We start from the raw sequence: 288,358 nt of genomic DNA, 5'->3' as shown, positions 1-288,358 counted from the left end.
GAACGAAATTAGGTGAGCCAAGTGGGATTGGGGTACTGATCATTACCTGAAAATGTCATCAAGATTGGGTGAAAAAATGTGTGCTGAGATTTCAGGAAACTCGTAGTTTTTTGGAAGCTTGGCAATCCCTTTCCATGAAAGTGATTTGCGCCAGTCTCTGCTTAGGGCTACATTAATAGGAAACAAACCATAGAGATAGAACTTGGAACTACTTTATTGTGTCAAGTTTCAAAGAGCTAGCACAAACCGTGTTTGATTTAGAGTCCCAACTACATGTATCCATACAGGAGAAAACAGAGTGAAGCCTAAAAATTAAAACTGTTACTGCCAATGAACGGTTTAACCTAGAAGAACGAAATTAGGTGAGCCAAGTGGGATTGGGGTACTAATCATTACCTGAAAATGTCATCAAGATTGGGTGAAAAAATGTGTGCTGAGATTTCAGGAATCTCGTAGTTTTTTGGAAGCTTGGCAACCCCTTTCCATGAAAGTGATTTGTGCCAGTCTCTGCTTAAGGCTACATCAATAGGAAACAAAACATAGAGATAGAACTTGGAACTACTTTATTGTGTCAAGTTTCAAAGAGTTATCACAAACCGTGTTTGATTTAGAGTTCCAAATACATGTATCCATGTAGGAGAGAACAGAGTGAAACCTAAAAATTAAAACTGTTACTGCCAACGAACGGTTTAACCTAGAAGAACGAAATTAGGTGAGCCAAGTGGGATTGGGGTACTGATCATTACCTGAAAATGTCATCAAGATTGGGTGAAAAAATGTGTGCTGAGATTTCAGGAAACTCGTAGTTTTTTGGAAGCTTGGCAATCCCTTTCCATGAAAGTGATTTGCGCCAGTCTCTGCTTAGGGCTACATCAATAGGAAACAAACCATAGAGATAGAACTTGGAACTACTTTATTGTGTCAAGTTTCAAAGAGCTAGCACAAACCGTATTTGATTTAGAGTTTCAACTACATGTATCCATATAGGAGAAAACAGAGTGAAACCTAAAAATTAAAACCGTTACCGCCAATGAACAGTATAACCTAGAAGAACGAAATTTGGTGAGCCAAGTGGGATTGGGGTACTGATCATTACCTGAAAGTGTCATCAAGATAGGGTGAAAAAATGTGTGCTGAGATTTCAGGAAACTCGAAGTTTTTTGGAAGTTTGGCAACCCCTTTCCATGAAAGTGATTTGCGCCAGTCTTTGCTTAGGGCTACATCCATCGGAAACAAAGCATAGAGATAGAACTTGGAACTACTTTATTGTGTCAAGTTTCAAAGAGCTAGCACAAACCGTGTTTGATTTAGAGTTCCAACTACATGTATCAATATAGGAGAAAACAGAGTGAAACCTAAAAATTAAAACTGTTACTGCCAATGAACGGTTTAACCTAGAAGAATGAAATTTGGTGAGCCACGTGGCATTGGGGTACTGATCATTACCTGAAAGTGTCATCAAGATTGGGTGAAAAAATGTGTGCTGAGATTTCAGGAAACTCGTACCTTTTGGAAGCTTGGCAATACATTTCCATGAAAGTGATTTACGCGGGTCTGTGCTTAGGGCTACATTAATAGGAAACAAACAATAGAGATAGAACTTGGAACTACTTTATTGTGTCAAGTTTCATGAGCTAGCACAAACCGTGTTTGATTTAGAGTTCCAACTACATGTATCCATATAGGAGAAAACAGTGTGAAACCTAAAAATTAAAACTGTTACTGCCAACGAACGGTTTAAACTTGAAGAACGAAATTTGGTGAGCCAAGTGGGATTGGGGTACTGATCATTACCTGAAAGTGTCATCAAGATTGGGTGAAAAAATGTGTGCTGAGATTTCAGGAAACTCGTAGTTTTTGGAAGCTTGGCAACCCCTTTTCATGAAAGTGATTTGCGCCAGTCTCTGCTTAGGGCTACATCAAGAGGAAATAAACCATAGAGATAGAACTTGGAACTACTTTATTGTGTCAAGTTTCAAAGAGCTAGCACAAACCGTGTCTGATTTAGAGTTCCAACTACATGTATCCATATAGGAGAAAACAGAGTGAAACCTAAAAATTTAAACTGTTACTGCCAACGAACGGTTTAACCTAGAAGAACGAAATTTGGTGAGCCAGGTGGGATTGGGGTAGTAATCATTACCTGAAAGTGTCATCAATATTGGGTGAAAAAATGTGTGCTGTGATTTCCGGAAACTCGTAGTCTTTTTTAAGCTTGGCATCCCATTTCAATTAAGGTGATTTGCGCCAGTCTCTGCTTAGGGCTACATCAATAGGAAACAAACCATAGAGATAGAACTTGGAACTACTTTATTGTGTCAAGTTTCAAAGAGCTAGCAAAAACCGTGTTTGATTTAGAGTTCCAACTACATATATCCATATAGGAGAAAACAGTTAAACCTAAAAATTAAAACGATTACTGCCAACGAACGGGTTAAACTAGAAGAAGGAAATTTGGTGAGCCAAGTGGGATTGGGGTACTGATCATTACCTGAAACTGTCATCAAGATTGTGTGAAAAAAATGTGTGCTGAGATTTCAGGAAACTCGTAGTTTTTTGGAAGCTTGGCAACCCCTTTCCATGAAAGTGATTTGTGCCGGTCTCTGCTTAGGGCTACGTCAATAGAAAACAAACCATAGAGATAGAACTTGGAAATACTTTATTGAGTCAAGTTTCAAAGAGCTAGCACAAACCGTGTTTGATTTAGAGTTCCAACTACATGTATCCATATAGGAGAAAACAGAGTGAAACCTAAAAATTAAAACTGTTACTGCCAACAAATGGTTTAACCTAGAAGAACGAAATTTGGTGAGCCAAGTGGGATTGGCGTCCTGATCATTACCTGAAAGTGTCATCAAGATTCTGGGAAAAAATGTGTGCTGAGATTTCAGGAAACTCGTAGTTTTTTGGAAGCTTGGCGACCCCTTTCCATGAAAGTGATTTGCGCCAGTCTCTGCTTAGGTCTATATCAATAGGAAACAAACCATAGTGATAGAACTTGGAAGTATTTTATTGTGTCAAGTTTCAAAGAGCTAGCACAAACCGTGTTTGATTTAGAGTTCCAACTACATGTATCCATATAGGAGAAAACAGAGTGAAGCCTAAAAATTAAAACTGTTACTGCCAACGAACGGTTTAACCTAGAAGAACGAAATATGATGAGCCAAGTGGGAATGGGGTACTGATCATTACCTGAAAGTGTCATCAAGATTGGGTGAAAAAATATGTCCTGAGATTTCAGGTAAATCATAGTTTTTTGGAAGCTTGGCAACCCCTTTCCATGAAAGTGATTTGGGCTGTTATCTGCTTAGGGCTACATCAATAAGAAAAAAACCATAGAGATAGAACTTGGAACTACTTTTTTGTGTCAAGTTTCAAAGAGCTAGCGCGAACCGTGTTTGATTTAGAGTTCCAAATACATGTATCCATATAGGAGAAAACAGAGTGAAACCTAAAAATTAAAACTGTTACTGCCAACGAACGGTTTAATCTAGAAGAACGAAATTTGGTGAGCCAAGTGGGAGTGGGTACTGATCATTACCTGAAAGTGTCATCAAGATTGGGTGAAAAAATGTGTGCTGAGATTTCAGGAAACTCGTAGTTTTTTGGAAGCTTGGCAACCCCTTTCCATGAAAGTGATTTGCGCCAGTCTCTGCTTAGGGCTACATCAATAGGAAACAAACCATACAGATAGAACTTGGAACTACTTTTTTGTGTAAAGTTTCAAAGAGCTAGCAAAAACCGTGTTTGTTTTAGAGTTCCAAAAACATGTATCCATATAGGAGAAAACAGAGTGAAACCTAAAAATTAAAACTGTTACTGCCAACGAACGGTTTAACATAGAAGAACGAAATTTGGTGAGCCAAGTTGGATTGGGGTACTGATCATTACCTGAAAGTGTCATCAAGATTGGGTGAAAAAATTTCTGCTGCGACTTCAGGACTCGTTGTTTTTTGGAAGCTTGTAAACCCCTTTCCATGTAAGTGATTTGCGCCGGTCCCTGCTCAGGGCTACATCAATATGAAACAAACCATAGAGATAGAACTTGTAACTACATTATTGTGTCAAGTTTCAAAGACCTAGTACAAACCGTGTTTGATTTAGAGTTCCAACTACATTTATCCACATAGGAGAAAACAGAGTGAAACCTAACAATTAAAATGGTTACTGCCAACGAACGGTTTAACCTAGAAGAACGAAATTTGGTGAGCCAAGTGGCATTGCGGTACTCATCATTACCTGTAAGTGCCATCAAGATTGGGTGAAAAAATGTATGCTAAGATTTCAGGAAACTCGTAATTTTTTGGAAGCTTGGCAACCCCTTTCCATGAAAGAGATTTGTGCAAGTCTCTGCTTAGGGCTACATCAATAGGAAACAAACCATAGAGAGAGAACTTGGAACTACATTATTGTGTCAAGTTTCAAAGAGCTAGCACAAACCATGTTTGATTTAGAGTTCCAACTACATGTATACATATAGGAGAAAACAGAGTGAAACCTAACAATTAAAACTGTTACTGCCAACGAACGGTTTAACCTCGAAGAACGAAATTTGGTGAGCCAAGTGGGATTGGCGTACTGATCATTACCTGTAAGTGTTATCAAGTTTGGGAGAAAAAATGTGTGCTGAGATTTCAGGAAACTCGTAGTTTTTTGGAAGCTTCGCAACCCATTTCCATGAAAGTGATTTGTGCCGGTCTCTGCTTAGGGCTACATCAATAGGAAACAAACCATAGAGATATAAGTTGGAACTACTTTATTCTGTCAAGTTTCAAAGAGCTAGTACAAACCGTGTTTGATTTAGAGTTCCAACAACATGTATCCACATAGGAGAAAACAGAGTGAAACCTAAAAATTTAAACTGTTATTGCCAACGAACTGTTTAATCTAGAAAAACGAAATTTGGTGAGCCAAGTGGCATTGAGGTACTGATCATTACCTGTAAGTGCCATCAAGATTGGGTAAAAAAATGTGTGTTAAGATTTCAGGAAACTCGTAGTTTTTTGGAAGCTTCTCAACCCATTTCCATGAAAGTGATTTGCGCCGGTCTCTGCTTAGGGCTACATCAATAGGAAACAAACCATAGAGATAGAACTTGGAACTACTTTATTGTGTCAAGTTTCAAAGAGCTAGTAGAAACCGTGTTTGATTTAGAGTACCAACTACATGTATCCATATATGAGAAAACAGAGTGAAACCTAAAAATTAAAACTGTTACTGACAACGAACGGTGTAACCTAGAAGAACGAAATTTGGTGAGCCAAGTGATATTGGTGTACTGATCATGACATGTAAGTGTCATCAATATTGGGTGAAAAAATGTGTGCTGAGATTTCAGGAAACTCGTAGTGTTTTGGAAGCTTGTCCAACCCTTTCCATGAAAGTGATTTGCGCCAGTCTCTGCTTAGGACTACATCAATAGGAAACAAACCATAGAGATAGAACTTGGAACTACTTTATTGTGTCATGTTTCAAAGAGCTAGCACAAACCGTGTTTGATTTACAGTTCCAAATACATATATCCATATAGGAGAAAACAGAGTGAAACCTAAAAATTAAAACTGTTACTGCCAACGAACGGTTTAACCTAGAAGAAAGAAATTTGGTGAGATAAGTGTGATTGGGGTACGGATCATTACCTGAAAGTGTCATCAAGATTGATTGAAAAAATGTGTGCTGAGATTTCAGGAAACTCTTAGTTTTTTGGAAGCTTTGCAACCCTTTTCCATGAAAGTGATTTGCGCCGGTCTCTGCTTAGGGCTACATCAATAGGAAACAAACCATAGAGATAGAACTCGGAACTACTTTATTGTGTCAAGTATAAAAGAGCTAGTACAAACCGTGTTTGTTTTAGAGTTCCAACTACATGTATCCACATAGGAGAAAGCAGAGTGAAACCTAAAAATTTAAACTGTTAGTGCCAACGAACTGTTTAACCTAGAAGAACAAAATTTGGTGAACCACGTGGCATTGCGGTACTGATCATTACCTGTAAGTGCCATCAAGATTGGGTGAAAAAATGTGTGTTAAGATTTCAGGAAACTCATAGTTTTTTGGAAGCTTCGCAACCCATTTCCATGAAAGTGATTTGCGCCGGTGTCTGCTTAGGGCTACATCAATAGGAAAAAAACCATAGAGATAGAACTTGGAACTACTTTATTGTGTCAAGTTTCAAAGAGCTAGTACAAACCGTGTTTAATTTAGAGTTCCAACTACATGTATCCACATAGGAGAAAACAGAGTGAAACCTAAAAATTAAAACTGTTACTGACAACGAACGGTTTAACCTAGAAGAACGGAATTTGGTGAGCCAAGTGACATTGGTGTACTGATCATGACATGTAAGTGTCATCAAGATTGGGTGAAAAAATGTGTGCTGAGATTTCAGGAAACTCGTAGTTTTTTGGTAGCTTGGCCAACTCTTTCCATGAAAGTGATTTGCGCCAGTCTCTGCTTAGGGCTATATCAATAGGAAACAAACCATATAGATAGAACTTGGAACTACTTTATTGTGTCAAGTTTCAAAGAGCTTGCACAAACCTTGTTTGATTTAGAGTTCCAACTACATGTATCCATATAGGAGAAAACAGAGTGAAACCTAAAAATTTAAACTGTTACTGAATACGAACGGTTTAAACTAGAAGAAGGAAATTTGGTGAGCCAAGTAGGATTGGGTACTGATCATTACCTGAAAGTGTCATCAAGATTGGGTGAAAAAATGTGTGCTGAGATTTCAGGAAACTCGTAGTTTTTTGGAAGCTTGGCAACCCCTTTCCATGAAAGTGATTTGTGCCGGTCTCTGCTTAGGGCTACATCAATAGCAAACAACCCATAGAGATATAACTTGGAAGTACTTTATTGTGTCAAGTTTCAAAGAGCTAGCACAAACCGTGTTTGATTTAGAGTTCCAACTACATGTATCCATATAGGAGAAAACAGAGTGAAACCTAAAAATTAAAACTGTTACTGCCAACGAACGGTTTAACCTAGAAGAACGAAATTTGTTGAGACAAGTGGGATTGGGGTACTGATCATTACCTGAAAGTGTCATCAAGATTGGGTGAAAAAATATGTGCTGCGACTTCAGGAAACTCGTAGTTTTTTGGAAGCTTGGCAACTCCTTTCCATGAAAGTGATTTGCGCCGGTCTCTGCATAGGGCTACATCAATAGAAAACAAACCATAAAGATAGAACTTGTAACTACTTTATTGTGTCAAGTTTCAAAGAGCTAGTACAAACCGTGTTTGATTTAGAGTTCCAACTACATGTATGCACATAGGATAAAACAGAGTGAAACCTAAAAATTATAATGGTTACTGCCAACGAACGGTTTAACCTAGAAGAACGAAATTTGGTAAGCCAAGTGGCATTGCGGTACTGATCATTACCTGTAAGTGCCATCAAGATTGGGTGAAATATGTGTGCTGAGATTTCAGGAAACTCGTAGTTTTTTGGAAGCTTGGCAAACCCTTTCCATGAAAGTGATTTGCTCCGGTCTCTGCTTAGGGCTACATCAAGAGGAAACAATCCATAGAGATAGAAATTGGAACTACTTTATTGTGTCAAGTTTCAAAGAGCTAGTACAAACCGTGTTTGATTTAGAGTTCCAACTACATGTATCCACATAGGAGAAAACAGAGTGATACCTAAAACTTAAAACTGTTACTGCCAACGAACGGTTTAACCTTGAAGAACGAAATTTGGTGAGCCAAGTGGCATTGGGGTACTGATCGTTACCTAAAGTGTAAACAAGATTGGGTGAAAAAATGTGTGCTGAGATTTCAGGAAACTCGTAGTTTTTTGGAAGCTTGGCAACACCTTTCCATGAAAGTGATTTGCGCCAGTCTCTGCTTAGGGCTACATCAATAGGAGACAAACCATAGAGATAGAACTTGGAACTACTTTATTGTGTCAAGTTTCAAAGAGCTAGCACAAACAGTTTTGATTTAGAGTTCCAACTACATGTATCCATATAGGAGAAAACAGAGTGAAACCTAAAAATTAAAACACTTACTACCAACGAACGGTTTAAACTTGAAGAACGAAATTTGGTGAGCCAAGTGGGATTGGGGTACTGATCATTACCTGAAAGTGTCATCAAGATTGGGTGAAAAAATTTGTGCTGACATTTCAGGAAACTCGTAGTTTTTGGAAGCTTGGAAACCCCTTTCAATGAAAGTGATTTGCGCCAGTCTCTGCTTAGGGCTTCATCAATAGGAAACAAACCATAGAGATAGAACTTGGAACTACTTTATTGTGTCAAGTTTCAAAGAGCTAGCACAAACCGTGTTTGATTTACAGTCCCAACTACATGTATCCATATAGGAGAAAACAGAGTGAAACCTAAAAACTAAAAGCGTTACTGCCAACGAACGGTTTAACCTAGAAGAACGAAATTCGGCGAGCCAAGTGGGATTGGGGTTCTGATCATTACATGAAAGTGTCATCAAGATTGGGTGAAAAAATCTGTGCTGTGATTTCAGGAAACTTGTAGTTTTTTGGAAGCTTGGCAACACCTTTCCATGAAAGTGATTTGCGCCAGTCTCTGCTTAAAGCAACATCAATAGGAAACAAACCATAGAGATAGAACTTGGAACTACTTTATTGTGTCAAATTTCAAAGAGCTAGCACAAACCGTGTTTGATTTAGAGTTCCAACTACATGTAACCATATAGGAGAAAACAGAGTGAAACCTAAAAATTAAAACTGATACTGCCAACGAACGGTTAAACCTAGAAGAACGAAATTTGGTGAGCCAAGTGGGATTGGGGTACTGATCATTACCTGAAAGTGTCATCAAAATTGGGTGAAAAAATATGTGCTGAGATTTCAGGAAACTCGTAGTTTTTTGGAAGCTTGGCAACCCCTTTCCATGAAAGTGATTTGTGCCGGTCTCTGCTTAGGGCTACATCAATAGGAAACAAGCCATAGAGATACAACTTGGAAATACTTTATTGTGTCAAGTTTTAAAGAGCTAGCACAAACCTTGTTTGATTTACAGTTCCAACTACATGTATCCATATAGTAGAAAACAGAGTGAAATCAAAAAATTTAAAGTGTTACTGCCAACGAACGGTTTAACCTAGAAGAACGAAATTCGGGGAACCAAGTGGGATTCGGGTACTGATCATTACCTGAAATTGTCATCAAGATTGGGTGAAAACATGTGTGTTGAGATTTCAGGAAACTCGTAGTTTTTTGGAAGCTTGGCAACCCCTTCCAAGAAAGTTATTTGTGCCAGTCTCTGCTTAGGGCTACATCAATAGGAAACAAACCATAGAGATAGGACTTCGAACTACTTTATTGTGTCAAGTTCAAAGAGCTAGCACAAACCGTGTTTGATTTAGAGTTCCAACTACATGTATCCATATAGGAGAAAACAGAGTGAAACCTAAAAATTAAAACTGTTACTGCCAACGAACGGTTTAACCTAGAAGAACGAAATTTGTTGAGCCAAGTGGGATTGGGGTACTGATCATTACCTGAAAGTGTCATCAAGATTGGGTGAAAAAATATGTGCTGCGACTTCAGGAAACTCGTAGTTTTTTGGAAGCTTGGCAACCCCTTTCCATGAAAGTGATTTGCGCTGGTCTCTGCTTAGGGCTACATCAATAGAAAACAAACCATAAAGATAGAACTTGTAACTACTTTATTGTGTCAAGTTTCAAAGAGCTAGCACAAACCGTGTTTCATTTAGAGTTCCAACTACATGTATCCACATAGGAGAAAACAGAGTGAAACCTAAAAATTAAAACGGTTACTGCCAACGAACGGTTTAACCTAGAAGAACGAAATTTGGTGAGCCAAGTGGCATTGCGGTACTGATCATTACCTGTAAGTGCCATCAAGATTGGGTGAAAAAATGTGTGCTGAGATTTCAGGAAACTCGTATTTTTTGGAAGCTTGGCAACCCCTTTCCATGAAAGTGATTTGCGCCAGTCTCTGCTTAGGGCTACATCAATAGGAAACAAACCATAGAGACAGAACTTGGAACTACTTTATTGTGTCAAGTTTCAAAGAGCTAGTACAAACCGTGTCTGATTTTGAGTTCCAACTACATGTATCCATATAGGAGAAAACAGAGTGAAACCTAAAAATTAAAACAGTTACTGCCAACGAACGGTTTAACCTATAAGAACGAAATTTGGTGAGCCAAGTGGGATTCGGGTACTGATCTTTTCCTGAAAGTGTCATCAAGATTGGGTGAAAAAATGTGTGCTGAGATTTCAGGAGACTCGTAGTTTTTTGGAAGCTTGGCCCACCCATTCCATGAAAGTGATTCGCGCCAGTCTCTGCTTAGGGCTACATCAATAGGAAACAAAGCATAGACATAGAACTTGGAACTACTTTATTGTGTCAAGTTTCAAAGAGCTAGCACAAACCGTGTTTGATTTAGAGTTCCAACTACATGTATCCATATAGGAGAAAACAGAGTGAAACCTAAAAATTAAAACTGTTACTGCCAACGAACGGTTTAAACTAGAAGAACGAAATTTGGTGAGCCAAGTAGGATTGGGTACTGATCATTACCTGAAAGTGTCATCAAGATTGGGTGAAAAATGTGTGCTGAGATTTCAGGAAACTCGTAGTTTTTTGGAAGCTTGGCAACCCCTTTCCATGAAAGTGATTTGCGCCGGTCTCTGCTTAGGGCTACATCAATAGGAAACAATCCATAGAGATAGAAATTGGAACTACTTTATTGTGTCAAGTTTCAAAGAGCTAGTACAAACCGTGTTTGATTTAGAGTTCCAACTACATGTATCCACATAGGAGAAAACAGAGTGATACCTAAAACTTAAAACTGTTACTGCCAACAAACGGTTTAACCTAGAAGAACGAAATTTGGTGAGCCAAGTGGGATTGGGGTACTGATCATTACCTGAAAGTGTCATCAAGATTGGGTGAAAAAATTTGTGCTGAGATTTCAGGAAACTCGTAGTTTTTTGGAAGCTTGGAAACCCCTTTCCATGAAAGTGATTTGCGCGAGTCTCTGCTTAGGGCTGTATCAATAGGAAACAAACCATAGAGATAGAACTTGGAACTATTTTATTGTGTCAAGTTTCCAAGAGCTAGCACAAACCGTGTTTGATTTAGAGTTCCAACTACATGTATCCACATAGGAGTAAACAGAGTGAAACCTAAAAATTAAAACTGTTACTGCCAACGAACGGTTTAACCTAGAAGAACGAAACTTGGTGAGCCAAGTGGCACTGGGGTACTGATAATTACCTGTAAGTGTCATCAAGATTGGGTGAAAAAATGTGTGCTGAGATTTCAGAAAACTCATAGATTTTTGGAAGGTTGGCAACCCCTTTCCATGAAAGTGATTTGTGCCGGTCTCTGCTTAGGGCTACAAAAATAGGAAAGCAAGCATAGAGATAGAACTTGGAACTACTTTATTGTGTCAAGTTTCAAAGAGCTAGCACAAACCCTGTTTTATTTAGAATTCCAAGAACATGTATCCATATAGGAGAAAACAAAGTGAAACCTAAAAATTAAAAGTGTTACTGCCAACGAAAAGTTTAACCTAGAAGAACGAAATTCGGGGAGCCAAGTGGGATTGGGGTACTGATCATTTCCTGAAAGTGTCATCAAGATTGGGTGAAATAATGTGTGCAGAGTTTTCAGGAAACTCGTAGGTTTTTGGAAGCTTGGCAACCCCTTTCCATGAAAGTGATTTGCGCCAGTCTCTGCTTAGGGCTACATCAATAGGAGACAAACCATAGAGATAGGATTGGAACTACTTTATTGTGTCAAGTTTCAAAGAGCTAGCACAAACCGTCTTTGATTTACAGTCCCAACTATATGTATCCATATAGGAGAAAACAGAGTGAAACCTAAAAATTAAAAGCGTTACTGCCAACGAACGGTTTAACCTAGAAGAACGAAATTCGGGGAGCCAAGTGGGATTGGGGTTCTGATCATTACATGAAAGTGTCATCAAGATTGGGTGAATAAATGTGTTCTGAGATGCCAGGAAACTTGTAGTTTTTTGAAAGCTTGGCAACCCCTTTTAATGAAAGTGATTTGCGCCGCTCTCTGCTTAGGGCTACATCAATAGGAAAGAAGCCATAGAGATACAACTTGGAACTACTTTAGTGTGTCAAGTTTCAAAGTGCTAGCACAAACCGTGTTTGATTTAGCGTTCCAACTACATGTATCCATATAGGAGAAAACAGAGTGAAACCTAACAATTTAAACTGTTACTGCCAACGAACGGTTTAACCTAGAAGAACAAAATTTGGGGAGCCAAGTGGGATTGGGGTACTGATCAACACCTGAAAGTGTGATCAATATTGGGTCAAAAAATGTGTGCTGAGATTTCAGGAAACACGTCGTTTTTTGGAATCTTGGCAACCCCTTTCCATGAAAGTGATTTGCGCCAGTCTTTGCTTAGGGCTACATCAATAGGAAACAAACCATAGAGATAGAACTTGGAACTACTTTATGGTGTCAAGTTTCAAAGAGCTAGCACAAACCGTGTTTGATTTACACTTCCAACCACATGTACCCATATAGGAGAAAACAGAGTGAAACTTTAAAATTAAAACTATTACTGCCAACGAACGGTTTAACCTAGAAGAACGAAATTTGGGGAGCCAATTGGGATTGGGATCCTGATCAACACCTGAAAGTGTCATCAATATTAGGTCAAAAAATGTGTGCTGAGATTTAAGGAAACTCATAATTTTTTGGAAGCTTGGCAACCCCTTTCCCTGAAAGTGATTTGCGCCAGTCTCTGCTTAGGGCTACATCAATATTAAACAAACCATAGAGATAGAACTTGGAACTACTTTATGGTGTCAAATTTCAAAGAGCTAGCACAAACCGTGTTTGATTTAGAGTTCCAAATACATGTATCCATATAGGAGAAAAGAGAGTGAAACCTAAAAATTAAAACTGTTACTGCCAACAAACAGTTTAACATAGAAGAACGAAATTTGGTGAGCCAAGTGAGATTGGGATACTGATCATTACCTGAAAGTGTCATCAAGATTGGGTGAATAAATGTGTGCAGAGATTTCAGGAAACTCGTAGTTTTTTGGAAGCTTGGCAACCCCTTTCCATGAAAGTGATTTGCGCCAGTCTCTGCTTAGGGCTACATCAATAGGAAACAAACCATAGAGATAGAACTTGGTACTACTTTATTGTGTCAAGTTTCAAAGAGCTAGCACAAACCGTGTTTGATTTAGAGTTCCAACTACATGTATCCATATAGGAGAAAACAGAGTGAAAACTAAAAATTAAAACTGTTACTGCCAGTGAATGGTTTAACCTAGAAAAACGAAATTTGGGGCGCCAAGTGGGATTGGTGTACTGATCATTACCTGAAAGTGACATCAATTTGGGTGAAAAAATGTGTGCTGAGATTTCAGGAAACTCGTAGATTTTGGAAGCTTGGCAACCCCTTTCAATGAAAGTGATTTCCGCCAGTGTCTGCTTAGGGCTACATCAATAAGAATCAAGCCATAGAGATACAACTTGGAACTACTTTATTTTTTCAAGTTTCAAAAAGCTAGCACAAACCGTGTTTGATTTAGAGTTCCAACTACATGTATCCATATCGGAGAAAACAGAGTGAAACCTAAAAATTAAAACTGTTAGTGCCAACGAATGATTTAACCTTAGAAGAACCAAATTTGGTTAGCTAAGTGGGATTGGGGTACTGATCATTACCTGAAAGTGACATCAAGATTGGTTGAAAAAACGTGTGCTGAGATTTCAGGAAACTCGTAGTTTTTTGGAAGCTTGGCAACCCCTTTCCTTGAAAGTGATTTGCACCAGTCTCTGCTTAGGGCTACATCAATAGGAAACAAACCACAGTGATAGAACTTGAAACTACTTTATTGCATCAAGTTTCAAAGAGCTAGCACAAACCGTGTTTGATTTAGAGTTCCAACTACGTGTATCCATATAGGAGAAAACAGAGTGAAACGTAAAAATTAAAACTGTTACTGCGAACGAACGGTTTAACTTAGAAGAACGAAATTTGGTGAGCCAAGTGAGATTGGGGTAGTGATCATTACCTGAATGTGTCACCAAGATTGGGTGAAAAAATGTGTGCTGAGATTTCAGGAAACTCGTAGTTTTTTGGAAGCTTGGCAACCCCTTTCCTTGAAAGTGATTTGCACCAGTCTCTGCTTAGGGCTACATCAATAGGAAACAAACCACAGTGATAGAACTTGAAACTACTTTATTGCATCAAGTTTCAAAGAGCTAGCACAAACCGTGTTTGATTTAGAGTTCCAACTACGTGTATCCATATAGGAGAAAACAGAGTGAAACGTAAAAATTAAAACTGTTACTGCGAACGAACGGTTTATCCTAGAAGAACGAAATATGGGGAGCCAAGTGGGATTGGGGTTCTGATCATTACCTGAAAGTGTCATCAAGATTTGGTGAAAAAATGTGTGCTGAGATTTCAGGAAACTTGTAGTTTTTTGGAAGCTTGGCAATACCTTTCAATGAAAGTGATTTGCGCCAGTCTCTGCTTAGGGCTTCCTCAATAGAAAACAAACCATAGAGATAGAACTTGGAACTACTTTATTGTGTCAAGTTTCAAAAAGATAGCACAAACCATGTTTGATTTAGAGTTCCAACTATATGTATCCATATAGCAGAAAACAGAGTGAAACCTAAAAATTAAAACTGTTACTGCCAACGAACGGTTTAACCTAGGAGAACGAAATTTGGGGAGCCAATTGGGATTAGGGTTCTGATCATTAACTGAAAGTGTCATCAAGATTGGGTGAAAAAATGTGTGCTGAGATTTCAGGAAACTCGTAGTTTTTTGGAAGCTTGGCAAACCTTTTCCATGAAAGTGATTTGCGCTGGTCTCTGCTTAGGGCTACATCAATAGGAAACAAGCCATAGAGATACAACTTGGAACTACTTTATTGTGTCAAGTTTCAAAGAGCTAGCACAAACCGTGTTTGATTTAGAGTTCCAATTACATGTATCCATATAGGAGAAAACAGTGAAACGTAAAAATTAAAACCGTTACTGTAAACGAACGGTTTAAACTAGAAGAAGGAAATTTCTGAGAAAAGTGGGATTTGGGTACTGATCATTACCTGAAAATGTCATCAAGATTGGGTGAAAAAATGTGTGCTGAGATTTCAGGAAACTCGTAGTTTTTTGGAAGATTGGCAACCCTTTTCCATGAAAGTGATTTGCTCCAGTCTATGCTTAGGGATACATCAATAGGAAACAAACCATAGAGATAGAACTTGGAAGTACTTTATTGTGTCAAGTTTCAAAGAGCTAGCACAAACCGTGTTTGATTTACAGTTCCAAATACATGTATCCATATAGGAGAAAAAGAGTGAAACCTAAAAATTAAAACTGTTACTGCCAATGAACGGTTTAACCTAGAAGAACAAAATTTGGAGAGCCAAGTGGGATTGGGGTACTTATCTTTACCTGAAAGTGTCTTCAAGTTTTGGTGAAAAAATGTGTGCTGATATTTCAGGAAACACATAGTTTTTTGGAAGCTTGGCAAACCCTTTCCATGAAAGTGATTTGCGCCGGTCTCTGCTTAGGGCTACATCAATAGGAAACAAACCATAGAGATAGAACTTGGAACTAGTTTATTGTGTCAAGTTTCAAAGAGCTAGCACAAACCGTGTTTGATTTAGAGTTCCAACTACATGTATCCATATAGGAGAAAACAGAGTGAAACCTAATAATTAAAAAGGTTAGTGCCAACGAACGGTTTAACCTAGAAGATCGAAATTTGGTGAGCCAAGTGAGATTGGGGTACTGATCATTACCTGAAAGTGTCATCAAGATTGGGTGAAAATATGTGTGCTGAGATTTCAGGAAACTCGTAGTTTTTTGGAAGCTTAGCAACCCCTTTCCATGAAAGTGATTTGCGCCAGTCTCTGCTTAGGGCTACATGAATAGGAAACAAACCATAGAGATAGAACTTGGAACTACTTTATTGTTTCAAGTTTCAAAGAGCTAGCACAAACCGTGTTTGACTTAGTGTTCCACCTACATGTATCCATATAGGAGAAAAGAGTGAAACCTAAAAATTAAAACTGTTCCTGCCAACGAACGGTTTAACCTAGAAGAATGAAATTTGGGGAGCCAAGTTGGATTGGGTTTCTGATCATTACCTGAGAGTGTCATCAAGATTGGGTGAAAAAATGTGTGCTGAGATTTCAGGAAACTCGTAGTATTTTGGAAGGTTGGCAACCACTTTCCATGAAAGTGATTAGCGCCAGTCTCTGCTTAGGGATACATCAATAGGAGACAACGCATAGAGATAGGACTCGGAACTACTTTATTGTGTCAAGTTTCAAAGAGCTAGCACAAACCGTGTTTGATTTAGAGTTCCAACTACATGTATCTATATAGGAGAAAACAGTGAAACCTAAAAATTTAAACCATTACTGTAAACGAACGGTTTAACCTAGAAGAAGGAAATTTGGTGAGAAAAGTGGGATTTGGGTACTGATCACTACCTGAAAGAGTCATCAAGATTGGGTGAAAAAATGTGTGCTGAGATTTCAGGAAACTCGTAGTTTTTTGGAAGCTTGGCAACCCCTTTCCATGAAAGTGATTTGCGCCAGTCTCTGCTTAGGGCTACATCAATAGGAAACAATCCATAGAGATAGAATTTGGAACTAATTTATTGTGTCAAGTTGCACAGAGCTAGCACAAACCGTCTTTGATTTAGAGTTCCAACTACATGTATCCATAGAGGAGAAAACAGAGTGAAACCTAAAAATTAAAAGTGTTACTGCCAACGAATGGTTTAACCTAGAAGAACGAAATTTGGTGAGCCAAGTGGGATTGGGGTACTGATCATTACCTGAAAGTGTCATCAAGATTGGGTGAAAAAATCTGTGCTGAGATTTCAGGAAACTCGTAGTTTTTTGGAAGATTGGCAACCCCTTTCCAAGAAAGTGATTTGCTCCAGTCTCTGCTTAGGGCTACATCAATAGGAAACAAAAAATAGAAATACAACTTGGAACTACTTTATTGTGTCAAGTTTCAAAGAGCAATCACAAACCGTGTTTGATTTAGAGTTCCAAATACATGTATCCATATAGGAGAAAAAAGAGTGAAACCTAAAAATTAAAACTGTTACTGCCAACGAACGGTTTAACCTTGAAGAACGAAATTTGGTGAGCCAAGTAAGATTGGGTTACTGATCATTACCTGAAAGTGTCATCAAGATTGGGTGAAAAAATGTGTGTTGAGATTTCAGAAAACTCGTAGTTATTTGGAAGCTTGGAAACCCCTTTCCATGAAAGTGATTTGTGCCAGTCTCTGCATAAGGCTACATCAATAGGAAACAAACAATAGAGATAGAACTTGGGACTACTTTATTGTGTCAAGTTTCAAAGAGCTAGCACAAACCGTGTTTGATTTAGAGTTCCAACCAAATGTATCCATATATGTGAAAACAGAGTGAAACCTAAAAATTAAAACTGTTACTGCCAACGAACGGTTTAACCTAGAAAATGAAACTTGGGGAGCCAAGTTGGACTGGGCTTCTGATCATTACCTGAATGTGTCATCAAGATTGGGTGAAAAAATGTGTGCTGAGATTTCAGGAAACTCGTAGTTTTTTGGAAGCTTGCCAAGCCCTTTCCAGGAAAGTGGTTTGCGCCAGTCGCTGCTTAGGGCTACATCAATAGGAAACAAACCATAGAGATAGAACTTGGAACTACTTTATTGTGTCAAGTTTCAAAGAGCTAGCACAAACCGTGTTTGACTTAGTGTTCCACCTACATGTATCCATATAGGAGAAAACAGTGAAACCTAAAAATTAAAACTGTTCCTGCCAACGAACGGTTTAACCTAGAAGAACGAAATTTGGTGAGCCAAGTTGGATTGGGTTTCTGATCATTACCTGAGAGTGTCATCAAGATTGGGTGAAAAAATGTGTGCTGAGATTTCAGGAAACTCGTAGTTTTTTGGAAGCTTGGCAACCCCTTTCCTTGAAAGTGATTTGCACCAGTCTCTGCTTAGGGCTACATCAATAGGAAACAAACCACAGTGATAGAACTTGAAACTACTTTATTGCATCAAGTTTCAAAGAGCTAGCACAAACCGTGTTTGATTTAGAGTTCCAACTACGTGTATCCATATAGGAGAAAACAGAGTGAAACGTAAAAATTAAAACTGTTACTGCGAACGAACGGTTTAACTTAGAAGAACGAAATTTGGTGAGCCAAGTGAGATTGGGGTAGTGATCATTACCTGAATGTGTCACCAACATTGGGTGAAAAAATGTGTGCTGAGATTTCAGGAAACTCGTAGTTTTTTGGAAGCTTGGCAACCCCTTTCCTTGAAAGTGATTTGCACCAGTCTCTGCTTAGGGCTACATCAATAGGAAACAAGCCACAGTGATAGAACTTGAAACTACTTTATTGCATCAAGTTTCAAAGAGCTAGCACAAACCGTGTTTGATTTAGAGTTCCAACTACGTGTATCCATATAGGAGAAAACAGAGTGAAACGTAAAAATTAAAACTGTTACTGCGAACGAACGGTTTATCCTAGAAGAACGAAATATGGGGAGCCAAGTGGGATTGGGGTTCTGATCATTACCTGAAAGTGTCATCAAGATTTGGTGAAAAAATGTGTGCTGAGATTTCAGGAAACTTGTAGTTTTTTGGAAGCTTGGCAATACCTTTCAATGAAAGTGATTTGCGCCAGTCTCTGCTTAGGGCTTCCTCAATAGAAAACAAACCATAGAGATAGAACTTGGAACTACTTTATTGTGTCAAGTTTCAAAAAGATAGCACAAACCATGTTTGATTTAGAGTTCCAACTATATGTATCCATATAGCAGAAAACAGAGTGAAACCTAAAAATTAAAACTGTTACTGCCAACGAACGGTTTAACCTAGGAGAACGAAATTTGGGGAGCCAATTGGGATTAGGGTTCTGATCATTAACTGAAAGTGTCATCAAGATTGGGTGAAAAAATGTGTGCTGAGATTTCAGGAAACTCGTAGTTTTTTGGAAGCTTGGCAAACCTTTTCCATGAAAGTGATTTGCGCTGGTCTCTGCTTAGGGCTACATCAATAGGAAACAAGCCATAGAGATACAACTTGGAACTACTTTATTGTGTCAAGTTTCAAAGAGCTAGCACAAACCGTGTTTGATTTAGAGTTCCAATTACATGTATCCATATAGGAGAAAACAGTGAAACGTAAAAATTAAAACCGTTACTGTAAACGAACGGTTTAAACTAGAAGAAGGAAATTTCTGAGAAAAGTGGGATTTGGGTACTGATCATTACCTGAAAATGTCATCAAGATTGGGTGAAAAAATGTGTGCTGAGATTTCAGGAAACTCGTAGTTTTTTGGAAGATTGGCAACCCTTTTCCATGAAAGTGATTTGCTCCAGTCTATGCTTAGGGATACATCAATAGGAAACAAACCATAGAGATAGAACTTGGAAGTACTTTATTGTGTCAAGTTTCAAAAAGCTAGCACAAACCGTGTTTGATTTAGAGTTCCAAATACATGTATCCATATAGGAGAAAAAGAGTGAAACCTAAAAATTAAAACTGTTACTGCCAATGAACTGTTTAACCTAGAAGAACAAAATTTGGAGAGCCAAGTGGGATTGGGGTACTTATCTTTACCTGAAAGTGTCTTCAAGTTTTGGTGAAAAAATGTGTGCTGATATTTCAGGAAACACATAGTTTTTTGGAAGCTTGGCAAACCCTTTCCATGAAAGTGATTTGCGCCGGTCTCTGCTTAGGGCTACATCAATAGGAAACAAACCATAGAGATAGAACTTGGAACTAGTTTATTGTGTCAAGTTTCAAAGAGCTAGCACAAACCGTGTTTGATTTAGAGTTCCAACTACATGTATCCATATAGGAGAAAACAGAGTGAAACCTAATAATTAAAAAGGTTAGTGCCAACGAACGGTTTAACCTAGAAGATCGAAATTTGGTGAGCCAAGTGAGATTGGGGTACTGATCATTACCTGAAAGTGTCATCAAGATTGGGTGAAAAAATGTGTGCTGAGATTTCAGGAAACTCGTAGTTTTTTGGAAGCTTAGCAACCCCTTTCCATGAAAGTGATTTGTGCCAGTCTCTGCTTAGGGCTACATGAATAGGAAACAAACCATAGAGATAGAACTTGGAACTACTTTATTGTTTCAAGTTTCAAAGAGCTAGCACAAACCGTGTTTGACTTAGTGTTCCACCTACATGTATCCATATAGGAGAAAAGAGTGAAACCTAAAAATTAAAACTGTTCCTGCCAACGAACGGTTTAACCTAGAAGAATGAAATTTGGGGAGCCAAGTTGGATTGGGTTTCTGATCATTACCTGAGAGTGTCATCAAGATTGGGTGAAAAAATGTGTGCTGAGATTTCAGGAAACTCGTAGTATTTTGGAAGGTTGGCAACCACTTTCCATGAAAGTGATTAGCGCCAGTCTCTGCTTAGAGATACATCAATAGGAGACAACGCATAGAGATAGGACTCGGAACTACTTTATTGTGTCAAGTTTCAAAGAGCTAGCACAAACCGTGTTTGATTTAGAGTTCCAACTACATGTATCTATATAGGAGAAAACAGTGAAACCTAAAAATTTAAACCATTACTGTAAACGAACGGTTTAACCTAGAAGAAGGAAATTTGGTGAGAAAAGTGGGATTTGGGTACTGATCACTACCTGAAAGAGTCATCAAGATTGGGTGAAAAAATGTGTGCTGAGATTTCAGGAAACTCGTAGTTTTTTGGAAGCTTGGCAACCCCTTTCCATGAAAGTGATTTGCGCCAGTCTCTGCTTAGGGCTACATCAATAGGAAACAAACCATAGAGATAGAATTTGGAACTAATTTATTGTGTCAAGTTGCACAGAGCTAGCACAAACCGTCTTTGATTTAGAGTTCCAACTACATGTATCCATAGAGGAGAAAACAGAGTGAAACCTAAAAATTAAAACTGTTACTGCCAACGAATGGTTTAACCTAGAAGAACGAAATTTGGTGAGCCAAGTGGGATTGGGGTACTGATCATTACCTGAAAGTGTCATCAAGATTGGGTGAAAAAATCTGTGCTGAGATTTCAGGAAACTCGTAGTTTTTTGGAAGATTGGCAACCCCTTTCCAAGAAAGTGATTTGCTCCAGTCTCTGCTTAGGGCTACATCAATAGGAAACAAACCATAGAAATACAACTTGGAACTACTTTATTGTGTCAAGTTTCAAAGAGCAATCACAAACCGTGTTTGATTTAGAGTTCCAAATACATGTATCCATATAGGAGAAAAAAGAGTGAAACCTAAAAATTAAAACTGTTACTGCCAACGAACGGTTTAACCTTGAAGAACGAAATTTGGTGAGCCAAGTAAGATTGGGTTACTGATCATTACCTGAAAGTGTCATCAAGATTGGGTGAAAAAATGTGTGTTGAGATTTCAGAAAACTCGTAGTTATTTGGAAGCTTGGAAACCCCTTTCCATGAAAGTGATTTGTGCCAGTCTCTGCATAAGGCTACATCAATAGGAAACAAACAATAGAGATAGAACTTGGAACTACTTTATTGTGTCAAGTTTCAAAGAGCTAGCACAAACCGTGTTTGATTTAGAGTTCCAACCAAATGTATCCATATATGTGAAAACAGAGTGAAACCTAAAAATTAAAACTGTTACTGCCAACGAACGGTTTAACCTAGAAAATGAAACTTGGGGAGCCAAGTTGGACTGGGCTTCTGATCATTACCTGAATGTGTCATCAAGATTGGGTGAAAAAATGTGTGCTGAGATTTCAGGAAACTCGTAGTTTTTTGGAAGCTTGCCAAGCCCTTTCCAGGAAAGTGGTTTGCGCCAGTCGCTGCTTAGGGCTACATCAATAGGAAACAAACCATAGAGATAGAACTTGGAACTACTTTATTGTGTCAAGTTTCAAAGAGCTAGCACAAACCGTGTTTGACTTAGTGTTCCACCTACATGTATCCATATAGGAGAAAACAGTGAAACCTAAAAATTAAAACTGTTCCTGCCAACGAACGGTTTAACCTAGAAGAACGAAATTTGGTGAGCCAAGTTGGATTGGGTTTCTGATCATTACCTGAGAGTGTCATCAAGATTGGGTGAAAAAATGTGTGCTGAGATTTCAGGAAACTCGTAGTTTTTTGGAAGCTTGGCAACCCCTTTCCTTGAAAGTGATTTGCACCAGTCTCTGCTTAGGGCTACATCAATAGGAAACAAACCACAGTGATAGAACTTGAAACTACTTTATTGCATCAAGTTTCAAAGAGCTAGCACAAACCGTGTTTGATTTAGAGTTCCAACTACGTGTATCCATATAGGAGAAAACAGAGTGAAACGTAAAAATTAAAACTGTTACTGCGAACGAACGGTTTAACTTAGAAGAACGAAATTTGGTGAGCCAAGTGAGATTGGGGTAGTGATCATTACCTGAATGTGTCACCAACATTGGGTGAAAAAATGTGTGCTGAGATTTCAGGAAACTCGTAGTTTTTTGGAAGCTTGGCAACCCCTTTCCTTGAAAGTGATTTGCACCAGTCTCTGCTTAGGGCTACATCAATAGGAAACAAGCCACAGTGATAGAACTTGAAACTACTTTATTGCATCAAGTTTCAAAGAGCTAGCACAAACCGTGTTTGATTTAGAGTTCCAACTACGTGTATCCATATAGGAGAAAACAGAGTGAAACGTAAAAATTAAAACTGTTACTGCGAACGAACGGTTTATCCTAGAAGAACGAAATATGGGGAGCCAAGTGGGATTGGGGTTCTGATCATTACCTGAAAGTGTCATCAAGATTTGGTGAAAAAATGTGTGCTGAGATTTCAGGAAACTTGTAGTTTTTTGGAAGCTTGGCAATACCTTTCAATGAAAGTGATTTGCGCCAGTCTCTGCTTAGGGCTTCCTCAATAGAAAACAAACCATAGAGATAGAACTTGGAACTACTTTATTGTGTCAAGTTTCAAAAAGATAGCACAAACCATGTTTGATTTAGAGTTCCAACTATATGTATCCATATAGCAGAAAACAGAGTGAAACCTAAAAATTAAAACTGTTACTGCCAACGAACGGTTTAACCTAGGAGAACGAAATTTGGGGAGCCAATTGGGATTAGGGTTCTGATCATTAACTGAAAGTGTCATCAAGATTGGGTGAAAAAATGTGTGCTGAGATTTCAGGAAACTCGTAGTTTTTTGGAAGATTGGCAACCCTTTTCCATGAAAGTGATTTGCTCCAGTCTATGCTTAGGGATACATCAATAGGAAACAAACCATAGAGATAGAACTTGGAAGTACTTTATTGTGTCAAGTTTCAAAGAGCTAGCACAAACCGTGTTTGATTTAGAGTTCCAAATACATGTATCCATATAGGAGAAAAAGAGTGAAACCTAAAAATTAAAACTGTTACTGCCAATGAACGGTTTAACCTAGAAGAACAAAATTTGGAGAGCCAAGTGGGATTGGGGTACTTATCTTTACCTGAAAGTGTCTTCAAGTTTTGGTGAAAAAATGTGTGCTGATATTTCAGGAAACACATAGTTTTTTGGAAGCTTGGCAAACCCTTTCCATGAAAGTGATTTGCGCCGGTCTCTGCATAGGGCTACATCAATAGGAAACAAACCATAGAGATAGAACTTGGAACTAGTTTATTGTGTCAAGTTTCAAAGAGCTAGCACAAACCGTGATTGATTTAGAGTTCCAACTACATGTATCCATATAGGAGAAAACAGAGGGAAACCTAAAAATTAAAGCTCTTACTGCCAACGAACGGTTTAACCTAGAAGAACGAAATTTGGGGTCCAAGTGGGATTGGGGTCCGGATCATTACCTGAAAGTGTCATCAAGACTGGGTGAAAAAATGTGTGCTGAGATTTCAGGAAACTCATAGTTTTTGGAAGCTTGGCAACCCCTTTCCATGAAAGTGATTTGCGCCAGTCTCTGCTTAGGGCTACATCGATAGGAAACAAACCATAGAGATACAACTTGGAACTACTTTATTGTGTCAAGTTTGAAAGAACTAGCACAAACCGTCTTTGATTTAGAGTTCCAACTACGTGTATCCATATAGTAGAAAACAGAGTGAAACCTAAAAATTAAAACTGTTACTGCCAACGAACGGTTTAACCTAGAAGAACGAAAATGACGGAGCCAAGTGGGATTGGGGTACTGATCATTACCTGAAAGTGTCATCAAGATTGTGTGAAAAAATCTGTGCTGAGATTTCAGGAAAGTTGTCGTTTTTTGTAAGATTGGCAACCCCTTTCCATGAAAGTGATTTGCGCCAGTCTCTGCTTAGGGCTACATCCATAGGAAACAAACCACAGGAATAGAACTTGGAAATACTTTATGGTCTCAAGTTTCAAAGAGCTAGCACAAACCGTGTTTGATTTAGAGTTCCAACTACATGTATCCATATAGGAGAAAACAGAGTGAAACCTAAAAATTAAAACTGTTACTGCCAATGAATGGTTTAACCTAGAAGAATGAAACTTTTGGTCCAAGTGGGATTGTAGTCCGGATCATTACCTGAAAGTGTCATCAAGATTGGTTGAAAAAATGTGTGCTGAGATTTCAGGAAATTAGTAGTTTTTGGAAGGTTGGCAACCCTTTTAAATGAAAGTGATTTGCGCCAGTCTCTGCTTAGGGCTACATCAATAGGAAACAAACCATAGAGATAGAACTTCGAACTACTTTATTGTGTCAAGTTTCAAAGAGCTAGCACAAACCGTGTTTGATTTAGAGTTCCAACTACATGTATCCAGATAGGAGAAAACAGAGTGAAACCTAAAAATTAAAACTGTTACTGCCAACGAACGGTTTAACGTAGAAGAATGAAATTTGGTGAGCCAAGTGGGATAGGGGTACTGATCAATACCTGAAAGTGTCATCAAGATTGGGTGAAAAATGTGTGCTGAGATTTCAGGAAACTCGTAGTTTTTGGGAATCTTGGCAACCCCTTTCCGTGAAAGTGATTTGCGCCAGTCTCTGCTTAGGGCTACATCAATAGGAAACAAACTATAGAGATAGAACTTGGAACTACTTTATGGTGTCAAGTTTCAAAGAGCTGGCACAAACCGTGTTTGATTTAGAGTTCCAACTGCATGTATCCATATAGGAGAAAACAGTGAAACCTAAAAATTAAAACTGTTACTGCCAACGAACGGTTTAACCTAGAAGAACGAAAATGACGGAGCCAAGTGGGATTGGGGTACTGATCATTACCTGAAAGTGTCATCAAGATTGGGTGAAAAAATGTGTGCTGAGATTTCAGGAAACTCGTCGTTTTTTGGAAGATTGGCAACCCCTTTCCGTGAAAGTGATTTGCGCCAGTCTCTGCTTAGGGCTACATCAATAGGAAACAAACCATAGAGATAGAACTTGGAACTACTTTATTGTGTCAAGTTTTAAAGAGCTAGCACAAACCCTGTTTGATTTAGAGTTCCAACTACATGTATCCATATAGGAGAAAACAGAGTGAAACCTAAAAATTAAAACTGCTACTGCCAACGTACGGTTTAACCTAGAACAACGAAATTTGGGGAGCAAAGTGGGATTGGATCCTGATCAACACCTGAAAGTGTCATCAATATTGGGTCAAAAAATGTGTGCTGAGTTTTCGGGAAAATCATAGTTTTTTGGAAGCTTGGCAACCCCTTTCTCTGAAAGTGATTTGTGCCACTCTCTGCTTAGGGCTACATCAATATTAAACAAACCATAGAGATAGAACTGGGAACTACTTTATGGTGTCAAATTTCAAACAGCTAGAACAAACTGTGTTTGATTTAGAGTTCCAAATATATGTATCCATATAGGAGAAAATAGAGTGAAACCTAAAAATTAAAACTGTTACTGCCAACGAACGGTTTAAGCTAGAAGACCGAAATTTGGTGAGCCAAGTGGGATTGGGGTACTGATTATTACCTGAAAGTGTCATCAAGATTGGGTGAATAAATGTGTGCTGAGATTTCAGGAAACTCGTCGTTTTTTGGAAACTTGGCAACCCCTTTCCATGAAAGTGATTTCCGCCAGTCTCTGCTTAGGGCTACATCTATAGGAAACAAACCATAGAGATAGAACTTGGAACTACTTTATTGTGTCAAGTTTCAAAGAGCTAGCACAAACCCTGTTTGATTTAGAGTTCCAAATACTTGTATCCATATAGGAGAAAACATAGTGAAACCTAAAAATTAAAACTGTTACTGCCAACGAACGGTTTAACCTAGAAGAACGAAATTGGGGGAGACAAGTGGAATTGGGGTACTGATCATTACCTGAAAGTGTCATCAAGATTGGGTGAAAAAACGTGTGCTGAGATTTCAGGAAACTCGTCGTTTTTTGGAAGCTTGGCAACCCCTTTCAATGAAAGTGATTTGCGCCAGTCTCAGCTTAGTGCTACATCAATAGGAAACAAACCATAGAGATAGAACTTGGAACTCTTTATTGTGTCAAGTTTCAAAGAGCTAGCACAAACCGTGTTTGATTTAGAGTTCCAACTACATGAATCCATATAGGAGAAAACAAAGTGAAACCTAAAAATTAAAACTGTTACTGAGAACGAATGGTTTAACCTAGAAGAACGAAACTTGGGGAGCCAATTGGGATTGGGGTACTGATCATTACCTGTGTCATCAAGATTGGGTGAAAAAATGTGTGCTGAGATTTCAGGAATCTCGTAGTATTTTGGAAGGTTGGCAACCACTTTCAATGAAAGTGATTAGCGCCGCTCTCTGCTTAGGGCTACATCAATAGGAAACAAGCCATAGAGGTACAACTTGGAACTAATTTATGGTGTCAATTTTCAAAAAGCTAGCACAAACCATCTTTAATTTAGAGTTCCAACTACATGTATCCATATAGGAGAAAACAGAGTGAAACCTAAAAATGAAAACTGTTACTGCCAATGAACGGTTTAACCTAGAAGAACGAAATTTGGAGAGCCTAGTGGGATTGGGGTAGTGATCATTACCTGAATGTGTCATCAAGATTGGGTTAAAAATGTGTGCTGATATTTCAGGAAACTCGTAGTTTTTTGGAAGCTTGGCAACCCCTTTCCATGAAAGTGATTTGCGCTGGTCTCTGCTTAGGGCTACATCAATAGGAAACAAGCCATAGAGATACAACTTGGAACTACTTTATTGTGTCAAGTTTCAAAGAGCTAGCACAAACCCATTTGATTTAGAGTTCCAACTACAAGTATCCATATAGGAGAAAACAGAGTGAACCCTAAAAATTAAAACTGTTACTGCCAATGAATGGTTTAACCTAGAAGAAGATAATTCGGTGAGCCTAGTGGGATTGGGGTACTGATCATTACCTGAAAGTGTCATCAAGATTGGGTGAAAAATGTGCGCTGAGATTTCAGGAAACTCGTAGTTATTTGGAAGCTTGGCAACCCCTTTCCATGAAACTGATTTGCGCCAGTCTCTGCTTAGGGCTACATCAATAGGAAACAAACCATAGAGATAGAACTTGGAACTACTTTATTGTGTCAAGTGTCAAAGAGGTAGCACAAACCGTGTTTGATTTAGAGTTCCAAATACATGTATCCATATAGGAGAAAACAGAGAGAAACCTAAAAATTAAAACTGTTACTGCCAACGAACGGCTTAACCTAGAAGAACGAAAATGACGGAGCCAAGTGGGATTGGGGTTCTGATCATTACCTGAAAGTGTCATCAAGATTGGGTGAAAAAATGTGTGCTGAGATTTCAGGAAACTCGTCGTTTTTTCGAAGCTTGGAAACCCCTTTCAATGAAAGTGATTTGCGCTGGTCTCTGCTTAGGGCTACATCAATAGGAAACAAGCCATCGAGATACAACTTGGAGCTACTTTATTGTGTCAAGTTTCAAAGAGCTAGCACAAACCGTGTTTGATTTAGAGTTCCAACTACATGTATCCGTATAGGAGAAAACAGAGTGAAACCTAAAAATTTAAACTGTTACTGCCAATGAACGGTTTAACCTAGAAGAACGAAATTTTGTGAGCCAGGTGGGATTGGGGTAGTGATCATTACCTGAAAGTGTCATCAAGATTGGGTGAAAAAATGTGTGCTGAGATTTCAGGAAACTTGTAGTTTTTTTGGAAGCTTGGCAACCCCTTTCCATGAAAGTGATTTGTGCCGGTCTCTGCTTAGGGCTATATCAATAGGAAACAAACCATAGAGATAGAACTTGGAACTACTTTATTGTGTCAAGTTTCAAAGAGCTAGCACAAACCGTGTTTGATTTAGAGTTCCAACTACATGTATCCATATAGGAGAAAACAGAGTGAAACCTAAAAATTAAAACTGTTACTGCCAATGAACGGTTTAAAGTAGAAGAACGAAATTTGGTGAGCCAAGTGGGATTGGGGTACTGATCATTACCTGAAAGTGTCATCAAGATAGGGTGAAAAAATGTGTGCTCAGATTTCAGGAAACTCGAAGTTTTTTGGAAGTTTGGCAACCCCTTTCCATGAAAGTGATTTGTGCCAGTCTTTGCTTAGGGTTACATCAATAGGAAACAAACCATAGAGATAGAACTTGGAACTACTTTATTGTGTCAAGTTTCAAAGAGCTAGCACAAACCGTGTTTGATTTAGAGTTCCAACTACATGTATCCATATAGGAGAAAAGAGAGTGAAACCTAAAAATTAAAAATGTTACTGCCAACGAACGGTTTAACCTAGAAGAACGAAATTTGGTGAGCCAAGTGGCATTGGGGTACTGATCATTACCTGTAAGTGCCATCAAGATTGGGTGAAAAAATGTGTGCTGAGATTTCAGGAAACTCGTAGTTTTTTGGAAGCCTGGCAACCCCTTTCCATGAAAGTGATATGTGCCAGTCTCTTCTTAGGGCTACATGAATAGGAAACAAACCATAGAGATAGAACATGGAACTACTTTATTGTGTCAAGTTTCAAAGAGCTAGAACAAACCGTCTTTGATTTAGAGTTCCAACTACATGTATCCATATAGGAGAAAACAGAGGGAAACCTAAAAATTCAAACTGTTACTGCCAATGAACGGTTTAACCTAGAAGAACGAAATTTGGTGGGCCAAGTGGGATTGGGGAACTGATCATTACCTGAAAGTGTCATCAAGATTGGGTGAAAAAATGTGTGCTGAGATTTCAGGAAACTCGTAGTTTTTTGGAAGCTTGGCAACCCCTTTCCATGAAAGTGATTTGCGCCGGTCTCTGCTTAGGGCTACATCAATAGGAAACAAACCATAGAGATAGATCTTGGAACTACTTTATTGTGTCAAGTTTTAAAGAGCTAGCACAAACTGTGTTTGATTTAGAGTTCCAACTACATGTATCCATATAAGAGAAAACAGAGTGAAACCTAAAAATTAAAACTGTTACTGCCAACGAACGGTTTAACCTAGAAGAACGAAATTTGGTGAGCCAAGTGGCATTGCGGTACTGATCATTACCTGAAGGTGTCATCAAGATTAGGGGAAAAAATGTGTGCTGAGATTTCAGGAAACTCGTAGTTTTTTGGAAGCTTGGCAACCCCTTTCCATGAAAGTCAATTGCGCCAGTCTCTCCTTAGGGCTACATCAATAGGAAACAAACCATAGAGATAGAACGTGGAACTACTTTATTGTGACAAGTTTCAAAGAGCTAGCACAAACCGAGTTTGATTTAGAGTTCCAACTACATGTATCCATATAGGTGAAAACAGAGTGAAACCTAAAAATTAAAACTGTTACTGCCAACAAACGGTTGAACCTAGAAGAACGAAATCCTGTGAGCCAAGTGGGATATGGTACTGATCATTACCTGAAAGTGTCATCAAGATTGGGTGAAAAAATGTGTGCTGAGATTTCAGGAAACACGTAGTTTTTTGGAACCTTGGCAACCCCTTTCCATGAAAGTGATTTGCGCCGTTCTCTGCTTATGGCTACATCAATAAGAAACAAACCATAGAGATAAAACTTGGAACTACTTTTTTGTGTCAAATTTTAAAGAGCTAGCGCAAACCGTGTTTGATTTAGAGTTCCAACTACATGTATCCATATAGGTGAAAACAGAGTGAAACGTAAAAATTAAAACTGTTACTGCCAACGAATGGTTTAACCTAGAGGAATGAAATTTGGTGAGCCAAGTGGCATTGGGGTACTGATCATTACCTGAAAGTGTCATCAAGTTTGGGTGAAAAAAATGTGTGCTGAGATTAGAGGAAACTCGTAGTTTTTTGGATCTTGGCAACCCCTTTCCATGAAAGTGATTTGTGCCGTTCTCTCCTTATGGCTACATCAATAAGAAACAAACCATAGAGACAGAACTTGGAACTACTTTTTTGTGTCAAATTTCAAAGAGCTAGTGCAAACCGTGTTTGATTTAGAGTTCCAACTACATGTATCCATATAGGAGAAAACAGAGTGAAACCTAAAAATTAAAACTGTTACTGCCAACGAACGGTTTAACCTAGAAGAACAAAATTTGGTGAGCCAAGTGGCATTGGGGTTCTGATCATTACCTGTAAGTGTCATCAAGATTGGGAGAAAAATGTGTGCTGAGATTTCAGGAATCTCATAGATATTTGGAAGCTTCACAACCCATTTCCATGAAAGTGATTACCGCCGGTCTCTGCTTAGGGCTACATCAATTGGAAACAAACCATAGAGATAGAACTTGGCACTACTTTATTGTGTCAAGATTCAAAGAGCTAGCACAAACCGTGTTTGATTTAGAGTTCCAACTACATGTATCCATATTGGAGAAAACAGAGTGAAACCTAAAAATTAAAACTGTTACTGTCAACGAACGGTTTAACCTAGAACAAAATTTGGTGAGCCAAGTGACATTGGTGTACTGATCATGACATGTATGTGTCATCAAGATTGGGTGAAAAAATGTGTGCTGAGATTTCAGGAAACTCGTAGTTTTTTGCAAGCTTGGCAACCCCTTTCCATGAAAGTGATTTGCGCCAGTCTCTGCTTAGGACTACATCAATAGGAAACAAACCATAGAGATAGAACGTGGGAGTACTTTATTGTGTCAAGTTTCAAAGAGCTAGCACAAACCGTGTTTGATTTAGAGTTCCAACTACATGTATCAATATAGGAGAAAACAGAGTGAAAGCTAAAAATTAAAACTGTTACTGCCAACGAACAGTATAACCTAGAAGAACGAAATTTGGGGAGCCACTTGGGATTGGGGTACTGATCATTACCTGAAAGTGTCATCAAGATTGGGTCAAAAAATGTGTGCTGAGATTTCAGGAAACTCGTAGTTTTTTGCAAGCTTGGCAACCCCTTTCCATGAAAGTGATTTGCGCTGGTCTCTGCTTAGGGCTACATCAATAGGAATCAAACCATAGAGACAGAACTTGGAACTATTTATTGTGGCAAGTTTCAAAGAGCTAGCACAAACCGTGTTTGATTTAGAGTTCCAACTACATGTATCCATATAGGAGAAAACAGAGTGAAACCTAAAAATTAAAACTGTTACTGCCAACGAACGGGTTAACCTAGAAGAACGAAATCTGGTGAGCCAAGTGGGATTGGGTACTGATCATTACCTGAAAGTGTCATCAAGATTGGGTGAAAAAATATGTGCTGAGATTTCAGGAAACTCGTAGTTTTTTGGAAGCTTGGCCACCCCTTTCCATGAAAGTGATTTTCGCCGTTCTCTGCTTAGGGCTACATCAATAGAAAACAAACCATACAGATAGAACTTGGAACTACTTTATTGTGTCAAGTTTCAAAGAGCTAGCACAAACCGTGTTTGATTTAGAGTTCCAAATACAAGTATCCATATAGGAGAAAAGAGAGTGAAACCTAAAAATTAAAACTGTTACTGACAATGAACGGTTTAACCTAGAAGAACGAAATTTGGTGAGCCAAGTGGGATTGGGGTACTGATCATTACCTGAAAGTGTCATCAAGATTGGGTGAAAAAATGTGAGCTGCGACTTCAGGAAACTAGTAGTTTTTTGGAAGTTTGGTAACCACTTTCCATGAAAGTGATTTGCGCCGGTCTCTGCTTAGGGCTACATCAATAGGAAACAAACCATAGAGATAGAACTTGAAACGACTTTATTGTGTCAAGTTTCAAAGAGCTAGTACAAACCGTGTTTGATTTAGAGTTCCAACTACATGTATCCACACAGGAGAATACAGAGTGAAACCTAAAAATTAAAACTGTTACTGCCAACAAACGGTTTCAACTAGAAGAACGAAATTTGGTGAGCCAAGTGGGATTGGGTACTGATCATTACCTGAAAGTGTCATCAAGATTGGGTGAAAAAATGTGTGCTGAGATTTCAGGAAACTCGTAGTTTTTTGGAAGCTTGGCAAACCCTTTCCATGAAAGTGATTTGCGCCGTTTTCTGCTTAGGGCTACATCAATAGAAATCAAACCATAGGGATAGAACTTGGAACTACTTTATTGTGTCAAGTTTCAAAGAGCTAGCACAAACCGTGTTTGATTTAGAGTTCCAACTACATGTATCCATATAGGAGAAAACAGAGTGGAACCTAAAAATTAAAACTGTTACTGCCAACGAACGGTTTAACCTAGAAGAACGAAATTTGGTGAGCCAAGTGGCATTGGGGTACTGATCATTACCTGTAAGTGTCATCAATATTGGGAGAAAAATGTGTGCTGAGATTTCAGAAAACTCGTAGATTTTTGGAAGCTTCGCAACCCCTTTCCATGAAAGTGATTAGCGCCGGTCTCTGCTTAGGGCTACATCAATAGGAAACAAACCATAGAGATAGAACTTGTAACTACTTTATTGTGTCAAGTATCAAAGAGCTAGCACAAACCGTGTTTGATTTAGAGTTCCAACTACGTGTATCCATATAGGAGAAAACAGAGTGAAACCTAAAAATTAAAACTGTTACTCCAACGAACGGTTTAACCTAGAAGAACGAAATTTGGTGAGCCAAGTGTGATTGGGGTACTGATCATTACCTGAAAGTGTAATCAAGATTGGTTGAAAAAATGTGTGCTGAGATTTCAGGAAAATCTTAGTTTTTTGGAAGCTTGGCAACCCTTTTCCATGTAAGTGATTTGTGCCGGTCTCTGCTTAGGGCTACATCAATAGGAAACAAACCGTAGAGATAGAACTTGGAACTACTTTATTGTGTCAAATTTCAAAGAGCTAGTACAAACCGTGTTTGATTTAGAGTTCCAACTACATGTATCCACATAGGAGAAAACAGAGTGAAACCTAAAAATTAAAACTGTTACTGCCAACGAACGGTTTAACCTAGAAGAACGAAATTTGGTGAGCCAAGTGACATTGGTGTACTGATCATGACATGTAAGTCTCATCAAGATTGGGTGAAAAAATGTGTGCTGAAATTTCAGGAAACTCGTAGTTGTTTGGAAGCTTGGCCAACCCTTTCCATGTAAGTGATTTGCGCCAGTCTCTGCTTAGGGCTACATCAATAGGAAACAATCCATAGAGATACAACTTGGAACTACTTTATTGTGTCAAGTTTCAAAGAGCTAGCACAAACCGTGTTTGATTTAGAGTTCCAACTACATGTATCCATATAGGAGAAAACAGAGTGAAACCTAAAAATTAAAACTGTTACTGCCAACGAACGGGTTAACCTAGAAGAATGAAATCTGGTGAGCCAAGTGGGTTTGGGTACTGATCATTACCTGAAAGTGTCAGCAAGATTGGGTGAAAAAATGTGTGCTGAGATTTAAGGAAACTCATAGTTTTTTGGAAGCTTGGCAACCCCTTTTTATGAAAGGGATTTGCGCCGTTCTCTGCTTAGGGCTACATCAATAAGAAAAAAACCATAGAGATAGAACTTGGAGCTACTTTATTGTGTCAAGTTTCAAAGAGCTAGCATCAACCGTGTTTGATTTAGTGTTCCAACTACATGTATCCATACTGGAGAAAACAGAGTGAAACCTAAAAATTAAAACTGTTACTGCCAACGAACCGTTTAACATAGAGTAACAAAATTTGGTGAGCCAAGTGACATTGGTGTACTGATCATGACATGTATGTGTCATCAAGATTGGGTGAAAAAATGTGTGCTGAGATTTCAGGAAACTCGTAGTTTTTTGGAAGCTTGGAAACCCCTTTCCATGAAAGTGATTTGCGCCATTCTCTGCTTAGGACTACATCAATAGGAAGCAAACCATAGAGATAGAACTTGGAAGTACTTTATTGTGTCAAGTGTCAAAGACCTAGCACAAACCGTCTTTGATTTAGAGTTCCAACTACATGTATCCATACTGGAGAAAACAGAGTGAAACCTAAAAATTAAAACTGTTACTGCCAACGAACCGTTTAACATAGAGTAACAAAATTTGGTGAGCCAAGTGACATTGGTGTACTGATCATGACATGTATGTGTCATCAAGATTGGGTGAAAAAATGTGTGCTGAGATTTCAGGAAACTCGTCGTTTTTTGGAAGCTTGGCAACCCCTTTCAATGAAAGTGATTTGTGCCGGTCTCTGCTTAGGGCTACATCAATAGGAAACAAACCATAGAGATAGAACTTGGAACTATTTTATTGTGTCAAGTTTCAAAGAGCTAGCACAAACCGTGATTGACTTAGAGTTCCAACTACATGTATCCATATTGGAGAAAACAGAGTGAAGCCTAAAAATTAAAACTGTTACTGGCAATGAACGGTTTAAACTAGAAGAACAAAATTGGGGGAGCCAAGTGGGATTGGGGTACTGATCATTACCTGTAAGTGTCATCAAGATTGGGTGAAAAAGTGTGTGCTTAATTTTCAAGAAACTCGTAGTTTTTTTGAAGCTTGGCAACCCCATTCAATAAAAGTGATTTGCGCCGCTCTCTGCTTAGGGCTACATCAATGGGAAACAAACCATAGAGATAGAACTTGGAACTATTTTATTGTGTCAAGTTTCAAAGAGCTAGCACAAACCGTGTTTGATTTAGAGTTCCAACTACATGTATCCATATAGGAGAAAATAGAGTAAAAGCTAAAAATTAAAACTGTTACTGCCAACAAACGGTTTAACCTAGAAGAACGAAATTTGGTGAGCCAAGTGGCACTGGGGTACTGATAATTACCTGTAAGTGTCATCAAGATTGGGTGAAAAAATGTGTGCTGAGATTTCAGAAAACTCGTAGATTTTTGGAAGGTTGGCAACCTCTTTCCATAAAAGTGATTTGTGCCGGTCTCTGCTTAGGGCTACATCAATAGGAAACAAAGAATAGAGATAGAACTTGGAACTACTTTATTGTGTCAAGTTTCAAAGAGCTAGCACAAACCCTGTTTTATTTAGAATTCCAAAAACATGTATCCATATAGGAGAAAACAGAGTGAAACCTAAAAATTAAAACTGTTACTACCAACGAACAGTTTAACCTTGAAGAACTAAATTTGGTGAGCCAAGTGGGATTGGGGTACTCATCATTACCTGAAAGTGTCATCAATATAGGGTGAAAAAATGTGTGCTGATATTTCAGGAAACTCGTAGTTTTTGGAAGCTTGGAATCCCCTTTCCATGAAAGTGATTTGCGCCAGTCTCTGCTTAGGGCTACATCAATAGGAAATAAACCATAGAGATATAACTTGGAACTACTTTATTGTGTCAAATTTCAAAGAGCTAGCACAAACCGTTTTTGATTTAGAGTTCCAACTACATGTATCCATATAGGAGAAAACAGAGTGTAACCTAAAAATTAAAACACTTACTACCAACGAACGGTTTAAAATTGAAGAACAAAATTTGGTGATCCAAGTGGGATTGGGGTACTGATCATTACCTGAAGGTGTCATCAAGATTGGGTGAAAAAATGTGTGCTCACATTTTAGGAAACTCGTAGTTTTTTGGAAGCTTGGAAACCCCTTTCCATGAAAGTGATTTGTGCCAGTCTCTGCTTAGGGCTACATCAATAGGAAACAAACCATAGAGATAGAACTTGGAACTACTTTATTGTGTCAAATTTCAAAGAGCTAGCACAAACCGTGTTTGATTTAGAGTTCCAACTACATGTATCTATATAGGAGTAAACAGAATGAAACCTAAAAATTAAAACTGTTACTGCCAACGAACGGTTTAACCTAGAAGAACAAAATTTGGGGAGCCAAGTGGGATTGGGGTTCTGATCATTACATGAAAGTGTCATCAAGATAGGGTGAAAAAATGTGTGCTGATATTTCAGGAAACTCGCAGTTTTTTGGAAGATTGGCAACCCCCTTCCATGAAAGTGATTTGCGCTGGTCTCTGTTTAGGTCTACAACAATAGGAAACAAGCCGTAGAGATACAACTTGGAACTAGTTTATTGTGTCAATTTTCAAAGAGCTAGCACAAACCGTGTTTGATTTAGAGTTCCAACTACATGTATTTATATAGGAGAAAACACAGTGAAACCTAAAAATTAAAACTGTTACTGCCAACGAACGGTTTAACCTAGAAGAACGAAATTTGGTGAGCCAAGTGGGAATGGGGTTCTGATCATTACCTGAAAGTGTCATCAACATTGGGTGAAAAAATGTGTGCTGTGATTTCAGGAAATTCGGAGTTTTTTGGAAGGTTGGCAACCCCTTTCCATGAAAGTGATTTGCGCCAGTCTCTGCATATGGCTACATCAATAGGAAACAAGCCATAGTGATACAACTTGGAACTACTATATTGTGTCAAGTTTCAAAGAGCTAGCACAAACTGTGTTTGATTTAGAGTTCCAACTACGTGTATCCATATAGGAGAAAACAGAGTAAAACCTAAAAATTAAAAGTGTTACTGCCAATGAAGGGTTTAACCTAGAAGAACAAAATTCGGGGAGCCAAGTGGGATTGGGGTACTGATCATTACCTGAAAGTGTCATCAAGATTGTGTGAAAAAATGTGTGCTGAGATTTCAGGAAACTCGTAGTTTTTGGAAGCTTGGCAACCCCTTTCTATAAAAGTGATTTGCGCCATTCTCTGCTTAGGGCTGCATCAATAGGAGACAAACCATAGAGATAGGACTCGGAACTACTTTATTGTGTCAAGTTTCCAAGAGCTAGCACAAACCGTGTTTGATTTAGAGTTCCAACTACATGTATCCATATAGGAGAAAACAGAGTGAAACCTAAAAATTAAAACTGTTACTGCCAACGAACGGTTTAACCTAGAAGAACGAAATTTGGTGAGCCAAGTGGGATTGGGGTACTGATCATTACCTGAAAGTGTCATCAAGATTGGGTGAAAAAATGTGTGTTGAGATTTCAGGAAACTCGTAGTTTTGTGAAAGCTTAGCAACCCCTTTCCTTGAAAGTGATTTGCGCCGGTCTCTGCTTAGGGCTACATAAATAGGTAACAAGCCATAGAGATACAACATGGAACTACTTTATTGTGTCAAGTTTCAAAGAGCTAGCACAAACCGTGTTTGATTTACAGTCTCAACTACATGTATCCATATAGGAGAAAACAGAGTGAAACCTAAAAATTAAAAGCGTTACTGCCAACGAACGGTTTAACCTAGAAGAACGAAATTCGGGGAGCCAAGTGGGATTGGGGTTCTGATCATTACATGAAAGTGTCATCAAGATTGGGTGAAAAAATGTGTGCTGTGATTTCAGGAAACTTGTAGTTTTTTGGAAGCTTGGCAACCACATTCCATAAAAGTGATTTGCGCCAGTCTCTGCTTAGCGCTACATCAATAGGAAACAAACCATAGAGATAGAACTTGGAAATAATTTATTGTGTCAAATTTCAAAGAGCTAGCACAAACCGTGTTTGATTTAGAGTTCCAACTACATGTAACCATATAGGAGAAAACAGAGTGAAACCTAAAAATTTAAACTGATACTGCCAACGAACGGTTAAATCTAGAAGAACGAAATTTGGTGATCCAAGTGGGATTGGGGTACTGATCATTACCTGAAAGTGTCATCAAAATTGGGTGAAAAAATATGTGCTGAGATTTCAGGAAACTCGTAGTTTTTTGGAAGCTTGGCAACCCCTTTCCATGAAAGTGATTTGCGCCGGTCTCTGCTTAGGGCTACATCAATAGGAAACAAGCCATAGAGATACAACTTGGAACTATTTTATTGTGTCAAGTTTCAAAGAGCTAGCACAAACCTTGTTTGATTTACAGTTCCAAATACATGTATCCATATAGTAGAAAACAGAGTGAAACCTAAGTATTAAAAGTGTTACTGCCAACGAACGGTTTAACCTAGAAGAACAAAATTTGGGGAACCAAGTGGGATTCGGGTAATGATCATTACCTGAAAGTGTCATCAAGATTGGGTGAAAAAATGTGTGTTGAGATTTCAGGAAACTCGTAGTTTTTTGGAAGCTTGGCAACCCCTTCCATGAAAGTGATTTGCGCCAGTCTCTGCTTAGGGCTACATCAATAGGAAACAAACCATAGAGATAGGACTTGGAACTACTTTATTGTGTCAAGTTTCAAAGAGCTAGCACAAACCGTGTTTGATTTAGAGTTCCAACTACATGTATCCATATAGTAGAAAACAGAGTGAAACCTAAAAATTAAAAGTGTTACTGCCAACGAACGGTTTAACCTAGAAGAACGAAATTCGGGGAACCAAGTGGGATTCGGGTACTGATCATTACCTGAAAGTGTCATCAAGATTGGGTGAAAAAATGTGTGTTGAGATTTCAGGAAACTCGTAGTTTTTTGGAAGCTTGGCAAACCCTTTCCATGAAAGTGATTTGCGCCATTTTCTGCTTAGGGCTACATCAATAGAAAACAAACAATACAGATAGAACTTGGAATACTTTATTGTGTCAAGTTTCAAAGAGCTAGCGCAAACCGTGTTTGATTTAGAGTTCCAACTACATGTATCTATATAGGAGAAAACAGAGTGAAACCTAAAAATTAAAAATGTTACTGCCAACGAACGGTTTCACCTAGAAGAACGAAATTTGGGGAGCCAAGTGGCATTGGTGTACTGATCATTACCTGAAAGTGTCATCAAGATTGGGTGAAAAAATGTGTGCTGTGACTTCAGGAAACTCGTAGTTTTTTGGATGATTGGCAACCCCTTTCCATGAAAGTGATTTGCGCGGGTCTCTTCTTAGGGCTACATCAATAAGAAACAAACCATAGAGATAGAACTTGGAACTACTGTTTTGTGTCAAATTTCCAAGAGCTAGCGCAAACCGTGTTTGATTTAGAGTTCCAACTACATGTATCCACATAGGAAAAAACAGAGTGAAACCTAAAAATTAAAACTGTTACTGCCAACGAACGGTTTAACCAAGAAGAACGAAATTTGGTGAGCCAAGTGGCATTGCAGTACTGATCATTACATGTAAGTGCCATCAAGATTGGGTGAAAAATTGTGTTCTAAGATTTCAGGAAACTCGTAGTTTTTTGGAAGCTTGGCAACCCCTTTCCATGAAAGTGATTTGTGCCAGTCTCTGCTTAGGGCTACATCAATAAGAAACAAACCATAGGGATAGAACTTGGAACTACTTTATTGTGTCAAGTTTCAAAGAGCTAGCACAAACCGTGTTTGATTTAGAGTTCCAACTACATGTATCCATATAGGAGAAAACAGAGTGGAACCTAAAAATTAAAACTGTTACTGCCAACGAACGGTTTAACCTAGAAGAACGAAATTTGGTGAGCCAAGTGACATTGGTGTACTGATCATGACATGTAAGTCTCATCAAGATTGGGTGAAAAAATGTGTGCTGAAATTTCAGGAAACTCGTAGTTTTTTGGAAGCTTGGCCAACCCTTTCCATGTAAGTGATTTGCGCCAGTCTCTGCTTAGGGCTACATCAATAGGAAACAATCCATAGAGATACAACTTGGAACTACTTTATTGTGTCAAGTTTCAAAGAGCTAGCACAAACCGTGTTTGATTTAGAGTTCCAACTACATGTATCCATATAGGAGAAAACAGAGTGAAACCTAAAAATTAAAACTGTTACTGCCAACGAACGAGTTAACCTAGAAGAACGAAATCTGGTGAGCCAAGTGGGTTTGGGTACTGATCATTACCTGAAAGTGTCAGCAAGATTGGGTGAAAAAATGTGTGCTGAGATTTAAGGAAACTCATAGTTTTTTGGAAGCTTGGCAACCCCTTTTTATGAAAGTGATTTGCGCCGTTCTCTGCTTAGGGCTACATCAATAAGAAAAAAACCATAGAGATAGAACTTGGAGCTACTTTATTGTGTCAAGTTTCAAAGAGCTAGCATCAACCGTGTTTGATTTAGTGTTCCAACTACATGTATCCATACTGGAGAAAACAGAGTGAAACCTAAAAATTAAAACTGTTACTGCCAACGAACCGTTTAACCTAGAGTAACAAAATTTGGTGAGCCAAGTGACATTGGTGTACTGATCATGACATGTATGTGTCATCAAGATTGGGTGAAAAAATGTGTGCTGAGATTTCAGGAAACTCGTAGTTTTTTGGAAGCTTGGCAACCCCTTTCCATGAAAGTGATTTGCGCCTGTCTCTGCTTAGTACTACATCAATAGGAAGCAAACCATAGAGATAGAACTTGGAAGTACTTTATTGTGTCAAGTGTCAAAGACCTAGCACAAACCGTCTTTGATTTAGAGTTCCAACTACATGTATCCATATAGGAGAAAACAGAGTGAAACCTAAATATTAAAACTGTTACTGCCAAAGAACGGTATAACCTAGAAGAAAGAAATTTGGGGAGCCACTTGGGATTCGGGTACTGATCATTACCTAAAAGTGTCATCAAGATTGGGTTAAAAAATGTGTGCTGAGATTTCAGGAAACTCGTAGTTTTTTGGAAGCTTGGCAACCACTTTCCATGAAAGTGATTTGTGCAAGTCTCTGCTTAGGGCAACATCAATAGGAAACAAACCATAGAGATAGAACTTGGAAGTACTTTATTGTGTCAAGTTTCATAGAGCTAGCACAAACCGTGTTTGATTTAGAGTTCCACCTACATGTATCCATATAGGAGAAAACAGAGTGAAACCTAAAAATTAAAACTGTTACTGCTAACAAGCGGTTGAACCTAGAAGAACGAAATCTGGTGAGCCAAGTGGGATTGGTTACTGATCATTACCTGAAAGTGTCATCAAGATTGGGTGAAAAAATATGTGCTGAGATTTCAGGAAACTCGTAGTTTTTTAGAAGCTTGGCCAACCCTTTCCATGTAAGTGATTTGCGCCAGTTTCTGCTTAGGGCTACATCAATAGGAAACAAACCATAGAGATACAACTTGGAACTACTTTATTGTGTCAAGTTTCAAAGAGCTAGCACAAACCGTGTTTGATTTAGAGTTCCAACTACATGTATCCATATAGGAGAAAACAGAGTGAAACCTAAAAATTAAAAATGTTACTGCCAACGAACGGTTTCAACTAGAAGAATGAAATTTGGTGAGCCAAGTGGGATTGGGTACTGATCATTACCTGAAAGTGTCATCAAGATACGGTGAAAAAATGTGTGCTGAGATTTCAGGAAACTCGTAGTTTTTTGGAAGCTTGCCCTACCCTTTCCATGTAAGTGATTTGCGCCAGTCTCTGCTTAGGGCTACATCAATAGGAAACAAACCATAGAGATAGAACTTGAAAATACTTTATTGTGTCAAGTTTCAAAGAGCTAGCACAAACCGTGTTTGATTTAGAGTTCCAACTACATGTTTCCACATAGGAGAAAACAGAGTGAAACCTAAAAATTAAAACTGTACTGCCAACAAACGGTTAAACCTAGAAGAACAAAATTTGGTGAGCCAAGTGGGATTGGGGTACTAATCATTACATGAAAGTGTCATAAAGATTGGGTGAAAAAATATGTGCTGGGATTTCAGGAAACTCGTAGTTTTTTGGAAGCTTGGCAACCCCTTTCCATGAAAGTGATTTGTGCCGGTCTCTGCTTAGGGCTACATCAATAGGAAAGAAACCACAGTGATAGAACTTGAAACGACTTTATTGTGTCAAGTTTCAAAGAGCTAGCACAAACCGTGTCTTATTTTGAGTTCCAACTACATGTATCCATATAGGAGAAAACAGAGTGAAAACTAAAATTTAAAACTGTTAGTGCCAATAAACTGTTTAACCTAGAAGAACGAAATTTGGTGAGCCAAGTGGGATTGGGGTACTGATCATTACCTGAAAGTGTCATCAAGATTTGGTGAAAAAATGTGTGCTGACATTTCAGGAAACTCGTAGTTTTTTGGAAGCTTGGCAACCCTTTCCATGAAAGTGATTTGTGCCGGTCTCTGCTTAGGGCTACATCAATAGGAAACAAGCCATAGAGATACAAATTGCAACTACTTTATTGTGTCACGTTTCAAAGAGCTAGCACAAACCGTGTTTGATTTAGAATTCCAACTACATGTATCCATATAGAAGAAAACAGAGTGAAACCTAAAAATTAAAACTGTTACTGCCAACGAACGGTTTAACCTAGAAGAACGAAATTTGGTGAGCCAAGTGGGATTGGGGTACTGACCATTACCTGTAAGTGTCATCAAGATTCGGTGAAAAAGTGTGTGCTTAGATTTCAGGAAACTCGTAGTTTTTTGGAAGCTTGGCAACCCCTTTCCATGAAAGTGATTTGCGCCTGTCTCTGCTTAGTACTACATCAATAGGAAGCAAACCATAGAGATAGAACTTGGAAGTACTTTATTGTGTCAAGTGTCAAAGACCTAGCACAAACCGTCTTTGATTTAGAGTTCCAACTACATGTATCCATATAGGAGAAAACAGAGTGAAACCTAAATATTAAAACTGTTACTGCCAAAGAACGGTATAACCTAGAAGAAAGAAATTTGGGGAGCCACTTGGGATTCGGGTACTGATCATTACCTAAAAGTGTCATCAAGATTGGGTTAAAAAATGTGTGCTGAGATTTCAGGAAACTCGTAGTTTTTTGGAAGCTTGGCAACCACTTTCCATGAAAGTGATTTGTGCAAGTCTCTGCTTAGGGCAACATCAATAGGAAAAAAACCATAGAGATAGAACTTGGAAGTACTTTATTGTGTCAAGTTTCATAGAGCTAGCACAAACCGTGTTTGATTTAGAGTTCCACCTACATGTATCCATATAGGAGAAAACAGAGTGAAACCTAAAAATTAAAACTGTTACTGCTAACAAGCGGTTGAACCTAGAAGAACGAAATCTGGTGAGCCAAGTGGGATTGGTTACTGATCATTACCTGAAAGTGTCATCAAGATTGGGTGAAAAAATATGTGCTGAGATTTCAGGAAACTCGTAGTTTTTTAGAAGCTTGGCCAACCCTTTCCATGTAAGTGATTTGCGCCAGTTTCTGCTTAGGGCTACATCAATAGGAAACAAACCATAGAGATACAACTTGGAACTACTTTATTGTGTCAAGTTTCAAAGAGCTAGCACAAACCGTGTTTGATTTAGAGTTCCAACTACATGTATCCATATAGGAGAAAACAGAGTGAAACCTAAAAATTAAAAATGTTACTGCCAACGAACGGTTTCAACTAGAAGAATGAAATTTGGTGAGCCAAGTGGGATTGGGTACTGATCATTACCTGAAAGTGTCATCAAGATACGGTGAAAAAATGTGTGCTGAGATTTCAGGAAACTCGTAGTTTTTTGGAAGCTTGCCCTACCCTTTCCATGTAAGTGATTTGCGCCAGTCTCTGCTTAGGGCTACATCAATAGGAAACAAACCATAGAGATAGAACTTGAAAATACTTTATTGTGTCAAGTTTCAAAGAGCTAGCACAAACCGTGTTTGATTTAGAGTTCCAACTACATGTTTCCACATAGGAGAAAACAGAGTGAAACCTAAAAATTAAAACTGTACTGCCAACAAACGGTTAAACCTAGAAGAACAAAATTTGGTGAGCCAAGTGGGATTGGGGTACTAATCATTACATGAAAGTGTCATAAAGATTGGGTGAAAAAATATGTGCTGGGATTTCAGGAAACTCGTAGTTTTTTGGAAGCTTGGCAACCCCTTTCCATGAAAGTGATTTGTGCCGGTCTCTGCTTAGGGCTACATCAATAGGAAAGAAACCACAGTGATAGAACTTGAAACGACTTTATTGTGTCAAGTTTCAAAGAGCTAGCACAAACCGTGTCTTATTTTGAGTTCCAACTACATGTATCCATATAGGAGAAAACAGAGTGAAAACTAAAATTTAAAACTGTTAGTGCCAATAAACTGTTTAACCTAGAAGAACGAAATTTGGTGAGCCAAGTGGGATTGGGGTACTGATCATTACCTGAAAGTGTCATCAAGATTTGGTGAAAAAATGTGTGCTGACATTTCAGGAAACTCGTAGTTTTTTGGAAGCTTGGCAACCCTTTCCATGAAAGTGATTTGTGCCGGTCTCTGCTTAGGGCTACATCAATAGGAAACAAGCCATAGAGATACAAATTGCAACTACTTTATTGTGTCACGTTTCAAAGAGCTAGCACAAACCGTGTTTGATTTAGAATTCCAACTACATGTATCCATATAGAAGAAAACAGAGTGAAACCTAAAAATTAAAACTGTTACTGCCAACGAACGGTTTAACCTAGAAGAACGAAATTTGGTGAGCCAAGTGGGATTGGGGTACTGACCATTACCTGTAAGTGTCATCAAGATTCGGTGAAAAAGTGTGTGCTTAGATTTCAGGAAACTCGTAGTTTTTTGGAAGCTTGGCAACCCCTTTCAATGAAAGTGATTTGTGCCGGTCTCTGCTTAGGGCTACATCAATAGGAAAAAAACCATAGAGATAGAACTTGGAACTATTTTATTGTGTCAAGTTTCAAAGAGCTAGCACAACCCGTGATTGACTTAGAGTTCCAACTACATGTATCCATATTGGAGAAAACAGAGTGAAGCCTAAAAATTAAAACTGTTACTGGCAATGAACGGTTTAAACTAGAAGAACAAAATTGGGGGAGCCAAGTGGGATTGGGGTACTGATCATTACCTGTAAGTGTCATCAAGATTGGGTGAAAAAGTGTGTGCTTAATTTTCAAGAAACTCGTAGTTTTTTTGAAGCTTGGCAACCCCATTCAATGAAAGTGATTTGTGCCGCTCTCTGCTTAGGGCTACATCAATGGGAAACAAACCATAGAGATAGAACTTGGAACTATTTTATTGTGTCAAGTTTCAAAGAGCTAGCACAAACCGTGTTTGATTTAGAGTTCCAACTACATGTATCCATATAGGAGAAAATAGAGTAAAAGCTAAAAATTAAAACTGTTACTGCCAACGAACGGTTTAACCTAGAAGAACGAAATTTGGTGAGCCAAGTGGCACTGGGGTACTGATAATTACCTGTAAGTGTCATCAAGATTGGGTGAAAAAAATGTGTGCTGAGATTTCAGAAAACTCGTAGATTTTTGGAAGGTTGGCAACCCCTTTCCATAAAAGTGATTTGTGCCGGTCTCTGCTTAGGGCTACATCAATAGGAAACAAAGAATAGAGATAGAACTTGGAACTACTTTATTGTGTCCAGTTTCAAAGAGCTAGCACAAACCCTGTTTTATTTAGAATTCCAAAAACATGTATCCATATAGGAGAAAACAGAGTGAAACCTAAAAATTAAAACTGTTACTACCAACGAACAGTTTAACCTTGAAGAACTAAATTTGGTGAGCCAAGTGGGATTGGGGTACTCATCATTACCTGAAAGTGTCATCAAGATAGGGTGAAAAAATGTGTGCTAATATTTCAGGAAACTCGTAGTTTTTTGGAAGCTTGGAATCCCCTTTCCATGAAAGTGATTTGCGCCAGTCTCTGCTTAGGGCTACATCAATAGGAAACAAACCATAGAGATAGAACTTGGAACTACTTTATTGTGTCAAGTTTCAAAGAGCTAGCAGAAACCGTGTTTGATTTACAGTTCCAACTACATGTATCCATATAGGAGAAAACAGAGTGTGACCTAAAAATTAAAACTGTTACTACTAACGAACGGTTTAAACTTGAAGAACGAAATTTGGTGAGCCAAGTAAGATTGGCTTACTGATCATTACCTGAAAGTGTCATCAAGATTGGGTGAAAAAATGTGTGCTGAGATTTCAGGAAACTCGTAGTTTTTTGGAAGCTTGGCAACCCCTTTCCATGATAGTGATTTGAGCCAGTCTCTGCTTTGGGCTACATCAATAGGAAACAAACCATAGAGATAGGAATTGGAACTACTTTATTGTGTCAAATTTCAAAGAGCTAGCACAAACCGTGTTTGATTTAGAGTTCCAACTACATGTATCCATATAGGAGTAACAGAGTGAAACCTAAAAATTAAAACTGTTACTGCCAACGAACGGTTTAACCTAGAAGAACAAAATTTGGGGAGCCAAGTGGGATTGGGGTTCTGATCATTACATGAAATTGTCATCAAGATAGGGTGAAAAAATGTGTGCTGATATTTCAGGAAACTCGCAGTTTTTTGGAAGATTGGCAACCCCCTTCCATGAAAGTGATTTGCGCCGGTCTCTGTTTAGGTCTACAACAATAGGAAACAAGCCATAGAGATACAACTTGGAACTAGTTTATTGTGTCAAGTTTCAAAGAGCTAGCACAAACCGTGTTTGATTTAGAGTTCCAACTACATGTATCCATATAGGAGAAAACAGAGTGAAACCTAAAAATTAAAACTGTTACTGCCAACGAACGGTTTAACCTAGAAGAACGAAATTTGGTGAGCCAAGTGGGAATGGGGTTCTGATCATTACCTGAAAGTGTCATCAAGATTCGGTGAAAAAATGTGTGCTGAGATTTCAGAAAACTCATAGATTTTTGGAAGGTTGGCAACCCCTTTCCATGAAAGTGATTTGTGCCGGTCTCTGCTTAGGGCTACATCAATAGGAAAGAAAGCATAGAGATAGAACTTGGAACTACTTTATTGTGTCAAGTTTCAAAGAGCTAGCACAAACCTTGTTTTATTTAGAATTCCAAGAACATGTATCCATATAGGAGAAAACAAAGTGAAACCTAAAAATTAAAAGTGTTACTGCCAACGAATGGTTTAACGTAGAAGAACGAAATTCGGGGAGCCAAGTTGGAATGGGGTTCTGATCATTACCTGAAAGTGTCATCAGGATTGGGTGAAAAAATGTGTGCTGTGATTTCAGGAAACTCGGAGTTTTTTGGAAGGTTGGCAACCCCTTTCCATGAAAGTGATTTGCGCCAGTCTCTGCTTAGGGCTACATCAATAGGAAACAAGCCATAGAGATACAACTTGGAACTACTATATTTTGTCAAGTTTCAAAGAGCTAGCACAAACTGTGTTTTATTTAGAGTTCCAACTACATGTATCCATATAGGAGAAAACAGAGTGAACCCTAAAAATTAAAAGTGTTACTGTTAACGAAAAGTTTAACCTAGAAGAACGAAATTCGGGGAGCCAAGTGGGATTGGGGTACTGATCATTACCTGAAAGTGTCATCAAGATTGGGTGAAAAAATGTGTGCAGTGATTTCAGGAAACTCGTAGGTTTTTGGAAGCTTGGCAACCCCGTTCCATGAAAGTGATTTGCGCCAGTCTCTGCTTAGGGCTACATCAATAGGAGACAACCCATAGAGATAGGATTGGAACTACTTTATTGTGTCAAGTTTCAAAGAGCTAGCACAAACCGTCTTTGATTTAGAGTTCCAACTACATGTATCCCTATATGAGAAAACAGAGTGAAACCTAAAAATTAAAACTGTTACTGCCAACGAACGGTTTAACCTAGAAGAACGAAATTTGGTGAGCCAAGTGGGATTGGGCTACTGATCATTACCTGAAAGTGTCATCAAGATTGGGTGAAAAAATGTGTGCTGAGATTTCAGGAAACTCATAGTTTTTTGGAAGCTTGGCAACCCTTTTCCATGAAAGTGATTTGCGCCGGACTCTGCTTAGGGCTACATCAATAGGAGACAAGCCATAGAGATACAACTTGGAACTACTTTATTGTGTCAAGTTTCAAAGAGCTAGCACAAACCATGTTTCATTTACAGTTCCAACTACATGTATCCATATAGGAGAAAACAGAGTGAAACCTAAAAATTAAAAGTGTTACTGCCAACGAACGGTTTAACCTAGAAGAACAAAATTCGGGGAGCCAAGTGGGATTGGGTTACGTATCATTACCTGAAAGTGTCATCAAGATTGGCTGAAAAAATGTGTGCTGAGATTTCAGGAAACTCGTATTTTTTGGAAGCTTGGCAACCCCATTCCATGAAAGTGATTTGCGCCAGTCTCTGCTTAGGGATACATCAATAGGAAACAAACCATAGAGATAGGAATTGGAACTACTTTATTGTGTCAAGTTTCAAAGAGCTAGCACAAACCATGTTTGATTTAGAGTTCCAACTACATGTATCCATATAGGAGAAAACAGAGTGAAACCTAAAAATTAAAAGTGTTACTGCCAACGAACGGTTTACCTAGAAGAACGAAATTTGGTGAGCCAAGTAGCACTGGGGTACTGATCATTACCTGTAAGTGTCATCAAGATTGGGTGAAAAAACGTGTGCTGAGATTTCAGGAAACTCGTAGTTTTTTGGAAGGTTGGCAACCCCTTTCCATGAAAGTGATTTTTGCCGGTCTCTGCTTAGGGCTACATCAATAGGAAACAAACCATAGAGATAGAACTTGGAACTACTTTATTGTGTCAAGTTTCAAAGAGCTAGCACAAACCGTGTTTGATTTAGAGTACCAACTACATGTATCCATATAGGAGAAAACAGAGTGTAACTTAAAAATTAAAACTGTTACTACCAACGAACGGTTTAACCTTGAAGAACGAAATTTCGTGAGCCAAGTGGGATTGGGGTACTGATCATTACCTGAAAGTGTCATCAAGATTGGGTTAAAAAATGTGTGCTGACATTTCAGGAAACTCGTAGTTTTTTGGAAGCTTGGAAACCCCTTTCCATGAAAGTGATTTGCGCCAGTCTCTGCTTAGGGCTACATCAATAGGAAACAAACCATAGAGACGGAACTTGGAACTACTTTATTGTGTCAAGTTTCAAAGAGCTAGCACAAACCGTGTTTGATTTAGAGTTCCAACTACATGTAACCATATAGGAGAAAACAGAGTGAAACCTAAAAATTAAAACTGTACTGCCAACAAACGGTTAAACCTAGAAGAACGAAATTTGGTGAGCCAAGTGGGATTGGGGTACTGATCATTACATGAAAGTGTCATAAATATTGAGTGAAAAAATATGTGCTGAGATTTCAGGAAACTCGTAGTTTTTTGGAAGCTTGGCAACCCCTTTCCATGAAAGTGATTTGCGCCAGTCTCTGCTTAGGGCTACATCAATAGGAAACAATCCATAGAGATACAACTTGGAACTACTTTATTGTGTCAAGTTTCAAAGAGCTAGCAGAAACCGTGTTTGATTTACAGTTCCAACTACATGTATCCATATAGGAGAAAACCTAAAAATTAAAACCTAAAAATTAAAAGTGTTAATGCCAACGTACGGTTTAACCTAGAGGAATGAAATTCGGGGAGCCAAGTGGGATTGGGGTACTGATCATTACCTGAAAGTGTCATCAAGATTGTGTGAAAAAATGTGTGCTGAGATTTCAGGAAACTCGTAGTTTTTTGGAAGGTTGGCAACCCCTTTCCATGGAAGTGATTTTTGCTGGTCTCTGCTTAGGGCTACATCAATAGGAAACAAACCATAGAGAGAGAACTTGGAACTACTTTATTGTGTCAAGTTTCAAAGAGCTAGCAAAAACCGTGTTTGATTTAGAGTTCCAACTACATGTAACCATATAGGAGAAAACAGAGTGAAACCTAAAAATTAAAACTGTACTGCCAACATACGGTTAAACCTAGAAGAACGAAATTTGGTGAGCCAAGTGGGATTGGGGTACTGATCATTACATGAAAGTGTCATAAAGATTGGGTGAAAAAATATGTGCTGAGATTTCAGGAAACTCGTAGTTTTTTGGAAGCTTGGCAACCCCTTTCCATGAAAGTGGTTTGCGCCAGTCTCTGCTTAGGGCTACATCAATAGGAAACAAGCCATAGAGATACAACTTGGAACTACTTTATTGTGTCAAGTTTCAAAGAGCTAGCAGAAACCGTGTTTGATTTACAGTTCCAACTACATGTATCCATATAGGAGAAAACCTAAAAATTAAAACCTAAAAATTAAAAGTGTTAATGACAACGTACGGTTTAACCTAGAAGAACGAAATTCGGGGAGCCAAGTGGGATTGGGGTACTGATCATTACCTGAAAGTGTCATCAAGATTGGGTGAAAAAATGTGTGCAGAGATTTCAGGAAACTCGTAGGTTTTTGGAAGCTTGGCAACCCCGTTCCATGAAAGTGATTTGCGCCAGTCTCTTCTTAGGGTTACATCAATAGGAGACAACCCATAGAGATAGGATTGGAACTACTTTATTGTGTCAAGTTTCAAAGAGCTAGCACAAACCGTCTTTGATTTAGAGTTCCAACTACATGTATCCCTATATGAGAAAACAGAGTGAAACCTAAAAATTAAAACTGTTACTGCCAACGAACGGTTTAACCTAGAAGAACCAAATTTGGTGAGCCAAGTGGGATTGGGCTACTGATCATTACCTGAAAGTGTCATCAAGATTGGGTGAAAAAATGTGTGCTGAGATTTCAGGAAACTCATAGTTTTTTGAAAGCTTGGCAACCCTTTTCCATGAAAGTGATTTGCGCCGGACTCTGCTTAGGGCTACATCAATAGGAGACAAGCCATAGAGATACAACCTGGAACTACTTTATTGTGTCAAGTTTCAAAGAGCTAGCACAAACCATGTTTCATTTACAGTTCCAACTACATGTATCCATATAGGAGAAAACAGAGTGAAACCTAAAAATTAAAAGTGTTACTGCCAACGAACGGTTTAACCTAGAAGAACAAAATTCGGGGAGCCAAGTGGGATTGGGTTACCTATCATTTCCTGAAAGTGTCATCAAGATTGGCTGAAAAAATGTGTGCTGAGATTTCAGGAAACTCGTATTTTTTGGAAGCTTGGCAACCCCATTCCATGAAAGTGATTTGCGCCAGTCTCTGCTTAGGGATACATCAATAGGAAACAAACCATAGAGATAGGAATTGGAACTACTTTATTGTGTCAAGTTTCAAAGAGCTAGCACAAACCGTGTTTGATTTAGAGTTCCAACTACATGTATCCATATAGGAGAAAACAGAGTGAAACCTAAAAATTAAAAGTGTTACTGCCAACGAACGGTTTACCTAGAAGAACGAAATTTGGTGAGCCAAGTAGCACTGGGGTACTGATCATTACCTGTAAGTGTCATCAAGATTGGGTGAAAAAACGTGTGCTGAGATTTCAGGAAACTCGTAGTTTTTTGGAAGGTTGGCAACCCCTTTCCATGAAAGTGATTTTTGCCGGTCTCTGCTTAGGGCTACATCAATAGGAAACAAACCATAGAGATAGAACTTGGAACTACTTTATTGTGTCAAGTTTCAAAGAGCTAGCACAAACCGTGTTTGATTTAGAGTACCAACTACATGTATCCATATAGGAGAAAACAGAGTGTAACTTAAAAATTAAAACTGTTACTACCAACGAACGGTTTAACCTTGAAGAACGAAATTTGGTGAGCCAAGTGGGATTGGGGTACTGATCATTACCTGAAAGTGTCATCAAGATTGGGTTAAAAAATGTGTGCTGACATTTCAGGAAACTCGTAGTTTTTTGGAAGCTTGGAAACCCCTTTCCATGAAAGTGATTTGCGCCAGTCTCTGCTTAGGGCTACATCAATAGGAAACAATCCATAGAGATACAACTTGGAACAACTTTATTGTGTCAAGTTTCAAAGAGCTAGCAGAAACCGTGTTTGATTTACAGTTCCAACTACATGTATCCATATAGGAGAAAACCTAAAAATTAAAACCTAAAAATTAAAAGTGTTAATGCCAACGTACGGTTTAACCTAGAGGAACGAAATTCGGGGAGCCAAGTGGGATTGGGGTACTGATCATTACCTGAAAGTGTCATCAAGATTGTGTGAAAAAATGTGTGCTGAGATTTCAGGAAACTCGTAGTTTTTTGGAAGGTTGGCAACCCCTTTCCATGGAAGTGATTTTTGCTGGTCTCTGCTTAGGGCTACATCAATAGGAAACAAACCATAGAGAGAGAACTTGGAACTACTTTATTGTGTAAAGTTTCAAAGAGCTAGCAAAAACCGTGTTTGATTTAGAGTTCCAACTACATGTAACCATATAGGAGAAAACAGAGTGAAACCTAAAAATTAAAACTGTACTGCCAACATACGGTTAAACCTAGAAGAACGAAATTTGGTGAGCCAAGTGGGATTGGGGTACTGATCATTACATGAAAGTGTCATAAAGATTGGGTGAAAAAATATGTGCTGAGATTTCAGGAAACTCGTAGTTTTTTGGAAGCTTGGCAACCCCTTTCCATGAAAGTGGTTTGCGCCAGTCTCTGCTTAGGGCTACATCAATAGGAAACAAGCCATAGAGATACAACTTGGATCTACTTTATTGTGTCAAGTTTCAAAGAGCTAGCAGAAACCGTGTTTGATTTACAGTTCCAACTACATGTATCCATATAGGAGAAAACCTAAAAATTAAAACCTAAAAATTAAAAGTGTTAATGCCAACGTATGGTTTAACCTAGAAGAACGAAATTCGGGGAGCCAAGTGGGATTGGGGTACTGATCATTACCTGAAAGTGTCATCAAGATTGGGTGAAAAAATGTGTGCTGAGATTTCAGGAAACTCGTAGATTTTTGGAATCTTGGCAACCCCTTTCCATGATAGTGATTTGAGCCAGTCTCTGCTTAGGGCTACATCAATAGGAAACAAACCATAGAGATAGAACTTGGAAATAATTTATTGTGTCAAATTTGAAAGAGCTAGCACAAACCGTGTTTGATTTAGAGTTCCAACTACATGTAACCATATAGGAGAAAACAAAGTGAAACCTAAAAATTAAAACTGATACTGCCAACGAACGGTTAAACCTAGAAGAATGAAATTTGGTGAGCCAAGTGGGATTGGGGTACTGATCATTACCTGAAAGTGTCATCAAGATTGGGTGAAAAAATGTGTGCTGAGATTTCAGGAAACTCGTAGTTTTTTGGAAGGTTGGCAACCCCTTTCCATGAAAGTGATTTTTGCCGGTCTCTGCTTAGGGCTACATCAATAGGAAACAAACCATAGAGATAGAACTTGGAACTACTTTATTGTGTCAAGTTTCAAAGAGCTAGCACAAACCGTGTTTGATTTAGAGTACCAACTACATGTATCCATATAGGAGAAAACAAAGTGTAACCTAAAAATTAAAACTGTTAGTACCAACGAATGGTTTAACCTTGAAGAACGATATTTCGTGAGCCAAGTGGGATTGGGGTACTGATCATTACCTGAATGTGTCATCAAGATTGGGTTAAATAATGTGTGCTGACATTTCAGGAAACTCGTAGTTTTTTGGAAGCTTGGAAACCCCTTTCCATGAAAGTGATTTGCGCCAGTCTCTGCTTAGGGCTACATCAATAGGAAACAAACCATAGAGACAGAACTTGGAACTACTTTATTGTGTCAAGTTTCAAAGAGCTAGCACAAACCGTGTTTGATTTAGAGTTCCAACTACATGTAACCATATAGGAGAAAACAGAGTGAAACCTAAAAATTAAAACTGTACTGCCAACAAACGGTTAAACCTAGAAGAATGAAATTTGGTGAGCCAAGTGGGATTGGGGTACTAATCATTACATGAAAGTGTCATAAAGATTGGGTGAAAAAATATGTGCTGAGATTTCAGGAAACTCGTAGTTTTTTGGAAGCTTGGCAACCCCTTCCATGAAAGTGATTTTCGCCAGTCTCTGCTTAGGGCTACATCAATAGGAAACAAACCATAGAGATAGAACTTGGAACTACTTTATTGTGTCAAGTTTCAAAGAGCTAGCACAAACAGTTTTTGATTTAGAGTTCCAACTACATGTATCCATATAGGAGAAAACAGAGTGTAACCTAAAAATTAAAACACTTACTACCAACGAACGGTTTAAACTTGAAGAACGAAATTTGGTGAGCCAAGTGGGATTGGGGTACTGATCATTACCTGAAAGTGTCATCAAGATTGGGTGAAAAAATTTGTGCTGACATTTCAGGAAACTCGTAGTTTTTTGGAAGCTTGGAAACCCCTTTCCATGAAAGTGATTTGCGCCAGTCTCTGCTTAGGGCTGCATCAATAGGAAACAAACCATAGAGATAGAACTTGGAACTACTTTATTCTGTCAAATTTCAAAGAGCTAGCACAAACCGTGTTTGATTTAGAGTTCCAACTACATGTATCCATATAGGAGTAAACAGAGTGAAACCTAAAAATTAAAACTGTTACTGCCAACGAACGGTTTAACCTAGAAGAACGAAATTTGGTGAGCCAAGTGGGATTGGTGTACTGATCATTACCTGAAAGTGTCATAAAGATTGAGTGAAAAAATGTGTGCTGAGATTTCAGGAAACTCGTAGTTTTGTGGAAGCTTAGCAACCCCTTTCCATGAAAGTGATTTGCGCCGGTCTCTGCTTATGGCTACATCAATATGTAACAAGCCATAGAAATACAACATGGAACTACTTTATTGTGTCAAGTTTCAAAGAGCTAGCACAAACCGTGTTTGATTTACAGTACCAACTACATGTATCCATATAGGAGAAAAGAGAGTGAAACCTAAAAATTAAAAGTGTTACTGCCAACGAACGGTTTAACCTAGAAGAACGAAATTCGGGGAGCCAAGTGGGATTGGGGTTCTGATCATTACATGAAAGTGTCATCAAGATTGGGTGAAAAAGTATGTGCTGAGATTTCAGGAAACTCGTAGTTTTTTGGAAGCTTGGCAACCCCTTTCCATGAAAGTGATTTGCGCCGGTCTCTGCTTAGGGCTACATCAATAGGAAACAAGCCATAGAGATACAACTTGGAACTATTTTATTGTGTCAAGTTTCAAAGAGCTAGCACAAACCTTGTTTGATTTACAGTTCCAACTACATGTATCCATATAGTAGAAAACAGAGTGAAACCTTAAAATTAAAAGTGTTACTGCCAACGAACAGTTTAACCTAGAAGAACGAAATTCGGGGAACCAAGTGGGATTCGGGTACTGATCATTACCTGAAAGTGTCATCAAGATTGGGTGAAAAAATGTGTGTTGAGATTTCAGGAAACTCGTAGTTTTTTGGAAGCGTGGCAACCCCTTCCATGAAAGTGATTTGCGCCAGTCTCTGCTTAGGGCTACATCAATAGGAAACAAACCATAGAGATAGGACTTGGAACTACTTTATTGTGTCAAGTTTCAAAGAGCTAGCACAAACCGAGTTTGATTTAGAGTTCCAACTACATGTATCCATATAGGAGAAAACAGAGTGAAAGCTAAAAATTAAAACTGTTACTGCCAACGAACGGTTTAACCTAGAAGAACGAAATTTGGTGAGCCAAGTGGCACTGGGGTACTGATAATTACCTATTAGTGTCATCAAGATTGGGTGAAAAAATGTGTGCTGAGATTTCAGAAAACTCGTAGATTTTTGGAAGGTTGGCAACCCCTTTCCATGAAAGTGATTTGTGCCGGTCTCTGCTTAGGGCTACATCAATAGGAAACAAACCATAGAGATAGAACTTGCAACTACTTTATTGTGTCAAGTTTCAAAGAGCTAGCACAAACAGTTTTTGATTTAGAGTTCCAACTACATGTATCCATATAGGAGAAAACAGAGTGTAACTTAAAAATTAAAACTGTTACTACCAACGAACGGTTTAAACTTGAAGAACGAAATTTGGTGAGCCAAGTGGGATTGGGGTACTGATCATTACCTGAAAGTGTCATCAAGATTGGGTTAAAAAATGTGTGCTGACATTTCAGGAAACTCGTAGTTTTTTGGAAGCTTGGAAACCCCTTTCCATGAAAGTGATTTGCGCCAGTCTCTGCTTAGGGCTACATCAATAGGAAACAAACCATAGAGACAGAACTTGGAACTACTTTATTGTGTCAAGTTTCAAAGAGCTAGCACAATCCGTGTTAGATTTAGAGTTCCAACTACATGTAACCATATAGGAGAAAACAGAGTGAAACCTAAAAATTAAAACTGTACTGCCAACAAACGGTTAAACCTAGAAGAACGAAATTTGGTGAGCCAAGTGGGATTGGGGTACTAATCATTACATGAAAGTGTCATAAAGATTGGGTGAAAAAATATGTGCTGAGATTTCAGGAAACTCGTAGTTTTTTGGAAGCTTGGAAACCCCTTCCATGAAAGTGATTTGCGCCAGTCTCTGCTTAGGGCTACATCAATAGGAAACAAACCATAGAGATATGACTTGGAACTACTTTATTGTGTCAAGTTTCAAAGAGCTAGCACAAACCGTGTTTGATTTAGAGTTCCAACTACATGTATCCATATAGGAGAAAACAGAGTGAAAGCTAAAAATTAAAACTGTTACTGCCAACGAACGGTTTAACCTAGAAGAACGAAATTTGGTGAGCCAAGTGGCACTGGGGTACTGATAATTACCTGTTAGTGTCATCAAGATTGGGTGAAAAATTGTGTGCTGAGATTTCAGAAAACTCGTAGATTTTTGGAAGGTTGGCAACCCCTTTCCATGAAAGTGATTTGTGCCGGTCTCTGCTTAGGGCTACATCAATAGGAAACAAACCATAGAGATAGAACTTGGAACTACTTTATTGTGTCAAGTTTCAAAGAGCTAGCACAAACAGTTTTTGATTTAGAGTTCCAACTACATGTATCCATATAGGAGAAAACAGAGTGAAACCTAAAAATTAAAACTGTACTGGCAACATACGGTTAAACCTAGAAGAACAAAATTTGGTGAGCCAAGTGGGATTGGGGTACTGATCATTACCTGAAAGTGTCATCAAGATTGGGTGAAAAAATGTGTGCTGAGATTTCAGGAAACTCGTAGATTTTTGGAAGCTTGGCAACCCATTTCCATGATAGTGATTTGAGCCAGTCTCTGCTTTGGGCTACATCAATAGGAATCAAACCATAGAGATAAGAATTGGAACTACTTTATTGTGTCAAGTTTCAAAGAGCTAGCACAAACCGTGTTTGATTTAGAGTTCCAACTACATGTATGCATATAGGAGAAAACAGAGTGAAACCTAAAAATTAAAAGTGTTACTGCCAACGAACGGTTTACCTAGAAGAACGAAATTTGGTGAGCCAAGTAGCACTGGGGTACTGATCATTACCTGTAAGTGTCATCAAGATTGGGTGAAAAAATGTGTGCTGAGATTTCAGGAAACTCGTAGTTTTTTGGAAGGTTGGCAACCCCTTTCCATGAAAGTGATTTTTGCCGGTCTCTGCTTAGGGCTACATCAATAGGAAACAAACCATAGAGATAGAACTTGGAACTACTTTATTGTGTCAAGTTTCAAAGAGCTAGCACAAACCGTGTTTGATTTAGAGTACCAACTACATGTATCCATATAGGAGAAAACAAAGTGTAACCTAAAAATTAAAACTGTTAGTACCAACGAACGGTTTAACCTTGAAGAACGATATTTCGTGAGCCAAGTGGGATTGGGGTACTGATCATTACCTGAATGTGTCATCAAGATTGGGTTAAATAATGTGTGCTGACATTTCAGGAAACTCGTAGTTTTTTGGAAGCTTGGAAACCCCTTTCCATGAAAGTGATTTGCGCCAGTCTCTGCTTAGGGCTACATCAATAGGAAACAAACCATAGAGACAGAACTTGGAACTACTTTATTGTGTCAAGTTTCAAAGAGCTAGCACAAACCGTGTTTGATTTAGAGTTCCAACTACATGTAACCATATAGGAGAAAACAGAGTGAAACCTAAAAATTAAAACTGTACTGCCAACAAACGGTTAAACCTAGAAGAATGAAATTTGGTGAGCCAAGTGGGATTGGGGTACTAATCATTACATGAAAGTGTCATAAAGATTGGGTGAAAAAATATGTGCTGAGATTTCAGGAAACTCGTAGTTTTTTGGAAGCTTGGCAACCCCTTCCATGAAAGTGATTTGCGCCAGTCTCTGCTTAGGGCTACATCAATAGGAAACAAACCATAGAGATAGAACTTGCAACTACTTTATTGTGTCAAGTTTCAAAGAGCTAGCACAAACGGTTTTTGATTTAGAGTTCCAACTACATGTATCCATATAGGAGAAAACAGAGTGTAACCTAAAAATTAAAACACTTACTACCAACGAACGGTTTAAACTTGAAGAACGAAATTTGGTGAGCCAAGTGGGATTGGGGTACTGATCATTACCTGAAAGTGTCATCAAGATTGGGTGAAAAAATTTGTGCTGACATTTCAGGAAACTCGTAGTTTTTTGGAAGCTTGGAAACCCCTTTCCATGAAAGTGATTTGCGCCAGTCTCTGCTTAGGGCTGCATCAATAGGAAACAAACCATAGAGATAGAACTTGGAACTACTTTATTCTGTCAAGTTTCAAAGAGCTAGCACAAACCGTGTTTGATTTAGAGTTCCAACTACATGTATCCATATAGGAGTAAACAGAGTGAAACCTAAAAATTAAAACTGTTACTGCCAACGAACGGTTTAACCTAGAAGAACGAAATTTGGTGAGCCAAGTGGGATTGGTGTACTGATCATTACCTGAAAGTGTCATAAAGATTGAGTGAAAAAATGTGTGCTGAGATTTCAGGAAACTCGTAGTTTTGTGGAAGCTTAGCAACCCCTTTCCATGAAAGTGATTTGCGCCGGTCTCTGCTTATGGCTACATCAATATGTAACAAGCCATAGAGATACAACATGGAACTACTTTATTGTGTCAAGTTTCAAAGAGCTAGCAAAAACCGTGTTTGATTTACAGTACCAACTACATGTATCCATATAGGAGAAAAGAGAGTGAAACCTAAAAATTAAAAGTGTTACTGCCAACGAACGGTTTAACCTAGAAGAACGAAATTCGGGGAGCCAAGTGGGATTGGGGTTCTGATCATTACATGAAAGTGTCATCAAGATTGGGTGAAAAAATATGTGCTGAGATTTCAGGAAACTCGTAGTTTTTTGGAAGCTTGGCAACCCCTTTCCATGAAAGTGATTTGCGCCGGTCTCTGCTTAGGGCTACATCAATAGGAAACAAGCCATAGAGATACAACTTGGAACTATTTTATTGTGTCAAGTTTCAAAGAGCTAGCACAAACCTTGTTTGATTTACAGTTCCAACTACATGTATCCATATAGTAGAAAACAGAGTGAAACCTTAAAATTAAAAGTGTTACTGCCAACGAACAGTTTAACCTAGAAGAACGAAATTCGGGGAACCAAGTGGGATTCGGGTACTGATCATTACCTGAAAGTGTCATCAAGATTGGGTGAAAAAATGTGTGTTGAGATTTCAGGAAACTCGTAGTTTTTTGGAAGCGTGGCAACCCCTTCCATGAAAGTGATTTGCGCCAGTCTCTGCTTAGGGCTACATCAATAGGAAACAAACCATAGAGATAGGACTTGGAACTACTTTATTGTGTCAAGTTTCAAAGAGCTAGCACAAACCGAGTTTGATTTAGAGTTCCAACTACATGTATCCATATAGGAGAAAACAGAGTGAAAGCTAAAAATTAAAACTGTTACTGCCAACGAACGGTTTAACCTAGAAGAACGAAATTTGGTGAGCCAAGTGGCACTGGGGTACTGATAATTACCTATTAGTGTCATCAAGATTGGGTGAAAAAATGTGTGCTGAGATTTCAGAAAACTCGTAGATTTTTGGAAGGTTGGCAACCCCTTTCCATGAAAGTGATTTGTGCCGGTCTCTGCTTAGGGCTACATCAATAGGAAACAAACCATAGAGATAGAACTTGCAACTACTTTATTGTGTCAAGTTTCAAAGAGCTAGCACAAACAGTTTTTGATTTAGAGTTCCAACTACATGTATCCATATAGGAGAAAACAGAGTGTAACTTAAAAATTAAAACTGTTACTACCAACGAACGGTTTAAACTTGAAGAACGAAATTTGGTGAGCCAAGTGGGATTGGGGTACTGATCATTACCTGAAAGTGTCATCAAGATTGGGTTAAAAAATGTGTGCTGACATTTCAGGAAACTCGTAGTTTTTTGGAAGCTTGGAAACCCCTTTCCATGAAAGTGATTTGCGCCAGTCTCTGCTTAGGGCTACATCAATAGGAAACAAACCATAGAGACAGAACTTGGAACTACTTTATTGTGTCAAGTTTCAAAGAGCTAGCACAATCCGTGTTAGATTTAGAGTTCCAACTACATGTAACCATATAGGAGAAAACAGAGTGAAACCTAAAAATTAAAACTGTACTGCCAACAAACGGTTAAACCTAGAAGAACGAAATTTGGTGAGCCAAGTGGGATTGGGGTACTAATCATTACATGAAAGTGTCATAAAGATTGGGTGAAAAAATATGTGCTGAGATTTCAGGAAACTCGTAGTTTTTTGGAAGCTTGGAAACCCCTTCCATGAAAGTGATTTGCGCCAGTCTCTGCTTAGGGCTACATCAATAGGAAACAAACCATAGAGATATGACTTGGAACTACTTTATTGTGTCAAGTTTCAAAGAGCTAGCACAAACCGTGTTTGATTTAGAGTTCCAACTACATGTATCCATATAGGAGAAAACAGAGTGAAAGCTAAAAATTAAAACTGTTACTGCCAACGAACGGTTTAACCTAGAAGAACGAAATTTGGTGAGCCAAGTGGCACTGGGGTACTGATAATTACCTGTTAGTGTCATCAAGATTGGGTGAAAAATTGTGTGCTGAGATTTCAGAAAACTCGTAGATTTTTGGAAGGTTGGCAACCCCTTTCCATGAAAGTGATTTGTGCCGGTCTCTGCTTAGGGCTACATCAATAGGAAACAAACCATAGAGATAGAACTTGGAACTACTTTATTGTGTCAAGTTTCAAAGAGCTAGCACAAACAGTTTTTGATTTAGAGTTCCAACTACATGTATCCATATAGGAGAAAACAGAGTGAAACCTAAAAATTAAAACTGTACTGGCAACATACGGTTAAACCTAGAAGAACAAAATTTGGTGAGCCAAGTGGGATTGGGGTACTGATCATTACATGAAAGTGTCATAAAGATTGGGTGAAAAAATATGTGCTGAGATTTCAGGAAACTCGTAGTTTTTTGGAAGCTTGGCAACCCCTTTCCATGAAAGTGATTTGCGCCAGTCTCTGCTTAGGGCTACATCAATAGGAAACAAGCCATAGAGATACAACTTGGAACTACTTTATTGTGTCAAGATTCAAAGAGCTAGCAGAAACCGTGTTTGATTTACAGTTCCAACTACATGTATCCATATAGGAGAAAACCTAAAAATTAAAACCTAAAAATTAAAAGTGTTAATGCCAACGTACGGTTTAACCTAGAAGAATGAAATTCGGGGAGCCAAGTGGGATTGGGGTACTGATCATTACCTGAAAGTGTCATCAAGATTGGGTGAAAAAATGTGTGCTGAGATTTCAGGAAACTCGTAGATTTTTGGAAGCTTGGCAACCCATTTCCATGATAGTGATTTGAGCCAGTCTCTGCTTTGGGCTACATCAATAGGAATCAAACCATAGAGATAAGAATTGGAACTACTTTATTGTGTCAAGTTTCAAAGAGCTAGCACAAACCGTGTTTGATTTAGAGTTCCAACTACATGTATCCATATAGGAGAAAACAAAGTGTAACCTAAAAATTAAAACTGTTAGTACCAACGAACGGTTTAACCTTGAAGAACGATATTTCGTGAGCCAAGTGGGATTGGGGTACTGATCATTACCTGAAAGTGTCATCAAGATTGGGTTAAATAATGTGTGCTGACATTTCAGGAAACTCGTAGTTTTTTGGAAGCTTGGAAACCCCTTTCCATGAAAGTGATTTGCGCCAGTCTCTGCTTAGGGCTACATCAATAGGAAACAAACCATAGAGACAGAACTTGGAACTACTTTATTGTGTCAAGTTTCAAAGAGCTAGCACAAACCGTGTTTGATTTAGAGTTCCAACTACATGTAACCATATAAGAGAAAACAGAGTGAAACCTAAAAATTAAAACTGTACTGCCAACAAACGGTTAAACCTAGAAGAATGAAATTTGGTGAGCCAAGTGGGATTGGGGTACTAATCATTACATGAAAGTGTCATAAAGATTGGGTGAAAAAATATGTGCTGAGATTTCAGGAAACTCGTAGTTTTTTGGAAGCTTGGCAACCCCTTCCATGAAAGTGATTTGCGCCAGTCTCTGCTTAGGGCTACATCAATAGGAAACAAACCATAGAGATAGAACTTGGAACTACTTTATTGTGTCAAGTTTCAAAGAGCTAGCACAAACAGTTTTTGATTTAGAGTTCCAACTACATGTATCCATATAGGAGAAAACAGAGTGTAACCTAAAAATTAAAACACTTACTACCAACGAACGGTTTAAACTTGAAGAACGAAATTTGGTGAGCCAAGTGGGATTGGGGTACTGATCATTACCTGAAAGTGTCATCAAGATTGGGTGAAAAAATTTGTGCTGACATTTCAGGAAACTCGTAGTTTTTTGGAAGCTTGGAAACCCCTTTCCATGAAAGTGATTTGCGCCAGTCTCTGCTTAGGGCTGCATCAATAGGAAACAAACCATAGAGATAGAACTTGGAACTACTTTATTCTGTCAAGTTTCAAAGAGCTAGCACAAACCGTGTTTGATTTAGAGTTCCAACTACATGTATCCATATAGGAGTAAACAGAGTGAAACCTAAAAATTAAAACTGTTACTGCCAACGAACGGTTTAACCTAGAAGAACGAAATTTGGTGAGCCAAGTGGGATTGGTGTACTGATCATTACCTGAAAGTGTCATAAAGATTGAGTGAAAAAATGTGTGCTGAGATTTCAGGAAACTCGTAGTTTTGTGGAAGCTTAGCAACCCCTTTCCATGAAAGTGATTTGCGCCGGTCTCTGCTTATGGCTACATCAATATGTAACAAGCCATAGAGATACAACATGGAACTACTTTATTGTGTCAAGTTTCAAAGAGCTAGCAAAAACCGTGTTTGATTTACAGTACCAACTACATGTATCCATATAGGAGAAAAGAGAGTGAAACCTAAAAATTAAAAGTGTTACTGCCAACGAACGGTTTAACCTAGAAGAACGAAATTCGGGGAGCCAAGTGGGATTGGGGTTCTGATCATTACATGAAAGTGTCATCAAGATTGGGTGAAAAAATATGTGCTGAGATTTCAGGAAACTCGTAGTTTTTTGGAAGCTTGGCAACCCCTTTCCATGAAAGTGATTTGCGCCGGTCTCTGCTTAGGGCTACATCAATAGGAAACAAGCCATAGAGATACAACTTGGAACTATTTTATTGTGTCAAGTTTCAAAGAGCTAGCACAAACCTTCTTTGATTTACAGTTCCAACTACATGTATCCATATAGTAGAAAACAGAGTGAAACCTAAAAATTAAAAGTGTTACTGCCAACGAACGGTTTAACCTAGAAGAACGAAATTCGGGGAACCAAGTGGGATTCGGGTACTGATCATTACCTGAAAGTGTCATCAAGATTGGGTGAAAAAATGTGTGTTGAGATTGCAGGAAACTCGTAGTTTTTTGGAAGCTTGGCAACCCCTTCCATGAAAGTGATTTGCGCCAGTCTCTGCTTAGGGCTACATCAATAGGAAACAAACCATAGAGATAGGACTTGGAACTACTTTATTGTGTCAAGTTTCAAAGAGCTAGCACAAACCGAGTTTGATTTAGAGTTCCAACTACATGTATCCATATAGGAGAAAACAGAGTGAAAGCTAAAAATTAAAACTGTTACTGCCAACGAACGGTTTAACCTAGAAGAACGAAATTTGGTGAGCCAAGTGGCACTGGGGTACTGATAATTACCTATTAGTGTCATCAAGATTGGGTGAAAAAATGTGTGCTGAGATTTCAGAAAACTCGTAGATTTTTGGAAGGTTGGCAACCCCTTTCCATGAAAGTGATTTGTGCCGGTCTCTGCTTAGGGCTACATCAATAGGAAACAAACCATAGAGATAGAACTTGCAACTACTTTATTGTGTCAAGTTTCAAAGAGCTAGCACAAACAGTTTTTGATTTAGAGTTCCAACTACATGTATCCATATAGGAGAAAACAGAGTGTAACTTAAAAATTAAAACTGTTACTACCAACGAACGGTTTAAACTTGAAGAACGAAATTTGGTGAGCCAAGTGGGATTGGGGTACTGATCATTACCTGAATGTGTCATCAAGATTGGGTTAAAAAATGTGTGCTGACATTTCAGGAAACTCGTAGTTTTTTGGAAGCTTGGAAACCCCTTTCCATGAAAGTGATTTGCGCCAGTCTCTGCTTAGGGCTACATCAATAGGAAACAAACCATAGAGACAGAACTTGGAACTACTTTATTGTGTCAAGTTTCAAAGAGCTAGCACAAACCGTGTTAGATTTAGAGTTCCAACTACATGTAACCATATTGGAGAAAACAGAGTGAAACCTAAAAATTAAAACTGTACTGCCAACAAACGGTTAAACCTAGAAGAACGAAATTTGGTGAGCCAAGTGGGATTGGGGTACTAATCATTACATGAAAGTGTCATAAAGATTGGGTGAAAAAATATGTGCTGAGATTTCAGGAAACTCGTAGTTTTTTGGAAGCTTGGCAACCCCTTCCATGAAAGTGATTTGCGCCAGTCTCTGCTTAGGGCTACATCAATAGGAAACAAACCATAGAGATATGACTTGGAACTACTTTATTGTGTCAAGTTTCAAAGAGCTAGCACAAACCGTGTTTGATTTAGAGTTCCAACTACATGTATCCATATAGGAGAAAACAGAGTGAAAGCTAAAAATTAAAACTGTTACTGCCAACGAACGGTTTAACCTAGAAGAACGAAATTTGGTGAGCCAAGTGGCACTGGGGTACTGATAATTACCTGTTAGTGTCATCAAGATTGGGTGAAAAATTGTGTGCTGAGATTTCAGAAAACTCGTAGATTTTTGGAAGGTTGGCAACCCCTTTCCATGAAAGTGATTTGTGCCGGTCTCTGCTTAGGGCTACATCAATAGGAAACAAACCATAGAGATAGAACTTGGAACTACTTTATTGTGTCAAGTTTCAAAGAGCTAGCACAAACAGTTTTTGATTTAGAGTTCCAACTACATGTATCCATAAAGGAGAAAACAGAGTGTAACCTAAAAATTAAAACACTTACTACCAACGAACAGTTTAAACTTGAAGAACGAAATTTGGTGAGCCAAGTGGGATTGGGGTACTGATCATTACCTGAAAGTGTCATCAAGATTGGGTGAAAAAATTTGTGCTGACATTTCAGGAAACTCGTAGTTTTTTGGAAGCTTGGAAACCCCTTTCCATGAAAGTGATTTGCGCCAGTCTCTGCTTAGGGCTGCATCAATAGGAAACAAACCATAGAGATAGAACTTGGAACTACTTTATTCTGTCAAGTTTCAAAGAGCTACCACAAACCGTGTTTGATTTAGAGTTCCAACTACATGTATCCATATAGGAGTAAACAGAGTGAAACCTAAAAATTAAAACTGTTACTGCCAACGAACGGTTTAACTTAGAAGAACGAAATTTGGTGAGCCAAGTGGGATTGGGGTACTGATCATTACCTGAAAGTGTCATAAAGATTGAGTGAAAAAATGTGTGCTGAGATTTCAGGAAACTCGTAGTTTTGTGGAAGCTTAGCAACCCCTTTCCATGAAAGTGATTTGCGCCGGTCTCTGCTTATGGCTACATCAATATGTAACAAGCCATAGAGATACAACATGGAACTACTTTATTGTGTCAAGTTTCAAAGAGCTAGCACAAACCGTGTTTGATTTATAGTACCAACTACATGTATCCATATAGGAGAAAAGAGAGTGAAACCTAAAAATTAAAAGTGTTACTGCCAACGAACGGTTTAACCTAGAAGAACGAAATTCGGGGAGCCAAGTGGGATTGGGGTTCTGATCATTACATGAAAGTGTCATCAAGATTGGGTGAAAAAATGTGTGCTGTGATTTCAGGAAACTTGTAGTTTTTTGGAAGCTTGGCAACCACATTCCATGAAAGTGATTTGCGCCATCTCTGCTTAGGGCTACATCAATAGGAAACAAACCATAGAGATAGAACTTGGAAATAATTTATTGTGTCAAATTTCAAAGAGCTAGCACAAACCGTGTTTGATTTAGAGTTCCAACTACATGTAACCATATAGGAGAAAACAGAGTGAAACCTAAAAATTAAAACTGATACTGCCAACGAATGGTTAAACCTAGAAGAATGAAATTTGGTGAGCCAAGTGGGATTGGGGAACTGATCATTACCTGAAAGTGTCATCAAAATTGGGCGAAAAAATATGTGCTGAGATTTCAGGAAACTCGTAGTTTTTTGGAAGCTTGGCAACCCCTTTCCATGAAAGTGAATTGCGCCGGTCTCTGCTTAGGGCTACATCAATAGGAAACAAGCCATAGAGATACAACTTGGAACTATTTTATTGTGTCAAGTTTAAAAGAGCTAGCACAAACCTTGTTTGATTTACAGTTCCAACTACATGTATTCATATAGTAGAAAACAGAGTGAAACCTAAAAATTAAAAGTGTTACTGCCAACGAACGGTTTAACCTAGAAGAACGAAATTCGGGGAACCAAGTGGGATTCGGGTACTGATCATTACCTGAAAGTGTCATCAAGATTGGGTGAAAAATGTGTGTTGAGATTTCAGGAAACTCGTAGTTTTTTGGAAGCTTGGCAACCCCTTCCATGAAAGTGATTTGCGCCAGTCTCTGCTTAGGGCTACATCAATAGGAAACAAACCATATAGATAGGATTGGAACTACTTTATTGTGTCAAGTTTCAAAGAGCTAGCACAAACCGTCTTTGATTTAGAGTTCCAACTACATGTATCCATATAGGAGAAAACAGAGTGAAACCTAAAAATTAAAAGTGTTACTGCCAACGAACGGTTTAACCTAGAAGAACAAAATTCGGGGAGCCAAGTGGGATTGGGGTACCTATCATTACCTGAAAGTGTCATTAAGATTGGCTGAAAAAATGTGTGCTGAGATTTCAGGAAACTCTTAGTATTTTGGAAGCTTGGCAACCCCTTTCCATGAAAGTGATTTGCGCCAGTCTCTGCTTAGGGATACATCAATAGGAAACAAACCATAGAGATAGGAATTGGAACTACTTTATTGTGTCAAGTTTCAAAGAGCTAGCACAAACCGTGTTTGATTTAGAGTTCCAACTACATGTATCCATATAGGAGAAAACAGAGTGAAACCTAAAAATTAAAAGTGTTACTGCCAACGAACGGTTTACCTAGAAGAACGAAATTTGGTTAGCCAAGTATCACTGGGGTACTGATCATTACCTGTAAGTGTCATCAAGATTGGGTGAAAAAACGTGTGCTGTGATTTCAGGAAACTCGTAGTTTTTTGGAAGGTTGGCAACCCCTTTCAATGAAAGTGATTTTTACCGGTCTCTGCTAAGGGCTACATCAATAGGAAACAAACCATAGAGACAGAACTTGGAACTACTTTATTGTGTCAAGTTTCAAAGAGCTAGCACAAACCGTGTTTGATTTAGAGTTCCAACTACATGTAACCATATAGGAGAAAACAGAGTGAAACCTAAAAATTAAAACTGTACTGCCAACAAACGGTTAAACCTAGAAGAACAAAATTTGGTGAGCCAAGTGGGATTGGGGTACTGATCATTACATGAAAGTGTCATAAAGATTGGGTGAAAAAATATGTGCTGAGATTTCAGGAAACTCGTAGTTTTTTGGAAGCTTGGCAACCCCTTTCCATGATAGTGATTTGCGCCAGTCTCTGCTTAGGGCTACATCAATAGGAAACAAGCCATAGAGATACAACTTGGAACTACTTTATTGTGTCAAGTTTCAAAGAGCTAGCAGAAACCGTGTTTGATTTACAGTTCCAACTACATGTATCCATATAGGAGAAAACCTAAAAATTAAAACCTAAAAATTAAAAGTGTTAATGCCAACGTACGGTTTAACCTAGAGGAACGAAATTCGGCGAGCCAAGTGGGATTGGGGTACTGATCATTACCTGAAAGTGTCATCAAGATTGGGTGAAAAAATGTGTGCTGAGTTTTCAGGAAACTCGTAGTTTTTTGGAAGCTTGGCAACCCCTTTCAATGATAGTAATTTGCGCCAGTCTCTGCTTTGGGCTACATCAATAGGAAACAAACCATAGAGATAGGAATTGGAACTACTTTATTGTGTCAAGTTTCAAAGAGCTAGCACAAACCGTGTTTGATTTAGAGTTCCAACTACATGTATCCATATAGGAGAAAACAGAGTGAAACCTAAAAATTAAAAGTGTTACTGCCAACGAACGGTTTACCTAGAAGAACGAAATTTGGTGAGCCAAGTAGCACTGGGGTACTAATCATTACCTGTAAGTGTCATCAAGATTGGGTGAAAAAATGTGTGCTGAGATTTCAGGAAACTCGTAGTTTTTTGGAAGGTTGGCAACCCCTTTCCATGAAAGTGATTTTTACCGGTCTCTGCTAAGGGCTACATCAATAGGAAACAAACCATAGAGATAGAACTTGGAACTACTTTATTGTGTCAAGTTTCAAAGAGCTAGCACAAACCGTGTTTGATTTAGAGTTCCAACTACATGTAACCATATAGGAGAAAACAGAGTGCAACCTAAAAATTAAAACTGTACTGCCAAAGAACGGTTAAACCTAGAAGAACGAAATTTGGTGAGCCAAGTGGGATTGGGGTACTGATCATTACATGAAAGTGTCATAAAGATTGGGTGAAAAAATATGTGCTGAGATTTCAGGAAACTCGTAGTTTTTTGGAAGCTTGGCAACCCCTTTCCATGAAAGTGATTTGCGCCAGTCTCTGCTTAGGGCTACATCAATAGGAAACAAACCATAGAGATAGAACTTGGAACTACTTTATTGTGTCAAGTTTCAAAGAGCTAGCACAAACCCATGTTGATTTAGAGTACCAACTACATGTATCCATATAGGAGAAAACAGAGTGTAACCTAAAAATTTAAACTGTTACTACCAACGAACGGTTTAACCTTGAAGATCGAAATTTGGTGAGCCAAGTGGGATTGGGGTACTGATCATTACCGGAAAGTGTCATAAAGATTGCGTGAAAAAATGTGTGCTGACATTTCAGGAGACTCGTAGTTTTTTGTAAGCTTGGCAACCCCTTTCCATGAAAGTGATTTGAGCCAGTCTCTGATTAGGGCTACATCAATAGGAAACAAACCATAGAGATAGAACTTGGAACTACTTTATTGTGTCAAGTTTCAAAGAGATAGCACAAACTGTGTTTGATTTAGAGTTCCAACTACATGTATCCATATGGAGAAAACAGAGTGAAACCTAAAAATTAAAACTGTTACTGCCAACGAACAGTTTAACCTAGAAGAACGAAATTTGGTGAGCCAAATGGGATTGGGGTGCTGATCATTACCTGAAAGTGACATCAAGATTGGGTGAATAAATGTGTGCTGAGATTTCAGGAAACTCGTAGTTTTTTGGAAGCTTGGCAACCCCTTTCCATGAAAGTGATTTGCGCCAGTCTCTGCTTAGGGCTACATCAATAGGAAACAAACCATAGAGATAGAACTTGGTACTACTTCATTGTGTCAACTTTCAAAGAGCTAGCAGAAACCGTGTTTGATTTACAGTTCCAACTACATGTATCCATATAGGAGAAAACAGAGTGAAACCTAAAAATTAAAACTGTTACTGCCAATGAACGGTTTAACCTAGAAGAACGAAATTTGGTGAGCCAAGTGGGATTGGGGTACTTATCATTACCTGAAAGTGTCTTCAAGCTTTGGAGAAAAAATGTGTGCTGAGATTTCAGGAAACTCGTAGTTTTTTGGAAGCTTGGCAACCCCTCTCCATGAAAGTGATTTGCGCCAGTCTCTGCTTCGGGCTACATCAATAGGAAACAAACCATAGAGATAGAACTTGGAACTAGTTTATTGTGTCAAGTTTCAAAGAGCTAGCACAAACCGTGTTTGATTTAAAGTTCCAACTACATGTATCCATATAGGAGAAAACAGAGTGAAACCTAAAAATTAAAACTGTTACTGCCAACGAATGGTTTAACCTAGAAAAACGAAATTTGGGGAGCCAAGTGGGATTGGGGTACTGATCATTACCTGAAAGGGGCATCAAGATTGGGTGAAAAAATGTGTGCTGAGATTTCAGGAAACTCGTAGATTTTGGAAGCTTGGCAACCCCTTTCAATGAAAGTGATTTCCTCCAGTGTCTGCTTAGGGCTACATCAATAAGAAACAAGCCATAGAGATACAACTTGGAACTACTTTATTTTGTCAAGTTTCAAAAAGCTAGCACAAACCGTGTTTGATTTAGAGTTCCAACTACATGTAATCATATCGGAGAAAACAGAGTGAAACCTAAAAATTTAAACTGTTAGTGCCAACGAACGGTTTAACCTAGAAGAACCAAATTTGGTGAGCCAAGTGGGATTGGGGTACTGATCATTACCTGAAAGTGACATCAAGATTGGGTGAAAAAATGTGTGCTGAGATTTCAGGAAACTCGTAGTTTTTTGGGAGCTTGGCAACCCCTTTCAATGAAAGTGATTTGCGCCAGTCTCTGCTTAGGGCTACATGAATAGGAAACAAACCATAGTAATAGAACTTGGAACTAGTTTATTGTGTCAAGTTTCAAAGAGCTAGCACAAACCGTGTTTGATTTAGAGTTCCAACTACATGTATCCATATAGGAGAAAACAGAGTGAAACCTAAAAATTGAAACTGTTACTGCGAACGAACGGTTTAACCTAGAAGAACGAAATTTGGTGAGCCAAGTGAAATTGCGGTACTGATCATTACCTGTAAGTGTCATCAAGATTGGGTGAAAAAATGTGTTCTGAGATTTCAGGAAACTCATAGTTTTTTGGAAGCTTGGCAACGCCTTTCTATGAAAGTGATTTGCGGCAGTTTCTTCTTAGGGCTACATGAATAGGAAACAAAACATAGAGATAGATCTTGGAACTACTTTATTGTGTCAGGTTTCAAAGAGCTAGCACAAATCGTGTTTGATTTAGAGTTCCAACTACATGTATCCATATAGGAGAAAACAGAGTGAAACCTAAATATTAAAACTGTTACTGCAAACGAACGGTTTAACCTTGAAGAACGAAATATGGGGAGCCAAGTGGGATTGGGGTTCTGATCATTACCTGAAAGTGTCATCAAGATTCGGTGAAAAAATGTATGCTGAGATTTCAGGAAACTCGTAGTTTTTTGGAAGCTTGGCAACACCTTTCCATGAAACTGATTTGCGCCATTCTCTGCTTAGGGCTACATCAATAGGAAACAAACCATGGAGATACAACTTGGAACTACTTTATTGTGTCATGTTTCAAAGAGCTAGCACAAACCGTGTTTGATTTAGAGTTCCAACTACATTTATCCATATAGGAGAAATCAGAGTGAAACCTAAATATTAAAACTGTTACTGCCAACGAACGGTTTAACCTAGAAGAACGAAATTTGGGGAGCCAATTGGGATTGCGGTTCTGATCATTAACTGAAAGTGTCATCAAGACTGGGTGAAAAAATGTGTGCTGAGATTTCAGGAAACTCGTAGTTTTTTAGAAGCTTGCAAACCCTTTCCATTGAAGTGATTTGTGCCGGTCTCTGCTTAGGGCTACATCAATAGGAAACAAACCATAGAGATAGAACTTGGAACTACTTTATTGTGTCAAGTTTCAAAGAGCTAGCACAAACAGTTTTTGATTTAGAGTTCCAACTACATGTATCCATATAGGAGTAAACAGAGTGAAACCTAAAAATTAAAACTGTTACTGCCAACTAACGGTTTAACGTAGAAGAACGTAATTTGGGGAGCCAAGTGGGATTGCGGTTCTGATCATTACCTGAAAGTGTCATCAAGATTCGGTGAAAAAATGTGTGCTGAGATTTCAGAAAACTCATAGATTTTTGGAAGGTTGGCAACCCCTTTCCATGAAAGTGATTTGTGCCGGTCTCTGCTTAGGGCTACATCAAGAGGAAAGAAAGCATAGAGATAGAACTTGGAACTACTTTATTGTGTCAAGTTTCAAAGAGCTAGCACAAACCCTGTTTTATTTAGAATTCCAAGAACATGTATCCATATAGGAGAAAACAAAGGGAAACCTAAAAATTATAAGTGTTACTGCCAACGAACGGTTTAACTTAGAAGAACGAAATTAGGGGAGCCAAGTGGGAATGGGGTTCTGATCATTACCAGAAAGTGTCATCAGGATTGGGTGAAAAAATGTGTGCTGTGATTTCAGGAAACTCGGAGTTTTTTGGAAGGTTGGCAACCCCTTTCCATGAAAGTGATTTGCGCCAGTCACTGCTTAGGGCTACATCAATAGGAAACAAGCCATAGAGAAACAACTTGGAACTACTATATTTTGTCAAGTTTCAAAGAGCTAGCACAAACTGTGTTTTATTTAGAGTTCCAACTACATGTATCCATATAGGAGAAAACAGAGTGAAACCTAAAAATTAAAAGTGTTACTGCCAACGAAAAGTTTAACCTAGAAGAACGAAATTCGGGGAGCCAAGTGGGATTGGGGTACTGATCATTACCTGAAAGTGTCATCAAGATTGGGTGAAAAAATGTGTGCAGAGATTTCAGGAAACTCGTAGGTTTTTGGAAGCTTGGCAACCCCGTTCCATGAGAGTGATTTGCGCCAGTCTCTGCTTAGGGCTACATCAATAGGAGACAAACCATAGAGATAGGATTGGAACTACTTTATTGTGTCAAGTTTCAAAGAGCTAGCACAAACCGTCTTTGATTTAGAGTTCCAACTACATGTATCCATATAGGAGAAAACAGAGTGAAACCTAAAAATTAAAACTGTTACTGCCAACGAACGGTTTAACCTAGAAGAACCAAATTTGGTGAGCCAAGTGGGATTGGGCTACTGATCATTACCTGTAAGTGTCATCAAGATTGGGTGAAAAAATGTGTGCTGAGATTTCAGGAAACTCATAGTTTTTTGGAAGCTTGGCAACCCTTTTCCATGAAAGTGATTTGCGCCGGTCTCTGCTTAGGGCTACATCAATAAGAAACAAGCCATAGAGATACAACTTGGAACTACTTTATTGTGTCAAGTTTCAAAGAGCTAGCACAAACCGTGTTTGATTTACAGTTCCAACTACATGTATCCATATAGGAGAAAACAGAGTGAAACCTAAAAATTAAAAGTGTTACTGCCAACGAACGGTTTAACCTAGAAGAACAAAATTCGGGGAGCCAAGTTGGATTGGGGTACCTATCATTACCTGAACGTGTCATCAAGATTGGCTGAAAAAATGTGTGCTGAGATTTCAGGAAACTCGTATTTTTTGGAAGCTTGGCAACCCCTTTCCATGAAAGTGATTTGCGCCAGTCTCTGCTTAGGGATACATCAATAGGAAACAAACCATAGAGATAGGAATTGGAATTACTTTATTGTGTCAAGTTTCAATGAGCTAGCACAAACCGTGTTTGATTTAGAGTTCCAACTACATGTATCCATATAGGAGAAAACAGAGTGAAACCTAAAAATTAAAAGTGTTACTGCCAACGAACGGTTTACCTAGAAGAACAAAATTTGGTGAGCCAAGTATCACTGGGGTACTGATCATTACCTGTAAGTGTCATCAAGATTGGGTGAAAAAACGTGTGCTGAGATTTCAGGAAACTCGTAGTTTTTTGGAAGATTGGCAACCACTTTCCATGAAAGTGATTTGCGCCAGTCTCTGCTTAGGGCTACATCAATAGGAAACAAACCATAGAGACAGAACTTGGAACTACTTTATTGTGTCAAGTTTCAAAGAGCTAGCACAAACCGTGTTTGATTTAGAGTTCCAACTACATGTATCCATATAGGAGAAAACCTAAAAATTAAAACCTAAAAATTAAAAGTGTTAATGCCAACATACGGTTTAACCTAGAGGAACGAAATTCGGCGAGCCAAGTGGGATTGGGGTACTGATCATTACCTGAAAGTGTCATCAAGATTGGGTGAAAAAATGTGTGCTGAGTTTTCAGGAAACTCATAGTTTTTTGGAAGCTTGGCAACCCCTTTCCATGATAGTGATTTGCGCCAGTCTCTGCTTTGGGCTGCATCAATAGGAAACAAACCAAAGAGATAGGAATTGGAACTACTTTATTGTGTCAAGTTTCAAAGAGCTTGCACAAACCGTGTTTGATTTAGAGTTCCAACTACATGTATTTATATAGGAGAAAACAGAGTGAAACCTAAAAATTAAAAGTGTTACTGCCAACGAAAAGTTTACCTAGAAGAACGAAATTTGGTGAGCCAAGTAGCACTGGGGTACTAATCATTACCTGTAAGTGTCATCAAGATTGGGTGAAAAAATGTGTGCTGAGATTTCAGGAAACTCGTAGATTTTTGGAAGGTTGGCAACCCCTTTCCCTGAAAGTGATTTTTACCGGTCTCTGCTAAGGGCTACATCAATAGGAAACAAACCGTAGAGATGGAACTTGGAACTACTTTATTGTGTCAAGTTTCAAAGAGCTAGCACAAACCGTGTTTGATTTAGAGTTCCAACTACATGTACCCATATAGTAGAAAACAGAGTGAAACCTAAAAATTAAAACTGTTACTGCCAACGAACGGTTTAACCTAGAAGAACGAAATTTGGTGTGCCAAGTGGGATTGGGGTGCTGATCATTACCTGAAAGTGTCATTCAGATTGGTTGAAAAAATGTGTGCTGAGATTTCAGGAAACTCGTAGGTTTTTGGAAGTTGGCAACCCCTTTCCATGAAAGTGATTAGCACCAGTCTCTGCTTAGGGCTACATCAATAGCAAACAAACCATAGAGATAGAACTTGGAACTACTTTATTGTGTCAAGTTTCAAAGAGCTAGCACAAGTGGTCTCTGGTTTAGACTTCCAACTATATGTATCCATATAGGAGAAAACAGAGTGAAACCTAAAAATTAGAACTGTTACTGCCAACAAACGGTTTAACCTAATAGAACCAAATTTGGTGAGCCAATTGGGATTGGGGTACTGATCATTACCTGAAAGTGTCATCAAGGTTGGGTGAAAAAATGTGTGCTGAGATTTCAGGAAACTTGTAGTTTTTTGGAAGCTTGGCAAACCCTTTCCATGAAAGTGATTTGCGCCAGTCTCTGCTTAGGGCTACATCAATAGGAAACGAACCATAGAGATAGAACTTGGAACTACTTTATTGTGTCAAGTTTCAAAGAGCTAGCACAAACCGTGTTTGATTTAGAGTTCCAAATACATGTATCCATATAGGAGAAAACAGAGTGAAACCTAAAAATTAAAACTGTTACTGCTAACGAACGGTTTAACCTAGAAGAACGAAAGTTGGTGTGCCAAGTGGCATTGGGGTGCTGATCATTACCTGAAAGTGTCACCAAGGTTGGGTGAAAAAATGTGTGCTGACATTTCAGGAAACTCGTAGTTTTTTAGAAGTTGGCAACCCCTTTCCATGAAAGTGATTTGCACCAGTCTCTGCTTAGGGCTACATCCATAGGAAACAAACCATAGTGATAGACCTGGAAACTACTTTATTGTGTCAAGTTTCAAAGAGCTAGCACAATCGGTCTTTGATTTAGAGTTCCAAATACATGTATCCCTATAGGAGAAAACGGAGTGAAACCAAAAATTAGAACTCTTACTGACAACAAACTGTTTAACCTAGAAGAGCCAAATTTGGAGAGCCAACTGGGATTGGGGTACTGATCATTACCTGAAATTGTCATTAAGGTTGGGTGAAAAAATGTGTGCTGACATTTCAGGAAACTCGTAGTTTTTTGGAAGCTTGGCAACCCCTTTCCATGAAGGTGATTTGAGCCAGTCTCTGCTTAGGGCAACATCAATAGGAAACAAACCATAGAGATAGAACTTGGAACTTCTTTATTGTGTCAAGTTTCAAAGAGCTAGCACAAACCGTGTTTGATTTAGAGTTCCAACTACATATATCCATATAGGAGAAAACAGAGTGAAACCTAAAAATTAAAATTGTTGCTGCCAACGAACGGTTTAACCTAGAAGAACGAAATTTGGTGAGCCAAGTGGGATTGGGGTACTGATCATTACCTGAACGTGTCATCAAGTTTGGGTGAAAAAATTTGTGCTGAGATTTCAGTAAACTCGTAGTCTTTTGGAAGCTTGCCAACCCCTTTCCATGAAAGTGATTTGCACCAGTCTCTGCTTAGGGCTACATCAATAGGAAACAAACCATAGAGATAGAACTTGGAACTTCTTTATTGTGTCAAGTTTCAAAGAGCTAGCACAAACTGTCTTTTATTTAGAGTTCCAACTACATGCATCCATATAAAGGAAAACAGAGTGAAACCTAAAAATTAAAACTGTTACTGGCAACAAACGGTTTAACCTAGAAGAACGAAATTTGGTGAGCCAAGTAGGATGCGGGACTGATCATTACCTGAAAGTGTCATCAAGATTGGGTGAAAAAATGTGTGCTGAGATTTCAGGAAACTCATAGTTTTTTCGAAGCTTGGCAACCCCTTTCCATGAAATTGATTTGCGCCCGTCTCTGCTTAGGGCTACATCAATAGGAAACAAACCATAGAGATAGAACTTGGAACTACTTTATTGTGTCAAGTTTCAAAGAGCTAGCACAAACCGTGTTTGATTTAGAGTTCCAACTACATGTACCCATATAGGAGAAAACAGAGTGAAACCTAAAAATTAAAACGGTTACTGCCAACGAACGGTTTAACCTAGAAGAACGAAATTTGGTAAGCCAAGTGAGATTGGGGTACTGATTATTACCTGAAAGTGTCATCAAGATTGGGTGAAAAAATGTGTGCTGAGATTTCAGGAAACTCGTAGTTTTTTGGAAGCTTGGCAACCCCTTTCCATGAAAGTGATTTGCACCTGTCTCTGCTTAGGGCTACATCAATAGGAAACAAACCATAGAGATAGAACTTGGAACTACCTTATTGTGTCAAGTTTTAAAGAGGTAGCACAAACCATGTTTGAATTAGAGTTCCAACCACATGTACCCATATAGGAGAAAACAGAGTGAAACCTAAAAATTAAAACGGTTACTGCCAATGAACGGTTTAAACTAGAAGAACGAAATTTGGTGAGCCAAGTGGGATTGGGGTACTGATCATTACCTGAAAGTGTCATCAAGATTGGGTGAAAAAATGTGTGCTGAGATTTCAGGAAACTCGTTGTTTTTTTGGAAGATTGGCAACCCCTTTCCATGAAAGTGATTTGCGCCAGTCTCTGCTTAGGGCTACATCAATAGGAAACAAACCATAGAGACAGAACTTGGAACTACTTTATTGTGTCAAGTTTCAAAGAGCTAGCACAAACCGTGTTTGATTTAGAGTTCCAACTACATGTACCCATGTAGGAGAAAACAGAGTGAAACCTAAAATTTAAAACGGTTACTGCCAACGAACGGTTTAACCTAGAAGAACGAAATTTGGTGTGCCAAGTGGGCTTGGGATACTGATCATTACCGGAAAGTGTCATCAGATTGGGTGAAAAAATGTGTGCTGAGATTTCAGGAAACTCGTAGTTTTTTGGAAGCTTGGCAACCCCTTTCCATGAAAGTGATTTGCACCAGTCTCTGCTTAGGGCTACATCAATAGGAAACAAACCATAGAGATAGAACTTGGAACTACCTTATTGTGTCAAGTTTTAAAAAGGTAGCACAAACCCTGTTTGAATTAGAGTTCCAACCACATGTACCCATATAGGAGAAAACAGAGTGAAACCTAAAAATTAAAACGGTTACTGCCAACGAAGGTTTAAACTATAGGAACGAAAGTTGGTGAGCCAAGTGGGATTGGGGTACTGATCATTGCCTGAAAGTGTCATCAAGATTGGGTGAAAAAATATGTGTGGAGATTTCAGGAAACTCGTTGTTTTTTGGAAGCTTGGCAACGCCTTTCCATTAAAGTGATTTGCGCCAGTCTCTGCTTAGGGCTACATCAATAGGAAACAAACCATAGAGATAGAACTTGGAACTTCTTTATTGTGTCAAGTTTCAAAGAGCTAGCACAAACCGTGTTTGATTTAGAGTTCCAACTACATGTACCCATATAGTAGAAAACAGAGTGAAACCTAAAAATTAAAACTGTTACTGCCAACGAATGGTTAAACCTAGAAGAACGAAATTTGGTGTGCCAAGTGGGATTGGGGTGCTGATCATTAACTGAAAGTGTCATCCAGATTGGTTGAAAAAATGTGTGCTGAGATTTCAGGAAACTCGTAGTTTTTTGGAAGCTTGGCAACCCCTTTCCATGAAAGTTATTTGCACCAGTCTCTGCTTAGGGCTACATCAATAGGAAACAAAACATAGAGATAGAAGTTGGAACTACTTTATTGTGTCAAGTTTCAAAGAGCTAGCACAAGGGGTCTTTGATTTAGAGTTCCAAATACATGTATCCATATAGGAGAAAACAGAGTGAAACCTAAATATTTGAACTGTTACTGCCAACGAACGGTTTAACCTAGTAGAAGGAAATTTGGTGAGCCAAGTGAGATTGGGGTACTGATCATTACCTGAAAGTGTCATCAAGATTGGGTGAAAAAATATGTGCTGAGATTTCAGCAAACTCGTAGTTTTTTGGAAGCTTGGCAACCCATTTTCCAGAAAGTGATTTGCGCCAGTCTCTGCTTAGGGCTACATCAATAGGAAAAAAAACATAGAGATAGAACTTGGAACTATTTATTGTGTCAAGTTTCAAAGAGCTAGCACAAACCATCTTTGATTTAGAGTTCCAACTACATGTATCCATATAGGAGAAAACAGAGTGAAACCTAAAATATAAAACTGTTACTGCCAACGAACGGTTTAACCTAGAAGAACGAAATTTGGTGAGCCAAGTTTGATTGGGGTACTGATCATTACCTGAAAGTGTCATCAAGATTGGGTGTAAAAATGTGTGCTGAGATTTCAGAAAACTCGTAGATTTTTGGAAGGTTGGCAACCCCTTTCCATGAAAGTGATTTGTGCCGGTCTCTGCTTAGGGCTACATCAATAGGAAACAAACCATAGAGATAGAACTTGGAACTACTTTATTGTGTCAAGTTTCAAAGAGCTAGCACAAACAGTTTTTGATTTAGAGTTCCAACTACATGTATCCATATAGGAGAAAACAGAGTGTAACCTAAAAATTAAAACACTTACTACCAACGAACGGTTTAAACTTGAAGAACGAAATTTGGTGAGCCAAGTGGGATTGGGGTACTGATCATTACCTGAAAGTGTCATCAAGATTGGGTGAAAAAATTTGTGCTGACATTTCAGGAAACTCGTAGTTTTTTGGAAGCTTGGAAACCCCTTTCCATGAAAGTGATTTGCGCCAGTCTCTGCTTAGGGCTGCATCAATAGGAAACAAACCATAGAGATAGAACTTGGAACTACTTTATTCTGTCAAGTTTCAAAGAGCTACCACAAACCGTGTTTGATTTAGAGTTCCAACTACATGTATCCATATAGGAGTAAACAGAGTGAAACCTAAAAATTAAAACTGTTACTGCCAACGAACGGTTTAACCTAGAAGAACGAAATTTGGTGAGCCAAGTGGGATTGGGGTACTGATCATTACCTGAAAGTGTCATAAAGATTGAGTGAAAAAATGTGTGCTGAGATTTCAGGAAACTCGTAGTTTTGTGGAAGCTTAGCAACCCCTTTCCATGAAAGTGATTTGCGCCGGTCTCTGCTTATGGCTACATCAATATGTAACAAGCCATAGCGATACAACATGGAACTACTTTATTGTGTCAAGTTTCAAAGAGCTAGCACAAACCGTGTTTGATTTACAGTACCAACTACATGTATCCATATAGGAGAAAAGAGAGTGAAACCTAAAAATTAAAAGTGTTACTGCCAACGAACGGTTTAACCTAGAAGAACGAAATTCGGGGAGCCAAGTGGGATTGGGGTTCTGATCATTACATGAAAGTGTCATCAAGATTGGGTGAAAAAAATGTGTGCTGTGATTTCAGGAAACTTGTAGTTTTTTGGAAGCTTGGCAACCACATTCCATGAAAGTGATTTGCGCCATCTCTGCTTAGGGCTACATCAATAGGAAACAAACCATAGAGATAGAATTTGGAAATAATTTATTGTGTCAAATTTCAAAGAGCTAGCACAAACCGTGTTTGATTTAGAGTTCCAACTACATGTAACCATATAGGAGAAAACAGAGTGAAACCTAAAAATTAAAACTGATACTGGCAACGAACGGTTAAACCTAGAAGAATGAAATTTGGTGAGCCAAGTGGGATTGGGGTACTGATCATTACCTGAAAGTGTCATCAAAATTGGGTGAAAAAATATGTGCTGAGATTTCAGGAAACTCGTAGTTTTTTGGAAGCTTGGCAACCCATTTCCAAGAAAGTGATTTGCGCTGGTCTCTGCTTAGGGCTACATCAATAGGAAACAAGCCATAGAGATACAACTTGGAACTATTTTATTGTGTCAAGTTTCAAAGAGCTAGCACAAACCTTGTTTGATTTACAGTTCCAACTACATGTATCCATATAGTAGAAAACAGAGTGAAACCTAAAAATTAAAAGTGTTACTGCCAACGAACGGTTTAACCTAGAAGAACAAAATTCGGGGAGCCAAGTGGGATTCGGGTACTGATCATTACCTGAAAGTGTCATCAAGATTGGGTGAAAAATGTGTGTTGAGATTTCAGGAAACTCGTAGTTTTTTGGAAGCTTGGCAACCCCTTCCATGAAAGTGATTTGCGCCAGTCTCTGCTTAGGGCTACATCAATAGGAAACAAACCATATAGATAGGACTTGGAACTACTTTATTGTGTCAAGTTTCAAAGAGCTAGCACAAACCGTGTTTGATTTAGAGTTCCAACTACATGTATCCATATAGGAGAAAACAGAGTGAAAGCTAAAAATTAAAACTGTTACTGCCAACGATCGGTTTAACCTAGAAGAACGAAATTTGGTGAGCCAAGTGGCACTGGGGTACTGACAATTACCTATTAGTGTCATCAAGATTGGGTGAAAAAATGTGTGCTGAGATTTCAGAAAACTCGTAGATTTTTGGAAGGTTGGCAACCCCTTTCCATGAAAGTGATTTGTGCCGGTCTCTGCTTAGGGCTACATCAATAGGAAAGAAAGCATAGAGATAGAACTTGGAACTACTTTATTGTGTCAAGTTTCAAAGAGCTAGCACAAACCGTGTTTGATTTAGAGTTCCAACTACATGTATCCATATAGGAGAAAACAAAGTGAAACCTAAAAATTAAAAGTGTTACTGCCAACGAATGGTTTAACTTAGAAGAACGAAATTCGGGGAGCCAAGTGGGAATGGGGTTCTGATCATTACCTGAAAGTGTCATCAGGATTGGGTGAAAAAATGTGTGCTGTGATTTCAGGAAACTCGGAGTTTTTTGGAAGGTTGGCCACCCCTTTCCATGAAAGTGATTTGCGCCAGTCTCTGCTTAGGGCTACATAAATAGGAAACAAACCATAGAGATACAACTTGGAACTACTATATTTTGTCAAGTTTCAAAGAGCTAGCACAAACCGTGTTTGATTTAGAGTTCCAACTACATGTATCCATATAGGAGAAAACAGAGTGAAACCTAAAAATTAAAAGTGTTACTGCCAACGAAAAGTTTAACCTAGAAGAACGAAATTCGGGGAGCCAAGTGGGATTGGGGTACTGATCATTACCTGAAAGTGTCATCAAGATTGGGTGAAAAAATGTGTGCAGAGATTTCAGGAAACTCGTAGGTTTTTGGAAGCTTGGCAACCCCATTCCATGAAAGTGATTTGCGCCAGTCTCTGCTTAGGACTACATCAATAGGAGACAAACCATAGAGATAGGATTGGAACTACTTTATTGTGTCAAGTTTCAAAGAGCTAGCACAAACCGTCTTTGATTTAGAGTTCCAACTACATGTATCCATATAGGAGAAAACAGAGTGAAACCTAAAAATTAAAAGTGTTACTGCCAACGAACGGTTTAACCTAGAAGAACAAAATTCGGGGAGCCAAGTGGGATTGGGGTACCTATCATTACCTGAAAGTGTCATTAAGATTGGCTGAAAAAATGTGTGCTGAGATTTCAGGAAACTCTTAGTATTTTGGAAGCTTGGCAACCCCTTTCCATGAAAGTGATTTGCGCCAGTCTCTGCTTAGGGATACATCAATAGGAAACAAACCATAGAGATAGGAATTGGAACTACTTTATTGTGTCAAGTTTCAAAGAGCTAGCACAAACCGTGTTTGATTTAGAGTTCCAACTACATGTATCCATATAGGAGAAAACAGAGTGAAACCTAAAAATTAAAAGTGTTACTGCCAACGAACGGTTTACCTAGAAGAACGAAATTTGGTGAGCCAAGTATCACTGGGGTACTGATCATTACCTGTAAGTGTCATCAAGATTGTGTGAAAAAACGTGTGCTGAGATTTCAGGAAACTCGTAGTTTTTTGGAAGGTTGGCAACCCCTTTCCATGAAAGTGATTTTTGCCAGTCTCTGCTTAGGGCTACATCAATAGGAAACAAACCATAGAGATAGAACTTGGAACTACTTTATTGTGTCAAGTTTCAAAGAGCTAGCACAAACCCTGTTTGATTTAGAGTACCAACTACATGTATCCATATAGGAGAAAACAGAGTGTAACCTAAAAATTAAAACTGTTACTACCAACGAACGGTTTAACCTTGAAGAACGAAATTTCGTGAGCCAAGTGGGATTGGGGTACTGATCATTACCTGAAAGTGTCATCAAGATTGGGTTAAAAAATGTGTGCTGACATTTCAGGAAACTCGTAGTTTTTTGGAAGCTTGGAAACCCCTTTCCATGAAAGTGTTTTTCGCCAGTCTCTGCTTAGGGCTACATCAATAGGAAACAAACCATAGAGAGAGAACTTGGAACTACTTTATTGTGTCAAGTTTCAAAGAGCTAGCACAAACCGTGTTTGATTTAGAGTTCCAACTACATGTAACCATATAGGAGAAAACAGAGTGAAACCTAAAAATTAAAACTGTACTGCCAACAAACGGTTAAACCTAGAAGAACGAAATTTGGTGAGCCAAGTGGGATTGGGGTACTAATCATTACATGAAAGTGTCATAAAGATTGGGTGAAAAAATATGTGCTGAGATTTCAGGAAACTCGTAGTTTTTTGGAAGCTTGGCAACCCCTTTCCATGAAAGTGATTTGCGCCAGTCTCTGCTTAGGGCTACATCAATAGGAAACAAGCCATAGAGATACAACTTGGAACTACTTTATTGTGTCAAGTTTCAAAGAGCTACCAGAAACCGTGTTTGATTTACAGTTCCAACTACATGTATCCATATAGGAGAAATCCTAAAAATTAAAACCTAAAAATTAAAAGTGTTAATGCCAACGAACGGTTTAACCTAGAAGAACGAAATTCGGAAACCAAGTGGGATTCGGGTACTGATCATTACCTGAAAGTGTCATCAAGATTGGGTGAATAAATGTGTGTTGAGATTTCAGGAAACTCGTAGTTTTTTGGAAGCTTGGCAACCCCTTCCATGAAAGTGATTTGCGCCAGTCTCTGCTTAGGGCTACATCAATAGGAAACAAACCATAGAGATATGACTTGGAACTACTTTATTGTGTCAAGTTTCAAATAGCTAGCACAAACCGAGTTTGATTTAGAGTTCCAACTACATGTATCCATATAGGAGAAAACAGAGTGAAAGCTAAAAATTAAAACTGTTACTGCCAACGAACGGTTTAACCTAGAAGAACGAAATTTGGTGAGCCAAGTGGCACTGGGGTACTGATCATTACCTGAAAGTGTCATCAAGATTGGGTGAAAAAATTTGTGCTGACATTTCAGGAAACTCGTAGTTTTTGGAAGCTTGGAAACCCCTTTCCGTGAAAGTGATTTGCGCCAGTCTCTGCTTAGGGCTACATCAATAGGAAACAAGCCATAGAGATACAACTTGGAACTACTTTATTGTGTCAAGTTTCAAAGAGCTAGCACAAACCGTGTTTGATTTACAGTTCCAACTACATGTATCCATATAGGAGAAAACAGAGTGAAACCTAAAAATTAAAAGTGTTACTGCCAACGAACGGTTTAACCTAGAAGAACAAAATTCGGGGAGCCAAGTGGGATTGGGGTACCTATCATTACCTGAAAGTGTCATCAAGATTGGCTGAAAAAATGTGTGCTGAGATTTCAGGAAACTCGTATTTTTTGGAAGCTTGGCTACCCCTTTCCATGAAAGTGATTTGCGCCAGTCTCTGCTTAGGGATACATCAATAGGAAACAAACGATAGAGATAGGAATTGGAACTACTTTATTGTGTCAAGTTTCAATGAGCTAGCACAAACCGTGTTTGATTTAGAGTTCCAACTACATGTATCCATATAGGAGAAAACAGAGTGAAACCTAAAAATTAAAAGTGTTACTGCCAACGAACGGTTTACCTAGAAGAACGAAATTTGGTGAGCCAAGTATCACTTGGGTACTGATCATTACCTGTAAGTGTCATCAAGATTGGGTGAAAAAACGTGTGCTGAGATTTCAGGAAACTCGTAGTTTTTTGGAAGGTTGGCAACCCCTTTCCATGAAAGTGATTTTTGCCGGTCTCTGCTTAGGGCTACATCAATAGGAAACAAACCATAGAGATAGAACTTGGAACTACTTTATTGTGTCAAGTTTCAAAGAGCTAGCACAAACCCTGTTTGATTTAGAGTACCAACTACATGTATCCATATAGGAGAAAACAGAGTGTAACCTAAAAATTAAAACTGTTACTACCAACGAACGGTTTAACCTTGAAGAACGAAATTTCGTGAGCCAAGTGGGATTGGGGTACTGATCATTACCTGAAAGTGTCATCAAGTTTGGGTTAAAAAATATGTGCTGACATTTCAGGAAACTCGTAGTTTTTTGGAAGCTTGTAAACCACTTTCCATGAAAGTGATTTGCGCCAGTCTCTGCTTAGGGCTACATCAATAGGAAACAAGCCATAGAGATACAACTTGGAACTACTTTATTGTGTCAAGTTTCAAAGAGCTAGCAGAAACCGTGTTTGATTTACAGTTCCAACTACATGTATCCATATAGGAGAAAAACTAAAAATTAAAACCTAAAAATTAAAAGTGTTAATGCCAACGTACGGTTTAACCTAGAAGAACGAAATTCGGGGAGCCAAGTGGGATTGGGGTACTGATCATTACCTGAAAGTGTGATCAAGATTGGGTGAAAAAATGTGTGCTGAGATTTCAGGAAACTCGTAGTTTTTTGGAAGCTTGGCAACCCCTTTCCATGATAGTGATTTGCGCCAGTCTCTCCTTTGAGCTACATCAATAGGAAACAAACCATAGAGATAGGAATTGGAACTACTTTATTGTGTCAAGTTTCAAAGAGCTAGCACAAACCGTGTTTGATTTAGAGTTCCAACTACATGTATCCATATAGGAGAAAACAGAGTGAAACCTAAAAATTAAAACTGTTACTGCCAACGAACGGTTTACCTAGAAGAACGAAATTTGGTGAGCCAAGTAGCACTGGGGTACTTATCATTACCTGTAAGTGTCATCAAGATTGGGTGAAAAAATGTGTGCTGATATTTCAGGAAACTCGTAGTTTTTTGGAAGGTTGGCAACCCCTTTCCATGAAAGTGATTTTTGCCGGTCTCTGCTTAGGGCTACATCAATAGGAAACAAACCATAGAGATAGAACTTGGAACTACTTTATTGTGTCAAGTTTCAAAGAGCTAGCACAAACCCATGTTGATTTAGAGTACCAACTACATGTATCCATATAGGAGAAAACAGAGTGTAACCTAAAAATTTAAACTGTTACTACCAACGAACGGTTTAACCTTGAAGATCGAATTTTGGTGAGCCAAGTGGGATTGGGGTACTGATCATTACCGGAAAGTGTCATCAAGATTGCGTGAAAAAATGTGTGCTGACATTTCAGGAGACTCGTAGTTTTTTGTAAGCTTGGCAACCCCTTTCCATGAAAGTGATTTGAGCCAGTCTCTGATTAGGGCTACATCAATAGGAAACAAACCATAGAGATAGAACTTGGAACTACTTTATTGTGTCAAGTTTCAAAGAGATAGCACAAACTGTGTTTGATTTAGAGTTCCAACTACATGTATCCATATGGAGAAAACAGAGTGAAACCTAAAAATTAAAACTTTTACTGCCAACGAACAGTTTAACCTAGAAGAACGAAATTTGGTGAGCCAAATGGCATTGGGGTGCTGATCATTACCTGAAAGTGACATCAAGATTGGGTGAATAAATGTGTGCTGAGATTTCAGGAAACTCGTAGTTTTTTGGAAGCTTGGCAACCCCTTTCCATGAAAGTGATTTGCGCCAGTCTCTGCTTAGGGCTACATCAATAGGAAACAAACCATAGAGATAGAACTTGGTACTACTTCATTGTGTCAAGTTTCAAAGAGCTAGCACAAACCGAGTTTGATTTAGGGTTCCAACTACATGTATCCATATAGGAGAAAACAGAGTGAAACCTAAAAATTAAAACTGTTACTGCCAATGAACGGTTTAACCTAGAAGAACGAAATTTGGTGAGCCAAGTGGGATTGGGGTACTTATCATTACCTGAAAGTGTCTTCAAGATTTGGTGAAAAAATGTGTGCTGAGATTTCAGGAAACTCGTAGTTTTTTGGAAGCTTAGCAACCCCTCTCCATGAAAGTGATTTGCGCCAGTCTCTGCTTCGGGCTACATCAATAGGAAACAAACCATAGAGATAGAACTTGTAACTAGTTTATTGTGTCAAGTTTCAAAGAGCTAGCACAAACCGTGTTTGATTTAAAGTTCCAACTACATGTATCCATATAGGATTAAACAGAGTGAAACCTAAAAATTAAAACTGTTACTGCCAACGAATGGTTTAACCTAGAAAAACGAAATTTGGGGAGCCAAGTGGGATTGGTGTACTGATCATTACGTGAAAGGGACATCAAGATTGGGTGAAAAAATGTGTGCTGAGATTTCAGGAAACTCGTAGATTTTGGAAGCTTGGCAACCCCTTTCAATGAAAGTGATTTCCTCCAGTGTCTGCTTAGGGCTACATCAATAAGAAACAAGCCATAGAGATACAACTTGGAACTACTTTATTTTGTCAAGTTTCAAAAAGCTAGCACAAACCGTGTTTGATTTAGCGTTCCAACTACATGTAATCATATCGGAGAAAACAGAGTGAAACCTAAAAATTAAAACTGTTAGTGCCAACGAACGGTTTAACCTAGAAGAACCAAATTTGGTGAGCCAAGTGGGATTGGGGTACTGATCATTACCTGAAAGTGACATCAAGATTGGGTGAAAAAATGTGTGCTGAGATTTCAGGAAACTCGTAGTTTTTTGGGAGCTTGGCAACCCCTTTCAATGAAAGTGATTTGCGCCAGTCTCTGCTTAGGGCTACATGAATAGGAAACAAACCATAGTAATAGAACTTGGAACTAGTTTATTGTGTCAAGTTTCAAAGAGCTAGCACAAACCGTGTTTGATTTAGAGTTCCAACTACATGTATCCATATAGGAGAAAACAGAGTGAAACCTAAAAATTAAAACTGTTACTGCGAACGAACGGTTTAACCTAGAAGAACGAAATTTGGTGAGCCAAGTGAAATTGGGGTACTGATCATTACCTGTAAGTGTCATCAAGATTGGGTGAAAAAATGTGTTCTGAGATTTCAGGAAACTCGTATTTTTTTGGAAGCTTGGCAACGCCTTTCCATGAAAGTGATTTGCGGCAGTTTCTGCTTAGTGCTACATGAATAGGAAACAAAACATAGAGATAGATCTTGGAACTACTTTATTGTGTCATGTTTCAAAGAGCTAGCACAAACCGTGTTTGTTTTAGAGTTCCAACTACATGTATCCATATAGGAGAAAACAGAGTGAAACCTAAATATTAAAACTGTTACTGCCAACGAACGGTTTAACCTAGAAGAACGAAATTTGGGGAGCCAATTGGGATTGCGGTTCTGATCATTAACTGAAAGTGTCATCAAGATTGGGTGAAAAAATGTGTGCTGAGATTTCAGGAAACTCGTAGTTTTTTAGAAGCTTGCAAACCCTTTCCATGCAAGTGATTTGTGCCGGTCTCTGCTTAGGGCTACATCAATAGGAAACAAACCATAGAGATAGAACTTGGAACTACTTTATTCTGTCAAGTTTCAAAGAGCTAGCACAAACAGTTTTTGATTTAGAGTTCCAACTACATGTATCCATATAGGAGAAAACAGAGTGAAACCTAAAAATTAAAACTGTTACTACCAACGAACGGTTTAAACTTGAAGAACGAAATTTGGTGAGCCAAGTGGGATTGGGGTACTGATCATTACCTGAAAGTGTCATCAAGATTGGGTGAAAAAATTTGTGCTGACATTTCAGGAAACTCGTTGTTTTTTTGGAAGATTGGCAACCCCTTTCCATGAAAGTGATTTGCGCCAGTCTGTGCTTAGGGCTACATCAATAGGAAACAAACCATAGAGACAGAACTTGGAACTACTTTATTGTGTCAAGTTTCAAAGAGCTAGCACAAACCGTGTTTGATTTAGAGTTCCAACTACATGTACCCATGTAGGAGAAAACAGAGTGAAACCTAAAATTTAAAACGGTTACTGCGAACGAACGGTTTAACCTAGAAGAACGAAATTTGGTGTGCCAAGTGGGCTTGGGATACTGATCATTACCGGAAAGTGTCATCAGATTGGGTGAAAAAATGTGTGCTGAGATTTCAGGAAACTCGTAGTTTTTTGGAAGCTTGGCAACCCCTTTCCATGAAAGTGATTTGCACCAGTCTCTGCTTAGGGCTACATCAATAGGAAACAAACCATAGAGATAGAACTTGGAACTACCTTATTGTGTCAAGTTTTAAAAAGGTAGCACAAACCCTGTTTGAATTAGAGTTCCAACCACATGTACCCATATAGGAGAAAACAGAGTGAAACCTAAAAATTAAAACGGTTACTGCCAACGAAGGTTTAAACTATAAGAACGAAAGTTGGTGAGCCAAGTGGGATTGGGGTACTGATCATTGCCTGAAAGTGTCATCAAGATTGGGTGAAAAAATATGTGTGGAGATTTCAGGAAACTCGTTGTTTTTTGGAAGCTTGGCAACGCCTTTCCATTAAAGTGATTTGCGCCAGTCTCTGCTTAGGGCTACATCAATAGGAAACAAACCATAGAGATAGAACTTGGAACTTTTTTATTGTGTCAAGTTTCAAAGAGCTAGCACAAACCGTGTTTGATTTAGAGTTCCAACTACATGTACCCATATAGTAGAAAAGAGAGTGAAACCTAAAAATTAAAACTGTTACTGCCAACGAATGGTTAAACCTAGAAGAACGAAATTTGGTGTGCCAAGTGGGATTGGGGTGCTGATCATTAACTGAAAGTGTCATCCAGATTGGTTGAAAAAATGTGTGCTGAGATTTCAGGAAACTCGTAGTTTTTTGGAAGCTTGGCAACCCCTTTCCATGAAAGTTATTTGCACCAGTCTCTGCTTAGGGCTACATCAATAGGAAACAAAACATAGAGATAGAAGTTGGAACTACTTTATTGTGTCAAGTTTCAAAGAGCTAGCACAAGGGGTCTTTGATTTAGAGTTCCAAATACATGTATCCATATAGGAGAAAACAGAGTGAAACCTAAATATTTGAACTGTTACTGCCAACGAACGGTTTAACCTAGTAGAAGGAAATTTGGTGAGCCAAGTGAGATTGGGGTACTGATCATTACCTGAAAGTGTCATCAAGATTGGGTGAAAAAATATGTGCTGAGATTTCAGCAAACTCGTAGTTTTTTGGAAGCTTGGCAACCCCTTTTCCAGAAAGTGATTTGCGCCAGTCTCTGCTTAGGGCTACATCAATAGGAAAAAAAACATAGAGATAGAACTTGGAACTATTTATTGTGTCAAGTTTCAAAGAGCTAGCACAAACCATCTTTGATTTAGAGTTCCAACTACATGTATCCATATAGGAGAAAACAGAGTGAAACCTAAAATATAAAACTGTTACTGCCAACGAACGGTTTAACCTAGAAGAACGAAATTTGGTGAGCCAAGTTTGATTGGGGTACTGATCATTACCTGAAAGTGTCATCAAGATTGGGTGTAAAAATGTGTGCTGAGATTTCAGAAAACTCGTAGATTTTTGGAAGGTTGGCAACCCCTTTCCATGAAAGTGATTTGTGCCGGTCTCTGCTTAGGGCTACATCAATAGGAAACAAACCATAGAGATAGAACTTGGAACTACTTTATTGTGTCAAGTTTCAAAGAGCTAGCACAAACAGTTTTTGATTTAGAGTTCCAACTACATGTATCCATATAGGAGAAAACAGAGTGTAACCTAAAAATTAAAACACTTACTACCAACGAACGGTTTAAACTTGAAGAACGAAATTTGGTGAGCCAAGTGGGATTGGGGTACTGATCATTACCTGAAAGTGTCATCAAGATTGGGTGAAAAAATTTGTGCTGACATTTCAGGAAACTCGTAGTTTTTTGGAAGCTTGGAAACCCCTTTCCATGAAAGTGATTTGCGCCAGTCTCTGCTTAGGGCTGCATCAATAGGAAACAAACCATAGAGATAGAACTTGGAACTACTTTATTCTGTCAAGTTTCAAAGAGCTACCACAAACCGTGTTTGATTTAGAGTTCCAACTACATGTATCCATATAGGAGTAAACAGAGTGAAACCTAAAAATTAAAACTGTTACTGCCAACGAACGGTTTAACCTAGAAGAACGAAATTTGGTGAGCCAAGTGGGATTGGGGTACTGATCATTACCTGAAAGTGTCATAAAGTTTGAGTGAAAAAATGTGTGCTGAGATTTCAGGAAACTCGTAGTTTTGTGGAAGCTTAGCAACCCCTTTCCATGAAAGTGATTTGCGCCGGTCTCTGCTTATGGCTACATCAATATGTAACAAGCCATAGCGATACAACATGGAACTACTTTATTGTGTCAAGTTTCAAAGAGCTAGCACAAACCGTGTTTGATTTACAGTACCAACTACATGTATCCATATAGGAGAAAAGAGAGTGAAACCTAAAAATTAAAAGTGTTACTGCCAACGAACGGTTTAACCTAGAAGAACGAAATTCGGGGAGCCAAGTGGGATTGGGGTTCTGATCATTACATGAAAGTGTCATCAAGATTGGGTGAAAAAATGTGTGCTGTGATTTCAGGAAACTTGTAGTTTTTTGGAAGCTTGGCAACCACATTCCATGAAAGTGATTTGCGCCATCTCTGCTTAGGGCTACATCAATAGGAAACAAACCATAGAGATAGAATTTGGAAATAATTTATTGTGTCAAATTTCAAAGAGCTAGCACAAACCGTGTTTGATTTAGAGTTCCAACTACATGTAACCATATAGGAGAAAACAGAGTGAAACCTAAAAATTAAAACTGATACTGGCAACGAACGGTTAAACCTAGAAGAATGAAATTTGGTGAGCCAAGTGGGATTGGGGTACTGATCATTACCTGAAAGTGTCATCAAAATTGGGTGAAAAAATATGTGCTGAGATTTCAGGAAACTCGTAGTTTTTTGGAAGCTTGGCAACCCATTTCCAAGAAAGTGATTTGCGCCGGTCTCTGCTTAGGGCTACATCAATTAGAAACAAGCCATAGAGATACAACTTGGAACTATTTTATTGTGTCAAGTTTCAAAGAGCTAGCACAAACCTTGTTTGATTTACAGTTCCAACTACATGTATCCATATAGTAGAAAACAGAGTGAAACCTAAAAATTAAAAGTGTTACTGCCAACGAACGGTTTAACCTAGAAGAACAAAATTCGGGGAGCCAAGTGGGATTCGGGTACTGATCATTACCTGAAAGTGTCATCAAGATTGGGTGAAAAATGTGTGTTGAGATTTCAGGAAACTCGTAGTTTTTTGGAAGCTTGGCAACCCCTTCCATGAAAGTGATTTGCGCCAGTCTCTGCTTAGGGCTACATCAATAGGAAACAAACCATATAGATAGGACTTGGAACTACTTTATTGTGTCAAGTTTCAAAGAGCTAGCACAAACCGTGTTTGATTTAGAGTTCCAACTACATGTATCCATATAGGAGAAAACAGAGTGAAAGCTAAAAATTAAAACTGTTACTGCCAACGATCGGTTTAACCTAGAAGAACGAAATTTGGTGAGCCAAGTGGCACTGGGGTACTGACAATTACCTATTAGTGTCATCAAGATTGGGTGAAAAAATGTGTGCTGAGATTTCAGAAAACTCGTAGATTTTTGGAAGGTTGGCAACCCCTTTCCATGAAAGTGATTTGTGCCGGTCTCTGCTTAGGGCTACATCAATAGGAAAGAAAGCATAGAGATAGAACTTGGAACTACTTTATTGTGTCAAGTTTCAAAGAGCTAGCACAAACCGTGTTTGATTTAGAGTTCCAACTACATGTATCCATATAGGAGAAAACAAAGTGAAACCTAAAAATTAAAAGTGTTACTGCCAACGAATGGTTTAACTTAGAAGAACGAAATTCGGGGAGCCAAGTGGGAATGGGGTTCTGATCATTACCTGAAAGTGTCATCAGGATTGGGTGAAAAAATGTGTGCTGTGATTTCAGGAAACTCGGAGTTTTTTGGAAGGTTGGCCACCCCTTTCCATGAAAGTGATTTGCGCCAGTCTCTGCTTAGGGCTACATAAATAGGAAACAAACCATAGAGATACAACTTGGAACTACTATATTTTGTCAAGTTTCAAAGAGCTAGCACAAACCGTGTTTGATTTAGAGTTCCAACTACATGTATCCATATAGGAGAAAACAGAGTGAAACCTAAAAATTAAAAGTGTTACTGCCAACGAAAAGTTTAACCTAGAAGAACGAAATTCGGGGAGCCAAGTGGGATTGGGGTACTGATCATTACCTGAAAGTGTCATCAAGATTGGGTGAAAAAATGTGTGCTGAGATTTCAGGAAACTCGTAGGTTTTTGGAAGCTTGGCAACCCCGTTCCATGAAAGTGATTTGCGCCAGTCTCTGCTTAGGACTACATCAATAGGAGACAAACCATAGAGATAGGATTGGAACTACTTTATTGTGTCAAGTTTCAAAGAGCTAGCACAAACCGTCTTTGATTTAGAGTTCCAACTACATGTATCCATATAGGAGAAAACAGAGTGAAACCTAAAAATTAAAAGTGTTACTGCCAACGAACGGTTTAACCTAGAAGAACAAAATTCGGGGAGCCAAGTGGGATTGGGGTACCTATCATTACCTGAAAGTGTCATTAAGATTGGCTGAAAAAATGTGTGCTGAGATTTCAGGAAACTCTTAGTATTTTGGAAGCTTGGCAACCCCTTTCCATGAAAGTGATTTGCGCCAGTCTCTGCTTAGGGATACATCAATAGGAAACAAACCATAGAGATAGGAATTGGAACTACTTTATTGTGTCAAGTTTCAAAGAGCTAGCACAAACCGTGTTTGATTTAGAGTTCCAACTACATGTATCCATATAGGAGAAAACAGAGTGAAACCTAAAAATTAAAAGTGTTACTGCCAACGAACGGTTTACCTAGAAGAACGAAATTTGGTGAGCCAAGTATCACTGGGGTACTGATCATTACCTGTAAGTGTCATCAAGATTGTGTGAAAAAACGTGTGCTGAGATTTCAGGAAACTCGTAGTTTTTTGGAAGGTTGGCAACCCCTTTCCATGAAAGTGATTTTTGCCAGTCTCTGCTTAGGGCTACATCAATAGGAAACAAACCATAGAGATAGAACTTGGAACTACTTTATTGTGTCAAGTTTCAAAGAGCTAGCACAAACCCTGTTTGATTTAGAGTACCAACTACATGTATCCATATAGGAGAAAACAGAGTGTAACCTAAAAATTAAAACTGTTACTACCAACGAACGGTTTAACCTTGAAGAACGAAATTTCGTGAGCCAAGTGGGATTGGGGTACTGATCATTACCTGAAAGTGTCATCAAGATTGGGTTAAAAAATGTGTGCTGACATTTCAGGAAACTCGTAGTTTTTTGGAAGCTTGGAAACCCCTTTCCATGAAAGTGTTTTTCGCCAGTCTCTGCTTAGGGCTACATCAATAGGAAACAAACCATAGAGAGAGAACTTGGAACTACTTTATTGTGTCAAGTTTCAAAGAGCTAGCACAAACCGTGTTTGATTTAGAGTTCCAACTACATGTAACCATATAGGAGAAAACAGAGTGAAACCTAAAAATTAAAACTGTACTGCCAACAAACGGTTAAACCTAGAAGAACGAAATTTGGTGAGCCAAGTGGGATTGGGGTACTAATCATTACATGAAAGTGTCATAAAGATTGGGTGAAAAAATATGTGCTGAGATTTCAGGAAACTCGTAGTTTTTTGGAAGCTTGGCAACCCCTTTCCATGAAAGTGATTTGCGCCAGTCTCTGCTTAGGGCTACATCAATAGGAAACAAGCCATAGAGATACAACTTGGAACTACTTTATTGTGTCAAGTTTCAAAGAGCTACCAGAAACCGTGTTTGATTTACAGTTCCAACTACATGTATCCATATAGGAGAAATCCTAAAAATTAAAACCTAAAAATTAAAAGTGTTAATGCCAACGAACGGTTTAACCTAGAAGAACGAAATTTGGAAACCAAGTGGGATTCGGGTACTGATCATTACCTGAAAGTGTCATCAAGATTGGGTGAATAAATGTGTGTTGAGATTTCAGGAAACTCGTAGTTTTTTGGAAGCTTGGCAACCCCTTCCATGAAAGTGATTTGCGCCAGTCTCTGCTTAGGGCTACATCAATAGGAAACAAACCATAGAGATATGACTTGGAACTACTTTATTGTGTCAAGTTTCAAATAGCTAGCACAAACCGAGTTTGATTTAGAGTTCCAACTACATGTATCCATATAGGAGAAAACAGAGTGAAAGCTAAAAATTAAAACTGTTACTGCCAACGAACGGTTTAACCTAGAAGAACGAAATTTGGTGAGCCAAGTGGCACTGGGGTACTGATAATTACCTGTTAGTGTCATCAAGATTGGGTGAAAAAATGTGTGCTGAGATTTCAGAAAACTCGTAGATTTTTGGAAGGCTGGCAACCCCTTTCCATGAAAGTGATTTGTGCCGGTCTCTGCTTAGGGCTACATCAATAGGAAACAAACCATAGAGATAGAACTTGGAACTACTTTATTGTGTCAAGTTTCAAAGAGCTAGCACAAACAGTTTTTGATTTAGAGTTCCAACTACATGTATCCATATAGGAGAAAACAGAGTGTAACCTAAAAATTTAAACTGTCACTACCAACGAACGGTTTAAACTTGAAGAACGAAATTTGATGAGCCAAGTGGGATTGGGGTACTGATCATTACCTGAAAGTGTCATCAAGATTGGGTGAAAAAATTTGTGCTGACATTTCAGGAAACTCGTAGTTTTTGGAAGCTTGGAAACCCCTTTCCGTGAAAGTGATTTGCGCCAGTCTCTGCTTAGGGCTGCTTCAATAGGAAACAAACCATAGAGATAGAACTTGGAACTACTTTATTGTGTCAAGTTTCAAAGAGCTAGCACAAACCGTGTTTGATTTAGAGTTCCAACTACATGTATCCATATAGGAGTAAACAGAGTGAAACCTAAAAATTAAAACTGTTACTGCCAACGAACGGTTTAACCTTGAAGAACGAAATTTCGTGAGCCAAGTGGGATTGGGGTACTGATCATTACCTGAAAGTGTCATCAAGATTGGGTTAAAAATTGTGTGCTGACATTTCAGGAAACTCGTAGTTTTTTGGAAGCTTGGAAACCCCTTTCCATGAAAGTGATTTGCGCCAGTCTCTGCTTAGGGCTACATCAATAGGAAACAAACCATCGAGACGGAACTTGGAACTACTTTATTGTGTCAAGTTTCAAAGAGCTAGCACAAACCGTGTTTGATTTAGAGTTCCAACTACATGTAACCATATAGGAGAAAACAGAGTGAAACCTAAAAATTAAAACTGTACTGCCAACAAACGGTTAAACCTAGAAGAACGAAATTTGGTGAGCCAAGTGGGATTGGGGTACTGATCATTACATGAAAGTGTCATAAAGATTGGGTGAAAAAATATGTGCTGAGATTTCAGGAAACTCGTAGTTTTTTGGAAGCTTGGCAACCCCTTTCCATGAAAGTGATTTGCGCCAGTCTCTGCTTAGGGCTACATCAATAGGAAACAAGCCATAGAGATACAACTTGGAACTACTTTATTGTGTCAAGTTTCAAAGAGCTAGCACAAACCGTGTTTGATTTACAGTTCCAACTACATGTATCCATATAGGAGAAAACAGAGTGAAACCTAAAAATTAAAAGTGTTACTGCCAACGAACGGTTTAACCTAGAAGAACAAAATTCGGGGAGCCAAGTGGGATTGGGGTACCTATCATTACCTGAAAGTGTCATCAAGATTGGCTGAAAAAATGTGTGCTGAGATTTCAGGAAACTCGTATTTTTTGGAAGCTTGGCTACCCCTTTCCATGAAAGTGATTTGCGCCAGTCTCTGCTTAGGGATACATCAATAGGAAACAAACGATAGAGATAGGAATTGGAACTACTTTATTGTGTCAAGTTTCAATGAGCTAGCACAAACCGTGTTTGATTTAGAGTTCCAACTACATGTATCCATATAGGAGAAAACAGAGTGAAACCTAAAAATTAAATGTGTTACTGCCAACGAACGGTTTACCTAGAAGAACGAAATTTGGTGAGCCAAGTATCACTTGGGTACTGATCATTACCTGTAAGTCTCATCAAGATTGGGTGAAAAAACGTGTGCTGAGATTTCAGGAAACTCGTAGTTTTTTGGAAGGTTGGCAACCCCTTTCCATGAAAGTGATTTTTGCCGGTCTCTGCTTAGGGCTACATCAATAGGAAACAAACCATAGAGATAGAACTTGGAACTACTTTATTGTGTCAAGTTTCAAAGAGCTAGCACAAACCCTGTTTGATTTAGAGTACCAACTACATGTATCCATATAGGAGAAAACAGAGTGTAACCTAAAAATTAAAACTGTTACTACCAACGAACGGTTTAACCTTGAAGAACGAAATTTCGTGAGCCAAGTGGGATTGGGGTACTGATCATTACCTGAAAGTGTCATCAAGTTTGGGTTAAAAAATATGTGCTGACATTTCAGGAAACTCGTAGTTTTTTGGAAGCTTGTAAACCACTTTCCATGAAAGTGATTTGCGCCAGTCTCTGCTTAGGGCTACATCAATAGGAAACAAGCCATAGAGATACAACTTGGAACTACTTTATTGTGTCAAGTTTCAAAGAGCTAGCAGAAACCGTGTTTGATTTACAGTTCCAACTACATGTATCCATATAGGAGAAAAACTAAAAATTAAAACCTAAAAATTAAAAGTGTTAATGCCAACGTACGGTTTAACCTAGAAGAACGAAATTCGGGGAGCCAAGTGGGATTGGGGTACTGATCATTACCTGAAAGTGTCATCAAGATTGGGTGAAAAAATGTGTGCTGAGATTTCAGGAAACTCGTAGTTTTTTGGAAGCTTGGCAACCCCTTTCCATGATAGTGATTTGCGCCAGTCTCTCCTTTGAGCTACATCAATAGGAAACAAACCATAGAGATAGGAATTGGAACTACTTTATTGTGTCAAGTTTCAAAGAGCTAGCACAAACCGTGTTTGATTTAGAGTTCCAACTACATGTATCCATATAGGAGAAAACAGAGTGAAACCTAAAAATTAAAACTGTTACTGCCAACGAACGGTTTACCTAGAAGAACGAAATTTGGTGAGCCAAGTAGCACTGGGGTACTTATCATTACCTGTAAGTGTCATCAAGATTCGGTGAAAAAATGTGTGCTGATATTTCAGGAAACTCGTAGTTTTTTGGAAGGTTGGCAACCCCTTTCCATGAAAGTGATTTTTGCCGGTCTCTGCTTAGGGCTACATCAATAGGAAACAAACCATAGAGATAGAACTTGGAACTACTTTATTGTGTCAAGTTTCAAAGAGCTAGCACAAACCCATGTTGATTTAGAGTACCAACTACATGTATCCATATAGGAGAAAACAGAGTGTAACCTAAAAATTTAAACTGTTACTACCAACGAACGGTTTAACCTTGAAGATCGAAATTTGGTGAGCCAAGTGGGATTGGGGTACTGATCATTACCGGAAAGTGTCATCAAGATTGCGTGAAAAAATGTGTGCTGACATTTCAGGAGACTCGTAGTTTTTTGTAAGCTTGGCAACCCCTTTCCATGAAAGTGATTTGAGCCAGTCTCTGATTAGGGCTACATCAATAGGAAACAAACCATAGAGATAGAACTTGGAACTACTTTATTGTGTCAAGTTTCAAAGAGATAGCACAAACTGTGTTTGATTTAGAGTTCCAACTACATGTATCAATATGGAGAAAACAGAGTGAAACCTAAAAATTAAAACTTTTACTGCCAACGAACAGTTTAACCTAGAAGAACGAAATTTGGTGAGCCAAATGGCATTGGGGTGCTGATCATTACCTGAAAGTGACATCAAGATTGGGTGAATAAATGTGTGCTGAGATTTCTGGAAACTCGTAGTTTTTTGGAAGCTTGGCAACCCCTTTCCATGAAAGTGATTTGCGCCAGTCTCTGCTTAGGGCTACATCAATAGGAAACAAACCATAGAGATAGAACTTGGTACTACTTCATTGTGTCAAGTTTCAAAGAGCTAGCACAAACCGAGTTTGATTTAGGGTTCCAACTACATGTATCCATATAGGAGAAAACAGAGTGAAACCTAAAAATTAAAACTGTTACTGCCAATGAACGGTTTAACCTAGAAGAACGAAATTTGGTGAGCCAAGTGGGATTGGGGTACTTATCATTACCTGAAAGTGTCTTCAAGATTTGGTGAAAAAATGTGTGCTGAGATTTCAGGAAACTCGTAGTTTTTTGGAAGCTTAGCAACCCCTCTCCATGAAAGTGATTTGCGCCAGTCTCTGCTTCGGGCTACATCAATAGGAAACAAACCATAGAGATAGAACTTGTAACTAGTTTATTGTGTCAAGTTTCAAAGAGCTAGCACAAACCGTGTTTGATTTAAAGTTCCAACTACATGTATCCATATAGGATTAAACAGAGTGAAACCTAAAAATTAAAACTGTTACTGCCAACGAATGGTTTAACCTAGAAAAACGAAATTTGGGGAGCCAAGTGGGATTGGTGTACTGATCATTACCTGAAAGGGACATCAAGATTGGGTGAAAAAATGTGTGCTGAGATTTCAGGAAACTCGTAGATTTTGGAAGCTTGGCAACCCCTTTCAATGAAAGTGATTTCCTCCAGTGTCTGCTTAGGGCTACATCAATAAGAAACAAGCCATAGAGATACAACTTGGAACTACTTTATTTTGTCAAGTTTCAAAAAGCTAGCACAAACCGTGTTTGATTTAGCGTTCCAACTACATGTAATCATATCGGAGAAAACAGAGTGAAACCTAAAAATTAAAACTGTTAGTGCCAACGAACGGTTTAACCTAGAAGAACCAAATTTGGTGAGCCAAGTGGGATTGGGGTACTGATCATTACCTGAAAGTGACATCAAGATTGGGTGAAAAAATGTGTGCTGAGATTTCAGGAAACTCGTAGTTTTTTGGGAGCTTGGCAACCCCTTTCAATGAAAGTGATTTGCGCCAGTCTCTGCTTAGGGCTACATGAATAGGAAACAAACCATAGTAATACAACTTGGAACTAGTTTATTGTGTCAAGTTTCAAAGAGCTAGCACAAACCGTGTTTGATTTAGAGTTCCAACTACATGTATCCATATAGGAGAAAACAGAGTGAAACCTAAAAATTAAAACTGTTACTGCGAACGAACGGTTTAACCTAGAAGAACGAAATTTGGTGAGCCAAGTGAAATTGGGGTACTGATCATTACCTGTAAGTGTCATCAAGATTGGGTGAAAAAATGTGTTCTGAGATTTCAGGAAACTCGTATTTTTTTGGAAGCTTGGCAACGCCTTTCCATGAAAGTGATTTGCGGCAGTTTCTGCTTAGTGCTACATGAATAGGAAACAAAACATAGAGATAGATCTTGGAACTACTTTATTGTGTCATGTTTCAAAGAGCTAGCACAAACCGTGTTTGTTTTAGAGTTCCAACTACATGTATCCATATAGGAGAAAACAGAGTGAAACCTAAATATTAAAACTGTTACTGCCAACGAACGGTTTAACCTAGAAGAACGAAATTTGGGGAGCCAATTGGGATTGCGGTTCTGATCATTAACTGAAAGTGTCATCAAGATTGGGTGAAAAAATGTGTGCTGAGATTTCAGGAAACTCGTAGTTTTTTAGAAGCTTGCAAACCCTTTCCATGCAAGTGATTTGTGCCGGTCTCTGCTTAGGGCTACATCAATAGGAAACAAACCATAGAGATAGAACTTGGAACTACTTTATTCTGTCAAGTTTCAAAGAGCTAGCACAAACAGTTTTTGATTTAGAGTTCCAACTACATGTATCCATATAGGAGAAAACAGAGTGAAACCTAAAAATTAAAACTGTTACTACCAACGAACGGTTTAAACTTGAAGAACGAAATTTGGTGAGCCAAGTGGGATTGGGGTACTGATCATTACCTGAAAGTGTCATCAAGATTGGGTGAAAAAATTTGTGCTGACATTTCAGGAAACTCGTAGTTTTTTGGAAGCTTGGCAACCCCTTTCCATGAAAGTGATTTGCGCCAGTCTCTGCTTAGGGCTGCATCAATAGGAAACAAACCATAGAGATAGAACTTGGAACTACTTTATTGTGTCAAGTTTCAAAGAGCTAGCACAAACCGTGTTTGATTTAGTGTTCCAACTACATGTATCCATATAGGAGTAAACAGAGTGAAACCTAAAAATTAAAACTGTTACTGCCAACGAACGGTTTAACGTAGAAGAACGAAATTTGGGGAGCCAAGTGGGATTGCGGTTCTGATCATTACCTGAAAGTGTCATCAAGATTCGGTGAAAAAATGTGTGCTGAGATTTCAGAAAACTCATAGATTTTTGGAAGGTTGGCAACCCCTTTCCATGAAAGTGATTTGTGCCGGTCTCTGCTTAGGGCTACATCAATAGGAAAGAAAGCATAGAGATAGAACTTGGAACTACTTTATTGTGTCAAGTTTCAAAGAGCTAGCACAAACCCTGTTTTATTTAGAATTCCAAGAACATGTATCCATATAGGAGAAAACAAAGTGAAACCTAAAAATTAAAAGTGTTACTGCCAACGAACGGTTTAACTTAGAAGAACGAAATTCGGGGAGCCAAGTGGGAATGGGGTTCTGATCATTACCTGAAAGTGTCATCAGGATTGGGTGAAAAAATGTGTGCTGTGATTTCAGGAAACTCGGAGTTTTTTGGAAGGTTGGCAACCACTTTCCATGAAAGTGATTTGCGCCAGTCACTGCTTAGGGCTACATCAATAGGAAACAAGCCATAGAGATACAACATGGAACTACTATATTTTGTCAAGTTTCAAAGAGCTAGCACAAACTGTGTTTTATTTAGAGTTCCAACTACATGTATCCATATAGGAGAAAACAGAGTGAAACCTAAAAATTAAAAGTGTTACTGCCAACGAAAAGTTTAACCTAGAAGAACGAAATTCGGGGAGCCAAGTGGGATTGGGGTACTGATCATTACCTGAAAGTGTCATCAAGATTGGGTGAAAAAATGTGTGCAGAGATTTCAGGAAACTCGTAGGTTTTTGGAAGCTTGGCAACCCCGTTCCATGAAAGTGATTTGCGCCAGTCTCTGCTTAGGGCAACATCAATAGGAGACAAACCATAGAGATAGGATTGGAACTACTTTATTGTGTCAAGTTTCAAAGAGCTAGCACAAACCGTCTTTGATTTAGCGTTCCAACTACATGTATCCATATAGGAGAAAACAGAGTGAAACCTTAAAATTAAAAGTGTTACTGCCAACGAACGTTTTAACCTAGAAGAACCAAATTTGGTGAGCCAAGTGGGATTGGGCTACTGATCATTACCTGAAAGTGTCATCAAGATTGGGTGAAAAAATGTGTGCTGAGATTTCAGGAAACTCATAGTTTTTTGGAAGCTTGGCAACCCTTTTCCATGAAAGAGATTTGCGCCAGTCTCTGCTTAGGGCTACATCAATAGGAAACAAGCCATAGAGATACAACTTGGAACTACTTTATTGTGTCAAGTTTCAAAGAGCTAGCACAAACCGTGTTTGATTTACAGTTCCAACTACATGTATCCATATAGGACAAAACAGAGTGAAACCTAAAAATTAAAAGTGTTACTGCCAACGAACGGTTTAACCTAGAAGAACAAAATTCGGGGAGCCAAGTGGGATTGGGGTACCTATCATTACCTGAAAGTGTCATCAAGATTGGCTGAAAAAATGTGTGCTGAGATTTCAGGAAACTCGTATTTTTTGGAAGCTTGGCAACCCCTTTCCATGAAAGTGATTTGCGCCAGTCTCTGCTTAGGGATACATCAATAGGAAACAAACCATAGAGATAGGAATTGGAACTACTTTATTGTGTCAAGTTTCAATGAGCTAGCACAAACCGTGTTTGATTTAGAGTTCCAACTACATGTATCCATATAGGAGAAAACAGAGTGAAACCTAAAAATTAAAAGTGTTACTGCCAACGAACGGTTTACCTAGAAGAACGAAATTTGGTGAGCCAAGTATCACTGGGGTACTGATCATTACCTGTAAGTGTCATCTAGATTGGGTGAAAAAACGTGTGCTGAGATTTCAGGAAACTCGTAGTTTTTTGGAAGGTTGGCAACCCCTTTCCATGAAAGTGATTTTTGCCGGTCTGTGCTTAGGGCTACATCAATAGGAAACAAACCATAGAGATAGAACTTGGAACTACTTTATTGTGTCAAGTTTCAAAGAGCTAGCACAAACCCTGTTTGATTTAGAGTACCAACTACATGTATCCATATAGGAGAAAACAGAGTGTAACCTAAAAATTAAAAGTGTTACTACCAACGAACGGTTTAACCTTGAAGAACAAAATTTCGTGAGCCAAGTGGGATTGGGGTACTGATCATTACCTGAAAGTGTCATCAAGATTGGGTTAAAAAATGTGTGCTGACATTTCAGGAAACTCGTAGTTTTTTGGAAGCTTTTAAACCACTTTCCATGAAAGTGATTTGCGCCAGTCTCTGCTTAGGGCTACATCAATAGGAAACAAACCATAGAGACAGAACTTGGAACTACTTTATTGTGTCAAGTTTCAAAGAGCTAGCACAAACCGTGTTTGATTTAGAGTTCCAACTACATGTAACCATATAGGAGAAAACAGAGTGAAACCTAAAAATTAAAACTGTACTGCCAACAAACGGTTAAACCTAGAAGAACAAAATTTGGTGAGCCAAGTGGGATTGGGGTACTGATCATTACATGAAAGTGTCATAAAGATTGGGTGAAAAAATATGTGCTGAGATTTCAGGAAACTCGTAGTTTTTTGGAAGCTTGGCAACCCCTTTCCATGATAGTGATTTGCGCCAGTCTCTGCTTAGGGCTACATCAATAGGAAACAAGCCATAGAGATACAACTTGGAACTACTTTATTGTGTCAAGTTTCAAAGAGCTAGCAGAAACGGTGTTTGATTTACAGTTCCAACTACATGTATCCATATAGGAGAAAACCTAAAAATTAAAACCTAAAAATTAAAAGTGTTAATGCCAACGTACGGTTTAACCTAGAGGAACGAAATTCGGCGAGCCAAGTGGGATTGGGGTACTGATCATTACCTGAAAGTGTCATCAAGATTGGGTGAAAAAATGTGTGCTGAGTTTTCAGGAAACTCGTAGTTTTTTGGAAGCTTGGCAACCCCTTTCCATGATAGTAATTTGCGCCAGTCTCTGCTTTGGGCTACATCAATAGGAAACAAACCATAGAGATAGGAATTGGAACTACTTTATTGTGTCAAGTTTCAAAGAGCTAGCACAAACCGTGTTTGATTTAGAGTTCCAACTACATGTATCCATATAGGAGAAAACAGAGTGAAACCTAAAAATTAAAAGTGTTACTGCCAACGAACGGTTTACCTAGAAGAACGAAATTTGGTGAGCCAAGTAGCACTGGGGTACTAATCATTACCTGTAAGTGTCATCAAGATTGGGTGAAAAAATGTGTGTTGAGATTTCAGGAAACTCGTAGTTTTTTGGAAGGTTGGCAACCCCTTTCCATGAAAGTGATTTTTACCGGTCTCTGCTAAGGGCTACATCAATAGGAAACAAACCATAGAGATAGAACTTGGAACTACTTTATTGTGTCAAGTTTCAAAGAGCTAGCACAAACCGTGTTTGATTTAGAGTTCCAACTACATGTAACCATATAGGAGAAAACAGAGTGAAACCTAAAAATTAAAACTGTACTGCCAACAAACGGTTAAACCTAGAAGAACAAAATTTGGTGAGCCAAGTGGGATTGGGGTACTGATCATTACATGAAAGTGTCATAAAGATTGGGTGAAAAAATATGTGCTGAGATTTCAGGAAACTCGTAGTTTTTTGGAAGCTTGGCAACCCCTTTCCATGATAGTGATTTGCGCCAGTCTCTGCTTAGGGCTACATCAATAGGAAACAAGCCATAGAGATACAACTTGGAACTACTTTATTGTGTCAAGTTTCAAAGAGCTAGCAGAAACCGTGTTTGATTTACAGTTCCAACTACATGTATCCATATAGGAGAAAACCTAAAAATTAAAACCTAAAAATTAAAAGTGTTAATGCCAACGTACGGTTTAATCTAGAGGAACGAAATTCGGCGAGCCAAGTGGGATTGGGGTACTGATCATTACCTGAAAGTGTCATGAAGATTGGGTGAAAAAATGTGTGCTGAGTTTTCAGGTAACTCGTAGTTTTTTGGAAGCTTGGCAACCCCTTTCCATGATAGTAATTTGCACCAGTCTCTGCTTTGGGCTACATCAATAGGAAACAAACCATAGAGACAGAACTTGGAACTACTTTATTGTGTCAAGTTTCAAAGAGCTAGCACAAACCGTGTTTGATTTAGAGTTCCAACTACATGTATCCATATAGGAGAAAACAGAGTGAAACCTAAAAATTTAAACTGTTACTGCCAACGAATGGTTTAACCTAGAAAAACGAAATTTGGGGAGCCAAGTGGGATTGGTGTACTGATCATTACCTGAAAGTGTCATGAAGATTGGGTGAAAAAATGTGTGCTGAGTTTTCAGGAAACTCGTAGTTTTTTGGAAGCTTGGCAACCCCTTTCCATGTTAGTAATTTGCACCAGTCTCTGCTTTGGGCTACATCAATAGGAAACAAACCATAGAGATAGAACTTGGAACTACTTTATTGTGTCAAGTTTCAAAGAGCTAGCACATACCCATGTTGATTTAGAGTACCAACTACATGTATCCATATAGGAGAAAACAGAGTGTAACCTAAAAATTAAAAGTGTTACTACCAACGAACGGTTTAACCTTGAAGAACAAAATTTCGTGAGCCAAGTGGGATTGGGGTACTGATCATTACCTGAAAGTGTCATCAAGATTGGGTTAAAAAATGTGTGCTGACATTTCAGGAAACTCGTAGTTTTTTGGAAGCTTTTAAACCACTTTCCATGAAAGTGATTTGCGCCAGTCTCTGCTTAGGGCTACATCAATAGGAAACAAACCATAGAGACAGAACTTGGAACTACTTTATTGTGTCAAGTTTCAAAGAGCTAGCACAAACCGTGTTTGATTTAGAGTTCCAACTACATGTAACCATATAGGAGAAAACAGAGTGAAACCTAAAAATTAAAACTGTACTGCCAACAAACGGTTAAACCTAGAAGAACAAAATTTGGTGAGCCAAGTGGGATTGGGGTACTGATCATTACATGAAAGTGTCATAAAGATTGGGTGAAAAAATATGTGCTGAGATTTCAGGAAACTCGTAGTTTTTTGGAAGCTTGGCAACCCCTTTCCATGATAGTGATTTGCGCCAGTCTCTGCTTAGGGCTACATCAATAGGAAACAAGCCATAGAGATACAACTTGGAACTACTTTATTGTGTCAAGTTTCAAAGAGCTAGCAGAAACGGTGTTTGATTTACAGTTCCAACTACATGTATCCATATAGGAGAAAACCTAAAAATTAAAACCTAAAAATTAAAAGTGTTAATGCCAACGTACGGTTTAACCTAGAGGAACGAAATTCGGCGAGCCAAGTGGGATTGGGGTACTGATCATTACCTGAAAGTGTCATCAAGATTGGGTGAAAAAATGTGTGCTGAGTTTTCAGGAAACTCGTAGTTTTTTGGAAGCTTGGCAACCCCTTTCCATGATAGTAATTTGCGCCAGTCTCTGCTTTGGGCTACATCAATAGGAAACAAACCATAGAGATAGGAATTGGAACTACTTTATTGTGTCAAGTTTCAAAGAGCTAGCACAAACCGTGTTTGATTTAGAGTTCCAACTACATGTATCCATATAGGAGAAAACAGAGTGAAACCTAAAAATTAAAAGTGTTACTGCCAACGAACGGTTTACCTAGAAGAACGAAATTTGGTGAGCCAAGTAGCACTGGGGTACTAATCATTACCTGTAAGTGTCATCAAGATTGGGTGAAAAAATGTGTGTTGAGATTTCAGGAAACTCGTAGTTTTTTGGAAGGTTGGCAACCCCTTTCCATGAAAGTGATTTTTACCGGTCTCTGCTAAGGGCTACATCAATAGGAAACAAACCATAGAGATAGAACTTGGAACTACTTTATTGTGTCAAGTTTCAAAGAGCTAGCACAAACCGTGTTTGATTTAGAGTTCCAACTACATGTAACCATATAGGAGAAAACAGAGTGAAACCTAAAAATTAAAACTGTACTGCCAACAAACGGTTAAACCTAGAAGAACAAAATTTGGTGAGCCAAGTGGGATTGGGGTACTGATCATTACATGAAAGTGTCATAAAGATTGGGTGAAAAAATATGTGCTGAGATTTCAGGAAACTCGTAGTTTTTTGGAAGCTTGGCAACCCCTTTCCATGATAGTGATTTGCGCCAGTCTCTGCTTAGGGCTACATCAATAGGAAACAAGCCATAGAGATACAACTTGGAACTACTTTATTGTGTCAAGTTTCAAAGAGCTAGCAGAAACCGTGTTTGATTTACAGTTCCAACTACATGTATCCATATAGGAGAAAACCTAAAAATTAAAACCTAAAAATTAAAAGTGTTAATGCCAACGTACGGTTTAATCTAGAGGAACGAAATTCGGCGAGCCAAGTGGGATTGGGGTACTGATCATTACCTGAAAGTGTCATGAAGATTGGGTGAAAAAATGTGTGCTGAGTTTTCAGGTAACTCGTAGTTTTTTGGAAGCTTGGCAACCCCTTTCCATGATAGTAATTTGCACCAGTCTCTGCTTTGGGCTACATCAATAGGAAACAAACCATAGAGATAGGAATTGGAACTACTTTATTGTGTCAAGTTTCAAAGAGCTAGCACAAACCGTGTTTGATTTAGAGTTCCAACTACATGTATCCATATAGGAGAAAACAGAGTGAAACCTAAAAATTTAAACTGTTACTGCCAACGAATGGTTTAACCTAGAAAAACGAAATTTGGGGAGCCAAGTGGGATTGGTGTACTGATCATTACCTGAAAGTGTCATGAAGATTGGGTGAAAAAATGTGTGCTGAGTTTTCAGGAAACTCGTAGTTTTTTGGAAGCTTGGCAACCCCTTTCCATGTTAGTAATTTGCACCAGTCTCTGCTTTGGGCTACATCAATAGGAAACAAACCATAGAGATAGAACTTGGAACTACTTTATTGTGTCAAGTTTCAAAGAGCTAGCACATACCCATGTTGATTTAGAGTACCAACTACATGTATCCATATAGGAGAAAACAGAGTGTAACCTAAAAATTTAAACTGTTACTACCAACGAACGGTTTAACCTTGAAGATCGAAATTTGGTGAGCCAAGTGGGATTGGGGTACTGATCATTACCGGAAAGTGTCATCAAGATTGCGTGAAAAAATGTGTGCTGACATTTCAGGAGACTCGTAGTTTTTTGTAAGCTTGGCAACCCCTTTCCATGAAAGTGATTTGAGCCAGTCTCTGATTAGGGCTACATCAATAGGAAACAAACCATAGAGAGAGAACATGGAACTACTTTATTGTGTCAAGTTTCAAAGAGATAGCACAAACTGTGTTTGATTTGGAGTTCCAACTACATGTATCCATATGGAGAAAACAGAGTGAAACCTAAAAATTAAAACTGTTACTGCCAACGAACAGTTTAACCTAGAAGAACGAAATTTGGTGAGCCAAGTGGGATTGGGGTGCTGATCATTACCTGAAAGTGACATCAAGATTGGGTGAATAAATGTGTGCTGAGATTTCAGAAAACTCGTAGTTTTTTGGAAGCTTGGCAACCCCTTTCCATGAAAGTGATTTGCACCAGTCTCTGCTTAGGGCTACATCAATAGGAAACAAACCATAGAGATAGAACTTGGTACTACTTCATTGTGTCAACTTTCAAAGAGCTAGCAGTAACCGTGTTTGATTTACAGTTCCAACTACATGTATCCATATAGGAGAAAACAGAGTGAAACCTAAAAATTAAAACTGTGACTGCCAATGAACGGTTTAACCTAGAAGAACGAAATTTGGTGAGCCAAGTGGGATTGGGGTACTTATCATTACCTGAAAGTGTCTTCAAGGTTTGGAGAAAAAATGTGTGCTGAGATTTCAGGAAACTCGTAGTTTTTTGGAAGCTTGGCAACCCCTCTCCATGAAAGTGATTTGCGCCAGTCTCTGCTTCGGGCTACATCAATAGGAAACAAACCATAGAGATAGAACTTGGAACTAGTTTATTGTGTCAAGTTTCAAAGAGCTAGCACAAACCGTGTTTGATTTAAAGTTCCAACTACATGTATCCATATAGGAGAAAACAGAGTGAAACCTAAAAATTAAAACTGTTACTGCCAACGAATGGTTTAACCTAGAAAAACGAAATTTGGGGAGCCAAGTGGGATTGGTGTACTGATCATTACCTGAAAGGGGCATCAAGATTGGGTGAAAAAATGTGTGCTGAGATTTCAGGAAACTCGTAGATTTTGGAAGCTTGGCAACCCCTTTCAATGAAAGTGATTTCCTCCAGTGTCTGCTTAGGGCTACATCAATAAGAAACAAGCCATAGAGATACAACTTGGAACTACTTTATTTTGTCAAGTTTCAAAAAGCTAGCACAAACCGTGTTTGATTTAGAGTTCCAACTACATGTAATCATATCGGAGAAAACAGAGTGAAACCTAAAAATTAAAACTGTTAGTGCCAACGAACGGTTTAACCTAGAAGAACCAAATTTGGTGAGCCAAGTGGGATTGGGGTACTGATCATTACCTGAAAGTGACATCAAGATTGGGTGAAAAAATGTGTGCTGAGATTTCAGGAAACTCGTAGTTTTTTGGGAGCTTGGCAACCCCTTTCAATGAAAGTGATTTGCGCCAGTCTCTGCTTAGGGCTACATGAATAGGAAACAAACCATAGTAATAGAACTTGGAACTAGTATTGTGTCAAGTTTCAAAGAGCTAGCACAAACCGTGTTTGATTTAGAGTTCCAACTACATGTATCCATATAGGAGAAAACAGAGTGAAACCTAAAAATTGAAACTGTTACTGCGAACGAACGGTTTAACCTAGAAGAACGAAATTTGGTGAGCCAAGTGAAATTGCGGTACTGATCATTACCTGTAAGTATCATCAAGATTGGGTGAAAAAATGTGTTCTGAGATTTCAGGAAACTCGTATTTTTTTGGAAGCTTGGCAACGCCTTTCTATGAAAGTGATTTGCGGCAGTTTCTTCTTAGGGCTACATGAATAGGAAACAAAACATAGAGATAGATCTTGGAACTACTTTATTGTGTCATGTTTCAAAGAGCTAGCACAAATCGTGTTTGATTTAGAGTTCCAACTACATGTATCCATATAGGAGAAAAGAGAGTGAAACCTAAATATTAAAACTGTTACTGCCAACGAACGGTTTAACCTTGAAGAACGAAATATGGGGAGCCAAGTGGGATTGGGGTTCTGATCATTACCTGAAAGTGTCATCAAGATTCGGTAAAAAAATGTATGCTGAGATTTCAGGAAACTCGTAGTTTTTTGGAAGCTTGGCAACACCTTTCCATGAAAGTGATTTGCGCCATTCTCTGCTTAGGGCTACATCAATAGGAAACAAACCATGGAGATAGAACTTGGAACTACTTTATTGTGTCATGTTTCAAAGAGCTAGCACAAACCGTGTTTGATTTAGAGTTCCAACTACATGTATCCATATAGGAGAAAACAGAGTGAAACCTAAATATTAAAACTGTTACTGCCAACGAACGGTTTAACCTAGAAGAACGAAATTTGGGGAGCCAATTGGGATTGCGGTTCTGATCATTAACTGAAAGTGTCATCAAGACTGGGTGAAAAAATGTGTGCTGAGATTTCAGGAAACTCGTAGTTTTTTAGAAGCTTGCAAACCCTTTCCATGAAAGTGATTTGTGCCGGTCTCTGCTTAGGGCTACATCAATAGGAAACAAACCATAGAGATAGAACTTGGAACTACTTTATTGTGTCAAGTTTCAAAGAGCTAGCACAAACCGTGTTTGATTTAGAGTTCCAACTACATGTATCCATATAGGAGAAAACAGAGTGAAACCTAAATATTAAAACTGTTACTGCCAACGAACGGTTTAACCTAGAAGAACGAAATTTGGGGAGCCAATTGGGATTGCGGTTCTGATCATTACCTGAAAGTGTCATCAAGATTGGGTGAAAAAATGTGTGCTGAGATTTCAGAAAACTCATAGATTTTTGGAAGGTTGGCAACCCCTTTCCATGAAAGTGATTTGTGCCAGTCTCTGCTTAGGGCTACATCAAGAGGAAAGAAAGCATAGAGATAGAACTTGGAACTACTTTATTGTGTCAAGTTTCAAAGAGCTAGCACAAACCCTGTTTTATTTAGAATTCCAAGAACATGTATCCATATAGGAGAAAACAAAGGGAAACCTAAAAATTAAAAGTGTTACTGCCAACGAACGGTTTAACTTAGAAGAACGAAATTCGGGGAGCCAAGTGGGAATGGGGTTCTGATCATTACCTGAAAGTGTCATCAGGATTGGGTGAAAAAATGTGTGCTGTGATTTCAGGAAACTCGGAGTTTTTTGGAAGGTTGGCAACCCCTTTCCATGAAAGTGATTTGCGCCAGTCACTGCTTAGGGCTACATCAATAGGAAACAAGCCATAGAGAAACAACTTGGAACTACTATATTTTGTCAAGTTTCAAAGAGCTAGCACAAACTGTGTTTTATTTAGAGTTCCAACTACATGTATCCATATAGGAGAAAACAGAGTGAAACCTAAAAATTAAAAGTGTTACTGCCAACGAAAAGTTTAACCTAGAAGAACGAAATTCGGGGAGCCAAGTGGGATTGGGGTACTGATCATTACCTGAAAGAGTCATCAAGATTGTGTGAAAAAATGTGTGCTGAGATTTCAGGAAACTCGTAGGTTTTTGGAAGCTTGGCAACCCCGTTCCATGAGAGTGATTTGCGCCAGTCTCTGCTTAGGGCTACATAAATAGGAGACAAACCATAGAGATAGGATTGGAACTACTTTATTGTGTCAAGTTTCAAAGAGCTAGCACAAACCGTCTTTGATTTAGAGTTCCAACTACATGTATCCATATAGGAGAAAACAGAGTGAAACCTAAAAATTTAAACTGTTACTGCCAACGAACGGTTTAACCTAGAAGAACCAAATTTGGTGAGCCAAGTGGGATTGGGCTACTGATCATTACCTGAAAGTGTCATCAAGATTGGGTGAAAAAATGTGTGCTGAGATTTCAGGAAACTCATAGTTTTTTGGAAGCTTGGCAACCCTTTTCCATGAAAGTGATTTGCGCCGGTCTCTGCTTAGGGCTACATCAATAAGAAACAAGCCATAGAGATACAACTTGGAACTACTTTATTGTGTCAAGTTTCAAAGAGCTAGCACAAACCGTGTTTGATTTACAGTTCCAACTACATGTATCCATATAGGAGAAAACAGAGTGAAACCTAAAAATTAAAAGTGTTACTGCCAACGAACGGTTTACCTAGAAGAACAAAATTTGGTGAGCCAAGTATCACTGGGGTACTGATCATTACCTGTAAGTGTCATCAAGATTGGGTGAAAAAACGTGTGCTGAGATTTCAGGAAACTCGTAGTTTTTTGGAAGATTGGCAACCACTTTCCATGAAAGTGATTTGCGCCAGTCTCTGCTTAGAATACATCAATAGGAAACAAACCATAGAGACAGAACTTGGAACTACTTTATTGTGTCAAGTTTCAAAGAGCTAGCACAAACCGTCTTTGATTTAGAGTTCCAACTACATGTATCCATATAGGAGAAAACCTAAAAATTAAAACCTAAAAATTAAAAGTGTTAATGCCAACATACGGTTTAACCTAGAGGAACGAAATTCGGCGAGCCAAGTGGGATTGGGGTACTGATCATTACCTGAAAGTGTCATCAAGATTGGGTGAAAAAATGTGTGCTGAGTTTTCAGGAAACTCGTATTTTTTGGAAGCTTGGCAACCCCTTTCCATGATAGTGATTTGCGCCAGTCTCTGCTTTGGGCTGCATCAATAGGAAACAAACCAAAGAGATAGGAATTGGAACTACTTTATTGTGTCAAGTTTCAAAGAGCTTGCACAAACCGTGTTTGATTTAGAGTTCCAACTACATGTATCCATATAGGAGAAAACAGAGTGAAACCTAAAAATTAAAAGTGTTACTGCCAACGAACGGTTTAACCTAGAAGAACAAAATTCGGGGAGCCAAGTGGGATTGGGGTACCTATCATTACCTGAAAGTGTCATCAAGATTGGCTGAAAAAATGTGTGCTGAGATTTCAGGAAACTCGTATTTTTTGGAAGCTTGGCTACCCCTTTCCATGAAAGTGATTTGCGCCAGTCTCTGCTTAGGGATACATCAATAGGAAACAAACGATAGAGATAGGAATTGGAACTACTTTATTGTGTCAAGTTTCAATGAGCTAGCACAAACCGTGTTTGATTTAGAGTTCCAACTACATGTATCCATATAGGAGAAAACAGAGTGAAACCTAAAAATTAAAAGTGTTACTGCCAACGAACGGTTTACCTAGAAGAACGAAATTTGGTGAGCCAAGTATCACTTGGGTACTGATCATTACCTGTAAGTGTCATCAAGATTGGGTGAAAAAACGTGTGCTGAGATTTCAGGAAACTCGTAGTTTTTTGGAAGGTTGGCAACCCCTTTCCATGAAAGTGATTTTTGCCGGTCTCTGCTTAGGGCTACATCAATAGGAAACAAACCATAGAGATAGAACTTGGAACTACTTTATTGTGTCAAGTTTCAAAGAGCTAGCACAAACCCTGTTTGATTTAGAGTACCAACTACATGTATCCATATAGGAGAAAACAGAGTGTAACCTAAAAATTAAAACTGTTACTACCAACGAACGGTTTAACCTTGAAGAACGAAATTTCGTGAGCCAAGTGGGATTGGGGTACTGATCATTACCTGAAAGTGTCATCAAGTTTGGGTTAAAAAATATGTGCTGACATTTCAGGAAACTCGTAGTTTTTTGGAAGCTTGTAAACCACTTTCCATGAAAGTGATTTGCGCCAGTCTCTGCTTAGGGCTACATCAATAGGAAACAAGCCATAGAGATACAACTTGGAACTACTTTATTGTGTCAAGTTTCAAAGAGCTAGCAGAAACCGTGTTTGATTTACAGTTCCAACTACATGTATCCATATAGGAGAAAAACTAAAAATTAAAACCTAAAAATTAAAAGTGTTAATGCCAACGTACGGTTTAACCTAGAAGAACGAAATTCGGGGAGCCAAGTGGGATTGGGGTACTGATCATTACCTGAAAGTGTCATCAAGATTGGGTGAAAAAATGTGTGCTGAGATTTCAGGAAACTCGTAGTTTTTTGGAAGCTTGGCAACCCCTTTCCATGATAGTGATTTGCGCCAGTCTCTCCTTTGAGCTACATCAATAGGAAACAAACCATAGAGATAGGAATTGGAACTACTTTATTGTGTCAAGTTTCAAAGAGCTAGCACAAACCGTGTTTGATTTAGAGTTCCAACTACATGTATCCATATAGGAGAAAACAGAGTGAAACCTAAAAATTAAAACTGTTACTGCCAACGAACGGTTTACCTAGAAGAACGAAATTTGGTGAGCCAAGTAGCACTGGGGTACTTATCATTACCTGTAAGTGTCATCAAGATTGGGTGAAAAAAATGTGTGCTGATATTTCAGGAAACTCGTAGTTTTTTGGAAGGTTGGCAACCCCTTTCCATGAAAGTGATTTTTGCCGGTCTCTGCTTAGGGCTACATCAATAGGAAACAAACCATAGAGATAGAACTTGGAACTACTTTATTGTGTCAAGTTTCAAAGAGCTAGCACAAACCCATGTTGATTTAGAGTACCAACTACATGTATCCATATAGGAGAAAACAGAGTGTAACCTAAAAATTTAAACTGTTACTACCAACGAACGGTTTAACCTTGAAGATCGAAATTTGGTGAGCCAAGTGGGATTGGGGTACTGATCATTACCGGAAAGTGTCATCAAGATTGCGTGAAAAAATGTGTGCTGACATTTCAGGAGACTCGTAGTTTTTTGTAAGCTTGGCAACCCCTTTCCATGAAAGTGATTTGAGCCAGTCTCTGATTAGGGCTACATCAATAGGAAACAAACCATAGAGATAGAACTTGGAACTACTTTATTGTGTCAAGTTTCAAAGAGATAGCACAAACTGTGTTTGATTTAGAGTTCCAACTACATGTATCCATATGGAGAAAACAGAGTGAAACCTAAAAATTAAAACTTTTACTGCCAACGAACAGTTTAACCTAGAAGAACGAAATTTGGTGAGCCAAATGGCATTGGGGTGCTGATCATTACCTGAAAGTGACATCAAGATTGGGTGAATAAATGTGTGCTGAGATTTCAGGAAACTCGTAGTTTTTTGGAAGCTTGGCAACCCCTTTCCATGAAAGTGATTTGCGCCAGTCTCTGCTTAGGGCTACATCAATAGGAAACAAACCATAGAGATAGAACTTGGTACTACTTCATTGTGTCAAGTTTCAAAGAGCTAGCACAAACCGTGTTTGATTTAGAGTTCCAAATACATGTATCCATATAGGAGAAAACAGAGTGAAACGTAAAACTTAAAACTGTTACTGCCAACGAACGGTTTAACCTAGATAAACGAAATTTGGTGAGCCAAGTGGGAATGGGTACTGATCATTACCTGAAAGTGTCATCAAGATTGGGTGAAAAAATGTGTGCTGAGATTTCAGGAATCTTGTAGTTTTTTGGAAGCTTGGCAACCCCTTTCCATGAAAGTGATTTGTGCCAGTCTTTGCTTAGGACTACATCAATAGGAAACAAACCATAGAGATAGAACTTGGAAGTATTTTATTGTCTCAAGTTTCAAAGAGCTAGCACAAACCGTGTTTGATTTAGAGTTCCAACAACATGTATCCATATAGGAGAAAACAGAGTGAAACCTAAAAATTAAAACTGTTACTGCCAACGAACGGTTTCAACTAGAAGAACGAAATCTGGTGAGCCAAGTGGGATTGGGTACTGATCATTACCTGAATGTGTCATTAAAATTGGGTGAAAAAATGTGTGCTGAGATTTCAGGAAACTCGTAATTTTTTGGAAGCTTGGCAACCCCTTTCCATGAAAGTGATTTGCGCCGTTCTCTGCTTATGGCTACATCAATAAGAAACAAACCATAGAGATAGAACTTGGAACTACTGTTTTGTGTCAAATTTCCAAGAGCTAGAGCAAACCGTGTTTGATTTAGTGTTCCAACTACATGTATCCACATAGGAGAAAACAGAGTGAAACCTACAAATTTAAACTGTTACTGCCAACGAACGGTTTAACCTAGAAGAACGAAATTTGGTGAGCCAAGTGGCATTGCTGTACTGATCATTACCTGTAAGTGCCATCCAGATTGGGTGAAAAAATGTGTATTAAGATTTCAGGAAACTCGTAGTTTTTTGGAAGCTTCGCAACCCATTTCCATGAAAGTGATTTGCGCCGGTCTCTGCTTAGGGCTACATCAATAGGAAACAAACCATAGAGATAGAACTTGGAACTACTTTATTGTGTCAAGTTTCAAAGAGCTAGTACAAACCGTGTTTGATTTACAGTTCCAAATACATGTATCCACATATGAGAAAACAGAGTGAAACCTAAAATTTAAAACTCTTACTGACAACGAACGGTGTAACCTAGAAGAACGAAATTTGGTGAGCCAAGTGACATTGGTGTACTGATCATGACATGTAAGTGTTATCAAGATTGGGTGAAAAAATGTGTGCTGAGATTTCAGGAAACTCGTAGTTTTTTGGAAGCTTGTCCAACCCTTTCCATGAAAGTGATTTGCGCCAGTCTCTGCTTAGGGCTACATCAATAGGAAACAAAACATAGAGATAGAACTTGGAACTACTTTATTGTGTCAAGTTTCAAAGAGCTAGCGCAAACCGTGTTTGATTTAGAGTTCCAACTACATATATCCATATAGGAGAAAACAGAGTGAAACCTAAAAATTAAAACGATTACTGCCAACGAACGGTTTAACCTAGAAGAAAGAAATTTGGTGAGCCAATTGTGATTGGGGTACTGATCATTACCTGAAAGTGTCATCAAGATTGGGTGAAAAAATGTGTGCTGAGATTTCAGGAAACTCTTAGTTTTTTGGAAGCTTGGCAACCCTTTTCCATGAAAGTGATTTGCGCCGGTCTCTGCTTAGGGGTACATCAATAGGAAACAAACCATAGAGATAGAACTTGGAACTACTTTATTGTGTCAAGTTAAAAAAGCTAGTACAAACCGTGTTTGATTTAGAGTTCCAACTACATGTATCCACATAGGAGAAAGCAGAGTGAAACCTAAAAATTTAAACTGTTACTGCCAACGAACGGTTTAACCTAGAAGAACGAAATTTGGTGAGAAAAGTGGCCTTGCGGTACTGATCATTACCTGTAAGTGCCATCAAGATTGGGTGAAAAAATGTGTGTTAAGATTTCAGGAAACTCGTAGTTTTTTGGAAGCTTCGCAACCCATTTCCATGAATGTGATTTGCGCCGGTCTCTGCTTAGGGCTACATCAATAGGAAACAAACCATAGAGATAGAACTTGGAAGTACTTTATTGTCTCAAGTTTCAAAGGGCTAGCACAAACCGTGTTTGATTTAGAGTTCCAACAACATGTATCCATATAGGAGAAAACAGAGTGAAACCTAAAAATTAAACTGTTACTGCCAAGGAACGGTTTCAACTAGAAGAACGAAATCTGGTGAGCCATGTGGGATTGGGTACTGATCATTACCTGAATGTGTCATTAAAATTGGATGAAAAAATGTGTGCTGAGATTTCAGGAAACTTGTAGTTTTTTGGAAGCTTGGCAACCCCTTTCCATGAAAGTGATTTGTGCCAGTCTCTGCTTAGGACTACATCAATAGGAAACAAACCATAGAGATAGAACTTGGAAGTACTTTATTGTCTCAAGTTTCAAAGGGCTAGCACAAACCGTGTTTGATTTAGAGTTCCAACAACATGTATCCATATAGGAGAAAACAGAGTGAAACCTAAAAATTAAACTGTTACTGCCAAGGAACGGTTCAACCTAGAAAAACAAAATTTGGTGTGCCAAGTGGGATTGGGGTACTGATCATTACCTGAAAGTGTCATCAAGACACGGTGAAAAAATGTGTGCTGAGATTTCAGGAAACTCGTAGTTTTTTGGAAGCTTGGAAACCCCTTTCCATGAAAGTGATTTGCGCCGGTCTCTGCTTAGGGATACATCAATAGGAAACAAACCATAGAGATAGAACTTGGAACTACTTTATTGTGTCAAGTTTCAAAGAGCTAACACAAACCGTGTTTTATTTAGAGTTCCAACTACATGTATCCATATAGGAGAAAACAGAGTGAAACCTAAAAATTAAAACTGTTACTGCCAACGAACGGTTTCAACTAGAAGAACGAAATCTGGTGAGCCAAGTGGGATTGGGTACTGATCATTACCTGAATGTGTCATTAAAATTGGGTGAAAAAATGTGTGCTGAGATTTCAGGAAACTCGTAGTTTTTTGGAAGCTTGGCAACCCCTTTCCATGAAAGAGATTTGCGCCGTTCTCTGCTTAGGGCTACATCAATAAGAAACAAACCATAGAGATAGAACTTGGAACTACTGTTTTGTGTCAAATTTCCAAGAGCTAGAGCAAACCGTGTTTGATTTAGTGTTCAAACTACATGTATCCATATAGGAGAAAACAGAGTGAAACCTAAAAATTAAAACTGTTACTGCCAACGAATGGTTTAACCTAGAAGAACGAAATTTTTTGAGCCAAGTGGGATTGGGGTACTGATCATTACCTGAAAGTGTCATCAAGATTGGGTGAAAAAATGTGTGCTGCGACTTCAGGAAACTCGTAATTTTTTGGAAGCTTGGCAACCCCTTTCCATGAAAGTGATTTGCGCCGGTCTCTGCTTAGGGCTACATCAATAGGAAACAAACCATAAAGATAGAACTTGTAACTACTTTATTGTGTCAAGTTTCAAAGAGCTAGTACAAACCGTATTTGATTTAGAGTTCCAACTACATATATCCATTTAGGAGAAAACAGAGTGAAACCTAAAAATTAAAACTGTTACTGCCAACAAACGGTTGAACCTAGAAGAATGAAATCTGGTGAGCCAAGTGGGATTGGGTACTGATCATTACCTGAAAGTGTCATCAAGATTAAGAGAAAAAATGTGTGCTGATATTTCAGGAAATTCGTAGTTTTTTGGAAGCTTGGCAACCCCTTTCCATGATAGTGATTTGCGCCGTTCTCTTCTTATGGCTACATCAATAAGAAACAAACCATAGAGATACAACTTGGAACTACTTTTTTGTGTCAAATTTCAAAGAGCTAGCGCAAACCGTGTTTGATTTAGAGTTCCAACTACATGTATCCATATAGGACAAAACAGAGTGAAACCTAAAAATTAAAACTGTTACTGCCAACGAACGGTTTAATATAGAACAACGAAATTTCGTGAGCCAAGTGGGAGTGGGTACTGATCATTACCTGAAAGTGTCATCGAGATTGGGTGAAAAAATGTGTGCTGAGATTTCAGGAAACTCGTAGTTTTTTGGAAGCTTGGCAACCCCTTTCCATGAAAGTGATTTGCGCCGTTCTCTGCTTAGGGCTACATCAATAGGAAACAAACCATACAGATAGAACTTGGAACTACTTTTTTGTGTCAGGTTTCAAAGAGCTAGCGCAAACCGTGTTAGTTTTAGAGTTCCAACAACATGTATCCATATAGGAGAAAACAGAGTGAAACCTAAAAATTAAAACTGTTACTGCCAACGAACGGTTTAACATAGAAGTACGAAATTTGGTGAGCCAAGTTGGATTGGGGTACTGATCATTACCTGAAAGTGTCATCAAGATTGGGTGAAAAAATTTCTGCTGCGACTTCAGGATTCGTAGTTTTTGGAAGCTTGTAAACCCCTTTCCATGAAAGTGATTTGCGCCGGTCCCTGCTCAGGGCTACATCAATAGGAAACAAACCATAGAGATAGAACTTGTAACTACATTATTGTGTCAAGTTTCAAAGAGCTAGTACAAACCGTGTTTGATTTAGAGTTCCAACTACATTTATCCACATAGGAGAAAACAGAGTGAAACCTAACAATTAAAATGGTTACTGCCATCGAACGGTTTAACCTAGAAGAACGAAATTTGGTGAGCCAAGTGGCATTGCGGTACTGATCATTACCTGTAAGTGCCATCAAGATTGGGTGAAAAAATGTATGCTAAGATTTCAGGAAACTCGTAGTTTTTTGGAAGCTTGGCAACCCCTTTCCATGAAAGAGATTTGTGCAAGTCTCTGCTTAGGGCTACATCAATAGGAAACAAACCATAGAGATAGAACTTGGAACTACTTTATTGTGTCAAGTTTCAAATAGCTAGCACAAACCATGTTTGATTTAGAGTTCCAACTACATGTATCCATATAGGAGAAAACAGAGTGAAACCTAAAAGTTAAAACTGTTACTTCCAATGAACGGTTTAACCTAGAAGAACGAAATTTGGTGAGCCAAGTGTGATTGGGGTACTGATCATTACCTGAAAGTGTCATCAAGATTGGGTGAAAAAATGTGTGCTGAGATTTCAGGAAACTCTTAGTTTTTTGGAAACCTCGCAACCCTTTTCCATGAAAGTGATTTGCGCCGGTCTCTGCTTAGGGCTACATCAATAGGAAACAAACCATAGAGAGAGAACTTGGAACTACATTATTGTGTCAACTTTCAAAGAGTTAGCACAAACCGTGTTTGATTTAGAGTTCCAACTACATGTATACATATAGGAGGAAACAGAGTAAAACCTAAAAATTAAAACTGTTACTGCCAACGAACGGTTTAAACTCGAAGAACGAAATTTGGTGAGCCAAGTGGCATTGCGGTACTGATCATGACATGTAAGTGTCATCAAGATTGGGTGAAAAAATGTGTGTTAAGATTTCACGAAACTCGTTGTTTTTTGGAAGCTTGGCAACCCCTTTCCATGAAAGTGATTTGCACCAGTCTCTGCTTAGGGCTACATCAATAGGAAACAAACCATAGAGACAGAACTTGGAACTACTTTATTGTGTCAAGTTTCAAAGAGCTAGTAGAAACCGTGTTTGATTTAGAGTTCCAACTACATGTATCCACATATGAGAAAACAGAGTGAAACCTAAAAATTAAAACTGTTACTGACAACGAACAGTGTAACCTAGAAGAACGAAATTTGGTGAGCCAAGTGACATTGGTGTACTGATCATGACATGTAAGTGTTATCAAGATTGGGTGAAAAAATGTGTGCTGAGATTTCAGGAAACTCGTAGTTTTTTGGAAGCTTGTCCAACCCTTTCCATGAAAGTGATTTGCGCCAGTCTCTGCTTAGGTCTACATCAATAGGAAACAAAACATAGAGATAGAACTTGGAACTACTTTATTGTGTCAAGTTTCAAAGAGCTAGCTCAAACCGTGTTTGATTTAGAGTTCCAACTACATATATCCATATAGGAGAAAACAGAGTGAAACCTAAAAATTAAAACGATTACTGCCAACGAACGGTTTAACCTAGAAGAAAGAAATTTGGTGAGCCAATTGTGATTGGGGTACTGATCATTACCTGAAAGTGTCATCAAGATTGGGTGAAAAAATGTGTGCTGAGATTTCAGGAAACTCTTAGTTTTTTGGAAGCTTGGCAACCCTTTTCCATGAAAGTGATTTGCGCCGGTCTCTGCTTAGGGGTACATCAATAGGAAACAAACCATAGAGATAGAACTTGGAACTACTTTATTGTGTCAAGTTTAAAAAAGCTAGTACAAACCGTGTTTGATTTAGAGTTCCAACTACATGTATCCACATAGGAGAAAGCAGAGTGAAACCTAAAAATTTAAACTGTTACTGCCAACGAACGGTTTAACCTAGAAGAACGAAATTTGGTGAGAAAAGTGGCATTGCGGTACTGATCATTACCTGTAAGTGCCATCAAGATTGGGTGAAAAAATGTGTGTTAAGATTTCAGGAAACTCGTAGTTTTTTGGAAGCTTCGCAACCCATTTCCATGAATGTGATTTGCGCCGGTCTCTGCTTAGGGCTACATCAATAGGAAAAAAACCATTGAGATAGAACTTGGAACTACTTTATTGTGTCAAGTTTCAAAGAGCTAGTACAAATTGTGTTTGATTTAGAGTTCCAACTACATGTATCCACATAGGAGAAAACAGAGTGAAACCTAAAATTAAAACTGTTACTGACAACGAACGGTTTAACCTAGAAGAACGAAAATTGGTAGCCAAGTGACATTGCTGTACTGATCATGACATGTAAGTGTCATCAAGATTGGGTGAAAAAATGTGTGCTGAGATTTCAGGAAACTCGTAGTTTTTTGGAAGCTTGGCAACCCCTTTCCATGAAAGTGATTTGTGCCAGTCTCTGCTTAGGGCTACATCAATAGGAAACAAACCATAGAGATCGAACTTGGAACTACTTTATTGTGTCAAGTTTCAAAGAGCTAGCACAAACCGTGTTTGATTTAGAGTTCCAACTACATGTATCCATATAGGAGAAAACAGAGTGAAACCTAAAAATTAAAACTGTTACTGCCAACGAACGGTTTAACCTAGAAGAACGAAATTTGTTGAGCCAAGTGAGATTGGGGTACTGATCATTACCTGTAAGTGCCATCAAGATTGGGTGAAAAAATGTGTGTTAAGATTTCAGGAAACTCGTAGTTTTTTGGAAGCTTCGCAACCCATTTCCATGAAAGTGATTTGCGCCGGTCTCTGCTTAGGGCTACATCAATAGGAAAAAAACCATAGAGATAGGACTTGGAACTACTTTATTGTGTCAGGTTTCAAAGAGCTAGTACAAATCGTGTTTGATTTAGAGTTCCAACTACATGTATCCATATAGGAGAAAACAGAGTGAAACCTAAAATTTAAAACTGTTACTGACAACGAACGGTTTAACCTAGAAGAACGAAATTTGGTGAGCCAAGTGACATTGGTGTACTGATCATGACATGTAAGTGTCATCAAGATTGGGTGAAAAAATGTGTGCTGAGATTTCAGGAAACTCGTAGTTTTTTGGAAGCTTGGCAACCCCTTTCCATGAAAGTGATTTGCGCCGTTTTCTCCTTCGGGCTACATCAATAGGAAACAAACCATACAGATAGAACTTGGAACTACTTTATTGTGTCAAGTTTCAAAGAGCTAGCGCAAACCGTGTTTGATTTAGAGTTCCAACTACATGTATCTATATAGGAGAAAACAGATTGAAAGCTAAAAATTAAAACTGTTACTGCCAATGAACGGTTTAACTTAGAAGAATGAAATTTGGTGAGCCAAGTGGCATTGGGGTACTGATCATTACCTGTAAGTGTCATCAAGATTGGGAGAAAAAATGTGTGCTGGGATTTCAGGAAACTCGTATTTTTTTGGAAGCTTGGCAACCCCTTTCCATGAAAGTAATTTGTGCCGGTCTCTGCTTAGGGCTACATCAATAGCAAACGAACCATAGAGATATAACTTGGAAGTACTTTATTGTGTCAAGTTTCAAAGAGCTAGCACAATCCGTGTTTGATTTAGAGTTCCAACTACATGTATCCATATAGGAGAAAACAGAGTGAAACCTAAAAATTAAAACTGTTACTGCCAACGAACGGTTTAACCTACAAGAACGAAATTTGGTGAGCCAAGTGGCATTGCAGTACTGATCATAACCTGTAAGTGCCATCAAGTTTGGGTGCAAAAATGTGTGCTGAGATTTCAGGAAACTCTTAGTTTTTTGGAAGCTTGGCAACCCTTTTCCATGAAAGTGATTTGCGACGGTCTCTGCTTAGGGCTACATCAATAGGAAACATACCATAGAGACAGAACTTGGAACTACTTTATTGTGTCAAGTTTCAAAGAGCTAGCACAAACCGTGTTTGATTTAGAGTTCCAACTACATGTATCCATATAGGAGAAAACAGAGTGAAACCTAAAAATTAAAACTGTTACTGCCAACGAATGGTTTAACCTAGAAGAACGAAATTTGGTGAGCCATGTGGCTTTGGGGTACTGATCATTACCTGTAAGTGTTATCATTATTGGGAGAAAAAATGTGTGCTGAGATTTCAGGAAACTCGTAGTTTTTTGGAAGTTTCGCAACCCATTTCCATGAAAGTGATTTGCGCCGGTCTCTGCTTTGGGCTACAACAATAGGAAACAAACCATAGAGATAGAACTTGGAACTACTTTATTGTGTCAAGTTTCAAAGAGCTAGCACAAACCGTGTTTGATTTAGAGTTCCAACTACATGTATCCATATAGGAGAAAACAGAGTGAAACCTAAAATTTAAAACTGTTACTGGAAACGAACGGTTTAACCTAGAAGAACGAAATTTGGTGAGCCAAGTGGGAATGGGTACTGATCATTACCTGAAAGTGTCATCAAGATTGGGAGAAAAATGTGTGCTGAGATTTCAGGAAACTCGTAGATTTTTGGAAGCTTCGCAACCCCTTTCCATGAAAGTGATTAGCGCCGGTCTCTGCTTAGGGCTACATCAATAGGAAACAAACCATAGAGATAGAACTTGGAACTACTTTATTGTGTCAAGTTTCAAAGAGCTAGCACAAACCATGTTTGATTTAGAGTTCCAAATACATGTATCCATATAGGAGAAAACAGAGTGAAACCTAAAAATTTAAACTGTTACTGAAAACGAACGGTTTAAACTAGAACAACGAAATTTGGTGAGCCAAGTGGGATTGGGTACTGATCATTACCTGAACGTGTCATCAAGATTGGGTGAAAAAATATGTCCTGAGATTTCAGGTAACTCATAGTTTTTTGGAAGCTTGGCAACCCCTTTCCATGAAAGTGATTTGGGCTGTTCTCTGCTTAGGGCTACATCAATAAGAAAAAAACCATAGAGATAGAACTTGGAACTACTTTTTTGTGTCAAGTTTCAAAGAGTTAGCGCGAACCGTGTTTGATTTAGAGTTCCAACTATATGTATCCATATAGGAGAAAACAGAGTGAAACCTAAAAATTAAAACTGTTACTGCCAACGAACGGTTTAATCTAGAACAACGAAATTTCGTGAGCCAAGTGGGAGTGGGTACTGATCATTACCTGAAAGTGTCATCAAGATTGGGTGAAAAAATGTGTGCTGAGATTTCAGGAAACTCGTAGTTTTTTGGAAGCTTGTAAACCCCTTTCCATGAAAGTGATTTGTGCCGGTCCCTGCTCAGGGCTACATCAATAGGAAACAAACCATAGAGATAGAACTTGTAACTACATTATTGTGTCAAGTTTCAAAGAGCTAGTACAAACCGTGTTTGATTTAGAGTTCCAACTACATTTATCCACATAGGAGAAAACAGAGTGAAACCTAACAATTAAAATGGTTACTGCCATCGAACGGTTTAACCTAGAAGAACGAAATTTGGTGAGCCAAGTGGCATTGCGGTACTGATCATTACCTGTAAGTGCCATCAAGATTGGGTGAAAAAATGTATGCTAAGATTTCAGGAAACTCGTAGTTTTTTGGAAGCTTGGCAACCCCTTTCCATGAAAGAGATTTGCACCGTTCTCTGCTTAGGGCTACATCAATAAGAAACAAACCATAGAGATAGAACTTGGAACTACTGTTTTGTGTCAAATTTCAAATAGCTAGCACAAACCATGTTTGATTTAGAGTTCCAACTACATGTATCCATATAGGAAAAAACAGAGTGAAACCTAAAAATTAAAACTGTTACTTCCAATGAACGGTTTAACCTAGAAGAACGAAATTTGGTGAGCCAAGTGTGATTGGGGTACTGATCATTACCTGAAAGTGTCATCAAGATTGGGTGAAAAAATTTGTGCTGAGATTTCAGGAAACTCTTAGTTTTTTGGAAACCTCGCAACCCTTTTCCATGAAAGTGATTTGTGCCGGTCTCTGCTCAGGGCTACATCAATAGGAAACAAACCATAGAGAGAGAACTTGGAACTACATTATTGTGTCAACTTTCAAAGAGTTAGCACAAACCGTGTTTGATTTAGAGTTCCAACTACATGTATACATATAGGAGGAAACAGAGTAAAACCTAAAAATTAAAACTGTTACTGCCAACGAACGGTTTAAACTCGAAGAACGAAATTTGGTGAGCCAAGTGGCATTGCGGTACTGATCATTACCTGTAAGTGCCATCAAGATTGGGTGAAAAAATGTGTGTTAAGATTTCACGAAACTAGTTGTTTTTTGGAAGCTTGGCAACCCCTTTCCATTAAAGTGATTTGCACCAGTCTCTGCTTAGGGCTACATCAATAGGAAACAAACCATAGAGACAGAACTTGGAACTACTTTATTGTGTCAAGTTTCAAAGAGCTAGTAGAAACCGTGTTTGATTTAGAGTTCCAACTACATGTATCCACATATGAGAAAACAGAGTGAAACCTAAAAATTAAAACTGTTACTGCCAACGAACGGTGTAACCTAGAAGAACGAAATTTGGTGAGCCAAGTGATATTGGTGTACTGATCATGACATGTAAGTGTCATCAATATTGGGTGAAAAAATGTGTGCTGAGATTTCAGGAAACTCGTAGTTTTTTGGAAGCTTGTCCAACCCTTTCCATGAAAGTGATTTGCGCCAGTCTCTGCTTAGGGCTACATCAATAGGAAACAAAACATAGAGATAGAACTTGGAACTACTTTATTGTGTCATGTTTCAAAGAGCTAGCACAAACCGTGTTTGATTTAGAGTTCCAACTACATATATCCATATAGGAGAAAGCAGAGTGAAACCTAAAAATTAAAACTGTTACTGCCAACGAACGGTTTAACCCAGAAGAAAGAAATTTGGTGAGATAAGTGTGATTGGGGTACTGATCATTACCTGAAAGTGTCATCAAGATTGATTGAAAAAATGTGTGCTGAGATTTCAGGAAACTCTTAGTTTTTTGGAAGCTTGGCAACCCTTTTCCATGAAAGTGATTTGCACCGGTCTCTGCTTAGGGCTACATCAATAGGAAACAAACCATAGAGATAGAACTCGTAACTACTTTATTGTGTCAAGTTTAAAAGAGCTAGTACAAACCGTGTTTGATTTAGAGTTCCAACTACATGTATCCACATAGGAGAAAGCAGAGTGAAACCTAAAAATTTAAACTGTTAGTGCCAACGAACGGTTTAACCTAGAAGAACAAAATTTGGTGAACCACGTGGCATTGCGGTACTGATCATTACCTGTAAGTGCCATCAAGATTGGGTGATAAAATGTGTGTTAAGATTTCAGGAAACTCGTATTTTTTTGGAAGCTTGGCAACCCCTTTCCATGAAAGTGATTTGTGCCGGTCTCTGCTTAGGGCTACATCAATAGCAAACGAACCATAGAGATATAACTTGGAAGTACTTTATTGTGTCAAGTTTCAAAGAGCTAGCACAAACCGTGTTTGATTTAGAGTTCCAAATACATGTATCCATATAGGAGAAAACAGAGTGAAACCTAAAATTTAAAACTGTTACTGCCAACGAACGGTTTAACCTAGAAGAACGAAATTTGTTGAGCCAAGTGGGATTGGGGTACTGATCATTACCTGAAAGTGTCATCAAGATTGGGTGAAAAAATATGTGCTGCGACTTCAGGAAACTCGTAGTTTTTTGGAAGCTTGGCAACCCCTTTCCATGAAAGTGATTTGCGCCGGTCTCTGCTTAGGGCTACATCAATAGAAAACAAACCATAAAGATAGAACTTGTAACTACTTTATTGTGTCAAGTTTCAAAGAGCTAGTACAAACCGTGTTTGATTTAGAGTTCCAACTACATGTATCCACATAGGATAAAACAGAGTGAAACCTAAAAATTAAAACGGTTACTGCCAACGAACGGTTTAACCTAGAAAAACGAAATTTGGTGAGCCAAGTGGCATTGCGGTACTGATCATTACCTGTAAGTGCCATCAAGATTGGGTGAAAAAATGTGTGCTGAGATTTCAGGAAACTCGTATTATTTGGAAGCTTGGCAACCCGTTTCCATGAAAGTGATTTGCGCCAGTCTCTGCTTAGGGCTACATCAATAGGAAACAAACCATAGAGACAGAACTTGGAACTACTTTATTGTGTCAAGTTTCAAAGAGCTAGCACAAACCGTGTCTGATTTTGAGTTCCAACTACATGTATCCATATAGGAGAAAACAGAGTGAAACCTAAAAATTAAAACAGTTACTGCCAACGAACGGTTTAACCTATAAGAACGAAATTTGGTGAGCCAAGTGGGATTCGGGTACTGATCTTTTCCTGAAAGTGTCATCAAGATTGGGTGAAAAAATGTGTGCTGAGATTTCAGGAGACTCGTAGTTTTTTGGAAGCTTGGCCCACCCTTTCCATGAAAGTGATTCGCGCCAGTCTGTGCTTAGGGCTACATCAATAGGAAAAAAAGCATAGAGATAGAACATGGAACTACTTTATTGTGTTAAGTTTCAAAGAGCTAGCACAAGCCTTGTTTGATTTAGAGTTCCAACTACATGTATCCATATAGGAGAAAACAGAGTGAAACCTAAAAATTAAAACTGTTACTGCCAACGAACGGTTTAACCTAGAAGAATGAAATTTGGCGAGCCAAGTGGGATTGGGGTTCTGATCATTACCTGAAAGTGTCATCAAGATTGGCTGAAAAAATGTGTGCTGAAATTTCAGGAAACTCGTAGTTTTTTGGAAGCTTGGCAACCACATTCCATGAAAGAGATTTGTGCCAGTCTCTGCTTAGGGCTACATCAATAGGAAACAAACCATAGAGATAGAACTTGGAACTACTTTATTGTGTCAAGTTTCAAAGAGCTAGCACAAACCGTGTTTGATTTAGAGTTCCAACTACATGTATCCATATAGGAGGTAACAGAGTGAAACCTAAAAATTAAAACTGTTACTGACAACGAACGGTTTAACCTAGAAGAATGAAATTTTGGTAGCCATGTGGAATTGGGGTTCTGATCATTACCTGAAACTGTCATCAAGTTTGGGTGAAAAAATGTGTGCTGAGATTTCAGGAAACTCGTAGATTTTGGAAGCTTGGCAACCCCTTTCCATGAAAGTGATTTGTGCCAGTCTCTGCTTAAGGTACATCAATAGGAAAAAAACACAGAGATAGAACTTGAAAGTACTTTATTGCGTCAAGTTTCAAAGAGCTAGCACAAACCGTGTTTGATTTAGAGTTCCAACTACGTGTAACCATATAGGAGAAAAAAGAGTGAAACCTAAAAATTAAAAATGTTACTGCCAACGAACGGTTTAACCTAGAAGAACGAAAGTTGGAGAGCCAAGTGAAATTGGGGTACTGATCATTACCTGTAAGTGTCATCAAGATTGGGTGAAAAAATGTGTGATTAGATTTCAGGAAACTCGTATTTTTTTGGAAGCTTGGCATCCCCTTTCCATGAAAGTGATTTGCGCCAGTTTCTGCTTAGGGCTAAATGAATAGGAAACAAACCATAGAGATAGAACTTGGAACTACTTTATTGTGTCAAGTTTCAAAGTGCTAGCACAAACCCTGTTTGATTTAGAGTTCCAACTACATGTATCCATATAGGAGAAAACAGAGTGAAACCTAAAAATTAAAACTGTTACTGCCAATGAACGGTTTAACCTAGAAGAACGAAATTTGGGGAGCCAAGTGGGATTGCAGTTCTGATCATTACCTGAAAGTGTCATCAAGATTGGGTGAAAAATTTTTGCAGAGATTTCAGGAAACTCGTAGTTTTTTGGAAGCTTGGCAACCCCTTTCCATGAAAGTGATTTGCGCCAGTCTCTGCTTAGGGCTACATCAATAGGAAACAAACCATAGAGATAGAACTTGGAACTACTTTATTGTGTCAAGTTTCAAAAAGCTAGCACAAACCACGTTTGATTTAGAGTTCCAACTACATGTATCCATGTAGCAGAAAACAGAGTGAAACCTAAAAATTAAAACTGTTACTGCCAATGAACGGTTTAACCTAGAAGAACGAAATTTGTTGAGCCAAGTGGGATTGGGGTACTTATCATTACCTGAAAGTGTCTTCAAGATTGGGTGAAAAAATGTGTGCTGATATTTCAGGAAACTCGTAGTTTTTTGGAAGCTTGGCAACCCCTTTCCATGAAAGTGATTTGCGCCGGTCTCTGCTTAGGGCTATATCAATAGAAAACAAACCATAGAGATAGAACTTGGAACTAGTTTATTGTGTCAAGTTTCAAAGAGCTAGCACAAACCGTGTTTGATTTAGAGTTCCAACAACATGTATCCATATAGGAGAAAACAGAGTGAAACCTAAAAATTAAAACTGTTACTGCCAACGCACGGTTTAACCTAGAAGAACGAAATTTGGTGAGCCAAGTAAGATTGGGATATTGATCATTACCTGAAAGTGTCACCAAGATTGGGTGAAAAAATGTGTGCTGAGATTTCAGGAAACTCGTAGTTTTTTTGGAAGCTTGGCAACCCCTTTCTTTGAAAGTAATTTGCGCCAGTCTCTGCTTAGGGCTACATCAATAGGAAACAAACCACAGTGATAGAACTTGAAACTACTTAATTGCGTCAAGTTTCAAAGAGCTAGCACAAACCGTGTTTGATTTAGAGTTCCAACTACGTGTATCTATATAGGAGAAAACAGAGTGAAACCTAAAAATTAAAACTGTTACTGCGAACGAACGGTTTAACCTAGAAGAACGAAATTTGGTGAGCCAAGTGAAATTGGGGTACTGATCATTACCTGTAAGTGTCATCAAGATTGGGTGAAAAAATGTGTGCTGAGATTTCAGGAAACTCGTATTTTTTTGGAAGCTTGGCAACCCCTTTCCATGAAAGTGATTTTTGCCAGTCTCTGCTTAGGGCTACATCAATAGGAAACAAACCATAGAGATAGAACTTGGAACTACTTTATTGTGTCAAGTTTCAAAGACCTAGCACAAACCGGGTTTGATTTAGAGTTCCAACTACATGTATCCATATAGGAGAAAACAGAGTGAAACCTAAATATTAAAACTGTTATTGCCAACGAATGATTTAACCTAGAAGAACGAAATTTAGGGAGACGATTGGTATTGGGGTTCTGATCATTACCTGAAAGTGTCATCAAGATTGGGTGAAAAAATGTGTGCTGAGATTTCAGGAAACTCGTAGTTTTTTGGAAGCTTGGCAAACCCTTTCCATGAAAGTGATTTTCGCCAGTCTCTGCTTAGGGCTACATCAATAGGAGACAAAGCATAGAGATAGGACTTGGAACTACTTTATTGTGTCAAGTTTCAAAGAGCTAGCACAAACCGTGTTTGATTTAGAGTTCCAATTACATGTATCCATATAGGAGAAAACAGTGAAACGTAAAAATTAAAACCGTTACTGTAAACGAACGGTTTAAACTAGAAGAAGGAAATTTCTGAGAAAAGTGGGATTTGGGTACTGATCATTACCTGAAAATGTCATCAAGATTGGGTGAAAAAATGTGTGCTGAGATTTCAGGAAACTCGTAGTTTTTTGGAAGATTGGCAACCCTTTTCCATGAAAGTGATTTGTTCCAGTCTATGCTTAGGGATACATCAATAGGAAACAAACCATAGGGATAGAACTTGGAACTACTTTATTGTGTCAAGTTTCAAAGAGCTAGCACAAACCGTGTTTGATTTAGAGTTCCAAATACATGTATCCATATAGGAGAAAAAAGAGTGAAACATAAAAATTAAAACTGTTACTGCCAATGAACGGTTTAACCTAGAAGAACGAAATTTGGAGAGCCAAGTGGGATTGGGGTACTTATCATTACCTGAAAGTGTCTTCAAGTTTTGGTGAAAAAATGTGTGCTGATATTTCAGGAAACACGTAGTTTTTTGGAAGATTGGCAAACCCTTTCCATGAAGGTGATTTGCGCCGGTCTCTGCTTAGGGCTACATCAATAGGAAACAAACCATTGAGATAGGACTTGGAACTACTTTATTGTGTCAAGTTTCAAAGAGCTAGCACAAACCGTGTTTGATTTAGAGTTCCAACTACATGTATCTATATAGGAGAAAACAGTGAAACCTAAAAATTTGAACCGTTATTGTAAACGAACGGTTTAACATAGAAGAAGGAAATTTGGTGAGAAAAGTGGGATTTGGGTACTGATCACTACCGGAAAGTGTCATCAAGATTGGGTGAAAAAATGTGTGCTGAGATTTCAGGAAACTCGTAGTTTTTTGGAAGCTTGGCAACCCCTTTCCATGAAAGTGTTTTGCGCCAGTCTCTTCTTAGGGCTACATCAATAGGAAACAAACCATAGAGATAGAATTTGGAACTAATTTATTGTGTCAAGTTGCACAGAGCTAGTACAAACCGTCTTTGATTTAGAGTTCCAACTACATGTATCCATATAGGAGAAAACAGAGTGAAACCTAAAAATTAAAACTGTTACTGCCAACGAATGGTTTAACCTAGAAGAACGAAATTTGGTGAGCCAAGTGGGATTGGGGTACTGATCATTACCTGAAAGTGTCATCAAGATTGGGTGAAAAAATCTGTGCTCAGATTTCAGGAAACTCGTAGTTTTTTGGAAGATTGGCAACCCCTTTCCAAGAAAGTGATTTGCTCCAGTCTCTGCTTAGGGCTACATCAATAGGAAACAAACCATAGAAATACAACTTGGAACTACTTTATTGTGTCAAGTTTCAAAGAGCTATCACAAACCGTGTTTGATTTAGAGTTCCAACTACATGTATCCATATTGGAGAAAAAAGAGTGAAACCTAAAAATTAAAACTGTTACTGCCAACGAACGGTTTAACCTTGAAGAACGAAATTTGGTGAGCCAAGTGGAATTGGGGTACTGATCATTACCTGAAAGTGTCATCAAGATTGGGTGAAAAAATGTGTGTTGAGATTTCAGAAAACTCGTAGTTTTTGGAAGCTTGGAAACCCCTTTCCATGAAAGTGATTTGCGCCAGTCTCTGCATAGGGCTACATCAATAGGAAACAAACAATAGAGATAGAACTTGGAACTACTTTATTGTGTCAAGTTTCAAAGAGCTAGCACAAACCGTGTTTGATTTAGAGTTCCAACCAAATGTATCCATATATGTGAAAACAGAGTGAAACCTAAAAATTAAAACTGTTACTGCCAACGAATGGTTTAACCTAGAAAATGAAACTTGGGGAGCCAAGTTGGACTGCGCTTCTGATCATTACCTGAATGTGTCATCAAGATTGGGTGAAAAAATGTGTGCTGAGATTTCAGGAAACTCATAGTTTTTTGGAAGCTTGCCAAGCCCTTTCCAGGAAAGTGGTTTGCGCCAGTTTCTGCTTAGGGCTACATCAATAGGAAACAAACCATAGAGATAGAACTTGGAACTACTTTATTGTGTCAAGTTTCAAAGAGCTAGCACAAACCGTGTTTGATTTAGTGTTCCACCTACATGTATCCATATAGGAGAAAACAGTGAAACCTAAAAATTAAAACTGTTCCTGCCAACGAACGGTTTAACCTAGAAGAATGAAATTTGGGGAGCCAAGTTGGATTGAGTTTCTGATCATTACCTGAGAGTGTCATCAAGATTGGCTGAAAAAATGTGTGCTGAGATTTCAGGAAACTCGTAGATTTTTGGAAGCTTGGCAACCCCTTTCAATGAAAGTGATTTGCGCCGGTCTCTGCTTAGGGCTACATCAATAGGAAAGAAGCCATAGAGATACAACTTGGAACTACTTTATTGTGTCAAATTTCAAAGAGCTAGCGCAAACCGTGTTTGATTTAGAGTTCCAACTACATGTATCCATATAGGAGAAAACAGAGTGAAACCTAAAAATTAAAACTGTTACCTCCAACGAACGGTTTAACCTAGAAGAACGAAATTTTTTGAGCCAAGTGGCATTGCGTACTGATCATTACCTATAAGTGTCATCAACATTGGGAGAAAAATGTGTGATGAGATTTCAGGAATCTCGAAGTTTTTTGGAAGCTTGGCAACCCCTTTCCATGAAAGTGATTTGCGCCAGTCTCTGCTTAGGGCTATATCAATAGGAAACAAACCATAGAGATAGAACTTGGAGCTACTTTATTGTGTCAAGTTTCAAAGAGCTAGAACAAACCCTGTTTGATTAAGAGTTCCAACTACCTGTATCCATATGGGGGACAACAGTGTGAAACCTAAAAACTAAAACTGTTACTGCCAACGAACGGTTTAACCTAGAAGAACGAAATTTGGTGAGCCAAGTGACATTGGTGTACTGATCATGAGATGTATGTGTCATCAAGATTGGGTGAAAAAATGTGTGCTGAAATTTCAGGAAACTCGTAGTTTTTTGGAAGCTTGGCCAACCCTTTCCATGTAAGTGATTTGCGCCAGTCTCTGCTTAGGGCTACATCAATAGGAAACAAACCATAGAGATAGAACTTGGCACTACTTTATTGTGTCAAGTTTCAAAGAGCTAGCACAAACCGTGTTTGATTTAGAGTTCCAACTACATGTATCCATATAGGAGAAAACAGAGTGAAACCTAAAAATTAAAACTGTTACTGCCAACGAACAGTTTAACCTAGAAGAACGAAATTTAGTGAGCCAAGTGTGATTGCGGTACTGATCATTACCTGAAAGTGTCATCAAGATTGGGTGAAAAAATGTGTGCTGAGATTTCAGGAAACTCGTAGTTTTTTGGAAGCTTGGCAACCCCTTTCCATGAAAGTGATTTGCACCGGTCTCTGCTTAGGGCTATATCAATAGGAAACAAACCATAGAGACAGAACTTGGAACTACTTTATTGTGTCAAGTTTCAAAGAGCTAGCACAAACCGTGTTTGATTTAGAGTTCCAACTACATGTATCCATATTGGAGAAAACAGAGTGAAACCTAAAAACTAAAACTGTTACTGCCAACGAATGGTTTAACCTAGAAGAACGAAATTTGGTGAGCCAAGTGACATTGGTGTACTGATCATGACATGTATGTGTCATCAAGATTGGGTGAAAACATGTGTGCTGAGATTTCAGGAAACTCGTAGTTTTTTGGAAGCTTGGCAACCCCTTTCCATGAAAGTGATTTGCGCCAGTCTCTGCTTAGGACTACATCAATAGGAAACAAACCATAGAGATAGAACTTGGCACTACTTTATTGTGTCAAGTTTCAAAGAGCTAGCACAAACCGTGTTTGATTTAGAGTTCCAACTACATGTATCCATATAGGAGAAAACAGAGTGAAACCTAAAAATTAAAACTGTTACTGCCAACGAACAGTTTAACCTAGAAGAACGAAATTTGGTGAGCCAAATGTGATTGGGGTACTGATCATTACCTGAAAGTGTCATCAAGATTGGGTGAAAAAATGTGTGCTGATATTTCAGGAAACTCGTGGTTTTTTGGAAGCTTGGCAACACCTTTCCATGAAAGTGATTTGCGCCGTTCTCTGCTTAGGGCTACATCAATAGGAAACAAACCATAGAGATACAACTTGGAACTACTTTATTGTGTCAAGTTTCAAAGAGCTAGCACAAACCATGTTTGATTTAGAGTTCCAACTACATGTATCCATATTGGAGAAAAACAGAGTGAAACCTAAAAATTAAAACTGTTACTGCCAACGAACGGTTTAACCTAGAAGAACAAAATTTGGTGAGCCAAGTGGCATTGGGGTACTGATCATTACCTGTAAGTGTTATCAAGATTGGGAGAAAAAATATGTGTTGAGATTTCAGGAAACTCGTAGTTTTTTGGAAGCTTGGCAACCCCTTTCCAAGTAAGTGATTTGTGCCAGTCTCTGCTTAGGACAACATCAATAGGAAACAAACCATAGAGATAGAACTTGGAAGTACTTTATTGTGTCAAGTTTCAAAGAGCTAGCACAAACCGTGTTTGATTTAGAGTTCCAACTACATGTATCCATATAGGAGAAAACAGAGTGAAATCTAAAAATTAAAACTGTTACTGCCAACGAACGGTTTAACCTAGAAGAACGTAATTTGGTGAGCCACGTGGGATTGGGTACTGATCATTACCTGAAAGTGTCATCAAGATTGGGTGAAAAAATGTGTGCTGAGATTTCAGGAAAATCTTAGTTTTTTGGAAGCTTGGCAACCCCTTTCCATGAAAGTGATTTGCGCCACTCTCTCCTTAGGGCTACATCAATAGGAAACAAACCACACAGATAGAACTTGGAACTACTTTTTTGTGTGAAGTTTCAAAGAGCTAGCGCAAACCGTGTTTGTTTTAGAGTTCCAACAACATGTATCCATATAGGAGAAAACAGAGTGAAACCTAAAAATTAAAACTGTTACTGCCAACGAACGGTTTAACCTAGAAGAATGGAATTTGGTGAGCCAAGTGGGATTGGGGTACTGATCATTACCTGAAAGTGTCATCAAGATTGTGTGAAAAAATATGTCCTGAGATTTCAGGTAACTCGTAGTTTTTTGGAAGCTTGGCAACCCCTTTCCATGAAAGTGATTTGCGCTGTTCTCTGCTTAGGGCTACATCAATAAGAAACAAACCATAGAGATAGAACTTGGAACTACTTTTTTGTGTCAAGTTTCAAAGAGCTAGCGCAAACCGTGTTTGACTTAGAGTTCCAACTACATGTATCCATATAGGAGAAAACAGAGTGAAACCAAAAATTAAACTGTTACTGCCAACGAACGGTTTAATCTAGAAGAACGAAATTTGGTGAGCCAAGTGGGAGTGGGTACCGATCATTACCTGAAAGTGTCATCAAGATTGGGTGAAAAAATGTGTGCTGAGATTTCAGGAAACTCGTAGTTTTTTGGAAACCTGGCCACCCTTTTCCATGAAAGTGATTTGCGCCGGTCTCTGCTTAGGGCTACATCAATAGGAAACAAACCATAGAGACAGAACTTGGAACTACTTTATTGTCTCAAGTTTCAAATGGTTAGCACAAACCGTGTTTGATTTAGAGTTCCAAATACATGTATACATATAGGAGAAAACAGAGTGAAACCTAAAAATTAAAACTGTTACTGCCAACGAACGGTTTAAGCTAGAAGAACGAAATTTGGTGAGCCAAGTGGCATTGGGGTACTGATCATTACCTGTAAGTGTTATCAAGATTGGGAGAAAAAATGTGTGCTGAGATTTCAGAAAACTCGTAGTTTTTTGGAAGCTTCGCAACCCATTTCCATGAAAGTGATTTGCGCCAGTCTCTGCTTAGGGCTACATCAATAGGAAACAAACCATAGTGATATAACTTGGAACTACTTAATTCTGTGAAGTTTCAAAGAGCTAGTGCAAACCGTGTTTGATTTAGAGTTCCAACTACATATATCCATATAGGAGAAAACAGAGTGAAACCTAAAAATTAAAACGGTTACTGCAAACGAACGGTTTAACCTAGATTAAAGAAATTTGGTGAGCCAAGTGTGATTGGGGTACTGATCATTACCTGAAAATGTCATCAAAATTGGGTGAAAAAATGTGTGCTGAGATTTCAGGAAACTCTTAGTTTTTTGGAAGCTTGGCAACCCTTTTCGATGAAAGTGATTTGCGCTGGTCTCTCCTTAGTGCTACATCAATAGGAAAGAAACCATAGAGATAGAACTTGGAACTACTTTATTGTGTCAAGATTAAAAGAGCTAGTACAAACCGTGTTTGATTTAGAGTTCCAACTACATGTATCCACATAGGAGAAAGCAGAGTGAAACCTAAAAATTTAAACTGTTACTGCCAACGAACGGTTTAAACTAGAAGAACGAAATTTGGTGAGCCAAGTGGCCTTGCGGTACTGATCATTACCTGTAAGTGCCATCAAGATTGGGTGAAAAAATGTGTGCTGAGATTTCAGGAAACTCGTAGTTTTTTGGAAGCTTGGCCAACCCTTTCCATGAAAGTGATTTGCGCCAGTCTCTGCTTAGGGCTACATCAATAGGAAACAAACCATATAGATAGAACTTGGAACTACTTTATTGTGTCAAGTTTCAAAGAGCTAGCACAAAACTTGTTTGATTTAGAGTTCCAACTACATGTATCCATATAGGAGAAAACAGAGTGAAACCTAAAAATTTAAACTGTTACTTAAATCGAACGGTTTAAACTAGAAGAACGAAATTTGGTGAGCCAAGTGGGATTGGGTACTGATCATTATCTGAAAGTGTCATCAAGATTGGGTGAAAAAATGTGTGCTGAGATTTCAGGAAACTCGTAGTTTTTTGGAAGCTTGGCAACCCCTTTCCATGAAAGTGATTTGCGCCGTTTTCTCCTTAGGGCTACATCAATAGGAAACAAACCATACAGATAGAACTTGGAACTACTTTATTGTGTCAAGTTTCAAAGAGCTAGCGCAAACCGTGTTTGATTTAGAGTTCCAACTACATGTATCTATATAGGAGAAAACAGAGTGAAAGCTAAAAATTAAAACTGTTACTGCCAACGAACGGTTTAACCTAGAAGAACGAAATTTGGTGAGCCAAGTGGCATTGGGGTACTGATCATTACCTGTAAGTGTCATCAAGATTGGGAGAAAAAATATGTGCTGAGATTTCAGGAAACTCGTATTTTTTTGGAAGCTTGGCAACCCCTTTCCATGAAAGTGATTTGTGCCGGTCTCTGCTTAGGGCTACATCAATAGCAAACAAACCATAGAGATATAACTTGGAAGTACTTTATTCTGTCAAGTTTCAAAGAGCTAGTAGAAACCGTGTTTGATTTAGAGTTCCAACTACATGTATCCACATAGGAGAAAACAGAGTGAAACCTAAAAATTTAAACTGTTACTGCCAACGAACGGTTTAACCTAGAAGAACGAAATTTGGTGAGCCAAGTGGCATTGGGGTACTGATCATTACCTGTAAGTGCCATCAAGATTGGGTGAAAAAATGTGTGTTAAGATTTCAGGAAACTCGTAGTTTTTTGGAAGCTTCGCAAACCATTTCCATGAAAGTGATTTTCGCCGGTCTCTGCTTAGGGCTACATCAATAGGAAACAAACCATAGAGATAGAACTTGGAACTACTTTATTGTGTCAAGTTTCAAAGAGCTAGTACAAACCGTGTTTGATTTAGAGTTCCAAATACATGTATCCACATATGAGAAAACAGAGTGAAACCTAAAAATTAAAACTGTTACTGACAACGAACGGTGTAACCTAGAAGAACGAAATTTGTTGAGACAAGTGAGATTGGTGTACTGATCATGACATGTAAGAGTTATCAAGATTGGGTGAAAAAATGTGTGCTGAGATTTCAGGAAACTCGTAGTTTTTTGGAAGCTTGTCCAACCCTTTCCATGAAAGTGATTTGCGCCAGTCTCTGCTTAGGGCTACATCAATAGGAAAAAAAACATAGAGATAGAACTTGGAACTACTTTATTGTGTCAAGTTTCAAAGAGCTAGCGCAAACCGTGTTTGATTTAGAGTTCCAACTACATATATCCATATAGGAGAAAACAGAGTGAAACCTAAAAATTAAAACGGTTACTGCCAACGAACGGTTTAACCTAGGAGAAAGAAATTTGGTGAGCCTAGTGTGATTGGGGTACTGATCATTACCTGAAAGTGTCATCAAGATTGGGTGAAAAAATGTGTGCTGAGATTTCAGGAAACTCTTAGTTTTTTGGAAGCTTGGCAACCCTTTTCCATGAAAGTGATTTGCGCCGGTCCCTGCTTAGGGCTACATCAATAGGAAACAAACCATAGAGATAGAACTTGGAACTACTTTATTCTGTCAAGTTTCAAAGAGCTAGTAGAAACCGTGTTTGATTTAGAGTTCCAACTACATGTATCCACATAGGAGAAAACAGAGTGAAACCTAAAAATTTAAACTGTTACTGCCAACGAACGGTTTAACCTAGAAGAACAAAATTTGGGGAGCCAAGTGGGATTGGGGTTCTGATCATTACATGAAAGTGTCATCAAGATAGGTTGAAAAAATGTGTGCTGATATTTCAGGAAACTCGCAGTTTTTTGGAAGATTGGCAACCCCCTTCCATGAAAGTGATTTGCGCCGGTCTCTGTTTAGGTCTACAACAATAGGAAACAAGCCATAGAGATACAACTTGGAACTAGTTTATTGTGTCAAGTTTCAAAGAGCTAGCACAAACCGTGTTTGATTTAGAGTTCCAACTACATGTATCCATATAGGAGAAAACAGAGTGAAACCTAAAAATTAAAACTGTTACTGCCAACGAACGGTTTAACCTAGGAGAAAGAAATTTGGTGAGCCAAGTGTGATTGGGGTACTGATCATTACCTGAAAGTGTCATCAAGATTGGGTGAAAAAATGTGTGCTGAGATTTCAGGAAACTCTTAGTTTTTTGGAAGCTTGGCAACCCTTTTCCATGAAAGTGATTTGCGCCGGTCTCTGCTTAGGGCTACATCAATAGGAAACAAACCATAGAGATAGAACTTGGAACTACTTTATTGTGTCAAGTTTAAAAGAGCTAGTACAAACCGTGTTTGATTTAGAGTTCCAGCTACATGTATCCACATAGGAGAAAGCAGAGTGAAACCTAAAAATTTTAACTGTTACTGCCAACGAACGGTTTAACCTAGAAGAACGAAATTTGGTGAGCCAAGTGGCATTGCGGTACTGATCATTACCTGTAAGTGCCATCAAGATTGGGTGAAAAAATGTGTGTTAAGATTTCAGGAAACTCGTAGTTTTTTGGAAGCTTCGCAACCCATTTCCATGAAAGTGATTTGCGCCGGTCTCTGCTTAGGGCTACATCAATAGGAAAAAAAACCATAGAGATAGAACTTGGAACTACTTTATTGTGTCAAGTTTCAAAGAGCTAGTACAAACCGTGTTTGATTTAGAGTTCCAACTACATATATCCACATAGGAGAAAACAGAGTGAAACCTAAAAATTAAAACTGTTACTGACAACGAACGGTTTAACCTAGAAGAACGAAATTTGGTGAGCCAAGTGACATTGGGGTACTGATCATGACATGTAAGTGTCATCAAGATTGGATGAAAAAATGTGTGCTGAGATTTCAGGAAACTCGTAGTTTTTTGGAAGCTTGGCAACCCCTTTCCATGAAAGTGATTTGCGCCGGTCTCTGCTTAGGGCTACATCAATAGGAAACAAACCATAGAGACAGAACTTGGAACTACTTTATTGTGTCAAGTTTCAAATAGCTAGCACAAACCGTGTTTGATTTAGAGTTCCAACTACATGTATCCATATTGGAGAAAGCAGAGTGAAACCTAAAAATTAAAACTGTTACTGCCAACGAACGGTTTAACCTACAAGAACGAAATTTGTTAAGCCAAGTGGGATTGGGGTACTGATCATTACCTGAAAGTGTCATCAAGATTGGGTGAAAAAATGTGTGCTGCGACTTCAGGAAACTCGTAGTTTTTTGGAAGCTTGGCAACCCCTTTCCATGAAAGGGATTTGCGCCGGTCTCTGCTTAGGGCTACATCAATAGAAAACAAACCATAAAGATAGAACTTGTAATTACTTTATTGTGTCAAGTTTCAAAGAGCTAGCACAACCCTTGTTTGATTTAGAGTTCCAACTACATGTATCTATATAGGAGAAAACAGAGTGAAAGCTAAAAATTTAAACTGTTACTGCCAACGAACGGTTTAACCTAGAAGAACGAAATTTGGTGAGCCAAGTGTGATTGGGGTACTGATCATTACCTGAAAGTGTCATCAAGTTTGGGTGAAAAAATGTGTGCTAAGATTTCAGGAAACTCTTAGTTTTGTGGAAGCTTAGCAACCCCTTTCCATGAAAGTGATTTGCGCTGTTCTCTCCTTAGGGCTACATCAATAAGAAACAAACCATAGAGATAGAACTTGGAACTACTTTTTTGTGTCAAGTTTCAAAGAGCTAGCGCAAACCGTGTTTGATTTAGAGTTCCAACTACATGTATCCATATAGGAGAAAACAGAGTGAAACCTAAAAATTAAAACTGTTACTGCCAACGAACTGTTTAATCTAGAAGAACGAAATTTGGTGAGCCAAGTGGCATTGGGGTACTGATCATTACCTGTAAGTGTCATCAAGATTGGGAGAAAAAATGTGTGCTGGGATTTCAGGAAACTCGTATTTTTTTGGGAGCTTGGCAACCCCTTTCCATGAAAGTGATTTGTGTCGGTCTCTGCTTAGGGCTACATCAATAGCAAACGAACCATAGAGATATAACTTGGAAGTACTTTATTGTGTCAAGTTTCAAAGAGCTAGCACAAACCGTGTTTGATTTAGAGTTCCAACTACATGTATCCATATAGGAGAAAACAGAGTGAAACCTAAAAATTAAAACTGTTACTGCCAACGAACGGTTTAACCTAGAAGAACAAAATTTGTTGAGCCAAGTGGGATTGGGGTACTGATCATTACCTGAAAGTGTCATCAAGATTGGGTGAAAAAATATGTGCTGCGACTTCAGGAACTCGTAGTTTCTTGGAAGCTTGGCAACCCCTTTCCATGAAAGTGATTTGCGCCGGTCTCTGCGTAGGGCTACATCAATAGAAAACAAACCATAAAGATAGAACTTGTAACTACTTTATTGTGTCAAGTTTCAAAGAGCTAGTACAAACCGTGTTTGATTTAGAGTTCCAACTACATGTATCCACATAGGAGAAAAGAGAGTGATACCTAAAACTTAAAACGGTTACTGCCAACGAACGGTTTAACCTAGAAGAACGAAATTTGGTGAGCCAAGTGGCATTGCGGTACTGATCATAACCTGTAAGTGCCATCAAGATTGGGTGAAAAAATGTGTGCTAAGATTTCAGGAAACTCGTAGTTTTTTGGAAGCTTGGCAACCCCTTTCCATGAAAGTGATTTGTGCAAGTGTCTGCTTAGGGCTACATCAACAGGAAACAAACCATAGAGATAGAACTTGGAACTACTTTATTGTGTCAAGTTTCAAAGAGCCAGCACAAACCGTGTTTGATTTAGAGTTCCAAACACATGTATCCATATAGGAGAAAACAGAGTGAAACCTAAAAATTAAAACTGTTACTGCCAACGAACGGTTTAACCTAGAAGAACAAAATTGGGGGAGCCAAGTGGGATTGGGGTACTGATTATTACCTGTAAGTGTCATCAAGATTGGGTGAAAAAGTGTGTGCTTAATTTTCAGGAAACTCGTAGTTTTTTTGAAGCTTGGCAACCCCATTCAATGAAAGTGATTTGCGCCGCTCTCTGCTTAGGGCTACATCAATGGGAAACAAACCATATAGATAGAACTTGGAACTATTTTATTGTGTCAAGTTTCAAAGAGCTAGCAGAAACCGTGTTTGATTTAGAGTTCCAAATACATGTACCCATATAGGAGAAAACAGAGTGAAAGCTAAAAATTAAAACTGTTACTGCCAACGAACGGTTTAACCTAGAAGAACGAAATTTGGTGAGCCAAGTGGCACTGGGGTACTGATAATTACCTGTAAGTGTCATCAAGATTGGGTGAAAAAATGTGTGCTGAGATTTCAGAAAACTCGTAGATTTTTGGAAGGTTGGCAACCCCTTTCCATGAAAGTGATTTGTGCCGGTCTCTGCTTAGGGCTACATCAATAGGAAACATAGCATAGAGAGAGAACTTTGAACTACTTTATTGTGTCAAGTTTCAAAGAGCTGGCACAAACACTGTTTTATTTAGAATTCCAACAACATGTATCCATATAGGAGAAAACAGAGTGAAACCTAAAAATTAAAACTGTTACTACCAACGAACGGTTTAACCTTGAAGAACGAAATTTGGTGAGCCAAGTGGGATTGGGGTACTCATCATTACCTGAAAGCGTCATCAAGATAGGGTGAAAAAATGTGTGCTTATATTTCAGGAAACTCGTAGTTTTTTGGAAGCTTGGAATCCCCTTTCCCTGAAAGTGATTTGCGCCAGTCTCTGCTTAGGGCTACATCAATAGGAAAGAAACCATAGAGATATAACTTGGAACTACTTTATTGTGTCAAATTTCAAAGAGCTAGCACAAACCGTTTTTGATTTAGAGTTCCAACTACATGTATCCATATAGGAGAAAACAGAGTGTAACCTAAAAATTAAAACACTTACTACCAACGAACGGTTTAAACTTGAAGAACGAAATTTGGTGAGCCAAGTGGGATTGGGGTACTGATCATTACCTGAAAGTGTCATCAAGATTGGGTGAAAAAATTTGTGCTGACATTTCAGGAAACTCGTAGTTTTTTGGAAGCTTGGAAACCCCTTTCCATGAAAGTGATTTGCGCCAGTCTCTGCTTAGGGCTGCATCAATAGGAAACAAACCATAGAGATAGAACTTGGAACTACTTTATTCTGTCAAGTTTCAAAGAGCTACCACAAACAGTGTTTGATTTAGAGTTCCAACTACATGTATCCATATAGGAGTAAACAGAGTGAAACCTAAAAATTAAAACTGTTACTGCCAACGAACGGTTTAACCTAGAAGAACGAAATTTGGTGAGCCAAGTGGGATTGGGGTACTGATCATTACATGAAAGTGTCATCAAGATTGGGTGAAAAAATGTGTGCTGAGATTTCAGGAAACTCGTAGTTTTGTGGAAGCTTAGCAACCCCTTTCTTTGAAAGTGATTTGCGCCGGTCTCTGCTTAGGGCTACATCAATAGGTAACAAGCCATAGAGATACAACATAGAACTACTTTATTGTGTCAAGTTTCAAAGAGCTAGCACAAACCGTCTTTGATTTAGAGTTCCAACTACATGTATGCATATAGGAGAAAACAGAGTGAAACCTAAAAATGAAAACTGTTACTGCCAACGAATGGTTTAACCTAGAAGAACGTTATTTGTTGAGCCAAGTGGGATTGGGGTACTGATCATTACCTGAATGTGTCATCAAGATTGGGTGAAAAAATGTGTGCTGAGATTTCAGAAAACTCGTAGTTTTTTGGAAGCTTAGCAACCCCTTTCCATGAAAGTGATTTGCGCCAGTCTCTGCTTACGGCTACATCAATAGGAAACAAATCATAGAGATAGAACTTGGAACATTTTTTGTGTCAAGTTCCAGAAAGCGAGCACAAACTGTGTTTGATTGAGAGTTCCAACTACATGTATCTAGATAGGAGAAAGCAGAGTGAAACCTAAAAATTAAAACTGTTACTGCCAACGAACGGTTTAAACTAGAAGAACGAAATTTGGTGAGCCAAGTGGGATTGGGGTACTGCTCATTACCTGAAAGTGTCATCAAGATTGGGTGAAAAAATTTGTGCTGACATTTCAGGAAACTCGTAGTTTTTTGGAAGCTTAAAAACTCCTTTCCATGTAAGTGATTTGCGCCAGTCTCTGCTTAGGGCTGCATCAATAGGAAACAAACCATAGAGATAGAACTTGGAACTACTTTATTGTGTCAAGTTTCAAAGAGCTAGCACAAACCGTGTTTGATTTAGAGTTCCAACTACATGTATCCATAGAGGAGAAAACAGAGTGAAACCTAAAAATTAAAAGTGTTACTGCCAAGGAACAGTTTACCTAGAAGAACAAAATTTGGTGAGCCAAGTATCACTGGGGTACTGATCATTACCTGTAAGTGTCATCAAGATTGGGTGAAAAAACGTGTGCTGAGATTTCAGGAAACACGTAGTTTTTTGGAAGGTTGGCAACCCCTTTCCATGAAAGTGATTTTTGCCGGTCTCTGCTTAGGGCTACATCAATAGGAAACAAACCATAGAGACAGAACTTGGAACTACTTTATTGTGTCAAGTTTCAAAGAGCTAGCACAAACCCTGTTTGATTTAGAGTACCAACTACATGTATACATAGAGGAAAATACAGAGTGTAACCTAAAAATTAAAACTGTTACTACCAACGAACTCTTTAACCTTGAAGTACGAAATTTCGTGAGCCAAGTGGGATTGGGGTACTGATCATTACCTGAAAGTGTCATCAAGATTGGGTTAAAAAATGTGTGCTGACATTTCAGGAAACTCGTAGTTTTTTGGAAGCTTGGAAACCCCTTTCCATGAAAGTGATTTGCGCCAGTCTCTGCTTAGGGCTACATCAATAGGAAACAATCCATAGAGAGAGAACTTGGAACTTGTGTCAAGTTCAAAGAGCTAGCACAAACCGTGTTTGATTTAGAGTTCCAACTACATGTAACCATATAGGAGAATACAGAGTGAAACCTAAAAATTAAAACTGTACTGCCAACAAATGGTTAAACCTAGAAGAACGAAATTTCGTGAGCCAAGTGGGATTGGGGTACTAATCATTACATGAAAGTGTCATAAAGATTGGGTGAAAAAATATGTGCTGAGATTTCAGGAAACTCGTAGTTTTTTGGAAGCTTGGCAACCCCTTTCCATGAAAGTGATTTGCGCCAGTCTCTGCTTAGGGCTACATCAATAGGAAACAAGCCATAGAGATACAACTTGGAACTACTTTATTGTGTCAAGTTTCAAAGAGCTAGCAGAAACCGTGTTTGATTTACAGTTCCAACTACATGTATCCATATAGGAGAAATCCTAAAAATTAAAACCTAAAAATTAAAAGTGTTAATGCCAACGAACGGTTTAACCTAGAAGAACGAAATTTGGGGAACCAAGTGGGATTCGGGTACTTATCATTACCTGAAAGTGTCATCAAGATTGGGTGAAAAAATGTGTGTTGAGATTTCAGGAAACTCGTAGTTTTTTGGAAGCTTGGCAACCCCTTCAATGAAAGTGATTTGCACCAGTCTCTCCTTAGGGCTACATCAATAGGAAAGAAACCATAGAGATATGACTTGGAACTACTTTATTGTGTCAAGTTTCAAAGAGCTAGCACGAACCGTGTTTGATTAAAGTTCCAACTACATGTATCCATATAGGAGAAAACAGAGTGAAAGCTAAAAATTAAAACTGTTACTGCCAACGAACGGTTTAACCCAGAAGAACGAAATTTGGTGAGCCAAGTTTCACTGGGGTACTGATAATTACCTGTTAGTTTCATCAAGATTGGGTGAAAAAATGTGTGCTGAGATTTCAGAAAACTCGTAGATTTTTGGAAGGTTAGCTACCCCTTTCCATGAAAGTGATTTGTGCCGGTCTCTGCTTAGGGCTACATCAATAGGAAACAAACCATAGAGATAGAACTTGGAACTACTTTATTGTGTCAAGTTTCAAAGAGCTAGCACAAACAGTTTTTGATTTAGAGTTCCAACTACATGTATCCATATAGGAGAAAACAGAGTGTAACCTAAAAATTAAAACTGTTACTACCAACGAACGGTTTAAACTTGAAGAACGAAATTTGGTGAGCCAAGTGGGATTGGGGTACTGATCATTACCTGAAAGTGTCATCAAGATTGGGTGAAAAAATTTGTGCTGACATTTCAGGAAACTCGTAGTTTTTTGGAAGCTTGGAAACCCCTTTCCGTGAAAGTGATTTGCGCCAGTCTCTGCTTAGGGCTGCATCAATAGGAAACAAACCATAGAGATAGAACTTGGAACTACTTTATTGTGTCAAGTTTCAAAGAGCTAGCACAAACCCTGTTTTATTTAGAATTCCAAGAACATGTATCCATATAGGAGAAAACAAAGTGAAACCTAAAAATTAAAAGTGTTACTGCCAACGAACGGTTTAACTTAGAAAAACGATATTCGGGGAGCCAAGTGGGAATGGGGTTCTGATCATTACCTGAAAGTGTCATCAGGATTGGGTGAAAAAATGTGTGCTGTGATTTCAGGAAACTCGGAGTTTTTTGGAAGGTTGGCAACCCATTTCCATGAAAGTGATTTTTGCCATTCTCTGCTAAGGGCTACATCAATAGGAAACAAACCATAGAGATAGAACTTGGAACTACTTTATTGTGTCAAGTTTCAAAGAGCTAGCACAAACCGTGTTTGATTTAGAGTACCAACTACATGTATCCATATAGGAGAAAACAGAGTGTAATTTAAAAATTAAAACTGTTACTACCAATGAACGGTTTAACCTTGACGAACGAAATTTCGTGAGCCAAGGGGGATTGGGGTACTGATCATTACCTGAAAGTGTCATCAAGATTGGGTTAAAAAATGTGTGCTGACATTTCAGGAAACTCGTAGTTTTTTGGAAGCTTGGAAACCCCTTTCCATGAAAGTGATTTGCGCCAGTCTCTGCTTAGGGCTACATCAATAGGAAACAAACCATAGAGACGGAACTTGGAACTACTTTATTGTGTCAAGTTTCAAAGACCTAGCACAAACCGTGTTTGATTTAGAGTTCCAAATACATGTAACCATATAGGAGAAAACAGAGTGAAACCTAAAAATTAAAACTGTACTGCCAACAAACGGTTAAACCTAGAAGAACGAAATTTGGTGAGCCAAGTGGGATTGGGGTACTGATCATTACCTGAAAGTGTCATCAAGATTGGGTGAAAAAATTTGTGCTGACATTTCAGGAAACTCGTAGTTTTTTGGAATCTTGGAAACCCCTTTCCATGAAAGTGATTTGCGCCAGTCTCTGCTTAGGGCTGCATCAATAGGAAACAAACCATAGAGATAGAACTTGGAACTACTTTACTGTGTCAAGTTTCAAAGAGCTAGCACAAACTGTGTTTGATTTAGAGTTCCAACTACATGTATCCATATAGGAGAAAACAGAGTGAAACCTAAAAATTAAAACTGTACTGCCAACAAACGGTTAAACCTAGAAGAACGAAATTTGGTGAGCCAAGTGGGATTGGGGTACTGATCATTACCTGAAAGTGTCATCAAGATTGGGTGAAAAAATTTGTGCTGACATTTCAGGAATCTCGTAGTTTTTTGGAAGCTTGGCAACCCCTTTCCATGAAAGTGATTTACGCCAGTCTCTGCTTAGGGCTACATCAATAGGAAACAAGCCATAGAGATACAACTTGGAACTACTTTATTGTGTCAAGTTTCAAAGAGCTAGCAGAAACCGTGTTTGATTTACAGTTCCAACTACATGTATCCATATAGGAGAAAACCTAAAAATTAAAACCTAAAAATTAAAAGTGTTAATGCCAACGTACGGTTTAACCTAGAGGAACGAAATTCGGGGAGCCAAGTGGGATTGGGGTACTGATCATTACCTGAAAGTGTCATCAAGATTGGGTGAAAAAATGTGTGCTGAGATTTCAGGAAACTCGTAGTTTTTTGGAAGCTTGGCAGCCCCTTTCCATGATAGTGATTTGCGCCAGTCTCTGCTTTGGGCTACATCAATAGGAAACAAACCATAGTGATAGGAATTGGATCTACTTTATTGTGTCAAGTTTCAAAGAGCTAGCACAAACCGTGTTTGATTTAGAGTTCCAACTACATGTATCCATATAGGAGAAAACAGAGTGAAACCTAAAAATTAAAAGTGTTACTGCCAACGAACGGTTTACCTAGAAGAACGAAATTTGGTGAGCCAAGTAGCACTGGGGTACTGATCATTACCTGTAAGTGTCATCAAGATTTGGTGAAAAAATGTGTGCTGAGATTTCAGGAAACTCGTAGTTTTTTGGAAGGTTGGCAACCCCTTTCCATGAAAGTGATTTTTGCCGGTCTCTGCTTAGGGCTACATCAATAGGAAACAAACCATAGAGAGAGAACTTGGAACTACTTTATTGTGTCAAGTTTCAAAGAGCTAGCACAAACCGTGTTTGATTTAGAGTTCCAACTACATGTAACCATATAGGAGAAAACAGAGTGAAACCTAAAAATTAAAACTGTACTGCCAACATACGGTTAAACCTAGAAGAACGAAATTTGGTGAGCCAAGTGGGATTGGGGTACTGATCATTACATGAAAGTGTCATCAAGATTGGGTTAAAAAATGTGTGCTGACATTTCAGGAAACTCGTAGTTTTTTGGAAGCTTGGAAACCACTTTCTATGAAAGTGATTTGCGCCAGTCTCTGCTTAGGGCTACATCAATAGGAAACAAACCATAGAGACAGAACTTGGAACTACTTTATTGTGTCAAGTTTCAAAGAGGTAGCACAAACCGTGTTTGATTTAGAGTTCCAACTACATGTAACCATATAGGAGAAAACAGAGTGAAACCTAAAAATTAAAACTGTACTGCCAACAAACGGTTAAACCTAGAAGAACATAATTTGGTGAGCCAAGTGGGATTGGGGTACTGATCATTACATGAAAGTGTCATAAAGATTGGGTGAAAAAATATGTGCTGAGATTTAAGGAAACTCGTAGTTTTTTGGAAGCTTGGCAACCCCTTTCCATGAAAGTGATTTGCGCCAGTCTCTGCTTAGGGCTACATCAATAGGAAACAAGCCATATAGATACAACTTGGAACTACTTTATTGTCTCAAGTTTCAAAGAGCTAGCAGAAACCGTGTTTGATTTACAGTTCCAACTACATGTATCCATATAGGAGAAAACCTAAAAATTAAAACCTAAAAATTAAAAGTGTTAATGCCAACGTACGGTTTAACCTAGAAGAACGAAATTCGGGGAGCCAAGTGGGATTGGGGTACTGATCATTACCTGAAAGTGTCATCAAGATTGGGTTAAAAAATGTGTGCTGACATTTCAGGAAACTCGTAGTTTTTTGGAAGCTTGGAAACCCCTTTCCATGAAAATGATTTGCGCCAGTCTCTGCTTAGGGCTACATCAATAGGAAACAAACCGTAGAGACAGAACTTGGAACTACTTTATTGTGTCAAGTTTCAAAGAGCTAGCACAAACCGTGTTTGATTTAGAGTTCCAACTACATGTAACCATATAGGAGAAAACAGAGTTAAACCTAAAAATTAAAACTGTACTGCCAACAAACGATTAAACCTAGAAGAACGAAATTTGGTGAGCCAAGTGGGATTGGGGTACTAATCATTACATGAAAGTGTCATAAAGATTGGGTGAAAAAATATGTGCTGAGATTTCAGGAAACTCGTAGTTTTTTGGAAGCTTGGCAACCCCTTTCCATGAAAGTGATTTGCGCCAGTCTCTGCTTACGGCTATATCAATAGGAAACAAGTCATAGAGATACAACTTGGAACTACTTTATTGTGTCAAGTTTCAAAGAGCTAGCAGAAACCGTGTTTGATTTACATTTCCAACTGCATGTATCCATATAGGAGAAAACCTAAAAATTAAAACCTAAAAATTAAAAGTGTTAATGCCAACGAACGGTTTAACCTAGAAGAACGAAATTCGGGGAACCAAGTGGGATTGGGGTACTGATCATTACCTGAAAGTGTCATCAAGATTCGGTGAAAAAATGTGTGTTGAGATTTCAGGAAACTCGTAGTTTTTTGGAAGCTTGGCAACCCCTTCCATGAAAGTGATTTGCGCCAGTCTCTGCTTAGGGCTACATCAATAGGAAACAAACCATAGAGATATGACTTGGAACTACTTTATTGTGTCAAGTTTCAAAGAGCTAGCACAAACCGTGTTTGATTTAGAGTTCCAACTACATGTATCCATATAGGAGAAAACAGAGTGAAAGCTAAAAATTAAAACTGTTACTGCCAACGAACGGTTTAACCCAGAAGAACGAAATTTGGTGAGCCAAGTGTCACTGGGGTACTGATAATTACCTGTTAGTGTCATCAAGATTGGGTGAAAAAATGTGTGCTAAGATTTCAGAAAACTCGTAGATTTTTGGAAGGTTGGCAACCCCTTTCCATGAAAGTGATTTGTGCCGGTCTCTGCTTAGGGCTACATCAATAGGAAACAAACCATAGAGATAGAACTTGGAACTACTTTATTGTGTCGAGTTTCAAAGAGCTAGCACAAACAGTTTTTGATTTAGAGTTCCAACTACATGTATCCATATAGGAGAAAACAGAGTGAAACCTAAAAATTAAAACTGTTACTACCAACGAACGGTTTATACTTGAAGAACGAAATTTGGTGAGCCAAGTGGGATTGGGGTACTGATCATTACCTGAAAGTGTCATCAAGATTGGGTGAAAAAATTTGTGCTGACATTTCAGGAAAATCGTAGTTTTTTGGAAGCTTGGAAACCCCTTTCCATGAAAGTGATTTGCGCCAGTCTCTGCTTAGGGCTGCATCAATAGGAAACAAACCATAGAGATAGAACATGGAACTACTTTATTGTGTCAAGTTTCAAAGAGCTACCACAAACCGTCTTTGATTTAGAGTTCCAACTACATGTATCCATATAGGAGTAAACAGAGTGAAACCTAAGAATTAAAACTGTTACTGCCAACGAACGGTTTAACGTAGAAGAACGAAATTTGGGGAGACAAGTGGGATTGCGGTTCTGATCATTACCTGAAAGTATCATCAAGATTCGGTGAAAAAATGTGTGCTGAGATTTCAGAAAACTCATAGATTTTTGGAAGTTTGGCAACCCCTTTCCATGAAAGTGATTTGTGCCGGTCTCTGCTTAGGGCTACATCAATAGGAAAGAAAGCATAGAGATAGAACTTGGAACTACTTTATTGTGTCAAGTTTCAAAGAGCTAGCACAAACCCTGTTTTATTTAGAATTCCAAGAACATGTATCCATATAGGAGAAAACAAAGTGAAACCTAAAAATTAAAAGTGTTACTGCCAACGAACGGTTTAACTTAGAAGAACGAAATTCGGGAAGCCAAGTGGGAATGGGGTTCTGATCATTACCTGAAAGTGTCATCAGGATTGGGTGAAAAAATGTGTGCTGTGATTTCAGGAAACTCGGAGTTTTTTGGAAGGTTGGCAACCCCTTTCCATGAAAGTGATTTGCGCCAGTCACTGCTTAGGGCTACATCAATAGGAAAAAAGCCATAGAGATACAACTTGGAACTACTATATTTTGTCAAGTTTCAAAGAGCTAGCACAAACTGTGTTCTATTTAGAGTTCCAACTACATGTATCCATATAGGAGAAAACAGAGTGAAACCTAAAATTTAAAAGTGTTACTGCCAACGAAAAGTTTAACATAGAAGAACGAAATTCGGGGAGCCAAGTGGGATTGGGGTACTGATCATTACCTGAAAGTGTCATCAAGATTGGGTGAAAAAATGTGTGCAGAGATTTCAGGAAACTCGTAGGTTTTTGGAAGCTTGGCAACCCCGTTCCATGAAAGTGATTTGCGCCAGTCTCTGCTTAGGGCTACATCAATAGGAGACAAACCATAGAGATAGGATTGGAACTACTTTATTGTGTCAAGTTTCAAAGAGCTAGCACAAACCGTCTTTGATTTAGAGTTCCAACTACATGTATCCATATAGGAGAAAACAGAGTGAAACCTAAAAATTAAAAGTGTTACTGCCAACGAACGGTTTAACCTAGAAGAACAAAATTCGGGGAGCCAAGTGGGATTGGGGTACCTATCATTACCTGAAAGTGTCATCAAGATTGGCTGAAAAAATGTGTGCTGAGATTTCAGGAAACTCGTATTTTTTGGAAGCTTGGCAACCCCTTTCCATGAAAGTGATTTGCGCCAGTCTCTGCTTAGGGCTACATCAATAGGAAACAAACCATAGAGATAAGAATTGGAACTACTTTATTGTGTCAAGTTTCAAAGAGCTAGCACAAACCGTGTTTGATTTAGAGTTCCAACTACATGTATCCATATAGGAGAAAACAGAGTGAAACCTAAAAATTAAAAGTGTTACTGCCAACGAACGGTTTACCTAGAAGAACGAAATTTGGTGAGCCAAGTATCACTGAGGTACTGATCATTACCTGTAAGTGTCATCAAGATTGGGTGAAAAAACGTGTGCTGAGATTTCAGGAAACTCGTAGTTTTTTGGAAGGTTGGCAACCCCTTTCCATGAAAGTGATTTTTGCCGGTCTCTGCTTAGGGCTACATCAATAGGAAACAAACCATAGAGATAGAACTTGGAACTACTTTATTGTGTCAAGTTTCAAAGAGCTAGCACAAACCCTGTTTGATTTAGAGTACCAACTACATGTATCCATATAGGAGAAAACAGAGTGTAACCTAAAAATTAAAACTGTTACTACCAACGAACGGTTTAACCTAGAAGAACGAAATTTCGTGAGCCAAGTGGGATTGGGGTACTGATCATTACCTGAAAGTGTCATCAAGACTGGGTTAAAAAATGTGTGCTGACATTTCAGGAAACTCGTAGTTTTTTGGAAGCTTGGAAACCACTTTCCATGAAAGTGATTTGCGCCAGTCTCTGCTTAGGGCTACATCAATAGGAAACAAACCATAGAGATAGAACTTGGAACTACTTTATTGTGTCAAGTTTCAAAGAGCTAGCACAAACCCATGTTGATTTAGAGTTCCAACTACATGTATCCATATAGGAGAAAACAGAGTATAACCTAAAAATTTAAACTGTTACTACCAACGAACGGTTTAACCTTGAAGATCGAAATTTGGTGAGCCAAGTGGGATTGGGGTACTGATCATTACCGGAAATTGTCATCAAGATTGCGTGAAAAAATGTGTGCTGACATTTCAGGAGACTCGTAGTTTTTTGTAAGCTTGGCAACCCCTTTCCATGAAAGTGATTTGAGCCAGTCTCTGATTAGGGCTACATCAATAGGAAACAAACCATAGAGATCGAACTTGGAACTACTTTATTGTGTCAAGTTTCAAAGAGATAGCACAAACTGTGTTTGATTTAGAGTTCCAACTACTTGTATCCATATGGAGAAAACAGAGTGAAACCTAAAAATTAAAACTGTTACTGCCAACGAACAGTTTAACCTAGAAGAACGAAATTTGGTGAGCCAAGTGGGATTGGGGTGCTGATCATTACCTGAAAGTGACATCAAGATTGGGTGAATAAATGTGTGCTGAGATTTCAGGAAACTCGTAGTTTTTTGGAAGCTTGGCAACCCCTCTCCATGAAAGTGATTTGCGCCAGTCTCTGCTTCGGGCTACATCAATAGGAAACAAACCATAGAGATAGAACTTGGAACTAGTTTATTGTGTCAAGTTTCAAAGAGCTAGCACAAACCGTGTTTGATTTAGAGTTCCAACTACATGTAACCATATAGGAGAAAACAGAGTGAAACCTAAAAATTAAAACTGTACTGCCAAAGAACGGTTAAAACTAGAAGAACGAAATTTGGTGAGCCAAGTGGGATTGGGGTACTGATCATTACTTGAAAGTGTCATAAAGATTGGGTGAAAAAATATGTGCTGAGATTTCAGGAAACTCGTAGTTTTTTGGAAGTTTGGCAACCCCTTTCCATGAAAGTGATTTGCGCCAGTCTCTGCTTAGTTCTACATCAATAGGAAACAAGCCATAGAGATACAACTTGGAACTACTTTTTTGTGTCAAGTTTCAAAGAGCTAGCAGAAACCGTGTTTGATTTACAGTTCCAACTACATGTATCCATATAGGAGAAAACCTAAAAATTAAAACCTAAAAATTAAAACTGTTAATGCCAACGTACGGTTTAACCTAGAAGAACGAAATTCGGGGAGCCAAGTGGGATTGGGGTACTGATCATTACCTGAAAGTGTCATCAAGATTGGGTGAAAAAATGTGTGCTGAGATTTCAGGAAACTCGTAGTTTTTTGGAAGCTTGGCAACCCCTTTCCATGATAGTGATTTGCGCCAGTCTCTCCTTTGGGCTACATGAATAGGAAACAAACCATAGAGATAGGAATTGGAACTACTTTATTGTGTCAAGTTTCAAAGAGCTAGCACAAACCGTGTTCGATTTAGAGTTCCAACTACATGTATCCATATAGGAGAAAACAGAGTGAAACCTAAAAATTAAAAGTGTTACTTCCAACGAACGGTTTACCTAGAAGAAAGAAATTTGGTGAGCCAAGTAGCACTGGGGTACTGATCATTACCTGTAAGTGTCATCAAGATTGGGTGAAAAAATGTGTGCTGAGAATTCAGGAAACTCGTAGTTTTTTGGAAGGTTGGCAACCCCTTTCCATAAAAGTGATTTTTGCTGGTCTCTGCTTAGGGCTACATCAATAGGAAACAAACCATAGAGATAGAACTTGGAACTACTTTATTGTGTCAAGTTTCAAAGAGCTAGCACAAACCCATGTTGATTTAGAGTTCCAACTACATGTATCCATATAGGAGAAAACAGAGTGTAACCTAAAAATTTAAACTGTTACTACCAACGAACGGTTTAACCTTGAAGATCGAAATTTGGTGAGCCAAGTGGGATTGGGGTACTGATCATTACCGGAAATTGTCATCAAGATTGCGTGAAAAAATGTGTGCTGACATTTCAGGAGACTCGTAGTTTTTTGTAAGATTGGCAACCCCTTTCCATGAAAGTGATTTGAGCCAGTCTCTGATTAGGGCTACATCAATAGGAAACAAACCATAGAGATCGAACTTGGAACTACTTTATTGTGTCAAGTTTCAAAGAGATAGCACAAACTGTGTTTGATTTACAGTTCCAACTACATGTATCCATATGGAGAAAACAGAGTGAAACCTAAAAATTAAAACTGTTACTGCCAACGAACAGTTTAACCTAGAAGAACGAAATTTGGTGAGCCAAGTGGGATTGGGGTGCTGATCATTACCTGAAAGTGACATCAAGATTGGGTGAAAAAATGTGTGCTGAGATTTCAGGAAACTCGTAGTTTTTTGGAAGCTTGGCAACCCGTCTCCATGAAAGTGATTTGCGCCAGTCTCTGCTTCGGGCTACATCAATAGGAAACAAACCATAGAGATAGAACTTGGAACTAGTTTATTGTGTCAAGTTTCAAAGAGCTAGCACAAACCGTGTTTGATTTAAAGTTTCAACTACATGTATCCATATAGGAGAAAACAGAGTGAAACCTAAAAATTAAAACTGTTACTGCCAACGAACGTTTTAACCTAGAAGAATGAAATTTGGTGAGCCAAGTAGGATTGGGGTACTGATCATTACGTGAAAGTGTCATCAAGATTGGGTGAAAAAATGTGTGCTGAGATTTCAGGAAACTCGTAGTTTTTTGGAAGCTTGGCAACCCCTTTCCATGAAAGTGATTTGCGCCAATCTCTGCTTACGGCTACATCAATTGGAAACAAACCATAGAGATAGAACTTGGAACTACTTTATTTTGTCAATTTTCAAAGAGCTAGCACAAACCGTGTTTGATTTAGAGTTCCAACTACATGTATCCATATAGGAGAAAACAGAGTGAAACCTAAAAATTAAAACTGTTAGTGCCAACGAACGGTTTAACCTAGAAGAACGAAATTTGGTGAGCCAAGTGGGATTGGGAACTGATCATTACCTGAAAGTGACATCAAGATTGGGTGAAAAAATGTGTGCTTAGAATTCAGGAACCTCGTAGTTTTTTGGAAGCTTGGCAACCCCTTTCCATGAAAGTGATTTGCGCCAGTCTCTGCTTAGGGCTACATGAATAGGAAACAAACCATGGTAATAGAAACTGGAACTACTTTATTGTGTCAAGTTTCAAAGAGCTAGCACAAACCGTGCTTGATTTAGAGTTCCAACTACATGTGTCCTTATAGGAGAAAACCGAGTGAAACCTAAAAATTTAAACTGTTACTGCAAACCCACGGTTTAACATAGAAGAATGAAATTTGGTGAGCCAAGTGGGATTTGGGTACTGATCATTACCTGAAAGTGTCATCAAGATTGGGTGAAAAAATGTGTGCTGAGATTTCAGGAAACTCGTAGTTTTTTGGAAGCTTGGCAACCCCTTTCCATGAAAGTGATTTGCGCCAATCTCTGCTTACGGCTACATCAATTGGAAACAAACCATAGAGATAGAACTTGGAACTACTTTATTTTGTCAATTTTCAAAGAGCTAGCACAAACCGTGTTTGATTTAGAGTTCCAACTACATGTATCCATATAGGAGAAAACAGAGTGAAACCTAAAAATTAAAACTGTTAGTGCCAACGAACGGTTTAACCTAGAAGAACGAAATTTGGTGAGCCAAGTGGGATTGGGAACTGATCATTACCTGAAAGTGACATCAAGATTGGGTGAAAAAATGTGTGCTTAGAATTCAGGAACCTCGTAGTTTTTTGGAAGCTTGGCAACCCCTTTCCATGAAAGTGATTTGCGCCAGTCTCTGCTTAGGGCTACATGAATAGGAAACAAACCATGGTAATAGAAACTGGAACTACTTTATTGTGTGAAGTTTCAAAGAGCTAGCACAAACCGTGCTTGATTTAGAGTTCCAACTACATGTGTCCTTATAGGAGAAAACCGAGTGAAACCTAAAAATTTAAACTGTTACTGCAAACCCACGGTTTAACATAGAAGAATTAAATTTGGTGAGCCAAGTGGGATTTGGGTACTGATCATTACCTGAAAGTGTCATCAAGATTGGGTGAAAAAATGTGTGCTGAGATTTCAGGGAACACGTAGTTTTTTGGAAGCTTGGCAACCCCTTTCCATGAAAGTGATTTGCGCCAGTCTCTGCTTAGGGCAACATGAATAGGAAACACACCATAGAGATAGAACTTGGAACTACTTTATTGTGTCAAGTTTCAAAGAGCTAGCACAAACCGTGTTTGATTTAGAGTTCCAAATACGTGTATCCATATAGGAGAAAACAGAGTGAAACCTAAAAATTAAAACTGTTAGTGCCAACGAATGGTTTAACCTAGAAGAACGAAATTTGGTGAGCCAAGTGGGATTGGGGTACTGATCATTACCTGAAAGTGACATCAAGATTGGGTGAAAAAATGTGTGCTGAGATTTCAGGAAACTCGTAGTTTTTTGGAAGCTTGGCAACCCCTTTCCATGAAAGTGATTTGCGCCTGTCTCTGCTTAGGGCTACATGAATAGGAAACAAACCATAGTAATAGAACTTGGAACTACTTTATTGTGTCAAGTTTCAAAGAGCTAGCACAAACCGTGTTTGATTTAGAGTTCCAACTACATGTATCCATATAGGAGAAAACAGAGTGAAACCTAAAAATTAAAACTGTTACTGCCAACGCACGGTTTAACCTAGAAGAACGAAATTTGGTGAGCCAAGTGGGATTGGGGTACAGATACTTACCTGAAAGTGTCATCAAGATTGGGTGAAAAAATGTGTGCTGAGATTTCAGGAAACTCGTAGTTTTTTGGAAGCTTGGCAACCCCTTTCCATGAAAGTGATTTGCGTCAGTCTCTGCTTAGGGCTACATCAATAGGAAGCAAACCATAGAGATAGAACTTGGAACTACTTTATTGTGTCAAGGTTCAAAGAGCTAGCACAAACAGTGTTTGATTTAGAGTTCCAACTACATGTATCCATATAGGAGAAAACAGAGTGAAAACTAAAAATTAAGACTGTTACTGCCAACGAACAGTTTAAACTAGAAGAATGAAATTTGGTGAACCAGGTGGGATTGGGGTACTGATCATTACCTGTAAGTGTCATCAAGATTGGGTGAAATATTGTGTGCTGGGAATTCAGGAAACTCGTAGTTTTTTGGAAGCTTGGCAACCCCTTTCAATGAAAGTGATTTGCGCTGGTCTCTGCATAGGGCTACATCAATAGGAAACAAGCCATAGAGAGAGAACTTGGAACTACTTTATGGTGTCAAGTTTCAAAGAGCTAGCACAAACCGTGTTTGATTTAGAGTTCCAACTACATGTATCCATATAGGAGCAAACAGAGTGAAACCTAAAAATTAAAAAGTTTAGTGCCAACGAACGGTTTAATCTAGAAGAATGAAATTTGGGGAGCCAAGTGGGATTGGGGTTCTGATCATTACCTGAATGTGTCATCAAGATTGGGTGAAAAAATGTGTGCAGAGATATCAGGAAACTCGTAGTTTTTTGGAAGCTTGGCAAACCCTTTCCATGAAAGTGTTTTGCGCCAGTCTCTGCCTAGGGATACATCAAGAGGAAACACCCATAGAGATAGAACATGGAACTACTTTATTGTGTTAAGTTTCAAAGAGCTAGCACAAGCCTTGTTTGATTTAGAGTTCCAACTACATGTATCCATATAGGAGAAAACAGAGTGAAACCTAAAAATTAAAACTGTTACTGCCAACGAACGGTTTAACCTAGAAGAATGAAATTTGGCGAGCCAAGTGGGATTGGGGTTCTGATCATTACCTGAAAGTGTCATCAAGATTGGCTGAAAAAATGTGTGCTGAAATTTCAGGAAACTCGTAGTTTTTTGGAAGCTTGGCAACCACATTCCATGAAAGAGATTTGTTCCAGTCTCTGGTTAGGGCTACATCAATAGGAAACAAACCATAGAGATAGAACTTGGAACTACTTTATTGTGTCAAGTTTCAAAGAGCTAGCACAAACCGTGTTTGATTTAGAGTTCCAACTACATGTATCCATATAGGAGGTAACAGAGTGAAACCTAAAAATTAAAACTGTTACTGACAACGAACGGTTTAACCTAGAAGAATGAAATTTTGGTAGCCATGTGGAATTGGGGTTCTGATCATTACCTGAAAGTGTCATCAAGTTTGGGTGAAAAAATGTGTGCTGCGATTTCAGGAAACTCGTAGTTTTTTGGAAGCTTGGCAACCCCTTTCCATGAAAGTGATTTGCGCCAGTCTCTGCTTAGGGCTACATCAATAGGAGACAAACCATAGAGATAGAACTTGGAACTACTTTATTGTGTCAAGTTTCAAAGAGCTAGCACAAACCGTGTTTGATTTAGTGTTCCAAATACATGTATCCATATAGGAGAAAACAGTGAAACATAAACATTCAAACAGTTACTGCCAACGAATGGTGTAACATAGAAGAAGGAAATTTGGTGAGCCAAGTGGGATTGGGGTACTGAGCATTACCTGAAAGTGTCATCAAGATTGGGTGAAAAAATGTCTGCTGAGATTTCAGGAAACTCGTAGTTTTTTGGAAGCTTGGCAACTCCTTTTTATGAAAGTGATTTGCGCCAGTCTCTGCTTAGGGCTACACCAATAGGAAACAAACCATAGAGATAGAACATGGAACTACTTTATTGTGTCAAGTTTCAAAGAGCTAGCACAAACGAGTTTGATTTAGAGTTCCAACTACATGTATCCATATAGGAGAAAACAGAGTGAAACGTAAAAATTAAAACTGTTACTGCCAAAGAACGGTTTAACCTTAAGAACGAAATTTGGTGAGCCAAGTGGGATTGGGGTACTGATCATTACATGAAAGTGTCATCAAGATTGGGTGAAAAAATGTGTTCTGAGATTTCAAGAAACTCGTAGTTTTTTTGAAGCTTGGCAACCCCTTTAAATTAAAGTGATTTTTGCTGGTCTGTGCTTAGGGCTACATAAATAGGAAACAAGCCATAGAGATACAACTTGGAACTACTTTATTGTGTCAAGTTTCAAAGAGCTAGCACAAACCGTGTTTGATTTAGAGTTCCAAATACATGTATCCATATAGGAGAAAACAGAGTGAAACCTAAAAATTTAAATTGTTACTGCCAACGAACGGTTTAACCTAGAAGAATGAAATTTGGGTAGCCAAGTGGGATTGGGGTTCTGATCATTACCTGAAAGTGTCATCAATATTGGGTGAAAAAATGTGTGCTGAGATTTCAGGAAACTCGTAGTTTTTTGGAAGCTTGGCAACCCCTTTCCATGTAAGTGATTTGCGCCAGTCTCTGCTTAGGGCTCCATCAATAGGAGACAAACCATAGGGATAGGACTTGGAACTACTTTATTGTGTCAAGTTTCAAAGAGCAAGCACAAACCGTGCTTGATTTAGAGTTCCAACTACATGTGTCCTTATAGGAGAAAACCAAGTGAAACCTAAAAATTTAAACTGTTACTGCAAACCCACGGTTTAACATAGAAGAATGAAATTTGGTGAGCAAAGTGGGATTTGGATACTAATCATTTCCTGAAAGTGTCATCAAGATTGGGTGAAAAAATGTGTGCTGAGATTTCAGGAAACTCGTAGTTTTTTGGAAGCTTGGCAACCCCTTTCCATGAAAGTGATTTGCGCCAGTCTCTGCTTAGGGCAACATGAATAGGAAACACACCATAGAGATAGAACTTGGAACTACTTTATTGTGTCAAGTTTCAAAGAGCTATCACAAACCGTGTTTGATTTAGAGTTCCAACTACATGTATCCATATAGGAGAAAACAGAGTGAAACCTAAAAATTAAAACTGTTACTGCCAACGCAAGGTTTAAACTAGAAGAACGAAATTTGGTGAGCCAAGTGGGATTGTGGTACAGATCAATATCTGAAAGTGTCATCAAGATTGGGTGAAAAAATGTGTGCAGAGATTTCAGGAAACTCGTAGTTTTTTGGAAGCTTGGCAACCCCTTTCCATGAAAGTGATTTGTGCCAGTCTCTGCTTAGGGTACATCAATAGGAAAAAAACACAGAGATAGAACTTGAAAGTACTTTATTGCGTCAAGTTTCAAAGAGCTAGCACAAACCGTGTTTGATTTAGAGTTCCAACTACGTGTATCCATATAGGAGAAAACAGAGTGAAACCTAAAAATTAAAACTGTTAGTGCCAACGAATGGTTTAACCTAGAAGAACGAAATTTGGTGACCAAGTGGGATTGGGATACTGATCATTACCTGAAAGTGACATCAAGATTGGGTGAAAAAATGTGTGCTGAGATTTCAGGAAACTCGTAGTTTTTTGGAAGCTTGGCAACCCCTTTCCATGAAAGTGATTTGTGCCAGTCTCTGCTTAGGGCTACATAAATAGGAAACAGACCATAGTAATAGAACTTGGAACTACTTTATGGTGTCAAGTTTCAAAGAGCTAGCACAAACCGTGTTTGATTTAGAGTTCCAACTACATGTATCCATATAGGAGAAAACAGAGTGAAACCTAAAAATTAAAACTGTTACTGCCAACGCACGGTTTAACCTAGAAGAACGAAATTTGGTGAGCCAAGTGGGATTGGTGTACTGTTCATTACGTGAAAGTGTCATCAAGATTGGGAGAAAAAATGTGTGCTGAGATTTACGGAAACTCGTAGTTTTTTAGAAGCTTGACAACCCCTTTCCATGAAAGTGATTTGCGCCAGTCTCTGCTTAGGGCTACATCAATAGGAAACACACCATAGAGATAGAACTTGGAACTACTTTATTGTGTCAAGTTTCAAAGAGCTAGCACAAACCGTGTTTGATTTAGAGTTCCAACTACGTGTAACCATATAGGAGAAAAAAGAGTGAAACCTAAAAATTAAAAATGTTACTGCCAACGAACGGTTTAACCTAGAAGAACGAAAGTTGGAGAGCCAAGTGAAATTGGGGTACTGATCATTACCTGTAAGTGTCATCAAGATTGGGTGAAAAAATGTGTGATTAGATTTCAGGAAACTCGTATTTTTTTGGAAGCTTGGCATCCCCTTTCCATGAAAGTGATTTGCGCCAGTTTCTGCTTAGGGCTACATGAATAGGAAACAAACCATAGAGATAGAACTTGGAACTACTTTATTGTGTCAAGTTTCAAAGTGCTAGCACAAACCCTGTTTGATTTAGAGTTCCAACTACAGGTATCCATATAGGAGAAAACAGAGTGAAACCTAAAAATTAAAACTGTTACTGCCAACGAACGGTTTAACCTAGAAGAACGAAATTTGGGGAGCCAATTGGGATTGGGGTTCTGATCATTAATTGAAAGTGTCACAAGATTGGGTGAAAAAATGTGTGCTGAGATTTCAGGAAACTCGTAGTTTTTTGGAAGCTTGGCAAACCCTTTCCATGAAAGTGATTTGTGCCAGTCTCTGCTTAGGGCTACATCAATAGGAAACAAACCATAGAGATAGAACTTGGAACTACTTTATTGTGTCAAGTTTCAAAGACCTAGCACAAACCGTGTTTGATTTAGAGTTCCAACTACATGTATCCATATAAGAGAAAACAGAGTGAAACCTAAATATTAAAACTGTTACTGCCAAAGAACGGTTTAACCTAGAAGAACGAAATTTAGGGAGCCGATTGGTATTGCGGTTCTGATCATTACCTGAAAGTGTCATCAAGATTGGGTGAATAAATGTGTTCTGAGATGCCAGGAAACTTGTAGTTTTTTGCAAGCTTGGCAACCCCTTTCAATGAAAGTGATTTGCACCGCTCTCTGCTTAGGGCTACATCAATAGGAAAGAAGCCATAGAGATACAACTTGGAACTACTTTAGTGTGTCAAGTTTCAAAGTGCTAGCACAAACCGTGTTTGATTTAGAGTTCCAAATACATGTATCCATATAGGAGAAAAAAGAGTGAAACCTAAAAATTTAAACTGTTACTGCCAACGAATGGTTTAACCTAGAAAAACAAAATTTGGGGAGCCAAGTGGGATTCGGGTACTGATCAACACCTGAAAGTGTCATCAATATTGGGTCAAAAAATGTGTGCTGAGATTTCAGGAAACTCATAGTTTTTTGGAAACTAGGCAACCCCTTTCCATGAAAGTGATTTGCGCCAGTCTCTGCTTAGGGCTTCATCAATAGGAAAGAAACCACAGATATAGAACTCGGAACTACTTCATTGTGTCAAGTTTCAAAGAGCTAGCACAAACCGTCTTTGATTTAGAGTTCCAACTACATGTATCTATATAGGAGAAAACAGAGTGAAACCTAAAAATTAAAACTGTTACTGCCAACGAACGTTTTAACCTAGAAGAATGAAATTTGGTGAGCCAAGTAGGATTGGGGTACTGATCATTACGTGAAAGTGTCATCAAGATTGGGTGAAAAAATGTGTGCTGAGATTTCAGGAAACTCGTAGTTTTTTGGAAGCTTGGCAACCCCTTTCCATGAAAGTGATTTGCGCCAATCTCTGCTTACGGCTACATCAATTGGAAACAAATCATAGAGATAGAACTTGGAACTACTTTATTTTGTCAATTTTCAAAGAGCTAGCACAAACCGTGTTTGATTTAGAGTTCCAACTACATGTATCCATATAGGAGAAAACAGAGTGAAACCTAAAAATTAAAACTGTTAGTGCCAACGAACGGTTTAACCTAGAAGAACGAAATTTGGTGAGCCAAGTGGGATTGGGAACTGATCATTACCTGAAAGTGACATCAAGATTGGGTGAAAAAATGTGTGCTTAGAATTCAGGAACCTCGTAGTTTTTTGGAAGCTTGGCAACCCCTTTCCATGAAAGTGATTTGCGCCAGTCTCTGCTTAGGGCTACATGAATAGGAAACAAACCATGGTAATAGAAACTGGAACTACTTTATTGTGTCAAGTTTCAAAGAGCTAGCACAAACCGTGCTTGATTTAGAGTTCCAACTACATGTGTCCTTATAGGAGAAAACCGAGTGAAACCTAAAAATTTAAACTGTTACTGCAAACCCACGGTTTAACATAGAAGAATGAAATTTGGTGAGCCAAGTGGGATTTGGGTACTGATCATTACCTGAAAGTGTCATCAAGATTGGGTGAAAAAATGTGTGCTGAGATTTCAGGAAACTCGTAGTTTTTTGGAAGCTTGGCAACCCCTTTCCATGAAAGTGATTTGCGCCAATCTCTGCTTACGGCTACATCAATTGGAAACAAACCATAGAGATAGAACTTGGAACTACTTTATTTTGTCAATTTTCAAAGAGCTAGCACAAACCGTGTTTGATTTAGAGTTCCAACTACATGTATCCATATAGGAGAAAACAGAGTGAAACCTAAAAATTAAAACTGTTAGTGCCAACGAACGGTTTAACCTAGAAGAACGAAATTTGGTGAGCCAAGTGGGATTGGGAACTGATCATTACCTGAAAGTGACATCAAGATTGGGTGAAAAAATGTGTGCTTAGAATTCAGGAACCTCGTAGTTTTTTGGAAGCTTGGCAACCCCTTTCCATGAAAGTGATTTGCGCCAGTCTCTGCTTAGGGCTACATGAATAGGAAACAAACCATGGTAATAGAAACTGGAACTACTTTATTGTGTGAAGTTTCAAAGAGCTAGCACAAACCGTGCTTGATTTAGAGTTCCAACTACATGTGTCCTTATAGGAGAAAACCGAGTGAAACCTAAAAATTTAAACTGTTACTGCAAACCCACGGTTTAACATAGAAGAATTAAATTTGGTGAGCCAAGTGGGATTTGGGTACTGATCATTACCTGAAAGTGTCATCAAGATTGGGTGAAAAAATGTGTGCTGAGATTTCAGGGAACACGTAGTTTTTTGGAAGCTTGGCAACCCCTTTCCATGAAAGTGATTTGCGCCAGTCTCTGCTTAGGGCAACATGAATAGGAAACACACCATAGAGATAGAACTTGGAACTACTTTATTGTGTCAAGTTTCAAAGAGCTAGCACAAACCGTGTTTGATTTAGAGTTCCAAATACGTGTATCCATATAGGAGAAAACAGAGTGAAACCTAAAAATTAAAACTGTTAGTGCCAACGAATGGTTTAACCTAGAAGAACGAAATTTGGTGAGCCAAGTGGGATTGGGGTACTGATCATTACCTGAAAGTGACATCAAGATTGGGTGAAAAAATGTGTGCTGAGATTTCAGGAAACTCGTAGTTTTTTGGAAGCTTGGCAACCCCTTTCCATGAAAGTGATTTGCGCCTGTCTCTGCTTAGGGCTACATGAATAGGAAACAAACCATAGTAATAGAACTTGGAACTACTTTATTGTGTCAAGTTTCAAAGAGCTAGCACAAACCGTGTTTGATTTAGAGTTCCAACTACATGTATCCATATAGGAGAAAACAGAGTGAAACCTAAAAATTAAAACTGTTACTGCCAACGCACGGTTTAACCTAGAAGAACGAAATTTGGTGAGCCAAGTGGGATTGGGGTACAGATACTTACCTGAAAGTGTCATCAAGATTGGGTGAAAAAATGTGTGCTGAGATTTCAGGAAACTCGTAGTTTTTTGGAAGCTTGGCAACCCCTTTCCATGAAAGTGATTTGCGTCAGTCTCTGCTTAGGGCTACATCAATAGGAAGCAAACCATAGAGATAGAACTTGGAACTACTGTATTGTGTCAAGGTTCAAAGAGCTAGCACAAACCGTCTTTAATTTAGAGTTCCAACTACATGTATCCATATAGGAAAAAACAGAGTGAAAACTAAAAATTAAGACTGTTACTGCCAACGAACAGTTTAAACTAGAAGAATGAAATTTGGTGAACCAGGTGGGATTGGGGTACTGATCATTACCTGTAAGTGTCATCAAGATTGGGTGAAAAATTGTGTGCTGGGAATTCAGGAAACTCGTAGTTTTTTGGAAGCTTGGCAACCCCTTTCAATGAAAGTGATTTGCGCTGGTCTCTGCATAGGGCTACATCAATAGGAAACAAGCCATAGAGAGAGAACTTGGAACTACTTTATGGTGTCAAGTTTCAAAGAGCTAGCACAAACCGTGTTTGATTTAGAGTTCCAACTACATGTATCCATATAGGAGAAAACAGAGTGAAACCTAAAAATTAAAAAGTTTAGTGCCAACGAACGGTTTAATCTAGAAGAATGAAATTTGGGGAGCCAAGTGGGATTGGGGTTCTGATCATTACCTGAATGTGTCATCAAGATTGGGTGAAAAAATGTGTGCAGAGATATCAGGAAACTCGTAGTTTTTTGGAAGCTTGGCAAACCCTTTCCATGAAAGTGTTTTGCGCCAGTCTCTGCCTAGGGATACATCAAGAGGAAACACCCATAGAGATAGAACATGGAACTACTTTATTGTGTTAAGTTTCAAAGAGCTAGCACAAGCCTTGTTTGATTTAGAGTTCCAACTACATGTATCCATATAGGAGAAAACAGAGTGAAACCTAAAAATTAAAACTGTTACTGCCAACGAACGGTTTAACCTAGAAGAATGAAATTTGGCGAGCCAAGTGGGATTGGGGTTCTGATCATTACCTGAAAGTGTCATCAAGATTGGCTGAAAAAATGTGTGCTGAAATTTCAGGAAACTCGTAGTTTTTTGGAAGCTTGGCAACCACATTCCATGAAAGAGATTTGTGCCAGTCTCTGGTTAGGGCTACATCAATAGGAAACAAACCATAGAGATAGAACTTGGAACTACTTTATTGTATTAAGTTTCAAAGAGCTAGCACAAACCGTGTTTGATTTAGAGTTCCAACTACATGTATCCATATAGGAGGTAACAGAGTGAAACCTAAAAATTAAAACTGTTACTGACAACGAACGGTTTAACCTAGAAGAATGAAATTTTGGTAGCCATGTGGAATTGGGGTTCTGATCATTACCTGAAAGTGTCATCAAGTTTGGGTGAAAAAATGTGTGCTGCGATTTCAGGAAACTCGTAGTTTTTTGGAAGCTTGGCAACCCCTTTCCATGAAAGTGATTTGCGCCAGTCTCTGCTTAGGGCTACATCAATAGGAGACAAACCATAGAGATAGAACTTGGAACTACTTTATTGTGTCAAGTTTCAAAGAGCTAGCACAAACCGTGTTTGATTTACTGTTCCAAATACATGTATCCATATAGGAGAAAACAGTGAAACATAAACATTCAAACAGTTACTGCCAACGAATGGTGTAACATAGAAGAAGGAAATTTGGTGAGCCAAGTGGGATTGGGGTACTGAGCATTACCTGAAAGTGTCATCAAGATTGGGTGAAAAAATGTCTGCTGAGATTTCAGGAAACTCGTAGTTTTTTGGAAGCTTGGCAACTCCTTTTTATGAAAGTGATTTGCGCCAGTCTCTGCTTAGGGCTACACCAATAGGAAACAAACCATAGAGATAGAACATGGAACTACTTTATTGTGTCAAGTTTCAAAGAGCTAGCACAAACGAGTTTGATTTAGAGTTCCAACTACATGTATCCATATAGGAGAAAACAGAGTGAAACGTAAAAATTAAAACTGTTACTGCCAACGAACGGTTTAACCTAGAAGAACAAAATTTGGGGAGCCAAGTGTGATTGGGGTACTGATCATTACCTGAAAGTGTCATCAAGATTGGGTGAAAAAATATGTGCTTAGATTTCAGGAAACTCGTAGATTTTGGAAGCTTGGCAACCTCTTTCAATGAAAGTGATTTCCGCCAGTCTCTGCTTAGGGGTACTTCAATAAGAAACAAGCCATAGAGATACAACTTGGAACTACTTTATTGTGTCAAGTTTCAAAGAGCTAGCACAAACCGTGTTTGATTTAGAGTTCCAACTACATGTATCCATATAGGAGAAAACAGAGTGAAACCTAAAAATTAAAACTGTTACTGCCAAAGAACGGTTTAACCTTAAGAACGAAATTTGGTGAGCCAAGTGGGATTGGGGTACTGATCATTACATGAAAGTGTCATCAAGATTGGGTGAAAAAATGTGTTCTGAGATTTCAAGAAACTCGTAGTTTTTTCGAAGCTTGGCAACCCCTTTAAATTAAAGTGATTTTTGCTGGTCTGTGCTTAGGGCTACATAAATAGGAAACAAGCCATAGAGATACAACTTGGAACTACTTTATTGTGTCAAGTTTCAAAGAGCTAGCACAAACCGTGTTTGATTTAGAGTTCCAAATACATGTATCCATATAGGAGAAAACAGAGTGAAACCTAAAAATTTAAATTGTTACTGCCAACGAACGGTTTAACCTAGAAGAATGAAATTTGGGTAGCCAAGTGGGATTGGGGTTCTGATCATTACCTGAAAGTGTCATCAATATTGGGTGAAAAAATGTGTGCTGAGATTTCAGGAAACTCGTAGTTTTTTGGAAGCTTGGCAACCCCTTTCCATGTAAGTGATTTGCGCCAGTCTCTGCTTAGGGCTCCATCAATAGGAGACAAACCATAGGGATAGGACTTGGAACTACTTTATTGTGTCAAGTTTAAAAGAGCTAGCACAAACCGTGCTTGATTTAGAGTTCCAACTACATGTGTCCTTATAGGAGAAAACCGAGTGAAACCTAAAAATTTAAACTGTTACTGCAAACCCACGGTTTAACATAGAAGAATGAAATTTGGTGAGCAAAGTGGGATTTGGATACTAATCATTTCCTGAAAGTGTCATCAAGATTGGGTGAAAAAATGTGTGCTGAGATTTCAGAAAACTCGTAGTTTTTTGGAAGCTTGGCAACCCCTTTCCATGAAAGTGATTTGCGCCAGTCTCTGCTTAGGGCAACATGAATAGGAAACACACCATAGAGATAGAACTTGGAACTACTTTATTGTGTCAAGTTTCAAAGAGCTATCACAAACCGTGTTTGATTTAGAGTTCCAACTACATGTATCCATATAGGAGAAAACAGAGTGAAACCTAAAAATTAAAACTGTTACTGCCAACGCAAGGTTTAAACTAGAAGAACGAAATTTGGTGAGCCAAGTGGGATTGTGGTACAGATCAATATCTGAAAGTGTCATCAAGATTGGGTGAAAAAATGTGTGCAGAGATTTCAGGAAACTCGTAGTTTTTTGGAAGCTTGGCAACCCCTTTCCATGAAAGTGATTTGTGCCAGTCTCTGCTTAGGGTACATCAATAGGAAAAAAACACAGAGATAGAACTTGAAAGTACTTTATTGCGTCAAGTTTCAAAGAGCTAGCACAAACCGTGTTTGATTTAGAGTTCCAACTACGTGTATCCATATAGGAGAAAACAGAGTGAAACCTAAAAATTAAAACTGTTAGTGCCAACGAACGGTTTAACCTAGAAGAACGAAATTTGGTGACCAAGTGGGATTGGGATACTGATCATTACCTGAAAGTGACATCAAGATTGGGTGAAAAAATGTGTGCTGAGATTTCAGGAAACTCGTAGTTTTTTGGAAGCTTGGCAACCCCTTTCCATGAAAGTGATTTGTGCCAGTCTCTGCTTAGGGCTACATAAATAGGAAACAGACCATAGTAATAGAACTTGGAACTACTTTATGGTGTCAAGTTTCAAAGAGCTAGCACAAACCGTGTTTGATTTAGAGTTCCAACTACATGTATCCATATAGGAGAAAACAGAGTGAAACCTAAAAATTAAAACTGTTACTGCCAACGCACGGTTTAACCTAGAAGAACGAAATTTGGTGAGCCAAGTGGGATTGGTGTACTGTTCATTACGTGAAAGTGTCATCAAGATTGGGAGAAAAAATGTGTGCTGAGATTTACGGAAACTCGTAGTTTTTTAGAAGCTTGACAACCCCTTTCCATGAAAGTGATTTGCGCCAGTCTCTGCTTAGGGCTACATCAATAGGAAACAAACCATAGAGATAGAACTTGGAACTACTTTATTGTGTCAAGTTTCAAAGAGCTAGCACAAACCGTGTTTGATTTAGAGTTCCAACTACGTGTAACCATATAGGAGAAAAAAGAGTGAAACCTAAAAATTAAAAATGTTACTGCCAACGAACGGTTTAACCTAGAAGAACGAAAGTTGGAGAGCCAAGTGAAATTGGGGTACTGATCATTACCTGTAAGTGTCATCAAGATTGGGTGAAAATATGTGTGATTAGATTTCAGGAAACTCGTATTTTTTTGGAAGCTTGGCATCCCCTTTCCATGAAAGTGATTTGCGCAAGTTTCTGCTTAGGGCTACATGAATAGGAAACAAACCATAGAGATAGAACTTGGAACTACTTTATTGTGTCAAGTTTCAAAGTGCTAGCACAAACCCTGTTTGATTTAGAGTTCCAACTACAGGTATCCATATAGGAGAAAACAGAGTGAAACCTAAAAATTAAAACTGTTACTGCCAATGAACGGTTTAACCTAGAAGAACGAAATTTGGGGAGCCAAGTGGGATTGCGGTTCTGATCATTACCTGAAAGTGTCATCAAGATTGGGTGAAAAAATGTGTGCAGAGATTTCAGGAAACTCGTCGTTTTTTGGAAGCTTGGCAACCCCTTTCTATGAAGGTGATTTGCGCCAGTCTCTGCTTAGGGCTACATCAATAGGAAACAAACCATAGAGATAGAACTTGGAACTACTTTATGTTGTCAAGTTTCAAAGAGCTAGCACAAACCATCTTTGATTTAGAGTTCCAACTACATGTATCCATATAGGAGAAAACAGAGTGAAACCTAAAATTTAAAACTGTTACTGCCAATGAACGGTTTAACCTAGAAGAAGGCAATTTGGTGAGCCCAGTGGGATTGGGATACTGATCATTTCCTGAAAGTGTCATCAATACTGGGTGAAAAATGTGTGCTGAGATTTCCAGAAACTCTTAGTTTTTTGGAAGCTTGGCAAACCCTTTCCATGAAAGTGATTTACGCCCACCTCTGCTTCGGGCTACATCAATAGGAAACAAACCATAGAGATAGAACTTGGAACTACTTTATTGTGTCAAGTTACAAAAAGCTAGCACAAACTGTGTTTGATTTAGAGTTCCAACTACATGTATCCATATAGGACAAAACAGAGTGAAACCTAAAAATTAAAACTGTTACTGCCAACGAACGGTTCAACCTAGAAGAATGAAATTTGGGGAGCCAAGTGGGATTGGGGTACTGATCATTACCTGTAAGTGTCGTCAAGATTGGGTAGGAAATTTGTGATTAGATTTCAGGAAACTTGTAGTTTTTTGGAAGCTTGGCAACCCCTTTCAATGAAAGTGATTTGCGCCGGTCTCTGCTTAGGGCTACATCAATAGGAAACAAGCCATAGAGATACAACTTGGAACTACTTTATTGTGTCAAGTTTCAAAAAGCTAGCACAAACCGTCTTTGATTTAGAGTTCCAACTACATGTATGCATATAGGAGAAAACAGAGTGAAACCTAAAAATGAAAACTGTTACTGCCAACGAATGGTTTAACCTAGAAGAACGTTATTTGTTGAGCCAAGTGGGATTGGGGTTCTGATCATTACCTGAATGTGTCATCAAGATTGGGTGAAAAAATGTGTGCTGAGATTTCAGAAAACTCGTAGTTTTTTGGAAGCTTAGCAACCCCTTTCCATGAAAGTGATTTTCGCCAGTCTCTGCTTACGGCTACATCAATAGGAAACAAATCATAGAGATAGAACTTGGAACATTTTTTGTGTCAAGTTCCAGAAAGTGAGCACAAACTGTGTTTGATTGAGAGTTCCAACTACATATATCTAGATAGGAGAAAGCAGAGTGAAACCTAAAAATTAAAACTGTTACTGCCAACGAACGGTTTAAACTAGAAGAACGAAATTTGGTGAGCCAAGTGGGATTGGGTACTGATCATTACCTGTAAGTGTCATCAAGATTGGGTGAAAAAATGTGTGCTTAGATTTCAGGAAACTCGTAGTTTTTTGGAAGGTTTGCAACCCCTTTCCATCAAAGTGATTTGTGCCGGTCTCTGCTTAGGGCTACATCAATAGGAGACAAACCATAGGGATAGGAATTGGAACTACTTTATTGTGTCAAGTGTCAAAGAGCTAGCACAAACCGTGTGGATTTAGAGTTCCAAATACATGTATCCATATAGGAGAAAACAGTGAAACCTAAAAATTAAAACTGTTACTGCCAACGAACTGTTTAACCTAGAAGAAGGAAATTTGGTGAGCCAAGTGGTATTGGGGTACTGATCATTACCTGAAAGTGTCATCAAGATTGGGTGAAAAAATGTGTGCTGAGATTTCAGGAAACTCTTAGTTTTTTGGAAGCTTGGCAACCCCTTTCCATGAAAGTGATTTGCGCCGGTCTCGGCTTAGGGCTACATCAATAGGAAACAAACCATAGAGACAGAACTTGGAACTACTTTATTGTGTCAAGTTTCAAAGAGCTAGCACAAACTGTGTTTGATTTAGAGTTCCAAATACATGTATCCATATAGGAGAAAACAGAGTGAAACCTAAAAGTTAAAACTGTTACTGCAAAGAACGGTTTAACCTAGAAGAATGAAATTTGGGGAGCCAAGTTGGATTGGGGTACTGATCATTACCTGAAAGTGTCATCAAGATTGGGTGAAAAAATGTGTGCTGGGATTTCAGGAAACTCGTATTTTTTTGGAAGCTTGGCAACCCCTTTCCATGAAAGTGATTTGCGCCAGTCTCTGCTTAGGGCTACATCAACAGGAAACAAACCATAGAGATAGAACTTGGAACTACTTTATTGTGTCAAGTTTCAAAGAGCTAGCACAAACGGTCTTTGATTTAGAATTCCAACTACATGTATCCATATAGGAGAAAACAGAGTGAAACCTAACAATTAAAACTGTTACTGCCAACTAACGGTTTAACCTTGAAGAACGAAATTTGATGAGCCAAGTGGGATTGGGGTACTGATCATTACCTGAAAGTGTCATCAAGATAGGGTGAAAAAATGTGTGCTGAGATTTCAGGAAACTCGTAGTTTTTTGGAAGCTTGGAAACCCCTTTCCATGAAAGTGATTTGCGCCAGTCTCTGCTTAGGGCTACATCAATAAAAAACAAGCCAGAGAGATGCAACTTGGAACTACTTTATTGTGTCAAGTTTCAAAGAGCTAGCACAAACCGTGTTTGATTTAGAGTTCCAACTACATGTATCCATATAGGAGAAAACAGAGTGAAACCTAAAAATTAAAACTGTTACTGCCAACGAACGGTTTAACCTAGAAGAACGAAATTTGGTGAGCCAAGTGGGATTGGGGTACTGATCATTACCTGAAAGTGTCATCAAGATAGGGTGAAAAAATGTGTGCTGAGATTTCAGGAAACTCGAAGTTTTTTGGAAGTTTGGCAACCCCTTTCCATGAAAGTTATTTGCGCCAGTCTTTGCTTAGGTTTACATCAATAGGAAACAAACCATAGATATAGAACTTGGAACTACTTTATTGTGTCAAGTTTCAAAGAGCTAGCACAAACCGTGTTTGATTTAGAGTTCCAACTACATGTATCCATATAGGAGAAAACAGAGTGAAATCTAAAAATTAAAACTGTTACTGCCAATGAACGGTTTAACCTAGAAGAACGAAATTTGGTGAGCCAAGTGGGATTGGTGTACTGATCATTACCTGAAAGTGTCATCAAGATTGGGTGAAAAAATGTGTGCTGAGATTTCAGGAAACTCGTAGTTTTTTGGAAGGTTTGCAACCCCTTTCCATGAAAGTGATTTGCGCCGGTCTCTGCTTAGGGCTACATCAATAGGAAACAAACCATAGAGATAGAACTTGGAACTACTTTATTGTGTCAAGTTTTAAGAGCTAGCACAAACCGTGTTTGACTTAGAGTTCCAACTACATGTATCCATATAGGAGAAAACAGAGTGAAACCTGAAAATTAAAACTGTTACTGCAAACCCACGGTTTAACATAGAAGAATGAAATTTGGTGAGCCAAGTGGGATTTGGGTACTGATCATTACCTGAAAGTGTCATCAAGATTGGGTGAAAAAATGTGTGCTGAGATTTCAGGAAACTCGTAGTTTTTTGGAAGCTTGGCAACCCCTTTCCATGAAAGTGATTTGCGCCAATCTCTGCTTACGGCTACATCAATTGGAAACAAACCATAGAGATAGAACTTGGAACTACTTTATTTTGTCAATTTTCAAAGAGCTAGCACAAACCGTGTTTGATTTAGAGTTCCAACTACATGTATCCATATAGGAGAAAACAGAGTGAAACCTAAAAATTAAAACTGTTAGTGCCAACGAACGGTTTAACCTAGAAGAACGAAATTTGGTGAGCCAAGTGGGATTGGGAACTGATCATTACCTGAAAGTGACATCAAGATTGGGTGAAAAAATGTGTGCTTAGAATTCAGGAACCTCGTAGTTTTTTGGAAGCTTGGCAACCCCTTTCCATGAAAGTGATTTGCGCCAGTCTCTGCTTAGGGCTACATGAATAGGAAACAAACCATGGTAATAGAAACTGGAACTACTTTATTGTGTGAAGTTTCAAAGAGCTAGCACAAACCGTGCTTGATTTAGAGTTCCAACTACATGTGTCCTTATAGGAGAAAACCGAGTGAAACCTAAAAATTTAAACTGTTACTGCAAACCCACGGTTTAACATAGAAGAATTAAATTTGGTGAGCCAAGTGGGATTTGGGTACTGATCATTACCTGAAAGTGTCATCAAGATTGGGTGAAAAAATGTGTGCTGAGATTTCAGGGAACACGTAGTTTTTTGGAAGCTTGGCAACCCCTTTCCATGAAAGTGATTTGCGCCAGTCTCTGCTTAGGGCAACATGAATAGGAAACACACCATAGAGATAGAACTTGGAACTACTTTATTGTGTCAAGTTTCAAAGAGCTAGCACAAACCGTGTTTGATTTAGAGTTCCAAATACGTGTATCCATATAGGAGAAAACAGAGTGAAACCTAAAAATTAAAACTGTTAGTGCCAACGAATGGTTTAACCTAGAAGAACGAAATTTGGTGAGCCAAGTGGGATTGGGGTACTGATCATTACCTGAAAGTGACATCAAGATTGGGTGAAAAAATGTGTGCTGAGATTTCAGGAAACTCGTAGTTTTTTGGAAGCTTGGCAACCCCTTTCCATGAAAGTGATTTGCGCCTGTCTCTGCTTAGGGCTACATGAATAGGAAACAAACCATAGTAATAGAACTTGGAACTACTTTATTGTGTCAAGTTTCAAAGAGCTAGCACAAACCGTGTTTGATTTAGAGTTCCAACTACATGTATCCATATAGGAGAAAACAGAGTGAAACCTAAAAATTAAAACTGTTACTGCCAACGCACGGTTTAACCTAGAAGAACGAAATTTGGTGAGCCAAGTGGGATTGGGGTACAGATACTTACCTGAAAGTGTCATCAAGATTGGGTGAAAAAATGTGTGCTGAGATTTCAGGAAACTCGTAGTTTTTTGGAAGCTTGGCAACCCCTTTCCATGAAAGTGATTTGCGTCAGTCTCTGCTTAGGGCTACATCAATAGGAAGCAAACCATAGAGATAGAACTTGGAACTACTGTATTGTGTCAAGGTTCAAAGAGCTAGCACAAACCGTCTTTAATTTAGAGTTCCAACTACATGTATCCATATAGGAAAAAACAGAGTGAAAACTAAAAATTAAGACTGTTACTGCCAACGAACAGTTTAAACTAGAAGAATGAAATTTGGTGAACCAGGTGGGATTGGGGTACTGATCATTACCTGTAAGTGTCATCAAGATTGGGTGAAAAATTGTGTGCTGGGAATTCAGGAAACTCGTAGTTTTTTGGAAGCTTGGCAACCCCTTTCAATGAAAGTGATTTGCGCTGGTCTCTGCATAGGGCTACATCAATAGGAAACAAGCCATAGAGAGAGAACTTGGAACTACTTTATGGTGTCAAGTTTCAAAGAGCTAGCACAAACCGTGTTTGATTTAGAGTTCCAACTACATGTATCCATATAGGAGAAAACAGAGTGAAACCTAAAAATTAAAAAGTTTAGTGCCAACGAACGGTTTAATCTAGAAGAATGAAATTTGGGGAGCCAAGTGGGATTGGGGTTCTGATCATTACCTGAATGTGTCATCAAGATTGGGTGAAAAAATGTGTGCAGAGATATCAGGAAACTCGTAGTTTTTTGGAAGCTTGGCAAACCCTTTCCATGAAAGTGTTTTGCGCCAGTCTCTGCCTAGGGATACATCAAGAGGAAACACCCATAGAGATAGAACATGGAACTACTTTATTGTGTTAAGTTTCAAAGAGCTAGCACAAGCCTTGTTTGATTTAGAGTTCCAACTACATGTATCCATATAGGAGAAAACAGAGTGAAACCTAAAAATTAAAACTGTTACTGCCAACGAACGGTTTAACCTAGAAGAATGAAATTTGGCGAGCCAAGTGGGATTGGGGTTCTGATCATTACCTGAAAGTGTCATCAAGATTGGCTGAAAAAATGTGTGCTGAAATTTCAGGAAACTCGTAGTTTTTTGGAAGCTTGGCAACCACATTCCATGAAAGAGATTTGTGCCAGTCTCTGGTTAGGGCTACATCAATAGGAAACAAACCATAGAGATAGAACTTGGAACTACTTTATTGTATTAAGTTTCAAAGAGCTAGCACAAACCGTGTTTGATTTAGAGTTCCAACTACATGTATCCATATAGGAGGTAACAGAGTGAAACCTAAAAATTAAAACTGTTACTGACAACGAACGGTTTAACCTAGAAGAATGAAATTTTGGTAGCCATGTGGAATTGGGGTTCTGATCATTACCTGAAAGTGTCATCAAGTTTGGGTGAAAAAATGTGTGCTGCGATTTCAGGAAACTCGTAGTTTTTTGGAAGCTTGGCAACCCCTTTCCATGAAAGTGATTTGCGCCAGTCTCTGCTTAGGGCTACATCAATAGGAGACAAACCATAGAGATAGAACTTGGAACTACTTTATTGTGTCAAGTTTCAAAGAGCTAGCACAAACCGTGTTTGATTTACTGTTCCAAATACATGTATCCATATAGGAGAAAACAGTGAAACATAAACATTCAAACAGTTACTGCCAACGAATGGTGTAACATAGAAGAAGGAAATTTGGTGAGCCAAGTGGGATTGGGGTACTGAGCATTACCTGAAAGTGTCATCAAGATTGGGTGAAAAAATGTCTGCTGAGATTTCAGGAAACTCGTAGTTTTTTGGAAGCTTGGCAACTCCTTTTTATGAAAGTGATTTGCGCCAGTCTCTGCTTAGGGCTACACCAATAGGAAACAAACCATAGAGATAGAACATGGAACTACTTTATTGTGTCAAGTTTCAAAGAGCTAGCACAAACGAGTTTGATTTAGAGTTCCAACTACATGTATCCATATAGGAGAAAACAGAGTGAAACGTAAAAATTAAAACTGTTACTGCCAACGAACGGTTTAACCTAGAAGAACAAAATTTGGGGAGCCAAGTGTGATTGGGGTACTGATCATTACCTGAAAGTGTCATCAAGATTGGGTGAAAAAATATGTGCTTAGATTTCAGGAAACTCGTAGATTTTGGAAGCTTGGCAACCTCTTTCAATGAAAGTGATTTCCGCCAGTCTCTGCTTAGGGGTACTTCAATAAGAAACAAGCCATAGAGATACAACTTGGAACTACTTTATTGTGTCAAGTTTCAAAGAGCTAGCACAAACCGTGTTTGATTTAGAGTTCCAACTACATGTATCCATATAGGAGAAAACAGAGTGAAACCTAAAAATTAAAACTGTTACTGCCAAAGAACGGTTTAACCTTAAGAACGAAATTTGGTGAGCCAAGTGGGATTGGGGTACTGATCATTACATGAAAGTGTCATCAAGATTGGGTGAAAAAATGTGTTCTGAGATTTCAAGAAACTCGTAGTTTTTTCGAAGCTTGGCAACCCCTTTAAATTAAAGTGATTTTTGCTGGTCTGTGCTTAGGGCTACATAAATAGGAAACAAGCCATAGAGATACAACTTGGAACTACTTTATTGTGTCAAGTTTCAAAGAGCTAGCACAAACCGTGTTTGATTTAGAGTTCCAAATACATGTATCCATATAGGAGAAAACAGAGTGAAACCTAAAAATTTAAATTGTTACTGCCAACGAACGGTTTAACCTAGAAGAATGAAATTTGGGTAGCCAAGTGGGATTGGGGTTCTGATCATTACCTGAAAGTGTCATCAATATTGGGTGAAAAAATGTGTGCTGAGATTTCAGGAAACTCGTAGTTTTTTGGAAGCTTGGCAACCCCTTTCCATGTAAGTGATTTGCGCCAGTCTCTGCTTAGGGCTCCATCAATAGGAGACAAACCATAGGGATAGGACTTGGAACTACTTTATTGTGTCAAGTTTAAAAGAGCTAGCACAAACCGTGCTTGATTTAGAGTTCCAACTACATGTGTCCTTATAGGAGAAAACCGAGTGAAACCTAAAAATTTAAACTGTTACTGCAAACCCACGGTTTAACATAGAAGAATGAAATTTGGTGAGCAAAGTGGGATTTGGATACTAATCATTTCCTGAAAGTGTCATCAAGATTGGGTGAAAAAATGTGTGCTGAGATTTCAGAAAACTCGTAGTTTTTTGGAAGCTTGGCAACCCCTTTCCATGAAAGTGATTTGCGCCAGTCTCTGCTTAGGGCAACATGAATAGGAAACACACCATAGAGATAGAACTTGGAACTACTTTATTGTGTCAAGTTTCAAAGAGCTATCACAAACCGTGTTTGATTTAGAGTTCCAACTACATGTATCCATATAGGAGAAAACAGAGTGAAACCTAAAAATTAAAACTGTTACTGCCAACGCAAGGTTTAAACTAGAAGAACGAAATTTGGTGAGCCAAGTGGGATTGTGGTACAGATCAATATCTGAAAGTGTCATCAAGATTGGGTGAAAAAATGTGTGCAGAGATTTCAGGAAACTCGTAGTTTTTTGGAAGCTTGGCAACCCCTTTCCATGAAAGTGATTTGTGCCAGTCTCTGCTTAGGGTACATCAATAGGAAAAAAACACAGAGATAGAACTTGAAAGTACTTTATTGCGTCAAGTTTCAAAGAGCTAGCACAAACCGTGTTTGATTTAGAGTTCCAACTACGTGTATCCATATAGGAGAAAACAGAGTGAAACCTAAAAATTAAAACTGTTAGTGCCAACGAACGGTTTAACCTAGAAGAACGAAATTTGGTGACCAAGTGGGATTGGGATACTGATCATTACCTGAAAGTGACATCAAGATTGGGTGAAAAAATGTGTGCTGAGATTTCAGGAAACTCGTAGTTTTTTGGAAGCTTGGCAACCCCTTTCCATGAAAGTGATTTGTGCCAGTCTCTGCTTAGGGCTACATAAATAGGAAACAGACCATAGTAATAGAACTTGGAACTACTTTATGGTGTCAAGTTTCAAAGAGCTAGCACAAACCGTGTTTGATTTAGAGTTCCAACTACATGTATCCATATAGGAGAAAACAGAGTGAAACCTAAAAATTAAAACTGTTACTGCCAACGCACGGTTTAACCTAGAAGAACGAAATTTGGTGAGCCAAGTGGGATTGGTGTACTGTTCATTACGTGAAAGTGTCATCAAGATTGGGAGAAAAAATGTGTGCTGAGATTTACGGAAACTCGTAGTTTTTTAGAAGCTTGACAACCCCTTTCCATGAAAGTGATTTGCGCCAGTCTCTGCTTAGGGCTACATCAATAGGAAACAAACCATAGAGATAGAACTTGGAACTACTTTATTGTGTCAAGTTTCAAAGAGCTAGCACAAACCGTGTTTGATTTAGAGTTCCAACTACGTGTAACCATATAGGAGAAAAAAGAGTGAAACCTAAAAATTAAAAATGTTACTGCCAACGAACGGTTTAACCTAGAAGAACGAAAGTTGGAGAGCCAAGTGATATTGGGGTACTGATCATTACCTGTAAGTGTCATCAAGATTGGGTGAAAATATGTGTGATTAGATTTCAGGAAACTCGTATTTTTTTGGAAGCTTGGCATCCCCTTTCCATGAAAGTGATTTGCGCAAGTTTCTGCTTAGGGCTACATGAATAGGAAACAAACCATAGAGATAGAACTTGGAACTACTTTATTGTGTCAAGTTTCAAAGTGCTAGCACAAACCCTGTTTGATTTAGAGTTCCAACTACAGGTATCCATATAGGAGAAAACAGAGTGAAACCTAAAAATTAAAACTGTTACTGCCAATGAACGGTTTAACCTAGAAGAAGGCAATTTGGTGAGCCCAGTGGGATTGGGATACTGATCATTTCCTGAAAGTGTCATCAATACTGGGTGAAAAATGTGTGCTGAGATTTCCAGAAACTCTTAGTTTTTTGGAAGCTTGGCAAACCCTTTCCATGAAAGTGATTTACGCCCACCTCTGCTTCGGGCTACATCAATAGGAAACAAACCATAGAGATAGAACTTGGAACTACTTTATTGTGTCAAGTTACAAAAAGCTAGCACAAACTGTGTTTGATTTAGAGTTCCAACTACATGTATCCATATAGGACAAAACAGAGTGAAACCTAAAAATTAAAACTGTTACTGCCAACGAACGGTTCAACCTAGAAGAATGAAATTTGGGGAGCCAAGTGGGATTGGGGTACTGATCATTACCTGTAAGTGTCGTCAAGATTGGGTAGGAAATTTGTGATTAGATTTCAGGAAACTTGTAGTTTTTTGGAAGCTTGGCAACCCCTTTCAATGAAAGTGATTTGCGCCGGTCTCTGCTTAGGGCTACATCAATAGGAAACAAGCCATAGAGATACAACTTGGAACTACTTTATTGTGTCAAGTTTCAAAAAGCTAGCACAAACCGTCTTTGATTTAGAGTTCCAACTACATGTATGCATATAGGAGAAAACAGAGTGAAACCTAAAAATGAAAACTGTTACTGCCAACGAATGGTTTAACCTAGAAGAACGTTATTTGTTGAGCCAAGTGGGATTGGGGTTCTGATCATTACCTGAATGTGTCATCAAGATTGGGTGAAAAAATGTGTGCTGAGATTTCAGAAAACTCGTAGTTTTTTGGAAGCTTAGCAACCCCTTTCCATGAAAGTGATTTTCGCCAGTCTCTGCTTACGGCTACATCAATAGGAAACAAATCATAGAGATAGAACTTGGAACATTTTTTGTGTCAAGTTCCAGAAAGTGAGCACAAACTGTGTTTGATTGAGAGTTCCAACTACATATATCTAGATAGGAGAAAGCAGAGTGAAACCTAAAAATTAAAACTGTTACTGCCAACGAACGGTTTAAACTAGAAGAACGAAATTTGGTGAGCCAAGTGGGATTGGGTACTGATCATTACCTGTAAGTGTCATCAAGATTGGGTGAAAAAATGTGTGCTTAGATTTCAGGAAACTCGTAGTTTTTTGGAAGGTTTGCAACCCCTTTCCATCAAAGTGATTTGTGCCGGTCTCTGCTTAGGGCTACATCAATAGGAGACAAACCATAGGGATAGGAATTGGAACTACTTTATTGTGTCAAGTGTCAAAGAGCTAGCACAAACCGTGTGGATTTAGAGTTCCAAATACATGTATCCATATAGGAGAAAACAGTGAAACCTAAAAATTAAAACTGTTACTGCCAACGAACTGTTTAACCTAGAAGAAGGAAATTTGGTGAGCCAAGTGGTATTGGGGTACTGATCATTACCTGAAAGTGTCATCAAGATTGGGTGAAAAAATGTGTGCTGAGATTTCAGGAAACTCTTAGTTTTTTGGAAGCTTGGCAACCCCTTTCCATGAAAGTGATTTGCGCCGGTCTCGGCTTAGGGCTACATCAATAGGAAACAAACCATAGAGACAGAACTTGGAACTACTTTATTGTGTCAAGTTTCAAAGAGCTAGCACAAACTGTGTTTGATTTAGAGTTCCAAATACATGTATCCATATAGGAGAAAACAGAGTGAAACCTAAAAGTTAAAACTGTTACTGCAAAGAACGGTTTAACCTAGAAGAATGAAATTTGGGGAGCCAAGTTGGATTGGGGTACTGATCATTACCTGAAAGTGTCATCAAGATTGGGTGAAAAAATGTGTGCTGGGATTTCAGGAAACTCGTATTTTTTTGGAAGCTTGGCAACCCCTTTCCATGAAAGTGATTTGCGCCAGTCTCTGCTTAGGGCTACATCAACAGGAAACAAACCATAGAGATAGAACTTGGAACTACTTTATTGTGTCAAGTTTCAAAGAGCTAGCACAAACGGTCTTTGATTTAGAATTCCAACTACATGTATCCATATAGGAGAAAACAGAGTGAAACCTAACAATTAAAACTGTTACTGCCAACTAACGGTTTAACCTTGAAGAACGAAATTTGATGAGCCAAGTGGGATTGGGGTACTGATCATTACCTGAAAGTGTCATCAAGATAGGGTGAAAAAATGTGTGCTGAGATTTCAGGAAACTCGTAGTTTTTTGGAAGCTTGGAAACCCCTTTCCATGAAAGTGATTTGCGCCAGTCTCTGCTTAGGGCTACATCAATAAAAAACAAGCCAGAGAGATGCAACTTGGAACTACTTTATTGTGTCAAGTTTCAAAGAGCTAGCACAAACCGTGTTTGATTTAGAGTTCCAACTACATGTATCCATATAGGAGAAAACAGAGTGAAACCTAAAAATTAAAACTGTTACTGCCAACGAACGGTTTAACCTAGAAGAACGAAATTTGGTGAGCCAAGTGGGATTGGGGTACTGATCATTACCTGAAAGTGTCATCAAGATAGGGTGAAAAAATGTGTGCTGAGATTTCAGGAAACTCGAAGTTTTTTGGAAGTTTGGCAACCCCTTTCCATGAAAGTTATTTGCGCCAGTCTTTGCTTAGGTTTACATCAATAGGAAACAAACCATAGATATAGAACTTGGAACTACTTTATTGTGTCAAGTTTCAAAGAGCTAGCACAAACCGTGTTTGATTTAGAGTTCCAACTACATGTATCCATATAGGAGAAAACAGAGTGAAATCTAAAAATTAAAACTGTTACTGCCAATGAACGGTTTAACCTAGAAGAACGAAATTTGGTGAGCCAAGTGGGATTGGTGTACTGATCATTACCTGAAAGTGTCATCAAGATTGGGTGAAAAAATGTGTGCTGAGATTTCAGGAAACTCGTAGTTTTTTGGAAGGTTTGCAACCCCTTTCCATGAAAGTGATTTGCGCCGGTCTCTGCTTAGGGCTACATCAATAGGAAACAAACCATAGAGATAGAACTTGGAACTACTTTATTGTGTCAAGTTTTAAGAGCTAGCACAAACCGTGTTTGACTTAGAGTTCCAACTACATGTATCCATATAGGAGAAAACAGAGTGAAACCTGAAAATTAAAACTGTTACAGCCAACGAACGGTTTAACCTAGAAGAACGAAATTTGGTGAGCCAAGTGGCATTGGGGTACTGTTCATTACCTGTAATGTCATCAAGATTGGGTGAAAAAAAATGTGTACTGAGATTTCAGGAAATTCGTAGTTTTTTGGAAGCTTGGCAACCCCTTTCCATGAAAGATATTTGCGCCAGTCTCTGCTTAGGGATACATCAATAGGAAACGAACCATAGAGATAGAACTTGGAACTACTTTATTGTGTCAAGCTTCAAAGAGCTAGCACAAACCGTGTTTGATTTAGTGTTCCAACTACATATATCCATATAGGAGAAAACCGAGTGAAACCTAAAAATTAAAACTGTTACTGCCAACGAACGGTTTAACATAGAAGAACGAAATTCGGTGAGCCAAGTGGGATTGGGGTACTGATCATTACCTGTAAGTGTCATCAAGATTAGGTGAAAAAATGTGTGCTTACATTTCAGGAAACTCGTAGATATTTGGAAGCTTGGCAACCCCTTTCAATTAAAGTGTTTTGCGCCGATATCTGCTTAGGGCTACATCAATAGGAAACAAGCCATAGAGATACAAATTAGAACTACATTATTTTGTCAAGTTTCAAAGAGCTAGCACAAACCGTGTTTGATTAAGAGTTCCAACTACATGTATCCATATAGGAGAAAACAGAGTGAAACCTAAAAATTTAAACTGTTACTGCCAACGAACGGTTTAACCTAGAAGAACAAAATTTGGTGAGCCAAGTGGCATTGCGGTACTGATCATTACCTGAAAGTGTCATCAAGATTGGTTGAAAAAATGTGTGCTGAGATTTCAGGAAACGCGTAGTTTTTTAGAAGCTTGGCAACCCCTTTCCATGAAAGTGATTTGCGCCAGTCTCTGCTTAGGTCTACATCAATAGGAAACAAACCATAGAGATAGAACTTGGAACTATTTTATTGTGTCAAGTTTCAAAGAGCTAGCACAAACCGTGTTTGATTTAGAGTTCCAACTACATGTATCCATATAGGAGAAAACAGAGTGAAACCTAAAAATTAAAACTGTTACTGCCAACGAACGGTTTAACCTAGAATAACGAAATTTGGTGAGCCAAGAGGCATTGGGGTACTGATCATTACCTGTAAGTGTCATCAAGATTGGGTGGGGGCTGGGGATGTGGCTCAAGCGGAAGCGCGCTCGCCTGGCATGCGTGCGGCCCCGGTTCGATCCTCAGCACCACATACCAACAAAGATGTTGTGTCCGCCGAGAACTAAGAAATAAATATTAAAAAAATTATCTCTCTCTCTCTCTCTCTCTCTCCTCTCTCACTCTCTCTTTAAAAAAAAAAAAGATTGGGTGAAAAAATGTGTGCTGAGATTTCAGGAAACTCGTAGATTCTTGGAAGCTTGGCAACCCCTTTCCATGAAAGTGATTTGCGCTGGGCTCTGCTTAAGGCTACATCAATAGGAGACAAACCATAGGGATAGGAATTGGAACTACTTTATTGTGTCAAGTGTCAAAGAGCTAGCACAAACCGTGTGGATTTAGAGTTCCAAATACATGTATCCATATAGGAGAAAACAGTGAAACCTAAAAATTAAAACTGTTACTGCCAACGAACTGTTTAACCTAGAAGAAGGAAATTTGGTGAGCCAAGTGGGATTGGTGTACTGATCATTACCTGAAAGTGTCATCAAGATTGGGTGAAAAAATGTGTGCTGAGATTTCAGGAAACTCGTAGTTTTTTGGAAGGTTTGCAACCCCTTTTCATGAAAGTGATTTGCGCTAGTCTTTGCTTAGGGCTACATCAATAGGAAACAAACCATAGATATAGAACTTGGAAATATTTTATTGTGTCAAGTTTCAAAGAGCTAGCACAAACCGTGTTTGATTTAGAGTTCCAGCTACATGTATCCATATAGGAGAAAACAGATTGAAACCTAAAAATCTAAACTGTTACTGCCAATGAACGGTTTAACCTAGAAGAACGAAATTTTGTGAGCCAGGTGGGATTGGGGTAGTGATCATTACCTGAAAGTGTCATCAAGATTGGGTGAAAAAATGTGTGCTGAGATTTCAGGAAACTTGTAGTCTTTTGGAAGCTTGGAAACCCCTTTTCATGAAAGTGATTTTCGCCAGACTCTCCTTAGGGCTACATCAATAGGAAACAATACATAGAGATAGAACTTGGAAATACTTTATTGTGTCAAGTTTCAAAGAGCTAGTACAAAAAGTGTTTGATTTAGAGTTCCAACTACATGTATCCATATAGGAGAAAACAGAATGAAACCTAAAAATTAAAACTGTTACTGCCAATGAACGGTTTAAAGTAGAAGAACGAAATTTGGTGAGCCAAGTGGGATTCGGGTACTGATCATTACCTGAAAGTGTCATCAAGATTGGGTGAAAAAAATGTGTGCTGGGATTTCAGGAAACTCGAAGTTTTTGGAAGCTTGGCAACCCCTTTCCATGAAAGTGATTTGCGCCAGTCTCTGCTTAGGGCTACATCAATAGGAAACGAAACATAGAGATAGAACTTGGAACTACTTTATTGTGTCAAGCTTCAAAGAGCTAGCACAAACCGTGTTTGATTTATAGTTCCAACTACATGTATCCATATAGGAGAAAACCGAGTGAACCTAAAAATTAAAACTGTTACTGCCAACGAACGGTTTAACATAGAAGAACAAAATTCGGTGAGCCAAGTGGGATTGGGGTACTGATCATTATCTGTATATGTCATGAAGATTAGGTGAAAAAATGTGTGCTTAGATTTCAGGAAACTCGTAGTTTTTTGGAATCTTGGCAACCACTTTCCATTAATGTGATTTGCGACGGTCTCTGCTTAGGGCTACATCAATATGAAAGAAACCATAGAGATAGAACTTGGAACTATTTTATTGTGTCAAGTTTCAAAGAGCTAGCACAAACCGTGTTTGATTTAGAGTTCCAACTACATGTATCCATATAGGAGAAAAGAGAGTGAAACCTAAAAATTAAAACTGTTACTGCCAACGAACGGCTTAACCTAGAAGAACGAAATTTGGTGAGCCAAGTGGCATTGGGGTACTGATCATTACCTGTAAGTGCCATGAAGATTGGGTGAAAAAATGGGTGCTGAGATTTCAGGAAACTCGTAGTTTTTTGGAAGCTTGGCAACCACTTTCCATGAAAGTGATATGTGCCAGTCTCTTCTTAGGGCTACATGAATAGGAAACAAACCATAGAGATAGAATGTGGAACTACTTTATTGTGTCAAGTTTCAAAGAGCTAGCACAAACCGTCTTTGATTTAGAGTTCCAACTACATGTATCCATATAGGAGAAAACAGAGTGAAACCTAAAAATTAAAACTGTTACTGCCAACCAACGGTTTAACCTAGAAGAACGAAATTCGGTGAGCCAAGTGGGATTGGGGTGCTGATCATTACCTGAAAGTGTCATCAAGATTGGGTGAAAAAATGTGTGCTGAGATTTCAGGAAACTCATAGTTTTTTGGAAGCTTGGCAACCCCTTTTAATTAAAGTGATTTGCGCCGGTCTCTGCTTAGGGCTACATCAATAGGAAACAAGCCATAGAGATACAAATTAGAACTACTTTATTGTGTAAAGTTTCAAAGAGCTAGCGCAAACCGTGTTTGATTTAGAGTTCCAACTACATGTATCCATATAGGAGAAAACAGAGTGAAACCTAAAAATTTAAACTGTTACTGCCAACGAACGGTTTAACCTAGAAGAACGAAATTTGGTGAGCCAAGTAGGATTGGGGTACTGATCTTTACCTGAAAGTGTCATCAAGATTCTGGGAAAAAATGTGTGCTGAGATTTCAGGAAACTCGTAGTTTTTTTGAAGCTTGGCAACCCCTTTCCATGAAAGTGATTTGCGCCAGTCTCTGCTTAGGTCTACATCAATAGGAAACAAACCATAGAGATAGAACTTGGAACTACTTTATTGTGTCAAGTTTCAAAGAGCTAGCCAAACCGTGTTTGATTTAGAGTTCCAACTACATGTATCATTATAGGAGAAAAGAGAGTGAAGCCTAAAAATTAAAACTGTTACTGCCAACGAACGGTTTAACCTAGAAGAACGAAATTAGGTGAGCCAAGTGGGATTGGGGTACTGATCTTTACCTGAAAGTGTCATCAAAATAGGGTGAAAAAATGTGTGCTGAGATTTCAGGAAACTCGAAGTTTTTTGGAAGTTTGGCGACCCCTTTCCATGAAAGTGATTTTCGCCAGTCTTTGCTTAGGTTTACATCAATAGGAAACAAACCATAGTGATAGAACTTGGAACTACTTTATTGTGTCAAGTTTCAAAGAGCTAGCACAAACCGTGTTTGATTTAGAGTTCCAACTACATGTATCCATATAGGAGAAAACAGAGTGAAACCTAAAAATTAAAACTGTTACTGCCAACGAACGGTTTAACCTAGAAGAACGAAATTTGGTGAGCCAAGTGGCATTGGGGTACTGATCATTACCTGTAAGTGCCATCAAGATTGGGTGGAAAAATGTGTGCTGAGATTTTAGGAAACTCGTAGTTTTTTGGAAGCTTGGCAAACCCTTTCCATGAAAGTGATATGTGCCAGTCTCTGCTTAGGGCTACATGAATTGAAACAAACCATAGAGATAGAACTTGGAACTACTGTTTTGTGTCAAGTTTCAAAGAGCTAGAACAAACCGGCTTTGATTTAGAGTTCCAACTACATGTATCTATATAGGAGAAAACAGAGTGAAACCTAAAAATTAAAACTGTTACTGCCAACCAACGGTTTAACCTAGAAGAACGAAATTTGGTGAGCCAAGTGGGATTGGTGTACTGATCATTACATGAAAGTGTCAACAAGATTGGGTGAAAAAATGTGTGCTGAGATTTCAGGAAACTCGTAGTTTTTTGGAAGCTTGGCAACCCCTTTCCATGAAAGTGATTTGCGCCGGTCTCTGCTTAGGGCTACATCAATAGGAAACAAACCATAGAGATAGAACTTGGAACTACTTTATTGTGTCAAGTTTTAAAGAGCTAGCACAAACCGTGTTTGACTTAGAGTTCCAAATACATGTATCCACATAAGAGAAAACAGCGTGAAACCTAAAAATTAAAACTGTTACAGCCAACGAACGGTTTAACCTAGAAGAACGAAATTTGGTGAGCTAAGTGGCATTGGGGTACTGTTCATTACCTGTAATGTCATCAAGATTTGGTGAAAAAAATATGTGCTAAGATTTCAGGAAACTCGAAGTTTTTGGAAGCTTGGCAACACCTTTCCATGAAAGTGATTTGCGTCAGTCTCTGCTTAGGGCTACATCAATAGGAAACAAACCATAGAGATAGAACTTGGAACTATTTTATTGTGTCAAGTTTCAAAGAGCTAGCAAAAACCGTGTTTGATTTAGAGTTCCAACTACATGTATCCATATAGGAGAAAACAGAGTGAAACCTAAAAATTAAAACTGTTACTGCCAACGAACGGTTTAACCTAGAAGAACGAAATTTGGTGAGCCAAGTGGCATTGGGGTACTGATCATTACCTGTAAGTGTCATCAAGATTGGGTGGGGGCTGGGGATGTGGCTCAAGCGGTAGCGCGCTCGCCTGGCATGCGTGCGGCCCCGGTTCGATCCTCAGCACCACATACCAACAAAGATGTTGTGTCCGCCGAGAACTAAGAAATAAATATTAAAAAAATTCTCTCTCTCTCTCTCTGTCTCTCTCTCTCTCCTCTCTCACTCTCTCTTAAAAAAAAAAAATATTGGGTGAAAAAGTGTGTGCTGAGATTTCAGAAAACTCGAAGATTTTTGGAAGGTTGGCAACCCCTTTCCATGAAAGTGATTTGCGCCATTTTCTGCTTAGGGCTACATCAATAGGAAACAAACTATAAAGATAGAACTTGTAACTACTGTATTGTGTCAAGTTTCAAAGAGCTAGTACAAAACCTGTTTGATTTAGAGTTCCAACTACATGTATCCACATAGGAGAAAACAGAGTGAAACCTAAAATTTAAAACTGTTACTGCCAATGAACGGTTTAACCTAGAAGAACGAAATTTGGTGAGCCAAGTGGCATTTGGGTACTGATCATTACCTGTAAGTGTCATCAAGATTGGGAGAAAAATGTGTGCTGAGATTTCAGGAAACTCGTAGATTTTTGGAAGCTTCGCAACCCCTTTCCATGAAAGTGATTAGCGCCGGTCTCTGCTTAGGGCTACATCAATAGGAAACAAACCATAGAGATAGAACTTGGAACTACTTTATTGTGTCAAGTTTCAAAGAGCTAGCACAAACCGTGTTTGATTTAGAGTTCCAACTATATGTATCCATATAGGAGAAAACAGAGTGAAACCTAAAAATTAAAACTGTTACTCCAATGAAAGGTTTAACCTAGAAGAACGAAATTTGGTGAGCCAAGTGTGATTGGGGTACTGATCATTACCTGAAAGTGTAATCAAGATTGGTTGAAAAAATGTGTGCTGAGATTTCAGGAAACTCTTAGTTTTTTGGAAGCTTGGCAACCCTTTTCCATGTAAGTGATTTGTGCCGGTCTCTGCTTAGGGCTACATCAATAGAAAACAAACCATAGAGATAGAACTTGGAACTACTTTATTGTGTCAAGTTTCAAAGAGCTTGTACAAACCGTGTTTGATTTAGAGTTCCAACTACATGTATCCACATAGGAGAAAACAGAGTGAAACCTAAAAATTAAAACTGTTACTGCCAACGAACGGTTTAACCTAGAAGAACGAAATTTGGTGAGCCAAGTGACATTGGTGTACTGATCATGACATGTAAGTGTCATCAAGATTGGGTGAAAAAATATGTGCTGAGATTTCAGGAAACTCATAGTTTTTTGGAAGCTTGGCCTACCCTTGCCATGTAAGTGATTTGCGCCAGTCTCTGCTTAGGGCTACATCAATAGGAAACAAACCATAGAGATAGAACTTGGAACTACTTTATTGTGTCAAGTTTCAAAGAGCTAGCACAAACCGTGTTTGATTTAGAGTTCCAACTACATGTATCCATATAGGAGAAATCAGAGTGAAACCTAAAATTTAAAAATGTTACTGCCAACGAACGGTTTCAACTAGAAGAACCAAATTTGGTGAGCCAAGTGGGATTGGGTACTGATCATTACCTGAAAGGGTCATCAAGATTGGGTGAAAAAATGTGTGCTGAGATTTCAGGAAACTCGTAGTTTTTTGGAAGCTTGGCAAACCCTTTCCATGAAAGTGATTTGCGCCGTTTTCTGCTTAGGGCTACATCAATAGAAAACAAACCATACAGATAGAACTTGGAACTACTTTATTGTGTCAAGTTTCAAAGAGCTAGCGCAAACCGTGTTTGATTTAGAGTTCCAACTACATGTATCTATATAGGAGAAAACAGAGTGAAACCTAAAAATTAAAACTGTTACTGCCAACGAACGGTTTAACCTAGAAGAACGAAATTTGGGGAGCCAAGTGGCATTGGTGTACTGATCATTACCTGAAAGTGTCATCAAGATTTGGTGAAAAAATGTGTGCTGCGACTACAGGAAACTCGTAGTTTTTTGGAAGCTTGGCAACCCCTTTCCATGAAAGTGATTTGCGCGGGTCTCTGCTTAGGGCTACATCAATAGGAAACAAACCATAGGGATAGAACTTGGAACTACTTTATTGTGTCAAGTTTCAAAGAGCTAGCAAAAACCGTGTTTGATTTAGAGTTCCAACTACATGTATCCATATAGGAGAAAACAGAGTGAAAGCAAAAAATTAAAACTGTTACTGCCAACGAACGGTTTAACCTAGAAGAACGTAATTTGGTGTGCCAAGTGGGATTGGGGTACTGATCATTACCTGAAAGTGTCATCAAGACAGGGTGAAAAAATGTGTGCTGATATTTCAGGAAACTCGTAGTTTTTTGGAAGCTTGGCAACCCCTTTCCATGAAAGTGATTTGCGCCAGTCTCTCCTTAGGGCTACATCAATAGGAAACAAACCATAGAGATAGAACTTGGAACTACTTTATTGTGTCAAGTTTCAAAGAGCTAGCACAAACCGTGTTTGATTTAGAGTTCCAACTACATGTATCCATATAGGAGAAAACAGAGTGAAACCAAAAAATTAAAACTGTTACTGCCAACGAACAGTTTAACCTTGAAGAACGAAATTTGGTGAGCCAAGTGTGATTGGGGTACTGATCATTACCTGAAAGTGTCATCAAGATTGGGTGAAAAAATGTGTGCTGTAATTTCAGGAAACTAGTAGTTTTTTGGAAGCTTGGCAACCCCTTTCCATGAAAGTGATTTGCGCCAGTCTTTGCTTAGGGCTACATCAATAGGAAACAAACCATAGAGATAGAACTTGGAACTACTTTATCGTGTCAAGTTTCAAAGAGCTAGCACAAACCGTGTTTGATTTAGAGTTCCAACTACATGTATCCATATAGGAGAAAACAGAGTGAAACCTAAAAATTAAAACTGTTACTGCCCACGAACGGTTTAACCTAGAAGAACGAAATTTGGTGAGCCAAGTGGCACTGGGGTACTGATAATTACCTGTTAGTGTCATCAAGATTGGGTGAAAAAGTGTGTGCTGAGATTTCAGAAAACTCGTAGATTTTTGGAAGGTTGGCAACCCCTTTCCATGAAAGTGATTTGCGCCGTTTTCTGCTTAGGGCTACATCAATAGGAAACAAAACATAGAGATATATCTTGGAACTACTTTATTGTGTCAAGTTTCAAAGAGCTAGTACAAAACCTGTTTGATTTAGAGTTCCAACTACATGTATCCACATAGGAGAAAACAGAGTGAAACCTAAAATTTAAAACTGTTACTGCCATTGAACGGTTTAACCTAGAAGAACGAAATTTGGTGAGCCAAGTGGCATTTGGGTACTGATCATTACCTGTAAGTGTCATCAAGATTGGGAGAAAAATGTGTGCTGAGATTTCAGGAAACTCGTAGATTTTTGGATGCTTCGCAACCCCTTTCCATGAAAGTGATTAGCGCCGGTCTCTGCTTAGGGCTACATCAATAGGAAACAAACCATAGAGATAGAACTTGGAACTACTTTATTGTGTCAAGTTTCAAAGAGCTAGCACAAACCGTGTTTGATTTAGAGTTCCAACTACATGTATCCATATAGGAGAAAACAGAGTGAAACCTAAAAATTAAAACTGTTACTGCCAACGAACGGTTTAACCTAGAAGAACGAAATTTGGGGAGCCAAGTGGCATTGGGGTACTGATCATTATCTGTAAGTGCCATCATGATTGGTTGAAAAAATGTGTGCTAAGATTTCAGGAAACTCATAGTTTTTTGGAAGCTTGGCAACCCCTTTCCATGAAAGTTATTTGTGCAAGTCTCTGCTTAGGGCAACATCAATAGGAAACAAACCATAGAGATAGAACTTGGAACTACTTTATCGTGTCAAGTTTCAAAGAGCTAGCACAAACCGTGTTTGATTTAGAGTTCCAAATACATGTATCCATATAGGAGAAAACAGAGTGAAACCTAAAAATTAAAATTGTTACTGCCAACGAACGGTTAAACCTAGAAGAACGAAATTTGGTGAGGCAAGTGACATTGGTGTACTGATCATGACATGTAAGTCTCATCAAGATTGGGTGAAAAAATGTGTGCTGAGATTTCAGGAAACTCTTAGTTTTTTGGAAGCTTGGCAACCCTTTTCCATGAAAGTGATTTTTGCCGGTCTCTGCTTAGGGCTACATCAATAGGAAACAATCCATAGAGATAGAACTTGGAACTACTTTATTGTGTCAAGTTTCAAAGAGCTAGTACAAACCGTGTTTGATTTAGAGTTCCAACTACATGTATCCACATAGGAGAAAACAGAGTGAAACCTAAAAATTAAAACTGTTACTGCCAACGAACGGTTCAACCTAGAAGAACGAAATTTGTTGAGCCAAGTGGGATTGGGGTACTGATCATTACCTGAAAGTGTCATCAAGATTGGGTGAAAAAATGTGTGCTGCGACATCAGGAAACTCGTAGATTTTTGGAAGCTTGGCAACCCCTTTCCATGAAAATGATTTGCGCCGGTCTCTGCTTAGGGCTACATCAATAGGAAACAAACCATAGAGATAGAACTTGTAACTACTTTATTGTGTCAAGTTTCAAAGAGCTAGTACAAACCGTGTTTGATTTAGAGTTCCAACTACATGTATCCACATAGGAGAAAACAGAGTGAAAACTAAAAATTAAAACGGTTACTGCCAACGAACGGTTTAACCTAGAAGAACGAAATTTGGTGAGCCAAGTTGGATTGGGTACTGATCATTACCTGAAAGTGTCATCAAGATTGGGTGAAAAAATGTGTGCTGAGATTTCAGGAAACTCGTAGTTTTTTGGAAGCTTGGCAACCCCTTTCAATGAACGTGATTTGCGCCGGTCTCTGCTTAGGGCTACATCAATAGGAAACAAGCCATAGAGATACAACTTGGAACTACTTTATTGTGTCAAGTTTCAAAGAGATAGCACAAACCGTGTTTGATTTAGAGTTCCAACTACATGTATCCATATAGGAGAAAACAGAGTAAAACCTAAAAATTAAAACTGTTACTGCCAACGAATGGTTTAACCTAGAAGAACGAAATTTGGGTAGCCAAGTTGGATTGGGGTACTGATCATTACCTGAAAGTGTCATGAAGATTGGGTGAAAAAATGTGTGCTGAGATTTCCGGAAAGTCATAGTTTTTTGAAAGCTTGGCAACCTCTTTCCATGAAAGTGATATGCGCCAGTCTCTGCTTATGGCTACATCAACAGGAAACAAACCATAGAGATAGAACTTGGAAATACTTTATTGTGTCTAGTTTCAAAGAGCTAGCACAAACCGTGTTTGATTTAGAGTTCCAACTACATGTATCCATATAGGAGAAAACAGAGTGATACCTAAAAATTAAAACTGTTACAGCCAAGGAATGGTTTAACCTAGAAGAACGAACTTTGGTGAGCCAAGTGGGATTGGGGTACTGATCATTACCTGAAAGTGTCATGAAGTTTGGGTGAAAAAATGTGAGCTGAAATTTCAGGAAACTCGTAGTTTTTTGGAAGCTTGGCAACCCCTTTCCATGAAAGTGATTTGTGCTGGTCTCTTCTTAGGGCTACATGAATAGGAAAGAAACCATAGAGATACAACTTGGAACTACTTTATTGTTTCAAGTTTCAAAGAGCTAGCACAAACCGTGTTTGATTTAGAGTTCCAACGACATGTATCCATATAGGAGAAAACGGAGTGAAACCTAAAAATTAAAACTGTTACTGCCAACGAACGGTTTAACCTAGAAGAATAAAATTTGGGGAGCCAAGTGGGATTGGGGTTCTGATCATTACCTGAAAGTGTCATCAAGATTTGGTGAAAAAATGTGTGCTGAGATTTCAGGAAACTCGTAGTTTTTTGGAAGTTTGGAAACCTATTTCCATGAAAGTGATTTGCGCCAGTCTCTGCTTAGGGCTACATCAATAGGAAACAAACTGTAGAGATAGAATTTCGAACTACATTATTGTGTCAAGTTTCAAAGAGCTAGCACAAACCGTGTTTGATTTAGAGTTGCAACTACATGTATCCATATAGGAGAAAACAGAGTGAAACCTAAAAATTAAAACTGTTACTGCCAACGAATGGTTTAACCTAGAAGAATGAAATTCGGGGAGCCAAGTGGGATTGGGGTACTGATCATTACCTGAAAGTGTCATGAAGATCGGGTGAAAAAATGTGTGCTGAGATTTCCGGAAATTCATAGTTTTTTGAAAGCTTTGCAACCCCTTTCCATGAAAGTGATTTGCGCCAGTCTCTGCTTAGGGCTACATCAATAGGAAAAAAACCATAGAGATAGTACTTGGAAATACTTTATTGTGTAAAGTTTCAAAGAGCTAGCACAAACCGTGTTTGATTTAGAGTTCCAACTACATGTATCCATATAGGAGAAAACACAGTGAAACCTAAAAATTAAAACTGTTACTACAAACGAACGGTTTAACATAGAAGAACGAAATTCGGGGAGCCAAGTGGGATTGGGGTACTGATCATTACCTGAAAGTGTCATCAAGATGGGTTGAAAAAATGTGTGCTGAGATTTCAGGAAACTCGTAGTTTTTTGGAAGCTTGGCAACACCTTTCCATTAAAGTGATTTGCGCCGGTCTCTGCTTAGAACTACATCAATAGGAAAAAAGCCATAGACATACAACTTGGAACTACTTTATTGTGTCAAGTTTTAAAGAGCTAGCACAAAGCGTGTTTTATTTAGAGTTCCAACTACATGTATCCATATAGGAGAAAAGAGAGTGAAACTTAAAAATTAAAACTCTTACTGCCAATCAATGGTTGAAACTAGAATAACGAAATTTGGTGAGCCAAGTGGGATTGGGGTACTGATCATTACCTGAAAGTGTCATCAAGATTGGGTGAAAAAATGTGTGCTGAGATTTCAGGAAACTCGTAGTTTTTTGGAAGCTTGGCAAAACCTTTCCATTAAAGTGATTTGCGCTTGTCTCTGCTTAGGGCTACATCAATAGGAAACAAGCCATAGAGATACAAAAGAACTACTTTATTGTGTCAAGTTTCAAAGAGCTAGCACAAAGCGTGTTTTATTTAGAGTTCCAACTACATGTATCCATATAGGAGAAAAGAGGGTGAAACTTAAAAATTAAAACTGTTACTGCCAATGAATGGTTGAAACTAGAATAACGAAATTTGGTGATCCAAGTGGGATTGGGGTACTGATCATTACCTGAAAGTGTCATGAAGATTGGGTGAAAAAATGTGTGCTGAGGTTTCAGGAAACTCGTAGTTTTTTGGAAGCTTGGCAACCCCTTTCCATTAAAGTGATTTGCGCTGGTCTCTGCTTAGGTCTACATCAATAGGAAACAAACCATAGAGTTAGAACTTGGAACTACTTTATTGTGTCAAGTTTCAAAGAGCTAGCACAAACCGTGTTTGATTTAGAGTTCCAACTACATGTATCCATATAAAAGAAAACAGAGTGAAACCTAAAAATTAAAACTGTTACTCCCAATGAACGGTTTAATCTAGAAGAACGAAATTTGGTGAGCCAAGTGGGATTTGGGTACTGATCATTACCTGAAAGTGTCATCAAGATTGGGTGAAAATATGTGTGCTGAGATTTCAGGAAACTCGTAGTTTTTTTGGAAGCTTGGCAACCCCTTTTCATGAAATTGATTTGCGCCAGTCTCTGCTTAGGGCTACATCAATAGGAAACAAACCATAGAGATAAAACATGGATCTACTTTATTGTGTCAAGTTACAAAGAGCTAGCACAAACCATGTTTGATTTAGACTTCCAAGTATATGTATCCTTATAGGAGAAAACAGAGTGAAACCTAAAAATTAAAACTGTTACTGCCAACGAACTGTTTAACCTAGAAGAACGAAATTTGGTGAGCCAAGTGGGATTTGGGTACTGATCATTACCTGTAAGTGTCATCAAGATTCGGTGAAAAAATGTGTGCTGAGATACAAGGAAACTCGTAGTTTTTTGGAAGCTTGGCAACCCCTTTCCATGAAAGTGATTTGCGCCAGTCTCTGCTTAGGGCTACATCAATCTGAAACAAACCATAGAGAACGAACTTGGAACTACTTTATTGTGTCAAGTTTCAAAGAGCTAGCACAAACCGTGTTTAATGTAGGGTTCCTATTACATGTATCCATATAGGAGACAACAGAGTGAAACCTAAAAAATAAAACTGTTACTGCCAACGAACAGTTTAACCTAGAAGAACGAAACTTGGTGAGCTAAGTGGGATTGGGGTACTGATCATTACCTGAAAGTGTCATCAAAATGGGGTGAAAAAATGTGTGCTGCGACTTCAGGAAACTCCTAGTTTTTTGGAAGCTTGGCAACACCTTTACATGAAAGTGATTTGCGCCGTTCTCTGCTTAGGGCTACATCAATAGGAAACAAACCATAGAGATAGAAATAGGAACTACTTTATTGTGTCAAATTTCAAAGAGCTAGCGCAAACCGTGTTTGATTTAGAGTTCCAAATACACGTATCCACATAGGAGAAAACAGAGAGTAAACTAAAAATTAAAACTGTTACTGCCAAGGAACGGTTTATCCCAGAAGAACGAAATTTGGTAAGCCAAGTGGCATTGCAGTACTGATCATTACCTGTAAGTGCCATCAAGATTGGGTGAAAAATTGTGTGCTAAGATTTCAGGAAACTCGTAGTTGTTTGGAAGCTTGGCAACCCCTTTCCATGAAAGTGATTTGTGCAAGTCTCTGCTTAGGGCTACATCAATAGGAAAGAAACCATAGAGATAGAACTTGGAACTACTTTATTGTGTCAAATTTCAAAGAGCTAGCGCAAACCGTGTTTGATTTAGTGTTCCAACTACATGTATCCATATAGGAGAAAACAGAGTGAAACGTAAAAATTAAAACTGTTACTGCCAACGAACGGTTTAACCTAGAAGAATGAATTCTGGTGAGCCAAGTGGGATTGGGTACTGATCATTACTAGAAAGTGTCATCAAGTTTGGGTGAAAAAATGTGTGCTGAGATTTCACGAAATTCTTAGTTTTTTGGAAGCTTGGCAACGGCTTTCCATGAAAGTGATTTGCGCCGGTCTCTGCTTAGGGCTATATCAATAGGAAACAAACCATAGAGACAGAACTTGGAACTACTTTATTGTGTCAAGTTTCAAAGAGCTAGCACAAACCGTGTTTGATTTAGAGTTCCAACTACATGTATCCATATAGGAGAAAACAGAGTGAAACCTAAAAATTAAAACTGTTACCTCCAACGAACGGTTTAACCTAGAAGAACGAAATTTTTTGAGCCAAGTGGCATTGCGTACTGATCATTACCTATAAGTGTCATCAAGATTGGGACAAAAATGTGTGATGAGATTTCAGGAATCTCGAAGTTTTTTGGAAGCTTGGCAACCCCTTTCCATGAAAGTGATTTGCGCCAGTCTCTGCTTAGGGCTATATCAATAGGAAACAAACCATAGAGATAGAACTTGGAGCTACTTTATTGTGTCAAGTTTCAAAGAGCTAGAACAAACCCTGTTTGATTAAGAGTTCCAACTACCTGTATCCATATGGGGGACAACAGTGTGAAACCTAAAAACTAAAACTGTTACTGCCAACGAACGGTTTAACCTAGAAGAACGAAATTTGGTGAGCCAAGTGACATTGGTGTACTGATCATGAGATGTATGTGTCATCAAGATTGGGTGAAAAAATGTGTGCTGAAATTTCAGGAAACTCGTAGTTTTTTGGAAGCTTGGCCAACCCTTTCCATGTAAGTGATTTGCGCCAGTCTCTGCTTAGGGCTACATCAATAGGAAACAAACCATAGAGATAGAACTTGGCACTACTTTATTGTGTCAAGTTTCAAAGAGCTAGCACAAACCGTGTTTGATTTAGAGTTCCAACTACATGTATCCATATAGGAGAAAACAGAGTGAAACCTAAAAATTAAAACTGTTACTGCCAACGAACAGTTTAACCTAGAAGAACGAAATTTAGTGAGCCAAGTGTGATTGCGGTACTGATCATTACCTGAAAGTGTCATCAAGATTGGGTGAAAAAATGTGTGCTGAGATTTCAGGAAACTCGTAGTTTTTTGGAAGCTTGGCAACCCCTTTACATGAAAGTGATTTGCGCCGGTCTCTGCTTAGGGCTATATCAATAGGAAACAAACCATAGAGACAGAACTTGGAACTACTTTATTGTGTCAAGTTTCAAATAGCTAGCACAAACCGTGTTTGATTTAGAGTTCCAACTACATGTATCCATATTGGAGAAAACAGAGTGAAACCTAAAAATTAAAACTGTTACTGCCAACGAACGGTTTAACCTAGAAGAACGAAATTTGGTGAGCCAAGTGACATTGGTGTACTGATCATGACATGTATGTGTCATCAAGATTGGGTGAAAAAATGTGTGCTGAGATTTCAGGAAACTCGTAGTTTTTTGGAAGCTTGGCAACCCCTTTCCATGAAAGTGATTTGCGCCAGTCTCTGCTTAGGACTACATCAATAGGAAACAAACCATAGAGATAGAATTTGGAAGTACGTTATTGTGTCAAGTTTCAAAGAGCTAGCACAAACCGTGTTTGATTTAGAGTTCCAACTACATGTATCCATATAGGAGAGAACAGAGTGAAACCTAAAAATTAAATCTGTTACTGCCAAGGAACGGTTTAACCTAGAAGAATGAAATTTGGTGGGCCAAGTGGGATTGGGGTACTAATCATTACTTGAAAGTGTCATCAAGTCAGGGTGAAAAAATGCGTGCTGATATTTCAGGAAACTCGTAGTTTTTTGGAAGCTTGGCAACCCCTTTCCATGAAAGAGATTTGCGCCATTCTCTGCTTAGGGCTACATCAATAGGAAACAAACCATAGAGATACAACTTGGAACTACTTTATTGTGTCAAGTTTCAAAGAGCTAGCACAAACCATGTTTGATTTAGAGTTCCAACTACATGTATCCATATTGGAGAAAAACAGAGTGAAACCTAAAAATTAAAACTGTTACTGCCAACGAACGGTTTAACCTAGAAGAACAAAATTTGGTGAGCCAAGTGGCATTGGGGTACTGATCATTACCTGTAAGTGTTATCAAGATTGGGAGAAAAAATGTGTGTTGAGATTTCAGGAAACTCGTAGTTTTTTGGAAGCTTGGCAACCCCTTTCCAAGTAAGTGATTTGCGCCAGTCTCTGCTTAGGACGACATCAATAGGAAACAAACCATAGAGATAGAACTTGGAAGTACTTTATTGTGTCAAGTTTCAAAGAGCTAGCACAAACCGTGTTTGATTTAGAGTTCCAACTACATGTATCCATATAGGAGAAAACAGAGTGAAATCTAAAAATTAAAACTGTTACTGCCAACGAACGGTTTAACCTAGAAGAACGTAATTTGGTGAGCCACGTGGGATTGGGTACTGATCATTACCTGAAAGTGTCATCAAGATTGGGTGAAAAAATGTGTGCTGAGATTTCAGGAAACTCTTAGTTTTTTGGAAGCTTGGCAACCCCTTTCCATGAAAGTGATTTGCGCCACTCTCTCCTTAGGGCTACATCAATAGGAAACAAACCACTCAGATAGAACTTGGAACTACTTTTTTGTGTGAAGTTTCAAAGAGCTAGCGCAAACCGTGTTTGTTTTAGAGTTCCAACAACATGTATCCATATAGGAGAAAACAGAGTGAAACCTAAAAATTAAAACTGTTACTGCCAACGAACGGTTTAACCTAGAAGAATGGAATTTGGTGAGCCAAGTGGGATTGGGGTACTGATCATTACCTGAAAGTGTCATCAAGATTGGGTGAAAAAATATGTCCTGAGATTTCAGGTAACTCGTAGTTTTTTGGAAGCTTGGCAACCCCTTTCCATGAAAGTGATTTGCGCTGTTCTCTGCTTAGGGCTACATCAATAAGAAACAAACCATAGAGATAGAACTTGGAACTACTTTTTTGTGTCAAGTTTCAAAGAGCTAGCGCAAACCGTGTTTGATTTAGAGTTCCAACTACATGTATCCATATAGGAGAAAACAGAGTGAAACCAAAAATTAAAACTGTTACTGCCAATGAACGGTTTAATCTAGAAGAACGAAATTTGGTGAGCCAAGTGGGAGTGGGTACAGATCATTACCTGAAAGTGTCATCAAGATTGGGTGAAAAAATGTGTGCTGAGATTTCAGGAAACTCGTAGTTTTTGGAAACCTGGCCACCCTTTTCCATGAAAGTGATTTGCGCCGGTCTCTGCTTAGGGCTACATCAATAGGAAACAAACCATAGAGACAGAACTTGGAACTACTTTATTGTCTCAAGTTTCAAATGGTTAGCACAAACCGTGTTTGATTTAGAGTTCCAACTACATGTATACATATAGGAGAAAACAGAGTGAAACCTAAAAATTAAAACTGTTACTGCCAACGAACGGTTTAAGCTAGAAGAACGAAATTTGGTGAGCCAAGTGGCATTGGGGTACTGATCATTACCTGTAAGTGTTATCAAGATTGGGAGAAAAAATGTGTGCTCAGATTTCAGGAAACTCGTAGTTTTTTGGAAGCTTCGCAACCCATTTCCATGAAAGTGATTTGCGCCAGTCTCTGCTTAGGGCTACATCAATAGGAAACAAACCATAGTGATATAACTTGGAACTACTTAATTCTGTGAAGTTTCAGAGAGCTAGTGCAAACCGTGTTTGATTTAGAGTTCCAACTACATATATCCATATAGGAGAAAACAGAGTGAAACCTAAAAATTAAAACGGTTACTGCAAACGAACGGTTTAACCTAGATTAAAGAAATTTGGTGAGCCAAGTGTGATTGGGGTACTGATCATTACCTGAAAGTGTCATCAAAATTGGGTGAAAAAATGTGTGCTGAGATTTCAGGAAACTCTTAGTTTTTTGGAAGCTTGGCAACCCTTTTCCATGAAAGTGATTTGCGCCGGTCTCTGCTTAGTGCTACATCAATAGGAAAGAAACCATAGAGATAGAACTTGGAACTACTTTATTGTGTCAAGATTAAAAGAGCTAGTACAAACCGTGTTTGATTTAGAGTTCCAACTACATGTATCCACATAGGTGAAAGCAGAGTGAAACCGAAAAATTTAAACTGTTACTGCCAACGAACCGTTTAACCTAGAAGAACGAAATTTGGTGAGCCAAGTGGCCTTGCGGTACTGATCATTATCTGAAAGTGTCATCAAGATTGGGAGAAAAAATATGTGCTGAGATTTCAGGAAACTCGTATTTTTTTGGAAGCTTGGCAACCCCTTTCCATGAAAGTGATTTGTGCCGGTCTCTGCTTAGGGCTACATCAATAGCAAACAAACCATAGAGATATAACTTGGAAGTACTTTATTCTGTCAAGTTTCAAAGAGCTAGTAGAAACCGTGTTTGATTTAGAGTTCCAACTACATGTATCCACATAGGAGAAAACAGAGTGAAACCTAAAAATTTAAACTGTTACTGCCAACGAACGGTTTAACCTAGAAGAACGAAATTTGGTGAGCCAAGTGGCATTGGGGTACTGATCATTAACTGTAAGTGCCATCAAGATTGGGTGAAAAAATGTGTGTTAAGATTTCAGGAAACTCGTAGTTTTTTGGAAGCTTCGCAACCCATTTCCATGAAAGTGATTTGCGCCGGTCTCTGCTTAGGGCTACATCAATAGGAAACAAACCATAGAGATAGAACTTGGAACTACTTTATTGTGTCAAGTTTCAAAGAGCTAGTACAAACCGTGTTTGATTTAGAGTTCCAAATACATGTATCCACATATGAGAAAACAGAGTGAAACCTAAAAATTAAAACTATTACTGACAACGAACGGTGTAACCTAGAAGAATGAAATTTGTTGAGACAAGTGAGATTGGTGTACTGATCATGACATGTAAGAGTTATCAAGATTGGGTGAAAAAATGTGTGCTGAGATTTCAGGAAACTCGTAGTTTTTTGGAAGCTTGTCCAACCCTGTCCATGAAAGTGATTTGCGCCAGTCTCTGCTTAGGGCTACATCAATAGGAAAAAAAACATAGAGATAGAAATTGGAACTACTTTATTGTGTCAAGTTTCAAAGAGCTAGCGCAAACCGTGTTTGATTTAGAGTTCCAACTACATATATCCATATAGGAGAAAACAGAGTGAAACCTAAAAATTAAAACGGTTACTGCCAACGAACGGTTTAACCTAGGAGAAAGAAATTTGGTGAGCCTAGTGTGATTGGGGTACTGATCATTACCTGAAAGTGTCATCAAGATTGGGTGAAAAAATGTGTGCTGAGATTTCAGGAAACTCTTAGTTTTTTGGAAGCTTGGCAACCCTTTTCCATGAAAGTGATTTGCGCCGGTCCCTGCTTAGGGCTACATCAATAGGAAACAAACCATAGAGATAGAACTTGGAACTACATTATTCTGTCAAGTTTCAAAGAGCTAGTAGAAACCGTGTTTGATTTAGAGTTCCAAATACATGTATCCACATAGGAGAAAACAGAGTGAAACCTAAAAATTTAAACTGTTACTGCCAACGAACGGTTTAACCTAGAAGAACAAAATTTGCGGAGCCAAGTGGGATTGGGGTTCTGATCATTACATGAAAGTGTCATCAAGATAGGGTGAAAAAATGTGTGCTGATATTTCAGGAAACTCGCAGTTTTTTGGAAGATTGGCAACCCCCTTCCATGAAAGTGATTTGCGCCGGTCTCTGTTTAGGTCTACAACAATAGGAAACAAGCCATAGAGATACAACTTGGAACTAGTTTATTGTGTCAAGTTTCAAAGAGCTAGCACAAACCGTGTTTGATTTAGAGTTCCAACTACATGTGTCCATATAGGAGAAAACAGAGTGAAACCTAAAAATTAAAACTGTTACTGCCAACGAACGGTTTAACCTAGAAGAGTGAAATTTGGTGAGCCAAGTGGGAATGGGGTTCTGATCATTACCTGAAAGTGTCATCAGGATTGGGTGAAAAAATGTGTGCTGTGATTTCAGGAAACTCGGAGTTTTTTGGAAGGTTGGCAACCCCTTTCCATGAAAGTGATTTGCGCCAGTCTCTGCATATGGCTACATCAATAGGAAACAAGCCATAGAGATACAACTTGGACCTACTATATTGTGTCAAGTTTCAAAGAGCAAGCGCAAACCGTGTTTGATTTAGAGTTCCAACTACATATATCCATATAGGAGAAAACAGAGTGAAACCTAAAAATTAAAACGGTTACTGCCAACGAACGGTTTAACCTAGGAGAAAGAAATTTGTTGAGCCTAGTGTGATTGGGGTACTGATCATTACCTGAAAGTGTCATCAAGATTGGGTGAAAAAATGTGTGCTGAGATTTCAGGAAACTCTTAGTTTTTTGGAAGCTTGGCAACCCTTTTCCATGAAAGTGATTTGCGCCGTTCTCTGCTTAGGGCTACATCAATAGGAAACATACCATAGAGATAGAACTTGGAACTACTCTATTGTGTCAAGTTTAAAAGAGCTAGTACAAACCGTGTGTGATTTAGAGTTCCAACTACATGTATCCACATAGGAGAAAGCAGAGTGAAACCTAAAAATTTAAACTGTTACTGCCAACGAACGGTTTAACCTAGAAGAACGAAATTTGGTGAGCCAAGTGGCATTGCGGTACTGATCATTACCTGTAAGTGCCATCAAGATTGGGTGAAAAAATGTGTGTTAAGATTTCAGGAAACTCGTAGTTTTTTGGAAGCTTCGCAACCCATTTCCATGAAAGTGATTTGCGCCGGTCTCTGCTTAGTGCTACATCAATAGGAAACAAACCATAGAGATAGAACTTGGAACTACTTTATTGTGTCAAGTTTCAAAGAGCTAGTACAAACCGTGTTTGATTTAGAGTTCCAAATACATGTATCCAAATATGAGAAAACAGAGTGAAACCTAAAAATTAAAACTGTTACTGACAACGAACGGTGTAACCTAGAAGAACGAAATTTGTTGAGACAAGTGAGATTGGTGTACTGATCATGACATGTAAGTGTTATCAAGATTGGGTGAAAAAATGTGTGCTGAGATTTCAGGAAACTCGTAGATTTTTGGAAGCTTGTCCAACCCTTTCCATGAAAGTGATTTGCGCCGGTCTCTGCTTAGGGCTACATCAATAGGAAACAAAACATAGAGATAGAACTTGGAACTACTTTATTGTGTCAAGTTTCAAAGAGCTAGCGCAAACCGTGTTTGATTTAGAGTTCCAACTACATGTATCCATATATGAGAAAACAGAGTGAAACCTAAAAATTAAAACGGTTACTGCCAACGAACGGTTTAACCTAGGAGAAAGAAATTTGGTGAGCCAAGTGTGATTGGGGTACTGATCATTACCTGAAAGTGTCATCAAGATTGGGTGAAAAAATGTGTGCTGAGATTTCAGGAAACTCTTAGTTTTTTGGAAGCTTGGCAACCCTTTTCCATGAAAGTGATTTGCGCCGGTCTCTGCTTAGGGCTACATCAATAGGAAACAAACCACAGAGATAGAACTTGGAACTACTTTATTGTGTCAAGTTTAAAAGAGCTAGTACAAACCGTGTTTGATTTAGAGTTCCAGCTACATGTATCCACATAGGAGAAAGCAGAGTGAAACCTAAAAATTTTAACTGTTACTGCCAACGAACGGTTTAACCTAGAAGAACGAAATTTGGTGAGCCAAGTGGCATTGCGGTACTGATCATTACCTGTAAGTGCCATCAAGATTGGGTGAAAAAATGTGTGTTAAGATTTCAGGAAACTCGTAGTTTTTTGGAAGCTTCGCAACCCATTTCCATGAAAGTGATTTGCGCCGGTCTCTGCTTAGGGCTACATCAATAGGAAAAAAAACCATAGAGATAGAACTTGGAACTACTTTATTGTGTCAAGTTTCAAAGAGCTAGTACAAACCGTGTTTGATTTAGAGTTCCAACTACATATATCCACATAGGAGAAAACAGAGTGAAACCTAAAAATTAAAACTGTTACTGACAACGAACGGTTTAACCTAGAAGAACGAAATTTGGTGAGCCAAGTGACATTGGGGTACTGATCATGACATGTAAGTGTCATCAAGATTGGATGAAAAAATGTGTGCTGAGATTTCAGGAAACTCGTAGTTTTTTGGAAGCTTGGCAACCCCTTTCCATGAAAGTGATTTGCGCCGGTCTCTGCTTAGGGCTACATCAATAGGAAACAAACCATAGAGACAGAACTTGGAACTACTTTATCGTGTCAAGTTTCAAATAGCTAGCACAAACCGTGTTTGATTTAGAGTTCCAACTACATGTATCCATATTGGAGAAAGCAGAGTGAAACCTAAAAATTAAAACTGTTACTGCCAACGAACGGTTTAACCTACAAGAACGAAATTTGTTAAGCCAAGTGGGATTGGGGTACTGATCATTACCTGAAAGTGTCATCAAGATTGGGTGAAAAAATGTGTGCTGCGACCCAGGAAACTCGTAGTTTTTTGGAAGCTTGGCAACCCCTTTCCATGAAAGGGATTTGCGCCGGTTTCTGCTTAGGGCTACATCAATAGAAAACAAACCATAAAGATAGAACTTGTAATTACTTTATTGTGTCAAGTTTCAAAGAGCTAGCACAACCCTTGTTTGATTTAGAGTTCCAACTACATTTATCTATATAGGAGAAAACAGAGTGAAAGCTAAAAATTTAAACTGTTACTGCCAACGAACGGTTTAACCTAGAAGAACGAAATTTGGTGAGCCAAGTGTGATTGGGGTACTGATCATTACCTGAAAGTGTCATCAAGTTTGGGTGAAAAAATGTGTGCTAAGATTTTAGGAAACTCTTAGTTTTGTGGAAGCTTAGCAACCCCTTTCCATGAAAGTGATTTGCGCTGTTCTCTGCTTAGGGCTACATCAATAAGAAACAAACCATAGAGATAGAACTTGGAACTACTTTTTTGTGTCAAGTTTCAAAGAGCTAGCGCAAACCGTGTTTGATTTAGAGTTCCAACTACATGTATCCATATAGGAGAAAACAGAGTGAAACCTAAAAATTAAAACTGTTACTGCCAACGAACTGTTTAATCTAGAAGAACGAAATTTGGTGAGCCAAGTGGCATTGGGGTACTGATCATTACCTGTAAGTGTCATCAAGATTGGGAGAAAAAATGTGTGCTGGGATTTCAGGAAACTCGTATTTTTTTGGAAGCTTGGCAACCCCTTTCCATGAAAGTGATTTGTGTCGGTCTCTGCTTAGGGCTACATCAATAGCAAACGAACCATAGAGATATAACTTGGAAGTACTTTATTGTGTCAAGTTTCAAAGAGCTAGCACAAACCGTGTTTGATTTAGAGTTCCAACTACATGTATCCATATAGGAGAAAACAGAGTGAAACCTAAAAATTAAAACTGTTACTGCCAACGAACGGTTTAACCTAGAAGAACAAAATTTGTTGAGCCAAGTGGGATTGGGGTACTGATCATTACCTGAAAGTGTCATCAAGATTGGGTGAAAAAATATGTGCTGCGACTTCAGGAAACTCGTAGTTTCTTGGAAGCTTGGCAACCCCTTTCCATGAAAGTGATTTGCGCCGGTCTCTGCGTAGGGCTACATCAATAGAAAACAAACCATAAAGATAGAACTTGTAACTACTTTATTGTGTCAAGTTTCAAAGAGCTAGTACAAACCGTGTTTGATTTAGAGTTCCAACTACATGTATCCACATAGGAGAAAAGAGAGTGATACCTAAAACTTAAAACGGTTACTGCCAACGAACGGTTTAACCTAGAAGAACGAAATTTGGTGAGCCAAGTGGCATTGCGGTACTGATCATAACCTGTAAGTGCCATCAAGATTGGGTGAAAAAATGTGTGCTAAGATTTCAGGAAACTCGTAGTTTTTTGGAAGCTTGGCAACCCCTTTCCATGAAAGTGATTTGTGCAAGTGTCTGCTTAGGGCTACATCAACAGGAAACAAACCATAGAGATAGAACTTGGAACTACTTTATTGTGTCAAGTTTCAAAGAGCCAGCACAAACCGTGTTTGATTTAGAGTTCCAAATACATGTATCCATATAGGAGAAAACAGAGTGAAACCTAAAAATTAAAACTGTTACTGCCAACGAACGGTTTAACCTAGAAGAACGAAATTTGGTGAGCCAAGTGGGATTGGGGTACTGATCATTACCTGTAAGTGTCATCAAGATTGGGTAAAAAAGTGTGTGCTTAGATTTCAGGAAACTCGTAGTTTTTTGGAAGCTTAGCAACCCCTTTCAATGAAAGTGATTTGTGCCGGTCTTTGCTTAGGGCTACATCAATAGGAAACAAACCATAGAGATAGAACTTGATCTCTTTTATTGTGTCAAGTTTCAAAGAGCTAGCACAAACCGTGATTGACTTAGAGTTCCAACTACATGTATCCATATTGGAGAAAACAGAGTGAAACCTAAAAATTAAAACTGTTACTGGCAATGAACGGTTTAAACTAGAAGAACAAATTTGGGGGAGCCACGTGGGATTGGGGTACTGATTATTACCTGTAAGTGTCATCAAGATTGGGTGAAAAAGTGTGTGCTTAATTTTCACTAAACTCGTAGTTTTTTTGAAGCTTGGCAACCCCATTCAATGAAAGTGATTTGCGCCGCTCTCTGCTTAGGGCTACATCAATGGGAAACAAACAATAGAGATAGAACTTGGAACTATTTTATTGTGTCAAGTTTCAAAGAGCTAGCAGAAACCGTGTTTGATTTAGAGTTCCAAATACATGTACCCATATAGGAGAAAACAGAGTGAAAGCTAAAAATTAAACTGTTACTGCCAACGAACGGTTTAACCTAGAAGAACGAAATTTGGTGAGCCAAGTGGCACTGGGGTACTGATAATTACCTGTAAGTGTCATCAAGATTTGGTGAAAAAATGTGTGCTGAGATTTCAGAAAACTCGTAGATTTTTGGAAGGTTGGCAACCCCTTTCCATGAAAGTGATTTGTGCCGGTCTCTGCTTAGGGCTACATCAATAGGAAACATAGCATAGAGAGAGAACTTGGAACTACTTTATTGTGTCAAGTTTCAAAGAGCTGGCACAAACACTGTTTTATTTAGAATTCCAACAACATGTATCCATATAGGAGAAAACAGAGTGAAACCTAAAAATTAAAACTGTTACTACCAACGAACGGTTTAACCTTGAAGAACGAAATTTGGTGAGCCAAGTGGGATTGGGGTACTCATCATTACCTGAAAGCGTCATCAAGATAGGGTGAAAAAATGTGTGCTTATATTTCAGGAAACTCGTAGTTTTTTGGAAGCTTGGAATCCCCTTTCCCTGAAAGTGATTTGCGCCAGTCTCTGCTTAGGGCTACATCAATAGGAAAGAAACCATAGAGATATAACTTGGAACTACTATATTGTGTCAAATTTCAAAGAGCTAGCACAAACCGTTTTTGATTTAGAGTTCCAACTACATGTATCCATATAGTAGAAAACAGAGTGTAACCTAAAAATTAAAACACTTACTACCAACGAACGGTTTAAACTTGAAGAACGAAATTTGGTGAGCCAAGTGGGATTGGGGTACTGATCATTACCTGAAAGTGTCATCAAGATTGGGTGAAAAAATTTGTGCTGACATTTCAGGAAACTCGTAGTTTTTTGGAAGCTTGGAAACCCCTTTCCATGAAAGTGATTTGCGCCAGTCTCTGCTTAGGGCTGCATCAATAGGAAACAAACCATAGAGATAGAACTTGGAACTACTTTATTCTGTCAAGTTTCAAAGAGCTACCACAAACAGTGTTTGATTTAGAGTTCCAACTACATGTATCCATATAGGAGTAAACAGAGTGAAACCTAAAAATTAAAACTGTTACTGCCAACGAACGGTTTAACCTAGAAGAACGAAATTTGGTGAGCCAAGTGGGATTGGGGTACTGATCATTACATGAAAGTGTCATCAAGATTGGGTGAAAAAATGTGTGCTGAGATTTCAGGAAACTCGTAGTTTTGTGGAAGCTTAGCAACCCCTTTCCATGAAAGTGATTTGCGCCGGTCTCTGCTTAGGGCTACATCAATAGGTAACAAGCCATAGAGATACAACATAGAACTACTTTATTGTGTCAAGTTTCAAAGAGCTAGCACAAACAGTTTTTGATTTAGAGTTCCGACTACATGTATCCATATAGGAGAAAACAGAGTGTAACCTAATAATTAAAATTGTTACTACCAACGAACGGTTTAAACTTGAAGAACGAAATTTGGTGAGCCAAGTGGGATTGGGGTACTGCTCATTACCTGAAAGTGTCATCAAGATTGGGTGAAAAAATTTGTGCTGACATTTCAGGAAACTCGTAGTTTTTTGGAAGCTTGGAAACCCCTTTCCATGTAAGTGATTTGCGCCAGTCTCTGCTTAGGGCTGCATCAATAGGAAACAAACCATAGAGATAGAACTTGGAACTACTTTATTGTGTCAAGTTTCAAAGAGCTAGCACAAACCGTGTTTGATTTAGAGTTCCAACTACATGTATCCATATAGGAGTAAACAGAGTGAAACCTAAAAATTAAAACTGTTACTGGCAACGAACGGTTTAACGTAGAAGAACGAAATTTGGGGAGCCAAGTGGGATTGCGGTTCTGATCATTACCTGAAAGTGTCATCAAGATTCGGTGAAAAAAATGTGTGCTGAGATTTCAGAAAACTCATAGATTTTTGGAAGGTTGGCAACCCCTTTCCATGAAAGTGATTTGTGCCGGTCTCTGCTTAGGGCTACATCAATAGGAAAGAAAGCATAGAGATAGAACTTGGAACTACTTTATTGTGTCAAGTTTCAAAGAGCTAGCACAAACCTTGTTTTATTTAGAATTCTAAGAACATGTATCCATATAGGAGAAAAAAAGTGAAACATAAAAATTAAAAATGTTACTGCCAACGAACGGTTTAACTTAGAAGAACGAAATTCGGGGTGCAAAGTGGAATGGGGTTCTGATCATTACCTGAAAGTGTCATCAGGATTGGTTGAAAAATTGTGTGCTGTGATTTCAGGAAACTCGGAGTTTTTTGGAAGGTTGGCAACCCCTTTCCATGAAAGTGATTTGCGCCAGTCTCTGCTTAGGGCTACATCAATAGGAAACACTCCATAGAGATACAACTTGGAACTACTATATTTTGTCAAGTTTCAAAGAGCTAGCACAAACTGTGTTTTATTTAGAGTTCCAACTACATGTATCCATATAGGAGAAAACAGAGTGAAACCTAAAAATTAAAAGTGTTACTGCCAACGAAAAGTTTAACCTAGAAGAACGAAATTCGGGGAGCCAAGTGGGATTGGGGTACTGATCATTACCTGAAAGTGTCATCAAGATTGGCTGAAAAAATGTGTGCTGAGATTTCAGGAAACTCGTAGTTTTTTGGAAGCTTCGCAACCCCTTTCCATGAAAGTGATTTGCGCCAGTCTCTGCTGAGTGATATATCAATAGGAAACAAACCATAGAGATAGGAATTGGAACTACTTTATTGTGTCAAGTTTCAAAGAGCTAGCACAAACCGTGTTTGATTTAGAGTTCCAACTACATGTATCCATAGAGGAGAAAACAGAGTGAAACCTAAAAATTAAAAGTGTTACTGCCAACGAACAGTTTACCTAGAAGAACAAAATTTGGTGAGCCAAGTATCACTGGGGTACTGATCATTACCTGTAAGTGTCATCAAGATTGGGTGAAAAAACGTGTGCTGAGATTTCAGGAAACTCGTAGATTTTTGGAAGCTTGGCAACCCCTTTCCATGAAAGTGATTTTTGCCGGTCTCTGCTTAGGGTTACATCAATAGGAAACAAACCATAGAGATAGAACTTGGAACTACTTTATTGTGTCAAGTTTCAAAGAGCTAGCACAAACCCTGTTTGATTTAGAGTACCAACTACATGTATACATAGAGGAAAAAACAGAGTGTAACCTAAAAATTAAAACTGTTACTACCAACGAACTGTTTAACCTTGAAGTACGAAATTTCGTGAGCCAAGTGGGATTGGGGTACTGATCATTACCTGAAAGTGTCATCAAGATTGGGTTAAAAAATGTGTGCTGACATTTCAGGAAACTCGTAGTTTTTTGGAAGCTTGGAAACCCCTTTCCATGAAAGTGATTTGCGCCTGTCTCTGCTTAGGGCTATATCAATAGGAAACAATCCATAGAGAGAGAACTTGGAACTTGTGTCAAGTTTCAAAGAGCTAGCACAAACCGTGTTTGATTTAGAGTTCCAACTACATGTAACCATATAGGAGAATACAGAGTGAAACCTAAATATTAAAACTGTACTGCCAACAAATGGTTAAACCTAGAAGAACGAAATTTGGTGAGCCAAGTGGGATTGGGGTACTAATCATTACATGAAAGTGTCATAAAGATTGGGTGAAAAAATATGTGCTGAGATTTCAGGAAACTCGTAGTTTTTTGGAAGCTTGGCAACCCCTTTCCATGAAAGTGATTTGCGCCAGTCTCTGCTTAGGGCTACATCAATAGGAAACAAGCCATATAGATACAACTTGGAACTACTTTATTGTGTCAAGTTTCAAAGAGCTAGCAGAAACCGTGTTTGATTTACAGTTCCAACTACATGTATCCATATAGGAGAAATCCTAAAAATTAAAACCTAAAAATTAAAAGTGTTAATGCCAACGAACGGTTTAACCTAGAAGAACGAAATTCGGGGAACCAAGTGGGATTCGGGTACTTATCATTACCTGAAAGGGACATCAAGATTGGGTGAAAAAATGTGTGTTGAGATTTCAGGAAACTCGTAGTTTTTTGGAAGCTTGGCAACCCCTTCCATGAAAGTGATTTGCACCAGTCTCTCCTTAGGGCTACATCAATAGGAAACAAACCATAGAGATATGACTTGGAACTACTTTATTGTGTCAAGTTTCAAATAGCTAGCACGAACCGTGTTTGATTTAGAGTTCCAACTACATGTATCCATATAGGAGAAAACAGAGTGAAAGCTAAAAATTAAAACTGTTACTGCCAACGAACGGTTTAACCCAGAAGAACGAAATTTGGTGAGCCACGTGTCACTGGGGTACTGATAATTACCTGTTAGTTTCATCAAGATTGGGTGAAAAAATGTGTGCTGAGATTTCAGAAAACTCGTAGATTTTTGGAAGGTTGGCTACCCCTTTCCATGAAAGTGATTTGTGCCGGTCTCTGCTTAGGGCTACATCAATAGGAAACAAACCATAGAGATAGAACTTGGAACTACTTTATTGTGTCAAGTTTCAAAGAGCTAGCACAAACAGTTTTTGATTTAGAGTTCCAACTACATGTATCCATATAGGAGAAAACAGAGTGTAACCTAAAAATTAAAACTGTTACTACCAACGAACGGTTTAAACTTGAAGAACGAAATTTGGTGAGCCAAGTGGGATTGGGGTACTGATCATTACCTGAAAGTGTCATCAAGATTGGGTGAAAAAATTTGTGCTGACATTTCAGGAAACTCGTAGTTTTTTGGAAGCTTGGAAACCCCTTTCCGTGAAAGTGATTTGCGCCAGTCTCTCCTTAGGGCTGCATCAATAGGAAACAAACCATAGAGATAGAACTTGGAACTACTTTATTGTGTCAAGTTTCAAAGAGCTAGCACAAACCCTGTTTTATTTAGAATTCCAAGAACATGTATCCATATAGGAGAAAACAAAGTGAAACCTAAAAATTAAAAGTGTTACTGCCAACGAACGGTTTAACTTAGAAGAACGAAATTCGGGGAGCCAAGTGGGAATGGGGTTCTGATCATTACCTGAAAGTGTCATCAGGATTGGGTGAAAAAATGTGTGCTGTGATTTCAGGAAACTCGGAGTTTTTTGGAAGGTTGGCAACCCATTTCCATGAAAGTGATTTTTGCCAGTCTCTGCTAAGGGCTACATCAATAGGAAACAAACCATAGAGATACAACTTGGAACTACTTTATTGTGTCAAGTTTCAAAGAGCTAGCACAAACCGTGTTTGATTTAGAGTACCAACTACATGTATCCATATAGGAGAAAACAGAGTGTAACTTAAAAATTAAAACTGTTACTAACAATGAACGGTTTAACCTTGAAGAACGAAATTTCGTGAGCCAAGGGGGATTGGGGTACTGATCATTACCTGAAAGTGTCATCAAGATTGGGTTAAAAAATGTGTGCTGACATTTCAGGAAACTCGTAGTTTTTTGGAAGCTTGGAAACCCCTTTCCATGAAAGTGATTTGCGCCAGTCTCTGCTTAGGGCTACATCAATAGGAAACAAACCATAGAGATGGAACTTGGAACTACTTTATTGTGTCAAGTTTCAAAGATCTAGCACAAACCGTGTTTGATTTAGAGTTCCAAATACATGTAACCATATAGGAGAAAACAGAGTGCAACCTAAAAATTAAAACTGTACTGCCAACAAACGGTTAAAACTAGAAGAACGAAATTTGGTGAGCCAAGTGGGATTGGGGTACTGATCATTACCTGAAAGTGTCATCAAGATTGGGTGAAAAAATTTGTGCTGACATTTCAGGAAACTCGTAGTTTTTTGGAATCTTGGAAACCCCTTTCCATGAAAGTGATTTGGGCCAGTCTCTGCTTAGGGCTGCATCAATAGGAAACAAACCATAGAGATAGAACTTGGAACTACTTTATTGTGTCAAGTTTCAAAGAGCTAGCACAAACTGTGTTTGATTTAGAGTTCCAACTACATGTATCCATATAGGAGAAAACAGAGTGAAACCTAAAAATTAAAACTGTACAGCCAACAAACGGTTAAACCTAGAAGAACGAAATTTGGTGAGCCAAGTGGGATTGGGGTACTGATCATTACCTGAAAGTGTCATCAAGATTGGGTGAAAAAATTTGTGCTGACATTTCAGGAAACTCGTAGTTTTTTGGAAGCTTGGCAACCCCTTTCCATGAAAGTGATTTACGCCAGTCTCTGCTTAGGGCTACATCAATAGGAAACAAGCCATAGAGATACAACTTGGAACTACTTTATTGTGTCAAGTTTCAAAGAGCTAGCAGAAACCGTGTTTGATTTACAGTTCCAACTACATGTATCCATATAGGAGAAAACCTAAAAATTAAAACCTAAAAATTAAAAGTGTTAATGCCAACGTACGGTTTAACCTAGAGGAACGAAATACGGGGAGCCAAGTGGGATTGGGGTACTGATCATTACCTGAAAGTGTCATCAAGATTGGGTGAAAAAATGTGTGCTGAGATTTCAGGAAACTCGTAGTTTTTTGGAAGCTTGGCAGCCCCTTTCCATGATAGTGATTTGCGCCAGTCTCTGCTTTGGGCTACATCAATAGGAAACAAACCATAGAGATAGGAATTGGATCTACTTTATTGTGTCAAGTTTCAAAGAGCTAGCAGAAACCGTGTTTGATTTACAGTTCCAACTACATGTATCCATATAGGAGAAAACCTAAAAATTAAAACCTAAAAATTAAAAGTGTTAATGCCAACGTATGGTTTAACCTAGAAGAACGAAATTCGGGGAGCCAAGTGGGATTGGGGTACTGATCATTACCTGAAAGTGTCATCAAGATTGGGTTAAAAAATGTGTGCTGACATTTCAGGAAACTCGTAGTTTTTTGGAAGGTTGGAAACCCCTTTCCATGAAAGTGATTTGCGCCAGTCTCTGCTTACGGCTACATCAATAGGAAACAAACCGTAGAGACAGAACTTGGAACTACTTTATTGTGTCAAGTTTCAAAGAGCTAGCACAAACCGTGTTTGATTTAGAGTTCCAACTACATGTAACCATATAGGAGAAAACAGAGTGAAACCTAAAAATTAAAACTGTACTCCCAACAAACGATTAAACCTAGAAGAACGAAATTTGGTGAGCCAAGTGGGATTGGGGTACTAATCATTACATGAAAGTGTCATAAAGATTGGGTGAAAAAATATGTGCTGAGATTTCAGGAAACTCGTAGTTTTTTGGAAGCTTGGCAACCCCTTTCCATGAAAGTGATTTGCGCCAGTCTCTGCTTACGGCTACATCAATAGGAAACAAGTCATAAAGATACAACTTGGAACTACTTTATTGTGTCAAGTTTCAAAGAGCTAGCAGAAACCGTGTTTGATTTACAGTTCCAACTACATGTATCCATATAGGAGAAAACCTAAAAATTAAAACCTAAAAATTAAAAGTGTTAATGCCAACGAACGGTTTAACCTAGAAGAACGAAATTCGGGGAACCAAGTGGGATTGGGGTACTGATCATTACCTGAAAGTGTCATCAAGATTGGGTGAAAAAATGTGTGTTGAGATTTCAGGAAACTCGTAGTTTTTTGGAAGCTTGGAAACCCCTTTCCATGAAAGTGATTTACGCCAGTCTCTGCTTAGGGCTGCATCAATAGGAAACAAACCATAGAGATAGAACATGGAACTACTTTATTGTGTCAAGTTTCAAAGATCTAGCACAAACCGTGTTTGATTTAGAGTTCCAACTACATGTATCCATATAGGAGTAAACAGAGTGAAACCTAAGAATTAAAACTGTTACTGCCAACGAACGGTTTAACGTAGAAGAACGAAATTTGGGGAGCCAAGTGGGATTGCGGTTCTGATCATTACCTGAAAGTATCATCAAGATTCGGTGAAAAAATGTGTGCTGAGATTTCAGAAAACTCATAGATTTTTGGAAGTTTGGCAACCCCTTTCCATGAAAGTGATTTGTGCCGGTCTCTGCTTAGGGCTACATCAATAGGAAAGAAAGCATAGAGATAGAACTTGGAACTACTTTATTGTGTCAAGTTTCAAAGAGCTAGCACAAACCCTGTTTTATTTAGAATTCCAAGAACATGTATCCATATAGGAGAAAACAAAGTGAAACCTAAAAATTAAAAGTGTTACTGCCAACGAACGGTTTAACTTAGAAGAACGAAATTCGGGAAGCCAAGTGGGAATGGGGTTCTGATCATTACCTGAAAGTGTCATCAGGATTGGGTGAAAAAATGTGTGCTGTGATTTCAGGAAACTCGGAGTTTTTTGGAAGGTTGGCAACCCCTTTCCATGAAAGTGATTTGCGCCAGTCACTGCTTAGGGCTACATCAATAGGAAAAAAGCCATAGAGATACAACTGGAACTACTATATTTTGTCAAGTTTCAAAGAGCTAGCACAAACTGTGTTTTATTTAGAGTTCCAACTACATGTATCCATATAGGAGAAAACAGAGTGAAACCTAAAATTTAAAAGTGTTACTGCCAACGAAAAGTTTAACCTAGAAGAACGAAATTCGGGGAGCCAAGTGGGATTGGGGTACTGATCATTACCTGAAAGTGTCATCAAGATTGGGTGAAAAAATGTGTGCAGAGATTTCAGGAAACTCGTAGGTTTTTGGAAGATTGGCAACCCCGTTCCATGAAAGTGATTTGCGCCAGTCTCTGCTTAGGGCTACATCAATAGGAGACAAACCATAGAGATAGGATTGGAACTACTTTATTGTGTCAAGTTTCAAAGAGCTAGCAAAAACCGTCTTTGATTTAGAGTTCCAACTACATGTATCCATATAGGAGAAAACAGAGTGAAACCTAAAAATTAAAACTGTTACTGCCAACGAACGGTTTAACCTAGAAGAACCAAATTTGGTGAGCCAAGTGGGATTGGGCTACTGATCATTACCTGAAAGTGTCATCAAGATTGGGTGAAAAAATGTGTGCTGACATTTCAGGAAACTCGTAGTTTTTTGGAAGCTTGGAAACCACTTTCCATGAAAGTGATTTGCGCCAGTCTCTGCTTAGGGCTATATCAATAGGAAACAAATCATAGAGACAGAACTTGGAACTACTTTATTGTGTCAAGTTTCAAAGAGCTAGCACAAACCGTGTTTGATTTAGAGTTCCAACTACATGTAACCATATAGGAGAAAACAGAGTGAAACCTAAAAATTAAAACTGTACTGCCAACAAACGGTTAAACCTAGAAGAACAAAATTTGGTGAGCCAAGTGGGATTGGGGTACTGATCATTACATGAAAGTGTCATAAAGATTGGGTGAAAAAATATGTGCTGAGATTTCAGGAAACTCGTAGTTTTTTGGAAGCTTGGCAACCCCTTTCCATGAAAGTGATTTGCGCCAGTCTCTGCTTAGGGCTACATCAATAGGAAACAAGCCATATAGATACAACTTGGAACTACTTTATTGTGTCAAGTTTCAAAGAGCTAGCAGAAACCGTGTTTGATTTACAGTTCCAACTACATGTATCCATATAGGAGAAAACCTAAAAATTAAAACCTAAAAATTAAAAGTGTTAATGCCAACGTACGGTTTAAACTAGAGGAACGAAATTCGGCGAGCCAAGTGGGATTGGGGTACTGATAATTACCTGAAAGTGTCATCAAGATTGGGTGAAAAAATGTGTGCTGAGTTTTCAGGAAACTCGTAGATTTTTGGAAGCTTGGCAACCCCTTTCCATGATAGTGATTTGCGCCAGTCTCTCCTTTGGGCTACATGAATAGGAAACAAACCATAGAGATAGGAATTGGAACTACTTTATTTTGTCAAGTTTCAAAGAGCTAGCACAAACCGTGTTTGATTTAGAGTTCCAACTACATGTATCCATATAGGAGAAAACAGAGTGAAACCTAAAAATTAAAAGTGTTACTGCCAACGAACGGTTTACCTAGAAGAACGAAATTTGGTGAACCAAGTAGCACTGGGGTACTGATCATTACCTGTAAGTGTCATCAAGATTGGGTGAAAAAATGTGTGCTGAGAATTCAGGAAACTCGTAGTTTTTTGGAAGGTTGGCAACCCCTTTCCATGAAAGTGATTTTTGCCAGTCTCTGCTTAGGGCTACATCAATAGGAAACAAACCATAGAGATCGAACTTGGAACTACTTTATTGTGTCAAGTTTCAAAGAGATAGCACAAACTGTGTTTGATTTGGAGTTCCAACTACATGTATCCATATGGAGAAAACAGAGTGAAACCTAAAAATTAAAACTGTTACTGCCAACGAACAGTTTAACCTAGAAGAACGAAATTTGGTGAGCCAAGTGGGATTGGGGTGCTGATCATTACCTGAAAGTGACATCAAGATTGGGTGAATAAATGTGTGCTGAGATTTCAGGAAACTCGTAGTTTTTTGGAAGCTTGGCAACCCCTCTCCATGAAAGTGATTTGCGCCAGTCTCTGCTTCGGGCTACATCAATAGGAAACAAACCATAGAGATAGAACTTGGAACTAGTTTATTGTGTCAAGTTTCAAAGAGCTAGCACAAACCGTGTTTGATTTAGAGTTCCAACTACATGTAACCATATAGGAGAAAACAGAGTGAAACCTAAAAATTAAAACTGTACTGCCAAAGAACGGTTAAAACTAGAAGAACGAAATTTGGTGAGCCAAGTGGGATTGGGGTACTGATCATTACTTGAAAGTGTCATAAAGATTGGGTGAAAAAATATGTGCTGAGATTTCAGGAAACTCGTAGTTTTTTGGAAGTTTGGCAACCCCTTTCCATGAAAGTGATTTGCGCCAGTCTCTGCTTAGTTCTACATCAATAGGAAACAAGCCATAGAGATACAACTTGGAACTACTTTATTGTGTCAAGTTTCAAAGAGCTAGCAGAAACCGTGTTTGATTTACAGTTCCAACTACATGTATCCATATAGGAGAAAACCTAAAAATTAAAACCTAAAAATTAAAACTGTTAATGCCAACGTACGGTTTAACCTAGAAGAACGAAATTCGGGGAGCCAAGTGGGATTGGGGTACTGATCATTACCTGAAAGTGTCATCAAGATTGGGTGAAAAAATGTGTGCTGAGATTTCAGGAAACTCGTAGTTTTTTGGAAGCTTGGCAACCCCTTTCCATGATAGTGATTTGCGCCAGTCTCTCCTTTGGGCTACATGAATAGGAAACAAACCATAGAGATAGGAATTGGAACTACTTTATTGTGTCAAGTTTCAAAGAGCTAGCACAAACCGTGTTTGATTTAGAGTTCCAACTACATGTATCCATATAGGAGAAAACAGAGTGAAACCTAAAAATTAAAAGTGTTACTGCCAACGAACAGTTTAACCTAGAAGAACGGAATTTGGTGAGCCAAGTGGGATTGGGGTGCTGATCATTACCTGAAAGTGACATCAAGATTGGGTGAAAAAATGTGTGCTGAGATTTCAGGAAACTCGTAGTTTTTTGGAAGCTTGGCAACCCGTCTCCATGAAAGTGATTTGCGCCAGTCTCTGCTTCGGGCTACATCAATAGGAAACAAACCATAGAGATAGAACTTGGAACTAGTTTATTGTGTCAAGTTTCAAAGAGCTAGCACAAACCGTGTTTGATTTAAAGTTTCAACTACATGTATCCATATAGGAGAAAACAGAGTGAAACCTAAAAATTAAAACTGTTACTGCCAACGAACGGTTTAACCTAGAAAAACGAAATTTGGGGAGCCAAGTGGGATTGGTGTACTGATCATTACCTGAAAGGGACATCAAGATTGGGTGAAAAAATGTGTGCTGAGATTTCAGGAAACTCGTAGATTTTGGAAGCTTGGCAACCCCTTTCCATGAAAGTGATTTGCGCCACTCTCTGCTTAGGGCTACATCAATAGGAAACAAACCATAGAGATAGAACTTGGTACTACTTCATTGTGTCAAGTTTCAAAGAGCTAGCACAAACCGAGTTTGATTTAGGGTTCCAACTACATGTATCCATATAGGAGAAAACAGAGTGAAACCTAAAAATTAAAACTGTTACTGCCAATGAACGGTTTAACCTAGAAGAACGAAATTTGGTGAGCCAAGCGGGATTGGGGTACTTATCATTACCTGAAAGTGTCTTCAAGATTTGGTGAAAAAATGTGTGCTGAGATTTCAGGAAACTCGTAGTTTTTTGGAAGCTTGGCAACCCCTCTCCATGAAAGTGATTTGCGCCAGTCTCTGCTTCGGGCTACATCAATAGGAAACAAACCATAGAGATAGAACTTGGAACTAGTTTATTGTGTCAAGTTTCAAAGAGCTAGCACAAACCGTGTTTGATTTAAAGTTTCAACTACATGTATCCGTATAGGAGAAAACAGAGTGAAACCTAAAAATTAAAACTGTTACTGCCAACGAATGGTTTAACCTAGAAAAACGAAATTTGGGGAGCCAAGTGGGATTGGTGTACTGATCATTACCTGAAAGGGACATCAAGATTGGGTGAAAAAATGTGTGCTGAGATTTCAGGAAACTCGTAGATTTTGGAAGCTTGGCAACCCCTTTCAATGAAAGTGATTTTCTCCAGTGTCTGCTTAGGGCTACATCAATAAGAAACAAGCCATAGAGATACAACTTGGAACTACTTTATTTTGTCAAGTTTCAAAAAGCTAGCACAAACCATGTTTAATTTAGAGTTCCAAGTACATGTAATCATATCGGAGAAAACAGAGTGAAACCTAAAAATTAAAACTGTTACTGCCAACGCACGTTTTAACCCAGAAGAACAAAATTTGGTGAGCCAAGTGGGATTGGGGTACTGATCAACACCTGAAAGTGTCATCAATATTGGGTCAAAAAATGTGTGCTGAGATTTCAGGAAACTCATAGTTTTTTGGAAACTAGGCAACCCCTTTCCATGAAAGTGATTAGCGCCCGTCTATGCTTAGGGCTACATCAATAGGAAACAAACCATAGAGATAGAACTTGGAACTACTTTATTGTGTCAAGTTTCAAAAAGCTAGCACAAACCATGTTTGATTTAGAGTTCCAACTACATGTATCCATGTAGCAGAAAACAGAGTGAAACCTAAAAATTAAAACTGTTACTGCCAACGAACGGTTTAACCTAGAAGAACGAAATTTGGTGAGCCAAGTGGGATTGGTGTACTTATCATTACCTGAAAGTGTCTTCAAGATTTGGTGAAAAAATGTGTGCTGAGATTTCAGGAAACTCGTAGTTTTTTGGAAGCTTGGCAACCCCTTTCCATGAAAATGATTTGTGCCGGTCTCTGCTTAGGGCTACATCAATAGGAAACAAACCATAGAGATAGAACTTGGAACTAGTTTATTGTGTCAAGTTTCAAAGAGCTAGCACAAACCGTGTTTGATTTAGAGTTCCAACTACATGTATCTATATAGGAGAAAAGAGAGCGAAACCTAAAAATTAAAACTGTTACTGCCAACGCACGGTTTAACATAGAAGAAAGAAATTTGGTGAGCCAAGTGGGATTGGGGTACTGATCATTACCTGAAAGTGTCACCAAGATTGGGTGAAAAAATGTGTGCTGAGATTTCAGGAAACTCGTAGTATTTTTGGAAGCTTGGCAACCCCTTTCCTTGAAAGGGATTTGCGCCAGTCTCTGCTTAGGGCTACATCAATAGGAAAGAAACCACAGTGATAGAACTTGAAACGACTTTATTGTGTCAAGTATCAAAGACCTAGCACAAACCGTGTTTGATTTAGAGTTCCAACTACATGTATCCATATAGGAGAAAACAGAGTGAAACCTAAATATTAAAACTGTTACTGCCAACGAACGGTTTAACCTAGAAGAACGAAATTTAGGGAGCCGATTGGTATTGGGGTTCTGATCATTACCTGAAAGTGTCATCAAGATTGGGTGAATAAATGTGTGCTGAGATTTCAGGAAACGCATAGATTTTTGGAAGCTTGGCAACCCCTTTCCATGAAAGTGATTTGCGCCAGTCTCTGCTTATGGGTACATCAATAGGAAACAAACCATAGAGATAGAACTTGGAACTACTTTATTGTGTCAAGTTTCAAAGAGCTAGCACAAACCGTGTTTGATTTAGAGTTCCAACTACATGTATCCATATAGGAGAAACCAGTGAAACCTAAAAATTAAAACCGTTACTGTAAACGAACGGTTCAACCTATAAGAAGGAAATTTGGTGCGAAAAGTGGAATTTGGGTACTGATCATTACCTGAAAGTGTCATCAAGAATTGGTGAAAAAATGTGTGCTGAGATTTCAGGAAACTCGTAGTTTTTTGGAAGGTTGGCAACCCCTTTCCATGAAAGTGATTTGCTCCAGTCTCTGCTTCGGGCTACATCAATAGGAAACAAACCAAAGAGATAGAACTTGGAACTACTTTAACGTGTCAAGTTTCAAAGAGCTTTCAACAACCGTGTTTGATTTAGAGTTCCAACTACATGTATCCATATAGGAGAAAAAAGACTGAAACCTAAAAATTAAAACTGTTACTGCCAACGAACGGTTTAATCTTGAAGAACGAAATTTGGTGAGCCAAGTGGGATTGGGGTACTGATCATTACCTGAAAGTGTCATCAAGATTGTGTGAAAAAATGTGTGTTGAGATTTCAGGAAACTCGTAGTTTTTTGGAAGGTTGGCAACCCCTTTCCATGAAAGTGATTTGCGCCAGTCTCTGCATAGGGCTACATCAAAAGGAAACAAACCATAGAGATAGAACTTGGAACTACTTTATTGTGTCAAGTTTCAAAGAGCTAGCACAAACCATGTTTGATTTAGAGTTCCAACCACATGTATCCATATATGTGAAAACAGAGTGAAACCTAAAAATTAAAACAGTTACTGCCAACGAACTGTTTAACCTAGAAGAATGAAAATTGGGGAGCCAAGTTGGACTGGGATTCTGATCATCACCTGAATGTGTCATCAAGATTGGGTGAAAAAATGTGTGCTGAGATTTCAGGAAATTCGGAGTTTTTTGGAAGCTTGGCAACCCCTTTCCATGAAAGTGATTTGCGCCAGTCTCCGCTTAGGGCTACATCAATAGGAAACAAACCTTAGAGATAGAACTTGGAACTACTTTATTGTGTCAAGTTTCAAAGAACTAGCACAAACCGTGTTTGATTTAGAGTTCCAACTACATGTATCCATATTGGAGAAAACAGAGTGAAACCTAATATTAAAACTGTTACTGCCAACGAACGGTTTAACCTAGAAGAACAAAATTTGGGGAGCCAATTGGGATTGGGGTCCTGATCAACACATGAAAGTGTCATCAATATTTGGTCGAAAAATGTGTGCTGAGATTTCAGGAAACTCATAGTTTTTTGGAAGCATGGCAACCCCTTTCCCTGAAAGTGATTTGCGCCAGTCTCTGCTTAGGGCTACATCAATATTAAACTAACCATAGAGATAGAGCTTGGTACTACTTTATTGTGTCAAGTTTCAAAGAGCTAGCACAAACCTAGTTTGATTTAGGGTTCCAACTACATGTATCCATGTAGGAGAAAACAGAGTGAAACCTAAAAATTAAAACTGTTACTGCCAATGAACGGTTTCACCTAGAAGAACGAAATTTGGTGAGCCAAGTGGGATTGGGGTACATATCATTACCTGAAAGTGTCTTCAAGATTTGGTGAAAAAATATGTGCTGAGATTTCAGGAAACTAGTAGTTTTTTGGAAGCTTGGCAACCCCTTTCCATTAAAGTGATTTGCGCCGGTCTCTCCTTAGGGCTACACCAATAGGAAACAAACCATAGAGATAGAACTTGGAACTAGTTAATTGTGTCAAGTTTCAAAGAGCTAGCACGAACCGTGTTTGATTTAGAGTTCCAACTACATGTATCCATATAGGAGAAAACAGAGTGAAACCTAAAAATTAAAACTGTTACTGCCAATGAATGGTTTAACCTAGAAAAACGAAATTTGGGGCGCCAAGTGCGATTGGTGTACTGATCATTACCTGAAAGTGACATCAAGATTGGGTGAAAAAATGTGTGCTGAGATTTCAAGAAACTCGTAGATTTTGGAAGCTTGGCAACCCCTTTCATTGAAAGTGATTTCCGCCAGTGTCTGCTTAGGGCTACATCAATAAGAAACAAGCCATAGAGATAAAACTTGGAACTACTTTATTTTGTCAAGTTTCAAAAAGCTAGCACAAACCGTGTTTGATTTAGAGTTCCAACTACATGTATCCATATCGGAGAAAACAGAGTGATACCTAAAAATTAAAACTGTTAGTGCCAACGAATGATTTAACCTAGAAGAACCAAATTTGGTGAGCCAAGTGGGATTGGGGTACTGATCATTACCTGAAAGTGACATCAAGATTGGTTGAAAAAATGTGTGCTGATATTTCAGAAAACTCGTAGTTTTTTGGAAGCTTGGCAACCCCTTTCCATGAAAGTGATTTGCGCCAGTCTCTGCTTAGGGCTACATGAATAGGAAACAAACCATAGTAATAGAACTTGGAACTAGTTTATTGTGTCAAGTTTCAAAGAGCTAGCACAAACCGTGTTTGATTTAGAGTTCCAACTACATGTATCCATATAGGAGAAAAAAGAGTGAAACCTAAAAATTAAAACTGTTATTGCCAACGCACGGTTTAACCTAGAAGAACGAAATTTGGTGAGCCAAGTGAGATTGAGGAACTGATCATTACCTGAAAGTGTCAACAAGATTGGGTGAAAAAATGTGTGCTGAGATTTCAGGAAACTCGTAGTTTTTTGGAAGCCTGGCAACCCCTTTCCTTGAAAGTGATTTGCGCCAGTCTCTGCTTAGGGCTACATCAATAGGAAACAAACCACAGTGATAGAACTTGAAACTACTTTATTGCGTCAAGTTTCAAAGAGCTAGCACAAACCGTGTTTGTTTTAGAGTTCCAACTACGTGTATCCATATAGGAGAAAACAGAGTGAAACCTAAAAATTAAAACTGTTACTGCCAATGAATGGTTTAACCTAGAAAAACGAAATTTGGGGCGCCAAGTGCGATTGGTGTACTGATCATTACCTGAAAGTGACATCAAGATTGGGTGAAAAAATGTGTGCTGAGATTTCAGGAAACTCGTAGATTTTGGAAGCTTGGCAACCCCTTTCATTGAAAGTGATTTCCGCCAGTGTCTGCTTAGGGCTACATCAATAAGAAACAAGCCATAGAGATAAAACTTGGAACTACTTTATTTTGTCAAGTTTCAAAAAGCTAGCACAAACCGTGTTTGATTTAGAGTTCCAACTACATGTATCCATATCGGAGAAAACAGAGTGATACCTAAAAATTAAAACTGTTAGTGCCAACGAATGATTTAACCTAGAAGAACCAAATTTGGTGAGCCAAGTGGGATTGGGGTACTGATCATTACCTGAAAGTGACATCAAGATTGGTTGAAAAAATGTGTGCTGATATTTCAGAAAACTCGTAGTTTTTTGGAAGCTTGGCAACCCCTTTCCATGAAAGTGATTTGTGCCAGTCTCTGCTTAGGGCTACATGAATAGGAAACAAACCATAGTAATAGAACTTGGAACTAGTTTATTGTGTCAAGTTTCAAAGAGCTAGCACAAACCGTGTTTGATTTAGAGTTCCAACTACATGTATCCATATAGGAGAAAAAAGAGTGAAACCTAAAAATTAAAACTGTTACTGCCAACGCACGGTTTAACCTAGAAGAACGAAATTTGGTGAGCCAAGTGAGATTGAGGAACTGATCATTACCTGAAAGTGTCAACAAGATTGGGTGAAAAAATGTGTGCTGAGATTTCAGGAAACTCGTAGTTTTTTGGAAGCCTGGCAACCCCTTTCCTTGAAAGTGATTTGCGCCAGTCTCTGCTTAGGGCTACATCAATAGGAAACAAACCACAGTGATAGAACTTGAAACTACTTTATTGCGTCAAGTTTCAAAGAGCTAGCACACACCGTGTTTGATTTAGAGTTCCAACTAAGTGTATCCATATAGGAGAAAACAGAGTGAAACCTAAAAATTAAAACTGTTCCTGCGAACGAACGGTTTAACTTAGAAGAACGAAATTTGGTGAGCCAAGTGAAATTGGGGTACTGATCATTACCTTTAAGTGTCATCAAGATTGAGTGAAAAAATGTGTGCTGAGATTTCAGGAAACTCATAGTTTTTTGGAAGCTTGCCAACCCCTTTCCATGAAAGTGATTTGCGCCAGTTTCTGCTTAGGGCTACATCAATAGGAAACAAACCATAGAGATAGAACTTGGAACTACATTATTGTGTCAAGTTTCAAAGAGCTAGCACAAACCGAGTTTGATTTAGAGTTTCAACTACATGTATCCATATAGGAGAAAACAGAGTGAAACCTAAATATTAAATCTGTTACTGCCAACGAACGGTTTAACTTAGAAGAACGAAATATAGGGAACCAAGTGGGATTGAGGTTCTGATCATTACCTGAAAGTGTCATCAAGTTTTGGTGAAAAAATGTGTGCTGAGATTTCAGGAAACTTGTAGTTTTTTGGAAGCTTGGCAACACCTTTCCATGAAAGTGATTTGCGCCAGTCTCTGCTTAGGGCTACATCAATAGGAAACAAACCATAGAGATAGAACTTGGAACTACTTTATTGTGTCAAGTTTCAAAAAGCTAGCACAAACCATGTTTGATTTAGAGTTCCAACTACATGTATCCATATAGCAGAAAACAGAGTGAAACCTAAAAATTAAAACTGTTACTGCCAACGAACGGTTTAATCTAGAAGAACGAAATTTGGGGAGACAATTGGGATTGGGGTTCTGATCACTAACTGAAAGTGTCATCAAGATTGGGTGAAAAAATGTGTGCTGAGATTTCAGGAAACTCGAGTTTTTTGGAAGCTTGGCAAACCCTTTCCATGAAAGTGATTTACGCCAGTCTCTGCTTAGGGCTACATCAATAGGAGACAAAGCATAGAGATAGGACTTGGAACTACTTTATTGTGTCAAGTTTCAAAGAGCTAGCACAAACCATGTTTGATTTAGAGTTCCAACTACATGTATCCATATAGGAGAAAACAGTGAAACGTAAAAATTAAAACCATTACTGTAAACGAACGGTTTAAACTAGAAGAAGGAAATTTCAGAGAAAAGTGGGATTTGGGTACTGATCATTACCTGAAAGTGTCATCAAGATTGGGTGAAAAAATGTGTGCTGAGATTTCAGGAAACTCGTAGTTCTTTGGAAGCTTGGCAACCCCTTTCCATGAAAGTGATTTGCGCCTGTCTCTGCTTAGGGCTACATGAATAGGAAACAAACCATAGAGATAGAACTTGGAACTACTTTATTGTGTCAAGTTTCAAAGAGCTAGCACAAACCCTGTTTGATTTAGAGTTCCAACTACATGTATCCATATAGGAGAAAACAGAGTGAAACCTAAAAATTAAAACTGTTACTGCCAACGAACGGTTTAACCTAGAAGAACGAAATTTGGGGATCCAAGTTGGATTGGGGTTCTGATCATTACCTGAAAGTGTCATCAAGATTGGATGAAATAATGTTTGCTTAGATTTCAGGAAACTCGTAGTTTTATGGAAGGTAGGCAAACCCTTTCCATGAAAGTGATTTGTGGCAGTCTCTGCTTAGGTCTACATCAATATGCAACAAACCATAGAGATAGAACTTGGAACTCTTTATTGTGTCAAGTTTCAAAGAGCTAGCACAAACCGTGTTTGATTTAGAGTTCCAACAACATGTATCCATATAGGAGAAAACAAAGTGAAAATAAAAATTAAAAATGATACGGAGAACGAAAGGTTTAACCTATAAGAACGAAACTTGGGGAGCCAATTGGGATTGGGGTCCTGATCATTACCTGTAAGTGTCATGAAGATTGGGTGAAAAAATGTGTGCTGAGATTTCAGGAAACTCGTAGTATTTTGGAAGGTTGGCAACCACTTTCCATGAAAGTTATTAGCGCCAGTCTCTGCTTAGGGCTACATAAATATGAAACAAACCATAGAGATAGAACTTGGAACTACTTTATTGTGTCAAGTTTCAAAGAGCTAGCACAAACCGTGTTTGATTTAGAGTTCCAACTACATGTATCCATATAGGAGAAAACAGAGTGAAACCTAAATTTAAAACTCTTATTGCCAACGAACGGTTTAACCTAGAAGTACGAATTTTGAGTCCAAGTGGGATTGGGGTCCGGATCATTACCTGAATGTGTCATCAAGATTGGTTGAAAAAATGTGTGCTGAGATTTCAGGAAACTCGTAGTTTTTGGAATGTTGACAACCCCTTTCAATGAAAGTGATTTGCGCCAGTCTCTGCTTAGTGCTACATCAATAGGAAACAAACCATAGAGATAGAACTTGGAACTACTTTATTGTGTCAAGATTCAAAGAGCTAGCACAAACCCTGTTTGATTTAGAGTTCCAACTACATGTATCCATATAGGAGAAAAGAGAGTGAAACCTAAAAATTAAAACTGTTACTGCCAACGAACGGTTTAACGTAGAAAAACGAAATTTGGTGAGCCAAGTGGGATTGGGGTACTGATCATTACCTGAAAGTGTCATCAAGATTGGGTGAAAAATGAGTGCTGAGATTTCAGGAAACTCGTAGTTTTTGGGAAGCCTGGCAAACCCTTTCCGTGAAAGTGATTTGCGACAGTCTCCGCTTAGGGCTAAATCAATAGGAAACAATCCATAGAGATAGAACTTGGAACTACTTTATTGTGTCAAGTTTCAAAGAGCTAGCACAAACCGTGTTTGATTTAGAGTTCCAACTACATGTATCCATATAGGAGAAAACAGAGTGAAATCTAAAAATTAAAACTGTTACTGCCAACGAACGGTTTAAACTACAAGAACGAAATTTGGGGAGCCTAGTGGGATCGGGGTCCTGATCAACACCTGAAAGTGTCATCAATATTGGATCAAAAAATGTGTGCTGAGATTTCAGGAAACTCATAGTTTTTGGAAGCTTGGCAACCCCTTTCCTTGAAAGTGATTTGCGCCAGTCTCTGCTTAGGGCTACATCAATAGGAAACAAACCATAGAGATAGAACTTGGACTACTTTATGGTATCAAGTTTCAAAGAGCTAGCACAAACCATCTTTGATTTAGAGTTCCAACTACATGTATCCATATAGGAGAAAACAGAGTGAAACCTAAAAATTAAATCTGTTACTGCCAATGAACGGTTTAACCTAGAAGAACGAAATTTGGAGAGCCTAGTGGGATTGGGGTAGTGATCATTACCTGAAAGTGTCATCAAGATTGGGTGCAAAATGTGTGCTGAGATTTCAGGAAACTCGTATTTTTTTGGAAGCTTGTCAACCCATTTTCATGAAAGTGATTTGCGCCGGTCTCTGCTTAGGGCTACATCAATAGGAAAAAAGCCATAGAGATACAACTTGGAACTACTTTATTGTTTCAAGTTTCAAAGAGCTAGCACAAACCGTGTTTGATTTAGTGTTCCACATACATGTATCCATATAGGAGAAAACAGTGAAACCTAAAAATTAAAAGTGTTACTGCCAACGAATGGTTTAACCTACAAGGATGAAATTTGGTGACCCAAGTGGGATTGTGGTACTGATCATTACCTGAAAGTGTCTTAAAGATTGGGTGAAAAAATGTATGCTGAGATTTCAGGAAACTCGTAGTTTTTTGGAAGCTTGGCAACCCCTTTTCATGAAAGTGATTTCCGCCAGTCTCTGCTTAGGGCTACATCGATATGAAACAAAGCATAGAGATAGAACTTGGAACTACTTTATTGTGTCAAGTTTCAAAGAGCCAGCACAAACCGTGTTTGATTTAGAGTTCCAACTACATGTATCCATATAGGAGAAAACATAGTGAAACCTAAAATTAAAACTGTTACTGCCAACGAACGGTTTAACCTAGAAGAACGAAATTGGGGGAGACAAGTGGGATTGGGGTACTGATCATTACCTGAAAGTGTCATCAAGATTGGGTGAAAAAACGTGTGCTGAGATTTCAGGAAACTCGTCGTTTTTTGAAGCTTGGCAACCCCTTTCAATGAAAGTGATTTGCGCCAGTCTCTGCTTAGGGCTACATCAATAGGAAACAAACCATATAGATAGAACTTGGAACTCTTTATTGTGTCAAGTTTCAAAGAGCTAGCACAAACCGTGTTTGATTTAGATTTCCAACTACATGTATCCATATAGGAGAAAACAAAGTGAAACCTAAAAATTAAAACTGTTACTGAGAACGAACGGTTTAACCTAGAAGAACGAAACTTGGGGAGCCAATTGGGATTGGGGTACTGATCATTACCTGTGTCATGAAGATTGGGTGAAAAAATGTGTGCTGAGATTTCAGGAAACTCGTTGTATTTTGGAAGGTTGGCAACCACTTTCCATGAAAGTGATTAGCGCCAGACTCTGCTTAGGGCTACATCAATAGGAAACAAATTATAGAGATAGAACATGAAACTACTTTATTGTGTCAGGTTTCAAAGAGCTAGCACAAACCGTGTTTGATTTAGAGTTCCAACTACATGTATCCATATAGGAGAAAACAGAGTGAAACCTAAAAATTAAAGCTCGTACTGCCAACGAACGGTTTAACCTAGAAGAATGAAATTTGGGGTCCAATAGGATTGGGGTACTGATCATTACCTGAAATTGTCATCAAGATTGGTTGAAAAAATGTGTGCTGAGATTTCAGGAAACTCGTATTTTGGAAGGTTGGCAACCACTTTCCATGAAAGTGATTAGCGCCAGACTCTGCTTAGGGCTACATCAATAGGAAACAAATTATAGAGATAGAACTTGAAACTACTTTATTGTGTCAGGTTTCAAAGAGCTAGCACAAACCGTGTTTGGTTTAGAGTTCCAACTACATGTATCCATATAGGAGAAAACAAAGTGAAACCTAAAAATTAAAACTGTTACGGAGAACAAACGGTTTAACCTAGAAGAACGAAATTTGGGGTCCAAGTGGGATTGGGGTCCGGATCATTACCTGAAAGTGTCATCAAGATTGGTTGAAAAAATGTGTGCTGAGATTTCAGGAAACTCGTAATTTTTTAAGGTTGGCAACCCCTTTCAATGAAAGTGATTTGCGCCAGTCTCTGCTTAGTGCTACATCAATAGGAAACAAACCATAGAGATAGAACTTGGAACTACTTTATTGTGTCAAGTTTCAAAGAGCTAGCACAAACCCTGCTTGATTTAGAGTTCCAACTACATGTATCCATATAGGAGAAAAGAGAGTGAAACCTAAAAATTAAAACTGTTACTGCCAACGAACGGTTTAACGTAGAAAAACGAAATTTGGTGAGCCAAGTGGGATTGGGGTACTGATCATTACCTGAAAGTGTCATCAAGATTGGGTGAAAAATGAGTGCTGAGATTTCAGGAAACTCGTAGTTTTTGGGAAGCTTGGCAAACCCTTTCCGTGAAAGTGATTTGCGACAGTCTCCGCTTAGGGCTAAATCAATAGGAAACAATCCATAGAGATAGAACTTGGAACTACTTTATTGTGTCAAGTTTCAAAGAGCTAGCACAAACCGTGTTTGATTTAGAGTTCCAACTACATGTATCCATATAGGAGAAAACAGAGTGAAATCTAAAAATTAAAACTGTTACTGCCAACGAACGGTTTAAACTACAAGAACGAAATTTGGGGAGCCTAGTGGGATTGGGGTCCTGATCAACACCTGAAAGTGTCATCAATATTGGATCAAAAAATGTGTGCTGAGATTTCAGGAAACTCATAGTTTTTGGAAGCTTGGCAACCCCTTTCCTTGAAAGTGATTTGCGCCAGTCTCTGCTTAGGGCTACATCAATAGGAAACAAACCATAGAGATAGAACTTGGACTACTTTATGGTATCAAGTTTCAAAGAGCTAGCACAAACCATCTTTGATTTAGAGTTCCAACTACATGTATCCATATAGGAGAAAACAGAGTGAAACCTAAAAATTAAATCTGTTACTGCCAATGAACGGTTTAACCTAGAAGAACGAAATTTGGAGAGCCTAGTGGGATTGGGGTAGTGATCATTACCTGAAAGTGTCATCAAGATTGGGTGCAAAATGTGTGCTGAGATTTCAGGAAACTCGTATTTTTTTGGAAGCTTGTCAACCCATTTTCATGAAAGTGATTTGCGCCGGTCTCTGCTTAGGGCTACATCAATAGGAAAAAAGCCATAGAGATACAACTTGGAACTACTTTATTGTTTCAAGTTTCAAAGAGCTAGCACAAACCGTGTTTGATTTAGTGTTCCACATACATGTATCCATATAGGAGAAAACAGTGAAACCTAAAAATTAAAACTGTTACTGCCAACGAACGGTTTAACCTACAAGGATGAAATTTGGTGACCCAAGTGGGATTGGGGTACTGATCATTACCTGAAAGTGTCTTAAAGATTGGGTGAAAAAATGTATGCTGAGATTTCAGGAAACTCGTAGTTTTTTGGAAGCTTGGCAACCCCTTTTCATGAAAGTGATTTCCGCCAGTCTCTGCTTAGGGCTACATCGATATGAAACAAAGCATAGAGATAGAACTTGGAACTACTTTATTGTGTCAAGTTTCAAAGAGCTAGCACAAACCGTGTTTGATTTAGAGTTCCAACTACATGTATCCATATAGGAGAAAACATAGTGAAACCTAAAATTAAAACTGTTACTGCCAACGAACGGTTTAACCTAGAAGAACGAAATTGGGGGAGACAAGTGGGATTGGGGTACTGATCATTACCTGAAAGTGTCATCAAGATTGGGTGAAAAAACGTGTGCTGAGATTTCAGGAAACTCGTCGTTTTTTGAAGCTTGGCAACCCCTTTCAATGAAAGTGATTTGCGCCAGTCTCTGCTTAGGGCTACATCAATAGGAAACAAACCATATAGATAGAACTTGGAACTCTTTATTGTGTCAAGTTTCAAAGAGCTAGCACAAACCGTGTTTGATTTAGAGTTCCAACTACATGTATCCATATAGGAGAAAACAAAGTGAAACCTAAAAATTAAAACTGTTACTGAGAACGAACGGTTTAACCTAGAAGAACGAAACTTGGGGAGCCAATTGGGATTGGGGTACTGATCATTACCTGTGTCATGAAGATTGGGTGAAAAAATGTGTGCTGAGATTTCAGGAAACTCGTTGTATTTTGGAAGGTTGGCAACCACTTTCCATGAAAGTGATTAGCGCCAGACTCTGCTTAGGGCTACATCAATAGGAAACAAATTATAGAGATAGAACTTGAAACTACTTTATTGTGTCAGGTTTCAAAGAGCTAGCACAAACCGTGTTTGATTTAGAGTTCCAACTACATGTATCCATATAGGAGAAAACAGAGTGAAACCTAAAAATTAAAGCTCGTACTGCCAACGAACGGTTTAACCTAGAAGAATGAAATTTGGGGTCCAATAGGATTGGGGTACTGATCATTACCTGAAATTGTCATCAAGATTGGTTGAAAAAATGTGTGCTGAGATTTCAGGAAACTCGTTGTATTTTGGAAGGTTGGCAACCACTTTCCATGAAAGTGATTAGCGCCAGACTCTGCTTAGGGCTACATCAATAGGAAACAAATTATAGAGATAGAACTTGAAACTACTTTATTGTGTCAGGTTTCAAAGAGCTAGCACAAACCGTGTTTGATTTAGAGTTCCAACTACATGTATCCATATAGGAGAAAACAAAGTGAAACCTAAAAATTAAAACTGTTACGGAGAACAAACGGTTTAACCTAGAAGAACGAAATTTGGGGTCCAAGTGGGATTGGGGTCCGGATCATTACCTGAAAGTGTCATCAAGATTGGTTGAAAAAATGTGTGCTGAGATTTCAGGAAACTCGTAATTTTTTAAGGTTGGCAACCCCTTTCAATGAAAGTGATTTGCGCCAGTCTCTGCTTAGTGCTACATCAATAGGAAACAAACCATAGAGATAGAACTTGGAACTACTTTATTGTGTCAAGTTTCAAAGAGCTAGCACAAACCCTGCTTGATTTAGAGTTCCAACTACATGTATCCATATAGGAGAAAACAGAGTGAAACCTAAAAATTAAAACTGTTACTGCCAACGAACGGTTTAACGTAGAAGAACGAAATTTGGTGAACCAAGTGGGATTGGGGTACTGATCATTACCTGTAAGTGCCATCAAGATTGGTTGAAAAAACGTGTGCTGAGATTTTAGGACACGTCGTTTTTTGGAAGCTTGGCAACCCTTTTCAATGACAGTGATTTGCGCCAGTCACTGCTTAGGGCTACATCAATAGGAAACAAACTACAGAGATAGAACTTGGAACTCTTTATTGTGTCAAGTTTCAAAGAGCTAGCACAAACCGTGTTTGATTTAGAGTTCCAACTACATGTATCCATATAGGAGAAAACAAAGTGAAACCTAAAAATTAAAACTGTTACTGAGAACGAACGGTTTAACCTAGAAGAACGAAACTTGGGGAGCCAATTGGGATTGGGGTACTGATCATTACCTGAAAGTGTCATCAAGATTGGGTGAAAAATGTGTGCTGAGATTTCAGGAAACTCGTAGTATTTTGGAAGGTTGGCAACCACTTGCCATGAAAGTGAATTGCGCCAGTCTCTGCTTAGGGCTACATCAATAGGAAACAAACCATAGAGATAGAACTTGGAACTACTTTATTGTGTCAAGTTTCAAAGAGCTAGCACAAACCCTGTTTGATTTAGAGTTCCAACTACATGTATCCATATAGGAGAAAACAGAGTGAAACCTAAAAATTAAAACTGTTACTGCCAACGTACGGTTTAACCCAGAAGAACGAAATTTGGGGAGCAAAGTGGGATTGGATCCTGATCAACACCTGAAAATGTCATCAATATTGGGTCAAAAAATGTGTGCTGAGATTTGGGGAAAATCATAGTTTTTTGGAAGCTTGGCAACCCCTTTCTCTGAAAGTGATTTGTGCCACTCTCTGCTTAGGGCTACATCAATATTAAACAAACCATAGAGATAGAACTGGGAACTACTTTATGGTGTCAAGTTTCAAAGAGGTAGCACAAACCGTGTTTGATTTAGAGTTCCAAATATATGTATCCATATAGGAGAAAATAAAGTGAAACCTAAAAATTAAAACTGTTACTGCCAACGAACGGTTTAACCTAGAAGACCGAAATTTGGTGAGCCAAGTGGGATTGGGGTACTGATCATTACCTGAAAGTGTCATCAAGTTTGGGTGAATAAATGTGTGCTGAGATTTCAGGAAACTCGTCGTTTTTTGGAAACTTGGCAACCCCTTTCCATGAAAGTGATTTCCGCCAGTCTCTGCTTAGGGCTACATCAATAGGAAACAAACCATAGAGATAGAACTTGGAACTACTTCATTGTGTCAAGTTTCAAAGAGCTAGCACAAACCGTGTTTGATTTTGAGTTCCAATTACATGTATCCATATAGGAGAAAACAGAGTACAACCTAAAAATTAAAACTGTTACTGCCAATGAATGGTTTAACCTAGAAGAAGGAAATTTGGTGACCCAAGTGGGATTGGGGTACTGATCATTACCTGAAAGTGTCATCAAGATTGGGTGAAAAAATGTGTGCTGAGATTTCAGGAAACTCGTAGTTTTTTGGATGCTTGGCAACCCCTTTCCATCAAAGTGATTTGCGCTGGTCTCTGCTTAGGGCTACATCAGTAGGAAACAAGCCATGGAGATACAACTTGGAACTATTTATTGTGTCAAGTTTCAAAGAGCTAGCACAAACCCATTTGATTTAGAGTTCTAACTACAAGTATCCATATAGGAGAAAACAGAGTGAACCCTAAAAATTAAAACAGTTACTGCCAACGAACGGTTTAACCTAGAAGAACGAAAATGACGGAGCCAAGTGGGATTGGGGTTCTGATCCTTACCTGAAAGTGTCATCAAGATTGGGTGAAAAAATGTGTGCTGAGATTTCAGGAAACTCGTCGTTTTTTGGAAGCTTGGCAACCCCTTTCCATGAAAGTGATTTGCGCCAGTCTCTGCTTAGGGCTACATCAATAGGAAACAAACCATAGAGATAGAACTTGGAACTACTTTATGGTGTCAAGTTTCAAAGAGCTAGCACAAACCGTCTTTGATTTAGAGTTCCAACTACATGTATCTATATAGGAGAAAACAAAGTGAAACCTAAAAATTAAAACTGTTACTGCCAATGAACGGTTTAACCTAGAAGGAGGAAATTTGGTGAGCCTAGTGGGATTGGGGTACTGATCATTACCTGAAAGTGTCATCAATATTGGTTGAAAACATGTGTGCTGAGATTTCAGGAAACTCGTAGTTTTTTGGAAGCTTGGCAACCCCTTTCCATGAAAGTGATTTGCGCCAGTCTCTGCTTAGGGCTACATCAATAGGAAACAAACTATAGAGATAGAACTTGGAACTACTTTATGGTGTCAAGTTTCAAAGAGCTAGCACAAACCGTCTTTGATTTAGAGTTCCAAATACATGTATCTATATACGAGAAAACAGAGTGAAACCTAAAAATTAAAACTGTTACTGCCAATGAACGGTTTAACCTAGAAGAAGGAAATTTGGTGAGCCTAGTGGGATTGGGGTACTGATCATTACCTGAAAGTGTCATCAAGATTGGGTGAAAAAATGTGTGCTGAGATTTCAGGTAACTCGTAGTTTTTTGGAAGCTTGGCAACCCCTTTCCATGAAACTGATTTGCGCCAGTCTCTGCTTAGGGCTACATCAATAGGAAACAAACAATAGAGATCGAACTTGGAACTACTTTATTGTGTCAAGTTTCAAAGAGCTAGCACAAACCATGTTTGATTTAGAGTTCCATCTACATGTATCCATATAGGAGAAAACAGAGGGAAACCTAAAAATTAAAACTGTTACTGCCAACGCACGGTTTAACCTAAAAGAACGAAATGTGGTGAGCCATGTGGGATTGGGGTTCTGATCATTACCTGAAAATGTCATCAAATTGGGTGAAAAATTGTGTGCTGGGAATTCAGGAAACTCGTAGTTTTTTGGAAGCTTGGCAACCCCTTTCAATGAAAGTGATTTGCGCTGGTCTCTGCTTAGGGCTACATCAATAGGAAAGAAGCCATCAAGATACAACTTGGAACTACTTTATTGTGTCAAGTTTCAAAGAGCTAGCACAAACCGGGTTTGATTTAGAGTTCCAACTATATGTATCCATATAGGAGAAAACAGAGTACAACCTAAAAATTAAAACTGTTACTGCCAATGAATGGTTTAACCTAGAAGAAGGAAATTTGGTGAGCCAAGTGGGATTTGGGTACTGATCATTACCTGAAAGTGTCATCAAGATTGGGTGAAAAAATATGTGCTGAGATTTCAGGAAACTCGTAGTTTTTTGGATGCTTGGCAACCCCTTTCCATGAAAGTGATTTGCGCTGGTCTCTGCTTAGTGTTACATCAATAGGAAACAAGCCATAGAGATACAACTTGGAACTACTTTATTGTGTCAAGTTTCAAAGAGCTAGCACAAACCCATTTGAATTAGAGTTCCAACTACATGTATCCATATAGGAGAAAACAGAGTGAACCCTAAAAATTAAAACTGTTACTGCCAATGAACGGTTTAACCTAGAAGAAGGAAATTTAGTGAGCCTAGTGGGATTGGGGTACTGATCATTACCTGAAAGTGTCATCAAGATTGGGTGAAAAATGTGTGCTGAAATTTCAGGAAACTCGTCGTTTTTTGGAAGCTTGGCAACCCCTTTCCATGAAAGTGATTTGCGCCAGTCTCTGCTTAGGGCTACATCAATAGGAAACAAACCATAGAGATAGAACTTGGAACTACTTTATGGTGTCAAGTTTCAAAGAGCTAGCACAAACAGTCTTTGATTTAGAGTTCCAACTACATGTATCTATATAGGAGAAAACAGAGTGAAACCTAAAAATTAAAACTGTTACTGCCAATGAACGGTTTAACCTAGAAGAACGAAATTTGGTGAGCCTAGTGGGATTGGGGTACTGATCATTACCTGAAAGTGTCATCAAGTCTGGTTGAAAAAATGTGTGCTGAGATTTCAGGAAACTCGTAGTTTTTTGGAAGCTTGGCAACCCCTTTCCATGAAAGTGATTTGCGCCAGTCTCTGCTTAGGGCTATATCAATAGGAAACAAACCATAGAGATCGAACTTGGAACTACTTTATTGTGTCAAGTTTCAAAGAGCTAGCACAAACCGTGTTTGATTTAGAGTTCCAACTACATGTATCCATATAGGAGAAAACAGAGTGAAACCTAAAAATTAAAACTGTTAATGCCAACGAACGGTTTAACCTAGAAGAACAATAATGATGGAGCCAAGTGGGATTGGGGTACTGATCATTATCTGAAAGTGTCATCAAGATTGGGTGAAAAAATGTGTGCTGAGATTTCAGGAAACTCGACGTTTTTTGGAAGCTTAGCAACCCCTTTCCATGAAAGTGATTTGCGCCAGTCTCTGCTTAGGGCTACATCAATAGGAAACAAACCATAGAGATAGAACTTGGAACTACTTTATTGTGTCAAGTTTCAAAGAGCTAGCACAATCCGTCTTTTATTTACAGTTCCAACTACATGTATCCATAAAGGAGAAAACAGAGCGAAACCTAAAAATTAAAACTGTTACTGCCAATGAACGGTTTAACCTAGAAGAAGGAAATTTGGTAAGCCTAGTGGATTGGGGTACTGATCATTTCCTGAAAGTGTCATCAAGATTTGGTGAAAAAATGTGTGCTGAGATTTCAGGAAACTCGTAGTTTTTTTGAAACTTGGTAACCCCTTTCCATTAAAGTGATTTGCGCCAGTCTCTGCTTAGGGCAACATCAATAGGAAACAAACCATAGAGATCGAACTTGGAACTACTTTATTGTGTCAAGTTTCAAAGAGCTAGCACAAACCGTGTTTGATTTAGAGTTCCAACTACATGTATCCATATAGGAGAAAACAGAGTGAAACCTAAAAATTAAAACTGTTACTGCCAACGAATGGTTTAACCTAGAAGAACGAAATTTGGTGAGCCAAGGGGGATTGGGGTACTGATCATTACCTGAATGTGTCATCAAGATTGGGTGAAAAAATATGTGCTGGGAATTCAGGAAACTCGTAGTTTTTTGGAAGCTTGGCAACCCCTTTCCATGAAAGTGATTTGCGCCAGTCTCTGCATAGGGCTACATCAATAGGAAGCAAACCATAGAGATAGAACTTGGAACTACTTTATTTTGTCAAGTTTTAAAGAGCTAGCACAAACCGTGTTTGATTTAGAGTTCCAACTACATGTATCCATATAGGAGAAAACAGAGTGAAACCTACAAATTAAAACTGTTACTGCCAATGAATGGTTTAACCTAGAAGAACGAAATTAGGTGAGCCAAGTGGGATTGGGGTACTGATCATTAACTGAAAGTGTCATCAAGATTGGGTGAAAAAATCTGTGCTGAGATTTCAGGAAACTCGTAGTTTTTTGGAAGATTGGCAACCCCTTTACATGAAAGTGATTTGCTCCAGTCTCTGCTTAGGGCTACATCAATAGGAAACAAGCCTTAGAGATACAACTTGGAACTAATTTATTGTGTCAAGTTTCAAAGAGCTAGCACAAACCGTGTTTGTTTTAGAGTTCCAACTACATGTATCCATATAGGAGAAAACAGAGTGAAACCTAAAAATTTAAACTGTTACTGCCAACGAACGGTTTAACCTACAAGAATGAAATTTGGGTAGCCAAGTGGGATTGGGGTTCTGATCATTACCTGAAAGTGTCATCAAGATTGGTTGAAAAAATGTGTGAAGAGATTTCAGGAAACTCGTAGTTTTTTGGAAGCTTGGCAACCCCTTTTCATGAACGTGATTTGGGCCAGTCTCTGCTTAGGGCTACATGAATAGGAAACACACCATAGAGATAGAACTTGGAACTACTTTATTGTGTCAAGTTTCAAAGAGCTAGCACAAACCGTGTTTGATTTAGAGTTCCAACTACATGTATCCATATAGGAGAAAACAGAGTGAAACCTAAAAATTAAAACTGTTACTGCCAACGCACGGTTTAACCTAGAAAAACGAAATTTGGTGAGCCAAGTGGGATTGTGGTACTGATCATTACCTGAAAGTGTCACCAAGATTGGGTGAAAAAATGTGTGCTGAGATTTCAGGAAACTCGTAGTTTTTTGGACGCTTGGCAACCCCTTTCAATGAAAGTGATTTGCGCCGGTCTCTGCTTAAGGCTACATCAATAGGAAACAAGCCATAGAGATAAAACTTGGAACTACTTTATTGTGTCAAGTTTCAAAGAGCTAGCACAAACCGTGTTTGATTTAGAGTTCCAACTACATATATCTCTAAAGGAAAAAACAGAGTGAAACCTAAAATTTAAAACTGTTACTGCCAACAAAAGTTTTTACCTAGAAGAATGAAATTTGGGGAGCCAAGTTGGATTGGGGTTCTGATCATTACCTGAAAGTGTCATCAAGATTGGGTGAAAAAATGTGTGCTGAGATTTCAGGCAACTCGTAGTTTTTTGGAAGCTTGGGAACCCCTTTCCATGAAAGTGATTTGCGCCAGTCTCTGCTTAGGTCTACATCAATAGGAAACAAACCATAGAGATAGAAATTGGAACTACTTCATTGTTTCAAGTTTCAAAGAGCTAGCACAAACCGTTTTTGTTTTAGAGTTCCAAATACATGTATCCATATAGGAGAAAACAGAGAGAAACCTAAAAATTAAAACTGTTACTGCCAACAAACGGTTTAAACTAGAAGAATGAAATTTGGGGAGCCAAGTGGGATTTGGGTTCTGATCATTACCTGAGAGTGTCATCAAGATTGGGTGAAAAAATATTTGCTGAGATTTGAGGAAACTCGTAGATTTTTGGAAGCTTGGCAACCCCTTTCCATGAAAGTGATTTGCGCCAGTCTCTGCTTAGGGCTACATCAAGAGGAAACAAACCATAGATATAGAACTTGGAACTACTTTATTGTGTCAAGTTTCAAAGAGGTAGCACAAACCGTTTTTGTTTTAGAGTTCCAAATACATGTATCCATATAGGAGAAAACAGAGTGAAACCTAAAAATTAAAACTGTTACTGCCAACAAACGGTTTAAACTAGAAGAATGAAATTTGGGGAGCCAAGTGGGATTTGGGTTCTGATCATTACCTGAAAGTGTCATCAAGATTGGGTGAAAAAAATATGTGCTGAGATTTCAGGAAACTCGTAGATTTTTGGAAGCTTGGCAACCCCTTTCCATGAAAGGGATTTGCGCCAGTCTCTGCTTAGGGCTACATCAAGAGGAAACAAACCATAGAGATAGAACTTGGAACTACTATATTGTGTCAAGTTTCAAAGAGCTAGCACAAACCGTCTTTGATTTAGGGTTCCAACTACATGTATCCATATAGGAGAAAACAGAGTGAAACCTAAAAATTAAAACTGTTAATGCCAATGAAGGGTTTAACCTAGAATAATGAAATTTGGTGAGCCAAGTGTGATTGGTGTACTCATCATTACCTGAAAGTGTCATCAAATAGGGTGAAAAAATATGTGCTGAGATTTCAGGAAACTCGTAGTTTTTTGGAAGCTTGGCAAGCCCTTTCCATGAAAGTGGTTTTCGCCAGTCTCTGCTTAGGGCTACATCAATAGGATACAAACCATAGAGATAGAACTTGGAACTACTTTATTGTGTCAAGTTTCAAAGAGCTAGCACAAACCGTCTTTGATTTAGAGTTCCAAATACATTTATCCATATAGGAGAAAACAGTGAAACCTAAAAATTAAAACTGTTACTGCCAACGAACGGTTTAACTAAGAAGAATGAAATTTGGGGAGCCAAGTTGGACTGGGGTTCTTATCATTACCTGAAAGTGTCATCAAGATTGGGTGAAAAAATGTGTGCTGAGATTTCAGGAATCTCGTAGTTTTTTGGAAGCTTGGCAACCCCTTTCCATGAAAGTGATTTGCGCCAGTCTCTGCTTAGGGCTACATCAATAGGAAACAAACCATAGATATAGAACTTGGAACTAATTTATTGTTTCAAGTTTCAAAAGCTAGCACAAACCGTCTTTGTTTTAGAGTTCCAAATACATGTATCCATATAGGAGAAAACAGAGTGAAACCTAAAAATTTTAACTGTTACTGCAAACGAATGGTTTAACCTAGAAGAACGGAATTTGGTGAGCCAATTGGGATTGGGGTACTGATCATTACCTGAAAGTGTCATCAAAATTGGGTGAAAGAATGTGTGCTGAGATTTCAGGAAACTCGTAGTTTTTTGGAAGGTTGTCAACCCCTTTTCATGAAAGTGATTTGCGCCCGTCTCTGCTTAGGGCTACATCAATAGGAAAAAAAACATAGAGATAGAACTTGGAACTACTTTATTGTGTCAAGTTTCAAAGAGCTAGCACAAACCGTGTTTGATTTAGAGTTCCAACTACATGTATCCATATAGGAGAAAACAGAGTGAAACCTAAAAATTAAAACTGTTAGTGCCAATGAACGGTTTAACTAGAAGAACGAAATTTGGTGAGCCAAGTGGGATTGGGGTACTGATCATTACCTGAAAGTGACATCAAGATTGGGTGAAAAAATGTGTGCTGAGATTATAGGAAACTCTAGTTTTTTGGAAGCTTGGCAACCACATTCCATGAAGTGATTTGCGCCAGTCTCTGCTTAGGGCTACATCAATAGGATACAAACCACAGAGATAGAACTTGGAACTACTTTATTTCGTCAAGTTTCAAAGAGCTAGCGCAAACCGTGTTTGATTTAGAGTTCCAACTATATGTATCCATATAGGAGAAAACAAGGTGAAACCTAAAAATTAAAACTGTTACTGCCAACGAACGGTTTAACCTAGAAGAACGAAATTTGGTGAGCCAAGTGGGATTGGGGTACTGATCATTACGTGAAAGTGTCATCAAGATTGGGTGAAAAAATATGTGCTGAGATTTCAGGAAACTCGTAGTTTTTTGGAAGCTTGGCAACCCCTTTACATGAAAGTGATTTGCGCTGGTCTGTGCTTAGGGCTACATCAATAGGAAACAAGCCTTAGAGATACAACTTGGAACCAATTTATTGTGTCAAGTTTCAAAGAGCTAGCACAAACCGTGTTTGTTTTAGAGTTCCAACTACATGTATCCATATAGGAGAAAACAGAGTGAAACCTAAAAATTTAAACTGTTACTGCCAACGAACGGTTTAACCTACAAGAATGAAATTTGGGTAGCCAAGTGGGATTGGGGTTCTGATCATTACCTGAAAGTGTCATCAAGATTGGTTGAAAAAATGTGTGCTGAGATTTCAGGAAACTCGTAGTTTTTTGGAAGCTTGGCAACCCCTTTTCGTGAACGTGATTTGGGCCAGTCTCTGCTTAGGGCTACATGAATAGGAAACACACCATAGAGATAGAACTTGGAACTACTTTATTGTGTCAAGTTTCAAAGAGCTAGCACAAACCGTGTTTGATTTAGAGTTCCAACTACATGTATCCATATAGGAGAAAACAGAGTGAAACCTAAAAATTAAAACTGTTACTGCCAACGCACGGTTTAACCTAGAAAAACGAAATTTGGTGAGCCAAGTGGGATTGTGGTACTGATCATTACCTGAAAGTGTCACAAAGATTGGGTGAAAAAATGTGTGCTGAGATTTCAGGAAACTCGTAGTTTTTTGGAAGCTTGGCAACCCCTTTCAATGAAAGTGATTTGCGCCGGTCTCTGCTTAAGGCTACATCAATAGGAAACAAGCCATAGAGATAAAACTTGGAACTACTTTATTGTGTCAAGTTTCAAAGAGCTAGCACAAACCGTGTTTGATTTAGAGTTCCAACTACATATATCTCTAAAGGAAAAAACAGAGTGAAACCTAAAAATTAAAACTGTTACTGCCAACGAAAGTTTTTACTAGAAGAATGAAATTTGGGGAGCCAAGTTGGATTGGGGTTCTGATCATTACCTGAAAGTGTCATCAAGATTGGGTGAAAAAATGTGTGCTGAGATTTCAGGCAACTCGCAGTTTTTTGGAAGCTTGGGAACCCCTTTCCATGAAAGTGATTTGCTCCAGTCTCTGCTTAGGTCTACATCAATAGGAAACAAACCATAGAGATAGAAATTGGAACTACTTTATTGTTTCAAGTTTCAAAGAGCTAGCACAAACCGTTTTTGTTTTAGAGTTCCAAATACATGTATCCATATAGGAGAAAACAGAGAGAAACCTAAAAATTAAAACTGTTACTGCCAACAAATGGTTTAAACTAGAAGAATGAAATTTGGGGAGCCAAGTGGGATTTGGGTTCTGATCATTACCTGAGAGTGTCATCAAGATTGGGTGAAAAAATATGTGCTGAGATTTGAGGAAACTCGTAGATTTTTGGAAGCTTGGCAACCCCTTTCCTTGAAAGTGATTTGCGCCAGTCTCTGCTTAGGGCTACATCAAGAGGAAACAAACCATAGATATAGAACTTGGAACTACTTTATTGTGTCAAGTATCAAAGAGCTAGCACAAACCATCTTTGATTTAGGGTTCCAACTACATGTATCCATATAGGAGAAAACAGAGTGAAACCTAAAAATTAAAACTGTTACTGCCAACGCACGGTTTAACCTAGAAGAACGAAATTTGGTGAGCCAAGTGGGATTGGGGTACTGATCATTACCTGAAGTGTCATCAAAATTGGGTGAAAAAATGTGTGCTGAGATTTCAGGAAACTCGTAGTTTTTTGGAAGCTTGGCAACCCCTTTCAATGAAAGTGATTTGTGCCGGTCTCTGCTTAGGGCTACATCAATAGGAAACAAGCCATAGAGATACAACTTGGAACTACTTTATTGTGTCAAGTTTCAAAGAGCTAGCACAAACCGTGTTTGATTTAGAGTTCCAACTACATGTATCCATATAAGAGATAACAGAGTGAAACCTAAAAATTAAAACTGTTACTGCCAATGAAAGGTTTAACCTAGAAGAACAAAATTTGGTGAGCCAAGTGGGATTGGGGTACTGATCATTACCTGAAAGTGTCATCAAGATTGGTGAAAAAATGTGTGCTGAGTTTTCAGGAAACTCGTAGTTTTTTGGAAGCTTGGCAACCCCTTTCCATGAAAGTGATGTGCGCCGGTCTCTGATTAGGGCTACATCAATAGGAAACAAACAATAGAGATAGAAGTTGGAACTACTTTATTGTGTCAAGTTTCAAAGAGCTAACACAAACCGTGTTTGATTTAGAGTTCCAACTGCATGTATCCATATAGGAGAAAACAGAGTGAAACCTAAAAATTTAAACTGTTACTGCCAACGAATGGTTTAACCTAGAAGAACGAAATTTGGTGAGACAAGTGGCACTGGGGTACTGATCATTACCTGTAAGTGTCATCAAGATTGGGTGAAAAAATGTGTGCTGATATTTCAGGAAACTCGTAGTTTTTTGGAATTTCGGCAACCCCTTCCCATGAAAGTGATTTGTGCCGGTCTCTGCTTAGGGCTACATCAATAGGAAACAAACCATAGAGATAGAACTTGGAACTACTTTATTGTGTCAAGTTTCAAAGAGCTACCACAAACACTGTTTGATTTAGAGTTCCAACTACATGTATCCATATAGGAGAAAACAGAGTGAAACCTAAAAATTAAAACTGTTACTGCCAACGAACGGTTTAACCTAGAAGAACGAAATTTGGGGAGCCAAGTGGGATTCGGGTACTGATCATTACCTGAATGTGTCATCAAGATTGGGTGAAAAAATGTGTGCTGAGATTTCAGGAAACTCGTAGTTTTTTGGAAGCTTGGCAACCCCATTCCATGAAAGTGATTTGCTCCAGTCTCTGCTTAGGGCTACATCAATAGGAAACAAACCACAGAGATAGAACTTGAAACTGCTTTATTGTGTCAAGTTTCAAAGAGAAGCACAAACCGTGTTTGATTTAGAGTTCCAACTACATGTATCCATACAGGAGAAAACAGAGTGAAACCTAAAAATTAAAACTGTTACTGAGAAGGAACGGTTTAACCTCGAAGAATGAAATTTGGGGAGCCAAGTGGGATTGGGGTTCTGATCATTACCTGCAAGTGTCATCAAGATTGGGTGAAAAAATGTGTGCTGAGATTTAAGGAAACTTGTAGTATTTTGGAAGCTTGGCAACTCCTTTCCATGAAAGTGATTTGCGACAGTCTCTGTTTAGGGCTACATCAATAGGAAACAAACCATAAAGATAGAACTTGGAACTACTTTATTGTGTCAAGTTTGAAAGAGCTAGCACAAACCGTGTTTGATAGAGTTCCAACTACATGTATCCATATAGGAGAAAACAGAGTGAAACCTAAAAATTAAAACTGTTACTGCCAACGAACGGTTTAACCTAGAAGAACGAAATTTGGTGAGCCAAGTGGAACTGGGGTACTGATCATTACCTGAAACTGTCATCAATAATGTGTGAAAAAATGTGTGCTGAGATTTCAGGAAACTCGTAGTTTTTTGGAAGCTTGGCAACGCCTTTCCATGAAAGTGATTTGCGCCCGTCTCTGCTTCGGGCTACACCAATAGGAAACAAATCATAGAGATAGAACTTGGAACTACTTTATTGTGTCAAGCTTCAAAGAGCTAGCACAAACCGTGTTTGATTTAGAGTTCCAACTACATGTATCCATATAGGAGAAAACAGAGTGAAACCTAAAAATTAAAACTGTTACTGCCAACGAACGGTTTAAACTAGAAGAACGAAATTTGGTGAGCCAAGTGGGATTGGGGTACTGATCATTACCTGAAAGTGTCATCAAGATTGGGTGAAAAAATGTGTGCTTAGATTTCAGGAAACTCGTAGATTTTTGGAAGCTTGGCAACCCCTTTCAATGAAAGTGATTTGCGCCAGTCTCTGCTTAGGGCTACATCAATAGGAAAGAAGCCATAGAGATACAACTTGGAACTACTTTATTGTTTCAACTTTCAAAGTGCTAGCACAAACCGTGTTTGATTTAGAGTTCCAACTACATGTATCGATATAGGAGAAAACAGAGTGAAACCTAAAAATTAAAACTGTTACTGCCAACGAACGGTTTAACCTAGAAGAACGAAATTTGGTGAGCCAAGAGGCACTGGCGTACTGATCATTACCTGTAAGTGTCATCAAGATTGGGTGAAAAAATGTGTGCTGAGATTTCAGGAAACTCGTAGTTTTTTGGAAGGTTGGCAACCCCTTTCCATGAAAGTGATTTGTCCCGGTCTTTGCTTAGGGCTACATCAATAGGAAGCAAACCATAGAGATAGAACTTGTAACTACTTTATTGTGGCAAGTTTCAAAGAGCTAGCACAAACCGTGATTGATTTAGAGTTCCAACTACATGTATCCATATAGGAGAAAACAGAGTGAGACCTAAAAATTAAAACTGTTACTGACAACGAACGGTTTAACCTAGAAGAACAAAATTCGGGGAGCCAAGTGAGATTGGGGTACTGATCATTACCTGAAAGTGTTATCAAGATTGGGTGAAAAAATGTGTGCTGAGATTTCAGGAAACTCGTAGTTTTTTGGAAGTTTGGCAACCCCTTTCCATGAAAGTGATTTGTGCCGGTCTCTACTTAGGGCTACATCAATAGGAAACAAACCATAGAGAAAGAACTTGGAACTACTTTATTGTGTCAATTTCAAAGAGCTAGCACAAACAGTGTTTGATTTAGAGTTCCAACTACATGTATCCTATAGGAGAAAAGAGAGTGAAACCTAAAAATTAAAACTGTTACTGCCAACGAACGGTTTAACCTAGAAGAACGAAATTTGGTGAGCCAAGTGGAAAAGAGGTACTGATCATTACCTGAAAGTGTCATCAAGATTGGGTGAAAAAATGTGTTCTGAGATTTCAGGAAACTCGCAGTTTTATGAAAGCTTGGCAACCCCTTTCCATGAAAGAGATTTGCGCCGGTCTCTGCTTAGGGCTACATCAATAGGAAACAAACCATAGAGATACAACTTGGAACTACTTTATTGTGTCAAGTTTCAAGAGCTAGCACAAACCGTGTTTGATTTAGAGTTCCAACTACATGTATAAATATAAGAGAAAACAGAGGGAAACCTAAAAATTTAAACTGTTACTGCCAACGAATGGTTTAACCTAGAAGAACGAAATTTGTTGAGCCAAGTGGCACTGGGGTACTGATCATTACCTGTAAGTGTCATCAAGATTGGGTGAAAAAATGTGTGCTGATATTTCAGGAAACTCGTAGTTTTTTGGAATTTCGGCAACCCCTTCCCATGAAAGTTATTTGTGCCGGACTCTGCTTAGGGATACATCAATAGGAAACAAACCATAGAGATAGAACTTGGAACTACTTTATTGTGTCAAGTTTCAAAGAGCTACCACAAACACTGTTTGATTTAGAGTTCCAGCTACATGTATCCATATAGGAGAAAACAGAGTGAAACCTAAAAATTAAAACTGTTACTGCCAACGAACGGTTTAACCTAGAAGAACGAAATTCAGGGAGCCAAGTGGGATTGGGGTACTGATCATTACCTGAAAGTGTCATCAATACTGGGTGAAAAATGTGTGCTGAGATTTCAGGAAACTCATAGTTTTTTGGAAGCTTGGCAACCCCTTTCCATGAAAGTGATTTGCGCAAGTCTCTGCTTAGGGCTACATCAATCGGAAACAAACCATAGAGATAGAACTTGGAACTACTTTATTGTGTCAAGTTACAAAAAGCTATCACAAACCGTGTTTGATTTAGAGTTCCAACTACATGTATCCATATAGGAGAAAACAGAGTGAAACCTAAAAATTACCACTGCTACTGCCAACGAACGGTTCAACCTAGAAGAACGAAATTTGGGGAGCCAAGTGGGATTGGGGTACTGATCATTACCTGTAAGTGTCGTCAAGATTGGGTTAGAAAATGTGTGCTTAGATTTCAGGAAACCTGTAGTTTTTTGGAAGCTTGGCAACCCCTTTCAATGAAAGTGATTTGCGCCGGTCTCTGCTTAGGGCTACATCAATAGGAAACAAGCAATAGAGATACAACTTGGAACTACTTTATTGTGTCAAGTAACAAAAAGCTAGCAGAAACAGTCTTTGATTTAGAGTTCCAACTACATGTATGCATATAGGAGAAAACAGAGTGAAACCTAAAAATTAAAACTGTTACTGCCTACGAATGGTTTAACCTAGAAGAACGATATTTGTTGAGCCAAGTGGGATTGGGGTACTGATCATTACCTGAATGTGTCATCAAGATTGGGTGAATATATGTGTGCTGAGATTTCAGAAAACTCGTAGTTTTTTGGAAGCTTGGCAAACCCTTCCCATGAAAGTGATTTGCACCAGTCTCTGCTTACGGCTACATCAATAGGAAACAAATCATAGAGATAGAACTTGGAACTTTTTTAGTGTCAAGTTTCAGAAAGCGAGCACAAACTGTGTTTGATTGAGAGTTCCAACTACATGTATCTAGATAGGAGAAAGCAGAGTGAAACCTAAAAATTAAAACTGTTACTGCCAACGAACGGTTTAAACTAGAAGAACAAAATTTGGTGAGCCAAGTGGGATTGGGTACTGATCATTACCTGTAAGTGTCATCAAGATTGGGTGAAAAAATGTGTGCTTAGATTTCAGGAAACTCGTAGTTTTTTGGAAGGTTGGCAACCCCTTTCCATGAAAGTGATTTGTGCCGGTCTCTGCTTAGGGCTACATCAATAGGAGACAAACCATAGGGATAGGACTTGGAACTACTTTATTGTGTCAAGTTTCAAAGAGCAAGCACAAACCGTGTGGATTTAGAGTTCCAAATACATGTATCCATATAGGAGAAAACAGAGTGAAACCTAAAATTAAAACTGTTACTGCCAACGAACGGTTTAACCTAGAATAATGAAATTTGGGGAGCCAAGTTGGATTGGGGTTCTGATCATTACCTGAAAGTGTCATCAAGATTGGGAGAAAAAATGTGTGCTGGGATTTCAGGAAACTCGTAGTTTTTTGGAAGCTTGGCAACCCCTTTCCATGAAAGTGATTTGCGCCAGTCTCTGCTTAGGGCTATATCAATAGGAAACAAACCATAGAGATAGAACTTGGAACTACTTTATTGTGTCAAGTTTCAAAGAGCTAGCACAAACCGTCTTTGATTTAGACTTCCAACTACACGTATTCATATAGGAGAAAACAGAGTGAAACCTAAAAATTAAAACTGTTACTGCCAACGAACGGTTTAACCTTGAAGAACGAAATTTGATGAGCCAAGTGGGATTGGGGTACTGATCATTACCTGAAAGTGTCATCAAGATTGGGTGAAAAAATGTGTGCTGAGATTTCAGGAAACTCGTAGTTTTTTGGAAGCTTGGAAACCCCTTTCCATGAAAGTGATTTGTGCCAGTCTCTGCTTAGGGCTACATCAATAAAAAACAAGCCAGAGAGATACAACTTGGAACTACTTTATTGTTTCAAGTTTCAAAGAGCTAGCACAAACCGTGTTTGATTTAGAGTTCCAAATACATGTATCTAGATAGGAGAAAGCAGAGTGAAACCTAAAAATTAAAACTGTTACTGCCAACGAACGGTTTAACTTAGAAGAATGAAATTTGGGGAGCCAAGTGGGATTGGGGTTCTGATCATTACCTGAATGTGTCATAAAGAGTGGGTGAAAAATGTGTGCTGAGATTTCAGGAAACTCGTAGTTTATTGGAAGCTTGGCAATCCCTTTCTATGAAAGTGATTTGCGCCAGTCTCTGCTTAGGGCTACATCAAGAGGAAACAAACCATAGAGATAGAACTTGGAACTACTTTATTGTGTCAAGTTTCAAAGAGCTAGCACAAACCGTGTTTGATTTAGAGTTCCAACTACATGTATCCATATAGGAGAAAACAGAGTGAAACCTAAAAATTAAAACTGTTACTGCCAACGAACGGTTTAACCTTGAAGAACGAAATTTGGTGAGCCAAGTGGGAATGGCGTACTGATCATTACCTTAAAGTGTCATCAAGATTGGGTGAAAAAATATGTGCTGAGATTTCAGGAATCTCGTAGTTTTTTGGAAGTTTGGCAACCCATTTCCATGAAAGTGATTTGCGCCAGTCTCTGCTTAGGGCTACATCAATAGGAAACAAGCCAGAGAGATACAACTTGGAACTACTTTATTGTGTCAAGTTTCAAAGAGCTAGCACAAACCGTGTTTGATTTAGAGTTCCAACTACATGTATCCATATAGCATAAAACAGAGTGAAACCTAAAAATTAAAACTGTTACTGCCAACGAACGATTTAACCTAGAAGAACGAAATTCGGGGAGCCAAGTGGGATTGGGGTACTGATTATTACCTGAAAGTGTCATAAAGATTGGGTGAAAAAATGTGTGCTGACATTTCAGGAAACTCATAGTTTTTTGGAAGCTTGGCAACCCCTTTCCATGAAAGTGATTTGCGCCAGTCTCTGCTTAGGGCTACATCAATAGGAGACAAATCATAGAGATAGGACTTGGAACTACTTTATTGTGTCAAGTTTCAAAAAGCTAGCACAAACTGTGTTTGACTTACAGTTCCAACTACATGTATCCATATAGGAGAAAACAGAGTGAAACCTAAAAATTAAAACTGTTACTGCCAACGAACGGTTTAACCTAGAAGAACGAAATTTGGTGAGTCTAGTGGCACTGGCGTACTGATCATTACCTGTAAGTGTCTTCAAGATTGGGTGAAAAAATGTGTGCTGAGATTTCAGGAAACTCTTAGTTTTTTGGAACCTTGTTAACACCTTTCCATGAAAGTGAATTCTGCCGGTCTCTGCTTAGGGCTACATCAATAGGAAACAAACCATAGAGAGAGAACTTGGAACTACTTTATTGTATCAAGTTTCAAAGAGCTAGCACAAACCCTGTTCGATTTCGTGTTCCAACTACATGTATCAGTATAGGAGGAAACAGAGTGGAACCTAAAAATTAAAACTGTTACTGCCAACGAACGGTTTAACCTAGAAGAACGAAATTTGGTGAGCCAAGTGGGATTGGGGTACTGATCATTACCTGAAGTGTCATCAAGATTGGGTAAAAAATGTGTGCTGAGATTTCAGGAAACTCATAGTTTTTGGGAGCTTGGCAACCCCTTTCCATGAAAGTGATTTCTGCCGGTCTCTGCTTAGGGCTACATCAATAGGAAACAAACCATAGAGAGAGAACTTGGAACTACTTTATTGTTTCAAGTTTCAAAGAGCTAGCACAAACCCTGTTTGATTTCGAGTTCCAACTACATGTATCCATATAGGAGGAAACAGAGTGGAACCTAAAAATTAAAACTGTTACTGCCAACGAACGGTTTAACCTAGAAGAACGAAATTTGGTGAGCCAAGTGGGATTGGGGTACTGATCATTACCTGAAGTGTCATCTAGATTGGGTAAAAAATGTGTGCTGAGATTTCAGGAAACTCATAGTTTTTTGGGAGCTTGGCAACCCCTTTCCATGAATGTGATTTGTGCCGGTCTCTGCTTAGGTCTACATCAATAGCAAACAAACCATAGAGAGAGATCTTGGAACTACTTTATTGTGTCAAGTTTCAAAGAGCTAGCACAAACCCTGTTTGATTTAGAATCCCAACTACATATATCCATATAGCAGAAAACAGAGTGAAACCGAAAATTTAAAACTGTTACTGCCAACGAACTGTTTAACCCAGAAGAACGAAATTTGGTGAGCCAAGTGGGATTGGGTTACTGATCATTACCTGATATAGTCATCAAGTTTGGGTGAAAAAATGTGTGCTGAGATTTCAGGAAACTCGTAGTTTTTTGGAAGCTTGGCAACCCCTTTCCATGAAAGTGATTTGCGCCAGTCTCTGCTTAGGGCTACATCAATAGGAAACAAACCATAGAGAGAGAACTTGGAACTACTTTATTTTGTCAAGTTTCAAAGAGCTAGCACAAACCGTGTTTGATTTAGAGTTCCAAATACATGTATCCTTATAGGAGAAAACAGAGTGAAACCTAAAAATTAAAACTGTTACTGCCAACGAACGATTTAACCTAGAAGAACGAAATTTGGTGAGCCAAGTGGGATTGAGGTACTGATCATTACCTGAAGTGTCATCTAGATTGGGTAAAAAATGTGTGCTGAGATTTCAGGAAACTCGTAGATTTCTGGAAGCTTGGCAAACCCTTTAAATGAAAGTGATTTGTGCCGGTCTCTTCTTAGGGCTACATCAATGGAAACAAGCCATAGAGATACAACTTGGAACTACTTTATTGTGTCAAGTTTCAAAGAGCTAGCACAAACCGTGTTTGATTTAGAGGTCCAACTACATGTATCCTTATAGGAGAAAACAGAGTGAAACCTAAAAATTAAAACTGTTACTGCCAACGAACGGTTTAACCTAGAAGAACGAAATTCGGTTACCCAAGTGGGATTGGGGTAATGATCATTACCTGAAAGTGTCATCAAGATTGGGTGAAAAAATGTGTGCTGAGATTTCAGGAAACTCATAGTTTTTTGGAAGCTTGGCAACCCCTTTCCATGAAAGTGATTTGCGCCCGTCTCTGCTTAGGGCTGCAACAATAGGAAACAAACCATAGAGATAGAACTTGGTACTACTTTATTGTGTCAAGTTTCAAAAAGATAGCACAAACAGTGTTTGATTTAGAGTTCCAACTACATATATCCATATCGGAGAAAACCGAGTGAAACCTAAAAATTAAAACTGTTACTACCAACGAACGGTTTAAACTAGAAGAACGAAATTTGGTGAGCCAAGTGGGATTGGGGTACTCATCATTACCTGTAAGTGTCATCAAGATTGGGTCAAAAAATGTGTGCTTAGATTTCAGGAAACTCGTAGATTTCTGGAAGCTTGGCAAACCCTTTCAATGAAAGTGATTTGCGCCAGTCTTTTCTTAGGGCTACATCAATGGAAACAAGCCATAGAGATACAACTTGGAACTACTTTATTGTGTCAAGTTTCAAAGAGCTAGCACAAACCGTGTTTGATTTAGAGGTCCAACTACATGTATCCATATAGGAGAAAACAGAGTGAAACCTAAAAATTAAAACTGTTACTGCCAACGAACGGTTTAACCTAGAAGAACGAAATTTGGTGAGCCAAGTGGGATTGGGGAACTGATCATTACCTGAAAGTGTCATCAAGATTGGGTGAAAAAATGTGTGCTGATATTTCTGGAAACTCGTAGTTTGTTGGAAGCTTGGGAACCCCTTTCCATGAATGTGATTTGCTCCCGTCTCTGCTTCGGGCTACATGAATAGGAAGCAAACCATAGAGATAGAACTTGGAACTACTTTATTGTGTCAAGTTTCAAAAAGCTAGCACAATCAGTGCTTGATTTACAGTTCCAACTACATGTATCCATATAGAAGAAAACAGAGTAAAACCTAAAAATAAAAACTGCTACTGCCAACGTACGGTTTAACCTAGAAGAACGAAATTCGGTGAGCCAAGTGGGATTGGGGTAATGATCATTACCTGAAAGTGTCATCAAGATTGGGTGAAAAAATGTGTGCTGAGATTTCAGGAAACTCGTAGTTTTTTGGAAGCTTGGCAACCCCTTTCCACGAAAGTGATTTGCGCCAGTCTCTGCTTAGGAATACATCAATAGGAAACAAACCATAGAGATAGAACTTGGAACTACTTTATTGTGTCAAGTTTCAAAGAGCTAGCACAAACCGTGTTTGATTTAGAGTTCCAACTACATGAATCCTTATAGGAGAAAACAGAGTGAAACATAAAATTTAAAACTGTTACTGCCAAGGAATGGTTTAACCTAGAAGAATGAAATTTGGTGAGCCATGTGGGATTGGGTTACTGATCATTACCTGAAATTGTCATCAAGTTTGGGTGAAAAAATGTGTGCTGAGATTTCAGGAAACTCGTAGTTTTTTGGAAGCTAGCAACCCTCTTCAATGAAAGTGATTTGCGCCGGTCTCTGCTTAGGGCTACATCAATAGGAAACAAGCCATAGAGATACAACTTGGAACTACTTTATTGTGTCAAGTTTCAAAAAGCTAGCACAAACCGTGTTTGATTTACAGTTCCAACTACATGTATCCATATAGAAGAAAACAGAGTGAAACCTAAAAATTAAAACTGTTACTGCCAACGAACGGTATAACCTAGAAGAACGAAATTTTTTGAGCCAAGTGGCATTGGGGTACTGATCATTACCAGTAGGTGTCATCAAGATTGGGTGAAAAAATATGTGCTGAGATTTCAGGAAACTCTTAGTTTTTTGAACCTTGTTAACACCTTTCCATGAAAGTGAATTCTGCCGGTCTCGGCTTAGGGCTACATCAATAGGAAACAAACCATAGAGAGAGAACTTGGAACTACTTTATTGTATCAAGTTTCAAAGAGCTAGCACAAACCCTGTTTGATTTCGTGTTCCAACTACATGTATCCATATAGGAGGAAACAGAGTGGAACCTAAAAATTAAAACTGTTACTGCCAACGAACGGTTTAACCTAGAAGAACGAAATTTGGTGAGCCAAGTGGGATTGGGGTACTGATCATTACCTGAAGTGTCATCAAGATTGGGTAAAAAATGTGTGCTGAGATTTCAGGAAACTCATAGTTTTTTGGGAACTTGGCAACCCCTTTCCATGAAAGTGATTTCTGCCGGTCTCTGCTTAGGGCTACATCAATAGGAAACAAACCATAGAGAGAGAACTTGGAACTACTTTATTGTTTCAAGTTTCAAAGAGCTAGCACAAACCCTGTTTGATTTCGAGTTCCAACTACATGTATCCATATAGGAGGAAACAGAGTGGAACCTAAAAATTAAAACTGTTACTGCCAACGAACGGTTTAACCTAGAAGAACGAAATTTGGTGAGCCAAGTGGGATTGAGGTACTGATCATTACCTGAAGTGTCATCTAGATTGGGTAAAAAATGTGTGCTGAGATTTCAGGAAACTCGTAGATTTCTGGAAGCTTGGCAAACCCTTTAAATGAAAGTGATTTGTGCCGGTCTCTTCTTAGGGCTACATCAATGGAAACAAGCCATAGAGAAACAACTTGGAACTACTTTATTGTGTCAAGTTTCAAAGAGCTAGCACAATCCGTGTTTGATTTAGAGTTCCAACTACATGTATCCATATAGGAGAAAACAGAGTGAAACCTAAAAATTAAAACTGTTACTTCCAACGAATGGTTTAATCTAGAAGAATGAAATTTGGGTAGCCAAGTTGGATTGGGGTTCTGATCATTACCTTAAAGTGTCATCAAGATTGGGTGAAAAAATGTGTGCTGAGATTTCAGGAAACTCGTAGTTTTTTTGAAGCTTGGCAACCCCTTTCCATGAAAGTGATTTGCGCCAGTCTCTGCGTAGGGCTACATCAATAGGAAACAAACCATAGAGATAGAACTTGGAACTACTTTATTGTGTCAAGTTTCAAAGAGCTAGCACAAACCGTGTTTGATTTAGAGTTCCAACTACATGTATCCTTATAGGAGAAAACAGAGTGAAACCTAAAAATTAAAACTGTTACTGCCAACGAACGGTTTAACCTAGAAGAACGAAATTCGGTTAGCCAAGTGGGATTGGGGTAATGATCATTACCTGAAAGTGTCATCAAGATTGGGTGAAAAAATGTGTGCTGAGATTTCAGGAAACTCATAGTTTTTTGGAAGCTTGGCAACCCCTTTCCATGAAAGTGATTTGCGCCCGTCTCTGCTTAGGGCTGCATCAATAGGAAACAAACCATAGAGATAGAACTTGGTACTACTTTATTGTGTCAAGTTTCAAAAAGATAGCACAAACAGTGTTTGATTTAGAGTTCCAACTACATATATCCATATCAGAGAAAACCGAGTGAAACCTAAAAATTAAAACTGTTACTACCAACGAACGGTTTAAACTAGAAGAACGAAATTTGGTGAGCCAAGTGGGATTGGGGTACTCATCATTACCTGTAAGTGTCATCAAGATTGGGTCAAAAAATGTGTGCTTAGATTTCAGGAAACTCGTAGATTTCTGGAAGCTTGGCAAACCCTTTCAATGAAAGTGATTTGCGCCAGTCTTTTCTTAGGGCTACATCAATGGAAACAAGCCATAGAGATACAACTTGGAACTACTTTATTGTGTCAAATTTCAAAGAGCTAGCACAAACCGTGTTTGATTTAGAATTCCAATTACATGTATCCATATAGGAGAAAACAGAGTGAAACCTAAAAATTAAAACTGTTACTGCCAACGAACGGTTTAACCTAGAAGAACGAAATTTGGTGAGCCAAGTGGGATTGGGGAACTGATCATTACCTGAAAGTGTCATCAAGATTGGGTGAAAAAATGTGTCCTGAGATTTCAGGAAACTCGTAGTTTGTTGGAAGCTTGGGAACCCCTTTCCATGAAAGTGATTTGCTCCCGTCTCTGCTTCGGGCTACATGAATAGGAAACAAACCATAGAGATGGAACTTGGAACTACTTTATTGTGTCAAGTTTCAAAAAGCTAGCACAAACAGTGTTTGATTTACAGTTCCAACTACATGTACCATATAGAAGAAAACAGAGTAAAACCTAAAAATTAAAACTGCTACTGCCAACGAACGGTTTAACCTAGAAAAACGAAATTCGGTGAGCCAAGTGGGATTGGGGTAGTGATCATTACCTGAAAGTGTCATCAAGATTGGGTGAAAAAATGTGTGCTGAGATTTCAGGAAACTCGTAGTTTTTTGGAAGCTTGGCAACCCCTTTCCCTGAAAGTGATTTGCGCCAGTCTCTGCTTAGGGCTACATCAATAGAAAACAAACCATAGAGATAGAACTTGGAACTACTTTATTGTGTCAGGTTTCAAAGAGCTAGCACAAACCGTGTTTGATTTAGAGTTCCAACTACATGTATCCTTATAGGAGAAAACAGAGTGAAACCTAAAAATTAAAACTGTTACTGCCAATAAACGATTTAACCTAGAAGTACGAAATTTGGTGAGCCAAGTGGGATTGGGGAGCTGATCATTACCTGAAAGTGTCATCAAGATTGGGTGAAAAAATGTGTGCTGAGATTTCAGGAAACTCGTAGTTTTTTGGAAGCTTGGCAACCCCTTTCCATGAAAGTGATTTGTGCCGGACTCTGCTTAGGGCTACATCAATAGGAAACAAACCATAGAGATAGAACTTGGAACTACTTTATTGTGTCAAGTTTCAAAGAGCTACCACAAACACTGTTTGATTTAGAGTTCCAACTACATGTATCCATATAGGAGAAAACAGAGTGAAACCTAAAAATTAAAATTGTTACTGCCAAAAAACGGTTTATCCTAGAAGAATGAAATTTGGGGAGCCAAGTGGGATTGGGGAGCTGATATTACCTGAAAGTGTCATCAAGATTGGGTGAAAAAATGTGTGCTGATATTTCTGGAAACTCGTCGTTTGTTGGAAGCTTGGGAACCCCTTTCCATGAATGTGATTTGCTCCCGTCTCTGCTTCGGGCTACATGAATAGGAAACAAACCATAGAGATAGAACTTGGAACTACTTTATTGTGTCAAGTTTCAAAAAGCTAGCACAACCAGTGTTTGATTTACAGTTCCAACTACATGTAACCATATAGAAGAAAACAGAGTAAAACCTAAAAATAAAAACTGCTACTGCCAACGAACGGTTTAACCTAGAAGAACGAAATTCTGTGAGCCAAGTGGGATTGGGGCAATGATCATTACCTGAAAGTGTCATCAAGATTGGGTGAAAAAATGTGTGCTGAGATTTCAGGAAACTCGTAGGTTTTTGGAAGCTTGGCAACCCCTTTCCATGAAAGTGATTTGTGCCAGTCTCTGCTTAGGAATACATCAATAGGAAACAAACCATAGAGATAGAACTTGGAACTACTTTATTTTTTCAAGTTTCAAAGACCTAGCACAAACCATGTTTGATTTAGAGTTCCAACTACATGAATCCTTATAGGAGAAAACAGAGTGAAACCTAAAATTTAAAACTGTTACTGCCAACGAATGGTTAAACCTAGAAGAACGAAATTTGGTGAGCCAAGTGGGATTGGGGAGCTGATCATTACCTGAAAGTGTCATCAAGATTGGGTGAAAAAATGTGTGCTGAGATTTCAGGAAACTCGTAGTTTTTTGGAAGCTAGCAACCCTCTTCAATGAAAGTGATTTGCGCCGGTCTCTGCTTAGGGCTACATCAATAGGAAACAAGCCATAGAGATACAACTTGGAACTACTTTATTGTGTCAAGTTTCAAAAAGCTAGCACAAACCGTGTTTGATTTACAGTTCCAACTACATGTATCCATATAGAAGAAAACAGAGTGAAACCTAAAAATTAAAACTGTTACTGCCAACGAACGGTATAACCTAGAAGAACGAAATGTTTTGAGCCAAGTGGCATTGGGTTACTGATCATTACCTGTAGGTGTCATCAAGATTGGGTGAAAAAAATGTGTGCTGAGATTTCAGGAAACTCATAGTTTTTTGGGAGCTTGGCAACCCCTTTCCATGAAAGTGATTTGTGCCGGTCTATGCTTAGGTCTACATCAATAGCAAACAAACCATAGAGAGAGAACTTGGAACTACTTTATTGTGTCAAGTTTCAAAGAGCTAGCACAAACCCTGTTTGATTTAGAATCCCAACTACATGTATCCATATAGCAGAAAACAGAGTGAAACCGAAAATTTAAAACTGTTACTGCCAACGAACTGTTTAACCTAGAAGAACGAAATTTGGTGAGCCAAGTGGGATTGGGTTACTGATCATTACCTGATATTGTCATCAAGTTTGGGTGAAAAAATGTGTGCTGAGATTTCAGGAAACTCGTAGTTTTTTGGAAGCTTGCGAACCCCTTTCCATGAAAGTGATTTGCTCCCGTCTCTGCTTCGGGCTACATGAATAGGAAACAAACCATAGAGATAGATCTTGGAACTACTTTATTGTGTCAAGTTTCTAAAAGCTAGCACAAACAGTGTTTGATTTACAGTTCCAACTACATGTATCCATATAGAAGAAAAATGAGTAAAACCTAAAAATTAAAACTGCTACTGCCAACGAACGGTTTAACCTAGAAGAACGAAATTCGGTGTGCCAAGTGGGATTGGGTTAATGATCATTACCTGAAAGTGTCATCAAGATTGGGTGAAAAAATGTGTGCTGAGATTTCAGGAAACTCGTAGTTTTTTGGAAGCTTGGCAACCCCTTTCCATGAAAGTGATTTGCGCCAGTCTCTGCTTAGGGCTACATCAATAGGAAACAAACCATAGAGATAGAACTTGGAACTACTTTATTTTGTCAAGTTTCAAAGAGCTAGCACAAACCGTGTTTGATTTAGAGTTCCAAATACATGTATCCTTATAGGAGAAAACAGAGTGAAACCTAAAAATTAAAACTGTTACTGCCAACGAACGATTTAACCTAGAAGTACAAAATTTGGTGAGCCAAGTGGGATTGGGGAGCTGATCATTAACTGAAAGTGTCATCAAATTGGGTGAAAAAATGTGTGCTGAGATTTCAGGAATCTCGTAGTTTTTTGGAAGCTTGGCAACCCCTTTCCATGAAAGTGATTTGCGCCCGTCTCTGCTTCGGGCTACATCAATAGGAAACAAACCACAGAGATAGAACTTGGTACTACTTTATTGTGGCAAGTTTCAAAAAGATAGCACAAACAGTGTTTGATTTAGAGTTCCAACTACATATATCCATATGGGAGAAAACTGAGTGAAACCTAAAAATTAAAACTGTTACTGCCAACGAACGGTTTAAACTAGAAGAACATAATTTGGTGAGCCAAGTGGGATTGGGGTACTGATCATTACCTGTAAGTGTCATCAAGATTGGGTCAAAAAATGTGTGCTGAGATTTCAGGAAACTCGTAGATTTCTGGAAGCTTGGCAAACCCTTTCCATGAAAGTGATTTGTGCCGGTCTCTTCTTAGGGTTACATCAATGGAAACACGCCATAGAGATACAACTTGGAACTACTTTATTGTGTCAAGTTTCAAAGAGCTAGCACAAACCGTGTTTGATTTAGAGTTCCAACTACATGTATCCATATAGGAGAAAACAGAGTGAAACCTAAAAATTAAAACTGTTACTGCCAACGAACGGTTTAACCTAGAAGAATGAAATTTGGGTAGCCAAGTTGGATTGGGTTTCTGATCATTACCTTAAAGTGTCATCAAGTTTGGGTGAAAAATGTGTGCTGAGATTTCAGGAAACTCGTAGTTTTTTTGAAGCTTGGCAACCCCTTTCCATGAAAGTAATTTGCGCCAGTCTCTGCTTAGGGCTACATCAATAGGAAACAAACCATAGAGATAGAACTTGGAACTATTTTATTGTGTCAAGTTTCAAAGAGCTAGCACAAACCGTGTTTGATTTAGAGTTCCAACTACATGTATCCATATAGAAGAAAAATGAGTAAAACCTAAAAATTAAAACTGCTACTGCCAACGAACGGTTTAACCTAGAAGAACGAAATTCGGTTAGCCAAGTGGGATTGGGGTAATGATCATTACCTGAAAGTGTCATCAAGATTGGGTGAAAAAATGTGTGCTGAGATTTCAGGAAACTCATAGTTTTTTGGAAGCTTGGCAACCCCTTTCCATGAAAGTGATTTGTGCCAGTCTCTGCTTAGTGCTACATCAATAGGAAACAAACCATAGAGATAGAACTTGGAACTACTTTATTGTGTCAAGTTTCAAAGAGCTAGCACAAACCGTGTTTGATTTAGAGTTCCAAATACATGTATCCTTATAGGAGAAAACAGAGTGAAACCTAAAAATTAAAACTGTTACTGCCAACGAAGGATTTAACCTAGAAGTACGAAATTTGGTGAGCCAAGTGGGATTGAGAAGCTGATCATTACCTGAAAGTGTCATCAAGATTGGGTGAAAAAATGTGTGCTGAGATTTCATGAAACTCGTAGTTTTTTGGAAGCTTGGCAACACCTTTCCATGAAAGTGATTTGCGCCCGTCTCTGCTTCAGGCTACATCAATAGGAAACAAACAATAGAGATAGAACTTGGTACTACTTTATTGTGTCAAGTTTCAAAAAGATAGCACAAACAGTGTTTGATTTAGAGTTCCAACTACATATATCCATATCGGAGAAAACCGAGTGAAACCTAAAAATTAAAACTGTTACTGCCAACGAACGGTTTAAACTAGAAGAACGAAATTTGGTGAGCCAAGTGGGATTGGGGTACTGATCATTACCTGTAAGTGTCATCAAGATTGGGTCAAAAAATGTGTGCTTAGATTTCAGGAAACTCCTAGACTTCTGGAAGCTTGGCAAACCCTTTCAATGAAAGTGATTTGCGCCAGTCTCTTCTTAGGGCTACATCAATGGAAACAAGCCATAGAGATACAACTTGGAACTACTTTATTGTGTCAAATTTCAAAGAGCTAGCACAAACCGTGTTTGATTTAGAATTCCAATTACATGTATCCATATAGGAGAAAACAGAGTGAAACCTAAAAATTAAAACTGTTACTGCCAACGAACGGTTTAACCTAGAAGAACGAAATTCGGTGAGCCAAGTGGGATTGGGGTATGATCATTACCTGAAAGTGTCATCAAGATTGGGTGAAAAAATGTGTGCTGAGATTTCAGGAAACTCGTAGTTTTTTGGAAGCTTTGCAACCCCTTTCCATGAAAGTGATTTGCGCCAGTCTCTGCTTAGGGCTACATCAATAGAAAACAAACCATAGAGATAGAACTTGGAACTACTTTATTGTGTCAGGTTTCAAAGAGCTAGCACAAACCGTGTTTGATTTAGAGTTCCAACTACATGTATCCTTATAGGAGAAAACAGAGTGAAACCTAAAAATTTAAACTGTTACTGCCAATGAACGATTTAACCTAGAAGTACGAAATTTGGTGAGCCAAGTGGGATTGGGGAGCTGATCATTACCTGAAAGTGTCATCAAGATTGGGTGAAAAAATGTGTGCTGAGTTTTCAGGAAACTCGTAGTTTTTTGGAAGCTTGGCAACCCCTTTCCATGAAAGTGATTTGCGCCCGTCTCTGCTTCGGGCTACATCAATAGGAAACAAACCGCAGAGATAGAACTTGGTACTACTTTACTGTGTCAAGTTTCAAAATGATAGCACAAACAGTGTTTGATTTAGAGTTCCAACTACATATATCCATATCGGAGAAAACCGAGTGAAATTTAAAAATTAAAACTGTTACTGCCAACGAACGGTTTAAACTAGAAGAACATAATTTGGTGAGCCAAGTGGGATTGGGGTACTGATCATTACCTGTAAGTGTCATCAAGATTGGGTCAAAAAATGTGTGCTGAGATGTCAGGAAACTCGTAGATTTCTGGAAGTTGGCAAACCCTTTAAATGAAAGTGATTTGTGCCGGTCTCTTCTTAGGGCTACATCAATGGAAACAAGCCATAGAGATACAACTTGGAACTACTTTATTGTGTCAAGTTTCAAAGAGCTAGCACAAACCGTGTTTGATTTAGAGGTCCAACTACATGTATCCATATAGGAGAAAACAGAGTGAAACCTAAAAATTAAAACTGTTACTGCCAACGAACGGTTTAACCTAGAAGAACGAAATTTGGTGAGCCAAGTGGGATTGGGGAAGTGATCATTACCTGAAAGTGTCATCAAGATTGGGTGAAAAAATGTGTGCTGATATTTCTGGAAACTCGTAGTTTGTTGGAAGCTTGGGAACTCCTTTCCATGAATGTGATTTGCTCCCGTCTCTGCTTCGGGCTACATGAATAGGAAACAAACCATAGAGATAGAACTTGGAACTACTTTATTGTGTCAAGTTTCAAAAAGCTAGCACAATCAGTGTTTGATTTACAGTTCCAACTACATGTATCCATATAGAAGAAAACAGAGTAAAACCTAAAAATAAAAACTGCTACTGCCAACGAACGGTTTAACCTAGAAGAACGAAATTCGGTGAGCCAAGTGGGATTGGGGTAATGATCATTACCTGACAGTGTCATCAAGATTGGGTGAAAAAATGTGTGCTGAGATTTCAGGAAACTCGTAGTTTTTTCGGAAGCTTGGCAACCCCTTTCCATGAAAGTGATTTGCGCCAGTCTCTGCTTAGGAATACATCAATAGGAAACAAACCATAGAGATACAACTTGGAACTACTTTATTGTGTGAAGTTTCAAAGAGCTAGCACAAACCGTGTTTGATTTAGAGGTCCAACTACATGTATCCATATAGGAGAAAACAGAGTGAAACCTAAAAATTAAAACTGTTACTGCCAACGAACGGTTTAACCTAGAAGAACGAAATTTGGTGAGCCAAGTGGGATTGGGGAAGTGATCATTACCTGAAAGTGTCATCAAGATTGGGTAAAAAAAGGTGTGCTGAGATTTCAGGAAACTCTTAGTTTTTTGGAACCTTGTTAACACCTTTCCATGAAAGTGAATTCTGCCGGTCTCGGCTTAGGGCTACATCAATAGGAAACAAACCATAAAGAGAGAACTTGGAACTACTTTATTGTGTCAAGTTTCAAAGAGCTAGCACAAACCCTGTTTGATTTAGAATCCCAACTACATGTATCCATATAGCAGAAAACAGAGTGAAACCGAAAATTTAAAACTGTTACTGCCAACGAACTGTTTAACCTAGAAGAACGAAATTTGGTGAGCCAAGTGGGATTGGGTTACTGATCATTACCTGATATTGTCATCAAGTTTGGGTGAAAAAATGTGTGCTGAGATTTCAGGAAACTCGTAGTTTTTTGGAAGATTGCGAACCCCTTTCCATGAAAGTGATTTGCTCCCGTCTCTGCTTCGGGCTACATGAATAGGAAACAAACCATAGAGATAGATCTTGGAACTACTTTATTGTGTCAAGTTTCTAAAAGCTAGCACAAACAGTGTTTGATTTACAGTTCCAACTACATGTATCCATATAGAAGAAAAATGAGTAAAACCTAATAATTAAAACTGCTACTGCCAACGAACGGTTTAACCTAGAAGAACGAAATTCGGTGTGCCAAGTGGGATTGGGTTAATGATCATTACCTGAAAGTGTCATCAAGATTGGGTGAAAAAATGTGTGCTGAGATTTCAGGAAACTCGTAGTTTTTTGGAAGCTTGGCAACCCCTTTCCATGAAAGTGATTTGCGCCAGTCTCTGCTTAGGGCTACATCAATAGGAAACAAACCATAGAGATAGAACTTGGAACTACTTTATTTTGTCAAGTTTCAAAGAGCTAGCACAAACCGTGTTTGATTTAGAGTTCCAAATACATGTATCCTTATAGGAGAAAACAGAGTGAAACCTAAAAATTAAAACTGTTACTGCCAACGAACGATTTAACCTAGAAGTACAAAATTTGGTGAGCCAAGTGGGATTGGGGAGCTGATCATTAACTGAAAGTGTCATCAAATTGGGTGAAAAAATGTGTGCTGAGATTTCAGGAAACTCGTAGTTTTTTGGAAGCTTGGCAACCCCTTTCCATGAAAGTGATTTGCGCCCGTCTCTGCTTCGGGCTACATCAATAGGAAACAAACCACAGAGATAGAACTTGGTACTACTTTATTGTGGCAAGTTTCAAAAAGATAGCACAAACAGTGTTTGATTTAGAGTTCCAACTACATATATCCATATGGGAGAAAACTGAGTGAAACCTAAAAATTAAAACTGTTACTTCCAACGAACGGTTTAAACTAGAAGAACATAATTTGGTGAGCCAAGTGGGATTGGGGTACTGATCATTACCTGTAAGTGTCATCAAGATTGGGTCAAAAAATGTGTGCTGAGATTTCAGGAAACTCGTAGATTTCTGGAAGCTTGGCAAACCCTTTCCATGAAAGTGATTTGTGCCGGTCTCTTCTTAGGGCTACATCAATGGAAACACGCCATAGAGATACAACTTGGAACTACTTTATTGTGTCAAGTTTCAAAGAGCTAGCACAAACCCTGTTTGATTTAGAGTTCCAACTACATGTATCCATATAGGAGAAAACAGAGTGAAACCTAAAAATTAAAACTGTTACTGCCAACGAATGGTTTAACCTAGAAGAATGAAATTTGGGTAGCCAAGTTGGATTGGGGTTCTGATCATTACCTTAAAGTGTCATCAAGATTGGGTGAAAAATGTGTGCTGAGATTTCAGGAAACTCGTAGTTTTTTTGAAGCTTGGCAACCCCTTTCCATGAAAGTGATTTGCGCCAGTCTCTGCTTAGGGCTACATCAATAGGAAACAAACCATAGAGATAGAACTTGGAACTATTTTATTGTGTCAAGTTTCAAAGAGCTAGCACAAACCGTGTTTGATTTAGAGTTCCAACTACATGTATCCATATAGAAGAAAAATGAGTAAAACCTAAAAATTAAAACTGCTACTGCCAACGAACGGTTTAACCTAGAAGAACGAAATTCGGTTAGCCAAGTGGGATTGGGGTAATGATCATTACCTGAAAGTGTCATCAAGATTGGGTGAAAAAATGTGTGCTGAGATTTCAGGAAACTCATAGTTTTTTGGGAGCTTGGCAACCCCTTTCCATGAAAGTGATTTGTGCCAGTCTCTGCTTAGAGCTACATCAATAGGAAACAAACCATAGAGATAGAACTTGGAACTACTTTATTGTGTCAAGTTTCAAAGAGCTAGCACAAACCGTGTTTGATTTAGAGTTCCAAATACATGTATCCTTATAGGAGAAAACAGAGTGAAACCTAAAAATTAAAACTGTTACTGCCAACGAAGGATTTAACCTAGAAGTACGAAATTTGGTGAGCCAAGTGGGATTGAGAAGCTGATCATTACCTGAAAGTGTCATCAAGATTGGGTGAAAAAATGTGTGCTGAGATTTCATGAAACTCGTAGTTTTTTGGAAGCTTGGCAACACCTTTCCATGAAAGTGATTTGCGCCCGTCTCTGCTTCAGGGTACATCAATAGGAAACAAACCATAGTGATAGAACTTGGTACTACTTTATTGTGTCATGTTTCAAAAAGATAGCACAAACAGTGTTTGATTTAGAGTTCCAACTACATATATCCATATCGGAGAAAACCGAGTGAAACCTAAAAATTAAAACTGTTACTGCCAACGAACGGTTTAAACTAGAAGAACGAAATTTGGTGAGCCAAGTGGGATTGGGGTACTGATCATTACCTGTAAGTGTCATCAAGATTGGGTCAAAAAATGTGTGCTTAGATTTCAGGAAACTCCTAGATTTCTGGAAGCTTGGCAAACCCTTTCAATGAAAGTGATTTGCGCCAGTCTCTTCTTAGGGCTACATCAATGGAAACAAGCCATAGAGATACAACTTGGAACTACTTTATTGTGTCAAGTTTCAAAGAGCTACCACAAACACTGTTTGATTTAGAGTTCCAACTACATGTATCCATATAGGAGAAAACAGAGTGAAACCTAAAAATTAAAACTGTTACTGCCAACGAACGGTTTAACCTAGAAGAATGAAATTTGGGGAGCCAAGTGGGATTGGGGTACTGATCATTACCTGAATGTGTCATCAAGATTGGGTGAAAAAATGTGTGCTGAGATTTCAGGAAACTCGTAGTTTTTTGGAAGTTGGCAACCCCATTCCATGAAAGTGATTTGCTCCAGTCTCTGCTTAGGGCTACATCAATAGAAAACAAACCACAGAGATAGAACTTGAAACTGCTTTATTGTGTCAAGTTTCAAAGAGAAGCACAAACCGTGTTTGATTTAGAGTTCCAACTACATGTATCCATACAGGAGAAAACAGAGTGAAACCTAAAATTTAAAACTGTTACTGACAACGAACGGTTTAACCTCGAAGAATGAAATTTGGGGAGCCAAGTGGGATTGGGGTTCTGATCATTACCTGCAAGTGTCATAAAGATTGGGTGAAAAAATGTGTGCTGAGATTTAAGGAAACTTGTAGTATTTTGGAAGCTTGGCAACTCCTTTCCATGAAAGTGATTTGCGACAGTCTCTGTTTAGGGCTACATCAATAGGAAACAAACCATAAAGATAGAACTTGGAACTACTTTATTGTGTCAAGTTTGAAAGAGCTAGCACAAACCATGTTTGATAGAGTTCCAACTACATGTATGCATATTGGAGAAAACAGAGTGAAACCTAAAAATTAAAACTGTTACTGCCAACGAACGGTTTAACCTAGAAGAACGAAATTTGGTGAGCCAAGTGGAACTGGGGTACTCATCATTACCTGTGAGTGTCTTCAAGATTGGGTGAAAAATTGTGTGCTGAGATTTCAGGAAACTCGTAGTTTTTGAAATCTTGGCAACACCTTCCAATGAAAGTGATTTACGCCGGTCTCTGCTTAGGGCTCCATCAATAGGAAACAAGCCAGAGAGATACAACTTGGAACTACTTTATTGTGTCAAGTTTCAAAGAGCTAGCACAAACCGTGTTTGATTTAGAGTTCCAAGTACATGTATCCATATAGGAGAAAACAGAGTGAAACCTAAAACTTAAAACTGTTACTGCCAACGCACGGTTTAACCTAGAAAAACGAAATTTGGTGAGCCAAGTGGGATTGTGGTACTGATCATTACCTGAAAGTGTCACCAAGATTGGGTGAAAAAATGTGTGCTGAGATTTAAGGAAACTTGTAGTATTTTGGAAGCTTGGCAACTCCTTTCCATGAAAGTGATTTGCGCCAGTCTCTGCTTAGGGCTACATCAATAGGAAACAAACCATAGATATAGAACTTGGAACTAATTTATTGTTTCAAGTTTCAAAGAGCTAGCACAAACCGTCTTTGTTTTAGAGTTTCAAATACATGTATCCATATAGGAGAAAACAGAGTGAAACCTACAAATTTAAACTGTTACTGCCAACGAATGGTTTAACTTAGAAGAACGGAATTTGGTGAGCCAAGTGGGATTGGGGTACTGATCATTACCTGAAAGTGTCATCAAGATTGGGTGAAAAAATGTGTGCTGAGATTTCAGGAAACTCGTAGTTTTTTTGGTAGCTTGGCAACCCCTTTCCATGAAAGTGATTTGCGCCCATCTCTGCTTAGGGCTACATCAATAGGAAAAAAACCATAGAGATAGAACTTGGAACTACTTTATTGTGTCAAGTTTCAAAGAGCTAACACAAACCGTGTTTGATTTAGAGTTCCAACTACATGTATCCATATAGGAGAAAACAGAGTGAAACCTAAAAATTAAAACTGTTAGTGCCAAAGAACGGTTTAACTAGAAGAACGAAATTTGGTGAGCCAAGTGGGATTGGGGTACTGATCATTACCTGAAAGTGACATCAAGATTGGGTGAAAAAATGTGTGCTGAGATTATAGGAAACTCTAGTTTTTTGGAAGCTTGGCAACCACATTCCATGAAAGTGATTTGCGCCAGTCTCTGCTTAGGGCTACCTCAATAGGATACAAACCATAGAGATAGAACTTGGAACTACTTTATTTTGTCAAGTTTCAAAGAGCTAGCACAAACCGTGTTTGATTTAGAGTTCCAACTACATGTATCCATATAGGAGAAAACAAGGTGAAACCTAAAAATTAAAACTGTTACTGCCAACGAACGGTTTAACCTAGAAGAAAGAAATTTGGTGAGCCAAGTGGGATTGCGGTACTGATCATTACCTGAAAGTGTCATCAAGATTGGGTGAAAAAATATGTGCTGAGATTTCAGGAAACTCGTAGTTTTTTGGAAGCTTGGCAACCCCTTTACATGAAAGTGATTTGCGCTGGTCTGTGCTTAGGGCTACATCAATAGGAAAGAAGCCTTAGAGATACAACTTGGAACTAATTTATTGTGTCAAGTTTCAAAGAGCTAGCAAAAATCGTGTTTGATTTAGAGTTCCAACTACATGTATCCATATAGGAGAAAACAGAGTGAAACCTAAAAATTTAAACTGTTACTGCCAACGAACGGTTTAAACTACATGAATGAAATTTGGGTAGCCAAGTGGGATTGGGGTTCTGATCATTACCTGAAAGTGTCATCAAGATTGGGTGAAAAAATGTGTGCTGAGATTTCAGGCAACTCGTAGTTTTTTGGAAGCTTGGGAACCCCTTTCCATGAAAGTGATTTGCGCCAGTCTCTGCTTAGGTCTACATCAATAGGAAACAAACCATAGAGATAGAACTTGGAACTACTTTATTGTTTCAAGTTTCAAAGAGCTAGCGCAAACCGTTTTTGTTTTAGAGTTCCAAATACATGTATCCATATAGGAGAAAACAGAGTGAAACCTAAAAATTACAACTGTTACTGCCAACAAACGGTTTAAACTAGAAGAAAGAAATTTGGTGAGCCAAGTGGGATTGGGGTACTGATCATTACCTGAAAGTGTCATCACGATTGGGTGAAAAAATATGTGTTGAGATTTGACGAAACTCGTATATTCTTGGAAGCTTGGCAACCCCTTTCCATGAAAGTGATTTGCGCCAGTCTCTGCTTAGGGCTACATCAAGAGGAAACAAACCATTGAGATAGAACTTGGAACTACTTTATTGTGTCAAGTTTCAAAGAGCTAGCACAAACCGTCTTTGATTTAGGGTTCCAACTACATGTATCCATATAGGAGAAAACAGAGTGAAACCTAAAAATTAAAACTGTTACTGCCAACGCACGGTTTAACCTAGAAGAACGAAATTTGGTGAGCCAAGTGGGATTGTGGTACTGATCATTACCTGAAAGTGTCACCAAGATTGGGTGAAAAAATGTGTGCTGAGATTTCAGGAAACTCGTAGTTTTTTGGAAGCTTGGCAACCCCTTTAAATGAAAGTGATTTGCGCCAGTCTCTGCTTAGGGCTACATCAATAGGAAACAATCCACAGAGATAGAACTTAAAAGTACTTTATTGCATCAAGTTTCAAAGAGCTAGCACAAACCGTGTTTGATTTAGAGTTCCAACTACGTGTATCCATATAGGAGAAAACGGAGTGAAACGTAAAAATTAAAACTGTTACTGCCAACGAACGGTTTATCCTAGAAGAATGAAATTCGTGGAGCCAAGTGGGATTGGTGTACGGATCATTACCTGTAAGTGTCATCAAAATTGGGTGAAAAAATGTGTGCTGAGATTTCAGGAAACTCGTAGTTTTTTGGAAGCTTGGCAACCCCTTTCAATGAAAGTGATTTGTGCCGGTCTCTGCTTAGGGCTACATCAATAGGAAACAAACCATAGAGACAGAACTTGGAACTACTTTATTGTGTCAAGTTTCAAAGAGCTAGCACAAACCGTGTTTGATTTAGAGTTCCAACTACATGTATCCATATAGGAGATAACAGAGTGAAACCTAAAAATTAAAACTGTTACTGCCAATGAAAGGTTTAACCTAGAAGAACAAAATTTGGTGAGCCAAGTGGGATTGGGGTACTGATCATTACCTGAAAGTGTCATCAAGATTGGTGAAAAAATGTGTGCTGAGTTTTCAGGAAACTCGTAGTTTTTTGGAAGCTTGGCAACCCCTTTCCATGAAAGTGATTTGCGCCAGTCTCTGCTTAGGGCTACATCAATAGGAAACAAACCATAGAGAAAGAACTTGGAACTACTTTATTGTGTCAAGTTTCAAAGAGCTAACACAAACCGTGTTTGATTTAGAGTTCCAACTACATGTATCCATATAGGAGAAAACCGAGTGAAACCTAAAAATTTAAACTGTTACTGCCAACGAATGATTTAACCTAGAAGAACTAAATTTGGTGAGCCAAGTGGCACTGGGGTACTGATCATTACCTGTAAGTGTCATCAAGATTGGGTGAAAAAATGTGTGCTGATATTTCAGGAAACTCGTAGTTTTTTGGAATTTCGGCAACCCCTTCCCATGAAAGTGATTTGTGCAGGTCTCTGCTTAGGGCTACATCAATAGGAAACAAACCATAGAAATAGAACTTGGAACTACTTTATTGTGTCAAGTTTCAAAGAGCTACCACAAACACTGTTTTATTTAGAGTTCCAACTACATGTATCCATATAGGAGAAAACAGAGTGTAACCTAAAAATTAAAACTGTTAGTGCCAATGAACGGTTTAACTAGAAGAACGAAATTTGGTGAGCCAAGTGGGATTGGGGTACTGATCATTACCTGAAAGTGACATCAAGATTGGGTGAAAAAATGTGTGCTGAGATTATAGGAAACTCTAGTTTTTTGGAAGCTTGGCAACCACATTCCATGAAAGTGATTTGCGCCAGTCTCTGCTTAGGGCTACATCAATAGGATACAAACCATAGAGATAGAACTTGGAACTACTTTATTTTGTCAAGTTTCAAAGAGCTAACACAAACCGTGTTTGATTTAGAGTTCCAACTACATGTATCCATATAGGAGAAAACAAGGTGAAACCTAAAAATTAAAACTGTTTCTGCCAACGAACGGTTTAACCTAGAAGAACGAAATTTGGTGAGCCAAGTGGGATTGGGGTACTGATCATTACCTGAAAGTGTCATCAAGATTGGGTGAAAAAATATGTGCTGAGATTTCAGGAAACTCGTAGTTTTTTGGAAGCTTGGCAACCCCTTTACATGAAAGTGATTTGCGCTGGTCTGTGCTTAGGGCTACATCAATAGTAAAGAAGCCTTAGAGATACAAATTGGAACTAATTTATTGTGTCAAGTTTCAAAGAGCTAGCACAAACCGTGTTTGATTTAGAGTTCCAACTACATGTATCCATATAGGAGAAAACAGAGTGAAACCTAAAAATTTAAACTGTTACTGCCAACGAACGGTTTAAACTACAAGAATGAAATTTGGGTAGCCAAGTGGGATTGGGGTTTTGATCATTACCTGAAAGTGTCATCAATTGGGTGAAAAAATGTGTGCTGAGATTTCAGGAAACTCGTAGTTTTTTGGAAGCTTGTCAACCCCTTTCCCTGAACGTGATTTGGGCCAGTCTCTGCTTAGGCCTACATGAATAGGAAACACAACATAGAGATAGAACTTGGAACTACTTTATTGTGTCATGTTTCAAAGAGCTAGCACAAACCGTGTTTGATTTAGAGTTCCAACTACATGTATCCATATAGGAGAAAACAGAGTGAAACCTAAAAATTAAAACTGTTACTGCCAACGCACGGTTTAACCTAGAAAAACGAAATTTGGTGAGCCAAGTGGGATTGTGGTACTGATCATTACCTGAAAGTGTCACCAAGATTGGGTGAAAAAATGTGTGCTGAGATTTCAGGAAACTCGTAGTTTTTTGGAAGCTTGGCAACCCCTTTCAATGAAAGTGATTTGCGCCGGGCTCTGCTTAAGGCTACATCAATAGGAAACAAGCCATAGAGATAAAACTTGGAACTACTTTATTGTGTCAAGTTTCAAAGAGCTAGCACAAACCGTGTTTGATTTAGAGTTCCAACTACATATATCCCTAAAGGAAAAAACAGAGTGAAACCTAAAAATTAAAACTGTTACTGCCAACGAAAGTTTTTACCTAGAAGAATGAAATTTGGGGAGCCAAGTTGGATTGGGGTTCTGATCATTACCTGAAATTGTCATCAAGATTGGGTGAAAAAATATGTGCTGAGATTTCAGGCAACTCGTAGTTTTTTGGAAGCTTGGGAACCCCTTTCCATGAAAGTGATTTGCGCCAGTCTCTGCTTAGGTCTACATCAATAGGAAACAAACCATAGAGATAGAAATTGGAACTACTTTATTGTTTCAAGTTTCAAAGAGCTAGCACAAACCGTTTTTGTTTTAGAGTTCCAAATACATGTATCCATATAGGAGAAAACAGAGTGAAACCTAAAAATTACAACTGTTACTGCCAACAAACGGATTAAACTAGAAGAAAGAAATTTGGGGATCCAAGTGGGATTTGGGTTCTGATCATTACCTGAAAGTGTCATCAAGATTGGGTGAAAAAATATGTGCTGAGATTTGAGGAAACTCGTATATTTTTGGAAGCTTGGCAACCCCTTTCCATGAAAGTGATTTGCGCCAGTCTCTGCTTAGGGCTACATCAAGAGGAAACAAACCATTGAGATAGAACTTGGAACTACTTTATTGTGTCAAGTTTCAAAGAGCTAGCACAAACCGTGTTTGATTTAGGGTTCCAACTACATGTCTCCATATAGGAGAAAACAGAGTGAAACCTAAAAATTAAAACTGTTACTGCCAACGCACGGTTTAACCTAGAAGAACGAAATTTGGTGAGCCAAGTGGTATTGTGGTACTGATCATTACCTGAAAGTGTCACCAAGATTGGGTGAAAAAATGTGTGCTGAGATTTCAGGAAACTCGTAGTTTTTTGGAAGCTTGGCAACCCCTTTCAATGAAAGTGATTTGCGCCAGTCTCTGCTTAGGGCTACATCAATAGGAAACAATCCACAGAGATAGAACTTAAAAGTACTTTATTGCATCAAGTTTCAAAGAGCTAGCACAAACCGTGTTTGATTTAGAGTTCCAACTACGTGTATCCATATAGGAGATAACAGAGTGAAACCTAAAAATTAAAACTGTTACTGCCAATGAAAGGTTTAACCTAGAAGAACAAAATTTGGTGAGCCAAGTGGGATTGGGCTACTGATCATTACCTGAAAGTGTCATCAAGATTGGTGAAAAAATGTGTGCTGAGTTTTCAGGAAACTCGTAGTTTTTTGGAAGCTTGGCAACCCCTTTCCATGAAAGTGATTTGCGCCAGTCTCTGCTTAGGGCTACATCAATAGGAAACAAACCATAGAGATAGAACTTGGAACTACTTTATTGTGTCAAGTTTCAAAGAGCTAACACAAACCGTGTTTGATTTAGAGTTCCAACTTCATGTATCCATATAGTAGAAAACAGAGTGAAACCTAAAAATTTAAACTGTTACTGCCAACGAATGGTTTAACCTAGAAGAACTAAATTTGGTGAGCCAATTGGCACTGGGGTACTGATCATTACCTGTAAGTGTCATCAAGATTGGGTGAAAAAATGTGTGCTGATATTTCAGGAAACTCGTAGTTTTTTGGAATTCCGGCAACCCCTTCCCATGAAAGTGATTTGTGCCGGTCTCTGCTTAGGGCTACATCAATAGGAAACAAACCATAGAAATAGAACTTGGAACTACTTTATTGTGTCAAGTTTCAAAGAGCTACCACAAACACTGTTTTATTTAGAGTTCCAACTACATGTATCCATATAGGAGAAAACAGAGTGAAACCTAAAAATTAAAACTGTTACTGCCAACGAACGGTTTAACCTAGAAGAACGAAATTTGGGGAGCCAAGTGGGATTCGGGTACTGATCATTACCTGAATGTGTCATCAAGATTGGGTGAAAAAATGTGTGCTGAGATTTCAGGAAACTCGTAGTTTTTTGGAAGCTTGGCAACCCCATTCCATGAAAGTGATTTGCTCCAGTCTCTGCTTAGGGCTACATCAATAGGAAACAAACCACAGAGATAGAACTTGAAACTGCTTTATTGTGTCAAGTTTCAAAGAGAAGCACAAACCGTGTTTGATTTAGAGTTCCAACTACATGTATCCATACAGGAGAAAACAGAGTGAAACCTAAAAATTAAAACTGTTACTGAGAAGGAATGGTTTAACCTCGAAGAATGAAATTTGGGGAGCCAAGTGGGATTGGGGTTCTGATCATTACCTGCAAGTGTCATCAAGATTGGGTGAAAAAATGTGTGCTGAGATTTAAGGAAACTTGTAGTATTTTGGAAGCTTGGCAACTCCTTTCCATGAAAGTGATTTGCGACAGTCTCTGTTTAGGGCTACATCAATAGGAAACAAACCATAAAGATAGAACTTGGAACTACTTTATTGTGTCAAGTTTGAAAGAGCTAGCACAAACCGTGTTTGATAGAGTTCCAACTACATGTATCCATATAGGAGAAAACAGAGTGAAACCTAAAAATTAAAACTGTTACTGCCAACGAACGGTTTAACCTAGAAGAACGAAATTTGGTGAGCCAAGTGGAACTGGGGTACTGATCATTACCTGAAACTGTCATCAATAATGTGTGAAAAAATGTGTGCTGAGATTTCAGGAAACTCGTAGTTTTTTGGAAGCTTGGCAACGCCTTTCCATGAAAGTGATTTGCGCCCGTCTCTGCTTCGGGCTACACCAATAGGAAACAAATCATAGAGATAGAACTTGGAACTACTTTATTGTGTCAAGTTTCAAAGAGCTAGCACAAACCGTGTTTGATTTAGAGTTCCAACTACATGTATCCATATAGGAGAAAACAGAGTGAAACCTAAAAATTAAAACTGTTACTGCCAACGAACGGTTTAAACTAGAAGAACGAAATTTGGTGAGCCAAGTGGGATTGGGGTACTGATCATTACCTGAAAGTGTCATCAAGATTGGGTGAAAAAATGTGTGCTGAGATTTCAGGCAACTCGTAGTTTTTTGGATGCTTGGGAACCCCTTTCCATGAAAGTGATTTGCGCCAGTCTCTGCTTAGGTCTACATCAATAGGAAACAAACCATAGAGATAGAACTTGGAACTACTTTATTGTTTCAAGTTTCAAAGAGCTAGCGCAAACCGTTTTTGTTTTAGAGTTCCAAATACATGTATCCATATAGGAGAAAACAGAGTGAAACCTAAAAATTACAACTGTTACTGCCAACAAACGGTTTAAACTAGAAGAATGAAATTTGGGGAGCCAAGTGGGATTTGGGTTCTGATCATTACCTGAAAGTGTCATCACGATTGGGTGAAAAAATATGTGTTGAGATTTGAGGAAACTCGTATATTCTTGGAAGCTTGGCAACCCCTTTCCATGAAAGTGATTTGCGCCAGTCTCTGCTTAGGGCTACATCAAGAGGAAACAAACCATTGAGATAGAACTTGGAACTACTTTATTGTGTCAAGTTTCAAAGAGCTAGCACAAACCGTGTTTGATTTAGGGTTCCAACTACATGTCTCCATATAGGAGAAAACAGAGTGAAACCTAAAAATTAAAACTGTTACTGCCAACGCACGGTTTAACCTAGAAGAACGAAATTTGGTGAGCCAAGTGGTATTGTGGTACTGATCATTACCTGAAAGTGTCACCAAGATTGGGTGAAAAAATGTGTGCTGAGATTTCAGGAAACTCGTAGTTTTTTGGAAGCTTGGCAACCCCTTTCAATGAAAGTGATTTGCGCCAGTCTCTGCTTAGGGCTACATCAATAGGAAACAATCCACAGAGATAGAACTTAAAAGTACTTTATTGCATCAAGTTTCAAAGAGCTAGCACAAACCGTGTTTGATTTAGAGTTCCAACTACGTGTATCCATATAGGAGAAAACGGAGTGAAACGTAAAAATTAAAACTGTTACTGCCAACGAACGGTTTATCCTAGAAGAATGAAATTCGTGGAGCCAAGTGGGATTGGTGTACGGATCATTACCTGTAAGTGTCATCAAAATTGGGTGAAAAAATGTGTGCTGAGATTTCAGGAAACTCGTAGTTTTTTGGAAGCTTGGCAACCCCTTTCAATGAAAGTGATTTGTGCCGGTCTCTGCTTAGGGCTACATCAATAGGAAACAAACCATAGAGACAGAACTTGGAACTACTTTATTGTGTCAAGTTTCAAAGAGCTAGCACAAACCGTGTTTGATTTAGAGTTCCAACTACATGTATCCATATAGGAGATAACAGAGTGAAACCTAAAAATTAAAACTGTTACTGCCAATGAAAGGTTTAACCTAGAAGAACAAAATTTGGTGAGCCAAGTGGGATTGGGGTACTGATCATTACCTGAAAGTGTCATCAAGATTGGTGAAAAAATGTGTGCTGAGTTTTCAGGAAACTCGTAGTTTTTTGGAAGCTTGGCAACCCCTTTCCATGAAAGTGATTTGCGCCAGTCTCTGCTTAGGGCTACATCAATAGGAAACAAACCATAGAGATAGAACTTGGAACTACTTTATTGTGTCAAGTTTCAAAGAGCTAACACAAACCGTGTTTGATATAGAGTTCCAACTACATGTATCCATATAGGAGAAAACCGAGTGAAACCTAAAAATTTAAACTGTTACTGCCAACGAATGATTTAACCTAGAAGAACTAAATTTGGTGAGCCAAGTGGCACTGGGGTACTGATCATTACCTGTAAGTGTCATCAAGATTGGGTGAAAAAATATGTGCTGATATTTCAGGAAACTCGTAGTTTTTTGGAATTTCGGCAACCCCTTCCCATGAAAGTGATTTGTGCCGGTCTCTGCTTAGGGCTACATCAATAGGAAACAAACCATAGAAATAGAACTTGGAACTACTTTATTGTGTCAAGTTTCAAAGAGCTACCACAAACACTGTTTTATTTAGAGTTCCAACTACATGTATCCATATAGGAGAAAACAGAGTGTAACCTAAAAATTAAAACTGTTAGTGCCAATGAACGGTTTAACTAGAAGAACGAAATTTGGTGAGCCAAGTGGGATTGGGGTACTGATCATTACCTGTAAGTGTCATCAAGATTGGGTCAAAAAATGTGTGCTTAGATTTCAGGAAACTCCTAGATTTCTGGAAGCTTGGCAAACCCTTTCAATGAAAGTGATTTGCGCCAGTCTCTTCTTAGGGCTACATCAATGGAAACAAGCCATAGAGATACAACTTGGAACTACTTTATTGTGTCAAGTTTCAAAGAGCTACCACAAACACTGTTTGATTTAGAGTTCCAACTACATGTATCCATATAGGAGAAAACAGAGTGAAACCTAAAAATTAAAACTGTTACTGCCAACGAACGGTTTAACCTAGAAGAATGAAATTCGGGGAGCCAAGTGGGATTGGGGTACTGATCATTACCTGAATGTGTCATCAAGATTGGGTGAAAAAATGTGTGCTGAGATTTCAGGAAACTCGTAGTTTTTTGGAAGCTTGGCAACCCCATTCCATGAAAGTGATTTGCTCCAGTCTCTGCTTAGGGCTACATCAATAGAAAACAAACCACAGAGATAGAACTTGAAACTGCTTTATTGTGTCAAGTTTCAAAGAGAAGCACAAACCGTGTTTGATTTAGAGTTCCAACTACATGTATCCATACAGGAGAAAACAGAGTGAAACCTAAAATTTAAAACTGTTACTGACAACGAACGGTTTAACCTCGAAGAATGAAATTTGGGGAGCCAAGTGGGATTGGGGTTCTGATCATTACCTGCAAGTGTCATAAAGATTGGGTGAAAAAATGTGTGCTGAGATTTAAGGAAACTTGTAGTATTTTGGAAGCTTGGCAACTCCTTTCCATGAAAGTGATTTGCGACAGTCTCTGTTTAGGGCTACATCAATAGGAAACAAACCATAAAGATAGAACTTGGAACTACTTTATTGTGTCAAGTGTGAAAGAGCTAGCACAAACCGTGTTTGATAGAGTTCCAACTACATGTATGCATATTGGAGAAAACAGAGTGAAACCTAAAAATTAAAACTGTTACTGCCAACGAACGGTTTAACCTAGAAGAACGAAATTTGGTGAGCCAAGTGGAACTGGGGTACTCATCATTACCTGTGAGTGTCTTCAAGATTGGGTGAAAAATTGTGTGCTGAGATTTCAGGAAACTCGTAGTTTTTGAAATCTTGGCAACACCTTCCAATGAAAGTGATTTACGCCGGTCTCTGCTTAGGGCTCCATCAATAGGAAACAAGCCAGAGAGATACAACTTGGAACTACTTTATTGTGTCAAGTTTCAAAGAGCTAGCACAAACCGTGTTTGATTTAGAGTTCCAACTACATGTATCCATATAGGAGAAAACAGAGTGAAACCTAAAACTTAAAACTGTTACTGCCAACGCACGGTTTAACCTAGAAAAACGAAATTTGGTGAGCCAAGTGGGATTGTGGTACTGATCATTACCTGAAAGTGTCACCAAGATTGGGTGAAAAAATGTGTGCTGAGATTTCAGGAAATTCGTAGTTTTTTGGAAGCTTGGCAAGCCCTTTCCATGTAAGTGGTTTGCGCCAGTCTCTGCTTAGGGCTACATCAAGAGGAAACAAACCATAGAGGTACAACTTGGAACTACTTTATTGTGTCAAGTTTCAAAGAGCTAGCACAAACCGTCTTTGATTTAGGGTTCCAACTACATGTATCCATATAGGAGAAAACAGAGTGAAACCTAAAAATTAAAACTGTTAATGCCAATGAACGGTTTAACCTAGAATAATGAAATTTGGTGAGCCAAGTGTGATTGGTGTACTCATCATTACCTGAAAGTGTCATCAAATAGGGTGAAAAAATATGTGCTGAGATTTCAGGAAACTCGTAGTTTTTTGGAAGCTTGGCAAGCCCTTTCCATGTAAGTGGTTTGCGCCAGTCTCTGCTTAGGGCTACATCAATAGGATACAAACCATAGCGATAGAACTTGGAACTACTTTATTTTGTCAAGTTTCAAAGAGCTAGCACAAACCGTGTTTGATTTAGAGTTCCAAATACATTTATCCATATAGGAGAAAACAGTGAAACCTAAAAATTAAAACTGTTACTGCCAACGAACGGTTTAACCTAGAAGAATGAAATTTGGGAAGCCAAGTTGGACTGGGGTTCTGATCATTACCTGAAAGTGTCATCAAGATTGGGTGAAAAAATGTGTGCTGTGATTTCAGGAATCTCGTAGTTTTTTGGAAGCTTGGCAACCCCTTACCATGAAAGTGATTTGCGCCAGTCTCTGCTTAGGGCTACATCAATAGGAAACAAACCATAGATATAGAACTTGGAACTAATTTATTGTTTCAAGTTTCAAAGAGCTAGCACAAACCGTCTTTGTTTTAGAGTTTCAAATACATGTATCCATATAGGAGAAAACAGAGTGAAACCTACAAATTTAAACTGTTACTGCCAACGAATGGTTTAACTTAGAAGAACGGAATTTGGTGAGCCAAGTGGGATTGGGGTACTGATCATTACCTGAAAGTGTCATCAAGATTGGGTGAAAAAATGTGTGCTGAGATTTCAGGAAACTCGTAGTTTTTTTGGTAGCTTGGCAACCCCTTTCCATGAAAGTGATTTGCGCCCATCTCTGCTTAGGGCTACATCAATAGGAAAAAAACCATAGAGATAGAACTTGGAACTACTTTATTGTGTCAAGTTTCAAAGAGCTAACACAAACCGTGTTTGATTTAGAGTTCCAACTACATGTATCCATATAGGAGAAAACAGAGTGAAACCTAAAAATTAAAACTGTTAGTGCCAAAGAACGGTTTAACTAGAAGAACGAAATTTGGTGAGCCAAGTGGGATTGGGGTACTGATCTTTACCTGAAAGTGACATCAAGATTGGGTGAAAAAATGTGTGCTGAGATTATAGGAAACTCTAGTTTTTTGGAAGCTTGGCAACCACATTCCATGAAAGTGATTTGCGCCAGTCTCTGCTTAGGGCTACCTCAATAGGATACAAACCATAGAGATAGAACTTGGAACTACTTTATTTTGTCAAGTTTCAAAGAGCTAGCACAAACCGTGTTTGATTTAGAGTTCCAACTACATGTATCCATATAGGAGAAAACAAGGTGAAACCTAAAAATTAAAACTGTTACTGCCAACGAACGGTTTAACCTAGAAGAAAGAAATTTGGTGAGCCAAGTGGGATTGGGGTACTGATCATTACCTGAAAGTGTCATCAAGATTGGGTGAAAAAATATGTGCTGAGATTTCAGGAAACTCGTAGTTTTTTGGAAGCTTGGCAACCCCTTTACATGAAAGTGATTTGCGCTGGTCTGTGCTTAGGGCTACATCAATAGGAAAGAAGCCTTAGAGATACAACTTGGAACTAATTTATTGTGTCAAGTTTCAAAGAGCTAGCAAAAATCGTGTTTGATTTAGAGTTCCAACTACATGTATCCATATAGGAGAAAACAGAGTGAAACCTAAAAATTTAAACTGTTACTGCCAACGAACGGTTTAAACTACATGAATGAAATTTGGGTAGCCAAGTGGGATTGGGGTTCTGATCATTACCTGAAAGTGTCATCAAGATTGGGTGAAAAAATGTGTGCTGAGATTTCAGGCAACTCGTAGTTTTTTGGAAGCTTGGGAACCCCTTTCCATGAAAGTGATTTGCGCCAGTCTCTGCTTAGGTCTACATCAATAGGAAACAAACCATAGAGATAGAACTTGGAACTACTTTATTGTTTCAAGTTTCAAAGAGCTAGCGCAAACCGTTTTTGTTTTAGAGTTCCAAATACATGTATCCATATAGGAGAAAACAGAGTGAAACCTAAAAATTACAACTGTTACTGCCAACAAACGGTTTAAACTAGAAGAAAGAAATTTGGTGAGCCAAGTGGGATTGGGGTACTGATCATTACCTGAAAGTGTCATCACGATTGGGTGAAAAAATATGTGTTGAGATTTGAGGAAACTCGTATATTCTTGGAAGCTTGGCAACCCCTTTCCATGAAAGTGATTTGCGCCAGTCTCTGCTTAGGGCTACATCAAGAGGAAACAAACCATTGAGATAGAACTTGGAACTACTTTATTGTGTCAAGTTTCAAAGAGCTAGCACAAACCGTCTTTGATTTAGGGTTCCAACTACATGTATCCATATAGGAGAAAACAGAGTGAAACCTAAAAATTAAAACTGTTACTGCCAACGCACGGTTTAACCTAGAAGAACGAAATTTGGTGAGCCAAGTGGGATTGTGGTACTGATCATTACCTGAAAGTGTCACCAAGATTGGGTGAAAAAATGTGTGCTGAGATTTCAGGAAACTCGTAGTTTTTTGGAAGCTTGGCAACCCCTTTCAATGAAAGTGATTTGCGCCAGTCTCTGCTTAGGGCTACATCAATAGGAAACAATCCACAGAGATAGAACTTAAAAGTACTTTATTGCATCAAGTTTCAAAGAGCTAGCACAAACCGTGTTTGATTTAGAGTTCCAACTACGTGTATCCATATAGGAGAAAACGGAGTGAAACGTAAAAATTAAAACTGTTACTGCCAACGAACGGTTTATCCTAGAAGAATGAAATTCGTGGACCCAAGTGGGATTGGTGTACGGATCATTACCTGTAAATGTCATCAAAATTGGGTGAAAAAATGTGCGCTGAGATTTCAGGAAACTCGTAGTTTTTTGGAAGCTTGGCAACCCCTTTCAATGAAAGTGATTTGTGCCGGTCTCTGCTTAGGGCTACATCAATAGGAAACAAACCATAGAGACAGAACTTGGAACTACTTTATTGTGTCAAGTTTCAAAGAGCTAGCACAAACCGTGTTTGATTTAGAGTTCCAACTACATGTATCCATATAGGAGATAACAGAGTGAAACCTAAAAATTAAAACTGTTACTGCCAATGAAAGGTTTAACCTAGAAGAAAAAAATTTGGTGAGCCAAGTGGGATTGGGGTACTGATCATTACCTGAAAGTGTCATCAAGATTGGTGAAAAAATGTGTGCTGAGTTTTCAGGAAACTCGTAGTTTTTTGGAAGCTTGGCAACCCCTTTCCATGAAAGTGATTTGTGCCAGTCTCTGCTTAGGGCTACATCAATAGGAAACAAACCATAGAGATAGAACTTGGAACTACTTTATTGTGTCAAGTTTCAAAGAGCTAACACAAACCGTGTTTGATTTAGAGTTCCAACTACATGTATCCATATAGGAGAAAACCGAGTGAAACCTAAAAATTTAAACTGTTACTGCCAACGAATGATTTAACCTAGAAGAACTAAATTTGGTGAGCCAAGTGGCACTGGGGTACTGATCATTACCTGTAAGTGTCATCAAGATTGGGTGAAAAAATGTGTGCTGATATTTCAGGAAACTCGTAGTTTTTTGGAATTTCGGCAACCCCTTCCCATGAAAGTGATTTGTGCCGGTCTCTGCTTCGGGCTACATCAATAGGAAACAAACCATAGAAATAGAACTTGGAACTACTTTATTGTGTCAAGTTTCAAAGAGCTACCACAAACACTGTTTTATTTAGAGTTCCAACTACATGTATCCATATAGGAGAAAACAGAGTGTAACCTAAAAATTAAAACTGTTAGTGCCAATGAACGGTTTAACTAGAAGAACGAAATTTGGTGAGCCAAGTGGGATTGGGGTACTGATCATTACCTGAAAGTGACATCAAGATTGGGTGAAAAAATGTGTGCTGAGATTATAGGAAACTCTAGTTTTTTGGAAGCTTGGCAACCACATTCCATGAAAGTGATTTGCGCCAGTCTCTGCTTAGGGCTACATCAATAGGATACAAACCATAGAGATAGAACTTGGAACTACTTTATTTTGTCAAGTTTCAAAGAGCTAACACAAACCGTGTTTGATTTAGAGTTCCAACTACATGTATCCATATAGGAGAAAACAAGGTGAAACCTAAAAATTAAAACTGTTTCTGCCAACGAACGGTTTAACCTAGAAGAACGAAATTTGGTGAGCCAAGTGGGATTGGGGTACTGATCATTACCTGAAAGTGTCATCAAGATTGGGTGAAAAAATATGTGCTGAGATTTCAGGAAACTCGTAGTTTTTTGGAAGCTTGGCAACCCCTTTACATGAAAGTGATTTGCGCTGGTCTGTGCTTAGGGCTACATCAATAGTAAAGAAGCCTTAGAGATACAAATTGGAACTAATTTATTGTGTCAAGTTTCAAAGAGCTAGCACAAACCGTGTTTGATTTAGAGTTCCAACTACATGTATCCATATAGGAGAAAACAGAGTGAAACCTAAAAATTTAAACTGTTACTGCCAACGAACGGTTTAAACTACAAGAATGAAATTTGGGTAGCCAAGTGGGATTGGGGTTTTGATCATTACCTGAAAGTGTCATCAATTGGGTGAAAAAATGTGTGCTGAGATTTCAGGAAACTCGTAGTTTTTTGGAAGCTTGTCAACCCCTTTCCCTGAACGTGATTTGGGCCAGTCTCTGCTTAGGGCTACATGAATAGGAAACACAACATAGAGAAAGAACTTGGAACTACTTTATTGTGTCATGTTTCAAAGAGCTAGCACAAACCGTGTTTGATTTAGAGTTCCAACTACATGTATCCATATAGGAGAAAACAGAGTGAAACCTAAAAATTAAAACTGTTACTGCCAACGCACGGTTTAACCTAGAAAAACGAAATTTGGTGAGCCAAGTGGGATTGTGGTACTGATCATTACCTGAAAGTGTCACCAAGATTGGGTGAAAAAATGTGTGCTGAGATTTCAGGAAACTCGTAGTTTTTTGGAAGCTTGGCAACCCCTTTCAATGAAAGTGATTTGCGCCGGGCTCTGCTTAAGGCTACATCAATAGGAAACAAGCCATAGAGATAAAACTTGGAACTACTTTATTGTGTCAAGTTTCAAAGAGCTAGCACAAACCGTGTTTGATTTAGAGTTCCAACTACATATATCCCTAAAGGAAAAAACAGAGTGAAACCTAAAAATTAAAACTGTTACTGCCAACGAAAGTTTTTACCTAGAAGAATGAAATTTGGGGAGCCAAGTTGGATTGGGGTTCTGATCATTACCTGAAATTGTCATCAAGATTGGGTGAAAAAATATGTGCTGAGATTTCAGGCAACTCGTAGTTTTTTGGAAGCTTGGGAACCCCTTTCCATGAAAGTGATTTGCGCCAGTCTCTGCTTAGGTCTACATCAATAGGAAACAAACCATAGAGATAGAAATTGGAACTACTTTATTGTTTCAAGTTTCAAAGAGCTAGCACAAACCGTTTTTGTTTTAGAGTTCCAAATACATGTATCCATATAGGAGAAAACAGAGTGAAACCTAAAAATTACAACTGTTACTGCCAACAAACGGATTAAACTAGAAGAATGAAATTTGGGGATCCAAGTGGGATTTGGGTTCTGATCATTACCTGAAAGTGTCATCAAGATTGGGTGAAAAAATATGTGCTGAGATTTGAGGAAACTCGTATATTTTTGGAAGCTTGGCAACCCCTTTCCATGAAAGTGATTTGCGCCAGTCTCTGCTTAGGGCTACATCAAGAGGAAACAAACCATTGAGATAGAACTTGGAACTACTTTATTGTGTCAAGTTTCAAAGAGCTAGCACAAACCGTGTTTGATTTAGGGTTCCAACTACATGTCTCCATATAGGAGAAAACAGAGTGAAACCTAAAAATTAAAACTGTTACTGCCAACGCACGGTTTAACCTAGAAGAACGAAATTTGGTGAGCCAAGTGGTATTGTGGTACTGATCATTACCTGAAAGTGTCACCAAGATTGGGTGAAAAAATGTGTGCTGAGATTTCAGGAAACTCGTAGTTTTTTGGAAGCTTGGCAACCCCTTTCAATTAAAGTGATTTGCGCCAGTCTCTGCTTAGGGCTACATCAATAGGAAACAATCCACAGAGATAGAACTTAAAAGTACTTTATTGCATCAAGTTTCAAAGAGCTAGCACAAACCGTGTTTGATTTAGAGTTCCAACTACGTGTATCCATATAGGAGATAACAGAGTGAAACCTAAAAATTAAAACTGTTACTGCCAATGAAAGGTTTAACCTAGAAGAACAAAATTTGGTGAGCCAAGTGGGATTGGGCTACTGATCATTACCTGAAAGTGTCATCAAGATTGGTGAAAAAATGTGTGCTGAGTTTTCAGGAAACTCGTAGTTTTTTGGAAGCTTGGCAACCCCTTTCCATGAAAGTGATTTGCGCCAGTCTCTGCTTAGGGCTACATCAATAGGAAACAAGCCATAGAGATAGAACTTGGAACTACTTTATTGTGTCAAGTTTCAAAGAGCTAACACAAACCGTGTTTGATTTAGAGTTCCAACTTCATGTATCCATATAGTAGAAAACAGAGTGAAACCTAAAAATTTAAACTGTTACTGCCAACGAATGGTTTAACCTAGAAGAACTAAATTTGGTGAGCCAAGTGGCACTGGGGTACTGATCATTACCTGTAAGTGTCATCAAGATTGGGTGAAAAAATGTGTGCTGATATTTCAGGAAACTCGTAGTTTTTTGGAATTCCGGCAACCCCTTCCCATGAAAGTGATTTGTGCCGGTCTCTGCTTAGGGCTACATCAATAGGAAACAAACCATAGAAATAGAACTTGGAACTACTTTATTGTGTCAAGTTTCAAAGAGCTACCACAAACACTGTTTTATTTAGAGTTCCAACTACATGTATCCATATAGGAGAAAACAGAGTGAAACCTAAAAATTAAAACTGTTACTGCCAACGAACGGTTTAACCTAGAAGAACGAAATTTGGGGAGCCAAGTGGGATTCGGGTACTGATCATTACCTGAATGTGTCATCAAGATTGGGTGAAAAAATGTGTGCTGAGATTTCAGGAAACTCGTAGTTTTTTGGAAGCTTGGCAACCCCATTCCATGAAAGTGATTTGCTCCAGTCTCTGCTTAGGGCTACATCAATAGGAAACAAACCACAGAGATAGAACTTGAAACTGCTTTATTGTGTCAAGTTTCAAAGAGAAGCACAAACCGTGTTTGATTTAGAGTTCCAACTACATGTATCCATACAGGAGAAAACAGAGTGAAACCTAAAAATTAAAACTGTTACTGAGAAGGAATGGTTTAACCTCGAAGAATGAAATTTGGGGAGCCAAGTGGGATTGGGGTTCTGATCATTACCTGCAAGTGTCATCAAGATTGGGTGAAAAAATGTGTGCTGAGATTTAAGGAAACTTGTAGTATTTTGGAAGCTTGGCAACTCCTTTCCATGAAAGTGATTTGCGACAGTCTCTGTTTAGGGCTACATCAATAGGAAACAAACCATAAAGATAGAACTTGGAACTACTTTATTGTGTCAAGTTTGAAAGAGCTAGCACAAACCGTGTTTGATAGAGTTCCAACTACATGTATCCATATAGGAGAAAACAGAGTGAAACCTAAAAATTAAAACTGTTACTGCCAACGAACGGTTTAACCTAGAAGAACGAAATTTGGTGAGCCAAGTGGAACTGGGGTACTGATCATTACCTGAAACTGTCATCAATAATGTGTGAAAAAATGTGTGCTGAGATTTCAGGAAACTCGTAGTTTTTTGGAAGCTTGGCAACGCCTTTCCATGAAAGTGATTTGCGCCCGTCTCTGCTTCGGGCTACACCAATAGGAAACAAATCATAGAGATAGAACTTGGAACTACTTTATTGTGTCAAGTTTCAAAGAGCTAGCACAAACCGTGTTTGATTTAGAGTTCCAACTACATGTATCCATATAGGAG

Source organism: Spermophilus citellus, assembly GCF_964194105.1.
Source record: "Spermophilus citellus genome assembly, chromosome: 2".
NCBI lineage: Eukaryota > Metazoa > Chordata > Mammalia > Rodentia > Sciuridae > Spermophilus > Spermophilus citellus.
Note: the sequence above shows the minus strand (reverse complement) of the source record.